This window comes from Dipodomys spectabilis, unplaced genomic scaffold (assembly GCF_019054845.1).
Source record: "Dipodomys spectabilis isolate Male_0828 unplaced genomic scaffold, ASM1905484v1 ptg000138l, whole genome shotgun sequence".
Classification (NCBI taxonomy): Eukaryota; Metazoa; Chordata; class Mammalia; order Rodentia; family Heteromyidae; genus Dipodomys; species Dipodomys spectabilis.
In genome coordinates, this window is record NW_024870815.1 from 1,988,035 (window position 1) to 2,273,980 (window position 285,946).

The window sequence follows — 285,946 nt, forward strand, 5'->3', positions numbered from 1 at the left end:
AAAAAAACCACTAAATAAAGCTCTGTGTCTGCTGTCTGGGGAAAGTTCACTGAGTCCCATCAGGGAGAAATAAATCACATGATTCCTTCTTTCCTCTTGGAAAAGATGGAGATGGGAGAATTGGCAAGGTGGGAAGAACCACGGAAGAATGTTTATTACTAAGCAGGGGGTATCAGAGAGTTTATTAATATCTGTACAGAACTAGGCTTAGAGCAACCCAGAATTGGTCTGTGAATAAAACAAAATTTAAAGAGATTCCTTGAAGGCTGGAGATGTGGCTCAAGCAGTGAAACGTTTTCCCACAATGCACATAATCTCTGAGTTCAAAGTCCATAGCCACTAGAAGGGGGGTGAGAATGTTAAAGAGAGTGACATTGATCAAGATGCATTGTATTTATGAATAGAAACCATTTGTTAAATAGCATCTCCTTCGTACTTATACTTAATGATAGTAAAAAAGATTAAGACAATGTTAGTAAAGCCAACAAGGGGAAAAAAGGAGGGGGAAAAAAGAGTTCTCTGAAATCTGTATGTCTACACCTAGTATCTCATATGACTGTCCTGGCATGGTTATCTGACTAAGCTAGCCTAAGCCACAGGTTAAGTGTTCTGACCTTTTTTGAATTTTCCCTACTTTAATAAGGCTTATTTAGTCATATATTATAATTATGACTTGTAAATCACTTTCCACATAGTATTAATGCATATCTATTTTTTCCAAAGATTCACTGGGCTTGTAAACAATACTGCCATTTAGTTTTCTTCACTTCCCTGTAAACATTGTACTTTCCTTTAAAAGCATGTTAGGTACCAAGTCATTCTCTTCATTCGGCTTGTTGTTGTAATAATACAGTTGAAATGACAAAAAAAAATCAAATTTAGAAATCCTATTACAGGATTACTTTAATTTTCTAAGCCTAGATAGGCTGATATCTAACTGAGTAAAAGAAATATGCTATTTTTGTTTCAGCCTTTGGGGTTGGGAAGGGGAAGGGATGACACCCAAACTTAGTATACATGATAGCTGGATTTCTGTTTTCCTATGGCAAGAAAATTGCCAAAATGCACCCATCTAGACTGGAAAAATACAAGTGCAAATATTGGACTAATTCCTTCATTTTCTCCATAACAACATAGTTGAGTAGTCATGTATCCCATAATTCAGGTATTCCTTTCATCTTCTTCCTCATCTTTACTCCATGCCCACCGGCCTCTTCCTCTAAAGCCTATACCAGTGATGCCTTCCTGCTGACCAAGTTCATTCTACACTACAGATGCCCAAACCCTTCAGCAGGTACTCTGTGTGTGTGTGTGTGTGTGTGTGTGTGTGTGTGTGTGTGTGTGTGTGTGTGTGTGTGTGTGTGTGTGTACGTGTAATTTGGTGGAGAGGGGAATTATTTCTTGTAAATTGGGCAAGTGCACCTTTTACCACTTTTTATGTTTTTATTATTAGTTCAAAACAGCATACAAGAAAGTTCCTAGTCCATCAGCAGGTTAGTTGTTATTGAAAACCCTCCTCTCTTGTACTCACTGCAGGCTCCTTAGACACACATCTCACAGAACTCAGAAATCATAGGGAGAAGTCAACACACAAGGAATGGGGTGGCTTACAGGGAAAACAAATGAACAAGACTCCATAGCAAGCTCAGAAACCTGAAGATGAAGTCTTTGTTCCTGAAGCAAATCTAATCGCATCCTTCTATTTTCCTTTTCTTTTCCCAGAAGGCATTCTCTCTAAGGACATTTCATCTTTCCAGTTTTCATCCATGCAATGAGTAAGTAGGCAGGGCATACAAGCCTTCAGACATGACCAGACCTGTCTGCATCCCAAGGGTGTGGCTAGGATCTTGATCCTAACTGTAACAGTCTTTATAGTGCTCTCTCCTCTCATTTAATCAAAACCATTAACTTACTTAACCTTGTCTGTCTTGGAAAAATCAGTAGAACAACTATTTGCTCATTGACTTTACTAATTGGAGTTACTTTTTTTCCCCCAGTCATGGGACTGGGCATTGTCCTTGAGCTCTTCAGCTCAAGGCGAGTACTTTACCACTTGAGCCACAGCTGCACTTCCAGTTTTCTGGTGGTTAATTGGAGATATGAGTCTCATGGACTTTCCTGCCCCGGCTGGCTTTGAACCATATCCTCAGATCTCAGCCTCCTGAATAGAATTACAGGCGTGAGCCACAAGCACCCAACTGGAGTTACTTTTTTAACTCCAATTTTTGTCAACTAATAAGCATCCAAATATTTAATTTGATAGGAATTAATACTAGCATAGAAGTCTCTTAAGTGAACATGCTCAATGTATATTATTAAATATATTCAGGAGAACAAGTAGCAGGATGGTTGTTCAATAAGTACTCCTATTGAAGATGATACTTACTACACAACTTCAGGGAAAATACAATAAGCTCCTATTATTACTTGCTTTCCTCTACTGCTAATCCAATTATACCATGACACAAAATTGTATTTCTATACTAAAATGAAATATATTTTATTTCTTCCTCTATGATATAGAAAGTATATCGAGTTATTTGCCTTGGTAAAAGTGACTTTATGGTGATGAATCACACTTGACTACCTTAAAATTAATTCCTGATATTGCATTATTTTTGAATATGTGAAATAAAAATACATGGGGGGGGAAACCTAGTTTCTATATTAAAAACTCTCCTCTATCTTATAACTGTGTTAATGTGCAGAGCAAAGGCAGTTCATATATTATAATTATATCTTTTTCTCTCTAGATTTAGCAAAGGATATGCTAAGTTTTAGAGGCTCGAGTAGAAAGACCTTTGAATAGGTTTGGAACTGAAAAGATGAAATACAGGAAAGAATACACAAAAAGGTAATACTCAGGGTTGTTCTTGGGCTTTGTCTCCTGGGAGTCACCTCCACTGGTGCCAGAAAGTTTTGTATAAAGCAATGTACTGCGCACAACAGCAGGGTAACTGTCTATGATCATGGAATCCTGAAGCTAGTGTGCTGACAAAGTGCAAAGAACACAGAGAGAGGATTGTATAATGGCCTGTCTTCTAAGAAAGAACATTTGAGTGTGTGTGTGTGTGTGTGTGTGTGTGTGTGTGTCTGTGTGTGTCTGTGTGTGTGTCTATGTGGGTATATATACACACACATAGGGATTGAAAAGAACAGTGGTGTTTTAGTAATTTTATAAATATGGTAAGTATATATTAAACTGAGCCTGTGTTCTTCTCAGGGTCAGAGAATGTGACTCCAAAACCATTGTGCTCAGTTACAGATGCATGAAGAATTTATATTTTTATATAAATATACTCCATAATATTATTAGAGCTCTTTCAAGGAGATACTTTCTGAATAGCTTTTTCAACTTCACATGTTCACATTCTTGAAAGACTAATGGATCCTTCATTAAAGAGATCACAGCTTTCAGGTGTTATGCTTGAAGACACACAATGAATTGGTCATTAAGGAAATTCAGTCATGCAGAAAGGACAGGAGAACAACTGGTCGACCCTCCTAATGACTCAGACAATGTTGGCAGAATGCTTTCACTTAGAGGCTGGCTTATAGTTGCAGAACAAGCATTAATTTTTCAGACATAACAAATAGGTGAAAGAATAAACCACTTCAGGAGCTGGTGTACATCCTCTATAAAAACAGCATATTGATGTTTTCTCATCAAAACAGATGTATGTACATGTGTCTGATGACTCATCCTATTTCTTTTGACCATAAAATGTTATGCATCTTAGACATAGGTCAAAGTAATCAGAGAGATAAATAATGACTTTTTCATTAAATCATATACATATAAGACAGCGCATCTCCAACATTATTAGAATATTATTAGAATCATATGAAATAAAATGCATGTTATGTTATCTTAATTGGTTTATCTGTATTTGTTTATCTTAGACTGGGTGTAAGGTTTGGATTTCTTTAATAGTAATGAAAAACATTTTGCTTGCCTATTATTATTACTATATTCCATTCATATGGCTTTACCATGAAACTCTCATGAATGAGTTCATCTGTATTCTCTTATTGAACATGGCCGAAATATTTGAACTCAATACTTTCCTATATCTGGCTGAAAAATGAACAAGAATTAGGGAGACATTTTTTTCCCTCTGACAGCAGTTTTACAATCCCTTGTCTGTCCTTTTGTCATTCTCATAGGAGAAAAGATTCTGATAGAGGCTATTCTTTCAAGGATAAGCTGACAATTTGCTAAACCTGTGTGAAAGCACTCTGGTAACTTCTTGATTAATTTTGAGGTTTTTTTTTCACCTTGTGAGGCTTCAAGGCCAAGTGAGCCTTCAAGGAGGTCATAGGAATATAGGAACATAAAATGCCATAATAGGTCAAATTAATGAGCCAGTTAGTCTGATACGCTTTCTCTATTAGTAGCAACAAGGTACATTCTGTGCATGTTGTCAACTTAAAAAAGTTTGAGGTCCTACATAGGAGTATTGTGTACATTAAGAATCTATTTTCAATATCCATTATTACCTTTATTAAAATATAATAAAACTATACCTGTAAATTCATTTGTATCCATCTCATAATATTTTAAATCATGTAATCCATTATCTGTAGTTTTACCTATTCTTTGTGTTTGATGTTTTCAAGCATTTTCTGGTTGAAGTGTGCTGAGAGCTGTTAGGCAAGTCATGTGAATATATTTTGTCAATATTAGGATAATTAAATGTTTAAAGTCTCCCAAAGGAGTAGTTATACACTACCTACCTACAACTCCTAACTAGGAGAAAGCTAACCTCTATTAGCTTTTTGCTATTGCAAAAGCCTAGGGTCAATCATTTTGTTCTCATAATCCACTCAAATAGTTTCTATTTGTAAGTGTCCTATTGTTCCAGCTGCTATAAGCTGAGTGGATTGCATAACAGGTTTAGTCCTCACTTGTTAAGCTGGAAATTTCAAGATCAAGCTACCAACTCATTTATTTCCTGGTTGGGGCTCATGTCTTTGGTTCGCATACGGCTGCCTTTTCACCGTGTTCTCAGAGAGTGGGTGTGGGGAGGGGGTAGAGACAGAAATGGAGATAGACAGTGAGACAGAGACAGAGGCCTTCTCATCAGGGCACTAATTTCATCATGGGGCCCCAGCCTCATGTCCTTTTGGAAACCTGGTTACCACACAAAGTCTTTCTCTCTAAATACTACCAATTTAGAACTCAAAACCCTCAACAAAGTCAATTTAGGAGAGATTCAAACATTTAGTCCACACAGTTCTTTTTACCAGAATAGATGAACAAATGGCCAGGATTCTCCTCAATTAATTAATCAATTAATTAATTAATTAATATTGTTTCTCAGGGCTTACCAACAGCAAGGGGGAGAGCAGACACAGGTCCACAGGCATTTGGGCTGTGGAGAGGTGTTTTTAGTTGACAGCAAAGAAAAAAAATATTAACAATTCCAAAGCCATTGCAAAGGCAAGAATAAGGAACAAAAATTTGTACTCTCTTATTTTATCCACAACAATAAATTAACTCTGATACCAGATCTATGTGTCATGTTTCTCATGAATGAAAACCCAGTGAAACAAAAGGACATTTCATCTGCTTGAAAGGAAACCAGTGTTTGATATAAAAAGGGAGGGAAAGGGCATCCATGTCTCCAGTTGCAGAAAAGTCTGCATGATGGTCTCTCAGCCCCTGCTAAATTGCCTTGCATCTTGTCCCATTGCTATAATAATTTTTGCTTGGTCCAAAGGAAAATGGTTCCATCTGGAAGCCAGAAAAGACATGAGAGATTTTTCCTTGTTTTATAGATAAAGAAACTGGAGCCCTGAGAGTTTAAATGTGTTCTTGCAGGCCTAGCTCTTTTTCCCCTACATAAATAGGTCTTAGATGTAAGTATGCCTGCAACCAGTTACCTGTGGAAAAGCCGGTATATGGGTATGGAAGGATGTGATCTGTTCTTTCTTGGGACCAGCAAAGGTCACTACCAGAATAATGTCTTCTTTTCAGTAAGACTGTCTTCTCCTAAACTCAAATGGCACCAGCATTTATTTAGTAGGTAATTAAAAAGAAAAAGACAAAACAAATACTTTCAAATCCTTCTTTTATTTCTCAATCTACCCAGTAATCCAACAAATTATTTACTTTGGGATTACTTGGGTTAAATAGCATTCCCTGCATACCGTATGAGATATCTTTGATTTCAAGCCTGTTTTAAATAAATAGTTCCATCAAACTAGATGGTCTTAACTTTCAGCCCTGGGAATAAACAAATAGTTTCAATCAATGATGCTGAGACAACCATTTAACATTTTTCAAGAGGCTAAGAAAAGAAATATTTTCATGGCTACAACATTAAGTCAGAAATAGCCTTTGGCACATATTTAGCTTGGTCTTTTCAAAGGTTGTGGGAAAATATGGGGGAAAATATAAGCAAAATTAGCAAAGCTACCATGACAACAGCAACTGTTCAGAAGCAGAGCTAAAACTCTGAAATCTCAGAAGGAAGGACGAGAGGGGCTCTAGGACAGTTCATCAAGGAAGAACCATCAAGCAGAAAGAGAATTATTGCTAAATGGACAGATACTGGAACAGATATTTATTGTAATGGATTTCCTGTGGTGTGAAATTTTCTCGAAAGGTTACTGTTACTGGGGAGAGACCATTTGCTTGAACTTAGAAGTGTTTTTTACTGTATTGAACTCAATGTGGAAATGTATGTCCTACATTCTTATTTCTGTGGGATGTCATTTGTTTTTGTTTAATGGACACCAAAAGCTTCAGGTCAGAGAGTATGAAAAAAAAATGATGTGGAGAATGTCTCTTAATTGAGTTTGCCAAAGCGACTGAGTGCAGACTGAGGAATGAACGTCTGCCAGACAGGCCTCATAGAGCCCTTTTTATCACAGCATGATTTCTTTTTCTATTTAAATGATAAGCCTTAAATACTTGTATTCTTTTATGTGATCAACAAATGTTTATAGGGTATTACTATGCACTCCTTTTTTTACAGATACTGAGAGCACAGTACTGAACAGGTAAGAGAACCTACAATACATCTTGGTTAAAGGGAGCAAGGGGAAAAAAGACAAGAAATAACCCAAAATGTAAAAATGTAGCCGGAGAGACCAATAGTACAAAGGTATTGGGTCAAGCATGAAGGATACAGATAGAACACAGTCAGCCCAAGAGCTGAGTGGAGTTTGGCCGACTGTGGTGGTATTAGGGGATGCAGGTGGGAAGCACACCTTTGGAGGAGTGCAGTGAACAGTTTCTCTTCTCGTTCCCAAACATTTACTTTTCCCCTGTTTACAGAATGATATCAAAGAATAAATAATTACAAATGCAGCAGTGGTATTCACTCGACAGGATGTTGAAAATGAACTATAAAATTTGTGGGTGGAAGGAGAGGGAAAACCTGAGAGAGAGCAAGGCACAGAAGTGCACTGTCTAAAAAGAAATATACTCATTACCTGATTTATGTAACTGTAACTGTTCTTTACATCGCCTTCATAATAACCATTTTATAATCTTTTTAAAGAATAGATAATTACTCTCCTGGATTGTTGTAGTAGAAATACATTCTGTATTCACAATGGATATTAAAGATAAGACTAATGAGATGTGACAATGGCTTGGATGTAATATATAAAGGAAACAGACCACTGGTAACTTCTGGGGTTTTGGCTCAAACCTGTGAATGCCATTTATTGCCTGGTGGCCATACTAGGCTTGGAGTGCTCATTAGACAGTCAAACAAGTGCTCATGGACTTTGAATGCCATCAAGCTATAGGTGACATGAAGCAAGGGAACCAAATGAGGCTATATGATGTAGGTAGAAGTGACAGAATCCTGGGCCCTTTCGATGTAGAAGAGGCCAAGAAGCAGAGGAATCAACACAAAAACTGAGAAAATGCTACAATCAGAGAATAAAAATGAGATTAGTTTACGACAGAGAAGCCAAGAGGAAAAAAACTACTTCCAGGATGAGACTCCAGTGGCTCAGATATTACTGAGCATTTCAAAAAGAAAAATACAAAAAAGTATGTTGGGTTTGGCAACTAGAAGTTTTTATGGCTATTTAAGATATTGTTTCTCTGGCACAACAGAGTAACCATACAATCAAAGGGACTGGATTATATATGGGAAGCATCGAAGGCCAGTTGAATATAGGTAAAAATCTGTTTACCAAAGTAGCAGGGTTTGTTTTAGATTAAAAAATAAAACCTCCGGGGCTGGGAAGGTGGCTCAGTGGTAGAGTGCTTGCCTTGCATGCATGAGGCCCTGGGTTCGATTCCTCAGCACCACATAAGCAAAAAGGAAAAAAAAGCCAGAAGTGGTGCTGTGGCTCAAGTGGTAGAGCACTAGCTTTGAGCTGAAGGGCTGAGGGACAGTGCCCAGGCCCAGAGTTCAGGTCCACGACCAGACCAAAAAAAATAAATAAATAAAACCTCCTTGGGTGCATACTGGGAGAAAATAGGTAAGTGATTAAATTTGAAATTATACTTTGACCATAAAGGGCTCAAGTAAGTAATGGTGATTAAAGTTATTTTTACTTCCAAATCTTTTGTGGTTTTTTTGTTGTTGTTTTACTTACTTCTGCTTTCTCTGGATGGAAATGGGCCATCTTTCCTATGACATTTCTGAAAACTCTTACTAATTCCAAATTTCAGCCGTGACTTTAAGTCACAAAATATGATTTTGGATGGATGATTAGAATGTCCATTTAAGAATCAAGGCCTTATATTTCATTCAAAGCCAACTCTTATACAGAAATTACGGCTTCATTACATCTAAGAATGCTCACAGAAGTAATGCCTTCTACATTCCCCAACCCAAAAAATACCAGAAAATGAAGTGAGTCTACTCTCTTTACCTGTTCCCTTCATCTTCTATGGCCAGTGGCTAATGTTTATCCTGTCTGAAACTGGAAGGAGGAAGAAGATGGTAACCAAAACTATAAGAAATAGAGAAAAGTATAGCAAAATATTTTGCAAGACTGGTGTTTTGGAAGCTGGCTTTGCTCTCTTTGTCTTTGTGGATGTTGAAAGATTCTTGTTGGTGAAACATTTACACAGTCTCCTTACAGAAGTCAACACTTCAAGACTCTCAATTGCCTTCCCCTGGCCAGATGCATATACTCTATCCCAACAGTCCCTTAGTGTCTCCTCACCCTATCCCCTATCTTCCTCTCTGCTGAAACCTTGTCAGTTCTTAATATGATCCTGTTAGGTCCAATCAGCAGCCATCCCAGAGTAGCCTTCTCTCCCTTATGGCCCTCAACAAATCCATACAATGCACTTATGCATTCTCTGCCCAAAGAGATCCTGCAACTAGAGTTAGACTTTAGGAGGAATCGATATTTCTTTACTTTGCTTTTCTTAACCATCCCATCTCTGCCGGCTAAGTGTGTAAATAACATTTTACACACATAAGTATACCAGGCATCTCCATCTCTCAAGTGGTGTTTGTGAAGGACTTCTCACCTAGTGAAGATGAGAAGTACAAGGGACGACAGTACCTCACATGGGCTGTTGTATTGAAAAGAAGGCTCCAAATGCTGGTTTTTCAGTCTGACCCTTTTCTACTTGCAAAGTACATACATAATCTCAAGTGTCATAACATTTCCATAACTCTTTTGGAGATCCTAGACATCATCTGACACCTATTCTGGAATGCAGCATCCACTTCATTATAGAACTCAGCTGAAAGGAAAATTTTAAAACAGGTAATATTAAGCAGATAATATTCTTTAATACAGAAAATCATATTAATCATAAATTGATATGGATAATCAAATAATCATTGACTCAAGGAAGGCAATCTACAAAAGAAAAGTTCCCCTGATAGGAGAGAAGGGACGAAATTAAGACCTGAAAGAGGAATGTGATCCTGTTTACCTCCAGTATACTACTCAGGCTTTATAATGAAATTTTTCAGAATTGATGTATGCTGGACACTAGTAGTTCATGCCTATAATCCTGGCTACTTGGGAGGTTAAGGTCCAAAGGATCACAGTTTAAAACAAGACTGGGCAGAAAAATCCAGGAGACTCAATCTCCAAAACAACTGGCAAAAAAAAAAAAAGGTTAAAACAACTGGCAAAAAAAAAAAAAGGTTAATTTGACTCAGATGGTAGAGAGTTGCATTGAGCAAGCAAGCTGAGTTAGCACAAGGCACTGAGTTCAAACCCAGTATTGGCAAAAAAAAAAAAAAAAAGGAATTTTTTCTCTTTCTTTAGAAAGGAAGCAACGCAGATGTTAGTCTATATAAACTGAACTAATTATCAGTAATATCTCACTGTCTTTATGCTGACACTATTATGTTCCCCAATAGTTTTAAAATATTATACATATATTTGATCCAATGTCTTAAAATCTTAAAATCTTAATGGTAATCTTGAATGGTAAGTATTTAAAAGTTTGTCAAAGTATACCATTATGTCAGAAAAATAAAATTAGCACAGAATCATAATTCCTTACATGAAATTCCAACATCCAAACTCTCTAAAATAATGCTTCAAGAATTTTTGTAAAGTCTGATTAAAAACAATCTGACTGGAGCCAAGGAGAGGATGGTGTGGTCTCTACTTTCTGTGAATGTTCATGTGTTTTCGGGAAAGCTTCTATTAGCTTGAGCTTGGATTTTTCCCAGACTTTGCTGATACTATTAATATCATATTACAGTATTATACAATGTTATCTTTCTAAAATTAGGGACTGGAAGGATCTGAGTTCATCAGAATCTTTGGCCCACAAAAGTCTTAGAATGTAGTTTTTAAAGCTTTCTTATAACCTAAAGTGGTTTATGCATTTAAATAAGCCCAGATTTGCAGAATTCTGTATAATGGAGCAGTAGTAAAAAGACCTTTTGATAACCTGTCTTACCTATACTACCAATCGCTTGCAAAGACTCTAAGGAACAAATTAAAGTAAGATGTAGTACCCTGTCTCCAAAGAAAGCTGAGCTTTCCCGCTGGCTTTTTTTTTTTACATCTGCCTTACAACATTAAGCATGTTAATAACCAGAACATTCTGGGAAGACATTTGCTCAAGCCAGCCTTCAGATTCCTAGAGTTATGCCACACAGTAAATCTATTGTAGTAATTTGGAATATGTATTGCAAATACAAAGGGAATCCACAGCTAAGCAACATCTACAAGAGAAATATCACATTTTTAAATCATTGGGAAGGGGGATAAAGTTCATGGTGTATGGAATCTTGTCCTCACAGAATTTCAATTCACCACAAATCTGTTTCAATCTTTAAGAAACTCTGAACCAGACCAAAAAGTGTTTGGAGAGCGATGGTGCTGAAACTTGTTGTGCGGTAACCTATTGTATTTGGAGTCCTGCATCTTTCACTGATTTGTCACCAAAGGAAAATAGAATCATGACCATACAAACGTCTGATTTCTCATGTGTTAAATCTGACTCACTATTAAACAGTAAACACAGACATGGGTAAATACTAGCTAATATTTCTCAACCCCAGTTTCTGGGAACAAAAGTCTTTTTAAATATTTTAATGACAAATAGATGTGTAAAACACACACATGACTACCTAGCGTGCTTTACTCATCTTTCTGGAAGTTTGACTGTTTTGGAAAACAGCAAACAAAAACCAAACACCGTGTTTGATTGTGAAAGGGGTTCTTTTTGTTCAAAATTTATTTTTCTGAATTTCTAAATTTTATTACAACTTTTGTTTAAGCCTCAAGGGTAACAGTGGTCAACCTGACTCCTAAAGTATTGCAAATTTATAAAATAGAATATAGCCTTAGGAAATAGCTTTGACATTGGTGCTAATTATGTTCCCCCCAAAATTGTTTCAGGACTAATGCAACAATGAGACTCACTAGACATTATGTTGGAAATGAATTTTAAAAAACCTGAGGGTAGGGGTCTGGGGAGGGGAAACCAGAGAAAATGAGGGTGAGAGTAACAGTGTTCAAAAAGAACCTTACTTATGTAACTGTAAACCCCTGTTCATCACCTTTACAATAAATAATTTTTAAAAAGTTGTTTCAGGGTTATCCTTTCCTAAGAATATTCCTTGGATGCCTATAATGTAAAGGTTACTATAATGTAAAAAGATACTATTTTCTATGGAGATGATGGACGTTTGTTTAGGATTTATTTGTCAACTTTCATTTCTATATGTATTTCTAGCAATTACCATTACAGAGGAAAAAGGAGAGGAAACTGAAGAGTATATAATGAAAGAAAATAAAGCAAGAAATTCTCCATTAGTCCAATCATCTGACAAACACCCAGTGACTAGCCCATCCTGAGGTGCGGGCCTTTCTTTTATTGTTCATTTTAGCACATATTTTGTGGGTCTTTGTGGTATTAGTGTTTTGTCTATGTTTTCATTTTATTATAATTCTACACCTTCCTGAGAGTAAGCCCTTCATTCTGTTCTGGAGTTTTGAGAATCAGTATAAAGAAAGACTAAGATTCAAAGATACTTAGCAAATAACTCACTGCACCTCCTTTCCCTTGATTATTCAAAAACAAACAAAACAGTTTATCCCACAGAGAATGTGTACCCTCCAGTAAGTTTTAGACTTTGAAACTAATTTGTGTGTTTTGAAAAGATACAGAACCATTGTACTAGAGCAACAGGAAAACCAGCAAAGGCAATATTTGAAGATTTGGGGTGGCCAGAAAGGATGAAATTTTGCCTTTCTAGTTTCCCTGCAAATGTCTTGACAAAATAACATTGTATAAGAACTTGCAACTTCACTGTAAGCAATTTGTTTCCAGAGACCTGGTGTTAAATGGAGACCTCCATCTGAGGTCAGAGCCCTGATTATAGCTTTCTACAATAGATTTTCAAGTGGGAAATGTGTGTTTCAGGCACTAATTTTGGTTTTCCAGTCTACTACTCTTTCATAATTAAAAATATTTTAAGTGAAATAAGAAAAGGCAAAAACCAATGGAAAGAACGGAAGCCTTTAGGGGTGGTGATTTCCCATGACATTTGACATGACTGAGGACAGAGTTTGGGCTACAGTGTTCTCTACCTGTGAAACTGTGTTTATCCAAGGAGAGAATGCTAAGCTACCTTTCTCATACGCTCGCTACTTTTTCTCAGACAATCATGCTTTCCCATTCTATTTAGGAGTGTGTCCAATCCATTTTTTCCAGTTTAGCAAGACTCACCCCAACTTATTTCTTATTTCCTCTGTGGCTGGGAACAGAGACAGCATCTCTGTGGAGATGTCCATTTTGTTCAGTGATTGTGTCCTTGGATGGAGCTTGCTCAGTCCAGCCCTGTGCAGTCAAGAGAATGATGACCCCTGCTAGGAAAGAACCAGCTTTAATAGATTGCTAATAAACAAACAAGGGAAGCAACATAACAAGGGGACAACTTCCAAGTTAAGGAAGTATTAAAGTCCCTGAAAAACAAATACCACCGTGAGGAGACAGTCCTATTTGAAACTTTTTTTAAGGCTTTTTGGTGACATTTGCTCAAATAAAAGCCAACCCTCACATCCTTTGTCTGGTATTTTTAAATCTTTAGTGGTAAAAATTAAAAGACATGAGAGAATAAAGGTTTTTTTTCTTTATGAAGAAAATAATTTAGAGTATATCCATTGACCTCACTACTCATTAAGTTTCCATTAAGGACATTACTTTCCACTTGGCATATTGGTCACTTGAATATTAAACTTCTACTCAAAACTGCATACACCCACAATCTATTTTTTTAATTCACATTAAATGGAAAGTATTTTTGCTAACAGTTCTTTCAACTTATTTTTAAAATACCCTTTTTGATGTATACTCAATTCATTGAAACCTACCTACCACCCAGGGTCAGTCTGATTGCCCCAAATCACTGTTAATTACATCCATGATTTGGTCATGACTTCTGTCCTACCAGCTACCCTCTCTTTGTCTCCCAGACTGTTTGTCTGTCTCTCTGTCTGTCCTTCTGTCTGTCTCTGTCTCTGTGTCTGTGTCTAATTCATTAGTTCCTTATGAATTGGCACCAGAGGGAAAATATGGATACTTCAAGTAATTGTTAAATATACACTTAAAACTATATGACTTTTGTTTCATTGTTACATTTCTAATGTGCTTTCAATTCAGAATAACTAAATTATACACATTTTTAAAGTAGTCAAGACACAATTGTGAAGGAGCTGTATTTCATTTATTGCAACCATGTTAAGAATTTGACTCTAATACCCTGTTGCAAACACTCAAAGCAATAGATATCAATACTGAAAAAGACAATCATCTCAAATTTCACATATGTAAGTTAGCTTTTTACCTAATGTGTGCAGAAATAATCTTTTATGCAATAAGTGATTTATATCTTTATCCCTAGCATTAATTTTGTATACTGCCTGAAGAGGAGTACAGATAGAATAAAGGGACAGCTTGTCGTGAGGGAAACTTGCCTCTTAGCAACCCCCATCACTTACTCATGCTGGAAACCAACACTAAGAAAGATAAAAGTAAAAAATGGTGTATTATGTAGTCATAGGATGATTCTTGCAGAAAAATAGATGGAACTCTGCATCATTCTGCTAATCAAAAATAAGCCAGGCTCAGAAAGACAAATATTCATGTTTTCTTTCACATGTGCCACCTACATTTTTTTTGAAGGACATGATAGTAGATGAACTATCTCTGAAAAAGAAAGGGATCTAGGGGATAAGAGTATGGGGAGGAGGAGAGGGTCATATAGGACGTAAACAAGATGCAGGCATATTATGTGAATGTTTGAAATTGTTGCTATGATCAGTACATGCTAAGGAAGACATTATCCATTTGTGTGTCTTGCAAACACAGCATCAGGGAGCAGATCCAATTCACTTGCCCAATGACAATCACAATCTTTACAGCTATCATACACAGCAGGGACAGGTATATAGTCAGTCACAAAAACACAAACACAATCCCAGTTTTCACACTGGCTACCTGGAAAGTTGTACTTCATGTCATGTCATGTGACATGTTGTGTCCAGTCAAATGGAAGTCAGGTACATCATTTGTCAGGTATCCATGAAGTTCATATCCATAGAGAGCAATATCAGCTTTCCTCTTCACTGGTAATAATGGCCTGTACTTCCCCTCTGCTGACCTTGGCCAACACATGAACAAATAGCTGAGCAAGAAATAAACTTTGTGCAGGCAGTCCACTGAGATTTTTGCCTTTGTTTACCTGTTTGTTTTACTGCAATGGAAGTTAGCTTTATCCTAATAACAGAATCATATATATATATATATATATATATATATATATATATATATATAATATATATATTATATATATGGAGATAAGCTCTTCTCTCAGGGATCCCACAAGAAAGAGTCAAACTTAGCAAACATCATAATATGCTGATTCAAAACAGTATAAATCAAATACTACTATAAATTTATAAAAGGCATCTTTAAATGCAAGAATCTAAATGTTTTAATCTGAGAACCCTTTAAATACGTCAATGTGTTCAGCAGTCAGGGATTAAAACAGAAGTGAACAATCACAACAATATCTGTTCTTACACAGAACCCTAAAACTGCTTAAAGCCAAGTGATGATGACTCACACCTGTAATCCTAGTTACTCAGGAGCCTGAGATATGAGGATGTTGGTTCAAAGCCAGTACAGGCAAGAAAATTGAAACTCATACCTCCAATTGACCACTAAAAAAAGGCTGGAAATGGAGCTATGGCTCAAGTGGTAGAGTGCTAGCCTTAAAATGAGTTCAAGCTCCAGTACTGGCACACACACACAGAGGCTATTAAGTTCATTACGACTAAGGACCAAATGGCAAGAAGGCTAGGTGTGTTGTGTGAGTAACAAGATGGCAATGCCAAGGTGCCATTTTTAAAAATAATAGCAGAGGGCTGGGAAGGTGGCTCTTTGGTGGACTGCTTGCCTTGCATGCATGAGACCCTGGGTTCGATTTCCTCAGCACCACATAAGCAGAAAAAGCCAAAAGTGCCACTGTGGCTCAAGTGATAGAGCACTACCCTTGAGCTGAAGAGCTGAGGGACAGCACCCAGGCCCAGTGTTCAGGCTCCACAACCGACAAAAAGAATAAATTAAGACTAATAATAATAATAGTAGCAGAGTTGGTGAAACTTAAGCATTTAAAATTAAGTTAAGCACTACGTATTTATACTGAAGAGGAAAAACTTGGTTTATTCTAGACACTCAAATGCATTATCTGTAAGGGAAAAGGAAAAAAAATTAGTTCTATGTTACACTACTTGTCAGAATCCCAGAAATGTCTCAAAGAAATGATGTGGAAGTTGGTGTTAGCTGGAGGTTCCAGTATACACTCACAAGAGATGGCAGGGTTGTAAATCTCTGCCGAAGGGTGTAGCCTCTAAGGCCTCTCAGGCCTCGCAGGAAAGCAAAATCACTAAGTCACAAAGTGCTATCACCTAGGATCCTCTGGCTGTGACAGTGTCGCAAAATGACGGATCATTCCACAAAGCCTGCCAAGCGACACTTCTCAAAAGGTTTAGGGCAAGGTAATTAACAGAGAAAAGTGTGAACTTGAGGAAGTACAGTGACCCAGGGTCATTGAACAATGTTGACAAACTCAATAGAGAAAAAAGCAATGTATTCTTATGGCAAATATTACTACTCTATAACTGCATGTGTCTTTGTGTGTTTTCTACACAACAGTCCTAGATGATTATTTGGCAAGTTTCCTGTGGAGAACCCATGGTGTGAAATTGTCTGGATTGGGCAGCCTGGACAGCACAAAGATGTGAAAACATCCTGTGTTCTCCAAAACTGCAGCAAAGGCCATAGAAAATATCTCAAAGCCTAAGAGATGTGATGTCCATCCTCAAGAGAACTCTGTAACAGGCTAGTCTATATTTTGCTTCTAGCAAAATCAATCCTTAAATGAATAAAACTGAATAGAATTAACTTCCCTAACTTAATGTCATCTACATAAAATTTCAATTTCTGCAAATTTTCATTCCTCATTTGGGATATTCATAAAGTCCTTCATTATAGAACTTCTCTTTCCACCCCCATCTAGAAATAACTTGGAGAATTTATTATAGAAAAATTGTGATTGGGCTGGGAAGGTGGCTCAGTGGTAGAGCGCTTGCCTTGCATGCATGAGGCCCTGGGTTCGATTCCTTAGCACCACATCAACAGAAAAAGCTGGAAATGGTGCTGTGGCTCAAGTGGTAGAGCACTAGCCTTGAGTTGAATTGCTGAGGGACAGCACCCAGGCCCAGAGTTCATGCCCCACAACCGCCAAAAAAAAAAAAGAAAAAGAAAAATTGTGATGACTTTGTCTTTGATTTTGTTGTTTCATTGGTGCTGATACTAGGCTTGAAATCAGGCCCTCACACTCTTGCTTAGCATCTTTGCCCAAGGCAAGTGTTCTACCACATGAACCATGGCTCTACTTCTGGGTTTTGGTGGTAAATTGATGATAAGTATCTCAGATTTTCCTGCCCAGCTGGCTTAGAACCAGATCTCAGCCTCCTGAGTTACTAGGATTATTAGCATGAACCACCAGCACCCAGTATGATAACATTTTAATAAGCATGATAATATAAGTTAAAATATATAACCAAGGCCTTATATAACAATTAAAAACTAAATTGTTGGGCTGCAAGTGGTCAAGAGGGAAAACAGAGTTAAGAGAATAATAGGTCTGAGAAGGGAAAATAAAATATCCTATAGGGTTTTGCATCTGCACGTCTTATTTTCTTGTTAATTAGAAACAAAGATGACAAATATCTAGGAGTATAATATATTTTGTCTAGTCCTCTTATACCTAAAATTAGAACAAGGAAAAGTACCATTTATTAAAGCACAACCAGATAAACAAATGGCTTATACATACATATACTTATTTTTTTCTTTCATTTATTCCTCACAATCAGATTTATGAAAAACAAAGCCTATTATCTAGATGTTCTAGTTCCAAATAGCTAACGCACAAAGCAGAGCCTACTCCAAATGGCATTCAGCAATCTTAACAAATACCAAGAAAACTTGATTAACTTTTTTGTTCATTAACACTTTTGAGAATCTCAGTTCCGTTTACATTTTCTCTTGGTCCATCAGTCTCTAAGGTCTTTCACCAAGGCTCCTGAGGCTGTGCCTGACTTTTGCTTCTTGAGCTAAGCAGGAAATCTTTCAGCAAAAAGCATACAAGGTGTTTTGAGTTTATCCCCATGTGAACTTCCTTTCTGACAAGGGAGCCCTGCACCTCTTTGCTTCAGATCTCATCCTATAAACAACTGACCTCTCCCCAGTCTATTTAGTGCCATCTTTAAAAGAATTTTTTAGCTTTTCTGGTGCTTTGACCATTAAAACAGTCCCATGCATAGTACTGAAATTCTCTGTCATGTTTGTAAGTTCAAGACAACTATGAGAAAACATGCATGTGGCAGTGGTCTAACTAGTGCTGGTGACCGTGAGTTTAATATTAAAGAGTAAATAATAGGTCATATGGCAGTTTTCAACATAAACACACACCCAAAAAATATATATTCATCTTTGAAAAAAACTATGTGACCAGAGGCTCATAGGAACCTGACCTAATTTTTCCTCAAGGAGCAATGATTCAAGATTCTCAAATTCAGTGTTTATATGAACTTTACCAAGGATAGCTGCCACAAATAGTAAGAGTCAACCATACCATGACACTGGACTGTAACAAAGTGAAGTCACACATCTATAAGTTGAAAGCTAGACCACAAATCCAGATTCTACTGACCTTGTTCAAGACTTTAAACTTTATCTGAGAACAATAAGAAGACAGTGAATTGTTGTAAGTACAGACAAACAAATGGGTCAGAATTTCTGGAACAGGTTTGGATGCAGTCTGGAGCACACAAATTAGAATAAAGGAACACTGGATGTACGTAGACCAAGTCAGAAGGGACAGCATTGGCCCAGGAAAGATATGATAACAGAGAAGCTATAGAACCACAGATTCTAGAATCAAAATGTTTGCCTCTAAGTCAACACAAAAGCAAAACCCTACAAAGATATAAACCCTGGGTCATAAAGAGGAGCATAATACAAATACAGTTCTCAGGTTTGAGAGGATTAAGAGGCAGAGTATAAATAATAAAGTACAATATAAAGATGATATAGGCAGAACATTGCCAATTTCAAAATATTTCTGAGTACCAGCCAAATCTGTCCAGTTTTTAGATTCTCATCTGAAAATCTTAGCAAGTACCTAGTTCATAGCCTCTATTAATATTAGAACATTAAATTTTAGTAAGTGGAAAAAATCAAATTCATAAGGCTGCTCAGTTGTACCCAGTGGGGAATTGGCCAATCATTTGTGATTTTACACATCTCTTGGTTGAAACACACTTACAAATACAGATCCCAGCCTTGGGATATGCCATGTAAATATGTGGTCCTCCCTGGAGAGCTTTCTGTCCCTCAAGTAACGACTGAATTACAAGTGAGTTGTAAGCATCATTTTCCCACCTGACATGAATACATACCTCCCCCAACCAAAGCCTTTAGAACCATTGCCCATTTGAATGCAAGAAAGAAAAATGAGAATTATGATTCTTAATTTTCACCCTCATGTCCCACATCAGTTATAACAGTTCAAATATCTGAAGTCGTATCAGTTTTTATAGAATCAAGTAGGGAAGCAAAAACTAGGGAGACAGGAGAGACAAAGAAAAATGTCCATTGGAATGAAAGTTGAACTTTGAACGTAACGATATATAAATTTCTTTCTCTGTCAAGTGTTGATGTTCTTTGCATGGATATTCCCAGTTCTTATACCATGTGGACAATTTTAAGCAACTTGTGATAAGTATATTATCCTACATTGTGTTGTGCATCCACCAAGACATTAATGTTAATACCCAGCCACATGAAAGCCTTTCTATGCCATGAATTTGAATCATGTGCCAGGAATATTACAGAAAACATAAGCATATCCCTGAATAACCTATTACACAACAATCTTTTAAAGTAAACTTTGAAATGCGTAGGCCTTCAGTTGAGATTCATAAAAGCCTTCTAGGTAATATTATCAGTTAGAAAAAGTGATCGATGTAATTAGAAATAGGGGGATTATTTCAGAGTGTTTTCCAAATGTTCTAATTAAAAAGTGACATGCAGGAAGTTTATATATATTCAGTGTGATCCTTTCTTCTGTTGACTATTCTGCACATGATTTGTAACTAAAATATTTTTTAATTTTATTTTATTGTAAAGATGCTGTACAGAGAGGTTACAGTTGCATGAGTAAGGTAATGAGTACATTTCTTGTAAAACATTGTTACCCTGCCTTTGTTTTTCTCCTAGGATCCCTTCCCTTCCCCCATCTTCCTACCCACCCTTCTGCTGAAGTTTTAAAGATCATTTCCAACAAAGTGTCTTGTGAGTATCATTGTTGCAATGGGTCATCCTGTGTCCTTGTTTCAGCATTTTGTTACTCCCTTCCCCTCCGCAAGTTAAATAAATGTATATACTCAGGCTACCAAAATCAAACACTGTAACAGTTGGGGATATACCATAGGGGGAATAACATACAAAAGAAACAAAAAATCACATAGTGCATTTAATATTATGTTTATCAAGGTGAATTCTAGCTATTGCAACAGATTATGTCCCAACTTTTCTGTGGCTTAACCCAGTAAGTGTTTATTATATTATCCTTCAGACTGTGTATGACTTTCATCTCAGGGATGGAGGTCTATTCTCTGTTGGTCAATAGAAATCTTCTTTATTCATCTGGTGGACAATAAAAGTGACTACGGCCAAGACCCACCTGATTCTTAATTACCTTAGTCTAGAAGTCACTTCTCTTCATTTTCCATTTATGGGAGTCAGCCACATAGTCCCACCTTACATGGCCGCTGGAGGCCGGAAACACAGTCTCTGGCTAAGATAAAACTGTCTAGCACCATCTCTCCATGGGACAGGATCTACTGATTACCTAGAGATCTCTACCCAATGTATCATTGACATTCTTTTTTGAGCCCCTTTACCTTCAAAGATCTAAATTGGTGACAGAGTGAGTCAAGTCCTATGCATATTCCATATACAGCAGCCTTTTTAAATAATAAGACCAAAATATATAGCATGCCTTTTTCTATAACACTGAAGTATTCAACTATATCTAAATCTTTATATAAAATAGTGTTGCTGCTATCAGTAACTGTAAAAATTGAAAACCTGGGGTGAAAGATTTAATTGTTCAGCCTGTATGAAGAGACTCTCATTTTCCTATGCCATTTTCACTACTCTTAGTCTTTTTTTTTGGGTGGGGGGTCCGGTCATGGGGCCTGAACTCTGGGCCTGGGTGCTGTCCCTGAGCTTTTCAGCTCAAGGCTAGCGCTCTACCACTTGAGCCACAGTGCCACTTCCAGCTTTTTTCTTTATGTGGTGCTGAGGAATCAAACCCAGGGCCTCAGGCATGCAAGGTAAGCACCCTACCACTGAGCCACTCCCAGCCCAACTCTTAGTCTTTTAGTTAATGGCAAGACATATTTCCCCCACTTTCCAAATGGATAACATAGTCATGTGTCTCCTCAGTTACTATCCTCTTGACCAAGTCCCAACAGGATAGTATCTTGTTTGGGTATGTTTTTTCCTGAAATCTCATAAAGATTCATACTGACACACTTGAGCATCACAGCAAACTACTACCATATGCTCTCTGAGTATGACTTTGTGCTGTGTGAGCTCTCTTTTTTTTTTTCTTTCTAGAAACAGGATCTGAATTCCATCCCTTGTGCTTGCAAGACTTCTGCCATGACTCCAGCCTGTATTTTGACTTGCTGTTTTTGGAGATGGAATCTCACAAACTTGATTTTACTTTGTATGGACCGGCCGGGAACCAAGATCCTTCAGAGCTGAATAGCTAAGTTTTCAGGTATAGGTCACCGGTGTCCAGTGGAGATACTTCTTGTAAAAATTAAAAGAACAACATGGTAATGGTGCAATGAAGTAAAAGGTGCTTCTTAGGCTCACTTCTTAGTAGGCAAAAGGTAGGTGACCCCAGACAAGGAGTCTAAGGTTGCTCAAATACTGATAGATAACATAAGAAGGAAGGAAAGGGCTGGGAAGATGGCTCAGTGGTAGAGCGCTTGTCTTGCATACCAGAGGCCCTGGGTTCGATTCCTCAACACCACATAAGCAAAAAGAGAAAAGCCGGAAGTGGTGCTGTGGCTCAAGTGATAGAGCGCTAGCCTTGAGCTGAAGAGCTGAGGGACAGTGCCCAGGCCCAGAGTTCAGGCCCCACAACCGGACCCAAAAAAAAAAAGGAAGGAAAATGAGACAAATGGGGTTGGGCTTAGTTAAAATGGAACTCATATTTACCAGAAATCGGGATCAATAGTGGAATTAATTAATCAAGAAATATTCAAGCCTTGATTAGGAAAACAACTTTCTTCATGGAAACAGGTTTTTTTTTTTTTCCTTCTGATTCTGCTCTGTTCATTGACGCCATGCTGAGTGTCAGTCTCTTCTAGTTCCGTTAGTGACAATATACACTGAACACTTCTAGATTAAATGTGGCATTTATTAGTTGTCAAAATACCCTTTTCTTCAACAACTCAGTTTGGCATGCATTTGTTTTTAATTTAAACAGAATGAAAATTAATGTGGTCTTAAATTTTCCATGTCACTTCCAGGGATGACTAGAGCTCCCCTTGAGGGTGATAAAACTGGGGTTTGGGATTGCAGCTTTAGTCTTTGGAGAGAAAGAAGCAATTTCCATAATTTCAAAATGGTTTCATTAATGGTTATATATGGTTTGCATTTTCAAATTTAGGGAACTGAGCATATGCTCCCACTACACTAAAAGAAATATTGGCAAATTGCCATCATCTAACATAGAAATGGAGATATTAAGCAATAAGGAATTATGAATATGAATATAAGAGTATCTCATTATGCATATTACTTGGATTGTGTGTTCACCACATAGTATTTTCTTTCTCAAAAGTTACACACTAATATACCCTACTTTTTGAGTGACTAGTAGGTCAGCCAGAAGCCAAGAGAGAATGACTGAGAAAGAAAAACACATTCTGAAATATAGACACCATAATATACTGGAAAAAGACATTACACTATGTAGCAACATTACCTGTGATTCCCATTGTGTTATTTGTTCATAGAACATAAGGTTTCAGTCGTGGCTATATTCACTAGGGACTAGATTCACTCCCTAGGTTCAAATTAAGAGTACCATCTTACAGATTTCTTGAGAAAGATATATAATGCTGTCAAAACAAATGTAGCATATTGTTAAATCATTGTTAAAATAAGATCCGGGGGGGTCAAACCAAAATTGTCTCAAACTGTAATTGTACACTGGAAATATTATTTCCAAAAAAACAAAACTACACACATTGCTTTCCAAAACAAAATAGGGTCTCTATTTAGCATTGGTATTGAGACATCTTAAATTCAGACTTGCATGGAATTCATGAAACTCAAAGCAACTTTCACACCTGAGCTGAAAGCTCACAGCATCCCTAGAAACTCAGGAAGGTAAAATTATCTTCTTTTTACTATTTTATAAAGGAGATGTCAGTGAGCAGATAGATGAAGTGAGTTATCTAAAGTCAAAAGGCAGAACAGTGACCATTCCTGGAATCAAACCTTTAATAACTGATTCAGACCTACAAAAGGCTATCAAGCACGTGTGATCTCCTATGCCCTTTTACCTTCCAACATGTCTCCAGCATGCTCAATCCCAGGTAAACAGAGCCCTAATTCATTCTTAAATGTGCTAGGTAATAACCTAAAATGAATTAAAAGGCATATCATACGATGGCCTTGGGAAAAAACATCCTCTCTCATTGCCATTACAGAGAGAGACGAAATCATATCAAAGTAAGCTCGACAGTTAAAAGGGAATAGGAAATAAAAAGGAAGTGGCCAAGCAGTGCTGGTGGCAGCTGTCTGAAAGGGAACATCAGCAGGATCAAATAACAGAACTTTCTTAGTTGATTCTTGAAAGCACAAACTAAAAAAAAAAGAAAGAAAGAAAAGAAGAAGAAGAAGAAGAATCATACACGCTATTATGCTGAATCTAAATACACAACGGCCCACACTCCATTTCATTTTAGAAGGTCTAATGGTGAGCCTCTCACAGGCAGGCTAGATTAAGCACCAAAAACCAAAATGTCTTTGAAGTCGACCTAGACAGGCACTTACATGGCCTACTTTGGGATGAGCCAAAAGCTCACATCTCTTCATGCCTGGCATGGGGTCTGCAAACTCCTCTAGTCAAGCCATGTCTGAGGCTTCAGGCTCGAATGTATATGTGTGACAAGAAAGGGAGAGTTGAAATCTTCATTCACTCTTTTATTACCCTCGTTTGTCAGGAAATCTGAGAAAGAATGGGGCATTTTACAAAGCAGATAAAGGATTGGTGCAAAGGAATTTACAGCACCACACAGGGTGCACTCCACCATCTACAAGCTCAGCGAATTGCTCTGTCTGGTAGAAAGACAGTCAGTTTACAATCTTGGGGAATAGCCTGCTGGGTGGTACAACAATGAATTCCACCTATCTCAATGGGCTCCAAAGAAGTATGTTAACGAGTTAGACCATGTAAAAACCGATTACTTATTTATAAAATCCATCGGTGCCCCCTACCACCTCCCCAACCACCACCCCACCTCATTCCACCTTTCTTTCCTCCCCCTCTCCCTCAAGACTATCATACAGATATATTCTGCCTGCCTAACAGAATCATCTTCTATCTTCTCTTTCTAGTTTCAATGACCTATGAACATATGTCACATATTGATATATTGGAACACATGAAATTTTGTAAGTACACCATATTCTCCTATCTCTGAAACATTTACCTTTATAGTTTGTTGTTGTTGTTGTTCACATTGGAATAGGTAAAACAAAAGACATGCAGGAAAAACATATACATTTAGAAGGTTTTATTGATAATTCAGGATTCAACCCAAGCTATTTTTTCATACGGTCATGGTCCAGCTAGACTGTACATGCTTTGATGTGTTCCAAGGACGCTGTGCACAGACAGGCCCTAGGTAAAACCTTGTTATCTGGATTAGTATAGGAAGTTGGACAATACAATTGGAGACCAGTTACACTCTAACTTGGGGGCACCAAGTGACTACTATAGCTCAACCTGCAGAGAAGGAATCCAAGGAAGGCTCAAAGATACAGCAACATCCACACTTCAGATAATCAAAATGGAGGAGCTCACCTTAAACACAGAATCAACATGCTTGCTTAGGATCCACATACCAGTGACACTCTGCTTTTGTCCTTCATCTATTTCCAGCACTCTCAACCTTGACTTATTAAAAGAATGAGGAATAAAAAGTGACCGTTCACCCTTCCCATTCTAGCCCTAGCGACAATAGGAAACAGAATGCAAATACTAACTGACAGCTGGGGAAAACATAAGGTTTCTCCATTAATTCTGCAAAAATGTATCTTCTCTAAAATAATATATATTTAGCCAACTTGCTTTTCTGAAAGTAGAAAAGGGATGATTTTGACCTTTGAATTAAAAATATGTTTGAAGTTGAGCTTCCAGCTTGAAAGTAAATAAACCAATAGAATAAAGAGCAAATGCTATTTCACTTTGAAAATAATTAACTGGAATATCTTGGCTATCAAAGTGACCCTTTCTTTAGGAAAAAAAAAGACAATATAAAATGTGATAAGTTGTTTAATTAGGCTTTTGATTCTCCACATTGGTTAGGTGTGTTGGGCTTCCACTTAGTATGCTTCAGGAGTGCTAGTGTGCTTTTTCTATACTTTATAAAGCACCTGCATACTGAAAAAAAGGTTGGCACTTGGAAATAGGAGTAGATATTGGTAACTTGTTCATCATAATCGATTCTAACTACAGAGGACAATGGGGGGAAAGGAAAGCGGAGGTGCAATGACCTGGCTCTTATTTCTCTGAATTGACCATGTGTGATCATTTATTTCAAAGTAGGCTCTAGTGGGACTATTTTTGAAGTGTAGGATGCATGGGCCATGAATTATCCTCAAGCACTGGAATAAAATTGTGTCTGGTAAATGTATATAAGGATTCAGGACTGGAACCAGGCATGGTGGCTTAGATTTGTAATCCCAGCTATGTGGGTAGTAGAGATCAGAGGATTTTCAGTCTAAGGCAGTTCTGCAGAAGTGTGAGAGGCTATCTTAAAAACAAACTAAAAACAAACCGAGTGAAGGCATGCATGGCTCAGGTGATAGAGCACTTGACTCATAAATTCAAAGTTATTGGTAGTGACCACATTTGAAATACACAGGTAAGCACCATCAGTTACTGGGTCCATACTCAAAATATCAACAGGCACTTCTAGGAATTAGAGTACTAAGAGTAAAGTACACTGCCAACTCACACTGTGTATCCCTAATATGAAAAATCAGAAAATGGTCCAGAATCTAAACATGTTTCGGTGCTGATGATGCAATTAGTAGAAAATTCCACACCTGGTCTTTGTGACAGGTCACAATCCAAACAGTTATAAAATTACACACAATGTATGTACAGGAAATAACTGAATGAATTTATCAGAATGAATTTACCTCAAGGTATATTATGTAGGTAGATATGCCAAAATTAAAAATAAATCAAAAGCCCCAAATATTTTCCAGGCATTTTGAAGAAGAAACGCTTACCTGCATGTAAAGTAAAGGCTTGTGGATTTTTGTACAAAGGCCACTAAGAGCAGTTAGCTCTCAGATGACCTTCAGCCATCGGAGAATCTGAATATCTTTGTCTTTCATATGGCTCTCTGTATCTACAGACGTCATCCAAGTTGGGATTAATAGCCTGGGCATAGGTATGATTTAATCAAAATGTCCTTGGTGCCCACTCCAGCACAGCAATTTAAAAATTGAAATCCGCTTTCTGCATTTTAAAAATCAAATCCATTCTCTACGGATTTTTTAACAAAACATCCTGGCACCTGCATTGCTGAAAATAGAACCAGTTGTATGTAAGAAAAAGAAACAGCAAATAAGGGATTTGTACAATAGCAATAAAGTGCATTTAAGTGTAGTAGTTGCCAGGTTTTAGTCCAGAGACTAGAAGGTTTTATAGTATATTATAAACTCCTGTAACAGGGCGCTATGAGAAATAGTTCTCTCTCTCACTGTGTGGTTCTAGCAGGGTTGACTGTGTTTTGCACCCTTTATTCCCCTGCTGGGAGTTCCATCTTCTGAGGTACAGAGCAATCCATCAGCCCTCTACAGCTGGTGAGGCACTTCATTTATTCTACTGTTCTCTTCATCTTATTCCCTTGCCCCTGCCCCCATGGACCTCAAAGATCTACAGTTCTCTTTGGCCTCTTAACCGCCATAATGAATCACCAGCTGAACCATCATCATATAGCCCTTCTTGCTAGGAAATTATTCTCCCCTGCTTCATTTTTCCTCTTGCATTTGGTACCTTTTATGTTGCTGTCATTCTTTTTGTGTAGTTGCCTGTGTGCAGACGGATAAAACTTGGCCAAAATTATTGTCTTACCTTTTGAAGTTGTCTCCAGAAGTGGTCCTTTGACTGAAAAAAGTTTGTATATACTTTTTATACATATATATGTATATATTTATATATACATATGTATCCAACATAAAATTCCTTTACCAGGAAAAATGTTATCATCTTTGCATCCCTTTTATTTGTGTCATTTACATATTCAACTATTTGGACAATATGCTCTATCATTAAGACTACTCCAATGATAGTCTAATGTATTTTCTATGTATTGAAGAGTATTCTAATATACAGTTTAGATACAATTTTCTGTATTACAAAAAAAGAGAGACTAAATGCTATAAGCAAACAAGTAGCCAAGCACCAAGTACCAAAAGTCTCAAAAAAAACAAACAGGAAAACCCTGCATCTTCCAGATGGCTAGTCATTTTTCTGTACATATTTTATAATGTACTTTTTCTGGGGGTGGGGGTCCAGTCATGGGGCCTGAACTCTAGGCCTGGGTGCTATCCCTCAGCTCTTCAGCTTAAGGCTAGCACTCTACCACTTGAGCCACAGCACCACTTCTGGCTTTTTTCTCTTTTTGCTTATGTGGTGCTGAGGAATGGAACCCAGGGCCTCAGGCATGCAAGGCAAACGCTCTACCACTGAGCCACCTTCCCAGCCCTAATGTACATGTTTGTTTCGCAATTTTTCCTTAACTACGGATAATCTGGCTGGTGTAATACTGACAGGAACGCTAAAGACATGACCAGATTGGCCACCAGAACACCTCAATTCTAAGCCCAGATCACCGATGATTAATTAAATGGCATTAGCCAAAGTCTCCTGGAATCTTAAGATTTAATTACCTCCTTTGTATTAGGAGCCATTCAAAGACTTGTAGTTGAAGAGGAAATTTAAGCTATCTCCTACTTTTTTCATTGCCTGACTCTGGCTGTTCTTTTCCTCATATATTTTCAATATCTGTTCCTCTCTGCCATACAAGTCCTTTCTGTTGGCCTTTGGTTCCTGTCTCTTCCTGCTGAGCTGTTATCCTCCTTCTCTCTTCCAGCCATTCATTTATAAAATATTCTCCTTTTCAGCTCAGCTTCCTGGAGGAGAGAAACCCCTGAGTGCCGGTGCCCACTGTGTCCCAGAGTACAGCCAATCTTCTATCAACATTAGTCTGGTTTACAGAGCAGCCCCTGAGAATTAAGAACAATCCAGGAAGGAATAGAGACCCCAAAATATCTGTCCCGCCTCCAGTCTTGACTTGATCCAGGATTGTGCAATGGAGAAAAACAAGAACAGTGAGGTAATTCCCTGCACAAATATGGGAATAATAGAGTTAATGACTCGGAAAGATCTCTTCATTTATGGAAGCATCTTGAAAGTCTTCTTGGGTAGTATGAAAGATGGGTTTCCCTACCCATGAGGCCAAAGCCTAGAGCACTGAAGTTAACTAAAAATCTATTTTAAGTTTCTTCCCTTGAAATGAAGAATCAGGGCCCAGAGATTAAGGAAATTTCAAAGAGGGCTGAGAAATCATATAAGGTAGTCTGATCAAGAGAAAAAAAAACCCTATTTAAAACCAATTAATTTTAAGGAATACTTAGGCCTCATGTTGGATGTGTTATAAAAATTCACCTCCTTCATTCTGCGTACCTTTTCTGCTAAATACAGTAAAAGCTGGCTCTCTGTTCTTCTGTTGCTTGACAATTTAGACTATTCTTTGTTGTTGTTGTTGTTTTCTCGGGGAACATTCCAGTTACTTGCTGACCTTTAGTAATGGTCATGAGTCCCAGGCACCACTTTAGCACCCCTCTGTCTCCCCCTCCCCTATCCCCTGTACTGAAGAGCAGGAGGTCAGGCTAAGGCAGAAGCTGAGGTACGATCAACCTTTTGCTCTTCTGGCCACAGCCATCCTTGCCATGGCTTAGCATGCAGAGCTTCAAGGTCTCCATCAGCACAGGCAGAAGAGCTGAAGCCACTTTGTTTGAATATTAAAGTGACGGATGTTAGCAGAAGCCTGAGGGTGAGATGTCTTCTAAGTAACAGTCACTGACTTATCCCTGAGGCCATTTCCTTAACCATTCCGACCATCTTTTCCCCCCAGTGTCTTGTCCCAAAGACAGTTCTCTTGAGCTGTTCACAAATGAACAAGTCTCTTGAGTGCAGTCATCAACAGCCTGTGATTAAGAAGGTTGTCTAACCTCTGGATGATTCCTGTTCCTCTGCCTGCCTGTTCACCTCTATTTTATTTAAACACTTTTGTAGGAGAAAAGGCTGGGGAGGATGATTCATCTGCTGGACCAAATAAATTACTGGAAGGCTATACATAAGATTGGGTGAAATCCTCAGGAACAAGCAGAAAAGGTCAAAAGCTAGGTACGTATGACAATATAAGTGGATGCTAAGATGAACCCCAAAATAGGAACACAACAGATTCTATCTTTCTTGCTGTTGTTTTTAATGTACTTATAATGTACTCTGTGATTTTTTTTGTTTCTTTTGTATATTCTTCCACCATGATATAACTCCTGTTTTCATTGTATTTGATTCTGGTGCCCTGAATCTTGTTTATACATTTTTCTGATTTGGGGAGGGGAAAGGAAATAACAAAATGCTTAAATAAGGATACAGGATGACCCATTGTAACAATGAGATGTACAAGACACTATGCTGAAAACAAACTTGACACCTTGGGGTGGGGAGGGAGGAGATGGGGAGGTGGGAAGGAAAGGGATGGTAGGGGAAAAGTAAAGGAGGGGCTAACAATGCTCTTTAGGAAATGGATTCATTACCTTGCTCATGTAACTGTAACCCTGTACAGTATCTTTACAATTATATACAATTTACAATTATATATAATATAATACAATTATATATAATAATAATAAAGAAAAAATCCTCAGGAAACCTCAGGAGGAAAGTACCGTCTACCTTCCTCCACATCTCCTCTGAGTATCACAAATTAGGACAATTCATTATCTTCTCCCTCTTTCCCTCCTCTTTCTTTCTAGCTTTTATTTCCTGGTGCCGCACACATCTAGGCATACACATGTGCACATGTATGCACACACAGTCATTTAAAATGAAAATGCTATTCTGTGTTGTGTGATGCATTTTTGTTTCATTTTTTTCAAAAACTAGGCAAGATTTCTGTCTTTTGCTTATCCGTGAACCTTATAAATATTAGAAATTGTGCAAATGGATAAAGAAAAAACAAGTCATTCAAAGTAGTACTAGAAGAATAACAATGCATGTGCATTTGAGACCATAATTTTCAAAAACAAATCATAGGTCTCCAATCCATCATACTTTATGACCTTATGAAAACACCAGGCACCAGTGGCTCTGAACTGTAATCTAGCTACTTAGAGGCTGAGATCTGAGCATTATAGTTCTTGACAGGGAAGGAAAGTTCATACACTCTTATCTCCAATTAATCACCAAAAGGCTAAAAGCGGAGCTGTGGCTCAAGCAGTAGAGAACCAGCCTTGAGCAAAAATGCCAAGGGACAGCACCCAATCCCTGAGTTCAAGCCCCAAGACCAGCATAAACACACACACACACACACACACACACACACACACACACACACACACACACACACACACAATCACAGTCTCTTTTCTTTTGTTTTTTATTGAGAACATACTGTACAGAGGGGTTACAATTACATGGGCAAGATAATGAGTACATTTCTTATCAAGCTTTGTAGCCTCCTCCTTTGTTTCCCCTTCCCATCCCTTCCCATCTCCCCCCTTCCCCCTACCTAATCCTCCCCCCACCCCCCCCCACCAAAGTTGTAAAGTTCGTTTTTTGACACACCTGTATCCCTATTTAAACAATTTGTTTTTTCCCTTCCCCTCCACAAATTATACCAACACAAATACAGTGAAAGCAGGGGTTATACCATGGGGGAGGGACATACAAAGCAGCCTTTTCTTAGCAATAAATTTCCATCTGCCTTCTCTGGCAAAGTAGTAGTTTATTTTATAAGTATACATATACATACATAACTAACTCCAGGTTATGATTAGTTATTTTTTAACATTTTTCCCATTACAAGCAACATTGCCATACTTAGCTCTGTATAATATGTGCTGGTTGAATTATTTCCTGATGAAAAAAAACTACAAGTGGAATTTGGGCATATGATGCCCAATAATTCTCCAGAAAAATTAAAAGTTTGACTCCAACTAGAGCAGTGCAATATAAAAATCCACCTCTTCATTGCTTTGCCTACCTAGACATCATTAATTAGTTTAATTTCTCCCATTTCTGTGGTAATGTAGATTCATTTGATTACTACTGCATATGAGATCAAATAGCCTTTCCTATGTTAATGAGAAGTTTTCAAATCTTTTGTGAATTTTTTTTACAACTAGAGATATTCATCCACTTATTCAATATATATTACAAGAATTTTTTTCAAGGTGATTATTTGCCAACATAGCTATTGTCATGAAGAATTTTTTTAATTTTTATACACTCCATTCTAGTGATAGTGTTTGTTTCTGTTCCAAAAAATATCTCATTTATCCACTATTAAAATGCATCTTTGTCACATGCAGTATTATAGTTATAAAGATCCGTTTCTGTAATTTCTAGTCTATTGGGTTAATCTGTGTGAGCCTGGACTTACCACTCTATTTCAGCTACTAACATATTCTCTTTTGTTTTAATACTAGAAATATATTCCTGTCACTCTTTTTCTTTTTCTATATTTTTAAAGCATTTTATGTATTTATTCATGCAAGACAATGTTAGAATTATTTGCAGCTTTCAAGCAACAATGATAACAACAACAACAACAACGACAAAAATCCATGCTATTTTACAAAGAAAAGTCATTAAAGTGGAAATCATATTGCCTGAAAGAAATTTTGACAGAATAAGAAGAGCCAAAACCCACATTTGGGATCTGATTCCAAACTAAAACTGTAAATTGGAAATGTTTTTAAATCCTCATCTGAAAAGGGATCTAATAAAATTTACATGTAGGACTAGGGATGTGACTCACTGGCAGAGTGCTTGCCTAGCATGCATGAAGCCGTGGGTGCGATTCCTCAGTACCACATACTCAGAAAAAGTCAGAAGTGGTGCTGTGGCTCAAGTGGTATAGTGATGAAGCCCTGAGTTCAAGCCCCAGGACTGGCAAAAAAGAATTACATCTGGCATGATCTTTAACCACCATTGCAACTTTATTCTTAAATTTGAGAAGACCTCACCCAGGATTATTGCAGCAGCACAGCCCCCTCTCTAAGGAACTCCCATATTTATTCTGCAGCTCAGCATTAGCAGCCACACGGTTCTTCCTGAAGCTGACTCTCCACTGTCCCAGAGATCTCAGAAGCATCTCTACATCGCTTCAAGCTTAAGACAGCCATAATGGCATTGTTTGCTACTACAAACCCTACCTTCCAGTATCTACCCAGATCTCTTGAAGCAAAGAAATTAGATAAAGCATGCCATTTTAGTTCGCTTTCCTTTTCTCTTGATTCCTTTCTTCTCCATTCTGATTTTGTCCCTTTTTCTGACTTTAGGTTGATATAAGCTAATAAAAGCCCTAGTAGAGGGCTCCCTCTCTCCTCCCCCACACCCACTGTTCATTCCCTGGCCCTGCATGGCACGGACACTATCAAGTACCTCCATGCCTGTGAGCCCTCGGGTAATAAACAGTCCCACAGGATTTTTTAAAATTATCCTATTTTATATCTTTCCAACATTTCTTATTTTTCTTGAGCTTTCTTTTTCTTGCTGGGCTCCTATTGCAGTAGGGAGATGGGATCTGGCTGGTGCCATCTAGGCCACCAGGTGGATGGTAGGGTCTGGTATCTTGTCTTCGTGGTGGGGGAAGGTGAAGCCCCGACCTCACTGATGATAGGCATTCCTGAATTCCAAGTAGGGACTTGGAGAATAGGTTACTAATCCTGTTAGTCCAGTGCCTGCGACTTGAGGTTCCTGTGATCCTGCTCCCTTCCTTTCTCACTATTTAGGCCAAGACCATGTTCATGTTCATGTTGGGTCTCTTGTCTCTCCTCTGCTCACCATAGCTGTCTATTGGAGCTGAAGTGGTTTGTTGGTATTGTTTTCGTTCTTTCTTTCCTCTCTGGCACTCATGGCTCAGTTTCCTAAAGGTGTTAAGTGTATTTATTGGCTGCTAGTCTTTGAGACAGAAGTTCACCAGTTTCTGGCCTTATAATAAAGATTCCAAAATTCAGCCTCTCAAAATAAGGCTTCTCTGTTTTCCTGTGGCTGGATTTATATCTGATTTAAGGTACAACAACATATGTAAGCAAATCCTATCACGCAATGTCTGGCTCCTACGAGAACTCCAAAATTTTTCCTTGAGTGAAGCTACCAAATATACTTACCTTTTTTTTTCCTGCTCCAGTAATGCGGTAATGCCAGAGTCAAGAATGAGAGAAGAGTTACTTTCATGTGCCCTGCCAGCTTTCTTTCAAACAATAGCAATCAGAGCATTGCACTTTCTGAAATTCAAAAGACCATCTAGAAGTAGGTGTCTTTCGCAGAGAAATTAATAAGTCCAGCATTGGCAGCCGACACTTGTGTCAAAGTTTCTGCAAACTTTATTCCTCTCCATTTAGCCATGCCCAAGGTGTGAGAATGCACATACCTATGTATACATATCACGATCACCACCTCCATCCACGGTCACTCTTTCCCTGCTGTTGTTAGCTCTCAAATTTTATAGCTATCCTAAGGATCAAGATCCTCTCCATCTCTATTCCACTCATCACTGCTTAGGTTTAGTTTTGAATGAATCACAGCATTCTAACGGTACAATTTTGCAGACTCTTCATAGCAGCAGAACTTTCCTTCAACTGTTCTTTCTGTATTCGTATAATAAATGATCGTAGATGCTACTCCTCCATCCAGTTTTTTCTGTATCAATATATGAGTGTGAAGTGCAATTAGCCATTGAAATAAAATTGGTAATGAATGCTAATTACTTCCTTCTATGAGTTTTGGGGTAATGTATTCCAAGTCTTCTCTCATTACTTTGAGAAATTGAGAGGTGGCTCTATAGCGATCTACAGAAATTCTGAAAAGTACTTAAAAGCGTCAGACATTAGCTGGAGCTCTGTATAATTGGATCTGTTCTGCACCCCTTGCATATAAGTTTTCTTGATTCAGAGCCCTGAATGCATAAAGAAGAGAGAATGTGGAGAGAAGAGCAGCTTCAATCTGCTTTGCTGTCATTTGGATCTTTTGAGTTCTGAATTCTTTTGGCAGCTCTAATATAACAGAAGAGCTTTTTCTTCAGTGACTGTAAAATCCCCATTTGGAATGTTTTTCTCACACATTTATGTGAACATTGCCAATGGCTACTTTTCTCAAAATTAATTCTCACCCTGGATAATGATTTACAGAAGTTTCCTGAAGGGCTGAGAGTAAATACAAAGAATTGTTGATATCCTTGCCACAGAAGAAAAGGGCTTCTTCTATGTACTTAAATGTTCAAAAATCAAATACAAGTAGTGTCATTAGATGCTGAAATAAATTTTGAAAAATGAAGATGTCACTCCCTATAATTTATTATTTTCTGTGTTGTTATCAGGAATGCCTAACACAAAAACAACATCAAATCACACTATAGAGACAGAAAATTCCTAACATGAGGAAGATGATGTTTGGGGGAAAATAGAGAGAAAATAGAAACATTTTTTTTTCTAGTGGCACATTGTACACTGGGAAGTAAAGCAAGATTCTGGTTGCAACTCTGTCACAAACTGACTTCCTGAACCTGCCCAGCACCCCCCAAAAAATGTCACTTGACTTTCAGTTTTCCTCATCTAGAAAATAAATAGTAACTGGCATTATTTCAAAGAGGTTTCCAGGCATCAATGCCTTTAGTTTGTTTTATAATTTTCTTAAATTGTCCAATAAATGTCATCAGTGAGGAATCATACTAAATGAAATTGAATCCCTCCTCTTCTTCAGCAGTAGGGATTTTTTTTTAATTTACTTTGCAAGAAGATTGATTTCAACTTTTAAGATAAGAACCAGGAAACACAGAAATGGGACAAAGGATGAACTGACACAACAGTGATACTCACGAGACACTATGTTGAAAATGAACTATATAACTTGTGGTGGACACAGGAGAGAAAACATGGGAGAAAAGGAGGGAAGAAGTGACACTGTTCAAAAAGAAATGTACTCAGTACCTGACCTATGTAACTGAAACCCTCTGTACATCACCTTTTCAATAAAATTAAATGTAAAAGAAAAAAAAGAATAACACGCAGGATGACATTTGAAAGTCTCCCATCAGAGACTAAACGTTGCACCACCTAATACATGTTTCACCCCTGTACCCCAAAGACTTGAGAAGGAGGACATTCCTACTAGCAAATTTGCCTGGTGATATGCAGTCACCGGCAGGGCTGGCTGGAAAAAAGCAAAAGCAAAAAAAAAAAAAAAAAACAAAACCAATTTTTCTTAAATCCCATTCTAATCATAAGATGTTATTTAAAAAAAAATGAGCTTCTTGTCATGTCCCTTTAGAACTTCAAACTTCACATAGATCTTAGCTGATCCTGAAAAGCAGGGGGCACAATGCCAGTGCCCTCACCAGCATCCCACCTCTCATTATGAGACCGAAGTGCTCCAGGCTGTAGATGAGAAGCAATAGAGGATGTAATGCGTGCCCCATCTGCAGCTTGGGACACCAGCACAATTAGCCATTCGCTCAGGTCTTCAGGACTGCCGGACAATGAATAGCACTACGTGGAGTCGTATTCTGTTCTCTTCTAGTCCATTTATTTCTGATGAGCTCAGGAGCAAGTGGATTGAATGCATGAAGGTCAGCCAGCACCATGGCAGGGTGAGAGAGATGAGAGAACTGAACTTCCTGCTCCCAGCACTAGTTAATGGGGGAAACAGAACCAAAAGAGAACAGTTTGCAACAAATACCACCCACTACAAACTAATACACATACTTTCATTTCTCTCATTTTCAACTACTACTGTTGATGGAATACTTTGAATGAATCCATCAATCCATTAGTCTGCTTTTTTTTAAGAAACAAAACATGCACAGAGAAGGTTAATTTGTCTTCTTTCTGTCTTCTTTCTCTCCTTGAAAACAGAAAACATTGCCAGCAAGAGCAGCAGAGAAAAGGCAAGGGGAAATCTGGCCCCAAATAAATTGGTTGTGCAGAAACAATTGTAATTAAGCATGATAACCAATTATAGAAATACCTGGGGTAGTTCAGTGATTCACTCTCCCACATCAGAGGTCTTCTAATCAATTTGAAATAACCAGACCCTGCTAAGAAAATAAGCAAGATCACAGCATTTGCTAATGAGTCTCAAAAATGGATTTCAATGCATGAAAATGTTCATTGTCAGGACAAAGACTGTTTTCACAATCTTGCGGGTCATTTTCATTTGCATGTGATTGGAGAACAGTCCTTTGTTCTTTTTCTCCCATCCCACATCCTTTACAACACTAGAGATGTTTTTTCTGATGATTTAGTACTTTTGTATCTGTGTGTTGTATCAAGCCCTAAAAATACACCAAAATAAAACCTTTTGTGCTGAAGAAGCCAGTATCCACTTCAATTATTACTTAATTTCACTGTGTTCGGTGGGTTTCCGGGAATTTAAATTTGCAGGTGTCTGACATTGAAAGAAATGGTTTGACAGAAATTGAAGTCATGGAACCCAGAATACAGCATGGAAGGCACACAGCATATGATGTTCCATACCCTTTCAACATTTCTCAGCTGTAAAGCTCCCATCAATCCCTTTTGCAGTTTCTAGCTACGTGGGGCTAATGGGGAGAAAAAAATAATACAAAATATAATACAGGACAGGCACTAGTGGCCCACACCTGTAATCCTAACTACTCAGGAGGCTGAGATCTTAGGATTGTGGTTCAAAGCCAGCTGGAACAGAAAAGTCTGTCCCCAAGACTCCTATCTCCAATAAACTACTCAGAAAAATCTGGGAGTGGCTCTGTGGCTCACATGGTAGATATTAATCTTGAGCAAAAAGAAGCTCAGGGATAGTGCCCAAATGCTAAGTTCAAGCCCCAGGTCTGGCAAATAATAATAATACAAAGGGTAGACCTTTCAAAAATTGTGATGGCACATCATAAGTTTGATATATTTCTGCCACTTCCACCAAAAATAAAAACAACTCGGAAGAAGAGACATGACACTTGATTTCCTAAAACTAACATTACGAAAGGCATCTGCAATTGTGCTCATCATCACTAGATTATGTGAATCACTTTCCAAGTTTCAATCATAAATCTCTCCATAAATCCATAGTTAATCCATAACTCTCTTCAATATATATTCTTTCCCAAATCGTTTTATAAGGAGCTCAGTCTGTCTCTCCTCCTTCTTTCCTCTTTCTCTTTTCTATGTTCTTTCTCTTGTTCTATGCTCCTGTACCCCTCTTTTTTCTCTGTCATTATTGCATGGTCTTGCTTTCCTTCATTTTTGCTGTTCTAGTCTCTGCATATATTTACAAAGCCTGCATGACTGAGCCTGTTTTCTCTCCTCACATCTCTCTCAGGACTAAGCAGACATGTGCTCCAACATGTACACAGCTTGGTCAATTGCCACAGTGAACCTTATCATGCCCTTCTCCATTACCACTTTAACAAAATATTGTCACATCCACAAATAAAAATTCTCTCAGAGACATATACAGATTGTGTTAGCTAGTTTAGCTCCCATTTTTGTGAGTTTTTCTAAGAAATTTTTTAAAAAAGTTTTAAAGAAGTTTTTGAAAGAAGTTTTTTTTAAAGAAATGTTTTTTTATCCCACATGACTACCATTACAAGTCTTGCTTATCTTTTATAACTTGATGAGGTATTCAAACTTTACCAGATTAGTTAGGAAACTATTCATCAGAACCATTAAGGGGGGAAAAACTGATCTAATTTCAGTCATGTCTTTCTAAGAATCTTTCACAAAATAAAAAAACCCTTAAGTCCAAGATTTGAAGTTGTTTTGGATTTATACAGAAAATGGCTGACTTATGATGATTCCACTTAGGATTTTTCAACCTTATGATGGTGTGAACACGATATGGGTTCAATAGAAACTATTTCATTATTTCAAATTGTACTTTGGATCTTTCTCTAGCTGCTGGTACTACTAGGCAGAGTAGTAGCAAGATACAGCTCTCAGCCCTGTGTTTATGAAAGGAAACAAATCCGCAGTAGAAGTGTTGCTAAGCCAGGATTTCAACAGGTTATATATATGGAGTGTATTTTCAACTTATCCCATCGTAAGTCAGAAGCCTTCCTTGTTACTTTTCTTTCTGTTATTTTCTAAGAGTTTTCTTTCTCCCTTCTTTACTGCCTACTGTGGTATGTGTGTCCCTGCGCGTGTGCACGCGCATGCACACACACACATACACACACACAGAACTAATATGAAATTTAAACATGAAAATATTGCCTTTATTGTAATGTTACTTCTTCAGGTCTTCCTCCTGCTGCTATCTTTGCATCTTCCAAGTATCTGCTCTATTTTCCCCTCCACAGTGACCTTACCTGACCACCCTAGGTCAAGCTAACCTTCCTCCTTCACTTCATTACTGTATTTCTATCATCCTGATCTATTTTAAATTTGTAATAGCTCTTGGTGGTATATAAGTTATCATATTTACCTATTTGTGTGTACTTATCATATATCTACACACATGGATATATGTTTATTTATATACACACACAGGTACATAACAGAGACATACATGTGTATTGTGAAGTGAGTAACATTCCCAGAAAATGGGGCTCCATTTACTGTGAATCTCTCCAGACAGCTAATTCAAGGTCAGCCAGACACTATGTCTTTGAAGCAGCTGCTCTATACATGGGTTCATTGCCTTTACTCTCCATTGTGAAGGTTTTAATCTGACACTGCCTTGCATTCCACTCCAGAACTCCACACAGGCTTGCACTTCCTGTATATTGCGTCCCAAAGTCCCTCAGTACCATTCAACCTTTGCCTTATTGAAAGTGTTCATCTTCAGTATGAAAATAGACAACCCAATGTTTTTCTAGGAAGTCATGGTTCCATTGTGAGCTGGTTAGTAAGAGTTCTTCCTTTAAAGTTAGTCAAAACTGTCTTCCCTAAAACTTCTGGGTGCTTAATGTTAATCAAACCTTGGAGGCCATGAAGTTTCAGACAAATTTCATTCCTTCTTGTTAGTATTTCCACTATTTAAAAAAAGAAGAAGAAGAAAAGAAAAAAAACTATTTTTCCCTGAGTTTTCTCTTGGCATAGAAAAATTATTCATTTAGCAGTAAATACATAAGAACCTTTGGCCTTCTTTAGCTATATCTAGTTTTCTGTGTCCCTTTGAAAATCGAGAACCAACAATTGTATAAAAAATCTTCAGATAGGGGTCTGAACAATGCCAAAAGGGAGACCTTTACCTCCTTCCTTCTATTCTCCAAGTAAGTCTAATTTTGCATTGACGCGGTGGCTAGGCTACACAAGTGACCCTTTCTGGGAATCTTTTACATTCATTTGCAAGCTGGAAGGTTTGGGTTCTGGTGGTTTCTTTTCCAGGTAAAACTTTATATTTATTCTGATTAAAATTCATCCTGTTAAAGGAAGCTTGTCAAAATGTTTCTAGATTCTGATCTTGTCATCTAATGTATTTGCTATCCATTCCCGCCTCAGGTCATTTGCAAATCTGATAAATATACACATTCTATTTATTCATACACATCGTAGATACATGAATTTAACAAGACATGGCAAAAGCAGAGCTCAGCAGCCCACTGTGAGAGTCACCTTCAGGCTGCTATCTTTCAATTAATCAGCATCCATGAGGAACTCTGTACACGGCCCCATGGTAGGCACCATGCAGGGTGTAAACCAGTCCGGTTTACCCCCTTCCCAAGGGATGAAGTCTTAAAAGATTCTGAGCAAAGAAAGGACATAAGGGGGAAACGTAGTTCTGGAAAACAAGCCTGATTGTGGTGTCCACCAAGAACTGAAAGAACAGAAAGGTTATCTAGAACAATATTATATTACATATGAGAAAAAGAGAAGCTTGGCCTGTAATCTTTCCTTAAGAAGATAAATTGGTATTCATGAAAGAAATCATAGCATCAATTCATTTTATATGATCCTATTAAAATTAAGCAACCCAACCAAGTTTTCAGATAAGACAAGAATTGACTTTTATTCAAGTCAGCAAGCCAGGGGTACCATGCTTCTATCAATGCCAACTTGTGAAGGAGACCCTGCGTAAGCCAAAATGCAAATGGAACTTTCCTCTTTCCTCCTTCAGTCAAAGACCAGACACATACAATCAGCCATAACACCTGTGATACGTAATTCTAAGAATCTATCTTCAGCCAGAAAATACTTCCCAGAGGAAAAACTTATTGAGCCATAAGTAAGATGACTAAGATTTTAATTAAGTAAATCTAAATTTTCATAGGTTGGAATCTTTTCATCAAAAAATGATTTACTAGGTCTATAAAATCTATATGTTGTCTCAAATTTCAGGTAAGAAAAATCTGTAAGTGAACATGCTGGTCAAACCATTTCCTATGTAGAATTAAAGATTCATTATCTCTAAAATTAACCAGTATTTAAGAAGTTTTTTTTTGTTTGTTTGTTTGTTTTTTTAGGAAAAAGACAGAGGAAATGTTATACTCACAATTAAATAAAACTGGACCACTAGTTTTCTTAGGAAGAACTAAACATGAAAATGGTCAGTGTTTGGCTAAAAATAGAAACCTGGCCGGAAATGAGCCAGTAGTCCATTTCCCTGTGTTACGTGTCCTTGGAATTTCATCTTTCTAATGATCTGCCTTGGGCTAATTTGTCTGGAGCAAAGTTCACTTAGGATGTGCACAAAAGAACAAAGGCTGTGATCACCACACGGAAGCTTCTGAATACAGTCTCTCTATGTGCATTAAAGTCCAAGGACTCTGGAATGTCGGTCAAAGCAAATTGTAACTTTGACTTCCTGGGGTTTGAAAGAATGAAGGGGAAAAAGGCAAAGGGAGGGTGAACTTTGTAGACCAGCAGTAAAACAGCAACTAATACCTAAAAACGAGCAAGGAAGACCTGTATTGAGTCACCAAAGACTCAAAGACCCCAGCTCCATTTACTAGGAGACTATCACTGCCATCCCTACCTCTTTGCTTCTCTTGCTGGTTGTGTTGAACAGGTTGGTTGGCACACCTTCTCCAGATATAAGCATATCAACATGTACTGCAGAAGGCCATGAAGCTTTTCCTGTTGTCAACTAAATTTAGTCCAAGATATTGCTCAAGCCTCAGGAAACATGTTCTCATTGTGTGAAAAGCATTTGACTCTTCAGCTTTGCAAAGTTATCATTCATATCAGGCAGTCATTTAGAAATTTAAGTCTGATTTTTTTTAACTTTAATGAACTCATTTGATAAGCATCATTAAGACAAAAAAAATTAATATAATCCAATCAAAAAATTCTATAGATAGCTATTAAATGTCAAAAACTGCTAAATAGTTTAATGCAATGGGAGAAACACACAAGAAAAGTATATTAATCTCCTAGATGCTTATTGAATTTTTCTGAAGAGATACACAATTATTGAGTTTTTGAAGAAATATGTAATATTTATTCCCAACTTACTGTTTCTTCTACATAAAACTAATCAATAATCATTTCCTTTTGATCAGATTCTGTGTTTGTCTCACAGTTTGAAGCTAATTTTTAGTAGTATTATTCCAGGCTATCTTTCACCATTGACTTCTAACAAAGGAACATTTTTAAAGAGACTTCCACAGTGCCAGATACCTATTAGCATATCCATGAGCAGCCAGAGGTATTCTCTTTAACCTAAAAAAGAGCAAAGTGAAAATTCCTAGCCTTAGAGAATTCATTCTTCTGTTGGAAAAATAAATACATAGAAAGGTAATAGTTGTTTAATATGACTTATGGAAGCATATTGGAGCATATAGAAGCAATATTGGAGTAATAAAAGCATCACTATATTTGAATAATGATAAGGATAAAAGATAGATTTGTACAAACCTATTTTTGAAGATCTGAACTCTAACCTGACCCTTCCAGTGTATAATGCATGTTTCTTTCTCATAATCATAACTCTTTTTTAAGTGAGTTTAAAAAAATCTATTATCTTTAAGTAGTTCTACAATGAAATTGCTATTTAACAAAGCAGTTTGTGCAGCCTTTCAACATTCTAATCCATCCATCCGTTTCCCACCTTTCCCCTTACTCTTCTTAATTTTGTAGGAATACATTGAATCTCTCCCTCTTCTCCATTTCATCCATCTACTTCTTTCCCCTTGACCCAACTCCACCCCCTTTCAAGTACCCACTTCTTGGTGTTCAATTTGTTGAACTTGGACTTTACCTTTCCAAGTCAATCTACCATATTTCAGTTAATACATTTGTATACACTTGCATACCTCCCAATGCATTTACTTACACATTTATAACAATAACTCTTAACCAACTGGGTTTGTTCATATACTGAGAGTAAGCAGGTGATGCCTGGCAAAAGTGAAATTAATACTAATTCTAGAAGACAGAATAATTTTGATAGGGGAGGAAAAGCAACAACTCAGGCATCTAGTAAGAAGACTTCCTAGGCCCTGAAAGATTCAAAAGGAGGAGTTTCATACTCCTCTCTCTTCATGAAGGAAAATGGCCCAGGGCAGCAGCTCTCCCCCATGTTGGAGGTACTTTAAGCTTCACTGACTCTCAGGGTCTGTTCTACCCAGTGATGTGGCTCTGACTATGGTTTTCTCCTCATTCTCCTTACACACACACTCTGACTATGGTTTTCTCCTCATTCTCCTTACACACACACACACACACACACACACATATTAATACCTCTCCATATCTTCATGCCAGTCTCATTCTGTGGGCAGACCAATGCCTTATTCATGGTATAAATGAGGAGGAATGACTGAGATATCCCTCCCCAGCCATTGCATCCAAAATCAAGAACTTGGCTCAATTATTCCAACTGAACTAGTTACCCAGGCAGGCTAAAGGCCACCTTGGAATCACCATCCATTTGTCCCTGATTACTAAGTCCGACTTGGGAAGTTCTCAACAAATAAAAATGACACTTCTTTTCTGAAGGCATGATATGCTTCTGAGAATTAAATGTCCTGTGAGGAAGCCAGACATTTACTAGTCCCGCTCCCCCACACAGCCAGACTAGCACTATATAAGACCTAAAAGACCCAAAAATATTAGGCAAACACCACCAGTGGAGATCTGTCAGGAGTAAGGAGAGGCTCTGTTACTCAGAGGAACTTCCTAGAGGAGCAACTGAGAACATCTCTGTGGACATTTTGAGAAGTTGCTCCTATGGTGGAAATCATCCAGTTAGAAGTGTGTGCAGACATAACCTTCAGTTCAGTGATCAGCAAAACCATGTTGACTGTAATAGTATTTAAGCAATAGATTTCAAGATTGGAGAGCAGTGCTATCTATGTTCGACACTACAGGCCTTCCCATCCTAATGACCCAAACCTATAAATCAGATAACTAAGAGTAGCCAATGGATTGAAACATGTATTATTCACAGTTTTTCCTTAGAAACAAAACCAATAGAAATAAGAATATGTGTGTGTGTGGGGGGGGGGTGATATACATAGAAACACACACATTATGAAAATATATATGAAGGGAAAGAAAAGAGAGACAGATTTATTACAAGGCCCGGACTGGTATCCATGTATATATACCAAATCATAAATTTATTTAGCTAAGTAATTGAGATGGTTGATGCTCAGCATTTGATCCATGAACCAGTAGCATTTATATCACTTGGAAGGTGAATAAGATGCAAAACTTCAGGCCCTGCACCTGACTTTCTAAATGAGAATCTGCAAAATTCTTCAATGATTCGTAGGCACATTATACCTCAAGAGTCATTTTCCTAAATTATTCATTATTCTTAATCAAATACACGCAGGTACATAGAGAAAGCAAATATATATTGAAATTAATGTATAATATTCATCTACTTATTTTACACTTCCTAATACATTTCTGAATTATGCACTTCACATACTGGCAAACAGTTACAATCTCAACCTCAAGTAGAAGAAGGGGTCGTTCAGGTGCTGTGCTCATGGCCAGGAGTGAACATATGTTTAAAACAGAAGTTACTCAGATGACCTGTATAGCTCCAATTCAAGAACTCTGTAAGTGATATTACAGAAAAAAGAGCTTTAGGATTTACATCAGGAGATGAGGATCAATGTCAAACATTAGTCTGTTCTGTGATCTTAGGAATCTTAGCGTTTTTGAGCCGGCTTTCTCTCCTAAATAGTCTCAAGCCTTCTGTTACTCCATAGGTCTACAGTCAGAACCAAATGAGGTAGGACAGTTATTATGAATTGCAAAGCAAGAGAAAAGTAATGTAGTTTGATACTAGCCTCTCTATGCAGTTATGTAAAGGCATGTATTATATCTTCTCTGTTAGAATGTTTTTAAGTTGAGCCTATTTTCAGATTTAAGTTTTCAATACATAATAGTATTTTAGTCATTGTCAATAGTTCATCTAATACAAATTCATTTCAGATAAATGGAAAATACAGTGATTTAAAAAATCATTCTGTACCCACCAAGAAATCATACTCTTCACTATTTTGCTCACATTACTCTGTCTCATTCACCTAAGCACAACTATGGAAGAGGACCCATTAGTGTTCCCATTAAACAAGTTAACAGCTAGGATTTAAAAAAAATGCAATTTCCACAGTCTGCACAGTCTGGTCTCTACTCACCAGGCTAGCAATGCCTTCCACTGAAACATGTGAACCCTGCGACCCTGGGTCCTAACTAATCTGCCAAATTTTTAACTTTTTAACTAAATCTATTCCTTCAATGATTCTGTTGACCAAGATAAAAGTCTTTCTCTGTACAATTCTATCCATTGGTTAAAAAAAGTGATACTTGACTTACTACACTGAAATTGACATTTTTCCACAAGTTAGTCACATAAATGTCTAAGATTGGAATCCAGATGAGCAATTCTACATAATCAAAGTTTCATTTAAAACTAGTGACAGCCTCAATTTCTTGCTTGTTGAAGGAAGTTCAAATGGAGGCTTCATTATCCATAATTGATGGCTGTCAATAGATAACGTGCCAGCTTATACATAATATATTTATGTTCAATGCAATATCTTCTGTAACGAAAATAAAAGTTCGAAGTTGAACTGTCAAGTCCCTTCTTGCACTATAAATGTGAAAACAAGATAGGAGGAACCTAATTACTGAGCACACACAGGAATGTGAGTGCTCTGCCTTTACCCATCTCCTGGCCCCACTGGTCATGGAGCGGTCACTCTATTCCTGCGTTTAAGCAACTTAAGTACTATGCAACCTGTCAGCAGGCTCCCCAGCCCTTCCATAAGTCACTTAACTCACACACACATCCCCCAGCCGGGAACCAAATGCTGCCACCACCTTTACTATATCACTGCTTCTCACTTAAAATAATGTCTATATCATTTCATTGCCAAATCACATGTAAATCATTTTTATTCTAAGTCCACTCAATAACATCACTTTAATGTGACTCCACCAATTTTGTGCCTTTTTGCTCCTCTTGATTTCTAGCCAGAAAAAAATTATTCTACTTCCCTAGTTGATCTGAAGGGCCTTCCTGCCTGGATTCTGAATTACTACTACTGAATCTCACGAACCTCTCCCCAGTGTGTTTACTTTTTAAGTGGCTCATTTTCATTGCCATATATAAAATTCATACAAATACCCACTTATGTGGCAATACCTTTTGAATCTGATTTGGTTATTTTACTTCAGCTTTCTCTCTCTCTCTCTCTCTTTCTTTCTCTCCCAGAAAGATTTTTTTTAAAGCATTTCTGCTGTAAAGTTCATTTCCTTATAATTTCTTCTAAACAGTATGTACGTATTCTTTGAAGACTTGTCCCTCCTTTATGGTATCAAGAAGTCATCCCAATCTGAACAGAAAGTCAAGGACGAATGTTTCATTATATTTTCTGAGGCCAGGCAGTGCCAAAGAATTAAAACATTAGGACATTTTGAATAGGAGACTGGCAAATGGAAAACAGCATTTGGGGGAAATAGATTTTTTTAATAATTCGAAGTTTTTACGGCTGATGTTTTAAAAATATCTATCTAATTGACAACCACTTCATAAAGTTGATATTTCTTAAGAACTATTTTATGGCCAGTATTACATGTTCAAAAGAAAAGGAGCCAAAAAAATAAATAGAAAGGCAAGTAGCCCTGGAATGAAGCATTAGTGACAGGAAGGCGAGCATTGTCTTAACGATGCTGAATGATCTCATTTTCCTTTTACACACATCGCAGCATGGGGTGTCTCTCAGATCCCAGTATGGGGCGACCTTCATAATCACGTTGGTGCTTCCACTTCTCCTAATGGCCATGTCTGAATTGCTCCTTATTAGGCTATGCCCTTGTGATCCTTCGCACCTTGGCCGCATCCAAAATCAGCATTGATAACCATCCACTGAGCAGAACTATTGTGAACACAGACTTCTGGCTGAAAATGAAACAACCCAGATTTTAAGTCCAGAAATCTATCCATATGACCATCTTTTCCAAAGGAAGTTATAATAAAAGTAAAAATCTTGCCTCATACATGCAATTCACTCAGTCTTTTATCTACTTTCTATTTTAGCTACCTTTAAGGCTTGGGACTGTATATCTTGCAAAAATTTTTCTAAGATTATAAAAAAATGGACGCACACATGCCATACACTCATGCGTGCACACACACACACTAACTCTCATTGTATTACATATATTTCCCTTCAGCCAGAACCAATATTTTTTCATTTTATAAATTACTCCCCCCTCATTTTTTCTGATATTTAAGTAGAGTCCCTTGTAAAGATATGATGTAATTTTTTACCACCTTCTTATCATTTGACTGGCACAAAAACTCTTGAACTCACCAAATATGACTCTACAAATGATTGCTCTAAGTCATGGGGAATATATATTTAGATTTTTAATAGTTAGGACAAAACTAATCTCCAAAGGCCTTATCAATTCTCTTTAATACTCTAGGGAGTGAGCAGGTCATTTCCTACCACAGTACAGACTGTTACAGTAACCACAGGATGCTTGCAATTCCTTTATCCTATTTGTTTGCCAGTCATTTATAGTTCTCCATCAATGAATCTACTTATCCATTTTGCCATAAATGTTAAAATTGTTTCTTACTGCAATGGAAAAATTATCTAAATATCATTACAGCATTATTTACCATAGCTAAGATATGGAATCAACCCAGATGCCCCTCAGTAGGGGCAAGAAAATGTGATATTTGTGTGTGTGTGTGCATGTACATATTGGAATTCTATGCTTCCATCAGAAATAATGACATTGCCCCATTCATAAGGAAATGGAAAGACTTGGAAAAATTATATTAAGCAAAGAAAGCCACACTCAAAGAAACACAGACTACATGGCTTCCCTCATTTGTAAAAACTAGAATATGTCTAAGATATTCTTAGCAAGGATCACAATGGCTCAATACCTATGTGCAATATATAAAATGATGCTTATTGAAATGAACACCGAGAAATGGAAGCAAGAGGTTTTTTTTTAGTGTACTATTTGCAGTTATTTTCTTTTTCTTTCTTTCTTTTCCCCCCTTTGGTTTATTCTCTATAGACACTGGTTTTGCTTTCTGTACCACTGTCTTGCAGATAAGTTTGTCTGATTTGAGGAAGAGAAGAGGAATCAAAGAAACAGTAAGACAAAGGGTGAACCAATGTAGTAGCAATACTCACTGGACACCATGTTGGAAATGACCTTTACAACTTGGGGGGAGGGGAGTTGGGCAGAAGTGGGAGAAAATGAGAGAGGGGGCAACACTGTTCAAAAAGAAGTGTATTCATTACCTCACTTACGTAACAGTAACCCTCTGCACATCACCTTTACAATATGTTTTAAATGATGTCTCTGGGCACTCTCTAGTTGGGTTCCATTGGCCTACTTGTGTATATTCCAATTTCATTCTGTTTGCGTTTTCTGCTTGGTTTGTGATTTGAGGGTTTTGTCATTAATTGTGAGGTACTAAGATTTGAACTCAGGGCTTCTCATCTGCTAAACCGACTCTATGCTGAGCTACGTCTGTAGCCCTTAGGGAGTTTTTACACTAATTATTTTGAACTACTATCTCATCTCCTACCTGAGTGAACACTTGGAATGTGATCCACCTATTCTCCACTTCCCACTGTAGCTGGAAGGACAGTTATCTTACCCAGCTTCTTCCAATGAGATGGAGTCTAACAGAGTTTTCTACTCAGGCTGGCCTGGAAATATCCTCCCAGTTTTAGCCTCCTATCTAGCTAGGATTACTGGCATAAACGACCAATGCACAACTCATCTTCTTTTGTTGCAGTAATTCTTTGGTTTCTTTCACTATCATCACATATGCTACATTATTTTATTAGTTCTATTCAAATTTTCCATATAGATTCCTATATAAACCATCTGATACTGATTAGCTATAATAATACACAATACTACTAACTCCATGAATTTCTCCATTCTGGATTTCACTTTAAATGAGGACATACTTCTATCATTTGGAAAATGGTGACTTTTTTTGTCTAACCCCAAGTTTGCTTTTGTGCTCCCAGTAGTGAAATTGTTGAGCTAAATTTGGTATGTGTGAAGATCTTGGTCACAGAAGTAATCAAGAGAATTGAAAACATACCAGTTAAGATAGGCTCAGTTTAACTCAGATTGTTCATAGAGAAGAGGGCATCTCCTCTCTGTCTAGCTGATGAAGTGACCTGGTACACTGAGTTCGATAAATGAGCAAATGGTGTGAAAAGACAGAGCATTTTTTACCTTTTCTTATGACCTCTTTAACCTCATTGCTGAGACTATCAACAAGAGAGACAATTAGTAACCAGTTACATTCCAGTCTTGTGATTTGGACAGCTATGTACTATGAACAAGACCAATTCATTTCATCCAGGTCACTGAACAATCACTGGATCATAAAGTCTTTTAGTCACTGACAAAATGAACTCCATTTAAACTACCAGACCTAGATCTGTGAGTCCATCTGTCATTGCCAGGCCAATTGGTCACCCATACAGACATTGCATTAAATGCAAAAGCCTCCAAGATGATTTATAAATTCCCTCCTAAACACAAGTCTATGTCTTGGATATGGATGAAAAACACTAAGCAAAAGTGAAAAGTAGGTATATTTTATATATCCCACCTCAACATTATAATTTGTCTTATTGAATGTATCATTATTTACTATATACAGTTATGAGACTCAAAAAAAAACAAGATGATCCTCATCTCTATTTTCTTAGACCTTATACTAGTTGCTTCCTATAAATCGTACATAGCTCAAAGTTATAAAGTATACCCTACTGGTGTCTTACAAAAGAGATTTGAAATATCCAATGGCCCTAGTTATAAAAGCTTTTACAACTGATGATTTTTTTACTTCTTCAAACTTAGATAAAAATTCTGTGAAGTGGTTAATTGTCCATCTACAGTAGAAAATAAAAGATAGTTATAACAGACACTACTTAGGACTGCAGAATGTGTAGCATGTATGGATGCTAACTGCACCTTCTAAATAAGAGATGAAGTCTGAACGGAATAAATTTTCCAAGCTATTCCTGAGAAATATCCACTAGCGGTTCATCTTTACTGGTTTTTAGCACTTACAACATGAATGAAGATAAACTAGTTTTTTGGGGTATAAAAGGAAAAAAAAAAGAACAAGCCACTATCTGCTGAATTATTTTTTGGTAGCTAGAATTAATATCAGAAAGCAAGTTCTCAAATTGGGTATGAATACTTATTATATATCTTCATCATCATTTCAGATTAATCTTTTTACTAGGTTGCATTAGTTATATGGGAGAGGAAGGTTTCGTTTTTATATCTCCTCCGAGTGTTCACGGTGTCTATCGCATCTTCTCCATCACTCTCTTTCTCCTCTTTCCAAAACAATTTCAAGGACTTTCTATTTTCTTTTTTTCCTTTTTATTTTTGTTGTTGTTGGTGGTCGTGGGGCCTGAACTCTGGTCCTGGGCGCTGTCCCTCAGCATTTCAGCTCAAGGCTAGTGCTCTACCACTTGAGCCATAGTACCACTCTGGCTTTTTCTGCTTATGTGGTGCTGAAGAATCGAACCCAGGGCCTCATGCATGCAAGGCAAGCACTCTATCACTGAGCTACCTTCCCAGTCCTGGGCTTTCTATTTTCATACATGTTAAACAATCTACTTCAACCATATCCATCTTCTTTCATGAGGATAAAATAGGCTGTTAATCCAACTCACTCCTGCTTGAACCCCCTCCCCCACCCCACCAAGCTTGTTTCTCTTTTCCCTGCCTTCCCTGAACTCACAACTGATCAACAGCTTACACTGGGGTCCTTTAGGCTTTTACATAAATTTGCAATGTATTCCAAAAGCATTCACCCTCTCTTTTCTTTTGTCCCTTCCTTGTTTCAGATTAGTTTTAATAGAAATCAAGTTAACTTTCTGGTGATATTAAAAGAGATCACTACTGCAAGTGGTAAACACAATAGTTTCATGGATGTTACAGGAATGGTCAATGGGCCTGTGAATCAATTGGCAATGGACAATCTGAAGAAGCCATGCTAACATGGTTCAAAAAGCCATGTGCTCATTACCTGACTTATGTAGCTGTAACCTCTGTACATAACCTTTCTCATGAAAATAAAATATATTTTAAAAAGAGAAGAGGAAGAAGAAGAAGAAGAGGAGGAGGAGGAAGAGGAAGAGGAAGAGGAAGAAGAAGAAGAAGAAGAAGAAGAAGAAGAAGAAGAAGAAGAAGAAGAAGAAGAAGAAGAAGAAGAAGAGGAGGAGGAGGAGGAGGAGGAGGAGGAGGAGGAGGAGGAGGAGGAGGAGGAGGAGGAGGAGGAGGAGGAGGAGGAGGAAGAGGAAGAAGAGGAAGAAGAAGAAGAAGAGGAAGAAGAAGAAGAAGAAGAAGAAGAAGAAGAAGAAGAAGAAGAAGAAGAAGAAGAAGAAGAAGAAGAAGAAGAAGAAGAAGAAGAAGAAGAAGCTGCCATGCAGTTGTACCACGAGGTCCAATTTGTAAAACTCCTCTTAACTTGGAGAATTATAACTGTTAATGTCCATGGTGAAGGGAAGGTGGGCCTCAGCTTCTACCAATAGGGACCAGACTAAGGTGTTTGAAAGCATAGCCAGGACCTACCTCTGAAAACCTCAAAGGCAATGCATTTTCTCCATGATGATCATAGCCTTATAACAAATCACCCACTTAGTATGTTTATTATTTCATTAGTCCATTTCAATGGACTCATCTGAGATAAAGGACACAATGCAATTCATCTTTTAAGAGAGAAACAATAGTTCACCAGAAAGCCTAAACTTGAGATTCAAGTCATGAAATACATGTTAGTCATGCTGTATTTTTTATAAAATTAAGCTCAAGTAAATAACTGAAATTTACCCTGCACAGGAAGAGCATTGTAACAATTGTACAGAAAAACATTATGTACAAAGCTGAGGTTTTCAAGGTCTTAAAATACTGCTCCATGCTGCAGCTATGAAAGGCATGAGCAAGTTAACAGAAAGCAAGCTTGCAGTTGTGTATCAGGAACACATTACATGGGGAGTGAAAAATAGTCTTTAGTAACCATTGCTCAGAACATGAAGCAGCACCTACTGAAAAGAGCACAGAATTTATACTATAAATAAAACACAAAGCCTCACATACAAACGAATTGGAGAGAATAATTTTAACTGCTTAATGGAAAGAATATTCACGATGTTTATTGTTTTTACCCTTGCTTTCTCTCTACTGAATGTATTTCTTGAGCTTGTCTTCCTATCCCAGGAGAGACAGAAAGAGAAAGGAGGAGGGAGAGAGACAGAAGGTGAAGGGGGGGGGGGGGGGGGAAACGCCTGTTAGTGCTTCCCTATTTTAGTTTTTATCTCCCATAATGTAAGAATAAATGCATCACATAGCAATGGAGCTGTGTATGACACACAATTGAAAAACATGATTTGGAATAGCACAGTAGAAGAGCACAAACATAGGAACAAATTGAATTTATTGTCATTGCTCACTTCCTCTGCCCTAGATAATATATGAGGAGGCTTACATGGACCATCTCAATTTTTTAAAAGTTTAAAAAGCGGTTTAACAAGTTACAACATAAACCAGGTAATGAAAATAGAGTGTGAGCAATAATTATAAGTACAACTAAAGTGGTGTGTTGAGGGCAAGACAAATCTCATAACAAATAGAAAACAAACAAATTCTCTTCTTTTTTCAGACAAGAATAAGCTAGAGAGTAATTCCCTTAACAAATGTTGATTAGTAAACTCCCAAGGCAAGGCAAGGCTCTGCATTAGGTGTTGAATGACTACAATAGTGAGTAGATCAGCAAAAAAACTGCACATCTGAAGGAAGTGGAGGTGTGGTTCATGTGGTAGAGCACCAGCCTGTAGTAAAAAGTCAAGTGAAAGCATGAGGTCCCAGTACTGGAACCAAAATAAATAAATAAATAAGTAAAACCTGGAACACAAAATGTACATGAAGAATGAACTGAGAGACATTTTTATTTCCTTTACAAATACTAATGGCAATGACACCCAACAGTATAATACTCAAAAGCTCACTAGCATTTTATTTCTGACACATATCATGCGTTTTGGGAAGACTCCAAAAAAATGTTCTGTGGGGTCATTATCTACAGCACAATCCTATATAGTCTTAGATAGATAGATAAATAGATAGTCCTAGATAGTCTTAGATAGCCATGTCTATATAATCTTAAATAGTCCTATATAGTCTTAGATGTTCTATTAGATATGGGAACAGAAACTAGAGAGTATGGTATTCTTGAATAATCATTGCTCAATATATTAAATTTAAAAGATAACCCAATGGGATTTACAGTCACCACCAGGACAAGGCAGTGATTTATCTTTAGATATAAAGGAAGGAATTCATGTGCCCAGTGCTAAAACCCACCTCTAAGGGCAGCGAGTGGAGAAGAGAGAACAAGAGGAAACTACCTGTTGTCATAGCTCTTGCCATGAAGGGGACAATATAGCTTGAAAGCCAAATGATATTCTTCATGGGACAGCTAGCTTTGGGTCATAATTGTCCCACCTAATGAGAGATTTATTCAGCATTTTTATCTCCTTCTGTCCAGAAGGGATTTGAGAGTTCAATGCAGTCAGTTGAGAATTGATGCTCCACTATGAAGAAATAAAATACCGCTGGTGTTACATGGTTACTGCCAGTCTCCTGTTAACTGAATCCTTCCTGGCTCAGCAGTGTTGTGTTACACTACATACACAGCTGTGGGGAGGTGATCATGCCAGCAATCAACAGCCAGGGGTGTTCTCACAGAGCTAACATCTGCTTGGTGTTCAGAACATGGCTATGAATTTTCTAAGCTCTTTGCATGGACTGATACATAAACTCTCACAGTAACTCTGTTAGGTGATATTGCAATTCCCTCTCCAGTTGAAGACTGGAGAATCTGGGGTACAGAGACATGAAGAAACTTGTTGAAGGGGGTGTAAGTGGAGGGAAAGAAGGGGAAAGGTTGGCCAGTGGGTATTAAGTTTCAGAACTGAGCAAGTTCTGGGTACAGTAACCCTAAGTAACAAAAGTATTCTGTGAACAAAGGAGGAGGTAACAATGCTGGATAAGAAATGTACTCATTACTTTGCTCATGTGATTGTAAGCCCTCTGTACAGTATTTTCACAATAAAAAAACTGATTTTAAAAATATTCTATGTATTTCAAAAGTCTAGAAGAAAAGGAATTCTTGACCAGGTAGATCTGTGTTGCCTTACTTAAACATTACATAAAGTTTACTTGTGTCAGAACACTGCATCCTATTAATGTGTACCATTTTTATGTTTTCATGTAACAATTAAAGATAAGCTTAAGAAGGAAGCAGGCTGAAAGTCACACAACTGTTAGGGTAAACACTAGGAATTGAATATAGAGATGAAGGTTCAGATTCCAGGGTCTGCATTGTACCTTGTGTTAGAGTCCAGAGATTCCTGCTATCACCTTGTTTATAGTAAGCATCTCCTCTCCTGCTTACTGAGATTGGTGCTCTCCCAGCTCCCACTGTGCTCTTGATACCTGTTAGATGGTATTTGCATCCTCAGGACTGCACTCTTTCTGTCCTACTCTGTTTTCTATTGCTAATGACACAATTGGACAAAATAGGAAAGCTTTAAAGAAGGAGGTTGTGCTGGGCTCAAGGTCTGAGGTCAAGGTCACGATAAGGTCTTCTTGCTGGCAGAACCTCTGGGCAACATGGACTCTCACCTGAGGAGAGGCGGGGGGCAGGTATGCCTAGCCACCAAGCTCGCTGACTTTCTTCTTACAAAGTCACCTGGTGTTCGGTTATGGAAGCTCTCCCTGATAGTCCCTTCTAATCTTGATTGTTTTTCTATAAGTCACACTACTAAACATTATAGCTAGATTATGCATCTATGCTCTTACTACTTCACGGCGGAGACTAACAGCAACATGAGTTTTGGAGAGAACAGGCCATCTTCAAACCTTAGCACGTTAACTCCACCCTCTTATTCTACGTTCCATCTTCTTATTCTTATTCACGATTCACCCCTGGGCCTACTTGGTGCCTGCCATGCTTCCGGTCGCTGCTTGTCACTATGCTCTGTGTCATACCTTGGTGGATCTTCTACTTCTTTCTTAGGAACATTTTTATAGATGGATCCAAAATAAAAGTCTAGATAAAGAAGGCACAGGACAGATATCAATCCTTCAAGAGGGTTTGGTGTGACTGGGTAAACCCAATACTCAGGAATATCTTAATTGTCTACACCAAGGCACCTATTAACACATTCCAAATTCCAATGGTAAAACACCAATGTTACAGAAGACTGCAGATCAATAGGGTTTTCAATGCCGGAAATGCCCTAAAAACATCTCTATGTGGCTGCTGAGGGACAAGACATCATGTGTAAGGATATGTCCCCAATAGAACGACTATCACCCCCGAAAGTCACTTTGAAAGAGTCTAAAACTGCTTCCGTCTCATTCACAAGAGTGTAAGAAATGTACTGCTCACTGCTGGCAGTGTCAATGAGCACCGAAGGATGATAAACTCATTGTAATGATCCCCCCAGCTAGCCGGAGCAGAGGGCAGTCAGGGGAGGAAGTCTGCCCAGGCTAGACTCAGCAGCTGATGATTGGGTAGTGTTAACATCTCTCTGGACACATGTTTGGACTTCACTCTCCCCTCCCCCGCCCCTTCTGTTCCTGGCTGATACACTATTAGATATAAACTCAGACATATAGCTTTATTTATTTTTACATTTGTCACCTGGAATGTTAGTCTTTGTCTCATTACTATCAATTCCACAGTGACCATAGACAGCTCCACAAACTGTAAAGGCAGGCAGGGAAGTAGTCTGCACTTACTGTAGGGTTTGAGGTCATTTCTTTAGTAGGTAGGAAAGTAAACTTCTAGCCCTCTGATTTTTTTTTAATTTCACTTGTAAGGAAATAAAAGCTAAGAAGAGAAGCTGTGAATGATCAGATGCAAAATAGACTTCATGTTTTATCAATAATTAAGGATAACAGCCACATAATGGCTTACTGTCTTAAGACAGAACATGTGGTTTCTTTTGCCAGTGCTACAGGTTTCACAGTCATTTGGTTGACTTGGTCAACTGACACTCTAGCACTTGAGCCATGCTTTGCCCTAGACTTTTGCTAGTTACTTTGGAGACAGAATCAGGTGGACCTTTCTTTCCCAGGCTTGCTTCGAACTATGATCCTCTGAATCTCAGCCTCCTGGATAGCTAGGATTCCAGACATGAGCCACTGGCCTCCAAGTGCCAGAACACTTGTTTTGTCTTTCAGTAGCTGTAGGAAGGAGTTGCCTTTCAACACAGCAGTTATGAGATCAAAGTCACCGCTTCCATCATTTCCCTCATCCCTCCCAATCATGCTGCTTCTCTCAATTTCGTTAATTTTGTGGAATATGCATTGAATTAAGGTTCTATTAGGCTGGAGATGTATATAACCCATATCCTCAGCCTGGCAAAAAAATAATAATTTAACAAAAATAAACAAGACACTACTCATAACTAAATGATATTACAGGCATGTGTTGAACTGTGCAGCACTAAAACTAGCCAACTCCCCTATAAAATGTCTTTCTATTTGGCTAGAAGATTGGTAGAGTTTCCTATTGGCAGTGTTTCCACACTACGTGATTCACTTGGTCATTTCACTCGATTTCCACCTTGCTACCACCACAGTTTCTCCTTTCCCCAAACTATGGCTTCCATCTCTTCCAGTTGCTCAGGAAGGTTCATGCCAGCTGAAATCGACTATATTTATATATTTATATTTATTACTTCCCTGGCTAACTTACACAAAATTGCCAATCATCCTTCAGTTCTCTGTGCAAAAAAAAAAAAACCAAAAACCCTAAATGCTGTTTTACTGAACAATTTACCTTGCCAGTGTAGGATTATTAACTCAGCAGGTCCGTCCTATGGTCAAAAGGAGTGACCAATTAATTAGCTACAACTAGCACCAGGGATGGAAGATTCTGGTGTATCAAGCTTACAATATTTCTATTCCCTGGGAAGAGAAAAATGAAAGTTGAGCAACTATTTTATAGAATCGAGTCAAGCTGGATGAATTTTCTCTCAAAATCTCTTACTCAGACTCCAAAGCAAGGATACAAAAATGGGCATACATTCTTTCTAAAGTTTTCACAGTTACCTGACTACAAGATCAATCTAGTGATTTTTATACCCACAGATTACCAGGGTACAGTTATTTTTATCAAGTCTTTATTTTATTGTGAGAATATCGTACAGAGGAGTTACAATTACGAGTACGAGGAGTTATGATAATGAGTACATTTCTTATCAAGCATTGTTGCCTCCTCTTTGTTTCCCCTTCCCATCCCTTTCCATACTCTCCCCCTCCCCCCACCCGGTCCTCCTCCCGCCCCCCCCCCCCACCAAAGTTGTAAAGTTCGTTTTCAACATAACGACTTGTACATCTCATTGTTGCAATGGGTCCACCTGTATCCCTAGTTAAACGATTTGTTTTTTCCCTTCCCCTCCACAAATTATACCAATATCAAATACAGTGAAAGCATGGGTTATACCATGAGGGAGGGACATACAAAGCAACAAAAAAATCATCTTATAAATATGTTAATAACAATTGCATGAAAGAAAAAAAAGCAAAACATTCCCCTATCAATAGTCATTTTAATTCTAACAAGAGGTTCACAAAGTAAGTCTCCCCATGCAATGTCCAGGAAAACAAATCTTCAAATGAATAATTTCAGATAATTGCCTCACATCATGACTGGAGAGTTGTTATGAGTCAAGAAAGGAGGAGTGTTTGATCTAAGAGTACCCAACTCAAAGAGAGCTAATGGGTCCCTGAGAATCAATTATTCCACATAAATATTCAAATGTATTGAAGCTCATCTATATGTACAACAAAGGTCATCATCAAATCACTCACAAACTTTCTAAAGAAGTCATTACAGTTTGAAGTGCCAAACACACACACACACACACACACACACACACACAAACTTGACAATTTAAAATGTCTCAAAACACAAAACTTTTTGAGCACCAACAGAATGCCACAAGCACAAAGTTTCACACCTGCCCTCATGAAATTCATAGTCACAATGTAGGTACACTAAAAATATTGTGTAAAATCACCTGCAGGCTAAGAGGATCAGGTGTCTACCAGACATAGATGAAGTCCACATTTCAACATGGATCCCATCTCCAAAGGTTTTCATTTTGCATATGCTAGCATTCCAAAATGTAAAAAACCAAGTACAAAAACAAATCAGAAACATTTCTGATCCCAAGAATTTTGAGAAAGGGATACTCAATTGCCCCAATGTTGCAGGAGAAAGCGACTCCAATTTAACCTCAAAGTCATCTCTGCGCAGCTTCATCGTGGTGTTACGTGGCAACGCCCTCACTGCCTGCTCTGCTAGGATGGTTGTTGTTCGCTTTCCACTCAAGGTCAGCTGTCACTTCCATTGTCATTAAACTTCCATCTAACATCATGTCACCTCCTGTCCTAATTTATTGCTACAAAACTGCTAAGTGGTCAAAAACTGGATGTCGAATATAATTAAAGATGGTTTGTTAAGAAACAGTTGCTTGGATACTGAGTCCTTGTTTTCACTTGTTTTAGATCAAATCAGGAGCTCAACTGTCAACAGTTCAAAAAAAATCCTTTCTAAGTAGAATAGAATTCAAGTCCTTTACTAAGTCTTCCTTTTGACACTTCCCATGAAAAGCTGTTTTTGTCTCTTATTTACTAGCAGCTTACCTTTTTTTGGATTATTTTTAGTCTTTTATTGGCTAAGTCCAAAATACAGTTGTTGTTGTTTTTTTCTCCTCTTCAACAATATATTTTAAGCATCTCACAAGGACATGAAAGTCAAAAAAATGAACAGATTTTTTAAAAATTCCCCAAAGCTCTGGAGTTCCGGGAAGATGGCGGAGGAGAAGCTGGAATCTGAACAAGCTCTTGCATAGAAAACAGTTTCAGAGTTCCAGTGAACAGTCCCAAGCCAGAGAATCACACCAAGTGTGCCATCACAGGACAGAGAGTTAGTCAAGAGAGGGGAAGCCAAGCAGACACATCTGAGCGCCTGCCAGCAGCTGCTGCTGCGGCGGCAGGGTCGCAGCGGCGACCGCAGCCGCGGCCATACCTGAGCGCTCACACAGAGAGTCCGGGATGAAGGAGCCAGACGCAGCGGGGCGAGCGGATTCTACTCAACACCAGCAAGAACTGACAAGGAGCGGACAACTTCATCCTGCACTTTGCAGACCAGAGACAACCCGGGATCCAAGACTCCGCGTGAGTAGAAGCCCCACTTCCTCACTCCTTCTCTGGGAACAGAGGAGGGAAGGCCACCCCTCCCCCCCCAGCACCGGTGATCTCCATCTTGGATACCGACAAAGCTCGGAGGAGCGGCTAGCTCCAGCTCAGGCCTTGGAATAAAACGAGTCATTTAGCAGGTCACAAGAATTTAACGGCGAAGTGACCTCACAGACTCAGTTCCATCCAGGGAAAAGTCACCCAGCTCAGGCGCCAGCCATTGGAGTGGCTCTCCTCACCGGGTAACCAGAGCCAGAGGCTGCCCCTCCCTCTAGCAGCCACCACAATCAATTGAAAAACAGAAACCCTGAGAATGGCTCCAGGCTGGGTGCTGTGAGTTTTTTTTCACAAAATAGCCCCAGGGAAAAGCTACTGTTCCTTGAAAGGCCTCAACTCTACCCAGAACCTAGCCTCATCACTGCATCCCCCTCTTTTGTGATTCTCAAAGCAGATCACCCTCCCAGTAAACTAACCTGGGAGGGGGATCTCAAAATCTTGGGTAAAGCAGAGCATTTTTCTGCCTGTTCCAACAAACTGACTTAAGAAACCAATCAAGCCACAGGACCTCAAGCTGACCAGAGACTCCAACCAGACTCTGATTACAGACAAAAGGGAGATACAGGACTCTTCCCACCCCTCCCAAAAAAAAAAAAAAAATCAAAGAACTTTTTTTTTCTTCTTCTTCTTTTCTTTTTTTTCTTTTTCTTGTTTTGTTTTTTTTTTCATTTTTTGTTACCTTATATATATATAAAATTTTTTTTTGCTTTTCTAAAACTTTTATTAATCTTTAATTTTTGCCTCTTCTGAAAAAATAATTGTTTTCCATTAACTTTTTTTTTCTCCTCTTATAATTTTTATTATAGGAATACGTGAATGTGTGTTTTCTTTTCTTTGCTTGTCTTCTTTCTCTTTTTCTTTCATTCTTAATTATCTTTTTGTTTTTTTTTTCTAGCTCTACTGAACTTCTGATCTTTTCTTCTCACTTTCCTATCCTTTCCATCTTTTCCTCTTTGTTCATCTTTATGTGACTTAACTCTTGTCCTGCACATCCTCAGATAAACTCGTAGTTAACCAGTAGACCCTATCCCCCATTGTGTACACACTTAATCCACAAACTTATTACTCAATTCAAAACCTCTGAGACTTAAATTCATTAATAGCAGTACTACCTCTTTATACCTATATAATATTTTAAGCATTTTTTTAAAGTTTTTCTCATCTCCTCCATGTCCCTCCCTTTCTCTCAACATATTCATATTCCTCTATAAATAGATGGTCTTTTAATCTCTAAAATAACATTAATTTTTACGTTTCTATTTTATTTTCTGGTCTCTTTTCATTCCCCTTTCCCTTTCTTCTTTTTCTCTCTCTCTCTCTACTTACATCCTACCCAACCTATTTCCTGCATTGTGATTAGGACATAGTTAACTCTCCCTGTGCCTCCCCACACCAATCTATTCCTATTTTTTACCCACATCTCTCCCTAACCCTAATAATTTCTGGTTTTCCAAATTCTTCTCTGCGGTTCGAAGTCCTTTAACATATAGTTGTTTGATGTCGAATAGAGGTATCTGTTGAACTAGATTGTATCTGTAGACTATTGACTGTACAAATGCAAACTTTGGTTGATGGTTGCCTTAAGATAGTGTTCTAGCACAAAACTGGTGCTATCTTCATCTCAAATGGGCAGAGTAAGCCGGAAAAACACAAGAAAAATGGCAAATTCGGGTATCTCAATTCCCAATCCTGATAATCAGGGGTTAGAACAGATAATGAATAATCCAGAGGAGAGTTCCCAAACAGCTCTACAAACACTGCTGGCAAACATGATAAATGAAAAGTTTGACAACGTACAAAGGACTCTGTATGAGCGTGATAGGGAGAGAGAGGAGGCATCCCAGAAGTTTATACAGGAATATCATAAGCGTGAGGAAGCTACTCAAAAACTGATACAGGATTTGCGTGAACAACTTGAGAATACTCAAAGAGAAAGAGAGGAATGGCGTGAGCAGGCTGAGAACACTCAAAGAGATCTGCAGGAATCCCACGAACGGGAGGTAGCTAATCAAAGAGTAATACAGGAATTGAGAGACCAGTTAGAGAACACACAAAGATCACTAAAGGCATTCATGGAATCCATTAACAAAGAGCTGAAGGAAGTCAGGGAGACCACAAAGGGAATGCTGAATGGAACCCAACAGAAGGAATGGGAGCCCAAAGAAAACATAACCAATCAACTAAGTGATTTGAGGACAAACACTGAACACCAAATTAAGGAAGTAAAGAAATTCATACAAGACCTAAAACAGAGCTTCAACAAAGAACTTGAAGCCATCAAAGCTGACCAACTAGAAGGAAAAGAGATAAAAAACAAAGTAGAGAGTCTTGACAGCAGGTTAGACCATGCAGAAGATCGAATCTCAGGGATTGAAGACAGCCTAGATATTATAGAGAAAGAACATACAACCATCCAAGACAAGTCCAAGAAATATGATAGATCTATCCAACACCTGGAAGACACCATCAGAAGGCCTAATCTAAGGATAATGGGTGTAGAGGAGCACCTAGAAACAGAAGTTAAAGGTCTAGGAAATCTGTTTAACAGGATCCTAGCAGAGAACTTCCCAAACATGCAAAAAGATAGGCCTGTCCAGATACAAGAAGCCTTTAGACCCCCAAATAGACCAGACCAGAATAGGACATCCCACCGTCACATTATAATCCACACAGGATCAACTCAGAACAAGGAAAAGATCCTTAAAGCTGTCAGAGAGAAAAGGGTAATCACTTATAAAGGGAAACCAATTAGAATCACCTCAGATTTCTCAGCAGAGACAATCAAAGCAAGAAGAGCCTGGAATGATGTATGCCATGCCCTAAAAACAAACAACTATCAACCAAGAATACTGTACCTAGCTAAACTCTCCTTCATAACTGAAGGCCAAATAAAAACCTTCCATAGCAAAGAAAAATTGAAACAATACATCTCCACCAAACCAGCCCTACAAAAAATTCTTAAAGATGTCCTACACATAGAAAACCAACAAGACCGCAATAAAGGCCAAGAAACTGCACCCAAACTGAGAATCCAAGAACCATAGGAAGAACCCAGTTTTCGCAGCCCCCAAGAAGGTAGATAACATGGCAGGAACTCCCAAATACCTCTCAGTCCTATCTCTTAATGTTAACGGACTGAACTCTCCAATTAAGCGACATAGACTGTCTAGTTGGATTAAAAAACAAGACCCTTCTATCTGCTGCCTGCAGGAGTCACATCTTGCCCGTAAAAACAAACACATTTTCAATGTTAAAGGCTGGAACAAAATCTACCAAGCAAACGGCCCCCATAAACAGGCGGGAGTTGCAATCCTAATATCAGATAAAATAGACTTCAAATTAAAATTCATGAAAAGAGATAAAGAAGGTCGTTACATACTAATTAAAGGATCTCTCCTTCAGGAGGATATTACAATTCTAAATATCTATTCGCCAAACAATGGAGCACCCAAATTTATCAAAGAAACACTACTTTCCCTCAAATCCCATATAGATCCAAAGACATTAATTGTTGGGGATTTTAACACACCACTCTCCCCACTAGATAGATCAACTCGGCAAAAACTCAACAGAGAAACCGCAGATCTAAACAGCTGCATAGATCAACTAGACTTAACAGACATTTACCGAACATTTCACCCAGCAGCATCAGAATACACGTTTTTCTCAGCAGCACATGGAACGTTTTCTAAAATAGACCACATTTTAGGCCACAAAGCAAACTTGTCTAAATTCAGAAACATTGAAGTTATACCTTGCATTCTCTCTGACCACAAGGGAATAAAGTTAGAACTCAACACCAAAAGCCACCAAAGAAAGTCCGGTATCACATGGAGGCTGAACAACACACTGATGAATCATGAGTGGGTCATGGAAGAGATTAGAAAGGAAATTCAAATGTTCATGCTATTCAACAAAAATGAACACACAAAAAACCAGCTCCTCTGGGACACAGCAAAGGCAGTACTCAGAGGCAAGTTTATACGTCTGAGCTCCTACACCAACAAATTGGAGAGATCTGAAACTAACAATTTAATGACACATCTAAACCTCCTTGAAAAAGAGCAGCAAGATAAACCCCAATCCAGTAGACGGAAAGAAATAATCAAAATTAAATCAGAATTAAATGAATTAGAATCCAAAAAAACTATAGAAAGAATCAACAAAACAAAGAGTTGGTTCTTCGAAAAACTTAACAAAATTGACAGACCCTTAGCAAATCTTATCAGAAAAAGAAGAGAACACACCCAAATTAATAAACTCAGAGATGAGAATGGAAACATCACCACGGAAACAACCAAGATTCAGAACATTATAAGGGAATACTTCTCAAAACTTTATGCTAATAAGTTTGAGAACTTGACAGAAATGGACCCCTTCCTAGCAAATATTGACATGCAAAAACTAAACCAAGATGAGGCAAACTATCTTAACAGGCCCATATCAAGCATTGAAATAGAAACAGCAATAAGAGACCTCCCAGCTAAGAAAAGTCCAGGACCAGATGGTTTCACAGCGGAATTTTACAAGGCCTTCAAAGCAGAGCTCACACCAATTCTCCTCCAACTCTTCAATGAAATTGAAAGAGAAAGCTCACTACCGAACACATTCTATGAAGCCATCATAACCTTCATCCCAAAACCAGGCAGGGACTCATCAAAGAAAGAGAACTATAGACCCATTTCTTTGATGAACATTGATGCAAAACTTCTCAACAAAATTTTGGCCAACCGACTTCAACAATTCATCCAAAAAATCATACACCACGATCAAATAGGATTCATTTCAGGGATGCAAAGCTGGTTCAATATACGCAAATCAATTAATATTATTCATCACATCAACAGGAGCAAGAATAAGAACCACATGGTTATCTCAATAGACGCAGAAAAAGCATTCGACAAGATCCAACACCCCTTTATGATGAAGGTTTTGGAAAAATTAGAATCCATGGAACATTCCTCAATACAATAAAGTCTGTATATGACAAACGTACAGCCAGCATTATACTCAATGGTGAAAAACTAAAGCCATTTCCTCTTAACTCAGGAACAAGACAAGGATGCCCACTCTCTCCACTCCTCTTCAATCTAGTATTAGAATGCCTAGCTACAGCAATAAGACAAGATGCAGACATAAAGGGGATCCAAATAGGGAAAGAAGAAATAAAACTCTCCCTCTTTGCAGATGACATGATCTTGTATTTAAAGAATCCCATAGACTCCACTCCCAAATTACTCAAGCTGATTCAAAACTTTGGCAAAGTAGCAGGTTATAAAATTAACCCCCAAAAATCAATGGCTTTTCTGTATGCCAACAATGAGAAAAGTGTGGCTGAAATTAGGAAAGCAACTCCATTTGTAATAGCCCCACAAAAAATAAAATACCTAGGAATTAACTTAACTAAAGAAGTGAAGGACCTCTATGATGAAAACTTTAAAATCTTGAAAAAGGAAATCAACACAGAACTTAAAAAATGGCAAAACCTCCCATGCTCCTGGATTGGAAAGATTAACATCGTGAAAATGGCAATACTTCCCAAGGCTATCTACAAATTCAACGCAATACCTATCAAAATTCCACCCTCATTCTTCAAGGAAATAGAAGAGGCAATCCAAAAATTCATATGGAACAATAAAAGACCCCGAATAGCAAAAACGCTCCTCAACGGAAAGAACACTGCTGGAGGAATATCAATACCAAATTTCAAACTCTACTATAAAGCCATAGTAATCAAAACAGCTTGGTATTGGCATAAGAACAGACCTCAGGACCAATGGAATAGAATTGAAAACCCAGAAATGAACCTACAGACCTATAGCCATCTAATCTTCGATAAGGGAGCTAAAACAATAGAATGGAAGACAGACAGCCTCTTCAGTAAATGGTGCTGGCAAAACTGGTTAACTACATGTAGAAAACTAAAGCTAGATCCTTATATATCACCCTGCACCAGAATCAACTCCAAATGGATCAAAGACCTTGAACTCAAAGCAGACACTCTGAAAACATTACAGGATGGAATAGGAGAAACCCTGGGTCTCCTTGGCTCAGGCCGAAATTTTCTGAATAGAGACCCGGAAACACAACAAATCAAAGAAAGGCTGGACAAATGGGATTGTATAAGGTTGCAGAGCTTCTGCAGGGCAAATGACATAGCTAGCAAGATCAATAGAAAGCCCACGGACTGGGAGAAGATCTTTACTAGCCATACAACGGACAAGGGTCTCATATCTAAAATATACTTGGAACTCAAAAAATTAAACCACCCAACAACAAATCCTCAAAGAAACAACTGCCCAATAAGTAAGTGGGCGAAAGACTTAAAGAGAAGCTTCTCTGAAGAAGAAAGAAGGATGGCCAATAGACACATGAAGAAATGTTCAACATCCCTAGCCATAAAAGAAATGCAAATCAAAACAACATTGAGATATCACCTCACTCCAGTTAGAACAGCAAAAATCAAGAACTCTAACAACAACAGATGCTGGAGGGGATGTGGACAGAAAGGAACCTTACTTCATTGTTGGTGGGAATGTAAACTTGTTCAACCACTTTGGAAAGCAGTATGGAGGTTCCTCAAAAGACTCCACATAGAGCTCCCCAATGACCCAGCAATCCCACTTTTGGGCATTTACCCAAATGATCACAAACAAGGCCACACTAAAGCTACCAGCACAACTATGTTAATTGCAGCATTATTTACCATAGCTAAGATATGGAACCAACCCAGATGCCCCTCAGTAGATGAATGGATCAAGAAGATGTGGTATATATACACAATGGAATTCTATGCCTCCATCAGAAAGAATGACATTTCCCCATTTGTTAGGAAATGGAAAGGCTTGGAAAAAATTATATTAAGTGAAGTAAGCCAGGCCCAAAGAAACATAGGTCCCATGGTTTCCCTTATTTGTAATATCTAGTATAGGTATGAGTCAAGCGGAAAAAGTCAGATAATGTGATGTTAGGAAAACGAAACCTCAAATATGTATTTTAATGTTTTTGTTTCTTTCATGCATGTGTTTCTAACGCATTTATAAGATTATTTCTTTGTTGCTTTGTATGTCCCTCCCCCACAGTGTAACCCCCGCTTTCACTATATTTGATGTCAGTATAACACGTGGAGGAGATGGGGACAAACAAGTCGTTTAAGGATTCAGGTGGACCTGTTGCAACAATGAGAAGTACAAAATGTCATGTCAAAACCAGCATTACAATGTCGGGGGGGGGAGGGGTATGATTGGGTGGGAGGGAAGGGGGAGGCTGGGAAGGGAGGTGAAGGGTAAACAAAGGAGGAGGCTGCAATGCTTGGTAAGAAATGTATGCATTATCCTGCCCATGTAATTGTAACCCCTCTGTACAGTATGTTCTCAAATAAAATTAAATTAAATTAAAAAAAAAAAATTCCCCAAAGCTTACCTACTCAAAAGAACTGCCCTCAATAAATCAGGTCTACCTGTGTTGGTCTTCAAGACTGCTTCAAAGGTGTAAAGGAAGACACAGATGCACATGGCTGCAAAGGGTTCCATTTTCAGATTGGATGTCAGGCTTCTGAATTCTTATACTTATTATGCTTAAGCAAAGTCCTGCAAAATTCCCTAATGCCCCCAAGACTCCACATTCCTCAATTACCTTTCCTTGTGAGTTACCTTGAAAAGAGTGTTGTAGTAGACCTAGACCACTGATCAAAACAAAACAATGTTTGGCATCTTGTGGCTGAATTACACAGATCATAGGCTGCTGTCCAGATAAACTTGCCTTTCCCCATCATCTCTCCCAACCTCCATGAGCCAGAATATCATCAGCCAAACAAATCAGAATGTAGAAGCAATTGCCTGGCTAATTCAAACAGAAATAAATGTCTCTTGTCTTGGAAGAATATGAACAGAAGTGACTCTGCTACCTGGATTATCTAAGCAATTACCTCAAACCTCAACTTCGTGTCAAAGAACATCCACTCTTCAAATTTATAAACAATACTATCTCTAAGCAAATTACTGATGTAACATTTAAATCCAGCTGTCGATTCCTCAGAGGTAAAATTCATAGCATTTTAATCCACAGCTAGATAGACACCAAAAGGAAATGGCTGAGAGAAATATTAAAATCCCAAGCACAAATTTGCTATAGAATTAATATCACAATTTGTCACTGATAATGAAAGCATATAAAACAGGTCCTGACAGCATGTTATTTCTGTAGCAGATCATTCTTTATACAATCCAAACGAGGTTTTTCCCTGGCAACTCTGGATATTATTTTTCCCCTAAATTTACAAAGCAAAATAACATTAATATTGTGGTTAGTAGCTATCTGCTGCATGAGAATTCTGTGCAATCATTAGTCTAAACTGATGGCATCGTGGCAAGCTGCCACGTCCCAAGAGACCAGCCGCAAAAGCTCGACATCTTTAAATCTCTCTCCGAGCCAAGAGTGTGAGCCACAAAAATGGGAGACTCATGTCATAAACTTTGTTTTCACATAGCAAACCCCCAAATATGATTCCACCACACTGTATATTACACAGAGTCATACATCTTTCAGGCAGTCAAATGGAATAGCAACCTAGCAACAAATAAATATGAAGCATTTAGGTCACACACCAGGTCTAACAGAGCAACCAGCCACCTGTGGTCCCTTCAACAACAGTGGTTTTCAATACAAAGTCACTAAAGGATCAAGCTGTGAGCTGTTCAACTTATCAGAAAAAAAAATCTCACTGAAGTCACTGGAACTTTCAAGTCAAAAAATAAAATAAAATAAAAGCACCACAAATGTAGCCAGTGTGCAGTGCACAGAGAAATCCAAGGAAGGTGTGAATCAAGTAATATTTCTCACATAGTTTCCACCATAAAAACTTGTACCAGGATTTTCTCAATTTAAATGTTTCATCTGATAGATATGAACTCTCTTGCCATCTTGAATAGCCTGTTCTAATGATTTTCATTTAGAAATGCAAACGAGTGCTGTATTTTTAATGTTTAATCAATCTCTAAGAACTCAGTGTGTTTGTAATCATATGCCACATGAATACTAGCAGAATAAAATATGTGCCCAAAAATGACTTAGCAAGACACATGGTAACTACATTTTTCTTGGATATATCATAACCACATAATAATTTTCCTTTTTAGGTACCTTAGCCGCTCCAATCAAGGGTAGAAAAAATGTAGTAAGGAATGAAGGAGTTTAACTAGAATGTCATAGTTAAATAAAGTCTTAGAAAACTTATGCAGCTATGTAAATGTCACCAATTATTTTGTTTCATTTTGAATTTTATGGGAAAAATCAAGATAGGAAGAGAAGAATGCCATGTGATAGGGTTAGTTTAGTAGCTACATATACGCACAAAAAATGTCATACTTTGAGAACCAAATAAGTTTCAGTGTAAGAAGTTACACTTTTGGGCAAAACTTAGATACAAGCCATACACAATAAATGAATAAATAACAAATAACAAAACTTTAAGCACACAATGTAATTTGCATGTACTTATCTAAAACCCGAATGGAAAAGCCATCACAAATAAAAAACATTAGCAGAAAAAAAGGAAACAATGTAGAGACATATAACATTGCATCATCTCTTAGACTAATTTTGTGTTACTGTTGTTTAAAGTAAAACCATTAGGGGAAGACACATCAATTAAATTTTGAACTTTCATAAGTTCTTGTTAAGTCTTCTTCTCTGTCCGGTGGCATCTCAGAGTGACGAAAGAAGACTGAGAAGTGGCAGGCTTTCTGCTATCTTGTTCGATGATTAACATTATCATATTTAAATGAGAAAGAAGTGAAATAAAAATTAAGAAATAAAAAGACTAAACCAACTCATGCCTGTAACCCTGGCTACACAAGAGGCTGAGGTCTAGAGGATCAATCTTTTAAGCCAAAATGAACAGGTAAGACTCCAGCTCCAAGTAACGAGCAGACTGCTGGTTAAAAAGGAGAAAGCACAGCTTAAATGGTAGAACACCAGCCATGAACCAAAAACAAAAAAGAACACAAGGTTCTGCATTCAAATGGTGGTGCCACATGAAAGAGAGAGGGGTGAAGGGAAGGAGGGGAGGGAGGGAGGAAGGAAGGAAGGAAGGAAGGAAGGAAGGAAGGAAGGAAGGAAGGAAGGAAGGAAGGAAGGGAGGGAGGGAGGGAGGGAGGGAGGGAGGGAGGGAGGGAGGGAGGGAGGGAGAGATGGAAGGAGGGAGTGAGAGAGGAAGGAAGGGAGGGAGGGAAGGGAGGAGGGAGGGAGGGAGGAAGGAAGGAAGGAAGGAAGGAAGGAAGGAAGGAAGGAAGGAGGCAGGGAGGGAAGAGAGAAAGAGAGGAAGAGAGAGAAAGAAAGGGACAGAGAGGGGAAAAGGGAAGAGAGGGAAAGAAGGGAGGGGAGGGAGGAAAGCAAGCAAGTTCAGCTCTTTACTAGAAAAAAGTCATATTTTGACAAATAAATGGCAGACAAGCAAAAATCATACCATCTTCTACCTGCATAATTCCTCACTTCCACATAAAGCCTTGGGCCTTTTGTGTCACTCTCTGCAATTTGGATCATATCCATAACTTAAGAACACAGAGGCACTACCACGACCATTTCTAGTCAAGATGATACCGTTTACTTCACCAACTGTATTGAGTTCAAATAGTACTTAGGGTTTCAACTCAGCCCTGATGGCTTATCAGATACATGACCTTGAGGTAGTTACTTAACCTCAGTGGGCACGTGTTCCTCTTGGCAAAATGAGACGAAGTTCATCTTAGAAAGCTGTGGTGATAAAACAAGACAAGTATAAAATGTTGCTTGTGTCTCAAAGGAAGTAGTTATTGATGTTCAAAAACTTGAACAGAATTTGCAATTTTTTTAAGTTAGAAACAACTAAACTATAAGCGTGTCTTTTTATACCAAGAAATTGGGAAATAGACATTTTCACCCCACCTCCAAATTCCTGTTCTAATAGGTGAAAATTGGACACTCTTGTTTCCAAATCCATTCTATCCAACTTTGAACTATAGATTTCTCAGGACACTTAACATTATTTGAGTTTGCCTGTTCTGGCAGAAAACAAGAGGGTTGGGCCATATTTGCCCCCTTTACTGGAGAGAATGTGGCAAGCATGGAAAGCATGAAAGAGGATGAAGCATTTTATAATTTGGAAAGTACCCTGCAAACTAGGCTGTTACCATTAGTAGTTAAAGGATCTACCACTCAAAGCTCCATTCTGCAACCAGATAGTAATGTAAGGAGGTGTGGCCATTGTACACCTAACTCTCCCTTTACTTGTGGGCATAAATAAGAGTAATTCAGAGTTCTTGAAAGTCTCAAAACAACAGAAACAAAAACTTTTTTCACATTGCTTGGCATTGCTTGTTCAATGAAGTTTACCTACTAAAAATTAACTTTGCAGATTATTTAAATGCTACTTTGTGGCTGAAAAAACTAAAACAATAATAATTACATATTATGGACCCCTTTTAGTTACACAACATTAAGTTCTTTTGCCTCTTTACAGTTCAATATCTCTTACTTGTGTTCCTTTAGTTTATAAAAGATTGACTAAGGATTGCCAATATCAACAGCCACTAAAAACTTTCAAAACGTCCTTTAAATGTTTTAACCTGCATTTTTATAGCATTGTGGCTTGTGATACTTTTCAATGAAGCCTCTATTCCCTGATTCCTAATTGGATTAGTGAAATCTCTTACACAGTAGTGTTGATAGAGATACATGATTAAATTTACAAAGTCTTTACTGGTCATAGGAATAATAAAAATCTCTTTTTTCAAGTTCTCAGATTCTACAAAGATATATAAGTTCATATCGTAGTTTAGTACCAATTAAGAGAGATATTCCAAAATATTTCTCTTACCAAAAAAAAAAAAAAACTGGCCTCAAGACTCTTTCCAAATCAGTAATCAATGGGCAGTGTTTAACAAGAGCCTGCCTTTGTCCCCCTAGTGGCCACAGGGAAAAATAGCAACAGATTAAGAAAAGAAGTTACTACTGCAGAAAACATTTTCAATGTCTTTCATTTTATAGATGAAGAAACCAAAGCCAGAAGATAAGGACTTAACTGAGACTACACAATTTTTCAGCAAGCCACTTAGTATATTTTTTTAAAGTTTAGGCTATTTAAGACATCATTGTGTCTAAAGGATCTCAAAATTGGACTTTACGGTCTTTAATATTTTCTCCTTGTGAATTAACAATAAGATTTATTGGAGGTTTTTTTCCCCTAGAGAAGATTTTAGTGCAGTTACCCAGGGGTGAAGATAAATCCTCAGCTGTGACCAAGAATTCTGTTGAGTGCCTTAAGGAAGGGTTCCTGAGGGTTGAAAAATGCACAAAGATAGCTTTGATCATCAAGAGTGAACTTATTTTTGTAGATGGCCAAGGGCCTACAATGAATAAGAAATAGAAGTTGAGAAATAAGCTAAGTACTCACTTTTCACAATTTCAAGGTACCCACAGATAGAAAAGCAGTGGGGGCAGGTAGGATGCACACATGACGTAGGATAAAGCTAAATTTTCTTGGCTTGAAAGACAGATAAATTCTTTGGTTTATTTTATAATCCTAAAATTTATCAAAAATACAGGTTTGGTTTGGACACAAATGCACTAGAGAACTGAAACCAAACCATTATCCAGATATTTTGAGTCAAATAATAAAGAAAATAGTCATGTAACACCCAAAATATGTTTATTCTAAAATCAGAAATTTCAGACTGTGGCAGGTTTTAATTTTCTCGTCACTGTACAGAGAATCTGCCATAAATTCTATGAATCTGAAACCTTCCAGAAGAACTCACTTCACTGTGCGTACTGATTGTACTCTCAGCTGTGACTCACACGAACTAAATTACTTTTCATTCCTCACTTTCCTTATCTGCAAGTGAGGATGGTAGTAGTCGCTAGTGCGGAGTTGCTAGAAGGATCAAATGAGATAAAAAATGTAAAGAACAAATAACTGACATATCCTATAAATATAACAAATGTTAGCTATTATACTTGTTAAAATATCAGTGTGCCCATTGTGTATATGTTAAACCTGAAGACAAAAAGATAAACAGTGAGTACAAGTGGCTTCAGATTTGGAAACAGAAGACACATTCTCCTGGTCCTTCAACTTCTTGCAAGATTTTATGGTTTGGGGCCAGGCATTGGCGACTCACACCTCTAATCTTAACTACTCAGAAGGCTGAAATCTGAGGATCCTGGGTTGAAGCCAGTTTGGACAGCAAGTGGAGCTGTCGCTCAAGGGGTAGAGCACTAGCCTTGAGCATAAAATTTCAAGGACAGTGCCCAGGCCCTGAGTTCAATTCCCAGGAATAGCAAAAGAAAAACAAAACAAAAAGCTACATGGAATTAGACAAGCAGTCAACCTGTGAGCTTTTTGTTCTCTTATCTGTAAAAACTAAGGTTGAAAGAACACCAAGTTTGACAGAATTACAAGTGTTTGCCCAGCATGTGATTGAATGTCTTCACACTAGGTAGAGACTTATCTGCACCTAACACTATCAGCATCTTTCCCCAAGAACAACACTGCTAGTTGGTAAGTCCTTCTATAGGCTGAGCTAAAATCTACCATCTGCATGTCATCCAGTGTAAGATGCCAATGGTAGGAAGTAGTGCCATTATTTTATATGTCAGTGAGAAAAAAGAGACACTGCCAGTTGCACTGTGCACAATGCTTTGCTGTCTTGTGAATTGTGCAAAGCATAAGTGTTTCAGTGAGCTTAAAATATGAAAATATCAGTGCCTTCGAATCAACAAAATACAACTTCTTCCCATGGTTTCACTAGTCAGTCCTAATGGAAGCTTCTGGAACATTCAAAGCCACTGTAATTTTCTTCTCTAGAACAATTTCTCAAGTATTTTAACTTGGTATTTTTTTTTCAGTTTTATTAACAGTAGCTCATAAGCACAATGCTAAGTCTATGAAGTAGTCTCAACCTACTGCATCCATTCCAGTTGGTCTGAACCTGCACTTATTTAAGCACTCAAGCACTGAGCACTTTTCAAGCTCAAGAGATAAAATGATAACCAAAATAGACACTTGCCTTCCATAAGTCAATAGATATATAATGTAGCAAATGAGAAAGAATATGCAAACAATGAAGTCTGGCCAAAGTGCTAAAGTAGTTATACAGCAGAGATCCAAGAGAAGGGGCCAAAAAGCAGAGTATTTAAGTATAGTGTCCCAGCGGGTGAGAACTGGTCTATTCTACAGAGAATTCTTTTGCCTATACAGAAGATAATCTTCTCTTTATCTTCTCTTTGATTTTTTATCTTTGTCTTCTTGTGACAGCCTGAAAAAAATCATGATGTTCCTTTAATCTCCAAAATCCCAAAATATTTTTAAACGTATGCTATTACATTGCCTTCCTCAATTCAGCCTGATATTCATCAATGGCTTCTATAATAGAGAAGTAGATTGGTGAGAAGAATTATATTGTTTCCCTTGGGGTGAAAATATAGAATTTTATCTTTATTCTGGTCTGTTATTTAAAAGAACCTGATGGTCACTACATTTCTTCCTAGTAGCCTCTTACCTCTAAATAACAACATGAGCCTTTACTTCCCATAGTGCCATCTTGATTCTCAGCCTACCAAACTTGAGTTGTAAGTGCCTGATTAGAAAAACTTGCATTCTACCTATAGTCTAATGTTTTTTTTTAAAAAAAAAGAATTCAGCAAAACTAAAGTTCCTTCTACCTCCTGTGAAATGCCCAGAGTATTAAAATACCTTGTAGAAGTCGATAACATTTTGCTGCTGTGCATTTATCTCATTGGGAAATCTCCTGGCTTATTGTAATCTACCTATAGTGATGAGTCAAATATAATGATCGAGAGTGAAATGTCTTAATGTATCCCGGGATCCAACCCACTTTAAATACAGTATTGGAAGCTCTCCCAGGATTCAAAACCTGGATAAGCGCATGTAGTTTGTGTGAATTTATTTTAGCTTGTATTGAGACATCTATGGCTCTTACAAAAGGAGAAATCCATGGAGGGTTCCTGTCTCCTTTGTTTCAGTCCAATAATACTCGGAGCCTCGAAAGCTCTTTTCCCCTTAAACATTTTTTTCCTCTTGCACTGGCACGTGTGCATGGGTGTGTGCCTATATCTAGGGTGGGGGTGGGGGAACATCTCTATCTCAGTGAACTCTGTCCACATGTGCACTCCATATGAAGAGTGAGAAGCAAGGTGATGTGTGTTCTCTTTTCCTAGGCACAACACGTTTGGAGTGAGTTTTAGGCCAAAGAGTTAGATTGCTTGAGTCATAAACACCCCATTGCAACCATACCCACAAGACAGTATATTGGAAATGAACTTTACAACTTCGGGCAGGGGCTGGGGTGGGGGCTGAGAGAGGTAGGGGAGGGAAGGGATAGTAGGAGAACAACCAAGGAGGGGGTAACAATGCTTGACAAGAAATGTACTCATTGCCTTACTTGTGGAAGTGGAACCCCTCTGTACAACATCTTTATAACAAAATAAAATTTGAAAAACTAAAAAAAAAACACCTATGTCAAGATTCTTAAGCATGTGGTTTTAAATGTGAGTTTTTCAGGGCTGGGAATGTGGGTCAGTGGTAGAGTGCTTGCTTAGCATGCATGAAACCCTTCATTCGATTCCTTAGTGCCACATAAACAGAAAAGGCCAGAAGAGGCACTTTGGCTCAAGTGGTAGAGTGCTAGCCTGGAGCAAAAGAAACTCAGAGAGAGCTCAGGCCCTGAGTTCAAGCCCAGGACTGACAAAAATAAATAAATAAAATGTGAGTTTTTCTTCTAACCAAGAATAACTGTTAAGGATCAAGCAAATGATTGTTTTTTTATCAGATAATCATCACTTACAGATGTGTGTTATTATACCAAAAGAACTCCCACAGAATTTGGAATTATTTATTTATATACATTCCCTTTTTTTTTTTGGGGGGGGGGGGGGTCCGATCATGGGGCCTGAACTCTGGGCCTGGGTGCTGTCCCTCAGCTCTTCAGCTCAAGGCTAGCGCTCTACCACTTGAGCCATAGCGCCACTTCTGGCTTTTTTCTTTTTGCTTATGTGGTACTGAGGAATCGAACCCAAGGCCTCTGGCATGCAAGGCAAACACTCTACCACTGAGCTACCTTCCCAGCCCCTTCCCATTTTTTAATTTGCAATTATTTATATACATTCTCATTTTAAGGGTAAGATATCTCTTGATCATCTATAAGAGGGAGTTAGTAGGAATTAGAAAAAAAATCATTCATCAAAATTAATATCCCTAATAATAGTATGAAGAAGATTCTTTTTAATATATTCTTATTGCTATTGTTAAAGCATTATATAGAGATGTTACCATTTCATAAGTCAGGTAATGAATACATTTCTTTTTTGGACAATGTCACCTCTTCCTTTACTTTCTCCAGTTTCCCTCAGGAGATTCTTTTGTAAATGAAACTTTGTAAGCTATAAAAGGGGAGAAGTAATTTTGACTGAGACATATAAAATAACAAAGTGGCCTGGAACAGATGAACTGCTTCAGCCATACCACACTAGTAAAGCAAATAAGAAAACATAGACAATGAGACCCTGTATAGATTATATCCCCTGTACCCAAGGACCTTCCCTAACTGTTCCCTCTTGTTTTAGATCTTGGAACCCCATGTACACCAAGCAAATGTGCAGCCTGCTTCCTTTCCCAGTCCAGCTTCCAACACACACACACACACACACACACACACACACACACACACACACACACACACACACACTTGTCGTGGTAAGCACCTGACCAATCAGAGTGATGCTCTGAGAAATTGGAAAGGTAGCAAAAAGAGAAAGTCACCATCTTTGCGACAAGTAAAGCTCTGGAATCTGCAATTAGCTGTAGAGCTGTTCCACCCTGAGACCAAAAGATACAGGAGGCTGGCTGGTGTGGAAAGAGACAGGCCAAAGCAGAAGCGTAACACAGAGAAAACAGTCTTAACCCAGAATGCTGGTGCTTCTCAGTGCTAGCTTCTAGATATTTCGAGGAGTCTTGCAGAATTTCTACTGTAAGGTTTATGAGAAAACACTGTAGAATGATCATGACAGCCCTGTTTTCTTAACTATCTCTGGCTTCTGTTACTTGTGTGTATGCTTCAGTGTGAGAAACAAGCTGAAACAAGAGGGGGCATCATGTGATCATTAAGCCTTAGTAACAGTCCATTGCTGCTGAAATTAGGATAAAATAATTCTGGATAGCATATTAATCCTATAATTCCACATTAATAATTCTCATGTGTAGATATTACTAGAAAGCCTCAAAAATCACATAGAAATCCTTTCATAGATATCCTAGGATTACTATCTTCTTTATGTAACTGAATGCTGCACCTAAAACCACTCAGAAGCAAGCTGGTTGCTTGTCTACTTTTAATAAAAAGCAGTTGTGTTGACCACTTTTGGTGTGTAGCTTAATGGAGTCTGAAGGATACTATAGTACAAACAAGCGATTTCCTCTGTGAGACATTAACTAGTTCAATGGATAGAAAATCAACTTCATAATCATCTTTTTCATACCCAACAATTAGCTGATTTATGCATATGTCTGAAGCAGTGTTGGTTAACAGTGTGGTTCATTTATGTATATGTTAATTTACTGTCACATGGATTCTGTGGACACCTGTAACTTGTGGCTTGTGGTCTGCACATACGCTTGCCCAGTTATATTGGTAATATTTTACCTCCTGTTCTTCCCAGTTTTATTGCCTTAGATATGTTATTTTTATTTCAATTTATTTTTACTGTTCTAAAAGGGGGGAAGGGAGGTTCACACCACTTGTTGAGAGAAGAATTAAACAAAATGTAGTCCATAAGAATACTCTGTAAGGCATAAAGACCTATACAGGCATAAGAAGTGAGTCTTACACATTAAATACATCAGAAAGTACATCAGAAAGCTGTAATTCGAGGAATATAGTCTACGAATCTGAAACAGCTTCCTTATCTCAAGAGTTTAAATAGCTGCCTGAAGAGAGTATTTTCAGCCTCTCCCTGTAAATTAATGGCGATTGTGTATTAGAGGGAGATCTTTTCAACAAAGAAACTCAAAGTCTTTCTACCATCCATGTGCACAACATCTGTGCTAAAAAAAAAAAAAAAAAAAAAAAAAATTAAAAAAAACACCATTCCACACACAATTCTTTGAAGCATTGGCTGCCTAGAGGAGATACTTTGATTTCGGCTTTATTTAAATGCCTAAACTTCTATTGAAGATACAAAAGGTTTTTCTCTCCTAAGAGCTCTCCTGGGAACAAGACCAACCTCTAGTTTAATGACTCAGAGACCAAGTGGCCTGGAACTTCTTAAAACACCAATGCAGTGGAGATATCCCTGAGAACCCCTGGCATTCATAAACATCTGGCTAGGAATGCTTCTGATCGCCCCCTCTCCCCCAGCGCAAACCGTGTGATAATGCGATTTAATTTCCCTAAGTCCAACAGTGCCCTCCCTCCTCCATCATGTCTCTATCTCCAGTGTGGAAAATCATCACTCCCTTGTAATCATACTTTGACCTAGGTAAGACCAAGGCCGTCTCAGCTTCGAATTCCCTCGGAGGACAGAAGTCACTTCTCCGCAATCTGTTAATCGAGCCAGGCATAGTTTTTACGTATCAAAAGAGTCCCAGCGGGAGATTATAGCCAACTCGATGAACTTTCCAGAAAGATCCTAGCACCCTAACTCTCATCCTGTAACCCCTTCCTCCGCGCGTCTTTTCTGGCCTGCTATCCGTTCATTGAGAAAAAAAGATGGCATCAGCCATGAAGTCACCGGCGGCGAGGCCGGGAGGACTGAGACTGTGAGCGTTTGTGCCTGCTGGGGAACTGTGCGGCTCGGTACTGAACCTCGCTGGCTCACTTACTGAGAGAGAGCGAGGAGAGCCAGCGAGCGAGCGAGCAGAGCGCCCGAGATCCTTGGGGCTACGTTAAAAAAAAAAAAAAAGCCAGGGTTCCTGGAAGGCGAGAGGGCGAAGCTCCGCGCAGGCACCGGGTCTGCGGGCGGGCCGGGGCGGTGGGCAGCGCGGCCGGCTTCTCTCCGGAGAGCTGGCTGCCTTCCTGTGCGCACGGGGGACGGACAGACCGCGCGCCCCGCTACAGCCACGGCTCTGGCCATCTTAATTGCTGGGGGGACGATTCAAAAGAAAGCCAGCGGCCCAGGGCTGCTGCTAGCACAAGGTGCATTTGGATAAACAACAAGAAGAAGGATCGGAGAGAGTCACGCAAGTTCTCGGTCTTAACAGCCCTCCCCCTTCCAGCACCGTTACCACCCCCAAAAGAGAGAAAGAAGGGGGGGGTGGAGCGTGGGGCTCCTGCGGGGTCTCGCAGGGACTTCAGACGCCGGGATCCTTCTGTCCCGGGGAGGGGCGGGCGGGGGCCGGCGCCGGCCCTCGCTCACAAAGTCCTCCTCTCTCTGCTCCCTCCCACTTCATTCACTTGCAAATCAGTGTGTGCCCACCAGAGCCAGCTCTCCCCCCGAGGAGCCGCGAGCCTTCCCCGCCCGGCCCGGGAGCTGCGGCGTCGGTGGAGGCGGCGAGCACCGGGAACGCGGGGAGGCAGCCGGCCCCCGATCGCGCGGCGGCGGCGGCGGCGGAGCGCGGCCCCCGGCGCAGCCAGGACGGCTCCCCGGGCCCAGGAGGGCGAGGAGAGGTGGGTTCGGGGGTCTGTGGGTGAGGCTGCTGCTGCTGCTGCTGCTGCTGCTGGCGGTGCGTGCTTTGGCTTTGCTTCCCCCCCCCCCACCCCTTTCCTTGCTTTTCTTTTTTGTTTAATTAATTCTGTGGCATAGATGCAAGCCAATCAGAGAGAGAGAGAGAGAGAGAGAGAGAGAGAGAGAGAGAGAGAGAGAGAGGCGCGCGAGAGCGAGCGCTGTCCTCCGGCGGGGCTGCGCGCAGAGTTGGGAAGAGATGCTCAGCCTGCAGCCAGGGTCGCGGCGGGCGCGCGTGGGGCCGGGCTCCGCGGGTAGCGCTGCTGCCCCTGCCCAGGACGGGCGCTGCTTCCCGGGGAGCCTGGGCACCGCTCCTCTCGGCTTCTGGTAAGACCCAAAGCGGCCTTGGGGCTTCGTGGGGATCAGGGAGAAGAGGGACAGGGAACAGGGGGAGGGGGGGAGCCCCCCCCCGGAGCCGAATCCGCCGCCTTTCTCTCCCCGGGTGGTACAAGCTGCCAGGAGCAGCTCGGACTGGCATTTGCAAAGTTGGCTGGGCCGTGAGCACGGGCGCCGGTGCGTGCCGGGCCGGAGGGGTCTTGGGGTGGGGGGTGGAGGGGTGGGGGTGCTGGATGTATTTTCGCCTTCCCACATTACAAGGGTCTTCTCATGGTGTCTGTTTGGTCTGAGTGAACATTATCTGTGGCTTTGAGAGTAAGGCAGAGATTCGGGGAGTCTGGAAAACTCTGGAAGGTTCCCAAGGAGAAAAACTTAACTGAAGAGATGGTTTGGCGGAAGAGGAAAGAGCGACGGAAAAGTGTTGGCTTGCCCGCGCCCGGCTACGCCTGCCGGCCCTTCTAGGACACCCAGGCTTAGCTGGCGAGCAAAGTCCAGCGCTGGACTCCGAAAATGGAGCACACGCTGTCCAGGGAAGAGAGAGCGAGAGAAAGTGGTTGGTCCTCTATGGCTGGGCTGTCCAGGCACAAATCTGGGGAGCTGGGAATGTGGGGGAGTGGAGGCTGGGGATTGGGAGTGCAGATCGCGTGCGCCCGGTTTTATGTGTCAGAAGGGGGGGGGGGGGATCTCCCAGTGCGATCCTGGGGAATTTAATCAAAGAGGTTGTTGTAATGTTCTGTACTGCCGCAGTGGTCGGACTAGGATGACTTCTTCTGTACTTAGAATTTTTTTTTCCTGCCAAGGATTACGTAGACCTCGAGCTGGGAGATGCTTGTGAGGTCAGTGTGGCACCACCAAGTGTTGTCCCTGCTGCAATAAAATCCATATTTTATAGGGAGTTAAATGCAGGTTTCTGTCAGTGCCTGGGGCTGGTCACCTGAGTTAACTACTGTTGAGGACACTCGGAAAGCAAGATGTTTGATCATCTGGAACAGCCACACATCTCTCTCCTAGCTCTCGTGTGTGTGTGTGTGTGTGTGTGTGTGTGTGTGTGTGTGTGTGTGTGTGTGTGTGTGTGTGTGTGGTGTAAGGGTGTTGTCGTTATGACAGTCTCTGTAGAGGTGTATGAGCATATGTCTTTAGTCCATCACTTTCACTTACTGGAGTCAGACACCGTGGACAAAAAGAGGATTTTCCTACCGTGGGTCTGGAATGGCTGGGAGTGTGCATATGTGCAGATCTGGAGTGTGCAGCTTTGCGAATGGTTAATTATCCTGGGGGGTCAACCCCCCCCCCCAACCCTTTATGCTGGGAAAGAAAGCTAGGGCTATACCTACATACCAACTCATCTAAGAATCAACAATTCTACCCCTGGGAAAGATGGTCAGTGCTGGCTTCTTTTTTTTTTCTTTCCTTGCTGATAGCTTTACCTGAAAAGGAAAACCCTTAGGAGTCTACTTTAGGAGAGAGGGGAACAATTTCTTTTTTCTTTCAGTTTAGCTTAAGCATCACCCTTTGTGTACTGGCCCTTAAATGTTGCCATTTTGAAGAACTGGAAAACCAATTGTGTGAAGAATGGGGATGGGGTCAAGCAGATGGTTTCACCATGTCAAAAGAGGAGAGCACTCTATATGCCAGAGGCCAGAGTTGTCAACACACAGCTCAGAAACTTAAAAGAATCCAGCACTTCACTGTGAGATGCAGCCCTTAGGACTGTATGGCTTCCCTCACTTCTCCTCTTTGGTGTGATCTGATTAAAAAGGTATTGAGGTAAAATACAAAGCAGATCTCTTCCCACCTACTTTGATGGCTCTGATAGTTTTGAAGCAGAGGAAGAAACCAATTTTTTTCAATAAAAATAAGAGACAGCCCCACATCTCTGAAGGAAAATGACAACGCTTTAGTTCTACTGTATTTGTCCACAATTATCTTTCACTGCCATTTAGAAGAAAGTGACAAGCTGGTGTCTCCATAGGGACTTCTAGTCCTTTTACTAGCTGGCTTTTATGTCAATTTATTGCAATTACAGTTCTCAGTGCTAACTCGGCAAAGATAATATACGGGAACAAAAGCAATTTCTAACAAGTTGCCTAGTATCAAAAAAAAAAAAAAAATCTGTGCCATACCTCTTCCACCCACCCCTTCCATCAGCATTAGCTTTACAAGGAAAAACTTTCTCTTTGGCATTTTTTTTTTGTATGAAAGAAAAAATTCTTACAAAATACTGCTTGACACACTTGAAAACAGCTGACTTTTCTAGAAAGCATAGCTACCATTGCAGGACATGGCACGTGGTTATTGTATCAATAAGTAGGCACAAGTTCTGAATGTCTAATTAAGGCAAATTGAATGCCCCACTGTGACAAATAGGTATCTTCTTTGGAAATTTTTGTGTGGCGCCTTCCTAGCTCTGTTGCTTTGCAGTCGTTGATGCCAATGTCTCAGTTCTGCATCTTTGGAACCACTAAAACTTTGTCTTTTGAGTTGGAAGGAACTTCTTTGGGTCACTCCATACACTTCTCCCTGTAGGTCAGCTGCAGCATGGGGTCACTCTTTTATATAATAGAGACACAGAAGCTTTTTCTCCATAGACCAGTTAATATTCTCCAAGTACTATTGATATTTGTGCCAGGTCAAACTCATTATTATTCCTCTCCTCTCTGTAGTGGTCCTCATTTAAGGCACTTGTAAGTATTTTCATAGTTTTTTGGGTGTGTTGGCTTTTGGTTAATCTTTTTCCTGGTTCTAAATAAAAGCAATGGCCAATTAATAATTTATCAAATTTGCCTTTATTGGTATGATATAAGATTTTTCTATTTCTATCCTTGCCATGGGCTCTGCTTCCTAAATTACAATTTACCTAATAAGAAAATGATCTTATAGTTATGACTCAAAATGTTCTACGTAATATAGTCCCACCTGAAGAAGTATTTGCAAAGAAAAATAATCACTTTTTCAAGGATCCTTAAAGATCCAGAAGTGGTATGGAAACAGGCAGTTGATTTAAAGAAGATCCCATTGAAACAAGTATTAGTAAAAAGCCCCAAAGATATTTACATGTATATGTTCCCTTTATTCTTATAGATATGTACGTGGTTGTTGTGACTGCTGCTGTGTTTTAATTTCTCTCTTTGAAGTAGCTCAAAACCTTGTAGATAGATTCATTCTTAGAAAACTGCCAGAAACTTGGAGGAAGATAAGTTCTTAGGATGAATCAGCCTCTTCTGCTGACAGTCTGCAGGTTCTGACTTCCAATTTTAAAATCTGTTCTAAAGTTTGAAATGTGTTCCAAATGAGATAACATCCACAGAACTCAGTTGCCTGTGCTTCTTGCTTAGTCACTTCAGCCCATTCTTTGGGATCCATTAGAATTAGGGTCTCACTCAGAAAAATAATGAGCAGTGACTCAGTCTGAATTGCATTTTTTTAATAGTGTTTCAGCCTAGCTACTCTCTATTGGGTCTACTTTATCTGCTTCCCAAAATAGTCAAAGTGTCAACAATCAAACTTTTCTGCTTTTTCTGAACAATGATTTCTAAACAAAGACACAAGAATATTGTAGTAGTAGGAATATAGAAGGAAGGAAAGAAAAGAAGGAAGGAAGGAAGGAAGGAAGGAAAGGAGGGAGGGAGGGAGGGAGGAAGGAAAACATACACACAATATAGAAATGTTTTAATTATTAGAAAAGAAATTTAGAAATGTAGGATTAAGACCAATTTTCTTTTCTTTTTACCCTATCTCTTCTTTTATTTCTCCATTCAGATTCTTTTTTTTTTTTATTGTGAAAATACTGTACAGAGGGATTACAATTACATGGGCAAGATAATGAGTACATTTCTTATCAAGCATTGTAGCCTCCTCCTTTGTTTTCCCTTCCCATCCCTTCCCATCCTCCCCCCGTCCCTCTCCCCCCCCCCAAAAAAAACAAGAGAGATAGAAACAGCACTATTTTTATTCAAGCAAGCCTTTTAAAAAATTAACTGATCTATGCTTTTAAAGTTGTCAATTCCCTAAGGAAGTCTTCTTTATTTTCAAGTTCCTCTAAGGAACTTCTACATTTCTCCTAATTAATTAATTGCTGAACCTACTGTATATAGTCTTTGTAACATGATCATCTACCAAGTAGGAAGATTAGAGGGAAAGTCTAAATAATCCTTCAAGAAGATGCTACGCCTTCATTTACTAGAAAAGTGAGATAGAATTCGGTTCATTATGCCAAAATAATTGAGCCAGAATGAGCTATGAAATTTTCAACTGTTTTAACCAAGAAACTCACTGAAGGATGAATGTTCTGATCCCATGCTTCTAAGCGCAGAATGGGTAGAGGAACATGAGAACAGTGTCTTGTAGCAGCCCTGCAGATTATCTAGACATTATTCACCTTGTTTCATCCATTCACTAATCTTTACACTAACAATGTTGGGTGCTGTCTTTTCCTAGACACTCATAACCATAACCGCTTGTTGAGACTTACAAAAAGAGGATTTTAATTTAAAGCTGGGGTGTTATTACTCAATTTGGTTTACAGTATAAGTAGGTAGGTGAGGTCAAAAGCTTCTCCTAAAATACACAGTATTATCTTGGGGAAGAAAGCAACTTATGAAGAAGATGAAGAACAGAAAGCTAGCATAACACAGGGAACTAATTTCCTCCCATAGCCCAATACTCGAAAGAGGATCATGCTCTTTCCTTTCTATATTTTCCAAAATGATTAGTTCTGACCAAAAGATGTTGATGAGATATAATTAGTTACGGGAATGGAAAACAGCAAGAAAAATTCAATTGAGGAGGTGTTAAAGTAAGACAGAAGAAAAAGAAGATGTAAATTTTGGCCCAAGAAGGCAGTAATTAGAATCAAATTTTCCATCTCTACACAGAATGTATTTTTCCCCTTTATAGTGCTACGTTATAAGCATGGTCAGATCATTAAAAGATTTATCCACACCCATCTCCTCTGTCATGGGACCTAAAACTAGAAAATAACCATTTACAATATCTATCTAGAGGAGGCAATCTTGGATGGGTCGTGAATTAACTAGAGTAAGAGACAGGCACGTACACTCCTGTATTCACAACTACATGGAAGGTAGAGATAGAAAGATCATTCATCCACCCCTCTCCCCGTGGCCCCACCCCACTTCTTGCAAGTATCCCACTTACCAGTGTTTATATTGTTGGGGTTTGACTTAGCCTTTCTAAGGAATTAGACTATGAATTCTCCCTTGAATCTACCATATTTTAGTTAGTACATCTGTAAGCACTTGCATATCCCTCAATATATTTACTTATAGTTTAATAGGCCAATTCTAGCTAACCACATATGAAGGAAACCATGGAGTCCTGTCTCCCTAGACCTGACTTATTTCACTTAATATAGTTTTTGCAAGTCTTTCCATGGTTTTACAAATGGTACAATATTGTTTTTTCTAATGGATGACTAATATTCCATTGTGTTTATATAATAGCCCATTTTGTTGATGTTATGGGGAAATTTTAACCCACATTATTGTTGTTTATGAGTTTTTGTCTAAGATAAAAAATACTAAGCAGTAAGCTCAGAAGTTTCATACAGCCAGATAATAATGGTGGTAATAAATAATCAACTAATCTTTTCTATGTAAACCACTTTTTCTGACTATTTTGCATGCATTTTGCATAATAACAATTACACAATAAGTCACAAAGGAAATCTAATACTTGTATTCTTTTAATTTAGTCCTTTTTTGTTCGAGTTTCTGAGACATCTCCACTTTAGTTGAATAATTTATGAATGTGTGATTAACAAATACTTGTCATATCTTAGAAACAAGAGTGTGACTGTCTGAAAAATACACAGTAGTATTAAAGATCGGAAGGAGTGGATTATTTTGACCAGAACAAGACAGATTTTTAAGGTCAAGGAAAACGTTTTTAGGTTATTTCCTTAAAAAAAAACCTCAAGCACACATACTAGTTTATAAATTCAGTAAACAGCGTCTGACTATGAGGTATTTTTATAAAAGAATGAACTACCCTCTCCTGCTTGCAGAGGGAGCTTCACGATGGAAGGGGTTCTACAGAGAAGTTAATGAAAATAACAATTGTTGGTTTTATTGATGGGAAAAGGGCATTTCAACTTCATAGTACTCTGTAGAGGATACATTTCATTCTTAGCACAGTGCCATACTCAGTATTCTTCAGAACTTGAGATTTTTCACGAGAGCTGCAATTTTCTTTTATTACCACAGTTTTGTTACTTCATTACTATTACATCAGTATTTGTTTTTAAATGGTTTCTTTACTATGTAAAATTTCACACACAAACCCTCATACCTCCTTCCCCCAAACCAAAAAACAATGAAAGGAAGAAACAAATATGGGAGGGATGTAGAGAAAGAGGAAGGAGCAAGGAAAGGGAGACGCTCTTGTACCAATATGGTCATATTACATATGATTGACATTGATGAGCCATTTTCATTATACTCTAGTCGTTCTATTGCTACCATTCAAAAAAGTCATGTAGTTAATCAGCCTTCAAGGAAACTTGATAATTAGAAATATAATCAGAGAATGTGAGACACGGGAAGAAGCTTAGCAAAAGCTTCCCCATGCCTGTCATTTACATATGAGATAACTGATAACCAGAGAGATGAAATGACTTATCTGCAGATATACTAAATTCATTTTGTTCTTTTATCTCTCTCTCTTCCTCCCTCTCTCTCTCTCTCTCTCTCTCTCTCTCTCTCTCTCTCTCTCTCTCTCTCTCTCTCTCGTAGCCTGATTTCTTGTCAGTGGATGTCATTGCTCTTTGTCATATCTACTGAATTCTGGCATTAAGAATAAAAGAGGAAACTTAAATCTACAGTATTGTTATTTGTAAGTGTTCTCTGAAGGTACAGACGTGGAATTATAGTGGCAACATTAAGGATATCCAGCCAAGAGTTGGTGGCACACACCTGTTATCCTAGCTATTCATGAATCTGAGATTTGGGGGGGTTATGGTTTGAAGCTAGCCTGGGCAGGAATGTCTGTGCGACTCTTAGCTCTCATTAACCAGCAAAAACTAGAAATAGAGCTGTGGTTCAGGTGGTAGAACAGTAGCTTTGAGCACAAAGGAACAGTGTCCAAGCCCTGAATTCAAGACACAGACTGGCACCCAAAAAATTAAACTTCAGGGTATCACTTTCTTCAGAATATTCATGTATTTGTACATTTTTTTAAAACTCCTAAAAAGATTAAATTTTTTCTTCAAAATTTGGCCTTCTGCTTTAGGGACATACGATAAAGTTCAAAGCTTGGTTAATTTGTAATGACTGCCAAGCACTTACTTGATCAAGTCTTATAAAAATCAGTGGCTCTCTAAGATCTAGAGTGGCTCTCTAAGATCTAGATATCTTAGAGAGCCACTGATTTTTATCTAGTCGAGGACTTGTCTGTCAAAAATGAATTTACTGGTCAGTGATCAGATATAAAAAAGAAAGATAATCTATTTTGTCTTTCATAAATCTCAGTTTATTCTATTTTGAAACTTCAGAAGACTTTCTTACTCCTTAGGAGTTAAAAATGTCTATCTTCTCATGGAAGAAGATATGGACAAATTATGCTGGCTTTTGCTTTGCCAAACATAAAGTCTCATGAGCAACTCAACATCAACTCTCCCACACTCACTATTTAAAATATAAGACTGTTAATGTTCCATGAAATTCAAAAGTCTGATGACCAATGGGCTAGATAATGCATGACTTCATATTTTAAAAAATGATAGGCCTAGTTCTTTTCCTTATTTGGATGAGCAAAAAGCAAAGAGGAACCATAATTATAACACAGCCCAAGAGACAAACTACAGGAAAACCACTTAATGAAAAAGTCTCCATGGGTCCCTTAATTAAAATCTATAGGCATTAATACTGATGTTTGGAATATTAAAATGATCTTTGGCCATATTAATGTCTCCTCTAAAAGTGTGCTTTGCCAAAATGATAGTATATGACATAAACAATTTTCAACTCTATTACACAGTTGATCATTCAACAGACAATGAATCATTTTAATTTAAAATCTAACTTGATGAGTAAAGACAATCTCAGTTCACCTGAACCATGTAAACTGTGAAAGGGGTGTCTTTTTTTATTCTCTAAAGTTAAGCTTTGTGGCTGGGGGCTAATGGCTCACACCTGTGATCCTAGCTACTAAGGAGGCTGAGATCTGAGGATCATGGTTTGAAGCCAGCCCAGGAAGGAAAGCCCATGAGACTCTTACCTCTAAATAACCACTGGAAATGGCACTCTGACTCAGAGTGATAGAGAACTAGCCTTGAGTGACAAAGCTCAGAGACAGCACCTGGGACCTGAGTTCAAGCCCCATAACCAACATAAATAAATAAATAAACTTGGTGTAACTGTGGACAGACAAAACATAAGGGAAGGTGTTGGCTTGTATTTTAAGTTTGTTCTTTTCCTTCAAAATGCAGTGCATTTAGAGTATAGACCTCAGTCACAAAATAAGCTGATCTTATTTTTAACTGCAAGATGTATACTTCCTTTTGCAGGATAAAAAAGAACGAGTTTCATTAATCTGCTATCATCCATCTTATAAGATATTTGAAACCACTCAATTTTACATTCAGCTAAAATATTCTAAGCTTTCCTTAGCAACAGGTTCTAATTTGACACCAATCAGAATAGTGTGTGGCCAGACTAAGAAATCACCAATGCAAAGATAAAACCCACCAGGACTATGATACTACTGATGAAACCCTAATTTGAACCAAGCCAAGCGACTGCATCTCCCAGCAATTATTCTCAAATTAAAACTACTTATTTAAAAGTATCTAGTTGGGATTTTATCCGTGTTTCATAAAGAATTAATTCTAGGACGATGGCTTTGTGCTAGACACTAATGCCAGAATTTCACTCTCTGACTTGCCTGCTTATTTTCTTCTCCTCATAAAGGAAGATTGAAGTTCCACCCTAATTAAGTAAAAAAAAATGAAATGGGATCCTTTATTTGTTAAGGTCCTTAAGAGGAAGTAGTTCCACTACTCCACCATCCCATCACCGAAAGTACTAACTGTGGCATTTATAGAAATTATGCTTATATGTAAATAATCTGCCTTTGAAAGAAACCCTCAAATCGTTGTGTCAAAGTCCCCCCCCCCCCCCCCCCCCCCCCCCCCCCCCCCGCCTCTCAAGTTTGGTCTTCTTTCCTTAGCCCACAGCCCAAAACATCTTCCCAAAGAGCACCATTGGTTTGTTCCTTAGAAAACTTCCCCCAGCTCCTGAGTTAACAGAGGCATGCCACTTTGGGTCATTAAAGAGCTGACCACAATTAAGGGCTGTGTAGTGAGCAGTATCTACTGGTAATTCAAACAGCCGTATTCTGTCCAGATAGGCTACTGAATAGGGCAGTAACTTTATTTAAACTATGAAGTTGCGAGCTACATGAGAGTAAAATGCTCTTAAGTGTGTGAATTTAATGTGAGGCAATGAAAGAGTTTTATGTCGTAGACACAGAGAGAAGAGAAATGATTGAAATGGTAGGCTGGATTAATTGGGCACCATAAAAGAAAAGTTTTGATTTGCACTCAGGATTTTCTGAGCATTAATAGACCATGTTTGTCTCCCAGTTTGTCACTAAGCTAAAGTAGATTTTTACATGGTTTATTTCTCTTTTTTTCTGTATGATAATCTTTTCATCATGGTTGATTAGAGAAACCTGTCACAGAAGACAAGAGACAAACTTGCCGTGTTTTATAATTAACAAGTATGCACTAATATCCATGGTGTTTTGAAGGAAGAGTTTAAAGCAGGGAGTAGAATTTGGACTGTGTTAAATGCAACCATCCAGAAAAGCAGCCACGAAGCTCTGCATGCTAAAGAGTTGCTATGCTTGTCAAATGCTTTCCAATTTAGGTTTTACCTGATTGACAAGTATTCCTAAGAATGATATTCAGCCGAGACTTCTGGAAATTTCATTATTTGATTCCTTGCACAGCGAAAGACCCCCGATACACACAGAAGGTGCTTTATGGAGTACATAAATCCAGGTTGGAGGAAAACAAAAAGATGGTTTTCAAATATCACTTTTCCATCTCAGAAGGGGAGTTTGAAGACGAGGGCATTAGTAGTAAGAGAAGCACTGAGTAAGGGCTCGCTCCATAAGTGCTTACTGGTGACATTCTCAGCCAAGGCACAAAATAAACACTATTCTAACTTATTTCTTTTTTAAGCTTCATTCAGACTAGTGAAAAAAATGTCATTTGTCTGGCCTAGGCTGACAACTTAATTTTTAATAACTGACTTCTTTAAAAAGGAGTCTGTTTCAAAGGTAACTCTCCATAGTGTCCTGAGAGCCACAGGGTTGGAGGTTATATTTCCGCCCACCTTCCATAGCTCGACTATCAGGCCTCTCCTTCCGCCAGGAGGACTTTTTATTAAAGTTGGAATTAAGCCTTGCTGCCTGCAGCCTGATTAACAATTTATGTCTTCCTAAGCAGATTAGCAGAAGTTTGTCATTTTGATTCTCTAATTCTCAATTTGTGTTTGGAAATAGAATGTACCTGGGCATTTCCACTTTCAATACATTTTCCAGAACTGAAACCTAAATTAAACATGACCCCCTTTTCCAATATCTTTACTTTAAACTTTTAGTGACCACGTATAATACTCTTTTCCTCTGATAAATAAGACCACTACGTGTCTGCTACATAAATGCAATTGTTTATCTCTTAGAAAAATCTATATAGATTTTTTTGGTTAAGTATCTCAGATTCTGTTCCCTAATTATAATTTTTTAAAGATGATTTGGGAAAGAAAATAATATAACAATAATAGCTAATAGAGAGAAACTTAGAATATTTCAAATACTATTCTAAAGGTCTTACATAGACTTAATGTTTACAAGAAGGCCCTGAAGGAAGAATGTCAATCATTTTGATTTTCAAGATAAAAATAGAGGAGCACAGCAGTTAAACAACTTCAAGGTCACATAGCTAGTACTTACTGGAGACAAAATTAAATTCTGGCCATCCTTGAGAACCCCATACTCCTTTAACTAATATATTCTTATCTCTTTTATGTTTAATATATACATAAATACATATGAATATACATACATGTGTGTATATATACACTCAGATAATTTGGCAGATGGATAAATGGATAAATAGATTAGATAGATGATAGATGAGGCATAGAGGATTGATTCAAATGTGTACATTTATAATGCAAAAAATCAAAAAGAATAAGTATTTCATATGTATATATAATGTATATTCTATATAATATACGTAATATATGTACACATGTACACTTACATATGTAACATAATATATATTTATACTCTAGATAATATATGAAATATGCATAATATGTATACATATTTCTTGAGACTCAAAAATACAATAACAGAGTTAGAAAAACTCTTCATCCCTCAAAACAGAGATCCCTCATCTCTTCATAAACTGGTATATATGGGAATACTAGTATATTCTACAAGATTAACTCTAGCCAAATTTATGGGATTTCAGCCTCACAAAAGTGCTTAGCTTTAAGCTTAGCTCTTTATTTTTAATTTGAACCAATCTTTTAATCACTTATTGTTGGTCCCAAGGAAAACCTAACAAGTGTATTTGGAAGACTCAAATTCATCAGTCATTAATCTATTCATTCCATAATACTTACACAGAGCCTCCAGTGCTCAGTTTTGAAAGATGTATGTATTAGGAAAAGTACACAGTAGCAGTGTAAGCAAACTAATCATATTCTACCCCTCATAAGATAGGCAAAATAAATAATATCTACTTTGTATATAATGAATAGGGTTCTCAGAGTTTATTAAACTTTCTTTCCTCTCCATAGTTGTATAGTGAACATAGAGTTAGCTGCTAAGTTTCACGTTACATCATAACTATTAAAATTTCTATTTATCTTCAGATTTAGCTTTTGACACCCTCCTTGGCTTTGAAAAAACCAATACATCCATCTTTGCTATCATATAAACTAAATATAAAGAGATAGGTAGGTATCAGAATATTTTCATTGTTTCTTTCTCTAATCCTTTTTTTCTAGAGGTTTTTGCCATAAATTCAAACTGTACAAATAACATCAATAGGAAATGAGCTTCAGTAGGAAGTAATTTTACACAAGATTAGCTGAAATTTAGGATTTAGATGATAGTCATTCAAATCAATTTGATAAGCACTTAATAAATACTTTTCTATACATAATCATGGTGGTACCACAATGCTTTGATATTATTTTTTAAAAAATATAAACTGCTGTTTGATTACTTGCTTCATGAACAGATAGATATTCTGTCAGAAGTGCTACCCATTAAGTAGATTAGAGCCTACCATTGCCAGATTTAGAATGTAATGTAATTGACTCCAAACTTGGGTCTTTTCAGCACGTGTACGTTGGTACAGCTGTCCTGGTTGCCAAACTCAGACACCTCATCTGTCTCTACCTGACCAAATCTTGGAGTTTCATGAATTTCTTTCTGCAAGATTTTCCCTTCCCAGCTTCCACCTAGCCTGATTTGAGCTAACATTTCTGTGCGATTGTGTAATAAAATAGCTTTTACGTTGTCTCAGAGTAAATAGAAAACAATCCTTTCTAAAGTCTCTGCCTGACTGCCCAAGTATCCCCAACTCCATTGTGAGCATCTCAGAACTAGACCTGCAGATCTTACTTTTAGCTCTAAATCCGTGCGCTGTTTTAAAACAAGGCCTGAACACATTAAATGGTTGCCTGAAAGAACAAATGGAGACTTCTCATTATGAAACTTTGGGTTACATTTATATGCTTTTACACTATTCGGTTGGATGTTAGCTTTCTTCTCTCTTAAGCTGATTGCCTTTGGATATATTATGGAAAATACTTAAAAAGAAAAAAAGAGTTTCTTCCAGTCCCCTACTCTATCCAAAGAAAAAGGGAGATTTCCCAGTTCCTTTAGGATACATTGGTGCTTTGGATCCTCTGTCTGAAAAAGAGTTACACATACTATAACTGAAGGGTCTCCTGACAAAATAATTAAGTGTCTTTGGTGTTTCTTTGGTCAGTCTAATCCAATGGCATAAAATCTCTATAGATTTTTTTTTATGTGCTGGTATTGGAAACTGTGACTATATATTTTTCTCATTGGCATTGGCTACTATGGTAAGCCTTGGCTATCTTTGGATTTATTATCCAATCTAGTAGTACAATACACTGAACCTACTAAAGGATCAGCTGAGCACTCTTACATATGTGGCGGGGGAGAGTGGTTGTGGCGGGGGGGGGGGGGGGGGGGGGGGGGGGGGGGGGGGGGGGGGGGGGGGGGGGCGGGGGGGGGGGAGTTGTTTCATTTTTTGTTAGTTATGAGGCTTGAACTCAGGGCCTAGGTGCTGTCCCTGAGCTATTTTTGCTCAAAGCTATCACTCTACCCCATTTTGAGTCACAGAACCACTTCCAGTTTTCTGGTGGTTAATTGGAGATAAGAGTCTCAAAGACTTCCCTGCCTGGGCTGGCTTTGAACCACAATCTTCAGATCTCAGCCTCCTCTGAGTAGCTCAGATTACAGGTGTGTAAGCCACTGGCATCTGGCACTTATATATTTTATGAGCACAATTACTTTCCCTTGCATTCCCACCTTAGAAATATTTCTTAAGTTTCTACCAGAGGTCAAATATTTAATTTTGTATACCTCATTGTAACCTTGAACATGGATGTACAAAATAGATTAAATTGAATTCATCTGATCATGTAGTCCTATTTCATTCTTTAAGTGTCAGTCAATGTATGGATTAGGTTCTTTATGACACTGCTTTGCAATTAGCATAGTTATCTAGTCAAGCCAAATGTTTTATAAGGTTTTGAGATGAAGAAGAAAAGATTTTGGATAATCTTCCTCAGACTTCACCCATTTGATGTGATATTCAGCTCAGAATTCAAACTTCATGAAGAATTTTAAACTTAGTCATGCTCCTCACGTCTATAATCCTAGCTACTCAAGAGGCTGAGATCTGAAGATCGTGGTTCAAAACCAGCCCAGCTAGGAAAGTCTCTCAGACCCTTATCTCCAATTAACTAGCAAAAAATCAGCAAAAGGCCGGGTGCTGGTGGCTCATGCCTGTACTCCTAGCTACTCAGGAGACTGAGATCTGAGGATTGCAGTTCCACTTTACAGATGCACTTTCCAGGCAGGAAAGGCCATGAAAACTCTTATCTCCAATAAACCACCAGAAAACTGGAAGTGGAGCTGTGGCTTAAGTGGTAGAGCGCTCCTCTTGAAATGAAGAGCTGAGGGACAGCACCCAGGTACAGAGTTTAAGCCCCATGACCTACAACAACAACAACAACAACAAAAACAACAGAAACAGCAAAAGGACTCTACCCAAGTGGGGAAATGCCAGTATTGAGCAGAAAGAAAGTTAAGCGACAACCCCCACATCCTGAGTTCAAGCCCTAGTTAAGGCAATTTTTTTTTTTTTTACTTTTAATCACTAAAATAGAATCTAGTTTATTTTACATAATGCATTCCTGGGCTAGAATAGACATCATAGTCTTTTTTAAGCAAATGTTTCCTACTGCATCTGAGCACTATGGGAAACTGTAACTCCCACAGAAAAGCAATATAAACTGTGGGTTCTGTAAAAATTGAAACAGTGACTCCCAATCTTGTTTTTCTGTCACCTTTTCCATGATGAACACTTGCCAATCAACAGCATCTCTCATTACATAAGCAATCTAAACTGGCTGAGGGCAGTTGCCTCCCGCACCCTACCACCCCATCCTCAGTGTGAGAATAAGTAGAGAATTAAAGGATTTTCAGAAGTGATTAAGCAAGTGGGAGGAAAAGGAAACCAATAAATAAGTAACCCTATTAACCAGGAGAGGCAATCAAAAAAGTGAGCGAATTCATGTTTGGCATCTAATGACCTGCGTATTTCTTATTCTTTTTCACTAACTGGCTTCAGTCTGTGTATTAAAATGGTTTGTGGCGATGGATAAGAGAGAAATTTCGTGTCAGACTGGATTTTAAAAATAAAATTATTTTACACAACAGTCTATAGGAAGCAGGCTCCAAGAAATCAGTGATATGACCCGAAGCTCAGGACCTTTCTGTCTTCATCCTGCTCCCCTAAGCATCAAAGTCATTCATCCAGTGATCTCCAACAGATTTTAAGATGTTTGCCAGTGGCAATTGAAGCTTAACTTCCTTATTCGTGTCTCACCAGGAAAAAGAAGAAGCAAAAAGAAGATCTCTCACATCAAAGATTAAGGGTGGTGCCCTTTAGTCCCAATTCAAGTCATATGACTATCGGATACAATATTAATCAATTAGTTAGGAACTTCTAGTGCTATTCAGATTTTTAGACCAAAGACCTAGTAGGGGGATCTGCTCCTTTTTGTGTGTGTGCACGCATGTGCATTTGTGTATGTGTGTGTTGGTGTATGTGCATGCTCATGCGTGCATAGAGAGAAGATACTTGAACAAAACTAGAATTCTATTACAAAGAAGAATATGAGAAAGGGATTCTGGGTAGTCATCCTGCAGAACACTGTCCACTATAGTTTTGTCACTTAGAATCAGTATTGTTCTAAGTGCAAATGTAAGAACTATGAAAATGAAGGATTGGATGGTATTCAGTTTAATATACTCCAGCTCTAGAAGTGATGGACAAGAACCAGCCCATCTACCCTATTCCATGCAGTGAGGGTCGCTTCTAAACTGCAATTTCGAACAATGCTTAACCATTTTAACAATCTCTCTTCCTATCTTTGCTTTTATTCTGTGCCTGAAATGGTTTTCTAGTGTGTTTGTTTTGGAAATATACTGACAAGAAATACATCACTGTCAAAAAGAAAACATTTTTTTTCATCAAGGGATTTGAGGCTTAACTAGCTGGAAGGGAAATATAATTTCATTTTGTTCTCATAGTCTCATTTAGAAAATAACCTTAAGAGATTCAAAGGACACTATGCTATGTGAGCATTTTCCTTTCTCAGGGGGGCTCAGTTTTGGCTTTAGTCTTTCTAGCATGTTCTGAAATGTTTTCTTAAGCAATATTTCTGCCTTTAGCTCTATCCTAACCACCAGAGATTTAAGAAACTTTAAAAAGGTGTTCTTTAGAAACAGTGTCACAAAACAATTTACTTTTTATCCTTTTTACTAAAAATAACCCAAGCCTTAAGAAGGCTTTTAATTCTTTTAGGTTTTATTTGAAAGGCAAATAAGCCAGAATATAAATGTTTATCTGAAGTCAAGTCAAAACAGGACAAGAAGTAATTATAAAATATAAAATGGAAAGTCCCCTGCTATAATCTAGTAATTCTGAGCAAAAGTGAGGTTTGGGGTTCTTTTTTCACTAATGCATATGTGTGGATGCAATTTATGGAACATATGAGAATGTACCTGAAATGAGATAAAAATTGAGCATTTAAGTTGTTTTTCCTGGTCTTATTTGAATTCCTGTAGAGCTGGCTTTCTTTGCTGCGCTGTGAGTCCACCTTTCTGCAAATGTAACTACAACAAAGCCTTCTGGGTTGGTTTCTTTTGGTTTGCTTTTTTTGGCGGGGTAGTTTGGTTTTTGCCTAGCAATTTGGGGACAGAGTTAATTAGCTATACCTACTAAACATTTCTATTAAATTAATTGATGTGCTATAGATAAAATTTGGAGGAAGGGGAGCATCTTTATCATTGAGCTCTTAAACCACCCAACTTGTGCAATTAAGTTGGCTGACAGGTACAACGAAGACCCTGTAAGACAGATACTCTGAAGTAGTTTTTAAAGTATATTTCCTTGACCTTATAAAAAGTCCTCTAAGGAGTAACTGGGATAATGCTGAATGAAACGTTAGACTGGTAACCTGATGAATGAGCCTTCCCCTCCCTTCCCCCAAATGGTTGCTATTGCTTTGCGGCTGCTGCCATTGTTGTCATTATTTCTTCTAAATTTTCAGTCACCTTGGTGGTTCAGGGAGAGGTTTGAGCCTTTTTTAAGCCTTTTCAAGATATTTCACTAATTGGAATAAGCCATCACATTTTTTTTCTAATGTCACAAATAAAATGTGCCGCTGGGGGCAATCTGCCCATAATTCTGCTCACTGAAATGTGTTTTGGCTGGCACAATGACTGTGCCAAATGTGGCTTCAATTCCCAAATTCCTCAGAGCCTCTCCAGTACTGCTCCCTAGAAAATCTACAAACCAAGCTGGGCTTTTTCTTTGGGTTTGTGAAGGTGTGAAGCAACTACAGCCAAAATGAAGCACGGATGGGACATGTGAATTCTGTTGAGAAATGGTTATTTTGGCCTTTGGGCATTACTATAACCCTAGAAAAAAGTATGAGGTCATGGTTGTGGTATCAAAAGTACATTGTGTGTGTGTGTGTGTGTGTGTGTGTGTGAGAGAGAGAGAGAGAGAGAGAGAGAGGAGAGAGAGAGAGACCAGCTCCACTACCAAAATGGGCCTTCACTACAGTGAGGGAAGTTATAATTTTAGAAATCAAAGCTAAATGAAGCTATTACATGCTCCCTTTGCTCTTCCCATCCCTCATTTATCCAAGAACCATCCATCCATCCATTCTTATTTTCAGCTAGTACTCATGGCATACTATGTGATAATTATGGCTGACCCATGATGAACATAATTTATTTTTTTCACTGAGAGTATTATCTCTCTAAAATAGATTCTCATTTTGAGAATATCTTAGTCAAATCTGAAAATCCAAACTATATGCTACATCACTGGCTGGAAAATAGATGATAGGAAAGTGTATTATAATCTAAACAAACAGGACTGGAGGTATGACTCAGGTGGTATAGCACTTGACTAGCAAACAAGGCCCTGAAATATGTAGAATGAAGGCTACAATATGCCTATCAGAAGATCTCCCAAACAGCACAGTGCCTTTCACTGCAAGGATGTAAGGCTTCAAATTAAAACTACAGCTCCAGATATCCTTTCCCCAGCCCCCCCACCCCCCTACACACACTGTAGTCTTTATCCTATTAAGGAATTAGCTGGAAAATAGAGGTGCTGTCTAGCTCCAGAGGTGAAGGGCTCTGGAGAGGGAGTAGTTGGTCAGTAGGCTGAGGGGTAAAGGAAACTAGCAGACTGTTAAACAAAGGAAAACAACTCAGTCTAAGCAACAAATGCTGCTTGAGCAGGTTTAAGCAGGGTGTGATTGTATGTCTTTTTAACAGCCTTTAAAAGTCTTTTTAAATACCCTTTCCGGAAGTAGTTTCCTCTTTTCCTGTTGGAATGTCGGTTGGCAGATCCCTCTGGAAAAGAGGGATCTGCCTTCAAAAATTTTTCTAGATCATGTTTGTTAAAAATTACTTATAAAACTATCTGCTGACTAGCACGTTGCCTTCTTCGTCTAGCCCTCACCAGCCCTATCTACTCTGCTAATTACTTCCTTCTGAAACTTTTCCCTTCTTCTCTGATATCTGCACTAGCCCAACATCTCATCCTAGAAGGCAACTGCCAATTCCCACTGAGAAATGATTGCTAAACATTTCAGCAGCGCGGCTCCGCTGCCCGTCGGCACCGTAGGGACCACGGTCGTTCCTCATGATCGTGAGTCCAGACCTTCTGCTCTGGAACTCTGCCCCTGCGGCTCTACTGAGTTTACTAATAGCACAAGGAGTAGAGCATCTTTGAAGGACCTTGGCTAACCAGACAGTTCATTGAGGACCAGAAAGGTGCACAGAAAGAAAATTTTTCCTTTAAAATAAATAAAATAAAATGGCCCCATCAGACTAGGGCAAGACAAATACTCAATGCAGCCGATTTCAGAAAGAGGTCACCAAGGCATGTCAAACAATTCAGACCATTCTTGTCTCTAATGTTCTTCAGGATTCAATTCTGCAGGCCATTTTCATACGTCCTAAGAGGAACAAGATATCATCCACATGTTTTGAAAACAGTAATTAAGTTGAGCTCTGACACCTAAGAGTAATGGTCTCTGACCTAAGCCCCAGACTCCAACGAGGGAATTGGGATGAGGCTAATGGCTCTTGTACAATCAGATCTGTGTCACATATTGAATACAGGTCCAAGGATGACTGCTCCCTGCGGAAAACAAAAATAACTTTTCCAAGACTCCATTTTGTATTCACCATAGGCTCCTGTACTCAGGCTCCGAAAGAAATTGTGTTGTATCTAAAAGAAAAAAAAAATCACACTGGGAGAAAACCACATTCCAAGTTAAGGTGTTTGACATTTCTATAAGCCTTTATTTTGTGATTGCAGATAAATCCTGACCTGAAATTTATGGGGGCGGGGGTGGAAATCTGAGTATATCCCAGTAAACTTTTGGAAACTCACATGAACTACCAACTCTGAATGCTACTTCTTCCTATCAAAATGTCTAGCTTTAAAATGTTTGGCTCATGGGAATAAGGCATTGCAGTTTATATTAATCCCTTCATGAAATCTAGTAGAACCAGATCAAGATATATACATATATATGGATATATATATATATATATATATAGCTATGATTCAGCTTAATTGTTTCTTATCAAGTTGAAATTAGAGTCTTGCTGTTGAGATATTTCACCAAGTTTTAGATAAATTATCAAGTTTCTATTATAATCCTCACAGAATATTCTCTTGAATGGTGCCATCATTAACTTCAATATATTTTCAACTATAATGATAGGAAAATCCTTTTGTAAGCACCAATCAATGAGTTAGTGATACTTAATGTCACTTTACTTTCTAATTGAAAATACTGAATGGTTTTTAAATCTTTTAAATACAGTTGTCATATAGAACTAGATGAACCATCACAATCAGAATCATTGCACCATGATAAGCCACCATACCTTGGTGTGTCTTCTATACTGGATCCCTAAAATAACATTAAACCTTTAATTTCCTGTTATAATAGTTATAAAGATATAGTTAGAAAGTTATAAAGATATAGTATCTTTAAGGTATAGATGTTGGGCGTGACATTAACTTAGACAATAGAAAATATAAAACCAAACAGCTTGGGACCAATTTACTTTTACCATATAAAAATAATTGTTGATTGTAGCTAACCAATCTTTTGATAACTAGCCTAATAGAATGTAACTTTGCTAAAGTTAGATAAATCAAGAATGATTTGTATTGCATACAGAGACTCATTCATTACTTGCCTCCAAACAGTGATTTTAATGTTTCTGCATCTCAGCTAAAAAGCATTGCCACAGATATGGACTCTGGTAGCTAAGTTTAGGATTTGGTGTTCTCATTTGGACATTCACCAAAGGGCTAGCTTGAGTAAATCACTCAATTGGTTTCTTTCTTGTCCTACTTCCTTAAATGGTAAAGCTTGTCATAACAATTCAATAAATCTAAGCCCATTTGTAACTCACAAACTTAAACGTTTAACTACAGAACAAAAAAAAACAAGTATAAATCTGAATTCTCCTAGCATTCCCCACACCAATATGACACACACACAAACACACATCATACTTTATACACACATACCACACACACGTACACTTACCACAACCACCACATTGCCAGCACACTTGTAAAGAAAATGGACCATTTCCTTCATAGAATCAAATGTAGATCATCCAAGTTGACAGCAAACAATGAAGTTACACAGTTGTACCAAGAGACAGGTGACCTAAAACCTGAATTACCTGATAGGTGTCCTCTAAATCGCACCATGAGAAAGCAGGAAGAAGACCCTGACCTTTTCAAAATCTGCATGTGTAGAGTTTAACCAAATAGTCTATTGCATATTTCAATTATGCACTTATACACACTTTAACACAGTTTCCACACTCCTGCTACATCTGACATTTTTCGGGATGCTATTATTATCTTTAAGTAGTTGTACAAAGGAGTTACCATTCAACAAAGCAGTTTAAGAGTATAGTACATCTTGATCAAAGTCACCCCTTTCAACTTCTCACCCACCCTCCCAATTCACCCCTTCTCTCACTTTTCTTAATTTTTAGATTATGTATAGAAGGTTTCGTTATTTAACAAAGCAGTTTACGTATACAATGCATCTTGATCTGTGTCATCCCTTCCACATCTTCACTCCCTTTAACCCATCCCTTCCCTTATTTTTCTCAGTTCTGTGATGTATATAATGAACTCTTGCCTGCATTCTCCCCTCTTCCTCTCTTCATCCTTCTACCCCTCTCTTCTTCCTCCTACCTCCTCTCTTGCAAGTACCCATTTTCCTGGTACTTATTTCGTTGAGCTTAGTCTTTTAAAGAATTATATTATTTGATCTCTCCATATAGTCTGTTATCCATCTGGCATTTTGTTATTTACTTTTTAATGAGATAATTTCTCATTAAAAATTTCTCATTGGGCTTAAGATTGCTCACAATATCATGATAATATTGTTGATTCAGTTACACAAAAGTATTAAATTATATTTCTTGGGAAATTATAGTTGTTGCTGTCATACAGAGTCTCAATCTACAATGATCAGGTCAGATCCAACCATTGACTCACAGGGTAAAAATGGTTTTTATATTTTTAATGGTTGAAAAAATCAAAAGGATATTACTTCATTAATCCATTGTATATTTTCTTATATTATTATCTTACAGAGCATATAAAATTCAAATTTCTGAGCCACAAAATAAATTTCATTGGAACAAAACATTTACATATTGTCTATAATTACTTCCACACGTCAGTAATTCAATAGTTTTATACCAAGATTGTATACCATCCACAAAGTCTAAACTCTTTCTATATGTCCTTTTAGATAGCAACTGCAGACTTCTACTCTCCTATACCAAGCCCAAATACCATGATAAACTGCATGACTAATATGTGAGTTGAGATCAGGTTTTATATCAAAGCTTCATTGGAAGTCAGATGTTCATAAAAACCAAACACAACAGATGACAATTTGATTTCTATGCTATCCTACAAATCATAATTAACTTGTAATTTTTTTTTATTATTAAGTAGGTGTACAAAGAGGTGACAATTCCCTAAGTCAGGTTCTGAATACAAGGTTCCTTGATCCATCCCACCTCTTCCATCTTTCTCCCCCATTTTTCCTTCCCATCCCTACCCTCAAGGTACATAGTTCAACTATTACAAAATGTACATTGAATATAATGACTGCATTTGTTTACCCTTCCTCCCTCCATTTGCACGCCCTTCCCATTGCCCCCCACAAAATATGTTTCCATAATACTTAGAGCCTGATTTATGAAGTGCTGTGGTTCGGTATCCCCCAGAGTTCTACGACTCCCTAGCCTTTAGACCTTGCAACCTCTAGGGACTAGGGTCTAGTGGTAGGAAGTTGGGGTGCTGGGGCGGGCCCTTGGGGCAGCTTTGCTGTCCCACATGCTCCATGCCATGAATGCTGCTTTGCCTCACCAGAGGATCAAAAACTATAGTGCAACCAACCATAGACTGAACCCATAAACCAAATTAACACGTCTTCTTCTTCACTTGTATTAGCTGAGTTATTTGTCACAGTGATAGAGGCTAACACAGGAAAGTTGACAAGAGTTTCAAGTTGAAGAAAAGAGGATAATATTTCCATAACTTTTTTCTTGCAGAAAGACTGTAGCTAAACATATATGTGGCCTTAAGGCCTTTCTCTGTTGGTATTCTCATGCTCTTTGAGCAGAGGGATGCATTCCTATATTCCTTTCAGATTTTAGCCAAGGGCATTTATAAGCATACAACACATATTTATTCATTGAAGTGGAAACTCTTTATTCTTATGTTATATATGTTTATTAATAAGTGTGGTACCAATTTTTCTACCTAATCCTTGTGTGTCTCATTATGAGATAAGTGTATCCTAAAATCAGGTTATTATTTTTAATGCTCATTTTAACCTTAAAACCTAGCACAGTAGTCTTCCAGTTTTCCTATTGCAACCTAATGTAAGAAATGCACTGTAAGTCACAACCTAATGCATACATCCATAAGTATAACGATCAAAAAGGTTTAATAAAATAGAAAAAATCCAAACCTTCCTACATGGTGAGGAGTGATGAAAGGGTGGCATTGATAAGATTTAGCGTATTTATATCCTGCTTTGTTGAATGCCAACTCCTCTATACGATTACTTAAAGATAAAATTAAAACTAAAAGAAAAAGATAAAAACCTTTCTACACTGTAAATTTATCTGTACTATTCTAGTCTACTCTGTTTCATTTCATGATTTTGTTTTTTTTTTTTTTGGTCAGTCATGGGGCTTGAACTCTGGGCCTGGGCACTGTCCCTCAACTCTTCAGCTCAAGGCGAGTCTCTACCACTTGAGCTACAGCGCCATTTCCGGTTTTCTGGTGGTTTATTGGAGATAGGAGTCTCCAGTCTTTCCTACCCAGGCTGGCTTTGAACCGTGATCCTCAGATCTCAGCCTCCTGCGTATCTAGGATTACAGCTGTGAGCCACCAGCGCCCGCCTTTTTGAAAATTGTTTTGTTGTTGTTGTTGTTGTTGTTGTTGGTCATGGGGCTTGAACTCTGGGCCTGGGCATTGTCCCTCAGCTCTTCAGCTCAAGGCGAGCGCTCTACCACTTGAGCTACAGCAACACTTCCTCATTTCATGATTTTTAAAGTCTCATCAGATGTATCAATTTTGTGGCCTACTAATGGGTCATAACCTATAGTTTGGAAAGAAAGGTATACAGTACTTCAAAGTGAATAGCTGGACAGTCATAAATAAATAGCTTATATGGCTTATTTTAAAACTATTAATTGAGCAGTTTGATGGACTATTAAGTGAGCAATTTGATGCTAAAATCAACACAGAACCTTCTCTAACCTTTAAGGATTGAATGCTTACATAAGAAGGTAAAATCTGATCAATGAGCTATATAGGCTGAGCACTCCTCAGTGCAGCCAAAGGTGTACACAATCATAGTACCAAATCCCCAATGCTAAGGAAAGGAATCCCAGTTCTAGGTTCAGTTTAGTATTTAGCTAATATTATTATTTATTTATTTAACTAATATTTCTGTTAGCCTTGGATTGAGCACATGGCTTTCTGTTTTTCTCTCTGGAGCCAATCATTCCTGCAAATGTAAGGCCTTTTAGTTTATTTATGCCCTTTAAGTAGTTGTACAAATGGATTTCAATTTAACATGTTCATCTGTGAATACATCTTGATCATCATTCTCTTTCATCATTCTCCCCTATCTCTCCCAATGCCATATATCCCCTCTGTTTACCTAAACTGGATGTTTTGAGAGTAGAAAGAACTTTAAACAATATTTAGCTTAATTCATTCATATATTGACCATATTATCAAAGTGTCTGCATTAAGTTTAGAAAGTTAATTGCATTTTTTTACATTTTCATTAGTCTTTTAACTTTATTATAGTTTGTTTATAATCAAATTATTAAATACTGGTATTCTGATTATACATTTGAAATTGAAGAGATTTATAATCCTGAAAATGCCAACTTGAAATATGCCTATTTTTTCAGCAATTACTATTTTAAGCTCAATTATAAATGCTATCCCATAAAGCTGTTAGACATTTTTATAAGCAGAGAAATTCACAAAAAAAAGCAAAGGACACAATACTCAATGGTTATATTTGAGATTATACTGAAAGAAAAGTGTACCTGAAAGAGGCTTATCTTGCATGTCTTGAAGATTTATAGTTAATTAAAGTAAAACATGGGTAGGTAATTCCAAATTCATTTAAACTTCATCCATTTACCAAGGAACTTATTTTACTGTTAAAAACTGCAGATACAAGAAAACAAGACGGTAGGGTGTTTTGTTGTGATTTCTAAAGCAATTATACTCATGCCCATTTATGTCTCCTGCTCTTCCCCTTAGTTGAGGCTAGGCAAAAGCATTGGACCCCATCTCTGTCAGCCCCACTTTTGGTCCATCAGAGCCCAGCCATCTCTGCTTCCCTGATATATACCCACAAGCCATCTGTTTTCCTCTCTCCACTTTCAGGGTGAAACGCCAAGGCACCACCATCTCCTTCCCATGCTTCAAAGGAACCTCCAGTGTGGCTCCCTGTACTCTCTCTCTTGCTTCTGTGAAATCAGGCCCTCCACACAAAAGCCATCAGAAAGATTTAAAGTAAAACACATTACTCAGCAATGTCCCTGGTTCCCATGGCATTATGCTGCTCTCATGGCTACCAATCCTTTTCTTTCCTGCACCGCTTCTTCTTTCCTAGACCTACTGGTTTATTTTATGTATCAACCCAGGGAGGACAGTTGCCCAGAGATGTGGACAAACTCTATTCTGAATGTCTCCATGGTGGTGATTTTTGAATGAGATTAATATTAAAATCTGTGAATTTTGAGTAAACCACAATTACCTTCCACAAGATGAGTGAGACTCATCCAACCAATTGTAAAAAGAACAAAGACACAATACACACATGTGCAAGCATACATGCAAGCCAGCAGAAAGAAATTCTGCCAGTGATCAACCTTTGGACTTTAGATATAGCAATTCTCTGACCTTCTGTCTTCCTTGCCTACCCCTTCAGATTATTTCCAGATGAGGTGTCACTACTGTCTCATTGCTCTCACTATGTAGTCCCAACTAGCCTTGAGCATGTGGTTCTCCTGCCTCAGCCTTCACAGTCCTGGGATTACAGGCCTGCATTTTTGTGTAAAGCAATTCCTCAAAATCCCCCCTTTTCTTCTCTTTGCTCCTTCCCTTATGTGTGTATTTATTTACATAATTTACACATTTACAAATTTATTATATATCCATAAATTCACTATAGATATTTATTTATTTATGAAGTCATTCCATATTTATGATCTGGTCTCTGATTAGAGATACCTGCATTACAGATCAACATTCCAAAGTGTCTCCCCACAACCCTTTGCTCTTGCTGTTCCTTGTCTGTGGAATTACCTTCACAGGGTCAGCACAGAACCCATGCTTCACATCATTCCTGAGTCCACCCACAGCGGTTCCCTGTAGGCTCCACTATACACAGTCTCATCCTGAAATAACTTGTGTTCATTTGCTTACTCATGCATTGTCTGTTCATCTGCAACAGATTGATGTTCTGAGAGAGAGCGAGAACCTGGTTCCTATTGAGTCCCCAACATCTTGAACAATGTCTGACACATAGGAAGTATTCAGAATATAATCACTAAATAAATGAATTTTAAAATGTAGAAAAGTATGCTTGTTAAAATTCAAGTGGCTTCCTATTCACTGTGGGTCAAGGCCCAGAACTGAGGTGATTCTCTATCAATAGTTCAGACAATCAAGTAGAAGTCTCATTAAAATAATATGTAAAAAAGTTTCATTAATCCTCAATTTCCACATATTACTATAGTATTATAAGTCTTATATGAAGCAAGCTCAGATTTATACTAAAATTGCCTCCAGTCTCTTCTTTGCATAGTTTAGGCTAATAATCTCTGCTTAAATCAGACCTTCATTATTTCCTTTGCACACTACCAAATAGTGGTAGAGTGTTTGCCTAGCATATCTGAGGCTCTGAGTGCAAACCATTGTACTACAACAGTGAACAAAATCCTCAAATCTTAGCATCTCCGTGTGTGAGGCTGCTTTCAAGGGTTCTACCTGTTCACAGGTTTCTATTTGAATGAATGAGATATTGTCCAGATGGCCAAAATCACAGCAAGGTATTATGGAGGGTTTTTTTAATGTAGTAAAATGAAATAAAATGAACTCTAGTAGTATGATAAATCCATTGAAAAGATGTTTAGAATCTTCTAACTTCATAAGATATTATGCCATTTTCCTTGAATCTCAGATTGCTCCATAGTGTTCTCAAGAACTCATGTAGAAGATATGAGTGAGGAAGGTCACAGTCTCTACTCCTTCACGTGTTTCCTTATCTGTGCATTCATTTGATGAAGAGCTACTGCTAAGTACCAGGGTCTGAGGTAGACAGTAAGTACACATTGGGTAATAAAATAGACATAGCATCTAGAAAGAAAGGACAAATTATTGTCAGTGAGTATGTTATTTTAAAACCATGTGTGCCACGAGAGGATGGACCTGGGAATATAACAATCGAAGCTGACTTAGAGGAATAGTCTCCAATGAAAATGTGAAAGATGATATTTTATCCCCCATCTTGAAGGATGAAAACACAAGGAATCCAACAGAGAAATGTATGTGGAAGATGGAGAACAGGTAGGGAAACTCAGAAGAGAGCAGCATGGGTAAGAATGGAAAGCAAGCAAGTACTTGATCCATTTTAAGAGCTGACAGGATCTTTTTCCATGGGGCCTCCTCCATAACATTTTCTAGATTTTTCTTTCCTTTAGCTTTGGACTAAGATATTATGCTATTTTGCCTGAATTCTCACCGTTATCCTGGACACTCGGTGAACAGGAGGAGGCATTTAAATGGAAACCATGTAGTCTGTCGTGCATCTCTTGATTTAATAAATGTCCCATTTGTTCATTATGCCAGTTCAGTCCAGCTGCATGGTGATGAAGTCCTTTGTCAACTGTGCAACTCACTCTGCTCCAGACACTCCTTGCTTACTGGTCAAACACCAGAGCTCACTGCTAGAGCCCTTTAAAAAGTGAACACTTTCAATTCAATATATGGATCAATAGTTGTTGTTTTTCCTTACTTACCAAACATACTGGTTTTACAAGCCAAAGTCAGCTTTTCATTGGTTTTATACTCAACTCCATGCATTTAAATCACCTGGAATCAACTTTAATTCTAGCCTCAAAGAGTTAATGCATTAATGCGCCAAGCCATAGAATATTGGAACTAAGTGAGCAATAATTTGTGAAATTTTTAGAAAATTTGTCGTATTAATGAAGGCCTGTTTTTAACCTTTGAGTATTTTTTTCACTAACCTTTAGCCAATGTTTTATTCACTATAACACCTAAAGGAAGACTGTCACCAAACATGGATGACTCATGAGAGAAATTAGAAAGAATCAGAAAGCCATGATAGAACACGGGGACTCCATGCACTTGATTGGATGACATCATTCCATCTTGCACCTGAGTTCGTTTTTTCTTGAATTATGCATCATCATAAGATAATATATACCCCACCCCTCTAAAGACATGAATTAATGGATTGAAGGAACATGACTCAATCCCTCAGTGTAAATGCTGTTTGAGTTTGGGGAGGAAGATTACAAGAAAGACAGAAAAAAGACATTGTGTGGCAGGGAATTATATATGAAACTTAAAATTCCAATTTGACAACAGTACTCATTGGCTCTGAGGACTGATAGTTCCTTGCATCCTTTAAACTTCAGCTCTTTTGTCTGTTAAAAATAGGCATCAACCTGGCATTCTTGTCATTCTTGTTACTAGAGAGCCTGAGATCAAAAGGCCATGGTTCTAGGCCAACTTAGAGGGAAAAAAAAGGTTGATGAAGCCCCACCTCAGCAGATATGGTGGTAGACATCTGCCATTCCAGCAGTGGCACAAAGTAAAAATAAGAGCACCATAGTCCAGACTGACTGGGCAAAAAGTGAGATCCCTATCTCAAAAATGTCCACAGCTAAAAGGGCTGTACAGTACTATTTAGTGAGCACAATGCTCTGAGTTCAAACCCTAGTACATCCCCAGAAAGAGAGAGAAGAAGGAAGGAAGGAAGAAAAAGCTGCTAATTTTATTTGAATTAATTGGAAACTTTATATTAAACCATTAAGGATACTTTATCTCAGTAAACTTTTTGTTTATCTTAGTTTGCCTTTTCTTTACCTACCAACCTTTTTTTAAAAAACTTTATTCCACTATATTTTTAAAAATAGGAAAGACTTCCCAAACCAGATTTTTTTTTATAAAACTCCTATAAGAGAAATAAATCTTGAAAGTAACTTAACTTTGTTGGAGATAGAAATATTCACTACCTCTAGGGAAGTTAATACCAGAAATATATAGCTCTTCACACATGATATACAATGGCCAAGCTCTGACAATCAAGTGAACATTCTTCAGTACCAATTTCTCCTTACTCTAAGAATGTAATCCTGCCATCTTGTAAAAGTGATTGATACAGATATAAAAGTTAGCCTTGCATATAAATCACAGAGAATGAGTTAGATATAAGTATGTTAAGTCTCTTATTTTTCTATTTGTCACACACATCAAACTTTATGCATTTTTATTTTGCCTGGGATAATGCTACAGAAAGTTTTTAATTAAAAAAACTTTCTGAAAGAATATATTAAATTGAGCTTAACATGAAAGTGCTTCCTTTTGATGATTCAAATATCAGTACAATCGGAATCACCTCCTGGGTCCCAAGATCTATGCTAAGTCTTTAGTATACTTTATCCCACTTAAATTGCTCAATATTTATAAGATGTAAATGTTGTATATTTACATACGTAGACTCATTATACAGATGAGAAAATTGAAATTCAGAGAAGGTAAGAGATGTGCTTAAGGTAGAAAATAGTTAATAATGACTTTATAAGCTGAGTCAAAATTTGTCTAAGTGCACATGGCCTTGATCCATAAAATACAAATAGCAAAATTAAAATTAAATAAATCTAATATAAACTCATCCATCTGCTATTTTATATTTTGTACATTATCATGGCTAACTTCCCCCCTCACACACACAACGCATACATGTATATGCACACATATATAGACACATACAGACACACACATATACACACCACACACATACACAGAGAATTTTCAACTCAGCCATCTACTGTCCAACCTATAGTCTTGGAATATCCAAAGAAAGAAAAATGAAAAGTCCCCAAATCCCTTCCCTTTTCTTTTCCCAAGTGCCTTTCTCTGTAACCTCATTAATAAATCCTTTACCTTTTAAGTTGAGATCTATTTAGAAACACTTTGGAAAATAAGCCAGATTTTAAGGACATAGTTTCATAGTGGAAGATAAAACTTGCTCTTAAGACTTGCTGGATATATTTTCATCTCCTTTTCTTTAACTGCTTTGTTCTTGTTGCTGCGGCTTAGTATTTATTTCTCCTTGAAGAATTTGTTGTCACCAAAATTAATTACATTGCTGCTAATAAAATTAGGATTTCAGAAAAACGGAAGATGGGTAACATTATCCCTCCTTCTGGGAAACATACTTGTGCTCTCTAATGTGGAACTTAGGGGTTTTATAAATCCAGTACTTTGTTTAACTAGTTTAATGAGATTCTTATTTTATTCTTTTTTTGGTAATTATTTGTAGAATGTGCAGCTCCTGGTGATTTAATTCTTAAAAAACTAATTAGTGTGCTGGGAGATGATTTGTCTTTTGTTGGTTTCCATTAACAGTACATTTTGAGTTTGGTGGTTTGTGTTGCATTGGGCTCGCTGTGGGCACCGCAGGATGAAACGCATATTTAACTCTGTCCAACAGAATCATTACTAATGAGTGACTGAGTCGAAGAAAGGAGAATGAATCTTTACATGATCCCCTCATTGGAAAGACTGGAGATTAAAATCCTGTAAAGAAGTAACAAATGTTTTTACCCAAACAGTTATCTTTTGGAAAGCTAAAATGTATTATTAATGAATACTGCCCTACCACAAAGAAAAGGATCTACAAGCGAGGATAATGATGGTGGTGGTGGTGACAGCAGTGATAACCAATGACAAAAGAATCATTGTCATCATTCACTTAATGACACTGGGGCCCGATAGCATGGCATTGTCTCATCTAATTTAAAGATGGGAGGATGTTAAGTCAATTACATAAAGTCACATGGAACGCTGGAGATAACAGGCGAGTTTCCAGAGAATATTTTACCTGCTCTCATGATCATTTCTGGCCTTTACCATTATAACACGCAATGGTACAGCATTGCAGTGTAGTTCAATGCATTCTGGGGTTTTCTTGAGTTGGTTTTGCTTTGGGTTCTGATTTTTGCAGTGTTGGGGAGCAAACCCACAATTTCACACGTGCTAATTAAACAAGCTAGTGTTCCACCACTAGGTAGCATCACTAGCACCTCTGTATTGTCTAAGACATAATTTTAAGAGAGTGCATCTCATTTGGAGGAAAGGTTTTCCCTCTTCCTGTGAACGTTCGGCAATATCTGCAATAGGAACTTGGTGCCATTACAGCAGGGAAGTGCCACTGGCTTACAGTGGATTGAATTCAAGCACTCTGGAGAATGCCATACAATGCCCGGAAGGGCCTCCAAAACAAAGAATCTGGCCCCAAAGTCAATAATGCGGCAATTGTGAAACCTTGTGAAATATTGTCCAGCGGAAGGTTTTTGAGTATCATGCCTTGATATGGCTTGATTTTGGTTCTAACTGCTCTGCTTGGTGCATGAATGACTCTGGGCTTTGTGTTTATAAAAGAGACTGCATACAAGCCTAGAGCTGGGCTCTCCTCAGAACCTCGGAGGCTGTAAGTTGTGTATCCCTTGGGCTTGATGGCATTATAATAATTGCCAAAGACACTGCAGGACAGTCCATACTCAGAATAAGCTGACCACTCAGGCTCCATATGCAAATGCTGGCAGGAAGGCTGCGTGGGAGGTACTATTTCCCCCAGATCCTGGATGAGGAACCTGAGGCGTACAGGCATTAAATAACTTTCCTAAAATTGCACAGCTAATAAGTAGATAAAACCAGGATTCTCATCCAAAGCAGAGTCTGTTCAACATACCCCAGATATAATTAGCAAGAGAAATGTAGAGACAGTCCCACTTCTGCTCAAATTCTTCACGGCACTAAAATAGGGCTTTTCTTGAAATAAAGACAAACACTTTTCGGCTTTCTTTTTCTCTTTTTCTCTTTCTTTTTTGTTAGCTTAGATTTAATTGAGTAGCCCATTTATAGGAGAATTTAAGAAGAAATGTTCTCATTCCACAGAAAAACAAACCCCAGTATCTCATGACAGTGTACAAAAACAAAGCCTCTACTCAAGATGGGATATGAATGATCATTTTTTCTAATCTGCTGCTTTCTCAAGAGGAAATCCAGGCACAGAGAGGTTGTGTGACTTGAGCATGTTCACAAACTAAGGTGGGCACTGTCTAGTGCCAGAACACAGTGGTCCAGCTTCTAGTACCTTTTTACATCTTCCTACCCCTTACCCACCTCCTTCCTATCAGCTGAAGGAAAGCAGTTGACTCTTCCTGCCTTTGAATGAAAGGTTTTTACATCTTAAGTACCCAAGTTCATTATCTTTGATTTTTCAGAAATTGTTTGGGACCACAAATATGTATGTTGTGGAAAAAGTAGGCCTTTGAAGAAGAAAGAGGAGACAGTGAAATCCCACAATGCTCATTATTAAGCCATCAAATCACTCTGTGAAACTAATTAAGGATTTTGGAGCATTTTAGAATCAACTGGGAAGAAACGTGATCTCATGACTTTCCTAAGTAACGGACCAGGTTGTTCAGACTTGTGAACAAATGTAGCAGCAGTGCTCACTGGACACTATGTTGAAAATGAACTATACAACTTGTGGGTGGGGATGGGATGGAAAAACTGGGAGAGAGCGAGGGAAGGGGTGGCATTGTCCAAAAAGAAATGTAGTACTCTTTACCTGACTTGTGAAACAGTAACCCATCTGTATATCACCTCTACAATAGCCATAAAATAAAAATAAATAAATAAGCTTGGAAGCTGCTCCTAGTTAAGCAGCTTACTTCTTCCAGAACAGCCTTGGACTTCAGGTGCAGATCCTCCCCTCCTAAAACAGTGCTCCCTGAGATTGGACATACATGTAACAGGTCTCAGGTTCAGCCAGCCCCACTGCCAACAGAATCATCCACAGCAACAAAGAATTTCCAAGTACACAGATCCCTCTACCTAGTAGATTGCACACTATCTCATTCAGCCCCTTTCCTGAGATTTTTTAGGCAAAATAAGGAAAGGACAGTAGAGCACCCCCACCCCCACCATGTCATTACGTCTTCCTTCATTCTCTTCGAGCTCTAGGGTACCCCTCGGCGGTAGATGTGGAAACTATCTACTGTGATTGGTAAGTATAGACTGGTAGTTTGGTAGACACTGAGCATCTCTGGTTTGAAAAGCTGAATTCCATAATAGTTGAAAATTCAAAACGGAAAAAATACTAGTGGAAAATTCTACACTGTAAATATTTTGTAGACAATGTTACTTAAAATATTATTTAAAATCATCTTCAGGGTGTGTGTAATACACAGCACACACCTACACATACACAGACACACACACACACACAGAGTAAACCAGGTGATATTGGTCAAGATGCATTGTGTACTCACAAACTGACAGATTGAAAGGTAAACCCACTGTGTAACCACTTAAAGATTTTATACACACACACACACACACACACACATACACACACACACACACACACATATATATATATATATATATATATATATAAATTTTAAAATAGGAAAAAATAAATAGCTACAGAGAAAATAATACAAAACATTTCTGGTCCCAAGAATTTTAGATAAGTTATTCAACCTCTATGATTATTGTAATTATGTATATTCTTAATTTATACTTTTTGCTCACTACCATACACTATTTATTAGTATAGAAATATGGGGATAAAATTAATAAATGAGTACGTATGTTTAGGCATGTGTGTTTTATAGCTTTTAAGAGTTACTTCTTTGTGTCCTGGAACAGAAATATTTCCTAAGTCCTTCCCAGGGTGCTAGAACATAGATCTCCACCTAGCAATGAGGAGGGTCAGAGGCAAACACTTCAGGTTTTTGAAGCAACTGCTACACATTCCACACCAGTTTCAGTCAAGGTCTTCCAGTATTTATATCTCTGTGACCTCCAAACCAAAGCGTAGTTCTCTAAATAAACAAGAATGACTCCATCTCAGTGCACTTCTAGGACATGCTCTGTCTATTCCCATGCCTAACTCCACATTCCCTGCCCTTCTCCTGTGTAAGGGGACTCTGCCTCATCCACTCTACATATAAATCAACCAAGGTTCATTAGCCCAGAATAGATGAAGAAGGAGGGTTAGTTGCTTCGAATATATTGCCACCAACTTATGGACTAACACAATACAAGCATATTCCCTTTACAGAGTTAGAGAGCAGAAGTCTCCCAGGACTAAAAAATCAACCTGCCAATATGCTGATGGTCCTGCAGGTGAATCTACTTCCTCACTTCCTTTATCTTCAAGTGGTCACCTGCGCTGTGTGGCTTATGGACTTTTGGCCCATCTTCAAAGCCAGCAGTGTTAAAATCTGTTAGAACCCTCTTTTATTTTTTCCTGGACCTGGCCCATCATCATCCTATCTCTTTCTCTGACCTTCCTTCTCTGAGCACAAGGACCCTTGTGATTACAGGCACCTACCAGTTGATCCAGGATAATCTCCTAGCTCAAGATCCCTAATCATATCCACAGAGTCCCTTTGGCCGATTCTGGAGATGTATACATATTTGAGAGATCATTATTCTGCCTGCCATAGGTCGGTGAGGTCAAGGTTCAGTAGGTGAATCTGATGCTGCACTGCTTTTCATTCCAAATTTTGAAGACTGGAAAAAAAATGTTACCAAGGCCAGACACGTCTGTCTTGACACTGCAGCTTTGCCAATAACAAAGTTATATGATTTTTAGAGGTATTATTTAATCTCTACATGCTTATTTTCTCTCCTGAAATGTGCAGAAAATAATACCTCTCCCCAAGTGCATTAAAAAAATACAGAACCACCTATCATAATGACAGGTCCTTAGTAGTTATGCAGTAAACGTTAATTGTTCTGAGGTACAGCTCCAATGTCATGTAATATGAACTATCAATTTACTGGCATTTCCAAGGTTACCAGCTGCCCTGCCTTATACTCTATACCACAGTCCCTGAGCTCCACCCATATTCCAAAAATTGAGTGTAATCAAGATAAAGCGGCTTAATGATGAAAGGAAAAGGAGAAATGTAATAACTGTAAACCAACTATTTTAACTCCAACCCCTATGTTTTTCTGTCACCTTCCAGACCTCTTGTTAGTCATTTTTATGCACCACACCAGCTAGAAATATAACTGTTTGACCAAACTAGATTGGTGTCTAGGAAATGGAACTTGGAACTTGCTGCCCATTATCTTTTGGAAATTTTCAGAAAAGCAAAACACGTGAAGGAAAGGAAGAAGGAAGGAAGGAAGGAAGGAAGGAAGGAAGGAAGGAGGGAAGGAGGGAGGGAGGGAGAAGAAAAGAAAAAAGAGATAGGGAACTGTGGTCTCAGGAAAATACTTGTTCTCTGGAAATGTGAGGCATTTGTAACAAGTTCTAAGGCAGCTTGCCTGTTACGCCTCTATTCACCTGTGCCAGTTTGAAAGCTTTTATAGGTCTCTACTTCCCCTGATATTATTGGCCAGACCAGTAAGTGTGGTTATTATAACTGGAAATATGGAACAAATGCTAGAATCTCACTTAAAAGATTTCTTGGTGAAAGAAATAATTGTGACAAAGAGAAAATCATTTCATCTTCACTTTTTGTAACTGAATAAACATTTTTCAGTACTTAAAGCTGCAGAATACAGTGGTCCTAACTGGGATTACTAAGAAGCAAGGTAATGATGGCCTGAGGTTGTTTGCCCTTGGTGACTGATGTAAAGCTCTCTGTTATCCATTCTCCTGGCTGGTGATTAACAGGCCAATGAGTTGGATCCTGTCATGACAATTAAGATTGAGTAGTGTCATCTGCTTCCTAATTAAATTCTATCTTCCATATCCTTTGAACACTGCATTGGTGTTTAATTGGCTTCTGTTATTTCCTCTGCCACTGTGGCTGGTCTTCACAACAATGTCAAGATAGCAATGATCCTACTCATCACAGAATTCCCCAAATGAAGAAAATTTCCTTTTTCTTTGGCACAAAAAGAGCCCTGAAGTCCCAATTCAGAAGCAGTAGATAAGAAGCCCGAGGCTTTCTGCTGTTCTAAGTTCTCATTCAGGATGTTGTTTAGCGTCTAAACGATCAACACATACGGAAGGAAAGTCCTCTCTGTCCAGTTGATGAGTGCTCCAATTCCATAAAAGGCTGATGGTATAACAGACTGCACACTGGCTTGTTGGTGTGGCCATCGTGGACAGAGAAATTTTTTAAAATTTAAAAAATTAAAATTAAAGATTAAATTTTTTTTAAAGAAAGGATGAAAGCAAAGACAAAAGAAGCCTGACTCATTGTCATTCACTCACCAGGGTATTGTTAAACTCTTTATGTTCAATATCATGAGAATGCATTTGCACTTTATTGTTTTAGTTGCCTTGACTGTTATTTTACATGTGTTAATCCTTACGTAGCTGTACAAAGGGGTTTCAAGTCAACATGAGTACAGGTGAGTACAGTGATCTTGATCATTCTCCCCCATCTCTTCCATCCCCACCCTTTGTCTAGTTCCATTTCACACATGCACATTGATTATTATGACTGCATTGATTGTTATGACTTCATGGCTGCTCTCCCCCAACACATGTTCTAACTTCCTGGTATTTATTTTGATAAACTCTCAGTTCTTTGTGCAAAGTAAGTAACACCACTGGAATTTTCCTCTGTATATATTGTCCTTTAGGTAATGTGCTTGTATACATATGTATATGAACCTATACATGTTCACATATAGATTTCTAGTTCAGCTATAACTTCTACATACAAGTGAAATGTATCCTTTGTCTCTCTGAGGCAGACTTATTTCAATTAAAACGATTTTAGCAGAGAACTGAAAGCATTTGGCTTCCTTTATGTGCATATCTTTCTGTTTCATCTTTAAGAAAACAACTGGAAGTGTTTAAGACCATGTGGTAATTTTTTAAATGAAGAGGAAAAACCACAAAGCAAAAAGAAATAATCCTCTCGGGGGGAAAAATAGCAATGATATATTAAATATACAACCTGTGATTATAAAACTGTCTGCAGGTTAATTCTGACTGGATTCTCAACTAGACAACAAATCCACTTAGTTCAGTTAAAATCAAAATAGTTCTGGAGAAAAACTGGAGATGCATACAAAAGAAACATAAAAATACAATGTCCTATCCAAGTAAAAATATTAAACATTAATTAATAAACAAACAATTGTAGGAGATGCTATCAACTATGAATGAAAAGATTAACATTAATCGGTGCAAAATGCTTAAAGCCATGTTAAGATGAACAAGCTTTAAAATTTAATAAACTAAACTTTTTTTAAAAGCACACAAGAAGCACAATATGCTCTTTTTAATTTTCATCTTATTACATGATTGGTATTTCAACTATAGTTCTCATTTGTTGAAAGTATGTTTGAATATAGTATTTTCCTTTTGTTCTCAATGTCACTCTCCACGTCTTCTTCAGACGTCTTAGCCTATAATGATTTGGGGGCCAAATGTTCAAACACTTTTTAACAGATCACTCATGATGAAGTTAAAATTAAAATATGGGCATAAAACTGATCTTCTAATCAAATCATTGTGCATCTTCATGATGGTATGGAAATAAAGACAGGATGAAAGTGGACTGGGATTTCCAGACTGTGATTGACCAGTGGAAATGTCATCCCTCCTTTGGTATCTTTCACAGATGGTTATTTGGTAGACCACAATGCCCATGAAATATTGAAAGCAGTTTCAGCTCGCTGTAAATATATTGTGAGTTCCCTTTGTAGCTCAGCCACTAACAGAGAGACAAAGGGACATTTACCACCTTCAGTTTTAGAACTCGGGTTTTAAAGGACCAACATTTATTTCAGAAGGAATATAATATGTCTACCATAACTATGTCTCTTCTTTAAATCACTCTGATTTGTTTCTCTGGGTCTAAGGAGATTCTTTTATAACTCTCCCTACTTGACCTCTAAGTCTAATGACTTTTTCACACTTCACAACGTGGGCATTATCATTTAGCTTTTGCTTCTGGTCTTCTACTACTTAGTTTCCAACTCTTTAATTAGAAATGGTTAATTTGACTTCTTGTCTTAAGGCAAGGGAAAATGAGTCTTAAATAGTATTAAGCTCCCATAAATACTTCACTTTATGCTAATATCCAAGCTTCTAACTGAGCTGTTGGAAGTTCTCAAAAAAGCGTGTTCCCCTCAACTAAATACATAACTGGAAAACAGTACAATAATTACCAATTTTATTACTCTGTATTTGTTTTCAAACTTTTATTTGGCGCAATGTTCATTTTTCTCTAACAGTTTATGTAACCCAAGCAATGCCTAGATGCCTGTGTTAGGGCTGGATAGACTATAAAACCAGGGTTTCTGAGAGATCTTGGAGCCCCCTCAAATGGATCTATACTTAATGCACCTTTTACTTTAAAAATGTGGGGTTTAGGGGCTACAGGCTCTATCCAACGCAGAAATATCTATCTAAGCTCGGAACTTTCTGCTTTAAGCTTTCCACTTTGAGCTACAAATATCCCAAAGTAAAACCAAAATTCAAACCCACTTTCCAAGAAAGTGAATATGAATGGCTAATAAAAATATCACTCAAGCTTTTTGATGATTGGTTTTGCTTGTGGGGATGTAAATTAAAATGGATAGTCACAATATATTTGCTTCATTTGGACAAAATGCTATTTGTTGAAGAAATTACAAAATTGACACTTTCATAATGGTTATGGTCTGTGCCACACTGTTCTAAGAACTTTCCATACATTAGCTCTTCGAATCTTCACATCATTATTCAAGGGGTACTTTATATTCCCAAGTGCACAGAGGACACAGCTGAGACACACAGGTGACAAATAACCTTTCAGAGACCACAGAGCTGGAACACAGCAGAGCCACAATGCAAACCCCAGCATTCCAAGACCCACTATGCCATGCTACTTCGTACTATGCAGTAAGAGCAAGTGTCTGTACAAACATCTGCATACTCAACTGTACACACACCTACATAAAACCCAGGCATGCAGAAATAGATCTATGGAGAGAGTGTGTGTTATATGGAACATATGTTACACAAAAATGATCACTCAGAGTGAAAAAATCTGTAAGAGGAGTGTAATTTACAAACATCTTAGCCGACGAATGGCTCACCCCACTTCTTGTTTTTACTTATCGTTATTCTTCATAATTAAGAGTTGGGGAAAAAAATGGGAGAGGAGGGAAGAGGTGACATGGATCAAGATGCATTATACTCATGACTTAAGAAACTGTAATCTCTTTGTATGACTACTGAATAGGCAAGCACTCTACCACTGAGCCATATTCCCAGCCCTAGTAATTTTTTTGAAAGTAGTCTTACTTTATAATCTACTTCAGTTACTCTAGCCTTCATCTACTAAGTCCACTGGAAGAAAATTTCCTATGTGGCTAAATCTCTTGCTGTTTCCTTTGCCATACACTTCTCCGACTTTGTCCCATGACTGACTGATTGTCATGATCTTGGTTATTATCTTCACAGGAAAGTCCTCCTTAACCATGTATAAAATACTCACCACCTCACTCTCTCCCATTCTATTTCCCTTTCCTTGGTCCATTTTGTTTTCTTAGGCCTTATCAAGGACCCAAATACATATGACATTCCTATCACTCACTTGTTAATCATCTGTCTCCTCTACTACAGTGTAAACGCTGGGTGAAAATTTGTGTCTAAGACATGGTAGGAATGCAGAAGACCATTCTCAGTTGAATGATTGAATTATTAAGTTTTCAATTCTGATAACTTTGGAATAAATGGAAAATGGTGGTGAAAGCCAAAAATCTCAAAAATCCTTTTCCATATTGCTTTTCTATTTAAAGCATTGTTTCAAGTCTTTCATTATCATATTTTATTTTTTATTATCTTTAAGTAATATCTTTAAGTTGTATTATATTTTATATAGTACACTTTACCCAGTTTAGTAAGGATCATTTCAGAGGTTTGGTTTGGTTTTGTTTTCGGTCATGGGGCTTGAATTCAGGGCCTGGGCGCTGTCCCTGTGCTCTTCAGCTGAAGGCTAGCGCTCTACCACTTGAGCCATAGCACCACTTCCAGCTTTTTCTGCTTATGTGGTGCTGAGGAATCGAACCCAGGACCTCATGCATGCAAGGCAAGCAATCTACCACTGAGCCACCTTCCCAGCCCCATCCCTAGAGTTTTTAAAGATAGCTCAATTTCCATGCTCAGATCTGGGCCTTTGTTCTGAGGCCTCTATTATTATAATGATGACTAACCCACATTGCAGACATGCATACAGAAATGTGTGTGTCTTGGATTTTCATATATATTCTTCATCAAGGAGCCTCTTAAAATTTTGTTTTCTTTCTCTAACTAACTCAAAAACATCCTGTATGTAAGCACACCATTATCCACAGGAGTTTGGCTTGAAGGCCTCCCTCCCCAGCATCACATCACAGTTGCTACCCTGTTACCAATACCTTTGACAGATTGATTGTTTCTACCTTCTACTCTGAGATGCTCAGTCACCAAATACCACAAATTAGTCGGGACCATAGAGTGGAAGTATTATAGCTAATTTTCTAGTTAGCCATTCAGTCCATCTTCATACTGCTATAGAGTTTCTTTCTATAAGGTGGTACAATATTTTCAATACAGTGATCTTTCATATTTTTTTCTTTGTAGGCTATTGTTTCAAGGCCCAGTTTTTAAAACTTTCCACTTGTTCAGTCTGGAGTTCTGTGATGTGAAAGGCTTATATATTTGTAAGGGAATATTGCCTGGAGGTTTCATTTCAGAGTCTTCAGTCCCATTGCAGCCCACCATCAGCATACACTTACACTTTCCCTCTATTTCATTTTCTGTCTTCCTCCTACTCTCCTGTCTCTAGTCATCCATACTGACAGTGGAAACTAACTATTCATTCAGTCTCTCTCTGCAAGCAGCAACCAAACTAAGTGGGGGAAAATATCAAATTTTATGCATGACTGACTGCATAAACCCTTCATTTTAGAGAAACAAGCCCCAAATGAGTAATTTATTATAGCAATGAAAACTAAATGAATAATTTCTTGTTTTCAGGGAGCAAATGAAAGACAAACTCATTTACAAATGTATTTTCTGGCTATTAAACTCAAAACAAAAGGTCAAAAACTGAATATACTGTAACACATATGAGAAACAATACAAAATTAATCGAGAAGATTATAGAATTTAAATTTAGTATGATATAACTGTTTTTAGTTTTTGTATTCCTTTCATAAGAAAAAATGGTGGGAAGTTTGAAACATTAACTTTATTTGTATTAATTTATACCTATTCTTTGTACTACTGTGAATCATATTTGCATTTTCATTTGCTCCTAATTGCTAGGAATTTATTTTTTTGCCATTCATTCTTTGAACTATAGAAAACATTTGTCAGATTTATGACTAAGAGTCAAATGTCAGCAGATATATAACAATGTACTCTGAGGTGTAAAGTTTTATTAATGGTTTTGGTATAACTAGCAATTTTATAGTTTGGCAAATGATTTTTTTTTTAGATCCTAGATTCAGTCGACTAAATGTAAGTAATTTTGTTGAATCACGGGGAAATTAATGGGAGATATCTAAAGACCTTGCTAAATAATGATAGTACTCACACCAATTATCTTTGTTGTACTTTTTCATTTACTAAGAACCACCTCAATCAAGGTGTCTTTCACAAAAGCCAATCACTCGACTTTATTTCAGTGGTGGTTTATAATGACCTATTGAAGTGTCATAACATACTCCCCTAATTAAGAAGTGACGAGAACACAATACGTGAATGTAGGAGATGTGAAGCAGAGAAAGGGGAGGCAAATTTCTAGTTCTCAGATACACAACCCTCCCCAGAGGCAGCCATAGGGCCAGAGGCAGCCATAGGGCCAACTCCGGCAGCCAGCATTGCACAGGCTCTGTCCTGCTGCAAAAACCGTTAGTCTCTCTCCAACTCATTTGGATAGCACTGTTGCTTTTAATTCCCTGGAATCCTACAAGGCTATGCTCAGAAGGGCCCCAATCTCCCAGTGTCATTTTGCCCTCCATCTGAACTTGAGTGTGCTTTCTATGAATCTGTTTTACTCAGCAGAATTTGAAAATCTGTTCCCTCGTACAGGGACTTAAAGTCAATATTTGTGCCCAACATCTGAATGGAAAAGCGGGTCCCAGTGCACCTTCTCTCCTCTAACTGTCCTTCATCATTGTTATGGCCTTATGCAATGTGATTCCTCATGCTTGGGGAGTATGTGGAATCATACTGATAAGATGGCAAAGACAAAATGTATCTCATCTCAGAAGAAACCCATGTAGATTTGCACACTTAAGAATGTGTTGCTATTTAACCATCTTACATTTTTGATCGTGTGGAAAAATTACTTTACAGCAAGGGAGTATATTTAAGAATGATTGAACCTAGTTTATTTAAATCTCTTTGCTCCAGAGAGAAATTTAAGGTATAGCTGAACAAAATAGGTAAGCACAAGAAGTAATATTTAATTTAATAAATAGACATCAGGGATAAATTGTTTGGAAAGAATGAATCAGGTACTGAGTTTAGGATCCATGTTTATCACAAAGCCTAAAGGAGGTCTCAGTAGATCTTCAAGGATGTAATACCACTTGAACATGCCTGCATCCCCAAATGGATGGAGATGTCACAGCAAATGTGGTGCAAACCACATTACATCATTCCTACCCTTATCACATTCCTAGACAACATGACACTCTGAACCATATTATCCATGAGCTATATTCACTTATTGTCCAAAGAGATCAAACTTTACATGTCTCCCCTCAGGGACAGACTGGAGGCAGAGATTCCAGACTTCATCTTCTATCAGTGGGTTTATTCCTCACAAATCGTTATGAAACCAGGTCTCCCCATGTCATTCATCTCCAATCCTGAACTCAACATTTTGTTTTAGATTGGCCCCTGAGTAATTAATATAATTACAAATTGTTGCTTCAGGTTTCATTGGGAAGGGGGTGTTGTTTATTTGTTTTGTTTTGGTTTGTTTTTTTTTGTCAGTTGTGGGGCTTGAACTCTTCACCTGGGCGCTATCCCTGAGCTCTTCAGCTCAAGGCTAGTGCTCTACCACTTGAGCCATGGTGCCACTTCTGGTGATTTATTGGAGATAAGTCTCACGAGCTTTCCTTGCCCAGGCAGGCTTTGAACCTTGATCCTCAGATCTCAGCCTCCTGAATTGCTAGGATTACAGGCGTGAGCCACCGGCCCCCAGCTTGTCTTTTCAGTTTTTGATACAGAATAAGAAAATGGACTTGACCTCCCTCCCCCTGATATTTCTTTGTGTCATATTTCTTTGCCATGCTCTGTTCTTCCTTTCATGGTTGGTTTTTTTTTCAGGAACAATAAGCAGGAGTAGCAATAAAGCAGTGCAGGATTAATGATTCTGAATTCACTTCTGACCCCTATATTGCTCCAGGTGTCACTGGGGACCAGGTACTAAACTTCTTAGAAACCCTGAGTCTTGTTTTTTGTGTTTCATTGTTGTTGTTGTTGTTGTTACATCAGTAATGATCATAATAGGTACAAGGGTTGCAATAGCCCAAAGATTTTTTTTCCTGGTCCTGGGGTTTTTGCTCAAGGCTAGCACTCTACCATTTGGGCCACAGCACCACTTTTGGCTTTTTCTGAGTAGTTATTGGGGATAAGAGGCTCACAGACTTTCCTGCCTGGCTGGCTTTGAGCTGCGATCCTCACCTCTCAGCCTTCTGAGTAGCTAGGATTGCAGGTGTGAGTCACCAGCACCCAGCCCAGCCCAAAGATGTTTAATCCCCTGCTAGAATAACTGATATGTAGAAGATGCTCAATAGATGTTCATTTCTTTCTCTTCTTTGGATTTTTTTCCCACTGAATGAATATTTGAAGGGAAAACTATCTAAACCTCTCATTGTCCTGGAATCCTGTGTTTTAATTTTTCAATAAGTAAAAAAATGATTTTTTACATTATTCTAAACTTTACAATTGAGGTTATTTTTAGTATGGGATACAACAGTCAGATGGTGGGTCCTTGATAATTTAGTCAAATTTCAATGTATATTTTTTACTCTGAAAAACAGGCAAATGGGAATATTGCAGTGTGGGAATAATGCCTGTACTTTCTGACTAATCACTGAAATGTTCCCATTGCAATGTGCTTTTTCAAAGAAAGAAAGACCATGCAGGAGAGCATCCTTTGCTCCCACTTTTTCCATGCTCTCTCACCCCAAAGCTGTTTGACTTTGCACCAACCCAAGTCAAGCTCTGTCAGTTCAGCATGACCTTGAAAGTAGACACAAAGAACTGTCTCTCTAAATTCCTTCTCTCTTTTTCTTTTGTTTTTACTGCTGTTCAAAACAATTACTACAATCAGAGCAATAAAGAGCTCTAGTGGCTCACATCTGTAACCCCAGCTACTTAGAAGGCTGAGTTCTAAGGATCACAGTTCGATGCCAGACTGGTCAAAAAAGTCCATGAAACTCTTTTTTTTTTTTTTTAAATTGTGAAAATACCATACAGAGGGGTTACAATTACATGAGCAAGGAAATGAGTACATTTCTTATAAAGCATTGTAGCCTCCTCCTTTGTTTCTCCTTCCCATCTCTTCCCATATCCCCCCTCACAGTACCCCCCTAAAGCTGTAAAGTTCGTTTTTCGACATAACGTCTTGTACATCTCATTGTTGCAATGGGTCCACCTGTAACCCTATTTAAACAATTTGTTTATTCCCTTCCCCTTCATAAATTATACCACATCAAATACAGTGAAAAAAAGGGTTATACTGGGGGGAGGGACATACAAATGAAACTCTTATCTCCAATAACCTACTCCGAAAAAGCTTGAAGTGGTGCTGTGGCTCAAGTGGTACAGTGCTAGCCTTGAGCACAAAGAGGCTCAGGGTCAGCGCCAAGGCTCTGAGTTCAAGCCACAGGACTGGAAAAATATCATTTTTTAAAAAAAGAAGATAATGAAAGAATTATATATGGATTTAAAAGAATGAAAATCATACATTAGGAGGTAAAAAATAGACATAATTTTTAAAGCCTAAAAAGTTCTAAAAATGCCCTTAAAGTTCTCAAAGGAACCACATAAAGGTTTCCATTTACTTGTGTTATAATAAATGCATAAATATAAAATTATATAATATATTTATCACATAATATATATAATTTATATACTATATATGAATATATAATTTATATACAATTTATATATGAATATATAGTAAAATGTATATTATATAAATATATTTGTATTATATAATTTATATATACTATATTATATATACTATATATATACTATATGCATCAATAACAAACAAAAATATTTCTGTAATTTTCTTCTTTCCTTATATACATATATGTGTGTGTGTAAAAAACAAAAAATTTGAAACAGAGCATACTTAAACATTTTAAGCTTACATTTATTCATGTCTCAGTGGGAATAAATTAGAATCCAATGTTAATACCTAAAACATCTTACTTTCCTTAGAAGTACAAAATTCCTTAATACAATGAGTCATACATATCATGTACATTTTTTCCAGTAACCATATTTTTTAAAGAAATTGCCAGGTACCAATGGTTCATGGTTCATGCCTGTAATGCTAGCTACTACAAGAAACTGAGATCTAAGGCTTTCAATTCAAAGTCAACCTGGTCAGAAAAGTTCCTGAGACTTTAATTTCCAATTCATCAGCAGTAAACTGAAAGTAGAGGTGTAGTTCAAGTGGAAGAGCAACAGAATGCTGAATAAGAGAGTGCAGTCCTGAGTTCAAGCTCTTGTACTGGTACAAAAAGTAAAAAGAAACAATATCAATTTCAGCAATATGTTTTATTTAACCTATTATATCCAAAATACTTCATAACACAATCAACTTTTCTTTACTGAGATATGTCGCTTTTCTTTTTATTTCAAGTCTTCAAAATAAGATGTATATTTCACAATTATCTCAATTCAAACCAGTAACATCCCAAGTTTTTAATAGACACAACACAAATAGTTAAGGGCCACAGTGTTGAACGTCCAGCTTCTTCTCCTCTCCTCTCAATGTATGTGCATACAGGCTCGTTCCTGTTCTTAACTGCATTGTTGGCGATTCAAAAGTTAAAAGCTAGACTGGGTTTGGGATCATTTATTTCTCTATATAGATTTAAGGGGGGGGAGGATAATTGCACATGTAAGTAGTCAAATGCCCAGATGCAATGACTGACAGCTGGAAGAACAATGTCCATCCATCCTTTCTAAGATAATGAGGGGTAAGATTGCCAGTTAGGTCATCTATTTCACTGTCCATGGATGTGTGGTTCCGGAAATCATAACCATGGCTCTGCAGGGCTGCACAGTGATAGATACATATTGAAATCAGCTAAATGTGGAAACTTCAGAAGAAATACTATTAGAGTCATAGAATTTTATAGCTTGAAAGGTCCCTAGAGGAGCTCATCTTCCAGCCCCCTCATTTTATAGTTGAAGAAACTAGGGCCTACAGAAGTTAAGAAATTTGCCAAGGGCCATGGAACTTACTAGGAACACTGAAGAAATGGAAAATAAATTTCTTGGCTCCAAGGTCAGACTGATTTGTACCAACAATGAGAGGAGGTTTCGTTATTGCTTGGAAATTTCATATTATTACCAAATCTATATTTCTACTCCATACAATTTCAGTGAGAGATTATATCCCCATTTATGCTCAGCAGCTTTGAAAAAGAAAATCTTAGCTCATCAGAAAACATGGAGACAAAGACGTGAAATGGAAAAAAATCATTCCCAAAAGAACATAGGCACACTTGTTTATAAATGAATGGTTAATAAAAAGCAATAATTAGGGTGTAGCCTGCTTATCACAAATCCATGACATGTAAGCACTAAGTCCCTTTCCCAAATGGGCAGTTTAAAGGTGGTACATACAATGAAAAGTAGAGAACTGACCAGGCAAAGACATGCTATTCTTTTTTAAACTCACTTGCACCAAGACTATATATTAGAAGAGTCACAGGGGAATTCACAGCTCTTTGGTGCTGGATAAAACATACTTCTAGTTTCTTCAGACTTACTTTATCAAGGGATGGTCTGGATTCTCTCTCTAGCCCAGGGGAGGTAAAAAAAAAAAAAAAAGGCACATAATTGTAACACAGACAATTCTTCAAACAGTCTTTTAGATAAATGAATAGGATTTCACTGTCTCCCTCTTTTTATTCATACCAATTCATTACCTATGAATTTTTTTCTGCCAAAGGGGGAATGAATTAGACCAGCAGGTCTCAAAGTATAGGCTCAATCCTCCAAGACAATCTGGGGTAAAAAGAAGATCCATGAATTTACGAGTCTGTGAAGGTCTGTTCTCTGTATTACAGTTCTGAGATCTGCCATACACTTTAGCATATTAAAGGTTCTGAGAAGACCTGTAACTTAATTTTAAAAAATCCATTCCCTTTTTAATACAGATTAAATGTAGACTTACATAATTTATTTGACCATGGTGAATTTCTTATTTCTTAAAGAGACTATGGAACTAGAGTTCCATACATACTTTGTAAAGTGTCAACTTTATATCTTTCTTTCCCTATTGTGGGGGAAAGAAGAGGAAGCAGCTGTACCCTAGAAGAAGCATTCATTCACGCAGTGAGAGAACATTTCTACCACCACTCAGAATCACCTTAACCTTGCCGGTATTGAAGACAGATCAGCTAGGTCAGTCTTGGAAGAGAAAACACGGTGCTAAATAATGACATTGGTACCTCATGAATAGCAGCTTCATCGAGTGCCACCCCTCACTTTTTGTTAAAAAAAAGAAAAATACCTTGCTCTTCTCAGAACATCAACTGCAAGGAAGACATAGTAATTTTTACTTGGTAATATGAATTCATTTTTCCCACAATTAGAAAACATAAAGCCAGGATTCATTCCAATTATTCTCTGCGCTTATCTGGCAACACAGAGTGAAAAGCAGATGAAAGGAGTATGTAACAATATTGTCATTCTCCGTGTGTTAACAGAGTTGAACAGCCTAAAATGCTTGTATTTACTTTTTTTGGTGGTTTTTTTCCTACAATTGCTACGTTCTTTTATGCTCTCTTAAAACTGTCTTTCCTATTCCGTTAATGACATCTTAGACAAATTCCTTAACTTGCTTTGTTACTTTCATGGTCCAGTCCAATCCTGTTCAGCTGGAAGTTCCAACATTAGTCCTTCACTTCCCTAGCCACAGCTAGGCTTCAGCCCCAGCCATGTGAGTTGAGAAGAGAGGGCTTCCCTTCCCCTCCTTTTCCACAGTCTTGTCATTCTAACTAGAAGGTGCAAATACAAAAGGAGATAGATCAAAAGCCATGGTTTCTCTTAGCCTATCTTTGCTGGTCATCAGCAAATCTCTCTTCCATTACCCTGTCATCAACACTATCTCCCCCATGTGAACCAAGTGAGAGTCTAATGGATATGCCACCATCAAAACTGTGATGGGGATTTAGGATTTTCCCCTTTCTTTGGAAACCCTCAGCCTGGTAAATAGCCACAGGCCCCTTGTGGAAGGGATCCATTCTCAAAGGGTCTGATCTCAAAGTGTCTGACTTTAAAAATACTAAATCTCAATTGGGCATGGTGGCACACACCTTGTCATTCTGGCTATGCAGTAATCTTTTTATACATATTTTATTGTTAAAATTCTGTACAGAGGGGTTACAGTAACATGAGTACATTTCCTATTAAGCATTGTTGCCTCTTCCTTTGTTTTTCCCCTACCATCCCTTCCTTCTCCACCTCCCCAACTACTTCCCCCCTCCACTACTGCCCCCCCAAAGTTGTAAAGTTCATTTTCAACATAGTGTCTTGTATACCTCATTGTTACAAGGGATCAACCTGTATCCCTATTTAAGCTTTTTGGTTTTTTTCCCTTCCCCTCCCCAAATTAGAAAAATGTATATACAAGATGCAGGGCACTGGAATCAAAACAGTGAAAACAGGGGTTATACCGTGGGGGAAGAACATACAAAAGAAACAAAAAAAATCACATAGTAAATTATAAATACAACAAACAAGTAAGGACTGGGGCGAGAGCCCCTGCATAGAAGATACAAGGCCCTGTGTATTGCCAGAAAGACAGAGGAAACATAACTGCTTCTTTATTTATCAACAGTGGTAGGAATAGGAACCATTATTTTCATGTTAGGCATCGCTGTAAGATTTCCATACATGCCCGTATCATGTACGGATCATGTCTATCCATCCTTCTATCCTCTTCTCCAATTCCTGACACTCTCTCTAGGCTCTAAGTCCTCTTCTACTTTTAGGTTATGTTTTTTTTCTTAGTTTTCACATAGGAGAGAAAATGTGATATTTGTCATTTGGTGTCCAGCTTACCTCACAACATCATGTCCTCCAGTTTCATTCATTTTCCTGTAAGGACAGAAGTTCATTTTTGTGGATGAATAATACTGGTTAGTGTATGAATACTATATTCTCTTTGTCCATGCACCTGTGGATGGGCACCATGGCTGATTCTCTCTTGAGTCTTGTTTGGTTAGTATCTTAGCCTCTATGAAATGACTCTGCTTGACAAACCTAGAATTTTTCAGAGCTACACATCACATCAAAGAGAACCTTCATAAACCACCCATAAAACATGATCCGCCACCACTGATTTCTGGGGGTCGCTCCTCCTTGATGCTCCCTCTGGTTGGGGTATCTGTTATGATGCCATACCTAGCTGACCTCTGGAGGTCTCACACTGCATTTGGCCTATGCTGTCCTGCTGCACAGAGTCATTATGGCAACTAAGAAGCCTATTCCAGCAGTAGCATTCACCATGGTCATCATCAGCCACACAGAGGACAATGCTATAGCACTATGCAAAGGAGCTAGTTTGTGTTCTCAGTGCAGAATAAAGAGAATATTGCCTAGGAGATCTAGGGGTGGGGAAAAGAAGACTAACTAGTCCAGGTAGATGAAGAATCACAAAAGGTATTTGCTCTTCACCTTCCTTTCCTGATAAGTCTTTGGATTCCTCCTACTATCTTAAACCTCCAACTCTCTGGCCTTTTGACTTCATTCAACATAAGCCACTGCTAAGACCAGTTTCGATTCAATCCACCAAGCCAACAAAATGAAGAATTACCCAGAAATGGGTAATTTGCTCCATCTACAAGTGTGCTTTTTTTCCTATCTCATAAAACATTTTTTTTCCAAATGCATTCCCTCAAAATCTTGCAATTCTTTAGATCTAAGTAGACATCTTCTCCTCTACTCCATGTGATAAGGAGGCGGTGGAGGGAGCCTGTCAGGGCTGGAGCTAGATAACATTTTAGGGCCAAGGAGGCTTGGTGAGGTAGGGACATGAAGGTAATTTGCACCCCTTGAAAGAAGACTATCCAGGTTGGGGTTATTAAACTGTCAGACCTTACCAGTCACAACAACTAGCTTTTGCAAGCAAGGCAAGCTCAGGGAGCAAAAGGACTTTTCAGGTATTCAGGCCATTTGAGTCTTCAGTGTCTCCAAACATTTTAGAGAAAATAGCTTCTGTAGTTTCTTCCTACAGTCAGCCTCCCCACTAGGACAGACTCACGCCTCAGTCCCCAGAGAGGCAAATCCAAATGGCAGCATCACGCTGTGCTCAGAATTGTTCTTTGCATGTGCTGGCTGAAGCTCCATGCCTTCTTCAAGCTTGCCTGCTTCCTCTCCTGAGGCCAAGTGTCTCCAGGGAGGTATCGAGGTGTCACATGCTTAGAGAGGCTTCACAGGCTGACCCCAGGAGTCTGCCAGGCGCATCAAGACCTGTTGGATCCCAGAGGTAAACATAGCTCCTGATCTAGCAGGGAGCCCGCTACGTGTCATCTTGAAAGCTACCCTGCATTTTTCCACTCTGTGCCACACAAAGTTATCACAGGTAATGTCTGCCTTCTTACAGGTTAGACACCAACCCATCAATATTACCTCAAAAGGGAAAGTTCAGCGTGTGGATTTGCTACCATTTTAACGTTTGTTAAATGTTTGTTTCTTTTTATGACAATTTCAGAGCCATTTTGTGCAGAATTTGTTATTTAGAGTCATATCACACTGTAAGTGCTGAATTATCTACCCAGAGAAGTTTTAAAACATGACAGTCACTTAGCTTTCATGGTGTATTTATGGGGTATTTTGGGGTTATATATTATGAAGAGTTTAGTTATTATATTTCTTTTCTAACAGAATCTAACAAGATCTGTATAGGACAGAGATGAAGACTTCCTCACTCAGTGTCGGCTGAGTTTTGGAGATAAAGTGAACAAGAGTCTATGTTCACTTCTCATCTTGTACAGAACTTACAAGTGGAACTAAACACAGCCCCAGCAGATCAAGAACATAAAAGAAGGTCAGCGTGAGGGCTCTGAGCTGAGAGGTCATGAGGAAATTCCTTTTGGCAGACTAGGTGGGTGCCAAGTCTCCACCTTGCTTTCTAAGAGTCATTACTCCCTTCACATCCTCCACCTAATTATGGGAGACTTCATCATTAAGGAAGGCTCAGGGACCACCCGGGGAGCTGTGTGATGTGTTTGGGCAGGTGGGAATTGCAGAGAGGACTGGCAAGCGAGGAAGGGAAAGCAACCTGGAGACTGATGATCTGAGGGAGAGGCCAACTTTACCCAGGTGACACAGCTGGGAGTAGGTTTGTCAGCCAGCAGACCTGTAACTGTTCCCCAGGTACCAGAGAGAAAGCACTCGGGGAAGAACTGGCAGGGGGTCATTTCTGGATTCTGTATAACAGAGCAGTCTGAAGGAGAAATGCAGCCTCAGCAGAAAGAAGCCAGAAGTACCGGAGATTCTTCAGAGTCCTCCCAGGCCAAGCTGAGGAGAATCATATATAATTAGGATAAAGGAGTGAAATGTAGTAGACTCCCCAGAGTTAGGAGACCGCTGGTGACCTCATCAGAATACCTTCAAGATGAGAAAAGTCTATTCTGATCATATGCCAGTTAATATACACATAAGTAATTTTCTAGGCCCAGAAAACTTCAACAAGTGTGCCGTGACTTCACCAGCCCTCCTCAGTAATGCTCATCACCAACATGGCAGAGAGAATAAAGCTACTAGATTGGGGCTAGGCTCTGGAAGACAAGAAAGAAGCACATCCCTTCTCAGGTGCAGACTTCAGACAGGAAGGCAGGCCCAACTGAGAAGGAAGGAATCACACCGGGGCACGTTTAGAAGTGTGATTACCCCCACGCACATGCTCAGTGAAAGCAGCCCAGCTAGGAACCAAAAAAAGCCAGCTCTTGGACCCTAGAAACAAATAAATATGACTTTCACTGAATACATTTTAACAGTGGGAGATAACTTGGCATTTGATTCCAATCCTATTTCCTGTTACAGTGAATAGACTATTGTAGTACCTGCCTTTTTTGAAGGGGGTAGGGAGTCAGAAGTTTGAACACAAGGCTTTCTACTGGCTAAGCAGGTGCTCTCCTGCTTGAGCTAAACCTCCAGCCATTTTTGGTTTCAGTTATTTTTCAGATAGAATCTTGCCCAGCTTTGAAAAGTAATCTTTCTACATATGCCTTTCATGTACCTGGAGTCACAGGTGTGTACTACCAGGTCCAGCTTACTGGCTGAGATGAGATGATACCTTGCTAACTTTTTTATCTAGGCTGTCCTTGAATCACAAGTTATCTAACCTCGGAGTTCTGAGTAGCTGGGATGACGGCGTGAGCCACCATGCCTAGCCTAACATGGCTCTCGTCCTTCTTCTCTACCTCACTCCTCCCACCCTGCCCTTTCTTTCCTCTTCTGTCCCATGCCCTTTCCTAGGCTTTGTCCAGGATGAAATGTTAAACACCATTCTACCTCTGCAGTTTCCTCAACCTATGCACCCCAGTTCCTGGGGATGAGGAGGGCTGCCATGAGCAGGGGAAGAAATGCGGGGAGGGGAGGTATTTTAACTTGGAGAGTTGTGCGACTTACCAGAATGGCAGAATGATGACAAACTGATGGCAAACTACTGTGGTCCTATGTCAAGGATTTTTTTTTATTTTTAACATTACCTAAACCTAGCAGAGAACCCACTTAATGCAGCCAGCCTCCCCAAAGCCTGTTTGTAACTGTCTTCTCACTTAATCTACAAAGTCAACCACAACTTTACAACTTTTCCAAGACTGCTAAGATGATATTGAACCTCTCCTGAGCATACAGCACGTTTCTAAACCAACTCCCCTGAATCTAAGTCTACTGGAATGAATGCCAAATTAAGGACCTGCAGAGAACATAAAGGGGGTATATGTTTTATCATCTAATTTATTACTTAAACTTTTCAATAAAGAATAAGAAATCATACTGGATGTAATAGCTTAAGTGTGCAATTCTAGCTCCTTGGTAGGCAGAGATCAGTATATCTCAGTTCAAGGCCAGCCTAGACATAAAAGTTCCCAAGACTATCTCACTTAATGACTGGGCACAGCAGCTCAAACCTACAATTTCCAGTAAAATAGAGAAGCACAAATAGCAGGTTCACAGTCCAGGCCAGCCTAGGTATAAAGCCAGACCCTGCCTCAAAAATAACCAAGGCAAGCTGGGCACGCATGGCCTACTCCTGGAATCCTAGCTACTCAGGAGGTTGAGATCTGAGGGTTGCAGTTCAAAGCCAGCCTGGGAGGAAAAGTTTGTAAGACTCTTATCTCCAGTTGACCACCAAAAAGCCAGGATTTGAGCTGTGGCTCAAGTGGTAGAAAGCTAGCCTTAAGCAAAAAGAGCTCAGAGACAACACCCAGGCTCTGAGTTCAAATCCCAAGATCAGCACCAAAAAAATAAAATAACCAAGGCAAAATGAAGTTGAAGCTATCACTCAAGTGGTAGAGCACCTGACTTCAATTCCTTTTATTGCAAAAAAAAAAAAAGAATAGTAATTTGTCCTCTCCATCATCTACCCCTATTGCATTGCACTCCCGTTCTCAGTCAGCAAGGAGAGTTCTGAAGAGAGAACTTCTTCTGGCTCTGTTTCAGTCTGGGATGAAGTGGGGTGGTCTCGGGACGGGAGCTGTAGTGCCAGTGGTACTAGAATATGTTTATGGGAAGGCTTAGTCTTTCTCCATGTCCCAGAAGAGGCTATTCTACGAAGGTGACACTAAGTTGCATATTGCAAGAAAATACAAGTGGTAGAAATGATTTCAGAAGTAAAACAATTTATTTCTTTTGCTGAAGAGAATGTAAAAAATATATATACACAGATGTTCAAGATAAGCTTGGAGACTAAGTTTCACAGTTTATGTTCTGCCTTCTGACATTCTAAATGGCTTTACTCAGCTATCTTCACAGAAGAGTTTAAGCATGAGCCAAGTACCATAAACTCAAAAGCTATCAGTGATCAGAAGTCATCAATTCCTCAAATAAATGGCCAAATAACAGCTGCTGTAGACCAGTTTCCTTTGCCAGACCAAACATGTCCTTGTTTGGTCTCCCCATGAGCAAATGGGAATATGGTCATCCCAGGTTTCCAGGTGGAAAATAAAAATACAATCTGAAAAGATTAAATAACATATCCAAAGTCACACAAACAAGTCAAAGATTTCCATTTTCATCTGGCTGATTCCAAAGTCTATTTCTTCACTGGAATATTCCACCTGCTTCTGTCTGTGGCAAAGTGCTTCCATCCCCTCACGGTGATTGAGGAGGATCGTCTTCGACACAAAAACAGCCAGGGATGCTGTAGCAGGTGTCTCCGTGTCTCCCAGGGCAATTGCAACTACGTCTCTCATCAAATAGATAGAGCGCAAGTGTCATTGCTTTTTAGTTGTGAACAGTGGGAAATACCGTGCATGCAGGCAACAATCTGTTAAGCTATAATACATGGTGATTCTGTCTATTTAAAAAAAAAAACTTTTCACTTCGCTTTAAACTAAAAACAAATGTTTTCCTGTTGGTAGAAACATTTGAAGACATGGAAAATTTAGAAGTACTGATGTTACCAAATGCATGGCCAAAATGTTATGATGTCCCCCTATCTTGTTCATAACAGATTTTCAGGCTTACATAGAGTGTGGTTTGCTCTAATTGTATTAGCAAAATAAAGAACTCTGCATAGAATTACTCTGCAGAAAAGACTCTACCATAAAGAGAAAGAGCTAAGAGAGGTTATTTATTTGCTAAAATCTTATTCTCGAGATTCTTTTTCCATATGACTCAATGTAATTTGGTCTTAAGCACTGAAAGCCTGTATCAGATAAGCTAAGGTGCCTAGCCAATCTAGAAATTGTTTCAAATGCTTTTATTAAAAATGTGTGTTATATATTTCTTCTTTTAAGCAATTACACTATTCACTCTGGCCAAGAAAGCTTTCTTCCTAATGATATTAAAACAAGAAAAAGGATTTATTGGCATGAATATGATATTTAACTGTTCAAATTAAAAGCAGACCTCAAAGCACACTTTCAAAGCAAGTATTTGAAATAACTTTTCTGTGAACTAAAGCTGGTAATGACTTGGGTAGAAAAACATCTCTCTGTCCTTTTCCCACTCATTTGCAACTATTCTGGGCCAAGGTATTTCCAGCTAATCATACATATTTTATTTTCAACCAACTTACTAGACACCTTAATTTAAAAAGGAATTTCATAGTACAGTACTTACTCAGTACGATGAAAGTCCCTGGCTTGCGCAATTGCTATTTCATGACAGCCTTTCCTTTATATGGGTCTTTTCATCTCTTTACTTTAAGGACTTGTTTTAGACTGTAATTATTCTTGAGATTTCAAGTTAACACTACCATTAAATCTTGTATAGGTAGATCATAAATTGGAGGCTAACAAGTCATACTTATCTTTTTCTCAGAATTATGCTTGTTTGAACTCAACCACCATAAAGCAACATGAGGAAATGTCTACATTCCAGTAATCTCCCACAATCAAATATGAGAGAGAGAATTATATTACAGAATCACCTAGACAGTATGGAAAATGGTAGATTGTCTCAGAAAAAATAATTTCCATTGGTTCTGTGACAGATGATTTAGGAGAAACTTCTTCTAAATGTCCTATATAAATTTTGCATTTGATGGCTTTAACCATTTCAAAAAAAATCTTTAAAACCTTAATGTCAGACATGATGGCATATGCCTGTAATCCCAGCACTCAAGAAGCTGAGGCAGGAGAATTGTAAGTTTGAGGACAATCTGGGCTAGTCTTTCATCCACTCCTTTAGTGAGCATTCATTGAATTATTCTCTTAAATCATGAATATGAAGCATTTTTGTAAGAATAAAATATCAAAATGGTATTTATGTGATGTGATACATGTAGTAATTAATTAGAATGCATATGTCTATGAAAGCATCATAATGTACACTAAAGGTTCCCAGGACCTTGTTCACACTAAGTAAATGCTGTACCATTGAGCTGCATTCCCAGTCTAAAGTGAGTAGTATTTTATCTATCACTTTAAATAAATAATTCTTTTACAAAGCACGAGGTAAGCAGAGTCACTTTCCATCTGTTTTCCTTCCCTTTTTGATTTTTCTTAGCTGATACACTTTGTAGTTGTCAATTAGTTGTCCTTTGTCCAGGATGCAGTCTCAAGTGGTATTGTCCAGGCTTTGACCTTAGAACAATTCACCAGCACAATTTTTCCTTTCATGTCACTCCACTACTACATCCAACTGATTTGATGGTGAAATGGAGTTTGAGAAGCTAAAAAGTATACGCAGAGTACATGTATGCACAGTTTATTTTTTCCAGTAATGTGGTCACCATGATTATGGAGAATAGTACGTGGACATAACAAAAAATTGTTTCCATAATGTCAGAACTAACAAGTCAGAAATCAAAGCTGCATTTGGAAAAGTACTATGAGAGATCAGAACTCCTGGTAACATCTGTATTTCAGCTTAAATTTCCACCTTCTCTGGCTTCCTCAGTACCCTTCAAGGTTCTAAATACTTAATGAAGGGCAAATGCCTAGGGATTTCAGAGATGGGTGGGCCCTCTGTGGGGCCTGAGACTATGCTTCCGAGAGCTGGCCAGCAGTCTCTAGGGAATCCATGTGACTCTCAGTACATTGCCTCTGAGCAGCTCTTCCAGGGCCTCTCACTTATTCCCACATGAATCTCAGTGAAGGAGGACTGCACTGAATCTCAGTCAAATGATACTTGGCATTGTTTTAACAGAACCTTTACTAGGGTCTAACTGCCAGAGAATGACTGGCCATGCATTCTGGAGTCCAGCATACAGAATTGGTTTCCAAAAACAGACATAGGTTGGGGTATGGTCGGTTTATCCCTGTAATCCCAACTTCTCCGGAGACCAGATTTCAGCAGTGGCTTGTGGACAGTCAGGGGAAAACGTTAATGACTTCCCCAGCGTACACAAGTTAGTGTAGTGCTATGTGCCTGTAATCCCAATTACAGGAGAGGTATGGGTAGGAGGAACACAATCTGAGAATATTCCAGTCAAAAAGGCAAGACCCTATTAAAAGGGGGGGGGGGAGAGAAAGAAAGAAAGGGAAGAAGAAATGAAGAAAAGGGAGGGAGAGAAGAGGGAAGGAAGGAGGGGAGGAAGAAGGGAAGGAGGTAAGGAAGGAGTAAGGAAAGAAGGAAGAAAGGAAGGGAGGGAAGGAGGGATGGAGAATTTAAAAAATTGGTTCAGTGGCAGGTAATTTAGGAGAAACTTCAGGAGGAGTGTAGTCCACACCTCCTGTTTCCCTGGGTTGCAGAGTTAGGGTGTTCCAAAGGAGGATGAAGAACAAACACATCTTATTCAGGAGCCAAACTAAAATTAGAAGAAACAGCAGACACTTGGAAACCCAAAAGGGTCATGTTTTTCCCAGTACCATGGGTGGTACTGAATTTATTATTTTTACCTCAGTTCAGGGTCAAAAAGACTATTTCCAGGCTCCATCCTGCCTTGAAACCAAGCCCTGGATGCTTCCTTTTTTTCTTTTTTCTTTTTCCGTTGGTCATGGGGCTTGAACTTGGGGCCTGGGTTCTGTCCCTGAGCCCTTTTGCTCAAGGCTACTGTTCTACTACTTTGAACCACAGCACCACTTCAGATTTTCTGGTGGTTAATTGTAGATAAGAGTGTCATGGTCTTTACTGCCCAGGCTGGCTTTGAACCATGATCCCCCGGTCTCAGCTTCATGGATGTTTTTGCTAAATTACTCATTCGGCAGAGCCAAAGCATTTTCAAGGCAAGCATCATGGTCACACTACCATGCATGCACTGGAACCAAATCATAGGGAGAAGACTAGGTCTAAGGGGAACCTGTCCTGCTTCTTTCTGCTTTGGCAAGTTCAGAAGTCAAATCTGAAGTCAGGAGGAAATGTAGAAAATAGAGGATGCAATATTTCCTTATCCTGTTAATTCATGGCAAGTAGTTTTTAATCCAGACTCTAAGAGTTAGAAATAGGGACTGGAGTTTTCACAACTTACTCATTGTACTAAGAACCTTTCTTGCTGTTTTGTTTTGTTTGGTTTGGTTTTATGGAAATGACAAGGAAACAGAATCACAACTTCACAGAGCCATTGAATAAAATGTATGGATGCTTCATCTTCCCACATTGTTAGAATTTTTGTATATCCACCCGGAAATCTACCCATGAAGTGGACGTGTGTAACTAAATGACCTCAAACTTTTAAAATTACATGTGAACATTCTGAAGTAAGCTTTTAATATTCATTAATGCCCAGATCAAACACAATAAAGATTGTGTTTGGATTCCTCATTCCAAAATAGCTGAAGCTATATTTTCTAGATATGCTAGTCCATATCCATCAAAACAATCAAAAAGAACTCATATTTCTGGAACAAAAACCCTGCATTGGAGGCTCCACTGCTGATCCTCTGCATCTTAATTAATGGATGCCCATGACCTGAGGCACAAAGTATTGCACTCCTGGCATTATTTGTGGTTGGCTGTGATTCAATTAATTGAAATTTTTTGCTGTGGCTAAAGAAAAATGTGAAATGAGGTATTTATAACCATGGATACCTGGTTTTTAGTTATAGTCTTCAAAAAGAGATTCTATATTAGTGTCAGAGCCATAACATCTAAATTCAGTATGTCAGGAACACTTGACTCTCAAAAATGCTTTTAAGGTATATGGGGTGTGTGTGTGTGTGTGTGTGTGTGTGTGTGTGTGTGTGTGTGTGTGTGTGTGTGTGTGTGTGTGTTGTTTAATCAGAAAATAAAATATACATTTTACTCTGTTGTGGGAAAATACTGAAAGCAGCATTAAAGTCCATTAAATAATTGCTAATCAAATAATAATCCTGGTGCTCCAAGTGGTGCTGTAGCTGATTTTGACACTTGTTTATAGGACTAAATTATATCTTGGCTCTGTTTTCATATCAGAGAAACTCATTTCATAATTGCTAGGTGTGCAAACATGCCGGCACTTAAGGTTGTTACTTTATACGGAAAAAGTAGGGAAGTTTATTTCCTGTGCCTGCTAAGATTAGTAAGAGCAAGTCAATGGCATGTTTAATTACTACTCACATATTACACATTTTTCTAGGTAGAAAGTTTGATTGTTTAAAAGAATAGATAAGATAGGTAGATAGGTAGATACATATATACATGTATGCATGCATACATGCATACATACATATGTACATAGATGGATCGATAGATACACAGGTAGTTAGATAATAAATAATACAAATTCTTGTTCTGCTTATCAAGAAGGCTTCCTTTTGTGAAATTTTATCTTCATCATCTTTATTCCATATAACTGGCTCAGACAATAGATTGCTAAATGCACTATTTCCACACAAGTTTTGGTAAGCAATATCAAAAACAGTACTGGATAATGTTATTTCTTGCTTATGTGGCAGTGTGCTCAGTGTTTTACATATGTCTAGTCTACTCCAACTGCTGTAACAAAGAACAAAAAATTATTTCTTAGGGGCTTGGAGGCTAGAAGTTCAATGTTAAAGTTCCAGAAGATTTGCTGTCTAGTGAGGACCAGCCAGCTTCTTGGTTTATTAACCATCTTTTTACTTTGTCCTGACATGGTAAAAGAGGTTAAGAGATTTTTCTGAGATTTCTTTTATAAGGGCACTAATTTATTCATGGCCTAAAAGCTTTCTGTGGGCCTCACCTTCGAAAGCCATCCTAGCCGGGCTCCAGTGGCTACTCAAAAGGCTACTCTAAAGGCTGAGATCTGAGGCTCAGGGTTTGAAGCTGTCTTTAGCAGAAGAGTCCCTAAGAATCCAATGGAAGTAGACTGTGGCTCAAATGATAGTGTGCTAGCCATGAGCAAAAAGTTCAAGGACAGTACCCAGGTCCTGAGTTCAAGCCCCAGGATGGCCAAAAAACAAAAATCCATCATAATGAAGATATTTTAATATATAAAAACTTAAAGGTCACAGACATTTAGCATATAGTATTGTTTGATACTTAAGTTTAGAACAAGTCAACTAACGCTTTAAAGAAACTAAAGTCAACTCAGTGGGAGGGGAATTTCAAGTCAATGGTTTGCTCGACCTGCCCAGGTGCTGGCCAAACTTACGGGTTTGAGAAATCTCCAGTTTTCCAATTTGGGAACAAGCTAAAACAAAACTAATATAGGATTTTATTAAATTCAGAATTAAATTGCTAGTACTAAAATCCTCTTCAGATATATCTTAACATAATATATCTTAACAAACAGGTCTCAAAAATAGTTTATTCTTTTTAAAAAGACAAAAAGGTAGATAAACATTGCATAAGTAATTAATTTTCTTAATAATGATAGTATTGGAACACATATTTTCTTCTCCTAAAGGTCTCAAACTTATTTTTTGTCTGACTTTTTATAAAGTTGCTGTGACAATGATTTTAGTAGCTCATCAACTGTTTTCCAATATCTATCATTGTTAATGTACATTATGAGATGCTCACATCTAGTTACTCTGGAGGTTAAGATCTGAAAATCAGAGTCCAAAACCAGCCTGGGCAAGAAAGTCCCTGAGATTCTCATCTCCAATTAGTCAGCAAAAGGCTAGAAGTGGAGCAGCGACTCAAGTGATAGTGCCAGCCATGGGTGAAAACACTAAGGGACAGTGCACAGGCCCTGAGTTCAAACCGCAGCTGCAGCACGAAAATACAGTCTTCTGTTGTTTGAAATAATTAAAAGCCGCATTACTGACATATTAAAAAAATAACATCTGAGCGTTCTGATATTAGTGCACCATGGGATAAAGGATGAAGGAAATTGAAAAGCACTTGATTGGAGCCCTATAGAACAGCAAGCAACAAGGAGAAATTACTTGGAACAACTCTCAAAAGGAAGGAGCTTTCCAGTGACCTCCATTGTGTTCTGGTGTCCCGTTGCTTATAATTATACATGTGCAATGAGACAGTGCAGTCATTAAATTAGAAACTGAACTTCTTTGACAACTGCAGGCAAACCTGACAAAAGATGACTATGATTTTTTTTTCTATTTCCCTTCTTCTCCTTTCACTTATTTAAACAAGTATTAATTAACTTGTTCTGGCAAGTGTTTAGTAAACATTGAACAAGGGCATTTCTTTAGTAGTATAATTAAAGTCTCTTTTAAAATGTTTGCATGATAGTTTATGCACAATTTGACTCAAGTAAACAGGGGTTCTAATTAAAGTATTTAAATGAAGGCAATAGAAATCAATACAACCACCCAGCATACCATTCAAACACATTGTCTTCTTGTCTAAGGTGAGTCTAATCTGAGGGTCAGTTAACATTAGCCCAAATTAAGTAAGAAATCTCCACCTTCACCAGATCCCTTCTACGTTAGGTCATCTTAACGAAGAAACCTTTAAATGGTACCGTGTCCCTTTAAGTGCTTATACAGTATTTATAAATATTACATTTCTTCCAAGTTATTACACCAAGGTATTCTGAGATACATCCACCTCATTTAGGTTATGAATCCTCTGCAAATAAAGTGTTACATAAAATGCATTGAATGAACAAAGCGGTTGAAATAGCAAGTGCGGCTTCAACTATTTTTTCCCTACACCTCTATAAATACTGCTCTCTTTTTGGGTGGGAACAGCCATGGCTGCTTTTCAGTGCTAACAGGCAAGTGTCTGAAGCACAGAAAAATATCTAGATCATTATCCGTTCTGCCTGCATGTGTGGGTAATGGGAAGAATGAGGCAAGATGGAAAAAGAAAATCATTCTGCCCGTCATGTATTGATTGACCTGAAATGAAAGATATTTTTAGGGAACTTTTAAACTCTCCATCTTTCAATTATTTACTTTTTTCCCCTTTCAGTGATATTTCCTGAAAAGAAAAGCTTTAAACATAAGAAATGTTGGTCAATAATAAGCAGTTTACTGGCTCTGAGGATCACTGATGCGTCTAATGATCTTGGTTAATTAGTGGAGATTAAGACAGATTCCTCCCAATCACTTTCTTCCAACCTCAGGTTTTATACCTGTGCTGTCCAGCAGTAGGAACAGAAAGTCATTCTTCCTGGCTTTGAACAATAGAATTAGAGCCTGCAAAACAGCCTGCCTTTTTAGTTGGTTGCTGGGGGGGAGGGGTGGTTGTTTGTTGTTGTTGTTGTTGTTTTTAGGCAAAATACAGCAGCATCCCTATTCTCCTTCTGGAGATCTTGCCTGATTCGGCATTTGCCTAACAATTCCACTTGGCTTTCACCCCAAGCCACCTCTCTTTCCCACTCGACTGTTTAATAAAAATGTAGTAACGATGATACTTTGGCATCAGTCTAACACCCTGCTATTATTTGATTTCTTTGGAGTTTGGAAGGAATGGAAATCCCAATACTTTACGGTTCTTAATTCAAAGTTGAGGATGTGGAAACATGTCATCTGAAGTCACTAGCCATCAGCACTGAAGCTGACACTCTGATATACAAACTGGATCCACTGGGCTTCTGTCCACAGAGCTGTCCTGTCTCCAGAGCCAACCCTCATTTTATACTTGAGAAACAAACGCTTGGTAGAGGTAGAAGGGCTTGTCTAAGACTATAATAAAAGAGGGAGGAAAGGAGAGAAAGCTAGAGAAGAGAGGAAAGGAGAAGAGGATGGAGAGGAAGGGAGGGGTCGGGACACGGACACAGAGACACAGAGAAATAAAATTATTGACAGTAATCTTCCCAGTATTTATTCCACACATCTTTCTTTCTTTTTTTCTCCCTGTGCCAGACCTGGGGCTTGAACTCAAGCAATGGACACTGTCCCTGAGCTTTTGTGCTCTAAGCTAGTGCTCTACCACTTGAGCTGAGGCTCTACTTCCATCATTTTGGTGGTTAATTGTAGATAAGAGTCTCAAACACTTTCCTGCCCCAGCTGTCTGTGAAGTGTGATCCTCAGATCTCAACCTCCTAAGTAGCTAAGATCACAGGCCTGAGCCACCAGCCTCCAGCCTCACATCTTTTCTTAATGACTCAAGGTTATTCTTACAAGCTGCGTTTGCAACATGGTAAGCTCTATGAAGTCCTCACATACTCACTTTTACAGTCATTATGAGTGCCATCGTTCATCTAAGCATTTTTACACTCAATCATTCATGCATTCATTTGTGCAGTCCCTTTCTTCAAGAGCGTTGGTCTAGCGTTACTATATTCCAGACCCTGTTCTTGGTATAAGATCATAGGACTTCCTCACTCTCCCAAGGCCAGCTCCTGACTCAGCTCCATTCTGTCTCCAGTCCTCTGCCTGTCTGTGGGCACTCTCTCTGGGCCTCAGTGCCTCCTTCCTCTAAGGTAGAACTCCAGCTTTCAGCTCTCCTTGGACTCATCTCTGCAAGCCTGCTGGGAATTAGAAACCTGATGACAAATTGGTTCAAATGTCATCTGAAAGGAGAGTCTATAAAAACCTAGATTCCATTTCTATGAGCAAAATACAAAGGCTATAATGGGTGCTGTAGTTGAAGAGGAATCTCTAGATTAGTGGGGTTTTATCCAATTCCTGCCACTCATTCTGTACCCTTGGGCAAAGTATCCTGGCTCTCTCAGCCTTGATTCTCATCTCTAAAGCAAAGGAGAAAAAGACAACCTCCATGTAAAAGGATTGCTGTTAAGACATCCATGTTTGCAGAGCATTTATCCCATTACTGGGCACAGAACAAATGTTTGCTGTTCTTGTTTAGCCTGTAAGCTTTGTGACGACTATTTTCTTTTCTTTTCTTTTTTTTACCTCTTGGAGACCAGTGTTGGGGCTAATTTTAGGGAATTCATGAAAGCTCAGTTCTGAAGTTGCAGCTATTTTGAGTGTCTATCAGTAGCAGCCTAACCCATGTACAACTCCTTCATATGGATAGAGTGAAGACTCACCTCTATTGACCTCTGGCTTCATTACCAACATACTATGACCTTGAACAAGTTATGGTGCCTATCTAAGCTTCAGTGTCTCTGAATTTGAGAGTATTATCCACCTCACAGATATGGATTTAGGCTAGTGCCCAGCACAGAGCAATTTCAGGGTCAGAATCTAGCAAATGTTAACAAGTATTACTATGTGAGTGAGACATCACTGACAAAAGTTTTAAAAAGATGATAAAAGAGATAGGTGCTGGTGGCTCACACCTGTAATACTATCTATGCAAGAGAATGAGCTCTGAGGATCTTGGTGCAAAGCCAGCCAGGGCAGTTAAATCCCCATGAGGCTCTTAGCTACAATTAACCACCAGAAACCTGGAAGTAGAGCCATGGTTCAAAGTGGTAGAGCACTAGCCTTGAGCAAAAGTGCTCAGGGACAGCGCCCAGGCACTGAGTTCAGGCTCCATTACCAAAAAAAATGGGGGGAGGGGAAGAAATGATAGAAAAGACTTGGAGACCATATCAGCAAAAGTAAATAAATCATCCCCAATTCTGATTATGCTTCACATAAATATGAGCTTTCCAAAATCACCTAAGATGTGCCAAGTTCACCACTCAAAGAAAACCCAACCAGATGTCCCCTTTTGCAATGAATAAGGTTAAAGCTATTTTGAACTTACACGCCCTGTCTTCTGCTTGGCCATAGCTCCCAACAAATTCTCCCAGGCTGCCTTTCCTTCGAGCATTAAAAAAAAAAAAAAAGCAAACTCACTGAAATCTTGAAATCATCCCTGCTAATTGGTTAGTAAGTTTGACGTTCCCAGTCTTGTTTCAGCTTCATTGTGTTAAATGGCTATGTGTCCATAAAAATTAATGTAGCTGCCCCAATGCCTAGAAGCAGAGAATAATATGAAACCGTCTCCCATGCATTTCTGCAACCTAAACATACTGACTACTACAGTAAGTGTTTAAAATTCATATCATCAATAGCTAATTCAACGTTTAAAATATTTCTGTTTCTTCTTGGTTTGCACAAGTGAATCTTTTCGAGAAAGGTGGGACTCACAAGCCCAGAAGCCTCAGAAATCAGGCAAGAGGCATCAAAGCTCGATGGCCGTGAACCTAGGGCAAGTGATGGTGAAAGTGAGCTGACCAAGAAGAGTTGAACCTTTTTTTTTGGGGGGGGGGGATGCAATAACAAACAGTATGAACTGTGGCCATTTAGGAGCTACCTGCTCCCCAATGTACCTATCTGCCCTGCCTTTAGGACGCAGCAACTCCCAACTCCAAAAGTAAAAGTCATCAACAAAACTTCTGAGATTTCAAGGTAGAATAGAAATGGTTTATTTGGGCTTTTAATTTTTAGTGAGGGTGTATTTTATTATAACCAGTTTAAAGGAGACAGAAGAGAGACAGAGACAGAGACAGAGAGACAGAGAGACAGAGAGAGAGAGAGAAAGAGAGAGAGAGGGAGATTTTCGGTTCCCCATGCAGAATTTGGGAGTTAAAGACTCCTTAAGTTTCTTTTGTTGGGGGAGGGGAGGGTCCAGTCATGGGCCTGAACTCTGGGCCTGGGTGCTGTCCCTCAGCTCTTCAGCTCAAAGCTAGTGCTCTACCACTTGAGCCACAGTGCCACTTCCGGCTTTTTTCTTTTTGCTTATGTGGTGCTGAGGAATCGAACCCAGGGCTTCAGGCATGCAAAGCAAGTGCTTTACCACTGAGCCACCTTCCCAGGCCCTCCCTCCTTAAGTTTATTAAACATAAACAACAACAACAACAAAATACATGACAAACAAAAATAAAAGTGCGCAAAATGCCTAACATGGCCTTAGTATGACTCCCTGCACCCTCATCTGCTTCTGTGGTACAGTTGCTGGCCTCACAGTTCGTCTGTCATCTCTGTTTTATCATCTATCACATCCTATGAGGTAGACACTCCAAAGAGAGAAAACTGCAGTGAAGTCTGTCATTTGTTCAACTACTGTTGGAAGGGCTGAGAGTCTCACCCAGATAGCCTAACCATCATCTCAATAACCCAGTTGGGGCTTTGCCCTCTGTTTAAAGCAAGAATTTTGTCTTTATCTTATTCAAATGCATTTGTTGTATCCTATGTAAGTACTCCAACCCAAATATTTTGTGAGCCTCAACTATATATAAAACCCTCCTTTTATGTGCTGAAACACATTTGATTTTATCTTCATTAATCTAATGTGCAGAATATGATTTGAGAACGAGTATAATCTTGTTGAAATGGCTGCATCTGGAACTGCATCGCCTTGCAAACAGATTGGCATATTATCCACAAATATAAACATTTACAAAAAAAATCGGGCATCATTTGATGGCTGTTGCCATAATGATTCATTGGCACAAGAGAAATGCTACATGGTGAGAGGTGCCAAAGCTGTTTGACACATTTCAGTGGAGTTCATTACACACACAAAACGGAACCAATTTTACTCAACAGTGACTTTGACATTTACAGAAAAATGAAATAGAGGTTTAGAAATGAAGACTTCATGTGAAATCCCTACCAAACATTTTAAATTGGTTCTATCCTCTGTCATCACTTGTAGATGATCCACCATGTCCTATAAAAAATATTTTGATTCTCAGCAGGTAGTCACCTCCTCAAAGCAGAGGTTCGTGGGTGATGGGAAAATTGATCTTGAGCAATTGTAATTGGCTCGTGAATCCTTTTCTCTCAGGACAAGTAACACATACATTTCTAGAGTTTATTTGTAGGAAGACATGCTTCCCTTAACTTCATTAGTTTAATTCATCCTCATAAACTATTCTGTTTCTTTAACATCCCAGATTTTAAGTTACAACCAGAGCTGGACTAGAGAATTTCAGGTTCAAGGTTGAAGTAGATAAGGTCAGGGGTAATGATTAGTCCTTCAAAGCCAGATGTTTCTTTTTAGTAGTTGTACAATGTGGGGAAGTGCACCAACTCTTTTTCATTTAATGTTATTGTATTGGAAGGGTGAGGTACAGATGGGTTACAGTTACACAAGTAACAATACGTTGCTTGTTGAACATCAGTACCCCCTCCCTCATTTTCTTCCAGTTCCCCTTCCCCAGGCTCCTCCACCAAGTTATAAAGTTCATTTCCAACATAGTGTCTTGTGAGTATCAGTGGTGCATGGTTCACCCTTTGTCCTTTGTCTCACCATTTTGTTATCCTCCTTCCCCTCCCCAAATCAGATAAATATATATACTGGTCACAGGGTACCAAAATAAAGAACAGTGACAACAGGGGATAGACCAAAGGGAAAAACATGAAAGAAAAAAGAAATAACTTCACACAGTACATTATAAAACAGAAACAAAACAACCCCTCTGTTTCTATACCTTGGAGCTCGTTTAAATTAGCATCATTTTATCTAGTCATATGTACATGGCTGTGGAGCTGTTGTGATCCTCTGCTAGGACTATCTTAGATATATAGTAATTTTTACAAATGAGGGAAACCACAGAACCTATGTTTCTTTGGGACTGGCTCACTTCACTTAATATGATTTTTTTCCAAGTCTTAACATTTCCTTACAAATGGGTCCATGTCATTCTTTCTGATGGAAGCATAGATTTCCATTGGGTATATACACCACATTTTCTGGATTCATTATGGTACATAATGTGATACATTATGTACCATAATGGATCCTCATAATACTTATACATATAAGTTGAAAACGTATATATAAGTACAATTTATTAAATGGGTTAGGATAACTGAAAAGTAAAATTTATTCACAGAAACATTTTCTGTGGTAGAATCTTGCCAAATATTATTCTATTGTACATATACACATGTATATTTGCAACAACATTTATCTGAAGAACAATTTCATAAGAGCTTAGATATTCTTTTACTGTGGTCAGTGGTTAAAGTACATTAACAACATCACATTTCTCAATGCTTACTTTAAAGGCTCTTCAGTGCCAGAGTTAAGGCTGTGCATATTGAAGGATAAATGTGACTGGTTTAATTTGTAAGCTTAGATAATGTTGCCCTGATTAGAATTAATCAAGAATGGTATACACACAGAAACAAATTAAACTACGTCTCAATTTTAAAACTTTAGCCTAATTATATTGCTTTCAAATATGTCTAATATTTACTTATTTGTCTGTAAATAGAGACATAGAAGCAGTATTTCCAAAGCAGATAATACAGTTGAGTCATTCAAACTGTTATCAAACACAAATCACTGGCAAGGTGATTCAATCAATGGAGAAATGTTCTAATTAACATATTAATTATTTATGAATGATGGTGATTCCGAAGTACTCTAGGGAATTTGATGGCACTGTAGTTTGTCTTCCCATTCTATATATAACCTGGGGAGTACTTTTATACTATTATTTCCCAATAGTTTAGGGAAATAGCTTTTGCTAATCAAGGGAAAACATCAACCCCGCCTCTGCATTAATTGTCATATATTCTAAATTTGTAAAACGTGAATTAATGAGGCCTAGGATCTTCCTAAGTGGCATACATAAGTGAAACCTGGACTTGAACAAGTCCTCCTGTGACAATATATATAGATAGATAGATAGATAGATAGATAGATAGATAGATGCCTGCCAAACAAATAAATGCTCACAGTGAGCAATTACTAACATCATGGAGGCCTTGCTAGATAACCTGGAAACATTTTAATTGGCATCTACGTGTCACTAAAAAAAGTACCTACAAAAAAATTCTTCTATTCAAACTATCAACTACTGTGTGTGTGTGTGTGTGTGTGTGTGTGTGTGTGTGTGTGTGAGTGTCCCTTAGCTTTTTTGCTCAAGGCTGACGCTCTACCACTTGAGCCATAGCTCCACTTTTTTTTTTTTTTTAAGGAAGTTGAGAGTCTTATGGACTTTCCTGTCCTACCCAAACTTCCTTTAAACTGTGCTAGGATGATAGGCAAGGGCCGCTGTTGCCTGGTTACCAATTATTTTTGCATATTAAGTTTCAGAACATACAAGTGATTGCCTGTAAGAAACAGAAAGTTCTCCCTCAAAACTCAGATTCTGAACAAAATGAAAATCAGAAGTAGACCATAGTTCCACTAAAACCGTATAGGATGTAAGTAGGCAGTTCAACTTAAACTTTATTATAGACTTGTTTATGTTTCTAACTGTTTTGCTTAGTTACTGCCAACAGGGAGTAATAGGGTGGGCCAAAGGAGCAAAAATGGTACAGTATTACTTTGTTTTACCTCTGTCCCCTTCCATTGGCCAATCTGGTTGTTTCCTGATTGAATTGCCATGCCTGCCACTTTCAAATTCAGTGTGTATGAACACCCTTTCCTGTCTGTCCTTCCTGATGGCTGCAGAATGAACTTCCAACACCTGATTGCTACTGACCAATTGCCAATCGCATCTCCTTTATACCAACATCTCAAAGCTGCCTGCTCCGGAGCCATTTCATTTCCTTGAACTCATGACCACCCAAAACCTTGATTCCCAGTTTCACTGTGGTGGTGCTGGTAGTTGTTTTGCTTATTTTGCATGTTTGGAAAATGTTCTTTTCTTTTCTTTTACACACCTCATGTTTTTAGATTAAGTATAAGCTCAATTACGTATAACATTCATTTTAATTACATTTGATTCTTACGTGTTATAACTTGAGAATTGTGTCATTTCTGTTCATTGCCAGTGCTATTCATACAAAGGCAGAACCCTGAGTTGAAGTGAGTTCAGAGGATTTCTTTCGCCAGAATAAAATGAAGATGATTTTAAATCTCGACAGAAGGAGGAAACAAATACATATATTCAGTGAATGTGTTGGTCCTGTGGTGAACTTTCCTTTGCCCCATTCTCCTCATGTCAGTAGTGGTGCTTCTTCACCTTCTCATTTCCGTACTATTACTGTTAAATGCTCAATTGAAGTCTACACAAAGAAAACAATTAGCAGATGAATTCATTCTGATTTTGAAGTGCTCCTGTTCTTGAATTTTAAAAGAATTTGACTTGTTTGAAGATGCTTTCTGAACAATTAAAAAAAATTAGGCCTACAGGGAACGCAGCTCTCTCTGCAGATGTTTGCAGTGTATAACGGAGTGTACACATGCAATACAAACAGTAGTAATAATAATCACTAATGCTTCCCAATACCTTTCTACATCTCAGGCACTATTCTAAGTATTTTGACATGAAAAACATCATTTAATCTTCACAATTCCGTGAGGTCGATATTATAATTATGTCCACTGGCAGAAGAGGAAACTCGGGTAGAGTGAAATTAGGCAACTTGCTCAAATACATAGAGACTAAGTTGCAGAATCCAGATTTAAACCCAGCCAATCTGACTCCCATGTTGCTCTTAACCAGTCCTTCCTAGTAATAATATTAATGGAGCTAGGTGGCTTCCATCAATAATCTTAGCTTCTTGGAAGGGCAAGAGCAGGAGGATCATGGTTCAAGGTCTGCCCAGGCAGAAAAGTTCGCAAAACTCCTTTCAATCCGTAGTTGAGTACAGTCATATACACCTGTCATCTAAGGCTACATGGGAGAAATAAGAATAAGAGGATTTGGAAGGGGAAACAAAGGAGGAGGCTACAATGCTTGATAAGAAATGTACTCATTATCTTGCCCATGTAATTGTAACCCCTCTGTACAGTATTTTCACAATAAAAAATTATATAAAAAAAAGAATAAGAGGATTGCCAGGCATCAGTGGCTCATGCCTATAATCCTAGCTACTCAGGAGGCTGAAATCTGAGGATCACGGTTCAAAGCCAGCCCAGGCAAAAAAGTCCGCCATACTCTTATCTCCAATGAACCACCAGAAAATTGGACGTGGTGCTGTGGCTTAAGTGGTAGAGTGCTAGCCTTGAGCTGAAGAGCTGAGGGACAGTGCTCAGGCGCAGAGTTCAAGCCCCACGACCGACCAAAAAAAAAAAAAAGGCCAGCTAGAGTTTTTGAAATATCCTCAAAACTCTTCGATGAAAAGAAGCTGGACTCAATGGTATGCATGTGGTCCCAGTGATGACAAGAGGCCTAAAATGGGTTGATCACAGCTCAGGCTCACCCAGGAGGGAAACAAAACACTATCCTAACATAATCAGTGCAAAACAGGGCTGGAGGCATCGCTCAGTGGTACCCCATCAGCCTAACAAGCAATGTAGGCTCAGAGTTCGGTCAACGCTACTACAAAATGTTCAATATAAGACTGATAAGTTGATAAGTTCTTTGTCCCCCAGTTTAGAGGATCTCGTTCTCTGTCTCCCTGTCTCTGTCTCCCTGTCTCCGTCTGTCTCATTCTCTGCTATTTTCTGTCTCTGTCTGTCTGTCTCTCGCTCTCTCTGTCTCTCTCTCGCGCTCTCTATGTCTGTCTTTTTTTCCACTCCTCCAGTTCAGCATTTTGCTAGCTCATTGGAAATGGAGTCTCAAAGACTTCTTTCCCTGGTTTGGCTTCAAACTATAGTCATTCAGATTTCAACCTCCTGGGTAGCTAGAATTATAGATATGAACCACCAGTGCTCAGCTAGAGGTTTTGTTTTGATTTTTATATGTCTGGGACAAGCAGAAAAGATCAAAAGCTATGTACATATGACCAGATAAGATGATGTTAAGCAACATGAACCCCAAGATAGGGACACAAGTGGTTTTTTTTTTCTTTCTTGCTATTGTTCCTAACGTATTTTATAAAGTACCATGTGATTTTTTTTGTTTCTTTGTATGCTCCTCCCCCACTGTACAAGTCCTGTATCTGATGTGGGTGCCCTGCATCTTGTATATACACTTCTCTAGCTTGGGGACGGGGAAGGAAAAACCAAAATGCTTAAATAGGGATACAGGTTGACCTATTTATTGTAACAAAGAGATGTACAAGACACTATGTTGAAAAATGAACTTTATAATTTAGGAAGGGGGGAAGAGGGAAGTGTGGTTGTGGAGGTAGAAGGGAAGGTATGGTAGGGGACAAACAAAGGAGGAGGTAACAATGCTTGACAGGAAATGTACTCATGACCTTGCTCATGTAACTGTAACCCCTTTGTACAGTATTTTTACAATAAAATATGTATTTTTTTAAAAAGAATCACATAGAAAAACCTATCCCTTCAAAAACAAAAAAGAAACTCATGTCATATATGTGTGGGTCAGTCATTTGGTTACTCAGGTTTTTAACAAGGCCTCACTCCTTCAAATTGATAGAAGAAGTACTGGATTGTGGCAAACACACACACACACACACACACACACACACACACACACATTACAACATACTTAGAAACAGTGCTTAAATTCGCATCACTTTAAGAGCTCATTACCAACTAAGCAAAAGTGAAATACTTGACATTTTGGTATCTGTGATATTAAGAAAGAGCTAATATTTAATATTCAAGTGGCAATAGCTTGTTGAGTTTGCATACAACACCCACAGGGGTGGATCTTTCTGTAAACGGCCTCTGGGAGACAGCCTTGCGAACACCAACCCTGCCTTGCCCACAGACCCTCCTCCTGCCGGCACCACGGGGCTCGCGTGGAGCACAGCCGCAAACACGCCGCGTCTCACTGCAGGATTCATCTTTGTAAACAATAGCAAATATGGAAAATGAAGAAAAATGTAATTTCCCCTGGATCAACCTCGGTGTCATCTCTGTTTCTAAACATGAACAAGTATCTGTGGAGGGCTTTCTCCATCTGCCTTCTGAGGCTTCTCCATCCACTCTCGTTGAGGAGAGAGGAATCATCCCTTCCCTAATTGATGGCCAGTTATCTCACACCTGTGCCAAGACCGAATAATGACAAGTATTCTGTTGCCTGGCACTGTTCCAGGATGACTAATTGTCACAGTAGTAATTTACTCACCTGTGGAATCGTCAACTTCCCTTGACTGCTGTCAAGAAGATGCATAGTAATGGCATCAAGGTTTTTAGACGTGGAATACAAGGAAATATTTCGCTTATCTTCCAACAGAAAGAGTTCAACAAGGCACACATTAAATGACTATAAGTGTTCATTGCTAGGGTTAAAAACAACATTCCTGGTCACGTATGTATTTGTATAGTAGAAAAACAGAAAGCAAGTGAACCAATCTTTTCTGATTGAGAAAAAAAAGATTACTGATTACCTAATTAAAGCAATCTAAACTTGTCTGTGATATTCTTTGCTTTAGCTAATCCAAAACTTGTTTCTTCAACTGTATGGTTTATAGCACTTTTTATATGTTTTTTATTGTAAAAATACTGTACAGAGGGGTTACAGTTAGATTAACAAGGTCAGGAGTACATTTCCTATCAAGCATTGTTACCTTCTCCTTTGTTTTTCCCCTACCATCCCTTACTCCCACCTCTACAACAGCACCCCCTCATCCCACCCCAGCCCCCCCCCCCGTCTAAATGGTAAAGTTCTTTTTTCAACATAGTGTCTTTTTTTATTTTTGTTAATTTATTCAAGAAAATACTTCTATTTCAAATAGAATACAAAATGTATTTTGGTTGTTTTTGTTTTTTTTTAAGAAATGTAGCAACATTTAGGAAGGGTATAAAAGCAGATATAACTTAAACTTTGGAAGCTAGTAAACTTGGACTCTGATTCCTGGATTTTTAAGTTAATAACTTATATTCTTGGAGTTAATATTTGTCATGAAAAATAATTACACCTACATATAATCACTGACTTTTTGAAGATCTAAACAGTTGATATTGCTGAGATACTCCTAAATGTTTAATGTGTCAATTACATAGAACCTGGGTGACCAGATTTAAAATATATGCTTATGGTTTGTGTTACAAGTGAAAGTTAGAAATAAACTCTCTGGATCCTAAAGAAATGTGAGTAGAATTTCTTCTTTAATTGTGTGTGTGTGTGTGTGTGTGTGTGTGTGTGTGTGTGTGTGTGTGTGTGTGTGATGGGGCTTGAACTTGGAGCCTGGGAGCTGTCCCTCAGCTCTTGACTAGTGCTCTACTACTGAACCACACCTCCACTTCCAGTTTTCTGGTGGCTAATTGTGGATAAGAGTCTCGTGGATTTTCCTGCCTAGGCTGGTTTTGAACCAGGATCCTCAGATCTCAGCCCCTGAACAGCTAGGATTCCAGGCATGAGCCACCAGTACCCAAATTTTTTATTTAAGTAATTATACACAGGAGGTACCATTCAACAAATCAGTTCCTAAGCATAATGCTTCGTATGCAATGTCACCCCTGTCATCATTCTCCTCATCCTGACCCAACCCCTGCCCAATCAAACACTAACTCTGTAGGTTGCTGATCCTAGTAGATTGATCTCATAAGGTTGAAAAAAAAAAGAATGCGGGTAAAGTTTGTTTGGAAATGCTGGGTTAAACATAGGCTCATTTCCATCCACGCAAAGTGTCACTTCAGCATCTTTAGCGTGCAGATCTGCCTTCTGAAGAGAAGCTATAGGTCTTTTCCAACCTTATTTGACCCAGGCTCTTCCATCTCTAGCCAAGGCTGCAGAAGAAGCTAGGATGTGCCTTCTCCTGCCCGCACCTCGCAGGTGCTCAGTGCATTCCAGAAAAAACGGCAACATGATCTGCTTTCAATTGGATTTAAATTGTCTGTGATATTCTTTGCTTTAGACTTGTTCATGAGGATAAATATGCAAATAGAATCCGAAACACAAACTGCTTTCTTCTAACCAGCTCTCAGCCCACATATTCCGAAGTAGAGAATGAGTGAAAGAATCCATTCTGGCATGTTGACCTAGCGCAATGCTCTTCCTTAAAATAGGATGTTTTTTAAGTGATAGAAAAGAAGAGAGCAAAACAGCACTTTGGCACTTGGCATGTGCGTTCCTTTCAGCATCTATCTCCACAAGATCATTTCTCCCATTTCCAAACTGATAGCTGACTTTTTTTTTTTGGTTGATGTCTTGTTATTCAAATTTCTGTCCGCTTCTTCCAGCCTATTTGCTCTAACACTGAATTTTAAGCACCTCTAAAAATGCTTGATATGTTATTATTCTTTGCAGATAGCCTCTGAGAGCCAAGCCGAGAACATTAGGGAAGAAAGGAGGAATGAGGCTGGATCTTGGGCAGTGAAAACAAGCATTTCAAGGAGAGGGGAAGTCACTACGCGAAGAGAGACTCCCGAGTGAGCCATTCAGCATGAGAACTTACCGCTACTTCTTGCTGCTGTTTTGGGTCGGACAGCCCTACCCAACTTTCTCAGCTCCGTTATCTAAGAGGACTAGCGGTCTTCCGGCGAAGAAAAGGGCCCTGGAGCTCTCCGGAAGCAGCAAAAATGAGCTGAACCGTTCGAAAAGGAGCTGGATGTGGAATCAGTTCTTCCTCCTGGAGGAATACACTGGGTCGGATTATCAGTATGTGGGCAAGGTAAGGTTCCTGCGGGGTTTAGAAGCCTGAAGACGTGACTTCTAATAAATAGGCAAGAAAGTGGCGAACTCTTCCCCAGTACGGGAAGAATTGATGCTTATCGGGTGGAGACTCTTTTTTTTTTTTCTTCTTTCTCACTTGAGTAGCTTCGGGAAGAGGGCTAACAAAAAAAAAAAAAAGGGAAAATGAAATACCCACAAGCATCTACACAGGATTATCATAAATCCTTTAATTTTTTTTAACTTTAGCTTGAAAAAAATGAGGGCCCAGCTATTCTATAAAGTAAGGTGTATTAAAAATAGCAATGGGGTGATTATGCAGTATTAAAAGGAAAGTTCTTTTTCCTCATCTTGAAAGCAAACATTCTGAGTCCGAAGCCAAGTTCAAGTTAACTGTTTCTTTACTCTGCTACCCTGAACCAAAAAAAAAAAGCCTTCTGTGGGGAAAAAAAATCCATCCTGTGGTTTAATTTGTGGTTGTTGAGCTATTGTGTTAGCTAACAAAGTCCCAGCATTTTAAATTGTAGCAAAGCAGACAAAAGAGACAAATGACTATGTAAGGTGCTGATTGTAAGTAGCATCTGACCATTGTATTGACTTGGCCAGGAGGTGCTACTTATCACAAGCCTTGCAGATTGCTGGAGTTGAGCATAGAAGCAGTTTGGTTCAACTGTCATGGTGAGTGTCACTGAAATTGTATCCTCAGCTCACTTTTTGTTGCAGACTTTCTGCATACTGCCAAGACGTAAGAGGAAAAGGGAGGCATGCTTTTTTGCTGATTCGTACTTTGTAGACTCTACATGGCATAGATGGTATGGATAAGAAAAATAATTGTCACACATCCTATACCCACACAGACCAACAACGAACATAAAAATATACATGATATGGTGCTAGTATGTGGCTTGCTTGTTAAATACGAGTTTAAGCCTGGTATTATCAATAAAACATACTTATTGTTTCTTTTCTATGAATGATTCCCAAAAATATATATATATATATGATAAAAGAAATCCTCATGTATGATTTCAGCTATAATTTTAAAAGATATTGTAAAGATATTTAGACAGACAACAAAGATTTTGCAGGTTCCAAGGACTATGTGTCCAGACTGCAATGCGTGATCAAATCTCCTGGAATAATTGTGTGCAAATATTCTCTTTTAAGTATTTAAGTGACAGAAAGCCAACCACAGCTGAGGCTGAGGTAACCAGGCAGAGTTCCAAGGAAAGTGAATTATTAATGTAGAATAAAGTGGGAAAGGAAACATTCTATAAAGGGGTGATCATGACACAGGTCCCCAAAGAACCTCGCCACAAATTTCCTGTGAAAATCACACACTGTGTGACTACTGAGAAAAGATGGCTAACTTACTTGTACCTCTCTTCCGCCGTGAACTTTGCATAACACTCTGTTAATGGGGTGATAACTATCATCGAAAGCACTTTTTATAACACAAGTGGCATTTTTGCCATCAAAGATTAACATTTAAAAAGTGCTTCATCAAAATGTTGTTTTCCTATCTTCTGTTTCTGTTCTTTTTTCTTTCTTTCTGCTTTTCTTCTAAAACTGTGGTGCTATTTGACATCAACAATAGCACAGATTCTTTCAGAAAGTCCAGGGTATTTCAGGAGACTAGAAGCTGAAGCTACAGTAGGCAAAAAAAAAAAAAAAAACCATAAGAATCAATTTCACAATTGGAATTCATTCAAAGAGATAAAATTTCCAGGAGGCAAAAGTGCAAACTGAGCTCAAGAAGATCCAAAAATGTATCGGTACTGCCATTTGTTAGGTGGGGTTATGACCCTTTCCAGACTTCAGTTTCTTCATCTAGAAAAATTCACCAAGCAGGTAGTGCCTTGCTAGTGGAGGTACAGGGTTGTTTAAGTGAGACAAGCACCTAGTGCTGCCACGTGGTAGGTACCTCGAGGAGTAACTGATGTTGATGGAAAAACCCATCATAGATGTTCTATTAAATCAAGAAGCAATGGGCTGAGGCAGAATAACCTCCATTAGATCCCTGCTGACAGATCATGGAGTGTAGGGGTTGGTGTAGGGGTTGGTGGCAAAGTCCTCTCACAAGCCCAGATAAAATCAAACTCATTGGTTCTGGATACTTTTTATTGACAGCTACATAAATTTCCCTTTCTCCCCATTGTCTGCTCTTCTCTGTTAATTATAGTGATGGTTGTCATAGTCGATCACCATGTAGCCAGCAATCCTTACATTACATGTGTGAGAATTGTTCTGGAACTGCTGATCTGTTGATATAGTCTTTTTTTCAACTCCATAATTTAAAATGATCAACATTTAATTTCTTCTCTGTTTTTATTATCTTTAAGTAGTTGTCCAAAGGAGTTGCCATTCGACAAAGCAGTTTACAAATGCAACATTGTCTTAATCAATATCTCCCCTGTCAACATTCTCACCCATCCCTCCCAACCCAGCCCGTCACTCACTTTTCTTATGATTTTAGGATCTACAGGACCTTTTCCACTGCATTCTAACCCCCTTCTTCTCTTTATTTATCTGCCCCCTCCTTCCCTGGGTCCTATCCCACCCCGATCAAGTACTGGTTTCCTGGTGTTTATTTGGATTTAGTCTTTCTAAGGAATTATTCTGTTTTAGCCTGATGCCAGTGTCGCATACCTGTAATTACTAGCTACCCAGGAGGCTGAGATCTGAGGATCATGGTTCAAAAATTCCATGAGACTCTCATCTCCAATCAACCAGCAAAAAGCTGGAAGTGGAGATGTGGCTCAAGTAGTAAAACTTAAGTGAAAATGTCAATCAAGAGCACAAAGCCCTGAGTTCAAGCCCAGTGTTGGCATTATGTAGACTTAGTTTAGAGAAAGAAGGGAAAATTAGAGCTGTTCTGATTCATAGCAATTAGCTGATTCACCTTTAACTGACTTAGAATAAAAGAGATGTAACTTAAGGGCAAAAGAAAAATTATACTCAAGCCAAAGTTATCTCAGTTTATGAGATCTTTTTCACAGTGGCCTTGGGCTAAGAGTAATACCCAGGTGATCCATGGATTAGCTAAGCTCAAACAACTTAATAATTATTTCGGTCCTAATAACTTAGAAACCATTTTTAATATACTTAAATTGGCAAAAAAATATATATATTTTCTCTTTATCCCCCATTACTTACCAATGCCATGTGTGCATACAAGAAGTATGGTGCAATTTCTCAATCATATTCCCACCCCACCCCACCCCCGTTTCCTTTCCACACTGATTTTTGCACTGCCAGGATTTTGTTTTCTTAACCTCAGTCACTGTGGAAAGCTGTTGAGAATGACATCATCAAAGAAATAGAGCGCCACCTGCTGCAGAATCTATGAACTCCCTTGAACTAGGAAATCACCAGTGGCTGAGGGAAGTCGAACGTTGCTGGTATATCTTGGGAAATTTTAAACTATTTTCTAGGAGTCTCTTGCTGGACCCCAGGCTGCTCTGGAAGCCACAGAACTGTATCTGGGTTGGCATATAAGCTACTTCTACTAAGTGACACTCTAGCCTACCATGCTTGCCTCCACTTGAAAAGATTGATCATTTCAGCCCATGGAAGGACAGAAGCATACAATGAGGAAAAGTAACTTAGTTGAGCAGATCGTGCATAGAGTTAAAGAGACTGCTGTGAAATGCTTGAGTTTAAGCAACATCCCTAAGAGTTTGTTAAAATTAGGCCCCACCCAGATCTCTCTCAAACCTCCTTTCCTCCCTCCCTCCCTCTCTCTCTCTCTCTGGCATTTTGCTACTTGAGCCAAAATTTGAATTGTGGCTTTTTGCTGGCTAATTAGAAATAAGAGCCTTACGGATTTTCTAGCTAGAGTTATCTTTCAACCGTCATCCTCAGATCTCAGCCTCCTTAGTAGCTAGAATTACAGGCATGAGACACCGGTATCCAGCTCACCCAGGTCTTCTCCAATCAGAATCAGCATTTTAACCAGATTTTCCAGTGAACTCTGGACAGATTAAAATTTGAGAAATGTTGAAAGGAGGAGGCAACAATGCTTGATAAGAAATGCACTCATTATCTTGCCCATGTAATTGTAACCCCTCTGTATGGTATTTTCACAATAAAAAAAAAAAAAAAGAGTTTAATCTGAGTTTTACCTTTCCAGAGATTCTTAGTTGGTTTTTAATCAAGTACTGATTATGGTAATACATTGCAAAATTCAAGAGCAATAGTGCCAATCACAATAACCTCAAATAACTAGTTCAGTGTTAAAATGAGCAATCACAACGTACTAGAGTTGGAGGTTCAGCAGAGCTTACTAGAGGAGGTGATGGTGCCAGAACCCATCTCAAAGCCGAGCACATGTCAGCTTACAGGACCAAGCAAGAATTCCCAGAACATCCCAGGTAATTTGATGCAGAACTCAAAAGAGAGAAAGCCAGGGCTGGGAAGTTGGCTCAGTGGTAGAGCGCTTGCCTTGCATGCCTGAGGCCCTGGGTTCGATTCCTCAGCACCACATAAGCAAAAAAGAAAAAAGCCGGAAGTGGCGCTGTGGCTCAAGTGGTAGAGCGCTAGCCTTGAGCTGAAGAGCTGAGGGACAGCGCCCAGGCCCAGAGTTCAGGCCCCACGACGGGACCAAAAAAAAAGAAAAAAAAAAAAAAAAAGAGAGAAAGCCAGAGGTCCAAAGAATTCAGAGACATAAAGGTTGAACTCCCAGGAAAGCGAAGGAGTCTTTAATGACACAGGAAGCACAAAATGCTGAAGGGAAGTGCATTTGCTTTTGGATAGACTGTGCTCGAGTTCTCTCTGGCTTAGGTAAGCTTAATGGGGAAATGGGAGAAAAACATTGACATACTGCCTTTCTCAGAAATCCCTCTACCCCTCCAGATGGCTTTACATAATACAGCAATTCCTTGGCGATTGTTCATACAGTCTTAAGATTACATTTCATACTAAAAGACAATTGGTAGCTATAGATATGGATTTGACTTTAAGATGAATATATTGAAGTCTCAGGAGTAAGCCTAACTTCAGACAAAGAATCGCATAGTATTGTGAGACTGCCCAGAGCAAAGTTGACACTGTATCTACCACGTGTTCTTTTCCTTCCATATTGTATACACGTGAGACAAATCTCCATCGAAAACACTCAAGATGATTTTACTTTTGGCTGCATATCAGTAGATCTGGGTTTGGGGAATTTAGTGAATTCTACTATCTGAGGTATTTTCTGAAGTTTGTTTCTTGGAAGTTGGTGATGTTTTCTGTGGGGAGTAGAGGGTTTCAAATAACCAAGAGGCAGTGATTTATTTCTATTATGCCTTTCTCTGGAGTTGCCTTTTATTTTTCAAGCATTGCCTTACCACATAAACCAAAATGGCCTCACACTCATGATTCTCTGGCCTCAACTTCCCAAATACTGGGATTATAAGCATCCACGGCTATCCACAGCTTCTCTTGAATCTAAAAGTAATATATGTGCAGCGCTAGGAAGACAACCTTCTCAAGATAATTCTTTTTTTATGAATGAAATGAAGTTATTTATATTTAGAGCTTAGGGACACCACTGAAAGGCCCCGTTTGAGCTATATGCTAAATTTGGGTTTAGTGTTCTTATCAATCAATCAGGTTAGACAGTAACATTTTAATAACCCATAATAAAAATGAAAACTGTCAGCTACATACACCTTCAAAATTAGGGTTGAGCAATTATTTGTTCCTATAATTACATGATCAACATTTTGTAAACAGGAAGCAATATTTTATCCACTGTGGAAGATTTTTTTAATGGTTCTGCTGTGACAATACCATTTTCTTTTATCCCCATATTATTACTGTCTTTCTGAAAAGAGCATAAGCTCAAGATAGAAACTTCCTGGCAGGAAACTGATGGGTGATTCAGAGTGTCATTGAACCCGCAGCAGCATGACTTTGTCCAGATGAAGCACTGAGTACTTCACGTGCATCTCTTCACTGGTCCTGGGAGGGCTTGGATGTGGTTTGTTCACACCAAAACCCATGCTGATATTTAATTGTCAGTGTGATGTTGAGAAGTGGTGGCCCACCTTTAAGAGACACAAAAATGTAGCTATCATGAAACTGGAATAGTTGTTGCAAACATAACCACCACCCCCACCCCTGCCCTCTCTTCTAACTTCCAAAAGCACTTGCTTGCCTTTCCACTTTCTGCATGAGTTGGAACAGTACAATGTCCTCACCAGAGGCCAAAGAGAAGCTCTGGTCTGCACTCTTGGACATTCCAGCCTACAGAAACAAGCCAACCTCTTTTCTTTGTGAATTACCAGTCGTAGGCATTATGTGATGGCAATAGGAAACAGACTAGGATTAATACGTATTGTATTGGTATTATATCCTTATTTTACTCATCGACAAAGGCTCAGAGAAGTCAAGTTGTTCAGTCCAAGGCCTTACACTGCTAGGACATTGGTGATCACACGCCACTGACTGCCCATCTAAATATTCCATCATTTTCCATTTCCTGTGACTGTTTTCACAGTGTCATTTTGAAACACAAATGAAAGAAAAAAATAGACACAGAACATGCTTTGTCACTCAGTGATTGCATTCCACTTAATACTATGAATATCTACAAAGAATTTACAGCATGAAATCCAAGGGTTGACGGAAAAGGATTGTTTTTAAAGACTACTTTTTAAGACTTATACAAATACAATTGTATTATTAAGCACATTCTTTTTTTTCTTGGTTTTAACTTCTAGAATACATACTTGATAGTCAAAATGGAGCATTTGAACATTTCTGTATTAGATGTGCAGTTAGTGTTCTTTTTGTTCATTATGATTTTTTTCAAAAGTCTTTTACTTTCTCTCGATAACCTTCTCTAAACGTCTGTTCTGGTTCAATGACCTGTAATAATCTTTTCTCTCCACATCAGGCAAGTGCCTTGGGCATGCCTTTCTTCATCGTCATTTAAATTTAATGCTCAGCCACTTAACATTTTTATATCTTGCCTTGTTAGCATATTGTAGAGAGAATAACTCCATACCCTCATCCACTGAATGATTTCCTTTGGTTTTATTTGGTTTGGTGCCAGTACTGGGACTTGAACTCAGGGCCTGAGCACTGTCCCTTAGCTTTTTCACTCAAGGTGGGAGCTCTACCACTTGGGTCACAGCTCCACTTAGGTCACAGCTCCACCTTTTCAATGGTTAATTGGAGATAAGAATCTCCAAGACTTTCCTGCCCAGGCTGGCTTCAACCCTCAATCCTTATATCTCAGCCTCCTGAATAGCTAGGTTTACAGATTTGAGCCATCAGCACCTAGCTGAATTGTCTTTTTGCAAAAATGTTTGGAGAAGTAGCTTTCCAAATGCCAACACTGGCAATAATCTTCACTCTGCTTCCACAGTTGAGTAACTGATTTCACATTCTTTTTTTTTAATTGTAAAGATACTGTACAGAGGGGTTACAGTACATGAGTAAGGTAATGAATACATTTCGTCTCGAGTTTTGTTCCCTCGCCTTTGTTTTTCCCCTACCATCCCTTCTCTCCACCCATCCCTCCCCAACTCCTCCTCCTTGTCCCAGCCCCAAAGTTGTAAAGTTCATTTTCAATGAAATATCTTGTACGTCTCTTAATGATGACAACTTCAGTTTGTTACATGATGGTAAGAAAATATCTTGGGCAAGCAGCAATTTTCTGTCTCTCAAACTTCCCTGTATGCATGGTAGTTCACGTGGAGAACAGAAAAGTTAGGATGTCTGGCCACGGTTGTGAACCCACTGTTTGACAATACAGACTATGGAACAAGCAGAGTGACATTTAAGAAGCAAATAAAACCCAGTCCTCCAATGTCCATTTCATTATGCCAGTGGAATCCTGGAGCCTTTTGTTGAATGCAGACTCGTGAACAGAATGGGTAGATCATACTAAATTAGAAATAAGAGTTAAGAGCTTAGGTCCCTTTTGCATTTTCTTTTTCTGCCAGCACTGGGCTTGAACTCAGAACCCCAGGCTCTCTCTTGGCATTCTTACTCCGGGTTGGCACTCTACTGCTTGAGCCACACCTACAAGCACCCCTTTTGCTTCCGATGCTGCTATTTTATGTTCATAATTTAAACAGAGGTAGAGATTGTTGCAAGACACAGAAGGTTCTGTCCTTTTTTCAACAAATCTGCAGGAAAGTGTTTGGTATTCCTTTGTTGATTGCTTTCAACTGTTGCTATTATCAAGTCATGTAAATATCTGATTTGCACCAAAGTTCTTCATTTTTTGGCTATAGTAGAGGGGAATATAAATACACAGAATGTCAACATCCTAGCTTATATACCTTTTCAATCAAACTTCTTAATTGGCTGAGTTTTTACTTTAAAAATCGAATAATAAGTTCCAAACATATTGTAATCAACTGTCAATAGAACACTGGTTTGGTCTGCTTTGGATAAGAAAAGCCAAGGTTATACTGAAGCCAAAATTACAAATTGAACTTTTAGAGGCCCCCATCTCTCTAGCCAAAATTAAATGATACATTCCTCACTGTTGCAATCACCTATCATAAACAAAACAAAATTAAAAATAAATAAAACCACACAGATCTTTACAAGGGTTCTTTTTGCTAGCCCACATCAAGTGTAAACATTATGGTAAGGTACCAGTGTGCCTAGGCCTTCAAAGAGGCCACTGTTTGTGGAAGTATAAATTTGCTGGTAACAATCTTCACCTTCCTACAGACTTCATCTAGTCATTTACCAAGACTACAGTGAAATGTAATTCTCCTGAGTGTCATAAATGTATGAGTATTCTTTGCAAACCTGCCTTCCATCTGGCATTGAAGAAGAGAGGACAGAATTTTCCATAAAAGAATACAATTTTTATTACCAATATTGATAAATAAGTAAAAATAATAAGTATTTTAAAAGGCCAATATAAGGAACTAAGCCTGAACTTATGGACATGGAATGAAAACATTTCGGCATAAGAAATGTCTTCAAAATATTTCTTCCAGTTTTACCTTCATAGAGAATATGTATGCACAAGAAAAAACAGACAGTTGGAAATATTAAAATGCATATAGTATGCTTTGTTGTGTGGAATATAGGGATAAATATTTTAGGACAGTATTGAAGGCATAACAAAAAGCTCAAAATATCCCTTTGGATATGGAATTTACTGCTGACGAGAGGAAGCAGAAATGGGAGTTAAGCAGGCAATTGAAAAAGTTATTTCAGCTATGGCATTTTTAAAAATAGATCTGGAGAAAAAGTGTTCTTCATTCGTTCAACGATTATTTACTAGAGTGTCTGTTGATAGCGCAGGCTGATGGGGTTAGAGCCCCAACTTCATAACCTACTACCTGGGCAATTCTGAGTAAGTTCCGTCACTTCTTTCTGGCCCACGTGTCCCCTCAGCTAGTAAATGAGAGTGAGAGAATTATTTAGGTGAGGATTAAGTAAATGTTTACACAGGAAGGGCTTAGAATGGGACTGGATATCCTGTACGTATGAGTCAAGACGTAGGCAAGATTGGTATAAGGGAAAAGGTGTGCTTCCTGAATACACGTCTTCCAAGAAATGCAAAAATGAAGAGAAAGGAGATCCAGGGTGGGCCTCCTGCTCTCCCACATGGTGCTCTGAGGTGCTCTGATGGCCCCACGCAGTTAAGGAAGTTGATGCCGAGTGAACACTGAATGTGTAAAGAAAATAGAAAATGATGGCAAATCTCCCAGCCAAAATAAAAATAACACATGCACTCCCTCTGACATTATTCAATGACTCTGGTGACTTCAGTAGATTCCACTTCCCAATTACATTGCAATTCGGGGTTTGCTTTATTTCAGTTACCATGAAATGTTAGGGTCTGCTGAGGGGTTGCTTTCAAAAAAAAAAAAAAAAAGTTTAGGGCAGCCAGCAATTCCAAAGTTGACTCTTTCACTTAGGGTACGATAATGTTTTAAGTTGGATTTTTGCTGATAGTTAAATTAAAATTAATATCATAATCTTCTTATTATTGAACCAAAGTTTTGTGGTGGGAAAATTAGTGTTGATTATTTAATTACCCTGAAGGATTCACCTTCTTGAGAGCAAAATAATTAATTCCTCATTTAAGGTTGAACTTTGACCTTAAATATATTGAGCTGTATTTTGTATTCATTCCTGGGCTGCTCTTCCCATTTTACTTTAGCTATCAAGTTTATATTTCTGAACACTTATATTTTTGTAAACTCTGCAAAAGCCTGGGCTATATGTCTTACTCATCATAATTTCCCAGATTTTCCCATTGGAGACAGCCAAGTGTGTTTGGAGTTAAGATACAATGACCCCAAAAGATGAAGATCCATCTCATTATCTGAACATTCCTCCCCCAATTTTTCCCAGCTTTCCTGAAGTCTAATAGACAAATAAAAAACGATATGTAGTTAGGGTGACAATGTGAGGTCTTTGTAACATCCGTGCTGTGAAGTGATTACTATAATCAAGCTAATTAATAAATCTATTCCTCACGTAGCAACCACTTGTGTATGTGGACAAAGTGAGAACAGTTAAGATGCACCCTCCTAACCAATCTGAAGCACCCAGCACAACACTACTAACTTTAGTCACACACTGCGTTCACAGTCTGTGCTCCCAGTTCAAGATGGAATGCTTTGATGTGCATACCATTGATACTATTTGGGGCATTACACTGACATCTGAGGATAAAAATTTCTTTTTTTCTTACAGTGAAGCAAACTTTACTTATTTTCAGGTAAAAGCATTAACTTGATAAGAGTATTACAGATTCGAGAAATCAGCACATAAAACAAATGGACAGCATTACTTACAGGTGCTTTTATCTGTGCGGAGACTCAGGTTGAACTGTTTGTCTCAAACAAACACTGGGAGCAGGAGAAGATGTGAATGAACAAAAGACTGAGAACAGAAATTTAACACAAGGACAAGAACAAAATAATGTTTCTTTATAGGAACCACATTTATTAGAGTAGTTCTTCTTTGAAAAATAACTCTGGAAATTTCACATCAAAATGGCACAAATAGTTTATGATACCACTGGGGAAAAACCTCAAGCTTTCTTAGTGTAAACCAGAAAAATGAAAGACAGCACAGTTGTACATGAAGAAAATAACAAGAAAAATAAAATATGCATATATGACAAATAATAATATTGTACCATAAAAGTTGGTTCCTGTAAGATTTTAACAAATAAAATCAAACAATATATTTAGAGTCTTAGTAGAAGAAATTGTGAAATAAAATGAGGGAAAAAAACAGTCAATACAGCAAATTTCTTTTTACTAAAATTACCAAGGTAATAATTTAAGAGTTTGGTAAAATAAAAATCACTTAGAACTTAGAATGTTGATTGCCATATTTCATACAAAGAAACAGCTGTAAAGAAAAATGTGATAATGTAGGGACAAAAAATTCTATATAATGGCTACTTCTCTATTTTAATCAACTGTATCGTCTAATCAACATAATCAGTTTTCACAGGAAAAAAAATGAAGCATTCCTGGATAATTATCTCAATTTTATTTCTTACCAGTACAACTTAGAAGAAAAACATGCTTAGCTGGTTGCTGGTGGCTCACGCCTGTAATCCTAGCTACTCAGGAGGCTGAGATCTGAGGATCATGGTTCAAAGCCATCCCAGGCAGGAAAGTCCGTGAGACTCTTATTTCCAATTAACCACCAGAAAACCAGAAGAGGCACTGTACCTCTAATGGTAGAGTGCTAGTCTTAAGCTGAATAGCTCAGGGACAGCATCCAGGCCCAGAATTCAAGCCCCACGACCAACAAAAAAAAAAGAAAGAGAGAGATAGAGAGAGAAAGAGAGAGGAGGGAGGAAGAAAGAAAGAAAGGAGGGAGGGAGGGAGGGAAGGAAGGAAGGGAAGGAGGGAGGGAAAAAGAAAGAAAGAAACAGAGGGAGAGAAAGAAAGAAAGAAAGAAAGAAAGAAAGAAAGAAAGAAAGAAAGAAAGAAAGAAAGAAAGAAAGAAAGAAAGAAAGAAAGAAAGAAAGAAAGAAAGAAAGAAAGAAAGAAAGAAAGAAAGGAAAGGAAAGGAAAGGAAGGAAGGAAAGAAGACATGCAAGAACACATGAAAAGAAAGCTCTGCTTTAAAATAGTTGTTCACAACTTCAGTTTGCTTGATTGTTTTCCTCGTGTATTGTAAAATGTAAGCATTTGAAGCCAGGTATAGTAACTCATGCCTGCAGTCCTAACTACTCAGAACACTGAGACCAGGATGATATTGGAAGAGTTTCAAGGACTCCATCTCAACCAATCAAACTTGTGGCATTGTGGCATGTGCTTAGCATGGGAAGCATAAATAGTAGAACCACAATCCTGGATAGACGAGGCAAAAAGCGAAACTTATTTTTAAGAAACAATGAAAACAAAATGGACTGAAGACACAGCTCAAGTGGTAGAGCACTAGCCTAGCAAGGTTGAGACACTGAGTTTTAACTCCAGACTATCAAAAATAGATAGGTAGATGATAGATAGATAGATAGATAGATAGATAGATAGATAGATAGATAGATAGATAGATAGATAGATAGATAGATAGATTCCTTATTTTATTCATGTAGAATCTGCGATTCTTTCCTTAGTGATAAAGGGATAGAACAGCAATGATGGCAATGTCCTCCATGAAGAATTAATTATACATTATTAATGATACAGAGTTTCATTATAACAATCTATACATGCATATGATTTACTTAGACAATATTCACCATATTCTGTATTAACCCCTCTCCCTCTTTTCCCTTCTACTTCCTTAGTAGTTTCCCTCTTACTTGCATGTCTGTTTGTTGCCCTAAGATTCCAAATACCAGAGAAACACTTGATTACATGATACTTGTTTTTGTGGACTGGCTTATTTAACTTAACATGATAATCTTTAGTTTCAGCAATTTTCCAGCATACCATATAATTTCATTGTCCTTTTGGCCAAGTAAAACATATCTATTTACAAATATGTACATATATACATTATATATGTATATATACATATTTTTCTTTATTCATTGATAGGCATCTAGGCTTATTATATTATTTGTCTATTACAAGTAATGTCATAAAAGGATACAGGTATATCTTTAATGAGCTGAGTTTGATACTAGAAGTAGTATATCTGGGTCATGTGGAAGCTCTATTTTAAAGTTTTTGAGGAATCTCCATACTGACTTCCAAAGTAAATAGCCTAATTTGCATCCCATCAGCTGTAAGTAAGGGTTCCTTTTCCCTTCACTCCAGGCATTATTTATTTGCCTTCATGATGACAATTATTCAAAATAATTTTGATTTGCTTTTCCCTGATGGCTAAAGATGTGAAACATTTCATGGATTTATTCATCATTTGTATTTCTTTATTTGAAACACTTTTCAAAGCCAAGAACAATGACTCATACCTATAGTCCTCGGATGCACAAAAGGTTAGATCAGGATATTTTTGGTCTGTAGCCAGCCCTGGCTGAAAAAAGAAAAAAAAAAGTTTGTGAGAGTATGCCTCCCTCCACCTCAACAAATGAACAGCTGGATTCTATGGTATGCACCTGTTACAAATGAACAGCTGGGTTCTATGGTATGCACCTGTTACCTTAGCCAGCAGAACACATAAATGGGGGTATCACGGCTCATCCAGCCTGCATAGAAAGCAGGTCCCTTTTACAAATGTAATGAAATCATTAAGGGCTTGGAGGAATGGATGAATTGGTAGGGAACCTGCTTATAAGCATGAGATCCTGAGTTTAAACCCCAGTGTGGCCAAAAAAGAAAAAGAAATTGTGTTCTGGTTCATCGATTGACTGACTTACTTGCTTTTGTTGTTTAATTTTTTGAGTTCTATATATTAAAATATGAATTCCCAGTTGGGAAAATTTCTGGTGAATCTTTTTCTCCCAAATCTGTAAGCTGTCTCTTTGCTCTGCTGATGGTTTCTTTTGCATGAGTGGAAACAGTCTCAGCAGGCTCAGGAACTACAGGGACATTTCCAGCGGAGAAGCATAGCTGAAAGCAGTAGAGGGTATTTTAGACATGGCAGCAACTGAAACTACAGCCTAAATGCTTAGAAGTTAGAGGTCAGTAAACAGAGCACTCAGGTTCATGGCTTTACATGACTGAGAGGGTGCTTTCCTTGTGATAACCATCAGGCCATTTCTATTCACTGTTACCTAAAAGGAGGGAAAAAGAACTCTTGGAATCATTTAAGGCCATGCATCTTAGTTCCAAAGCAATTAGTGAATTCATAATCTTCTTTCCTACAACTGCTCATCAATATTTCCTTGAGCAGGTCATGAACTTTCCTGAAATCATAATTTACTCTGCACATTCAGGATGCTTGCAATTTATGTACTTGAATAAGAAATAGATCCTTCTTCAAGCCACCTACTTGTTTTACAAAGACAGAGTACTAGGGCTGGGAAGGTGGCTCCATGGTAGAGTGCTTGCCTTACATGCATGAGGCCCTGGGTTCAATTCCTCAGCACCACATAAGCAGAAAAATCCAGAAGTAGCACTGTGGCTCAAGTGGTAGAGCACTAGCCTTGAGCTGAAGAGCTGAGGCACAGCGCCCAGGCCCAGAATTCAGACCCCATGACCCCACCCCCAACCCCCTCACACACACACAAAGAGTACTAACGTTTTAGATACTAAGTGACAATCATCATGTAAGAATATAATATTTAACATACTTGGGAGAAAAGCACACTTTGGAAAAAGTCCATTAGGTCTCAAATGTCTGCATTTTATCTATTAATATTTTAATATTTTCCTCCAAGGTATACGTGTCAGAGAGGAGAAAGAGGTGGCTGAGAGAGAGAGAGAGAGAGAGTGTGTGTGTGTGTGTGTGTATGTGTGTGTCCTTAGATTTAGCAATGCTGAACAGATTACACTGTAAAGTATAAAAAGTAGGATTATAGCTGGTGAGTTACAATGCCTTACTAAATCAATTTTTGACTGGGTATCTGGCTCTCAGCTTGATTTACCACTGGCTTTTGAAAATGAAAATGTTAGACTAAGCAGGAGCTGAGACTAATGCCACAGTCTGCCAAGACAAGAAGGACTTTGGCCATCAAAAGCCCAAGCAGAAGGCAGTAAACAATGCCTTTTGGGGGAAAATAACTACATGCAGTTAATAAACCAAAAAGGCATTTGTTTAATTGATAAAACCCAAGTGAACAATAACATCGATTACAGTTTGTGTCATTTGTGCCAATAGAATTTACAAATAACTTAGCCTGCAGTTTAATATAATAAATACAAGGAATCGAAAAATGTTTATAGTTGATGTGGGAGGATTGCTTGCTTTGTTGAGAGCAAGTATAGACTTTGGAGATGGGCTGGTCATGGGGCTCTTTCTGGCTCTACCTTTAATGTTGAGTGAGTTACTTAATCTCCCTGACCTCTTTTTCTTAATTTGAGAACAAAAGGAGGAAATAAAGATCATCTCCTGGAGTCATTGAAAGACTTCATTGATGTGACACACCAAGCACTCTTATACAACCTGACACATGGCTTATGTCAGTAAGGGTAGGTTTTCTTCCCTCTCCACTAGGTCCTTGAAGGACCACAAATAGTTTAGGTTCACCTTGAATTCCAGAGATGAGGAACTACTGCTTCAGTTTTCTATGGCTGCTGTAACACAAAAGTATCTTCTTACCGTTTTGGAGATGGGTTTCACAAGTATGTGCAAAATGCCATTCCAGAGGTGGCAGGGGAGAATGGGTTTCCTTACCTTGTCCAGTTTCCTAAGCACACTTGCATTCCTTAGTTTTGTGGCCCTTTTCTCCATCTTCAAAGCCGATTCCATGATATCTTCAAATTCTCTCCCTGCCCTGCTTTTATTATCACAACTCCTTCTCTGATTTTAACTTTCCTCTACCTCTTTCCTTTATGGTGATCCTTGAGATTACATCCGGCTCACCTTGATGATCCAGAATTCATTCCTTGTCTCATGATCCTTCCCTAATCACATGTGCGAAGTCCTTTAGCCATGTAAGGTACCATAGTATCAGGTTATGGGAATAGAGAAATGTCTTTAAGAAACACAATCCTGATTACCCTGACTATCACAGAACTCACTTTTTGTTCATTTAATAGTTAGTCTGGTACTTTTGACATTAAACCCAAGATATTGAGTGTAGAAGGTAAATGTTAAGGGCAATTAATCAATTTCTCCTGTCTTTTGACTTAAAATCCTTTCTCTGTTAGCACTTTGTCAGAAATTCTCCTCCATATAACACAAGATGTGTTTCAGTGGTCATTAAATCTAACTAGATAAAAAATAGTGTTGAGTGAGGTCATGCAGTATCTCTGATTCTGAAATGTGGAACTCTTTATGTGGAACTCTTTATTGTGTTATTGAAATGTGTTTTAAAAGCATCAAGATACACACTAAAAAGCTGAAAGGATTGGATGAACAGACAGATGGCTAGATGATAGATAGATAGATAGATAGATAGATAGATAGATAGATAGATAGATAGATAGATAGATAGATAGATAGATAGATGCTCTCATTTTGGGGTCTTTGTTTGCATTCATTAATATCTGGAAACATTCTTGATGTTATAACTTTAAAAGGTGCTATTGGTACCTACTAGATAAGGCCTGAGGACATTACTGAACATCATACAAGGCACAAGACAAGATCCAGACAGTACCTAGAATGAGATATCAGTAGACCATAGGTGTAAAGAATAAAAAAAAAGATAAATCATTGTAATTTAACACTAAAGCAACGTAGCTCTTTAATGAAAGTTCATAGAATTGAGTGTAAGATCCAAAAATATTTGTTTTTTTTGTCAATCATAGGGCTTGAACTCAGACCCCATGAAACTCTGGACACTGTCCTAGAGCTTTCTTGCTCAAGTGCTCTACCACTTTGAACCACAGGTCCATTTCTGGTATTCTGGTGGTTAATTGGAGAGTCTCACAGACTTTACTGCCTGGAATGGCTTTGAACTGCAATGCTCAGATCTCAGCCTCCTGAGCAGCTAGGATTACAGGTATGAGCCACCAGTACCCAGCTCAAAATTAATTTTTTACAAGCCTGTAGTATGGTTACTACTACTATTACTTTCCTAAATCCTAAGCAGAACAATTACCAAATGATAAATCATATCAGGTAATTCTTTAAAAATAAGCCATCTCCATTGTTAGGTTATCTATATTATGTAGGAAATAACAATTTTTCAGGTGGTAATGGGAAAAAAACCCATGGGTTATAGAAGAAGCTCTATCACTGCTTTTGTCAAAGAAAATAAGAGATGTATTTTTTAGGTTCTCTTAATAAAATATAAGAGATTTATTTTTTAGGTTCTCTTAAATCTCTCTTTAGCCTGGTCAACCAGACTAAACTTGCCAGTCCTGTTTGTAAAGTCATCACCAAATATTGCTACCTCGATTTCTGGGTAGCAGGTCTTGTTTCCACCAATGTTCTCTTCTCCAGTTTCAAGGTGGGAACTAAGTGGCTCTTCCTTCCACCAAAACTCACCTGATAAGGTCTCTTGAAACTAAGGGATTTCACATCCCTGTCGATCAAACACATAAACACCTCTCCTTTCTACTTCCCTAATCTGGGGAAGTGAAGTCCTGGTAAAACTGGAAGCAGAGTGGTTTGTTCCACTTTTCATGTGGGAACTCCAGGGTGAAGAAGAAGCCCTGTTTCATTCCTAGTAGCCTTCCTTGGCCTCTATAGGGAAATAAAAGGAATGGATCAATCCCTCAGATGGAATTGGCCAAGGGCAAGGCATTCCTAAGCAAGGGCCACATGTGCTGGAATAGTCAGACCTCAGGATTGCATGTGAGGAGGATTGTATGGGAGGAAAGGCCGATGACACTAGTAACCTTGGACCTGAGAAACCCAGCATCAGGATTCCACCTACCAAGGCCACAGATGCCACTGAACAAAGTCATAAGCAAGATACACTTGCTGGAGACTGGAGCACCAGAGATAGTACAAGGGTTGTTCTTGGATAGAACCCCCACCCAGATTATCCACATACGTAGCCATGTATATGCCTGTCTTTTATACACTCAGGTGTCTTTCCAGACTGAATGGGAACAGGAGAAGGAAAGCAGAAAGACAGGAGTTATCTAAAGGAGTTATCTAAAGAGATTATATATTACATCAGGCAGGCCTTATTATATTATACTAAATTTTTGACTCAATATTCAACCTATATCAAGTTCTTAAAATTCACTGGGGCTAGGGCTTGAGGGATAAGCTATAAAAAATAATAAACTGAATCTTCCCTTGCACATCTGAGTGCAGCGTGAGAAAATAAGTGATCCTGCAACTCACTGGAAGGAGTGTTTCTATTTTTGCTGATTTTATAGCTTTTATTACCCCAAGGCACATACTCAAGGCCTCCTCTGATTTTCTCCCACACTTAACCTTGAAACCATGCCATGAATTCCTCTGATTGCTAAGTCATTTGTCCTCATCAGGATTCTAAGCTTCTCCAAGAAGCCTTCCTAACCCTCAAAGAGCTTATATCTCCCCTGGTTCCATCTTACGAGTTCCTTCTGTGCTGTTCCCCAGCGTTTCCCTTACTCTGTTATTCCTGACATTTCAGTATAGGAATCAAATATCTAGTTTCTGCTTTTCTTCTCTCTCTTTTGTATATGACACAGCGCTTCCAAACCTAAACTGAATGTGTATAAAAGACAAGTATTGGATGGTCTTTATACATTGTCTTATGCAACTTTTCCAGCTAATGACCTAGAGTTTAGTGGTCTTGGCTGGCAGACTTAAATTGTTTTACAGTGGAACAATGCTCCTGTGAAATGGAGCATTTTTTACCCATTTCTGCAATTAGATGGTAGTTCAAATACAGTTGAGGAAAATCTGACTGCTTTTCATCACCAGCATGTGATTTTTTTGGGGGGTCCAGTCGTGGGGCCTAAACTCTGGGCCTGGGCGCTGTCCCTCAGCTCTTCAGCTCAAGGTTAGCGCTCTACCACTTGAGCCACTTCTGGCTTTTTTTCTTTTTGCTTATGTGGTGCTGAGGAATTGAACCCAGGGCCTCAGGCATGCAAGGCAAGCACTCTACTACTGAGCCACCTTCCCAGCCCCCCAGCATGTGATTTCTAACCCAATACCTGTTGCATTTATTACTGATGAATGAACTCCTTAAAACTGATCTGTTCTTGTGGAAAAATCCAATGCAAATTTGTTTTTTTTAATTGAGGTCCATAAAGAAAATTACTCAGATCTAAAGCAATGGCGTGCATTGTTCCCTCAGATTACTCAGTTTAGACCACGTAATCAGGGTTCAATAGTAGTTACCGAATTACCTGACAGCTTCAGAAATGGTATATGTTCTTGGTATATAGAATTATGAAAATTAAGAAAGGAACTAGAAAACAGTAAGATTTATTGCTTATCTGCTGTGTGACTGAATGCTTAAAGGAAAACTGATCCCTTATCCAAGCTAATCTCCACAATATGTATGTGTTCATTCCATATTTGCAGACAGTAGGTGTTGAGGATCTATAATGTACATGTCGAGTGGTGAAAATATAGATGTAAACCAGGCATATTTGGTGCCTTCCTAGACAAACAGCTGTAAAACAAGTCGTTAAAAAAAAGAAACAAATAAAAAAACCAACAAAGCTTGCTGGTAGCTCTGTGGGGGACAAATTGAGAGTACACTAGAGAAAAACCTAACTCAGTCTAATGGCTTCGGGGACACTTCTCTGAGGAGATAAAGATTAAGTATATCTGACACATGAGTCAGACTAACCAGGTGAAGATGCTCGAAGAACTCCTGTGTCAAGGGGACCACATATGGGAAAACCTAGATGTGAAAAAGACTAATGTATTCTCAAGAAACTACAAGACATAAAGTGTAGCTAGAAGAGGAAAAGTTAGAAGTCAAATGGTGACTGATGTTGTTAGCTGATGTTACTCATGACAGGCCACATTAAAGCACTTTATCCCAAGAACAAAAAGATGGCAGTGGGAAGGATGTAATTAGAAAAGTGTCATCTTTGGAACTGGTGGATGGTTACATTGATCTAGTGACAAGGAGGAAAAATAGAAAGAAAGCCTGAATTGCATGCAAGCCTCCCGGCACAAAGCCAATGCGGAAATGATGGTGAATCGCTCCAGACTGGCAACAGTGGAAGTGGAATAAGTCAGCTGAGTCAAGATACTCTTAAGGGAGAGAAGGTAGGCGTGGCTCTGTGAGGCTGCGGATGGAAGTGGACTTGGTGGGCTAGGATGACAGCCTAGATACAAAACACAAGAAGAGGGAAACTCTTGGGGGGAAATGTGTTAGCATCATTTGGACTTACTAACTATAAATGACCTAAAAGACTTTGCTAAAAGGCAAATACAAGGCTCTCAAGAAAATGGTCTGCCTTAAAGATTAAATAGATGACAGATTGATAGATTAGATAGACATAGATAGATTAGATACACATAGGTTGGTAGATAGATTAGAGATAGAAATAGAGAGAGGAGAGAGAGAAAGAGAGAGAGAAGAGAAATAAAAATAGAACTAGAGGCAGAGATAGAGATAGCCAGAGACAGATATGGGCACTAATACCATAGGGACAGCTGTTGAATCCATGAAAACAGATGATATCATTAGTCCAATCATTAGTCCTTTTGTCATTACTGAAACGTGGAAATGAAGGACCTAATACACAGTTTGTCCCTGTATGGGACAAGCAGATGAGGAATTACTGGCACTGATGATTATTATGAAAACTGTCTTGTAGAAAAGTCAGAATAGAGACTAAAATGAATTAAGTGATTAACTACTGATTAATAAGAAAGCCAGAATGTTGACCCAACTCTTTCTACTTTCAACATCTAACTCTGAATGTGTCATGTTTACAGATGCAAGGAAAGCCTGTACAGAGCTGGACCTTCTATTAAATGTGTTGTTTGTTTGTTGCTTTGTTGTTATTGTTGGTTGTGGGGCTTGGATTCAGGGCCTGGGCACTGTCCCTGTGCTCTTTTTGCTCAAAACTAGTGTTCTACCACTTGAGCTACAGTGCCACTTCTGGTTTTCTAGTGGTTAATTGGAGATAAGAGTCTCACAGCCTTTGCTGCCTGGGCTGGCTTTGAACTTTGATTCTCAGATCTCAGCCTCCTGAATAGCTAAGATTATAGGCATGAGCCACCAGTGCCTAGCTTTAAATGTTTTACACATATTATTTTAGTAATTCTCAGGGCAATCTACTTGTAAAAAAAAAAGTATCATTCATCTCGTGGTGTGCATGAAGGAACAGACTTGGAGACATTAAGAGTTCCCAAGTTTAGGAGCAGCACACAGCATGAATTTATACCCACCCTTTTTTTTGTTGCCCAAGTCCATGCATTTCACCATTATGACTTCACTTGTTAAAACAGTGGTTCTCAAATATGAGCATTCATCAGAACCACCTACAGGCTTCTTCAAACACAGATTACTGGGCAACATTCCTTGAGGTTCTGCTACTAATGTCCAGAGACCATGCTTTGAGAAGTACTGAATTAAGGAAAAAGCATCAATATTATCACAACAACAACAAACAAATAAAGCCCTCAAAGAGAAAATGCCTGGAGCCAGACAGGAAAGCATATGCCTGAGCATATGCCAGCTATGCAGGCACCTTGTATAGTTTAGGCTGGTCCAGGCAAAAACCAGATCCTATCTGAAAAATGACTAAAGCAAAAAGGGTTAGGAGCATGGCTTGAGTGAGCCAGCACCTGCCTGCCAAGTACAAGGCCTTGAGATTAAGCCTTAATACCTCCAAATATGATGATGATGATGATGATGATGATGATGATGATGAAGATGATGATGGCTAAAGTAAGATATAGTTTTATTTCAAATCACAGGTCAGTGAGAATAGAGGTTATTTGAGAACTCAGAACAACATGTTATGGTTCTGCCATCCCCTTGAGTACTGTCCCCATCAGCCTGTGGTACACTCAGCTCTGACATTTTACCCTTCACAAGTCACACATATTGCATTGTGCAAGTGTAATTAAAAGCTAAAGAGTCATGTGATCACCTGAACCATGAACTGCTACAGAAGGCATCAGAGAAGGAGCGCTATGGTTTGAATCTTAACTGCCCCTAAAGCCCATGTGTTAAAGGCTTGGTCTCCAGCCAGTGAGGCTCTTGGGAGGTGACAGCCTAGGTTTAGGAAGCTAGGAGATACAGGGCCTCTGCTCCTTGCTCTTGCCATCTTTTGTTTCCTGGCCATCAAGAGGTGGTAATCAGCTTTCTCTACCACACACTTTCACCATGATGTCTGCCTCCCATAAGGCTAAGAGATCATATATTTATTAAAAAGTCTCAAACTGTGGGCCAAATATACTTTCTCTTTTTGTTAGTTTACCATCTCAGGTGTTTTTTGTTGTTGTTAAAGTAATGCAAAACTAGCAGAAAATATTTGAACAACAACTAGCTCCTTGCTGTCTTCAACTTTTTCTTTATTATTAATCTTCCAAAGAATAATCAGCTATAAATCAATCAATACCTTCTAGATAATTCACACCCACATATGGCATAGAAATATATCGTTTGACTTCTTTATGCTACTTTTTTACTTTGTATTATTACCATTATTATCTTTAAGTAGTACAAAGGAGTTGCCATTTAACAAAGCAGTTTATGAATATGACATATATGATTAGTATCACCCATTTTGTAATACAAGACTTTATTAAAAAATATTCACCTAATCCATAATCTCTAAAACAGAATCAGTTTCTAATCCATGCCCTGTATTTCAAACAGAGCTCAATTTCTTCCCAGCCTCCATGACCTTATAGTATATATAGGCATGAGTTTTATAGAAAGATGCTTAAGTATTTATGGACACCTATAAGTATATTAAAATCCAAATAATTCTTTTTTATTGTGAAAATACTGTACATAGGGGTTACAATTACATGGGCAAGATAATGAGTACATTTCGTATCAAGCATTGTAGCCTCCTCCTTTGTTTCCCCTTCACATCCTCCCCCCACCCCCCCACCCAATCTTCCCCTCCCCCCAAAGTTGTAAAGTTCGTTTTCGACATAACGACTTGTACTTCTCATTGTTGCAATGGATCCACCTGTATCGCTAGTTAAACAATTTGTTAAAATCCAAATAATTCTTTATGTGGCATAACTTGATCTCTGACTTACTCTGTAATTTAAGATGAAAGTCAACCTGTTTGCCACCATAGTGTTTCACTCTGATTTAGATGGATTTCCCCACCTCAATCCCAGTCAGATACCATCTTTTCACCACCACTATTCACCCATGGTTGGAAAATATCTCAGATAAGAATTATTCATTTCTTACAACACCATGATACATTTGTACCTTACCCTATAAACATATTGGCTATAATTCACTGTTTTGTTTCAGGCAAACATGACATATTTTCTCTCCAAGCTCTTTGCTGGCTGTTCTAAGGACCTCCTTGTGCCATCTGTAAGCTCTTGCTTAGACTCAGTGTTTTGTCTCCGTGCGCAGAAGATTCAGCTTGGGCACTGACAAGGACCGTGAGTCAGTGGCACAGGAAATAGGAGTAACACAACACCATTACCTAGCTTCACAGACCACTATAATTCTATACAATTAATGTTGCACATTAAAATGTTTCAAAATTACATTGGGAGTTAGTACATGTGCCAGGTAAAAGGGATGCTATGTCTCCAGGGACACAGGCCAAGACACTGTCACTGACTGGTGACATACTCCAGGGGATCATGCCAGTAAATGCAAATGCCTTTATTTATTAGCCAACAGAAAAAAAAGAGACAAAAGAAAATACCAGTCTCAAAGCTCCTTTCTGACTCAGAATGAGACACAGGCATTATAGCAAAAAGAGCCACAGGTGAGATGTGACTTTTGGGGGTGAAAAGAGTGGATAATTTTTACTTGATGGTGAATCATTAAAAATGAGCCAGATGATTAAACTTAATGGAACAGCCACATTAAACTGAAATTAGTAAAAACATGCCTCAGGCAGCCTACAACCTTTTATTTGTTGTTGTTTAACTTCTGTCTTTTACAGTGGCTGTGATGAATGACATCACAAAAGAAAAAAATCCAATTAAAATCTAAGTGCTTAATAAACCCCTAATGTCTGGTTGTCGCCCCTGCTTGCACAGACACTCAAGTCTGTTTCCTCTTTTCCCCAAGAATAGACAAAAGAATTGGCCTCTAGAGAGTTCAGAAAAAAAAAAGGGAGGAAGTGGGGAGAAAATCACAGAAGGTTTCTGTTCCATGCACTCAGTCAAACCCAGATGGCATCCTTTGGGGAGAAGAGGGGAGAAGGTTAAATTGTTTCCTTATCAGACAATGCCTGAATAAAGAGATGCATTTTCCCACTAGTTTTCAAATATTGATAAATCAGAATTGGTATCTGCCACGCAATCCCTGTTCACTCCCTTTTTTGGCTTCTCCTCTGTGCCTTTATATCGTCTCTGGTGTTTGTTCTATAAGTCATCCAAATGGTCTCTCTTGACAGCAAAAAATAAGTTTCTGATTACTTTTACCTGAATAAATCTTGTGACCAGATGTGGTCTTCACCTACTAAGTGTGCAACAATTACATATTGAAAATGATGAAAGAACAGGCCAAGGAGAGTCTATAATCTAGTGGGATGCAGAATACAATAAATCATATGTAAAGACAGCACTTGCCACCAGGCAGAAGAATACTCGCTTTTGATAACAGATTTTACCTCAGAGATATCGTGTTTATAAAATTGGGTTTTCTGAGTCTTCAAAATAAAGTTTTCAAAGTCAAAATAAGAGCAAAAGCATGCTGAGAGTGAACTAAAAGCTATGGATAACGGCACTATCTAGAAAGGGGTTTTATAGTTTACAAAACAACATAGCACGCTTTTACAGAAAGTGTATGTGGCAATTAATGTGGTATTTGTATATGGTCTCTAATTAGATCTTCACAATAGCTCTACAGGCCTATGGATCTTGTTTTCCTCCTTTTACTGATAAGAATTATGGTTCAGGGAAGCTAATAGGCCATGTGGTGGTCTTATAGTTGGTGAGAGAAAGAAAATGATCATGACCCATGCTTGCTACTTGTGTGTAGTAGGCCCTGCACCTTCCCAGGTTACTGGACCATACAGCTTCCCTGGAGCAGCCATCCAAAGGGCAGAGACTTCACTTGCTTTACTCAAGAGTTAATGAAATGGCTTTTTAAAAGCACTTTTCAGTCATTAAGATCTGACAATGGAGAGTTAAACCTTCCCTGGTGACTTTTTCTGTGTCATCTGAGTTTCAACGGTTCCTTAGCACATCACATTACACAAATTACCCAGGGCCCTTGTTTTACATTTCTTATGGCGTTTGTCTCACTTCTAAGCAATTTCCTCCCTGTTCACATTTGTCTTCCATTATTTCTGCCAAATTGCTTCCAAAGCTACTAATTGTATGAATAATATTCTCATTCTCAAACTCCTCAATTAGCTGTAGCTCTGTGGCATTGGATCCAACTATCTCCAAAAGGAAAAAGTTGCACTGCATACTCTCCAAGGCATCTTCTAAGATTAGAGTTTGTAGGCAGGCCTGTCATATGAGCTGGGTGTGATGATGGAAACTATGTAAACCAGAACCTCGAGTATTTTGACTTGATCATCAAGAATCTCTCTCAGAAAACTAGTCAAGAGGCCTATCCATAAGAGTCATACCAAAAAAAAAAAAAAAAGATGCATCAAACAAGAAAGTTCCAGAAGCCTAAACAAATCAACTAGAGTTTCAACGTGCATGCAGGCATTTTCTTTAATATGTTAATAGATGGCTCCAAACAATGAGGTTGAGTACTATGTTTTTCCTGAATTTATTGAACCCCAGGACCCTTACCCTTTGTACCTTCAGTAAAAGATGGTCCATGGTAAATACTTTTACCAAGATTGGTTATATAGTTTTCTAAGTCCCTTTTTGCCCTGGGAATCTATTTTCAAACTTGTTTGTAGATACTATACAGAAACATTTCATAAATAATCAAGAGAACACATTACCAAGTGTTGGTAGCTCATACCTGTAATCCTAGCTTGGTATGAAGCCAGCCCAGGCTGGAAAAATCTTTGAGATGCTTATCTTCATTTAACTACCAAATAGCTAGAAGTGGAACTGTAGCTCAAGTGATAGAATGCCATCCTTGAGCCAAAAAAGTTTAGGGACAGATCCCAGGCCCCAGCTCCAGTACCAGCCAGAGAGAGAAAAAGAGAGAGAGAGAGAGGGAGAGAGAGATAACATAACAGGTAGTTGTTGTAACATAGTTCCTCTGCTTACATGGATGGCAGCTTTCACACTACTACCTATATGTCACTGATGTGTGTAACACAGAATTCTAAATGCTTTTACACAGCACTTTTTTTAATTTGAAGAGTATCTGAAAATCTAATTCTTTGTTGAGAGAGAAATAGAAATAGAATTAGAGAAACAACAGTAACTGAAGACTGTAGAAATGATCTTTAGGATAAGAGTATGTGGACCGTTTTTTCCAAGTTAGAAGCATCATCTTCCACTTGTACAGTATCCTAGTATTTGTTTAGTTCAACCATTGACTCAGACCTAGTTCCCTGACAAGGAATCATCAGAGTGTCTGCTTGGTCACCTTGCAGAGAGTTCACTGCTTCATCAGGCACATGTAGTTTGGATTGGCTTTACATATTAGAAGGTTTTTTTCTTATTGTCTATGGAAATCTGAATATTAAGTATCTTTTTTTAAGCTGACATTGTATGTTGTCTAGAAAGAGGGATTATACAACACTGTTCATGGTGGATCTAAGACTGCATGTTACCTGCTTTGAGCTGAAGCTCACAAGTAAATGAACATCACATCTTCCTAAAAGAAGTATCAGACTTCCCAGATACTTCCCAGAAGTATCACCAGACATCCACGATGATTGCCTAACTTGTGCCTAAATTTTTCAAGAGAAAGAATAGACCCCACATCTCTGTGATTAGAAAACCAGTCCTTCTACAATAGTCTATCACTTGAGTTATATGTATTATATGAAAAGGAGAAAGTGTGGGCAGTCTGGAAACTCTACTGAAGATCAGTAGACAAGTGTCTGTGTCCTGGAGGTCTTACTATTGCTCTGACCTTCAGCATTCCTGCTCCAGGTGACATTGATCAAGATGCATTGTCATTATAAATTGTTGAGTTGAAACCCCTTTATACACTATTCAAAGACTTTTTATTAATGACTGCTAAATTTACTGCAAAACACTGGTTGTAAAGAAGCCTGGTCATTAATAAATATGTTTTACTATGGAAGGGTTTTATAGAATAGCAAAAAGTAAAAATCTACATGTCGTAAGGGGGATTGAATGAAAATTAATACAATATGCATGGTGAAGACAGGAAGTTTACTATCACATGCTTGACCTTTATTTTCTTTAATTTTTTTTTCCCTACACCAGTTACATTCAGACCAGGATAGAGGCGATGGATCACTTAAATATATCCTTTCAGGAGATGGAGCAGGAGATCTCTTCATTATCAATGAAAACACAGGCGACATACAGGCCACCAGGAGGCTGGACAGGGAGGAAAAGCCCGTATACATCCTCCGAGCTCAGGCTATTAACAGAAGGACAGGAAGACCCGTGGAGCCTGAGTCTGAGTTCATCATCAAAATCCATGACATCAACGACAATGAGCCAATATTCACCAAGGACGTTTACACAGCCACTGTCCCGGAAATGTCTGATGTTGGTGAGTACAATGTGATTTCAACCAAGAGCTGGGTCTCCTGCAGTCTATTCACCAAATAGAGAAGCTTGAGGTAGGCACCGGGGGCTCACACCTCTAATCCTAGCTACTCAGGAAGCTGAGATCTGAGGATCATGGTTCAAAGCCAGCTGGGGTAGGAAATCTATTAGACTCTTCTTTCAGGTTAACCACCAGAAAACCGAGTGGCACTGTGGCTCGAAGTGGTAGAGTGCTAGCGTTGGGTACAAAAGCTCAAGGACGGTACTCTGTTCTCTTGGTCCACATCATTAGGCTCCAGGAAGGACCTCTCCACTGCAAAACAAAAGTCTAAATTTCAAGTCTAGTCCAAAGACTAGTGGTAGCTGCTGTAAGTAACTGTAAATTTGAAAAGAGACTCCATAAATAATTTTAATCCATAAACAATATGCAGATGGTAGAAATTCAGAGACGTTCATGATATTAATAATGTGGATTAATATTTTATGCACAATTTCACTACCAATTTTAAGTTCAGTTCGTGTGGATTTAATTGGTTTAATAGGTAAACAGGATTTAAATTAAGAAAGAAAAACTGTAGAATGTCACTCACTCTTAGAAATGTTAAGATACTACCTGGAAGACAGTGACAAATTCTCAACTATTCAAGTAAAGGGGTTATTTTTAATTCTATTTTTAATTCCAAAGGACTGAGAATGTATAATAACCTTGCTGTGAGTCTGTCAGTCAGAGATCAGGGATGTTTCCAATTCCAAGATTTGGAAAATATCCAGTCTGTGGGGAAAAAATATAAAATATTGCCATTTTTCTCGTGAAACTGTTCATCTCATTACTTGAAGTCATTTTGTTTAGCAAGGAAAATCACAAGCCGTCACGAAAGCAACCAGAGGGATTGAAATTCTTCTAAAAGGAAGGTTTGTTAGGGGGGAAAAGGCTTTTTTTCTTCCCTCTCTAGGTGGTAGAAAGCAAAAGAACTAAGGAGAGCTAACGAAGGAGAGCTAGCCTTGTTACCAGCAGCACCCAGAACAACTCTTGACCAGATATGCAGGTCATGTAGCCCACACTCTAGGGAATTACATTCACTTTTGAAGCCACTAAAGAATTAAATATGTATTTCAAATTTGGGGGATAGCTGGCAGTCACAGGTCTTGAAAAAGGAAAGGGTTTTATTTTGTTGTTTTCTTTTATTTGCATGCAGGCATAGTACTTTTGACATTCATTATTATTATGAATCAACATGGTGATATATAATGCTTTATATATGTGTGTATGCATGTGTGTGTGTGTGTGTGTGTGTGTGTGTGTGTGTAGTAGGACAGTAGCAGAGAGGTAAAAACAGACATAAATTTGAAACTATCTCCCCTAATAACCAGCAGTGTAGCCTTGGGCAAATTGCTTGATTTCTCTGATCCTGAATTCTTTGATCTCCCAGCTCTGTGTCTATAGGAAATAAATAATGAATATCTACTTCTAAGGGTTATCATGAGGATTAAATAAGAAAACAGGTACAGAGCCTTCATACAATATCTGGCAGCTAATGGGCACTTATAACAGGCAGATAATCATATTAGAAAAGCAATCAAATTTTTTATTAATGCAAATAAGAAGTTAAGTATTTGTTGACTTCTATTAGCTTTCCCTCTAAAATCTCATGATGCTCTTGTTCCCTCTCTCTTCCTGGAAAATTACAAGGGTGGATGCAGTATCCCACACATAGGCGTGCAACCTCCAATACATCCAACCCTACCACAGCACATACTGTTTGCTCCATAAATGAAATTGGTTACATTCTACAACAGCAATTTAAAAATTCTAATATCTCCTAGCTGGAACTTTCCTACCCTTTTCATGGATGGCATTCTTATGGCTTATCTGATAGGATCATCAAAAATAAGCCTTAAAGAATCTCCTCTTTTTGGTGGTCATTGCTCCCTTTGAGAATAAATAAATCCTATGAGCCTTCTCTCCATGAAATAACCATGTAAACATTTACATGAAAGTTGTCATGAAATTTCAGCATAGATAAGATACTTTGAAAGTTATTTGTGAGAATTAGCTCCAAAATAAGTATACCAGTCTAAAATGCAGAAATCTTCTTTGTATATTAATCTGGATGACAAATTCCAGATGTTTATGCTCGGCTGTTTCAATTGATTGTTTACCTGATACATCTAATTCTTTTAAAGTTTAAGGACTTTAAAACTCTTAGAATATGAATTTGTCTGTGTGTGTGTGTGTGTGTGTGTGTGTTCGCGCGTGCACGCACGCTCTCGCGTTTGCCAATACTGGTACTTGAACTCAGGACCTGGGCATGGTCCTCTAGCTCTTTCACTCAAGACTAGTGCTGTACCACTTGAGCCACAGTACCACATCCAGATTTTTGGTGGTTAGTTGGAGATCATATTTTCACAACTTCCCTGTCAGGCTGACTTCAAACCTTGATCATCAGATCTCAGCCTCCTGAGTAGCTAGGATTACGAGTGTGAATCACCACTTCCTAGCTAGCTAGATTTGTTATTTAGGCTGGAAGCTAACAGAAAACCCAACTCCCACTTGTTCAAACAGTAAAAATATTTACTATAAATATGACCTTGGGTCTAGTTATTTCTTGGTGGTTTTCCATCTTTTTCCTCTTTTACCCACAGAATGTTGTTTCTACGTTCACAAGTAGCTTCTATATTTATGACTGCACTTCATCACCTTACATATAGTCCAGGAAAAAGATCAAGCACATAGAATTTCTAACAAAATTATCAGTGCCTCCCTGACTGGACAACTTCCAAACTAATTCTGTGGACAAAGTAATAAAAGATACTGATTGAGTTAATCTTGGATCACTTAAAAAAAATTACTGCAGCAAGAATATAGTCAAAGACAATGACTACAGTTCAGTAGTAGAGCACTGACTTAGCACGCAAGAGATGCTGGGTTGGAATGCTAGCACTGCAAAAAGCATGCATTGTACTCATAAGCTGACATGCTGAATTTAATTTACAACTACTTAAAGATTATAAAATATATGAGCGGAGAGCTTGTGTTTCATGACTGTAATCCTAGCTACTCAGGAGGCCAAGATCTGCAGATCGAGGTTCAAAGCAAGCCCAGGCTGAAAATTCTGTGAAACTCTTATCCCCAATTAACCACCAAAAATATGGAAGTGGAGCCATGGCTCAAATAGTAGAGCTTCAGCCTTGAGCAAAAATACTAATGGACTTGTGCTCAGGCCCTGAGTTCAAGCCCCAGTACCCCCACAAAAATGATATATATTAAAAAAAAACAAACAAAAAAAACAGAGTACAGACAAATCTCATCCTTGAGATGCAATGCCCAGCAACATAATTATTCCCTTGCTTCTCTTCAACTTAATCCTTACAATATTTATTAATAGAATAATAATATAATCATATAATCTCTTCAGAAGGATCCAACCTAGCCTTTCTTACCATGATAGCTGTATAGAAAATTAAGATGATGCTTTCTTTTTATCTGTGTATGAAGGAACATAATGAGCCCTTCATTAGTTTTCAGTTTGTGTTTCTGTCATTCCAGGCACATTTGTTGTCCAGGTCACTGCAACAGATGCCGATGATCCAACTTATGGCAACAGTGCTAAAGTTGTCTACAGCATCCTCCAGGGACAGCCGTACTTCTCAGTTGAATCAGAAACAGGTTAGAACTCTTTCCTGGTCTTCTCTTCTATATGCTGTAATTTTAATTGACATGCTCCGCTGAGCTAGCATATTTTTTAATAAAAAACAATCAGTGTGATTGAAATTTCCTGTATTTCTCTGCCAAATACTAATGATATATTTGTAAGCATGGCATCCAAATCATTTTAATCAAGAAATCTGACAATGAATCTCTCATCTTCCGTACTTACATAGGACACGCTCAGAAAAATTACAAATTCAATTATTTTTCTTGCAGTGCAAATTGAAGCTAAAAGGCAAACTCTTTCTGAGGATTATCATGGCTGTTCACAGATATTCTGACTTCCTTTTGCAGTTACTGCAACAGATTGCATCGTTCTAGTCTGTTCTGCAGCTAAGATGTTTCCATGTGACTTAGTTGGGCAAATAAAATGGGCTGGAAGACAAGTCACTTCCACACAGAACTTTTGGAGCTGGTACGCAGTCTGCTGCATTCCTTTCCTATTGCCACAGAGGTCATGGAAACTATTGTTGAGATGGGTTACACAGCCTGAATAAATAGCAGAAGCCTACAGAGCTTCTTGCTTGCCTGTTCAGAGTAAAAGCAAAATATAACCTTCCTTTGCGATAAGTCATAGGGATTTTGTATTGACTGTTGTCACATTATTAACTAGCCTATGCTAACTGACACAGCTGACTATAGAATCGTTTTCTCAGCATCTCATTTTTCTGTATTTTCCCTACCAAAAAAAAATCATACATTTGAGATGATTTTTTGGTAGCAAAAGAGCATTTGTATTGTATGTTAAATTCTATACATGTTTTTGCTGTCATAATGAGAGTCAAATTTCCTTTTAAGACATTTTCAAACATCCTTTGGTTTGACTAGAAATCAGAATCTTTCTATGTTCTACATCCCAGTTGAAAATACAGATGTTAAAAGGTTCAGTGAACTTGGACAGAATCCCAAGGAGAAAGAAAATGTTGAGTTGAAAAGCAAAGAATATGAAAAATTAGAATAATTCTACTTCTAGGACAAAAGGCTAAGATGATCTCCTATATTTAAATAAAGAAGTTCTATTATTTGAGGAACAGCAAGCAGCTGCACTTTGAAGCCAAGACCATTGGAGTAAAATTGACCTGTTGTCTGAGGTATTCTTGTTAAAAAGGAAAAAAAAAAAAGATATTTTCAGCTTCATTAGTTGTTAAGCACTAGAATGTACAACTGGAGAGAGTTATAAAACCTCTTCCAGTGATTTTAACAGAAAGCTAATTTAAGATAAACCCTATATAGGGATTAAGCAAACTCTGAGAAATTCCTTTAAGTAATTATCCTATACCTTCCTAACAGTAGAAATAAATTTAACCTAACTTTCAAAGGTTGGCTACTGTTGGGACCAGTTGAACTACAGCTCTCCTCAGCTTTCATAAAATCCTAAATTCTCAAGGATCATACAAGACTCTAATTATCAGAAAACTGATGCCACATTTTCTTAATTTCATAATTTTGTGGATTAGAGAGTCCTCAGACTGTTCATTATTATAGGTCCATCTGAGAAACCATTAGCCAGTTCAATAATGTGGAACTCAAGAATCCATTCAAGAATGTAGGGTTTTCTTAATGACTTACTCATAACCCATCTACATGTTTTTTATCAGGTGACTATTGTAGTGTATACCCTTCTATCATGTGCCGTTAATATTTTTTCTGTCTTCATATAGCACTTAATATTTCTACTCTCTGCAGTCTGTACTATCATAAAATTTGACTCATACTTATTTTCATTCTCTTTATGTTATAAGCTTTCCGGAATGTATCTCTCTCCCCTGTGTGATTGTAATATCCTCTGTTATGAAGGCTGTACATGATCATCTTTATATCACCATGACATCTGCATCGTGGTTTGCATATTGTGGGTGACAGTCTGTGTTTGTTTGCCTAAATAAATGAGTCCATAAAGTATTTTTAATGCATCCCCTTCTACTCCTAAATGTCATCACCATAGGTATCATCAAGACAGCTTTGCTCAACATGGATCGAGAAAACAGAGAGCAGTACCAAGTGGTCATCCAGGCCAAAGACATGGGCGGCCAAATGGGCGGCCTCTCAGGAACCACTACTGTGAACATCACGCTGACTGATGTCAACGACAACCCGCCTCGATTTCCCCAGAGTAAGAACATTTAATTAAATGGGTTTCTTCAATAAGATTGTGTGAAATACTACCTTTAAGAATATGTATTTCCTGTTGCCATCATGATTGTCAAAATGGGTGGACTTAGTAAGAATTGGCACTTTTATTAAAATTATTAAAATGAGTTGAAAACACTACTTGTGCTCAGGAAGTGTGAACCTTTATGTTCCACCGTTGGGTAATTAGCTGAGCAGTTTCAGCTATGGCTGCTGTTGGAAGAGGAACGTCTTTATTTGCTTTTTGCTTATTAAAAAAGACGACCAGAGACATAAATTTGCTTGTGCAGAACATATGTATACAAGCATGCTGCTATTTGTTAGGGGAGAAAATACTTGATTTTATGTTTTGTGAACTTAATCAGGCATGTAATCTCTTTTAGAGGCTCACAAAGCTTTGTAAGGGAGGACTTATCATTTTCCTGTTCCTAAAAATATAACTCTGTCATCATAGAGTTTTCTTTATGGTTAATGGTGACACCAAAAGTCATATAAAAAATCACCAACTCTCACAACTAGGAAGTGACAGCACCAGCCCCAATATTACTTTAGTACCAAGTAATGGGGTAGACTCCTGCACAGAACCACTCAAGTAGGAACTTGTTTAAACGTCATTTTTTTCTTCAAGTAATAATACCTTTCCAACATAATTTTCTACATATATTACCTCAATTATTAAACAACGAACTCACCTTTTATTTATATATATTGCCATAGTAGCCTATGGCAATATATATAAATAAATATATATAGTTAGGTAGGTAGGTAGGTAATGGCTAAGTGCTAACTATTCAGGAAGCTGATATTTGAAGATCTCAGTTCAAAAACAACCCAAGTAGAAATTCAATTAACCAGCCAGACATAGAGCTATGGCACAAGTGGCAGAGCACTTGCTTTAAGTGAAAAAACAAAGCAAGAGTACAAAGCTATGAGTTCAGCTCCATTAGTGGCAAATGTGCATACACACACACACACACACACACACACACACACACACACACACTATTAATTAAATTTAAAAAATAAGATTGCCAGCAACTACACTATTGGCTTCCCTAGAATAGGAATTCAAGGGCCAGTAGGAAATCCTTTCATTTCTGAAGCATGTAATCAGAGCTGACTAAATAACAAAAATAGGAAGCTAACTAATATCTTCTGGTATGTAGAGTACAATAAAAAGTTTTATAAGCCCTATAATTTCCCCCTAAAATGAAAGTATTAAGCTCACCAACACCTTTCTCTAGGAAAGACCATATAAGAATTTACTAGCACTTTAGTACAAGAGGGGTTTCCCATTCATTCTTTTCTTTCCAAAGATGGTCTGAAGCTTGTAACCAAAACAGTGCACCGAAGCAAGAGAGGAGAGAATACAGAAAGGCAAAGATAGTAGGTCCTAAAATGGAAGTTGAATCCACTAGAGAAATATTTAAGTTACTTTATTATTTTCCCCAACTTGAGCCCAAAACTCAGGGAATTAAGACTTGTGTTTTAGTGGTGGCATAGTCTGTTTGGGGTTGTTTTTCCCCCCCAAAGGCCATTTGTTTAAATGATTGGCAAAATGTAATAGATGAAAATGGAATTGTGTTGTTTGGTTTTGGCTATATTTTTTTTTACTTATTTCCTAGTTTATTTTTAGTTCTAAGCATAGGCTTCCCTGTCAAATCTCAACTGAAATTCACATGTAAATCTTAAATTTTTGAATTAATCATGCAAAGATAAATATGCAAGAAAAATTTGTAAATAGATCAAATACTATCATGGAACTTAAAAGAAAGTGTTAGTCAAGAAAAACAAAATAAGAGCTTTCTAATTCTGTGGATTCCTCCATAACTCCAATTTGGCAGGTAGGTGAAGCTGTGCAGCTGGGTTAAAGGCATCCATGTGGATTTGTTCTCCAAACCGATGTCACTTAGCCCCTTCTGCTGGGATTAGCAGTGGCAGAAAGGACTTGTGTAAAAGCACCTAGTCACTGGCTGCACATTGGAATTGCAGTTAAATTCTTTTTCTGTTAGATTACATTAATAGAGGACTTGGAAACCCTCTCTTTCTTCCTCCAACATTTCAACCAACATTTCAACCATTCTCACCCTCATACCACAAACGCAGAAGCCCATGCACAGGACACAAAAAGTGCTTTCCATTTACATGTCATGAATTATAAGATACCATTTGAATAATCGGGAAAGCAAAGACATATGGAGAACAGAGCACCATTCATTGTTCAGAAGAAATCTCAGATCTCCCTCCATCCTTGGTTATATATTGAAGTATGGTTAGACAATGGTTTGTCTAACCTCTTGTGGTTTCAGGTACCCATTGTCAATCACAAAATGTCCAAAAATATTAAATAGGAGATTCCAGAAATTAACAGTTTGAAAATTTTTAATAACCGTCTATTATTATAACTGTTCTAGCTTTCATGCTTAGAATTTATTATTAATCTCTTACTGTACAAATTTACAAGTTAAACTTTATCATCAGTATCTATGTACAGGGAAAAAGAGCATATTGTATTTGCAATACTGTATCTAAACTAAATACTATATGTAACATTTAGTATATATATGTATACCTGTACATACAGATACATATATGTGTGCACGTGTATATACTATATACACATGTATATACATATATGCATATATACATGTGTATATATGCTGATTGTTATAAACTCTAAATAAAGTATACTGTGTGTGTATACACACATATGTATATATACACTTGTATATATGTGTATATACTTTATTTAGAGTTTATAACAATCAGCATTCCAGCATCCACTGGGGGTTTGGAATGAATCCTCTATGGATAGGAGGGTATAATTTATGGTAACTGAGAATGCTTAGCCTGTGTTTGATTCAAATCTCTGGTGACTGATAGGTTCATACCAATTTAAAACACCTGAGTCTTCTCCACCGGGTACACCAATTGGCAGGATCAAAGCCAGTGATGCTGATGTAGGAGAAAATGCGGAAATTGAATACAGCATCACAGATGGCGAGGGCCTGGATATGTTTGATGTCATCACAGACCAGGAAACCCAGGAAGGGATTATAACCGTCAAAAAGGTAATGATGCATCTTGACTGTCATATAAAGGGACACACTTACTTTTCTCTAGTTCTCGAGTCACCAAAGACAACTAACACCTCACATAAGCCTTCCTTCATCTTTTTATTGTTCTAATTATTTTAATGATGCTGAGATAACTTGGGAGTTAGCTCTTAGGGATCTAAAACTAATTTTATGTATTCTTTCATTCTATACTTATGATAAATTTTATTAAGTCTCTGCAGTAAATAAATAATATAAACAGATGGTGTACATAAAAAATAAGGAAGTGATAACATTAAGCAGACAGAGGGGAGGGGCCCACATGGACAAGAGTGGTCTCTCCTTTCATGGAACTGCTAGGTAATAGCTGGCAGAAGTCAGTTAGGAACCAAACAAACAAAATGGGTAACAAGCTGGGAAACATGCGTTAAAGGAGAAGAGGCTAGAGTCTGGGCAGTGGTTGACTCACTCCGTAATCCTAGCAACTCAGGAAGCTGAGATCTGAGGACCATGGTTCAAAGCCAGCCCAGGTAGGAGAGTCCATGAGACTCTTATCTCCAATAAACTACCAGAAAACGGGAAGTGGTGCTAAGGCTCAAGTGGTACAGCACTAGCCTTGAGTTGAAGAGCTCAGGGACAGCATCCAGGCCCAGAGTTCAAGGCCCATGACCAACAAAAGAGAGAGAAAGAGAGAGAGAGAGAGAGAGGATACAAGAGCTGGGCAACATGACTTAGACACAGTAGATACACAATGGGTACAAATTTAATATATGCAATACAAATTTGTTACAACTCCTTTAAGAATTTATGGAACTCAATGATAATAAATCTTTTAGATTCTAATTTTCTTGATTTTTCACCTGTGTACTTCTGTATTATTTTACATCCCTAAATTGTCTAGCACTACAGAACAGCATCCAAAAGTGTAGCATTCAAACCAAGGAAATTAAGCCAGGTGCTGTGGCTCGTACTTGTATCCCTAGCTATGCAGGAGGCTGAAATCTGAGGATCACTGTTTGAAGCCAGCCTGGACAGGAAAGTCCATGAGATTCTTATCTCCAAAGTGGAGTTATAGCCCAAGTGGTAGTATACTAGCTTTGAGGAAAAAAAAAAAAAAAACACACAAAGGACAGAGCCCAGGCTCTGTCAAACCACAGTACCAACCCAATTTATTTTTAATTTTAAAACTTTAAAATCTTATATGCCTGAAGGCTAAAAACATTTTAGTGATTTGTCTTATATCCTGCAGAGAGTAATAATTTCTGCTTCCTACACATACTATTTTATGCTAGTAAATATAAACACAGGTGGATGCAAATAACAAAAACTTTTTTTCCTCTTAAAACCATGTCTTAATACCTAGAACTACAATAAACCATGCTTCAGTGGCTCTCAGACCAATGTTTTATACCATAATATAATTAAGAAACCCATTAGTGTGCATTAACCTTTTTAATTTTCATGGTGCCTTATCAGATTTGAACTGAAATTTTGCCTAGCCAACTAAATCTCATTCACTAACATCTTGATTAATTGTGTTTCTACGGAGCCTCATCCTGTTAGCATCTAAAAGTCAGAAAGAAAAAAAAACTTTGCCTTCACTGTGACTCCAAAAGGAAAAAAAGGTTCTTCTTAAAGTTCTTTGACAACAATAATCATTTCATTCTTGGGTAAATAATTACTTCCCAGTTCTTATCAGGATATTGTTTGTAATATTTGGGTAACTCATGCAAAACAAATGCCATCTATTTTGTCTGCTTGAGGAAGAGAGAAGCATGGTTCAAACCTGTGATTCTCAACTCCAGCTGCACCTTAGATCAGTGGAGAAGGTGCTTATACATGTAGCTGACTTCTCCCAGTCTAGGTATTTAGTTTAATATCCAAATCTGGGGCACCAGGCATTTGCAAATTTTGAACACTCAGCAAGTGAAATGAAAGCCAGATGTGAGAATATCTACAGACTAATGCACTACATATCTCTGGTTGACTCCTGGTGACCCCTCTATTTAAATATAGGAAAGCATTTTAAGGGACAGCGATTAGCCATGACAGATTTCTACTCCCAGATTCCCTCCGTGATGCTAATACCCCCGGCACTTTCAATCAACAGCAGACATAGTTTCAGCCCACATTGACATTAGAGTTGAGTGGTATCAGAACTCTTTCACGGCTAAGGTAATAGTTTCTCTCTTAATGGCCTAGGCTGTGGGAAGAAAATTAATTATACCTTATCTTTGCTGCCTCTGCCCAATATCACACTAAGGCATAGTGATTTCTCTAAGCGTATTCATCTATCAGAGACTTGTACTTAAAATGGTTCCTATCTTGGCTTTCTATGTCCTGGCTGCTTTCAACATATCCCTTTTTCTCCAAAGCTCTTGGACTTTGAAAAGAAGAAAGTGTATACCCTGAAGGTGGAAGCTTCCAATCCCCATGTGGAACCGCGATTTCTCTACCTGGGTCCATTCAAAGATTCAGCCACAGTGAGAATCGTGGTGGAGGATGTGGATGAACCTCCTGTCTTCAGCAAACTGGCCTACGTCCTACAGATAAGAGAAGACGCTCAGATAAACACCACAGTTGGCTCAGTCACAGCTCAAGATCCAGACGCGGCCAGGAATCCCGTCAAGTAAGCACATTTCTTCAATCACATCTATTTCCTAAATCCGAGGATTTCTATTCAAATAACAAACTATGTGTGAATTTTAAAAAGACAGTTGTGTTTTCCTGAAAACCCATACCTTTAATCTTCTAGTTCACTGCATAAATACTATGTTAGCAGCAGCCTAAATCTAATATATACAAAATTGGAAAGAAAAAAATGTTAATAATAGTAACTTGAAGAGTTTGCTGCTTATATACAAGTCTCATAAAGTGATGGAACTGAATGACCCTTGGCATTTTTTTTTTAAATTAAGATGTTTTTTATTTGCTAAGGTTTAAGATCTGTCAACATGTAGACTGGAGAAACAAACAAACCAGGCACTAGGCTTGAGGGCCTGCTTTTCAAGTGTGGGCAGAACCTGATCATGGAACACTTAGAGGTAGAATTATGCTTCATTTGAATGCATAATTTGTCCTCTTGCAGATGTAAATAAAGAACATTTCATGATCTATGTCTGTGGAATCATGGGGAAATTAATAGAGCAGAATTCAAATTAATGCTATGTAAACAAGCTGTTTTCTATGTATTTTGCTGACACTTTCGCAATAAGTCATGCTGTAAGAAAGCTTCATTGCTCTTGGAGATCCCTGACAGCTTGAAAATTCTAGAATCTCGTGAAAATCTTGAAGCCTGTAGCCAGCAGCTTAATTAATGAGGAGAATATTAAACAGAAAGCCATTGCATCCATTATCCCCCGTTAATAAAGTAAGCAGAGTGCAAAGCTATAGGAATTCATGACAGTGAGTCCACAAGTATGCTCTGATCAGGGTTCCCTCTGTGTGCAGAAATGTCCTAGCCACCAGGGAATAACCCAGAAAACTAATAGTGAGTCTTGATTCCTAAGAGATTACAGATAGAAAGAAACAGCATAAATATGTAACATATCAAGTGAAAATAAATGCTACACCGAGAATGAAATAAAAACTAAAGCAGAGGATGGAAACAAAGACCAAGTGAGGAACTATTGTAGACACTATGATCAGGCCCGGCCTTCTTAACAGGAGTTATTCAAGTAAATGTCTAAACAGAAAGGAGTGCACTATGCAAATACCTGGGGGAGGACCCTCCAGAAGGGGAGAAGCCACAGAAGGTATGGTATTAGAGCTGGTTTGGCATGTTGATAGAGTAGCAAGGAGACATGTACAGCTAGAAGAGAGAGGATGACTGGGGAAAGTCCAGCAGGAAGGTTGGCAGGTGAGGTGAACATGGGCAGGCCCTGCAGGGCTTTGTGATAAAGACATAAAAAAATCTGGATTTTATTTTCATGGAGGAGAAAAGCCATGGGGAAGCTTTGAGTAGAAGAAAAGTTACCAAATCCAAAACTTCATTTCAAAAGCATCGCTCTTAGCCACGCCAAAATCAAAGGATATAATTGCAGAGAAAAGGCAGAGAATGGAAGGCAATTGTTTTCTAACTGTGGTCCCTTTGTGCAAATCAAACATGATCATATCATAGGTAAAACACACAGAAATGCCTGACTTACTTTCGAGGAGGCAAGCAGAACTTTCTCAAGGAATATCTAAATGTCACCTTGAACTACACAATGCCAACTCAAATAGCCACATTAAGTTCCGTGGATTGTGTGTTTCCACATCTACATTTATTGTTATTAATGAAGGAAAATAAATGATGGCTTTCACCGACACAGCACAAATCATTTAAGTACAAACCATTCTCTCACTTGGAGTTGTTCTAACCGCATGTAGAAAAAAAGTCTTAGCCAGCCAGTGTCAAGTCCAATTTAAAATCATTAATGCCAGAAGTTTACAAATAATGAGCTTCAGTTAACTCCCTAATAGGTCAACACGTTTTTAAGAGAATATGTCTCGCGAAAATGCAGGGCTATACACTTCGATGTCTATGTTGCTTTTTACACTAAATACTATTTTACCCACCGTGTCTTATGTTTTATAAGTAGTTAACTGGTCACACTGGGATGGTTGTTAGTTAATTTTAAGGTTTCTTCATTGTCAGTCTTCCATTGGTACATATGGATTTGATATATAGACATAGATTTAAGACTAGAAATATGCATCAAAATATTGGAATATAATATAAGTTCCAGTGATTCTTTTATGAAATAAACATAAATCATTCTCTCTCTCCCTCTCTCTATATATGCATACATATATAGTCATATATATGTCTAGCCTTGGCTAGACATAAATATTGAGTAACAAGGGGTTAAACATTATGTTAGGTGAATAATTAATTAAGAGAATTCTTCCCCAAGCATTGATTTATCATGCAGTCACAATAGCTTTAATCACATAAATAATTTCCTTCCAGTAACTTTATCATAAACACCTTTTTGTATCCATGAGGTGGTCCTCTGTCCCTATAAAAAACCTACTAGGAAAAATAATTACATGCAAGTACATCTTCCCAACTCACAAATATTTCTGACCTGAGGACACATGAGAAGACATTATTTAATCACAGAATACAATTTGGTCCTCATGGGGGAAAAAAAGAACTTTCCAGAAAAATGATCTGCTGTTATCACAGTGGGATTGATTACCCTGTTTCCTATTAGTGAGGAATGCAATTAATGTTATTCAAGATAAATACTCTTGATGTAAATTGAAATTACTTTAGCAAAAACAACAACAAGAAGAAAATGAGACTTTGTGTAAGCATCACTCCTAAACAGTATGGGCATTTTAGATTTTCTATTAATTTTTAATCTCTCAATTAAGAAAAGGCAATATAAATTTTGGTATTTCTTAAATAGTTAATCTTCCTTCTTTAAAATTTAAAGCAGCCTTCAACTAAAACTTCCTCATTGCTTAACCTTTATTTCAAGGCTTAATGGGAAATCATGATTACTTAAACCTATACCAGGTGGCAGAGAAAGGACAGACAGAAAAGATTACTGCTATATAAACTGTAACAGCTCTTAGAGGAACTGGACAGCACTTCTTCAGTTTAGCATTACTCAAGAGTAGAAAAGAACATACATAAATAATTATTCAATTTCTCATAAAGTCTATGATTACTGAGATTTCCTTTTTAGTAATCAACTATGTGTTAAAAAAACTTATCGGGGGCCAGGTACCAGTGGCTCATGTCTGTCATCCTAGCTACTCAGGAGGCTGAGATCTAGGGATCACAGTTCAAAGCCAGACCAGGCAGGAAAGACCATGAGATGCTTATCTCCAATAAGCCACCAGAAAACCAGAAGTGGTACTGTGGCTCAAGTGGTAGAGTGCTAGCCTTAAACTGAAGAGCTGAGGGACAGTGCCCAGTCCCAGAGTTCAAGCCCCATGACCAACAACAACAAAAAAAATTTATCGCGGGAGAGAAGGGATAGTGGGAGAACAACAATGGAGTGGGTAACAATATTCAACAAGAAATCTACCTTACTTATATAACCGTAACCCCTCTGTACAGCATCTTTACAATAAAATAAAATTTTAAAAATTATCATTTCAAATTTTCAAATGATGAAAGGTCATCAAGTAACTAAATTCTCTTTTAAAAAATCTGGGCACAACAAAAATGGAAAAATTACCCTTTGATAATAATAAATATTTGTTTAAATACACTAAAACTAAAAGTCAAAATTTAAACATATATGTATGTGTGTTAACTTCATTAATTCTCTTTGAAATGAGGTCTAAATAGCCTGCAGAAATTGAATATTTATTTCATTTAGTCATCTGCCACTTGAGGAAATTAAGATAAAATATACTTTGTTGTAACTCACTACCCCCATTTTAAACAAAAATAACTCCTGAAACAGAATCTTGAACATGCTATGCTATTATAAATTAGTAACAATCTTCCCTATTCATTTCACATATGTCTGACTAGATGAATCATGTACTTAAATTGCATTCTATTAAGCAAAGTTTTAAGATAATATATGCTTGAGAATCCCAGTAAGATGGGCAATTGTTTTTCTTGAAGGGCTTTAATATGCTTTCTTCAGGATTTCCTCTTAGTGCTTCCTTATTCATAAACATACATGCAAACTTTCCATCCTATCTGACTATTCTAAAAGCTAGTAGCAATAAACATATTAATAAACAAATAAAACTAGTAACCAATGTATAAATAACATTTCTCAAAATTTACTAGTCTTTCATCAGTTTCAGAGTTAAATATTCTGCCCCATGATATGGAAGATAAGACTCAAACTGATTTGAATTCCTATCAGCTCTCCTTAAGTATATGTCTAGTTCTTACTGCATTCCAGGACTGTGTTAGTTCTCTGTGGCATTTCTTCCCCTTCTGGTCCTTTCAGTGATTCTGTCCTTTGTGTTTGTCTACCTTCACTTGCTGTTCTTTTCTGAACAGTTCAATAGAAATCTAGATGGTCAGTTCCAATTTTTATCCTGAGCTTCTGACTACACATCTCCTCCTAGACTTTCCACACCCTGGGCATTTTCAAAAATGGAACTTCCGAGCCAGGGCACCAGCAGCTGACATCTGTAATTCAACTTAACTTGGAAGGCTGAGATGAAAGGGTTGTGGTTCAAGACCAGCCCAGGAATATACATGAGACCCCTTTTCAATCAATACCCGGGTATAGTGATACATTTCTGTCACCTTAGCTATGTGAAAGGCTGAGATCAGGAGGACCATGGGCCCAGGCAGACCCAAGCAGAAAAGTTCACAAGAACTCCAGCTCCCCAGGAGATGCTGGGTCTGATATGACAGCTACAGTGGGAAGCAAGAAATAAGATGATCGCAGTCAGTGCACAAGTTTTGTAGGAAGCAGTCTATCTCAAGACAACCAGTGCAAAAAAAGAGGGAAGAAGGGAGTTGGGGGTATGGCTAGCTGGTAAAGCGCCTCCCTAGGAGCCATGAGGCTTTGAGGTCAAACACCAGTATCACCCACCCCCCTAAAAAAAGAATGGAACTTAAGGAGGCAGTAGGTGGGTTGATTGGCCAGGGCAACTTGAGACTTCATCTTTAAAAACAAAAATTACCGCCCAGGCACAGAGTTCAACCCCCACGACCGACCAAAAAAAAAAAAGGAAAAGAAAACTTTTGCCGGGCGCTGGTGGCTCACGCCTGTAATCCTAGCTACTCAGGAGGCTAAGATCTGAGAATCGTGGTTCAAAGCCAGCCCGGGCAGGAGAGACCATGAGACTCCTATCTCCAATAAACCACCAGAAAACCGGAAGTGGTGCTGTAGCTCAAGTGGTAGAGCGCTCGCCTTGAGCTGAAGAGCTGAGGGACAGCGCCCAGGCCCAGAGTTCAAGCCCCACGACCGACAAAAAAAAAAAAAAATTACCTAAAGGCAAAAGGGGATGGAGAAATGGCAGAGCACCTTGAATTGAAGCCCCAGTACCAACACAAAATGGAAGTTAAGACCATCCCCCATCCTGCTTTTCAATCCTCTTTCATCAGTAATGACAGCAACTTTGTTAAAAAAAAATTATTTAGAGGGGCTGGGAAAGTGGCTTAGTGGTAGAGTGCTTGCCTTGCATGCATGAGGCCCTGGGTTCGATTCCTCAGCACCACATAAACAGAAAAAGCCAGAAGTGGCACTGTGGTTCAAGTGGTAGATCACTAGCCTTGAGCTGAAGAGCTGAGGGACAGTGCCTAGGCCCAGAGTTCAGGCCCACAATCGACAAAAAATAAATAAATAAGTAAATAAAGAATATTTAGATTTCAATCCCCTTTGCTCAAACCCTTAGGGTAAAGTTGCATGTGATTTAGCATAGATCCCAACACTCTGCCTTGGCCAGTTCATCTTTCTGCCGTCTACACTCGGGATCCCTCTCTAGCTCCGTGTTCTATTTCCCTCCTCTCTTCACTAACCTTAGCCAAACTAGCCAGCTGGTGCGTCTTACAATGGATAAGAGAAAAATAATCATGATAATGTGCTGGTAAATCTTACATCTCAATGGTAAGAAACTAACTTCTTAGGGATATTTTGCTTAAAGTCAGTTTACAGGCATTTAAATCCACCATAAGTAGCAAAAAATTAACATAACATAATCTGGGAATCATTTTATGATATGAACTACTATCAAACACAATTCTACTCTGCATTTTCAGGTATTCAGTAGATCGACACACAGATATGGACAGAATCTTCAACATTGATTCTGGAAATGGTTCCATTTTCACTTCAAAACTTCTTGATCGAGAAACACTGCTGTGGCACAACATTACAGTGATAGCTACAGAGATCAGTAAGTTCAACCCAGCACTGCTGTGGTCCTCAGCTGATGGAGGGAGTCTTCTCGTAAGGGCTTAATGAGCATGGCTGAAGTTCTTCACCATTTATTGATGATCCTGCTGGATGTGTAGAGAGGGAAAGAACTTTGAAATGACTCGAAATGTATGTTGTTTCACTCATAAAGGGAAAGGAAACTCTGGAAAGTCTACAGTTTGGAAACAATAAAATGGGAATGCATCTCTCCCCTGAATTTGAATTTGGTACTACTTAAATTTGATTCTAAAAGCTTATAAAACTGAAAAGTATGAAATTCTGTACAAGTTAAATATGTATCTATAAATATATAAATGTGTACATTTAGGCATATCTACTTATATAGAGATATTTTATATATACATATGTATTTATTTATATAGAGATATATCAGAAACAGCTAAAATGAGGACCCTAAGTTAGACATGGTTGAGGTCAGGAGACAAATGGATTCAAGTACCTTTAGTTATTCTCTAGCTTTCTGTGTAATTTGTGTTTCAAAATCTTTACAGAATTAAGTGACACCACTAATCACTTTTTCATAGTATATCAAATTGAGCAATAGAAACCACCAAGTAATCAATACAACATTTACAATGAGTTTTACGGTAGTCCCCATGGAATTTAAGGCAAAAATAGGTAGTGCCAAAAGAATGCTTTAAATAAAATGATTTTATGCACTGAAAACTAATGTGAATTGTAAATCTAATGTGTACAGTGGAGTTCAGGGAAGAAAAATGATATTGAAAATAGTGTTTTAGTGTTTAAAAATAGGCTTCTAAATTATAGTTCTTTTAGTTTTTGTTTTTAATTTTTAAAGTTCTAAACATGTTTTAATCTCAGTTGGGTATCTAGTGTGAAATATTCCATATGAAGTGGTTTATTACAGTTGTATTTTGTCAACATAACTCATGAGGTTTGAAATAGCTGAAGGATATCGGGTGGAATAATAAATAACTAAAACTGGTGTTCTGCCTGTAACAGTGAGCTCTTTAAACCTGAAAATTACAAAATTATTTTCCACTGAAAAGAACCATTTTTCAAAACATCGTGATTTTACTCTTTACTACAGTAGTCATTTCCTAAGCATTTTAAGATTTATGCCTAAAAATTTGTTTTTAAGATTTCACGTTTCTATAACACAGTAGAAATTATTGGCAATTAAGATCTGTGAGAATTCATATTCAGCCACTCTAACTCTGGAAAGATTGTGTGAGCAAGAAATCTTAAGAATTACATTGTCAAAACTTGTTCACTACCTTTGATATGTCAGAAACTAAAAGCTTATAGAAAACCAACTCTATCCCCCGTCCAAGACCATTCCACCTGCTGTTTCCTCCATATGGCAAACCAGAAAGAGTCACATGACTTAATCTTTAGTTGTGTCTCTAGGCAAGCAGTGTCCCAGAGAAGCCATTGCTGGTCAATGCATTCAGAATAGCATCTCTAGCTATCTCCGTCCCTTTTCTTTAATTCCTCCATAGCAGTTACCATCTGGTGCACTGTACATTTATGTACACATAGTCGACCGTTAGTATCCATCGATATATGTCCGAGGAGATCACCAATAAATAAAACTCCTAAAGCTCAAGATGAGTTCAGTGCTCAGAATTCAGTGCTGTATGTTGATGCTTGATTCATTTTGCCCCCACAAAAATACGTCCAGCTTCCACTGAGAACAGAAGAACGTGTAGCCTTTCAACAAACCTAAAATTTTCACTTTATCACTTAAATTAAACCCATTAATTTTTACCTGGTTTTGAGGGCACCCTTAGTTTTCTAGAAAGCAGAATGTTTCAAATAAAATGACCATCAGGGAGGCACTCAGCAGAACACACAACCATTTGGACTTAACCGAGAGTCACACGGGCCCAAGTCAGCTTCTCCATACTGCTGAGCCATGGTATGTAGAAGGGTTAAATGGTTTTTTTTTTTTTAATTTCTTCTTTTTGTTAAATTTACTAGTTTTCCCATGCTTGATCAAAATTCATATTATAAATTCACACAAATCGTTTAACTAGGGATGCAGGTGGAGCCATTACAACAATGAGATGTACAAGTCGTTATGTCGAAAAAACAAACTTTACAACTTTGGTGGGGGGTGGGGGGAGGGCTAGGTGGAGAGAGGGGGGAGTATGGGAAGGGATGGGAAGGGGAAACAAAGAGGAGGCAACAATGCTTAATAAGAAATGTACTCGTTATTTTGCCCATGTAACTGTAACCCCTCTGTATGGTATTCTCACAATAAAAAAAAATTCACAAGTAAGACAAGCTTATTGTACAATTTATCCTTTCTGATATTAGAACTCTGCAGGAAGCAAGATTTATGTAAGATTTATGTCCCTTCCACGTTCCAGTACTCCCAAGTAATGTCCAGCCCATATTAAGTATTAGATGGTCCCTAAGTACTTAAAATAGGAAAGTATGATATATACATAGAGGAAGAGATCCAAAACAAGAGATTCAAACTCCTAATTCTTCTGATTCTTCCACTACCCAGGAGATTACCACAGAAGACAATTTTTAAAAATCATACTTTATTTCTCAGGTCTTAAAACACTGGCTATAAAAAGAAAACAACTGGCTGTGTTCTGTCATTATCCTAAATGAACAGGCTGGGCCTTGTAGTCACAAGCCTAAATTTGAACCCAGACAACTCTGTACTATGTTTGTGAACATAGATAAATTACTAAACTTCCTTGTGCCTCAATTTCCTCATCCATAATGTAGGAGCAATAACTATAACTTCCTCAGATATTTGTAGGAATGAATAAACTAATATAACAAAGTACTTAGCATGATTCCCAGCTCTTTTTTGGCTCTCAGATTAAAAACACTAATATTGAAAACAATCATTTGGTCTCCTGGTAGCTCATTCATTTCTCTTGGGGTTTTTTTGGTCTCTTGAGTTTCTCCTTTTGACTGTGTCCTTCACTTCCCTTAAAATCTAATCTAAAGTGCCCTTTTTATTTTGTATGACCTTCAGGTGTATTCTGCAGGTATGTCATGTCCACATAATCAGGTATTTCTATCAAATGTATCCAAATCCAAAAGTACCTAACTATCCAGTTCTTTCTTGTGACCAAGTTGGTATTCAATGTCCTGGGAGAATCTTGGATAAGAAGAATGAAAGAATGAGTGAATGGTGTCTAAATTGGATTGGTCTTAAACATGAAATGTCTTTTTTTTTCTTTTTGGTATGTGACAGATAATCCAAAACAAAGCAGCCGAGTACCTCTATATATTAAAGTTCTAGATGTCAATGACAATGCCCCAGAATTTGCTGAGTTCTATGAAACCTTTGTCTGTGAAAAAGCAAAGGCAGATCAGGTGAGTCTCACAAGTGTATTCAGATGGAAAGTCAGATTAATTCAGACCTGGTAATTCAGATGATACTCAAAGCTGAGGGCTAGTTGTAAATTATCTATGAAGCAAATGCCGAGGAGATTAATACCTGAAATAAAACCTAGGACAAATATTTAACTTGCATAACAGAGCAAACAGTTTTTAAGAACTGCAAGTTATCAGTCTCCATGACTGATGCTGATTCCATATCAGTCTTAAGCTTTTATTAAAATAGGTTAGTCACTGTCTTACTGGAAAAAAATCTTTATTGGTGAACAGATAGTTTGATTACCATATGTACTTGAAAATAATAACTAGAACATATTTTACAATTGTCTGTAATGCAAAGCTCTTTTGATTTACATTGCCCATCTGTACCAGTCATACAAATTCATGGAGGTTTTTACTGTTTTCCCCATTTGTCACCACCTGAAATGGGTCTCTGCCACCAACAATATAAAAATTATGCTACACTTTGTCAAAATAGAACTATGTTATTAAAGTACATGGGAAAGTAGAAAGCTAAAGTTACTTGTTTTATGCACTAATTTTCTTTGTATCATTTTGTAAACTGGTGGCACATGTACACACAGGGTTTTATATATATATATATTTTTTTTGGGGGGGGGGTCCGGTGGTGGGGCCTGAACTCTGGGCCTGGGCGCTGTCCCTCAGCTCTTCAGCTCAAGGCTAGCGCTCTACCACTTGAGCCACAGTGCCACTTCCGGCTTTTTTTTCTTTTTGCTTATGTGGTGCTGAGGAATCAAACCCAGGGCCTCAGGCATGCAAGGCAAGCGCTCTACCACTGAGCCACCTTCCCAGCCCACACAGGGTTATATTTTTACATGCATTTGTTATGGTTTGGAGTGTTTCCATTTTGCTAGGTTGCGGTACTGCCCAAGATAGTTGTGGCATTTTACAGCCCTGCATTACTCTAGGTCAGTGTTGTTTAGTCCAGGTGATTTTGTCCCTGAGACAATGTCTATTTTTGATTGTCACAATTTCAGGGACTGCTCTTGCATCTAGAGGGAACAGGCTAGGGTTGCTACGCAGCACCCTATTCTACACAGGGCAGCCCCCAAACAAAGAATGATCCCTTACTCCATGACTCTCTAACCCACTGGCTCTTCAAACAGAATGTAATTATTTTAACCTAATATATTTCAAAGGCTATAATTGTTTTCTTATTAAGATTAAACTCACAGGGCAAATTACTTCAAAACACTAGGAAGCACTTTTGGATTATCAAAACTTTCTGACAACTTGATTTTTGTTAATTTCAGTTGATTCAGACCCTGCGTGCCGTTGATAAGGACGACCCTCACAGTGGACACCAGTTCTCATTCTCTTTGGCCCCCGAAGCAGCCATTGGCTCCAACTTCACCATTCAAGACAACAAAGGTAAATGATCTCAGGTTGCCTGTTGCGTCACTCTCTCTATCGGGAGCCAAATGTCTATCTGTCTCTGGGTCTGGACATCTCTATTCCTATCTGTCCACACACACATTTACCACTTTGCTTTCTGGTTCCAGACAACACCGCGGGAATCTTAACTCGGAGGAATGGCTATAATAGACATGAGATGAGCACCTACCTCCTGCCTGTGGTCATTTCAGATAACGACTACCCAGTGCAAAGCAGCACAGGGACAGTGACTGTCCGGGTGTGTGCATGTGACCGCCTTGGCAACATGCAGTCCTGCCACGCCGAGGCCCTCATCCACCCCACGGGCCTGAGCACAGGGGCTCTGGTGGCCATCCTTCTGTGCATCGTGATCCTACTAGGTAAACTGCTTCTCCCTGCATCCTATCTCCCCTTGCTGAGGGGCACACCCTGTTTCTGTGACACTCTAGATTTTTCCGCCTCCCCCATTAAGGCATACAGCATGATCTAGGTGAGTAGAGTTATATGCTGGGAATCTGTGTTACTCAAACATGAACTCTTCTTTTTTTTAACTTGGAAATGGCTTTGGAGTGTGAACAGGTGTGAAATGTACCCATGTCTATGCTTACCCCCGCAGATCATCCCACCAAAAGAGTATCTTGTCCATCACAGGGGAAATGAATCTCAGAGGGATTTGAGGGCAAAATAAGTATGCCCTTTTCATTTCTTTTTTTGTTTAATATTTAACTTGGCAAATATTGTTAAATTTTAAAGAGTGAAAGTCATCTGGTATGGAGTATATGATGAAGGTCCTTTCTACAAAGGTAAAGTTTAAGATCAATGGGAAAGTGGAAGAGAACTATGATGACTTTTTCTCTCTCGTATGGGAAAAATAAATGCATGAAATCTTCTGTAACCCATCGAACTTGTTTGGACCTAGCCACTTACATGAGTCCCTGCTTAGCATTGCTCTCCTAATTGACACCGAGTGTCAATTAAAAAAGAAGTCACTTCTGTGATTAGGAAACAGAAATGTGGGACTGGCAGTAAATGAATGGAATAAAAATGAAAGCCAAAATCTGTTATGGTTTGGATATGAAGTGTCTCCTATAAGTCTCATGTGTGTAAAGCTTGGTCCCTGTATAGGGACCAGGAGAAGGATGCTAGGATCATAAGGACATTAACTTTAGGTCAAGCTCAGTTGGAGGAAGTGAAAGGTGCCTCTGGAGGATGCATCTCATCTCTGGACCCTTCCTCTTAGTCTGCCACCTGCCCATCATGAAGTGAGCTGTTTTGTTCTACAACATACCCCTGCCTCCATGATGTCCCACCTCACCACTGTCATAAAAGCAGTATGATACCATGAGCCAAAAGATCTCTCTCCCTCTTTAAGTTGTTTATCTCAAGTATTTTCCCATAGCAATGGAAACTGACAGATATACAAGGTCTAATAATGATTCAAGTGGAATGCTTACTTCTGCCCAACTGATTAAGCCAGAAATTGAACTCTCGAATAGTTCAACAGGCCCTGGACTCTTTGTGAACTAAGGAATTCAATTAGTTAATATAATCCTTCTGAAAACAAAAGCGAGATTTATAAAACTTGCCTATGCAATGAAAAATAAATAAAGTAAGAAGTTAAGAGTTAACCTACATTACACAGAACAGATCAAAACAAAACTCTAAAAGACAGAGTAACTTGGAGAAGGGTAGAAGAGGATCTACATTTCTCCAAGAAAAGACCACTGAGGGATTCCTGCCCAAGAGCTTCCCATGCCAAGCCAACTGCTAATTATAACAGAAGCCTGCAAACACAACTTCAGTACTGCGATTCTCTTTGTCAACTGAGATTTGGACAAAGTATTTTAAGATAGGGAGATGAATAAAAACTGACAGTGTGCAAAGGCAAATGAGTGTTTTAATGGTGTGTGTCTATAAAAATTGCTTTTGGAAAAGGGACATGAATATTCTTTTTGCTCAAAGGGGTATTTTCAGAAGTCTGGACTGGCAGGACCCAACTCAAGTAGTAGGGCACAGACTCCTCTTGTGGTCTGTGGAGTTCAGCCAGCTCTTATCTGTGAGAGTTGATTCTTCCTCCCTTTCCTCATACATACATACATTTTCTCTGCTCTACTTTCTTCCTCTGAGCTCATCTTCCCCTTTTCGTTTCCTTTCCCCAATGAATTCACTCTCTCTCTATTATTCCTAATTGGACATCAGGGCCCCCATATCTGGTCTAGTCTCTTAGCAGTTCTGTACATAGTGAAAAAGAAAGAAAAGAAAATTAACTAGGCTCTCACCATCAACTGGTGCTCTGACAAGTCCTTTACCAATGCTTTCCTCACTCCTTAGTCACCTTGAGTATATTTATCTGAATCTTGAATATGAATCCTGGGACTCCATGTCCAAGTCACATGATCTGAGCTCTGAAACCAGTCTCTTCTGTTGAGCCTGGAGCGCTCTCTCTCTCTCTCTTTCTCTCTCTCTCTCTCTCTCTCTCTCTCTCTCTCTCTCTCTCTCTCTCTCTCTTTCTCTCTCTCTCTCTCTCTCCTTTCTCTGTGATCTTACAGAATACACAACAGTTTCCTGACTGAAAGACAACCCAGTCTTAAAGTGGAACAATTGAACAAGTGAAAGCAAACATGAAAAAGAGAAACATCAAAGAAGGAACGAGACTTTGTTATGAAGAAATCGAACACAAGAAAGTAGATGAGGGCTGAGGATTAAGCTATGTGGTAAAACACAAGTTTAATATCCACCAGGCCCTTCATTCAATTCCCAGGAGAATTGAACAGAGAGAGAGAGAGAGAGAGAGAGAGAGAGAGAGAGAGAGTAGATCGTATGCATCTAGGATTTTACAAAAATAAACAATAGATCTGGGTGCTCACATCTGTAATCCTAGTTACTCAGGAGACTGAGATCTGAGCATCACAATTTGAAGCCAGCCCAAACAGGAAAGCCCATGAGATTCCTATCTCCAGTTAACCACCAGAAAAATCAGAAGTGGCACTGTGGCTCAACGTGGTAAAGAGCTAGTCTTGAGCCAAAAAGCTCAGGGACAGCACTCAGGCCCTGAGTTCAAGCCCCATGACTGACAAAAAAATAATAATAAAACATCCAAACAACAGCTATGTCTTAATGGCACATTAGAGTGGGCAAAACTTTTATTAACTTATTTCTCTTGACAACACTGGGTATTGTGTTAGTGTTCCTTTACAGATAAGGAAACAGACTTTAAAAGGTCAGACCATTTAAATTAACCTAGATAGGATCAAATTCGAGCACAAATTCCCCCAAGTCTCCTCAACCAAAAAATTTTAAAAATCTTAGTTCTTGTCCTCCCCCAAGAGTAGAGAAAAACAGCCCTAGCTCCTGATAAGGACACCTCATAGGAGGATTACATCTTCAGATTGTTTTTAACCCTACAAGTCTAGAATTCACATTGCATTTGTTAAACACAACTTTCAGAAAGATCTCTCTTCTAGACACCTAAAACTCAAGATTTGTTTTGGGCTATTAAGAAAAGGCATCGATAGTTTTAGCTATGGAATGAAGCTATGAATACCTTTTCATTTTCTAATGTGCCCCCTCTCTTCTAAATAGTTACCCTTGGGATGTGCATAGAATATCCAAAAATGTAAGGATATAAAACATGTAAGGAGTTTAAGCTGGAGAAGAATTAGGAAATGATAAAGACCTGATGTTTTGCTTAAGTCACTAAAAGAAATCATGCATATCAGAGCTGGATTCTTTGGAAGACAGTTGGACTGATTCTATTCTCTAATTCCAAGGGCTGACTGTACTTACAACCCTATATTTTTCAGTCCATGCTTTTGGTCACACTGGAGACCAATATAAAAGATGGCTTGGTCATGGACATCTCCTCAGCACCACATGATTGTGTAACTACACAACCACATGCTTGAAAATGGTAAAATAAGATTTCTTTAGAAAGTAGACAATCGTCAAAATATGGTTCAAGCAAAGCAGTTTAGAGTATGGGCTTCAGCCAGATGTCCACAACACTCACCTCTCATCGTGGCTACATAAGGGTCTGAGATTGGGAGGATTACAGTTCCAGGCCAGCTCTAGCAGAAAAAAATGTTGAAGTTCCATCTCAACAAGAACAGCTTTGATGTGGTGTTATTACCTGTTTTCATGCCTGTGACCGATTAGATTGTAGCTTAGGTTTTCATTCAGGTAGAATGTGAAAAGCCAGGCGCCAGTGCCTCATGCCTGTAATCCTAGCTACTCAGCAGGCTGAGATCTGAGGATCCTGCTTCAAAGCCAGCCCAAGCAGAAAAGTCCTTGTGAGACTTTTCAATTAACCACCAGAAAACCAGAAGTGGCACTGTGGCTTACCACACACACACACACACACACACACACACACACACACACACATACACACACACATAAAGTGAGACTCTAAAACAGAAACCTATCAGAAGAGAGCCAGTTGCAGGGCTCAGCAATAGAGCTCCTGCCTAGCAAGTACAAGACCCTGAGTTCAAACCCTACTACCACAAAGAAAGAAAAAGAAAGGAAAAAAGAGTACAGGCATTTTAGTTTGACAAATCTGGATTTGAATGGCTTTATCTCATGTGGCATCTCTAAGCCTCAAAATTCTCCTAGATAAAAAATGAGCTTATAATGATTGGATCTTACAGGGCTATCATGATAATTCAGGGGGATTCAGTATGTAAAAAAAAAAAAAGCACAGTACTTAGAACAGAAAGCTTTCAGTTAATTGTTATTAGTATTATCAATATCTGAAATTACGGTATGTACATTAAAGAGTACATAGACATACATTGTTGCATAGTTGGAAGCATTTAGCCACTAAAAAGCCATCACTCTGTTACTCTTAAATTGTAAAAAATTCAATTTCCATGGCATACAAAAACTGGGCCATGTTACAGGTGAAATTGTAGCCCTTTACAGTACTTCCTGTAATGTACTCCCCTGGACAAACCTAGACTAGTAATGCATTTTCGGCCCTGGATGGCTGTTTTCTCTGGAAACCGTGGCTATATTTTTATGTCCCACCCATAGGTCCATTTGTAGATTGACGTGTCTCTCTATGGGTAGCCAGCTTTGTTCTACCCAACCAGCTGTGAAGTAAGATCAGGAGATATTTAAAAATAGTTCTTGCCTTGTCTCTAATTTGTGTTCGAGGGAAAGGAAAAAAAAATAAAAAGAACTAACATTCTGGGTAACAAACATATGGAACAAGAACTTTCAAAATAATCAAAGAATCCTTACTTGAGTGTGCTTATTTCACTCAAACATAAATAAAATGGATGGTGTATTACTATCTGGCTGGCTTAAATTGGCTAATCTTGAAGTCCAGAATACCTTTCACAATCTGGATGTCTTCAGGTATTATTGGTAATAAAATTTCTTTGAATATGAGAAAGATATGCAAACCTTCACATCTCTACTTTGGGTTTTAAGCTAATTTTACACCATTCTGGAGGCGGGGGGGGGGGGGGGGGGGGGGGTGTGGAGAGAACGAGATAGTGCAAAAGCTATTTTCGATATGGAGTTGTGTTAACCCTTCTACACATCCCCAGAGGTGCCAGTCTGTCCTTACAACCACTTTCTGAATATCTTAGGTGCCGGCCTAATTTGCACTCTGCAATTCTTTCAGCATGGCTGAGCTTTTCCGTTATTACCATGATTTGGCTTTTCTTTACCTTGAACGTAGTTTGCATTGCAAAGCTCCTCCAAAAACAAAACAGAAACCCTGCCAACCTCTGCTGATGTTTTATCCCCATCTTAGTTGGTGACTAAGTTGGGGCTGCGCTCCGAGGCGGGATGGAGGCCGCGCGCGCGGACGCCAGCCCAGCCGCGGGTCTGCGGGCCAGGGCTGCCCTGAGCCTCCCTGGCCCGCGACTCACCCGGGCCTTCTTCCCTTGTGTTCTGCTTTTCTGCTCGCAGTGACAGTGGTGCTGTTCGCAGCCCTGAGGCGGCAGCGCAAGAAGGAGCCTCTGATCATCTCCAAGGAGGACATCCGAGACAACATCGTGAGCTACAACGACGAGGGCGGCGGCGAGGAGGACACGCAGGCCTTCGACATCGGCACCCTGCGCAACCCCGCGGCCATGGAGGACAGCAAGCTGCGGCGGGACATTGTGCCCGAGGCGCTCTTCCTGCCCCGGCGGACTCCCACCGCCCGGGACAACACCGACGTCAGGGACTTCATCAACCAAAGGCTAAAGGAGAACGACGCGGACCCCACCGCGCCGCCCTACGACTCCCTGGCCACCTACGCCTACGAGGGCGCGGGCTCGGTGGCCGACTCGCTCAGCTCGCTGGAGTCGGTCACCACCGACGGAGACCAGGACTACGACTACCTTAGTGACTGGGGCCCCCGATTCAAGAAGCTGGCGGATATGTACGGAGGGCTGGACAGTGACAAGGACTCCTAATCTGATGCCTTTTTCTTCCTCCTTCCTCCTCCTCCTCCTCCTCCTCCTCCTCTTCCTTCTCCTCCCCTCCCTCCTCCTCTTCCTCCTCCCTCTCTCCTCCTCCTCCCCTCCCTCCTCCTCCTCCTCCTCTTCTTCCTCCTCCTCCCCCTCCTCTTCCTTCCTCCTCCCCCTCCTCCTCCCTCTCTCCTCCTCCTCCTCCTCTTCTTCCTCCTCCTCCCCCTCCTCTTCCTTCCTCCTCCCCCTCCTCCTCCTCCTCTTCCTCCTCCTCCCCCTCCTCCCCCTCCCCCTCCTCCTCTTCCTCCTCCCTCCTCCCTCCTCCCTCCTCCCTCCTCTCTCCTCCCTCCTCTCTCCTCCCTCCTCTTCCTCCCCTCCCTCCCTCCTCCCCCTCCTCCTCCTCCCCCTCCTCCTCCTCCCCCTCCTCCCCTCCCCCTCCTCCTCTTCCTCCTCCCTCCTCCCTCCTCCCTCCTCCCTCCTCCCTCCTCCCTCCTCTTCCTCCCCTCCCTCCCTCCTCCCCCTCCTCCTCCTCCCCCCCTCCTCCCTCTCCTCCTCCTCCTCTTCCCATCCCCTCCCCCCCCACCCGCAATAGGACACTGAACCATGTGAAGTGACTTCCTTTCTATTTATCCACTACTCCGTGCTGGGTTCTCTGTTCTACACGTTCCAAAAGCCACTGGCCGCAAGTCCGTGCGGATCCAACGGTAGAGACTTTTTTTCTAGTACACTTTTATGAGCTTCCAAGAGGCAAATCGTTTTTATTTTGTAGTGCATCCAGTTCACCCGGAGTCAGCCCAAGGGCGCGGGGCGGAGGAGCAGACGGCGGAGCGCTGCGTCTTTCCCTTTTTCCTCTCAGGAGCAGGTGTGGAACTCGCTCCTGACTCGCTCTCTTGCCGGCCAGGCAGTTCTGCGAAGACTCCTTGGCCTCGGGTCCGCTGACTGTTCTAACTGTACATTTCACATGCTAATGGGTTAAGGAATCGTGCTTTAATGGTCAACTATATATCTATATCTATAGTTTTAGTTTAAAAGAAAAATAGAAAAGGAAGGAAGGAACGACAGGGAAGTGGTCCCTGGTGTATCGGCTCACAAGGAGATCATCAATACATAAGGTATGGAAGAGTGTGTATTTCTGTCACCAGGAATCTAAAATGACATTCAACCTGTTGTGTTTTTGGCTTAAGAACTTCTTTTTTGACACTCACTATATTCAAAACATCAAATCCACCCATGTTTTTAAAGATTTTCATTCCTCTGAAAGAATATGAGTTAATTAGATGCCAAAACTCAAAGAAAATAATAATAAAAAAAAAAAACCTAAGGCTGCATTCTTTACCACTAACTCACAATTTATTACGTATTGGACATGCATAAGTTTGCCATGGTTCCAGAAAAAAAAGTAGGGGAAAGAGGAAATAACTTTTAAAAAGTCAACCAAGGAAATACTTAGCATATTTGAAAGTCTTGGACACCAAACATATCACAGAGCACTGGAAATTCTTTCAACCATCAGTAGGCTAATGACAAATGAGGTAAATTACCTCCAAGTTCTTGAAAGAATTTTGTATGAGACAAGGATGAACTCCTGGTGCGTAGTAGTTGTTATTGTTCCTCTGGGCCTGAAAGTAGCCATGTGCAATTCAATAATTCATCTTCTCCAAATATTGCTTGCCCAAGTGACTTTGACTTAGTAAAGAGCAACTAAAATCTCACTCTATCTGGTTCAAAGCAGAGGCAATGACAGCGTCTTTGAACAGAGTGCCCTCGCTTCACATCTGGACACATCTGTACTCTCACAAAACATGATGGAGACACATGAAATTTTTGGAGTTTGGGTAAAAACTGACATATTTCATGATTGGAATATGTTTCCAGAGGAAAAGCTTGGATTCCCTTCAACAAGAAGGTTGAAATAACAATCACCTTTCAAAGGTGTTAATACTTTGTCCGTTGATTTTAATTTTGCATCCATGGCAACCCTGCCATCCTGGTCTTTGAACTAATGATAAAGTAATGGTCTCCAAAAAATGACAGAAAAAGGAATGTAAAATCCATCCAGTCTATAATTTCTCTAATTATGCAATTAACATCATAGTCCTTTATTATCCAGAGACCCACTGAACTGAACTAATCCTTCTGGCAAGTTCAAATCATTTATTTCATGTGGCTCTTCTAATGACTTTTATCATTAGAATCTCACATTGTGCAGTCATCAGAAATTTCCAAAGTACTATATTGAAAACATCCTTGCTTGAAAACTTAAAAAATAGGCCCTGTGTATATGATATATATGTGTGTCTGTATATATATATGCATATATACACATATATATACACCATATACGTAAGAATATTATGACTTAATTTGTCAGTTTTAGGGATTCCTTTCCAGTTAATGTTAACTTTCTACAGATAATCTTAGTTTCATGATCCATTTGGGGATAATGTCAGGCCAGTACATATTTTCTGTTGTTTAGTTACATTTTAAATGGATATATTACACAGAAAAGTGGTACCTCTAAAAGTAAGAGCAATGTGGGGTTTTCTTTAGAGTAAAATTCTTTTACAACCATATTATCCCTTGTATGTCCTGAATGGTTTCCTAGTTTGTAATAGACTGCCTTGTATATTAGCAACTGTTTCATATGTGGGCTATTTCTGGCTTTTAGGGATTTCTTTTTTAGTTACACACACTGCGCACACACACACACACAGAACTGCAAATAAAATACTGTAAGAGTATATCATTTCAATAAGTTAGCATGTGTTATAGACACAGGTAAGTCTTGAAAAAAAGATCTTAGTAAAATTAATCAGAAATAGATATTTTTGGAATAGAATAACACCTTAATCATGGGATTTACTGTAAAAATCCTTTACATAAAATCCTCTGTCTCAAGCCAGGTGTTGGTGGCTCACACCTGTACTCTTAGGTACTCAAGAGGTTGAGATCTGAGGATGATCATTGAAAGCCAGCCTGGGAAAGAAAGTCCATGAGACTATTATCCCCATTTAACTACAAAAAACAAACAACAGAAAAGAGCCAGAAATGCAGCTATAGCTCAACTGGAGGAATGTTAGTCTTGAGCTCAGGGGCAAAAGCCCAGGCCCTGAGTTCAAGCGCCAGGACTGGCACACATACACATGCAAAAAAATTATCTGTCTCATATCACACAGCACATTAAACAAGAAACATAGCCCTATGAGAAGAAAGGGATCATCAAATATTAGCCTTTTGAGCTCCTAGGATTAATGGACATTTCTGAGGGTCAACACTAGCAATTTTCAATATGTCACAGTCAACTTGGCTTCCTCCTTTTTAGCAAAAGTATACTTAGTGAAGTTCTACACTGCAGTATCTAAGAGATAATTGACAGTATTTTATTCCAGACTGAACACACATGGTACTAAGAACAAGTTGAACACATATGGAAATAACTAAGATCTTACCACCTTGCATTCTTGATGATGAAGCACATTTATAGGAAACTGGATCATTCAAGGCTGGTGCTGTGATCCTGTACCATGTTAGACAGACATTTTTCTAGACAATTTCTTGACATTGTGCAAATAATTGCCACAATTCCATCCTTCTGTACATTCCCCCTTCCCTTCCAGGAATGATATATCAAATCAAACACTAACTCCGTGGCTAGATTTTAAGTGCTAGGTCCTAGATCACCATGTAAAATTTCTCCAGGAAAACAGAATTTTTCATCTCAGTTTTCACATGGTTTGAGTCTTGGTTTCAGACCTTGGTGATAAGAGAGATGGGAGAAGAGTAGGAAGAAGCAAAATGTTAATATTTGCTCTTGCCACTAAGACATTAAAATTCATTAAACTAAGCAAATGGCTTTTTTATAAGGAATGCTTCAAAGACATTGAAATTTTTCTGACTTCCCTTTTTTTTTTTCTTATTTGGTCTTCTCTTCAAGGGAAAACTTTTCTTTAAACCAGTAGGAAGATATCCTCTAGAATTAGGTCAAAATTGGAGGGGGAAGAAGCTTTTGCCTAAACATTTAAAACACTTTCACTCCATCCCCATTTTCTGTTTTAAAAGTCTGGAAACAAATGTCCACAAATAAGTAAATAATAAATCAAATGGTAAAGAAGCAAAGGTGGTTTCACAAAACTGTAGGAGAGGGAATCTGGGCACAGTAAATATGTAGTTCTCTCAGAACTTTCCTGGTTTTTCAATTTGGATTCATAAAGGAAGGTTAACTATAAAAAAAATAAATTAATCCATTTTCATGTAGAGCAAAGCTGGTGATTCCATTTTAACTCAGTATAAAAATATGTGGCTTAGTTTTCATTTTCAGTTCCTAAAAAGTTGTATGAGAAGTTCTTAAAAGTTGGGTCTACATCTTAGAAGCATCCAAATTTTGTAGATCTGAAATAACTTTGTAATGCTTCTGTTACTTTACTTCTGAGCACAGAAATTTGAGGTGCCCTGAATTGGTGAACAATATCTTATATTATGCTTTGTCCTGAAATGGATATATCCTTGGGGATAATGATATATAAGCTAGCAATTGATATATAAACTACCAGTTGGGCAGTCTTAAGATTCTGTACACTTGAACACCATAAACAATTACACAGTTGAAAGGAAAGAACTGAGTTGATTCCAGGTGCAAACTAAATATTTAAATGAGGTACTAACTCTTATCAGCTAATCCTTTTTCCTCAAGAACAAACCACCAATTATTTCCCTTTCCTGGGTCAGTAGTTTTTGAAGACATGTAATTACTTTAGGACAACTAAAGAGTCAAGATCTCCACTATTTTGAAAGGTATCTTCTTAGAAAGATTGTTTTAGTGTGCTTTTAATTTTTGTGTTTTATCTGAGGAAATCTTTTTTGCTTTCTTGAATTGTGACACTGTGGCAGGAGACTCAAAAATCTAAGCGGTCTGCTGCATTTAAATTTACACCACAACCCAACCTTCTTTATCAAATGAGAAGAGTAGAAAGATTAACATTTGGTATGTGAATCTTGGGGAAGATGAACTATGTTCCTAATACAAAAATACAAAATTACACTATGGGCTCCTCAAAGTGTAGACTATTCTGGTTGTTGCATATTTAATCTCCCTTTGGCATCTTTATGAAATCATTTTTTGAAAGGGATAATTCTAAACTGAAAACACCAGACCCCGACCATATTCACTGTAGAGAATGATACTCTCTTAGGTAGCAGATATACTTACTGACTCACACGTTTGTTAGATAGAAGTTAATAAAGAAATAGCTCATTTTTAGAGCCAGAAGTTTATGGTCTCTGCATCATTGATTTAATTTAAGCATTGCTGAGACAATCTTTAATCTAGTCCTCATTTTGTAATACCTTATTTATGATGCATTTTCATTTTTTAATCTGGGGGGAACGTTAGCCCTGGAGAGCCAGCAGATGAAAGTGTTACAAGGAGGTCAAATGGAAACAAAAGCTATTACCCACTATATTTCAAACAGGACAGAGGCACTATGCCGAAGAGCCACTGGGTGATTAGATTAATTTCAAAAGAGCTTTTACAAGTTGCTTAATTCCTTAAAAAAAAAAAAAGCCATGGACTACAAACTCAAATTTTTCCTCGAATGGGGTTAATTTGACAAATGAGGCATGGACCTAGTGTTGTAGAAAAAGCACTCCACTATAATGAGATCCTGGTCTTTCTTGTGAGACTATGCTATTTATGTAAATATATCTGGAGGCACCTTCTATAAGCTTTTAGTTTTCTATGATCTATTAGTTTAGTCTTTATTAAAGAATCAAATGTATAGAATTACTAAGCATTCACAGGGAATGCTATGTAGCCAATGTATAATGGGTCTGCTCAGAAGAAACACAAGAACACTTCAAACCCACTGTACTGTGTTTGTGAGTCTTTTCACTGCTTTGAACGTGAACTACAGCAGAATAGGCCTTCTAATAAATGCTACTATGTACATCGTCAGTAATACCAGGCTAAGGCAATTTGGCATTCTCCTACTGTGATTTGTGATTTTAAACCAAGAAAATAAAAGCTTTTTGGTATTGATTGTATTTCTTAAAAAAAAAAAAAAAAAAACTTCCATGTATAAATTGAAACGGATGCCACCCTTGGTGAGTTGTTTGGCTGGAATGCTCCGTTCACATTTTTCTGGGAAATCATTCATGTCTTTGGCAACAAGAAAACCTGAAGAATGCAATTCCTGCTTAGCTTCCATCCACCTGGCAGGTGAGGGAGATTTTCATAACTTTACCATTTACATGTGAAAGTTTTCTGTATTAAAAGAGTAGGATTGGAACAATTACCTTTTAGCTCAGTGTGGCTGGGCCTTGTGTTGTAGTCAAATGGCAAATATGCACTCCTTGAAATGGCTTCTTTTGTTTTGTTTTCTTAGACTTATAAATTTGAAAAGAATACAATTTAAAAAGTGATTTCTCACAAAGAGTAAATATGCCTTTTGCAAATCAATTTTTGTAACAAGTTATTTATATGATATTACTTAATAAACTGGTTTTTTTTCTAAGCTGGGTTTTTTTTCAATTCTCTCAAACCATTATTTGTATTCACTGAATTTTTTAGTATACATACCAATATATTTTCTTTCTGAATCTACCATCCTAAGCTCTCAGATTGCTAAATAAAGCTGACTTCTTAGACAATAATTAGCTTGTAAATAAACTTTGTCCCACAGCCAACAATACATAGCATCACTACTGCCCTACATTTACGCACTTTTTACTGCTGGGATATCAGAATTCTGCTGCTATTTGTATATTTATTTCTCTATTAACAAGAAAGTTGTTTGTCCTCATGGTAATTGCTTTAGACTAAAACAATCCTTGTGTGTTCCTCCCAGACTCCATTCTTTATTACACTCCCATTAAAAAAAAAACTATTGTTCCTGGATCTCTGATTAAAATAAAAATAGGCAACCCAAAATCAGAAGGTAATAAGAAAAAAATCCTTTCAGCATTCTGGTACTATGAATAAATAACATGGTTTCAGCACATTCAGAGCTCTAATACTTTACATACTTCTTTTTTAAGCCGCCTCTTATGTCTACAGAGACTGTTTTATAAATCTTTAACTGGGAGAATTCATAGCTTTGCAAAGGAGATTTTCATTTATTCACTCATTTGTTCCATATATCAGGAGCTCTGCTCTGTGCTGTAGAAAATTCAACAGTAAGCCAGGTTGTTGTATTTCCTCTCTTCTCTGAATGCCTGTAGCCTGCAAGGGAGAGACGATCTCGTAACTATGGTCCACACTCGAAGGTGCTGTGGAAATACCTGAAGAGAGACACTGAAGAAGGTGTTCAGAAGAAGAAACAATGTTTCTGCTTGATTGGGGGTGTCAGGGAGGTGTAGGAATTAGCAAGACAGAAATTAAGGAAGACAAGTAATGAAACAGAATAATAGGGGACAGAAAGAAAAGAGAGAGGTATTTAAGCAACGCAGCTGGTCTGAGGTCAATGAAGGGGACTAGAACTGGAAAAGGCAGGTAGCATGGGGGAGCCCACTTTCCTCGTGTTTTTGCTTTTGGTTTTTTCCATTGGGTTTGAAGTTACCTTGGTCAGAAACAGAAAGCCATAGGAGGGAATGGTGCTATGGCTCTGCAGTATGCAAAATGTTCTAGAGTGAATTCTCTCCCCTCCACCTCACCTCCAAGTTGGCACCACGTCCAGAACTATGGCACCTCTGAGACATGGACAAAGCTAGAAGAGTCTACAGGATGCTAGGACACTTCTCTAATCTAATGGTAACAGACAGAAAGTGCCATACTTGCCATACATCTTCAAGAATCTACTGTGGGCAATCCAGGTAGCTGTTTAAATAGGGCAAGCACTTTCATCCAGGTAGCTGTTTAAATAGGGCAAGCACTTTCATCTTAGGGTGCTGAACCCTCCTGACCACACCACCCAAGATTGAAAGTCTCCATCAAGTGACCTGCTCACTCCTACGTAGTTCAGAGGGCTTGTAGTCTTCTGCCCTTCTTGTTAGTCATGCCATTGGGAACACACTGCCTCCAAGGGAACCATAGCAGGGAGAACTCAGCCATATAGCCCCAAACTGACTGGGTAGAGTCTGGAAAATAGAGACCAGCTTATGTGTAGCTGCTGCCACTTAATAGCTTCAAATACGTTCATCTTGCAATGGTCTGTCCACATTCCCACCCTATTTTATTTATCGTAATAAACTACATAATCCCATGGTTACAAGGGTGTCATCAAAAGAGAAAGTAGAAATTCACTCACAAATTTGTTTCTTGGTTTCAAGTTGAAGGTGCTTTTCACAGCTCTTTGTCCACTACCTCTGATTTTAACCCCACAGCAGACATTGCTAATTAATTGTCTCATTCATTCATCTCCTAGGAGTAACCTTACAATCCCAGTAATAGAATAATGTTGGCCTGTGTGTCATCCCAAACTAAGAGTTCTGTGGTCAAGAACTTGTTTTCAGCTAGGCACACCTAGAATTGTAGCTACTCAGAAGGCTGACATCAGAGAACGATGGTTCAAAGACAGCCAAAGCAAAGAAATGAGTGAGACTCCCTTTCCCAAAGAGCCAGCAAAAAGCAGGGATGTAGGTGTAGATCTCAAACTGAGCAAGCAAGTGTAAGGTCCTAAATTCAAACCCCTGTACTGCCAAAAAAAAAAAAGTTTTGTTTTCTTTCACTCTAAATTTTGTTGACTATTCTCTACTGACATTTTGGAAGTGGCTTCTGGTCTGGGATTTATCAAAAGTTTACAAAAATTGAAGAAATGACAAGGCGTAAACTGCTGTTAAAAATAGCTCACATCTTTCTCTCATAAATTTGAACCAACAAACATGAATTTCCTTGTTTGCACAATTCAGATATGAAGTTAGTTGATATCTCCCTTCAGTACTATTCCTGAATTTGTACATTCTCTCTGCAGAAGTTATTTGAGTGCCTACTCGAGTCACAAATCAATGTGGTAGAATGCAGGAGGGAAAAAAAGCAAGACAGAGGCATACCACATTCTCTGCACATACCCTTCCATCAAGTGCATAACTTAATGTCCTTCTATTAATAGCAGTTTTGCCTGACTAAACATTTTATACTGAATGACATGCAGATTCTTTAGAACGCATTTCAAGATTTCATAGTCCCAAATCCAATATTTTTCCAAATATGCTATGAATAGATATGGCTCTTTAGAAGAAGTAGATTGTCTTATACTTCTCTCTATAATATACCTATTCCTTTTTTTTTGAAATGTCTCCCTTGACATATTAGATCATCTTTATTGCTTCCTGAGCCATTTAGTCTCAAAAACTTAACTTTTAAAGATGAACATGTCTTGTTTGCACTTGGGTAAAAAAAAAAATGTCTTGTATAGTCAGTAAAAGAGGTTTTTATTAAAGCTTTTAACTTTGCGTAGCTGCCTGATAATAATATCTTCCTTTTATACAGCACTTCAGAACTATCACATATATTACTTAATAAAATATCTGTACAATAAACTGTATCAGTCACATTTCATGACAAGGAAAGGAGGGTCATTTGCCTGTTAGACCCCGTTACAAAAATTCTAATTAAACTCTTTTCTTTTAATACAGGCCCTGGGAGCTGGGGTGTGGCTCAAATAGTAGAGTGCCTGCTTAGAAAATGTGAGGCCCTGAGTTTGTACTGATACCTCAAAAAACATTATTAAAATAATGCAGGCTCTGTATTTCTGCCCTTAAACCCCGCATTTTCTTTGCATATCCATTTGACCAAATACTTTTTCACAGTAAAAGGAATTTTCCCTTTATATGTTCAGATAAAGATGGACTGTGCTGAGGGCTGCGTTCTCATCAGCATTCCTCTACAAAAATCAGTCCAAGGACTCTGTGGGAAAAAAACGCCTGAAAAGCAGAAATCTGACTATTAACCCCAATTACCCAACTAATTCTTATTATAAATTGAGAGCAGTGTTGCTATGGGAAAAAAAGCTTAAAAATCTCTAAGAAACATCAAATTCTAAGACTCAAATGGCTCTAATTGTTTACATAAGTGTAATCTTGAAGATATTGATACTCCAAACAAGATTGTGTCAAGTCCCCTGTAGAATAACAAAACCCTATAATGGTAGAGGGACAAGTGTAGGAATGAGCACATTCTGTGTCTCCTTAGTTCAGATTCTGTGAATAAAGAAAATGTTATTTTAATTTGCATCCTGTATGTCCTCTAAAGGCTTATTTGCTAAGCCCATATTGGTGCTATTGAGAAGTGTTGGAACCTCTGGCAGATAGTGGCTAGTGGAAGGAAGGTAAGTCATTAGGTCATGACCTTGAAAGAGATATTGGGACCCAGGCTCCATCTTTTGCTTTTTTGTTTCCTGGCCACTAGTGTGTGAACAAGTTCTTCCTCACCCATAGACCCAAAGCAATAGTGCTAAGCCACCAAGAACGGAAACCTCTGACACCACGGACTAAATAAGTCTTTTTTCCCTTATTGAGTTAAGACTTTATGATGTTTTGTCACAGTCATGGAAAGGGAATAACACAAATAGGAAGAAAGGATGTTTGCTCTGGCCCTCAAGACCTGCTGAATCTACTTCTTCACCCCAATAATGTATGCCTGAGATAACCCCAGAAAGCTCCAGTTAGGTGGGTACCTGTGCAACAAATTCACCACTACAAGTCTGCTCACAAACAAAAAGAAATACATTGTCCTTGTTATTTTTCTAATTGGACTTGATTTGTTTGGAACTCTGACTCTTGGGAACAGAACCCAGTTTTCTTCATTTAGGGTTTATTTCCACCATTTTAACTGATATACCCAAATTCTAAGGAACATGGTCGTGTCAAAGTCCAGATGGGGAGGAAAGAGATGAGATATTGTCAAAGCTTAAAGTTAATCCCCTCAGGGAATTAAGAGGCGTAAATGGATTCCAGAAAGGAAAAAAAAAAAAAACAACTCTGTGGTAATTCTGTCTTAACTCACCCTGTCTATTCCTCTACCTACCACAAAACAAGGAGACAGATGTTTATTGATTCAAAACTTTTTATGTTGTTACTATTTTTCATTCTCAAAAGGTCAGGATCAAAAGCTTAAGACACCCAGATGTGTCTTTTCTGGCTTATGACTTTGATAGAGAATTAGGCAGAGTAGAAAGTTATCTGAGAATGCCACTGTTTCCAATTTAATTCCAATTGCCAATACACTGTTTCCTTATGTTCTGTTTTAACCATTATTTTAAAAGTATTCACTTATATTACTAAAATACAGTAAATAATGTATCAAAGGTTGACCCAAATCTTCACTGATTTACACACATCTCTTCTGTGATGAGTACTTGACTATATATTTTATATGTAAGGTATAGTTTTTCTGTATCATAAATCAAGAACAAGACAAAGTGTTTTCTGCTTTGTGAATACATTTATATTTTTTAAAGCCTGCAAAGCTAAGCATGGTGGTACACACCTGTAATCTCAGCACTTGGGAAGCTATGCCAGTGTAAGGTCCGTTCGTGGATGGCGAGCAGACCCCACCCAGTACCTGCGTTACCTAGGCAACTGGGACACCTGAAAGATGTCACATCTGTATCCACTGAGGTCACATCTGGATCTGACGTGGCCACACCTTTCTCCCACCTGGTCCTACCACCTCTTACCTGGTCCTACCACCTCTTACCTGGTCCCAGTTCCTTTTACCTGGACACACCTTTCCCCGCCCCTACCCTAGATAAGACCTAACCCAGGTCCAGACGCTCCTTTTGCCAGCCGCGTGGAGTGCCAACCTGGCCTGGTCCCAACAGGTCTACTGAATAAACCTACCCCTTACCTGAATAATACGTGCGTGGTGCTGTTCTTACTCAGCTACCTCTTTTTATAAACCTAAGAGCCAGGAGGATGATGCGTTCAAGCTTAGCTACCAAGAATGATGCTATTTCAAAACCGCAAAGCTACAAAATCACTATTGAATATATATATATATATATATATATATATATATGTATGTATGTATGTGTGTGTATCTATATATAACAAATAATGCATACTGAAAACCATAAACATGTTCAGTATAGGCTGTTTGTCTGAGTCCAAATATATATGTATATAAACATAATATCTAGTTATGCTTAGATGGTCTACAACCTAAAAAAGCCAACATTAAAAACAGAGAAAGGGCTAGGGATATAATTCAGGGGTAGAGTCTATATTTAATCCATAGTATCCCTCATCAACGCAAAGCCTTCAAAATACAAAGAAGAAATTGCAAAAATAAAATTTAAAAAGGTCTAATGGTTCGTATAATAATGTTATATAAACTAGTATACATACACACACATAGGTGTGTATGTGTGTATCTATCTAGCTAAATACATAGATATAGATATAGATATAGATGATATAGATGAAGGTAGACAGGCTGCTTGGTCTTGGCAGCTGACCTTGAACTGGATCTCCAAGGAGCACTAGAACCTGCGACAAATCACTACTTCTTTAAAATGAAACAACTCCAGGAAAAATAAAATCATAGTTATTTGATACCCACTGCAGGCCTTAGACATTGCTGACTTTGGAGATCCCACCTACATTACATTTAACATACTAAAAAAAAAAATGCTCACTTTTTACCTTAAAAACAAAAATTAATTTGCAGCTTACTAGTTTATATAACTATTGTGCATATCATTAGACATTTACTAATCATATTTTTGCAATTTCTTCTTTCTATTTTGAAAGCTTTTTGTTGAAATGGAGTACTATGGATTACATATAGACTCTTCCACTGAATTATATCCCTAGACCTTCTTCTATTTTTAATGTTGGCTTTTTTAGTTGTAGGCCATCTGAGAGTAAATAGATAGGTGTATAGGATGAAAACATAGATTAAAAGACAGCAAAGAAAAAATAAAGGTGGAATTTTAGATTCTACCTTTAGAACTTCACACTGACTCAAGTTTGGTTGAGTTTGAAATAAAAACAAAACTGGTCTGGTAACAAATGATAAGATATGCTGAGGAAACAGAGGATAGATCCATTTGACTAACAAAGAAGTTTCTAGAAGGGAGGAGATAAGATCTGGTAGCTTTGTGCATGTGTGCTTCCTGTATGTGAATCTTCTCTTGAAAAGGTTCAAGTTACCAGCAGTAGTTTCTACATGTTTAAGGAGAGCTTCCAGTAAAATACCTGCTCCCTGGCCTCTCCTTGTTTATTTTTTTTTTCAGAACTTTTCTGGCTACATTCCCTGCATGTGTCAGTCAACAAGTAAATAATTGAAATCCCTCTAGAGTAGACTCACCAAACTTTCTAAGCATTTCCTTCTCTTTCTCTGTTTTTACGTGAGCTGTTATTCTCTGCGCCTCTGCTGGGGAACTTCTCCTCTCCCAGGACCCAATCAGAGTTCCACTTCAATTAGCTTAATTGGAAGAAGACACACCAACTTTCCAATTAAAGTTCTAAATGATCTTTTAGAATAGACTATTTTTGTCTTTTCAGAGTAAGCCCTCCTAATAGTCATTTCTTAAAAGATAAGAAATCCTTAAAGGCAAAAAGGTGAGCACTATCAGATCAATTACTGCTATTCACCATTCCTCATAGTAAAGCTGGGTCTTTTCACTTAGGTAATGGAAGTAAGCCACTTATCCATTCTTTTATTAATCTTAATTATTATTGAACTAATACATATATAGTTTAAAATGCCAAATAGTTCTTCAAAGCTTATACCAAAACCTTCCAATCACACCATCTTTCCACATCATCTTTCTCCTACAAAGATAGACTCCAACTCTGCAGGAGAGTTCTTACGTATATACTTCCCTATTTCTACATGACATTAATTATAAAGAATGAAAAGGACATCACCAATTATCATCATACTGCTCAAGATCACATGCAGTATAAAACTTATAGTGTTTATTTCTGAAATTTTCCATGTAATATTTTTTTCTAATCACAGCTGACCTCAAGCAACTGACACCCCAAAAGGCAAACCCATAGATAATGGAGACCCTTGTAGAGATTTTCATTTCACCTGCTTTTGAGGTACAGCTCTTCCTTCTGCTTTGACTGTACACGTTATTTCTGAGCTTAAACAGCTCCAGTGCAACTTTTCTAGAGATTTAATCTTCTGCCTTTTATTGATATGGAGAATGAATGAAGAAAAAAAAAAAACTCACCTGGGCTGTGCAGAAGGGAAGATCTGGTGTTTATCCACTCCTGATAGAGAGTTATGCTACTTTGTTTTCATCCATACCTTGGCAATCAGAGGCACAAGGTTCTTCTAATTCCTGAGCCTTCTGAATTTTGCTTCATGATTCAGCTTGCTTTTTATTTTTTAATCAGTTTTTTTATTGTGAAAATACTGTACAGAGGGGTTACAATCACATGAGCAAAGTAATGACTACATTTCTTATCAAGCATTGTTGCCTTCTCCTTTCCCCTACCATCCCTTCCCTCCCATTTCCACAACTACATTCCCTCCTCTCCCCCCGCCACCACCCTCCGCCTAAATTGTAAAGTTAGTTTTTTCTACTTAAGTGTCTTGTACATTTCATTGTTGCAATGGATCCACCTGTAACCCTATTTTGATTTTCCCCAAATTATACCAACATCAAATACAGTGAAAACAGGGGTATACCATGGGGGAGGGACATACAAAGCAACAAAAAAAATCACATGGTACCTTATAAATACTTTAGAAATAACAGCAAGGAAGAAAAAACCACTTGTGTCCTTTTCTTGGGGTTCATTTCACTTAACATCATCTTATCTGATGATGTTGCGTCTCTTTCTCTGTTTTTAAGTCAGCTATTATACTCTGCACCTCTGCTGGGGAACTTCTCCTCTCCCAGGAGAAGGGAAACCATGAGATTTATGTTTCTTTGCACCTGGCTTACTTCACTTAATATGATTTTTCCAAGTCTTTCCATTTCCTAACAAATGAGGCAATGTCATTCTTTCTGATGGAGGCATAGAATTCCATTGTGTATATAGACCACATTTTCTTGATCCATTCATCTACTGAGGGGCATCTGGGTTGGTTCCATATCTTAGCTATGGTAAATAATGCTGCAATAAACATAGTTGTGCTGGTAGCTTTAGTAAGGTCTTGTTTGTTATCATTTGGGTAAATGCCCAAAAGTGGGATTGCTGGGTCATAGGGGACCTCTATGTGGAGTCTTTTGAGGAACTTTCATACTACTTTCCAAAGTGGTTGCACAAGTTTACACTCCCACCAACAATGCAGTAGGGTTCCCTTCTGTCCACATCCCCTCCAGCATCTGTTGTTATTCGATTCTTGATATAGCCATCCTAACTGGGGTGAGGTGGTATCTCAATGTTGTTTTTGATTTGCATTTCTTTTATGGCTAGAGAGATTGAACATTTCTTCATGTGTCTATTGGCCATCCTTCTTTCCTCTTCAGAGAAGTTTCTCTGTAAGTCTTTATCCCACTTATTTATTGGGCAGTTGTTTCTTTGAGGATTTGTTGTTGGGGGATTTAATTTTTTGAGTTCCAGGCATATTTTAGATATGAGACCCTTGTCCATTGTATGGCTAGTGAAGATCTTCTCCCAATCTATGGGCTTTCTATTGATCTTGCTAGCTATGTCCTTTGCCATGCAGAAGCTCTGCAACTTCATGCAATACCATTTGTTCAACCTTTCTTTGATTTATTGTGTTTCTGGGTCTCTATTAAGAAAATTTTGACCTGTGCCAAGGAGACCTAGTATTTCTCCTATTCCTTCCTGTAATGTTTTCAGGGTGTCTGCTTTGACTCCAAGGTCTTTGATCCATTTGGAGTTGATTCTGGTGCAGGGTGATATAGAAGGATCTAGCTTTAGTTTTCTACAAGTTATTAACCAATTTTGCCAGCACCATTTACTGAAGAGGCTGTCTTTCTTCCATTGCATTTTTCAGCTCCCTTATCAAAGATTAGATGACTATAGATCTGTGGGTTCATTTCTGGGTTTTCAATTCTATTCCATTGGTTCTGAGGTCTGTTCTTTGGCAGTACCAAGCTGTTTTGATTACTATGGCTTTGTAGTAGAGTTTGAAATTTGGTATTTATATTCCTCCAGCATTGCTCTTTCTGTTAAGGATCATTTTTGCTATTTGGAGTCTTTTATTGTTCCATATGACTTTTTGGATTATCTCTTCTATTTCCTTGAAGAATGAGGTTGGAATATTGATAGGTATCGCATTGAATTTGTAGATAGCCTTGGAAAGTATTGTCATTTTCACGATGTTGATCCTTCCAACCCAGGAGCATAGGAGGTTTTTCCACTTTCTAAGCTCTGCTTTGATTTCCTTTTTCAGGTTTTTAAAGTTTTCATCATAGAGTTCCTTCACTTCTTTGGTTAATTACTAGATATTTATTTTTTGCGGGGCTATTACAAATGGAGTTGCTTTCCTGATTTCAGCCGTGCTCTTCTCATTGTTGGCATACAGAAAAGCCATTGATTTTTAAGGGTTAATTTTATACCCTGCTATTTTGCCAAAGTTTCAAATCAGCTTGAGTAATTTGGTAGTGGAGTCCTTGGGATTCTTTAAATACAAGATCATGTCATCTGCAACGAGGGAGAGTTTTATTTCATCTTTCCCTATTTGGATCCCCTTTATGTTTGCATCTTGTCTTATTGCTGCAGCTAGGCATTCTAATAGTAAATTGAAGTGAAGTGGAGAGAGTGGACATCCTTGTCTCCTTCCTGAGTTTAGAGGAAATGACTGTAGTTTTTTACCATTAAGTATAATGCTGGCTGTAGGTTTGTCATATACAACCTTTATTGTATTGAAGAATGTTCCATGGATTCCTAGTTTTTCCAGAACCTTCATCATAAAGAGGTGTTGGATCTTGTCAAATGCTTTTTCTGCATCTATTGAGATAACCATGTGGTTCTTATCCTTGCTCTTGTTGATATGATAAAGTATATTAATTGATTTGAGTATATTGAAATAGCTTTGCATCCCTGAAATGAATCTTGTTTGATTGTAGTGTATCATTTTTTGGATGAATTGTTGAAGTTGATTGGCCAAAATTTTGTTGAAAAATTTTGCATCGATGTTCATCAAAGAAATGGGTCTATAGTTCTCTTTCTTTGATGAGTCCCTGCCTGGTTTTGGGATGAGGGCAGCTTGCTTCCTATTGTATTCCCCACACAGTGCTATAAATTAGGCTTCAGCTTCTCCATTCTGCTAGATAAATTGCCACTAATTTGCCCTCCTTTTATCTTTTTATTTTTCTTTCCCAAAAGACTTCATCTCCTTATCCATCCTCTTTATTTTGTGGCACTTTTATGACATTTCAGTAGAAAGTAAAGAAATACTTGCATTCCATCTGGCAGGTTATCCAGAAGTGAGTGTTCTTTCCACACGCCTTCCATTGAGAATATGTGAAACTACAACATGGAATACAGTAGACACATGCTATGTGTATTCACCATAGCAGATACTTGACTAAGCAATTGTAATTGTGATGTTAGAACAAGAGTGGGCTATCAACATTCATCAGGGCTTCTGAGTAGAATAAATGATCATGCTACACAGTGAAATAATCAGGCAAGTGATGAGGAAAAGAACATTTATACAGAAGGAAGAGCCTAGTAAAGAGACCCACAATTGATATGGTACATTTACAAAACTTGAAAGGTTTGCTATAACTGAGGAGCAGTGAGCCAACAAGGAAGGATGTTGGATGAGACAAAAGAGAAAAAGTACACATTGCCATGAACTACAAAATGAGACATTTCAAAGGCTTTGGACTTTAAAATGGAAGCCATTGTAAGATTTGAACAAGGGGACTGACCGTAAGATTCCATTTGAGAGGCCATGCTAATTCCAATATGGAATTCCAATCTGCTTGAAAGGCAGGTGGAATTACAGAGAGACAGATAGCAGGACAGTACAGTAATTCAAACATAAGACTGTATGATCTTACACTAGCACAGTGATAGCATGGATCTTGTCTTTTATGTCCACAAATCTATAATCTATAAGACATTTAAAACAGTTTTGCTGATATACTTGATTATGGACCATCCCTTCCTGTTTGTGGACTGAGCATGACTTGTGGTGTGATTGTTCAAGCATATTCAGTTCAAAGTGTCTGAGAGATTTTCAAGAGAAAAACCCATGCAGGGGTTGATTATATGGATCTGAGGCTTAAGGTAGGTGATTTTTGGATATAGATGCAGCTCTATAAAGTACAGCAACATATTAGGTGGTAGTTTGGACAAAGAATAAGATTGGGGAGGGGGTGGAGATTCTGAACAGCATGGAGACTGCCAGAACATCAATCTACAAGGAATAAACAGAAGCAAAGGGAATTGCTATGCAAATTCAGAAAGAGTTTTCTCAGGAACAGTTTCTCCAATGTGGTGAATTGTAGTAAGGATGGAGGAGTGGCCCAGAGACCATCTAAGATACAAACTGAAAAGTGTCCAGTGAACACAGCGACAAGGAGGTAATAAAAGACTTTCCCCTGGAAGTGGGTGCTATGGGTACAGATGTGAATTAGGTAAACATCCCCAACCATCTCTGGAAATTAAGAAACAGTGAGAGATACACAGTCAGGAAAAATAAATAAATAAAATAAAATTGGAGTCAGGAAGTTTTGATGTACCTGTGGAGATGTGGGTGTCATGTCTACAGAAAACAGGAAAGATGACTGAGAAAGAAGCTTCCAGGTGCATGGGTTCTAGGTGCATCTTCCAGGATACTTCAACAGGACTTTTTATTTTTACTCTGATGCTGCAAAAGAGCTATTCATTCAGTAGAAACCATAGTTCAAATTTTGAGCCTGATTTCTTCTGGGCTAGGGGCGGGCTATGTGATTCTCTCCCGCAATGCTGGGCATCAGCTGTGAACAGCAGCACCCATTCAGCTACATGACCAACACTCTTTAGCATGCTGCAGTGCTGAATTGTGATGTCAAGAAGCCGGGGATGTCAAATTCATCTTCAATGTAAGATGTGTCTCAATTAGTATGGGATGCGATCCCATCATAGGTCGAGTGGAAGCAGAAGTATGAAGGAACGACTTTGTATTTAAGACTGTGAAATTGCAGGAGTCTCAGTTTCCATGCTACCTTGAGAAAAGTTTGCTTTTCTTCCCCCACCCCTCCCCAGAAAATGTAAAGGATATAAAGTGGTACAATGCCATTCACATTTCCATCCAGCTTGAAATCATTTAAATAGGGATACAGGTGGACTCATTGCAACAATGAGATGTACAAGTCTTTATGTCAAAAAATGAACTTTACAACTTTGGAGGGAGAGGGGGATGGAAAGGGAAAACAAAGGAGGAGGCAACAATGCTTGATAAGAAATGTACTCATTACCTTGCCCATGTAATTGTAACCCTTCTGCATGGTATTTTCACAATAAAAAAAATGTAGACAGATAGTAATACTGTATTTTTATAGAACAATCCCATGAAATACTCAGGAGTTTTACTTCAATTGCTTGAGAATCTAGCCCACAGTTTGGAAAATGATGTGTCTCCATAGAAAATGCTTCTTAACGCTTCCCTTAAGCAACCTACCTTATTATTCTTGTCCTCATAATTCCATAGGCTATTTATTAGAGACACAGTGGTTTCTTATATCTGCAAATTCCCCCTTTATAACATGAGATACCAATGTGACATTTTATGGCCACCTTTGGTTTGAGACCTGTCTTTTCATCACTTTTTGTTTTAAATCTCAGGAAAACAGATGACCTCCTGTAACTGAGTCAGCCTTATTCATTTCACTTGGAATGTTCAAAAGCATTAGTATTTAAATTACCCATCTCCAATCAAATTAGGCTTAGATATGCCATACAAGAGTCATTTTTAAAATTCTCCCTGGTTATCCGTGAATAATCTATAATATTTCTCCTGGGGAACAGGCTGTTAAAAGCATGCCGGCTTGTATTACTGCTGTACATAAAGAATAACTTTTATTGCCATTCACAATAACCAATCCTCTTTATTTCTGCTTTGCTGGGAAAGCCCCCTAGGAAATGCTACTCACACGGTCAATAGGATATGTTATACATCTTTGTAACCTTCAATGTACCTGCTATGCTATGAATATTTATTGAATACCTCAATGAGTGGGTTTTTTATACCTTTTGAAAACTCCTCTTTAATATCTATTCTTTAAGAACTTCAAGCTGTGTCTAAAAGCAATCAAGTGTGACAATAGCAATATTTTCCTAAGCTTTTGTACCTTAAATTGTACATGCACGCACATTCACTTGGAGACAGCAAGTGTATAAAACATCTTTTTTGTGTTTTCAAAAAATCTACATATTGCAGATTCTCAGTGTCAAGCTACCACATACATTGACCTTGGAAACTCCAAGTACAATATTGGATGGTTTTTAAGTGTTGAATATTGCATCTGAGTTTCTTGATCAGGAGAAGGGGGAAGAAAGGCTGAATACCTGGGGGAGAAGTATTACACACACTGAAAGACAATGCTCATCTCCTTTGAATACAGGATAATGTGAGGGCAATAGTGCCAAGCAAGCAGAATGTTCAGGATATTAGTGTGGACCATGAAAAGATGCTGTATAATCAAACTTGATGGAAAACATACTTCATCCAGCAGCTTTAAAACTACTTAATTTTTTTTAAAAAATCAGGGTTCTTCAGCTGTGGCTTAGTGGCTTACATCTATAACTCCTGCTTACTTGGGAGGCTGAGATCTAAGGATCCAGATTTGAAGCTAGCCCAGGCAGGAAAGTATGTGATTCTCTTTTCTCCAATTAACTACATAAGTAGAGTCATGGTTCAGGTGATAGAGCACTGGTCTTGAGCAAAAAAGCTCAGAGACAACACCCAGATCCCCATTCTAACCCAGGTATCAGCACACCCAGAAAGAAAAAGTTGGAGTTCTTTAAAATTTGTATTAGCATTGTTTTCTGAAGTTTAGCTCTTTGCAAAAGAGACAACATTGTCTCCTGATATTGGCTTCTTCTTTAGGATAGTCTTTTTGCTGGAATGAAAGTGTCATAGTCATCACTGAGACTTGGCACTCAAAATTTCCATCCAAGATATGGAACCAACCCAGATGCCCCTCAGTAGATGAATGGATCGAGAAAATGTGGTCTATATACACAATGGAATTCTATGCCTCCATCAGAAAGAATGACATTTCCCCATTTGTTAGGAAATGGAAAGGCTTGGAAAAAATTATATTAAGTGAAGTAAGCCAGGCCCAAAGAAACATAGGTCCCATGGTTTCCCTTATTTGCAATATCTAGTATATGTATGAGTCAAGCGGAAAAGGTCAGATAATGTGATGTTAGGAAAACGAACCCTTAAATATGTATTTTAATGTTTTTGTTTCTTTCATGCATGTGTTTCTAACGCATTTATAAGATTATTTCTTTGTTGCTTTGTATGTCCCTCCCCCACAGTGTAACCCCCGCTTTCACTATATTTGATGTCAGTATAACTTGTGGAGGAGATGGGGACAAACAAGTCTTTAAGGATTCAGGTGGACCTGTTGCAACAATGAGAAGTACAAAATGTCATGTCAAAAATGAGCTTTACAATGTCGGTGGGGGTGGGGAGGAAGGATTGGGCAGGGGGGGGGGGGGAGACTGGGAAGGGAGGTGAAGGGTAAACAAAGGAGGAGGCTGCAATGCTTGGTAAGAAATGTATGCATTATCCTGCCCATGTAATTGTAACCCCTCTGTACAGTATGTTCTCAAATAAAATAAAATTAAATTAAAAAAAAATTTCCATCCAAGAAAAGAAAAAAATTTTAATACTGGTTTTGAGGAAAGTAATCATTTTCCAAATGAGGGTTAATGAAACAACTAGTTTTTTATACTTACAAACTATTTTGTTTTAATTTACTCTCAGCCTCTCAAACACCCAAGACACTTTTTTTAAATGAGGTTTGTTTTCAGCATATTCTAGCACTATTGCTTTTTGCTTCTGGATATATTGATTCAGTTGTTTATAAAGGCATTTGTTGTATACCTGCACCATGCATGATTCTTTGCAAAGCTCCGTCAGACATGAAGAGAAAAAAGGATTCTTGCTTATCCTCGAAGAGTTGTTAAATATTTTCATGCTGGGAATGCTTCAGCATTGTTCATTAATAATGGTTGCATATACTCTCACTTGTTAGAAGAAGAAAAAATTACTATTTTACCCATAATGGATGCTTTTCTAACTAAGACTGTTATGCACCTTGAGTTAATAAACCCCCAAGGAAAAATTAATAGGCTACCTTTCCACTTGCAGAATTGGATACATTAAATCATGTTTCTAAATGTTTCAAAGTCTTTAACTTTGCATAATTTTGCTTGGAATGAGAGAGAAAAAGCTATACAAAACTGTTCATTGCCATTTGTAGTAAAATTTTAAAATGAGAATAATAGTCCAAATTCAACAATGTAGTACAATGTAGTATCCTTTCTTTTATTTTTCCAATTACTAATTCCTTAATGGGATTAATGGGGAATCATAATGAAATTAATAAAAATTAAAATTTTAGTCACTTTATTGATGATTGTATTGCATTATTGATACAAATGAATCTTTTGACCTGTGATCTGCTGGTGATTAAAATCTCATTTTTTTCTTATTTTCTATGGAGAAAAGTTTTGTATTTTTAGATAATTTTTTGACTTGGAGACAAAAAATGTTATGTTAAATGTGTTGCTAGAGAAGTGTTTCATTATATCTATTAGGGACCTTATTTATTTAGGTAAAATCATGTTATCAGCAAATTTTCAATAAATATTTTTCTCAAGTATCAAAGTAACGTAATTAAGTAGCATACTTAATGAGCTGTGTAAGGCCAGGGTCACGCATGGTACTTCAGTCCCCTAACACCAGGTACTTAAAGGCAGAAATAGAAGGATTATGTTCTAAAGAAGAAAAAAAAGCTAAAGAGTCTCTTTGAAAGACTAAAAGCCAAAGGGTTGGTGGAATACTTCAAATGGTAGAGCACTTATTTAGCAAGCACCAGGCCCTCAGTTCAAGTCGTCAGTACAACCATACACACGGGCACACACACACACACACACACACACACACACACAAATATAAAACCAAATATGATAATAAGATAGATGAAAATGCAGAAAATAAAAATATACCTTAAAATGATTTTAACAATTATGGGATTGCTTATGGTGAATGAGCTACACTCTGGAAATGAAGAAAATGAGTAAGGCATTAAAACATGTTGGATGGTTGGAAAGACAAACAGGTAAAGCTGTGGATAGTATGCAGTATAATAGACATAATATATTGTGTAACTGTGGACATCTGTTACAGCCTCTGCTCAGCCTGGCTCCTTCAGAACCAAAAAAATCCCATCCCGGCATGATTCAGTTCTCTGGGTTGTGGCTGATTAGACAAATAACTTAGGCAGATCAACTTGTTTTTCTGTTTAACTAAACTTCAATAAGAAAATGATATTAAATAGCAGTTTGCAGTCCAAAGAGTAAGCAATAGTTGGCTCTCGGAGCACCATGCTTGCACACCAATATGCTGCTAGCTGAGTAAGTTCATCCTATCATTCTACCTCCAACATAGAATAACTGCCCTGACCAAGAAGTTGAATCTGGTCCCAGTCCTTAGACTACTAGCTGCCAAAGCAATAATAGCTCTGTAAGAGGCCTGCATGGTCTCCACGTGTTCCCTCATTAAGAAGCACCCCGGCCTAGCCTTCACCTCAGATCTCTTCCCATGCCCTCCTAGAGCCACTAATATAGTGGTGAAGCTACATGAGTGGAATAAGTTCTGATGCCTCTCACCTCAGAAGCTATAGAGATGGGAAATATTTGCGCAACATAGAAAAACAATTGTTGCAGGTGGAAGAATCACTTTCTGCAATAAAAATGCCAATTAGGGGTAGCAGCAACTCAATTTTCCACGAGCTTTCTGAATTTGGACAGAGTCCTCTTCGCTATGATGTTGGTGGTGATGTTCTCCAATGGCCATGGCCCATCAAGAAGCTGTGTCAAGCTACCACAGGTCTGGCTTAGTGCCCGTTCTGTCCCACACAGCCACTTTCCAGGGTGTAAACTCGGGTCCTACATAAGCCAGCACCTAACACACCAGAATCGCCATTACCTTTTCACATCGCGTCTGTCCCTCTAGAACCTAAGCAGCATCATGGGGAATGCATGGCTACACTTCCCAGTCATTTCACTTCCTTCAGGTTAAGCTTACAAACTCAACTTTTAATGAGAAATTGGACCATCTTCCACAGGCAGCTCTGAGTTTCCTATGCAAATTGTTTCATCTTTACTCCAATGCTGACCTTACCCTAAAGCAAAGCTAAAGAGCAATTTATATTTTTGGCCCTACACTGGTCACTATCTGATACAGATCAATGTGACCATGGTCCAAATCCAGAGGCTCTAGCAGGTTGGGAAACTAGTTGTCAAGGACTTTTAGTGGTAAGTGGTAAAAATCCTTAGAACAACCATCAAAGAATGAAGAAGAATCTGTGATAGAAATGTCAGCATCTGAGATGTACAAGACACTATGTTGAAAACGAACTTTACAACTCGGCGGGGAAAGGGGAGAGTTGGGGAGGTGGGGAGGGAAAGGATGGTAGGGGAAACACAAAGGAAGAAGTAACAATGCTCGATAGGAAATGGACTCATTACCTTACTCATGTAACTGTAACCCCTCTGTACAGTACTTTTACAATAAAAAAAAACATAAAAAAGAAATGTCAGCATCTAACTGTATACAATATTTTTGGAAGAGCTCATAATAGAATTGAATAGAATGAAATTGAATCTGTAATAAAAGGTTAATATAAATTTTGCAGACAGAATTGGCATGGTTTTTCAAGTATAGAGTAGTGAAAAGCGTATTTCATCGTAATAAAAGCAAGTAAGTTAGCATGACAAACACCAAAAATAAGTATAAGAAAACGCTGAGCTAGAAATACTATGAAAAGGAATCTGAATTTCCTTCTAAATGCCATAGCATGTCCTTGAAGGAGTTGAAACAGAAGGGTGCCATAATCAAATTAAAGATCCAGAAAGTTCAAAACAAAAGTAATGTGGAGAATTAAGTAAAGACCCAAGTTAGAAGCGTCTTCGGGTAATTTAATCAAGACATAATGAGGCTTTCAAAATAAGACCGCTTGATGAGAATATAAAAGAGGAGAGATGTTTGGATGGATATGAGACAGAACTTGTTGACTGAAGGTGAGATGATGCTGATCTCCTTCGGTGTGGCCTGGTGTCTACGAGGAAGATGGCAGGCATAGAGAATAAGAGTTAACTTCGTGTTTCCACTGATCAGGTTCTTTGCCATAGTATTGTAGTGTCCCCTGGTCCCTTTCTACCCAAACTTTATTGTCATATTTTTCTCTGGAGCATATTAAGTCAAATCTTCTACTTAAAACACCCCCAGCTTATTAACTCACATTTTCATCGGGCTGAAATCTGGTATGACACACCTAAGTTCTTTACTCAGGATCTCACAACACCAGAACCAAGAACTCATCCAGCTGGATGAGTTCATCTCTTCTCTGGAGATCTTGGGAAGCATTCTTCCAAGTTTATCCACTTGTTGAAAAAAATCTAGTTCCTTATAGCTATAGAACTAAAGCTCTCATTGGACAGCTACTGCACTGGATGGCATGATGGGCAGAAGGAACAGGAATGACACAGCCATAGAGCCTGTGCCTGGACTGGTGGTCATTTCAGAAAGGGGGGGGGGGGGTTAAATCCCTGGGAAATAGCAGAGATTCAGCACAAAGAGATGAAATTTCTGAGACTAGAACAAATGGAGCAGAAGCAGGGCTCAAATAAATAATAGAATAACCAACGTTCATTAGGAATGCACCTGCCTTCGTGTTCCTCAGATGACCATCTCTCATCTCTCCCTGTGCTCCATTCATCCCTCGTGGGGACAATCCTTGTTGGAAATGCATCCATCACACAGGCTGCCTTCTCAGTTCTTAACTTGTTCTTTCTAAGGATCAGGCTCTGTTCCAGCTGCTTACTCAACTCTCTACTTTTATTTTTCACAACCCCTCAAACACAGACATGATTTTCTCCATCAGGGAAAATGCCACTATCCTTTCTACTAGTGAACATCTGAAACCTAGACATCATTTGCAGTATATCATTATCCTCATTCGCATAGCCAAGGCATCACCAAAGTCCCAATACATTTACCTCTTAAGTATCTTCCTATCTACCCATGTTCTCCACAAAAACCTGAGTGAGGACCACCATTTCTTGTTTAATTTCCTGACTGGCCTTCCTACATCATCTCCAGTCCATCATCTCAGATCCAGTCAGAAGATCTTTACCAAACATAAATATGAATGGTTTACTACCCCTAACATGAGAATAAAGTCCTAGTCCTTACAGGATAAAAGGTCCCTAACATGGGCTCCAAAAGGTGTTCAGCCTGGTGTCTGCTACCTGCCCTCTGTACTCCTTCTTTCTTCTTGAATGTGCATTGTCCAAAGTCTTTCCTATATGCTTTGCCTATGTGTGGCATATTCCTCTCACCTCCATCTTGATCTACATCTTACTCTTCAGAGCTCAGCTGGGGACTGCCAGATCCCTTCCTTTCTTATACATTCTACCAAATAATGCTCATTCAGCTACCATTGATCTCAGTGCAATTATCCATTTCCTTTGTTTTGATTTAATGTCTAACCTCCGTGGTTGCGAAGCCTCATGAGAGCAGAAAGTTTTCTGGTTTTGCTCACATGTTATTGCTCTCACCTAACATAGCAGCGGGACAGGTAAAATGTGCTCACGAATGTGTGTTGGTTAGTGACTGAGGGGCTTAATGAATGAATGTATGTGTCATCTATTTATGCAGTTACACTGGAAGTCCAAGGGAGAGACTCAAACTCTACTCTAGTAGGGTTCTGGTATATTTGCCTTCTATTTCACATTATTTTTTGTTAGATTGGGGGGGGAGCATTGTTTGTTTTGTTCTGCTTTGCTTTGCTCTGTGAGACAGGATTTTGCTGAGTTTCCTACATGATCTGGAACTCATACTTTACTGCCTCCACCCCTCAGGTGCTGGAATGTTTATTATTCTTGGCATTTAACCCAAAATAATGCTCTGCCACTGATGGCTAATTATTAATTAATTATGTTATTATCATAAATGTTCTTATTACAAAATGAATTCATTAATGGTTTCAGCCCCTTCATTTAAGTCTAGAGTCAACCAGCATTGCAATCTCTCTGTTTTGTGAGAAAGATTATCATGTTAGTTTGACCCTAGTGGGGGTATGGTCATACCAAATAGTAGTAGGGGTATATATACCTTTGATTTGCAACATTATTCAGTCACTTTGTTTAATATGTATCTCTTTATTGCTTCCTCTCATGTAGTGACATTTTTGTTGTTGTTGTTGGTTATGGGGCCTGAAATCTTGGCCTGGATGCTGTCCCTCAGCTCTTCAGTTCAAGGCTAGCACTCTACCACTTGAGCCACAGAGCCATTTCTGGCTTTTTCTGCTTATGTGGTATTGAGGAATCGAACCCAGGGCCTCATGCATGCGAGGCAAGCACTCTACCACTGAACCACCTTCCCAGCTCCTGCTGTGACATTTTTAAACAATATAAGGAGACTTCTTGCTTTCAGAAGGGAATTTACTCCTTTTTCATTTATTAATTTGATCCCTTTAGTCTCAGTGTTACATTTTACTTTATTTTTTAACACTTCTGTATATTTCCTTATGTCATATGTGTTTCTTTTTGTTTTTGTGTGGTTTTATGTTTGCAGTACATTTTTTTAGCCTCTAACTTTATTCTTTTGAATAATACATTTAAACTACTTTTAAAGTGTATTCATCAACCTGAAACAGTATCTAGAAATTTCCTGAAGGATTATGAAAAAATGATTGTACATATGCATTTTTTTCAAATTATCTACCCCTCCATATACTGATTTGGCTGGTTCTAGGACTATTTTCAATTATTCTCATGTTATCTTTATGCATCCAATGCATTTAAAGCTTCATCATTTGAGTTACCATCATTATCATTTCTCAGAGGATATGAGAAGACACATTTCCTCCTGCTTTAACTTCCTTCTATGTGTTGAGATTGTCATTTCCATGCTGTTGTAGTTTATAACCTTCTCATATCTCTGATATTATAATTTCCAGTTGTGTAGTCTTGATGCTTTAACAAAATTGTTTCATTAGTCACATCAGTATTCTCATTTCCTATTCCTTAACTCTTTATTTTTATTTATCCCCTTGCTTTGGATGAGCTAGATCTCATAATCAAGTAGATTTTTTAACCAAAAAAGTCATATTTCCTCAGTTCTTTGGTATGTCAAAAATATCTATTTGGAAAGGAAGGGCTAAGAAAAAGTAACATGCAAGGGATGAATTTGATGAATATACATTATAGTATGTATATAAATAATCCAATGAAGCTCCTTTGTATAATTAATTTATACTAACTAAAAATAATAGTCTGTTTGTTTTCTGTACATGTAAGTGACATTTCACTGAGTATGAAAATCTCAAAATGCACTTCATCTCCCTGAAGACTTTGTAATGATTGCATATCATTTTCAAATACTGTTGCTATGAAATTTAATACCAAGTTGTTTTCCTCATCTAGGTAGGTTATTTTATTTTCTGGCTTGGTTTTACTCACATATTCACTAAGTACTAACAGGAAGTCTGCTGTGCAATAAACACAGCTCTGACAAAGCAGATTCTCTAGTCTTTTCTCAGTTACCTAACACATGAGGGCATGATATGTACCTCTAACTCATAAAATCAGGTGTTCTTTTTGGTCGTTTTCTTAACATGAAACCTTTTAGGTGGTATTTATCAATTCTGTCCTTTTCTTTATATAAAAAATGTCTGTAAGTGTATTAGCTTTGACTGAATTCATTCTCTGATATGCATTATCCTCTTGGCCTTTATGCTTATTCCTGTTTATCTCACATGTTCTTTCTTGCTTTTCTTTTTATCTTTCAAACACCGTTATATTAGTCCACCCTAGTGGGGGTTTTTTTTCCAAATTGTGGCTTATTTTGAAATAAAGGATGCTCTGTCTTTTTCATTTTGCTCAAGTTTTGTATGAGTAAAGTGAAGGACTGACTCCCACCCTGTTTTCCCAGGTGCATACAGATACCAAGCAACCCACCAAAGATAAGCGTAGACTGCCCGACTCCAGCAGGCCACTCTCTCTAAGCCTGGCTGTAAACATTCCATCTTGGACCCAACCAAAAAGCCCCCCACCTCCCTTGACCAGCTTTTCATTAACTTCTGACTCCTTTCTCAGATCTCATAAAACCCAGCTCCTGTCCCAGCTCTGACACACAGTCTCCAAGTCCATGAGAAGGCTGTGTCCCTTGCTGCTCTATCTCAATAAACCGCCCTAGCCTGTGGAAGATGGAGTCTGGGCTGTTTCTTTTCTTTCTCCTCCATTTTCCCAACATAAAGTGCAATGTTTTTATTTTTAAATCTAAAATCCTTCCAGAGGCCTCTGAATTAAAGATTGGTACTCCCAACTTAGCACTACTGCGGAGTGGTAGAAACCTCAAGAAGTGGAGCCTATTTGGGCAGGGTGATGCTGGCTTGGAATCCTAGATGCTGGCTTGGAATCACTTGGAGGTGGCAATTGAGCAGATTGTGATTCAAGGTTACCTGGAGCAAAACATTAATGAAACCCCTCTTGTAAATAAAACAAACAAGCCAGGGATAGTAATGTACATCTGTAATTCCAGCTACGAAAGAATCTTTAAATAGGATCATCACAGTCTGAGGAAAGCCCCAGGCCAAAAACACAAGACTCTATTTGAAAAATAAACGAAAGCAAAAACAGGCTGGAGGCATGGCCCAAGTGGCAGGAAGCCTAGTTAACATGAGTGAGTCTCCCTGAGTTCACGCCCCAGTTCCGCAAAAATGAAACTTAAAAATGAGACCTAGCCTCACTAATAACCTATGAGGTCATTAGGGACATGTTCTCAGAGGAGACTGATTATAGACCCCGGTTCCTTGCTCAATCTCTCTCGCTTCTCAGCATGGAAGGAGCAGGGCCGCCCCCTGCCACACACTTGCTCCGCGATGGGCTACGTCACACCGCCAAACGGGGCCAAAGCAATGGACCCTATTAATAGTAGACTGAAGTCGACAAACCTATGAGATAAAAGCAACCTTTTCTCGTTATAAGTTCATTTATCTTGGGTTTTTGTTCTAGTAACAGAAAGGTGACTAACAGAAAGGAAAAGCAAGGGAGAGCCAAGTGCACAGAAGCTCTATTGTCTCTCCCTGCTCTTTCATTGCCCTTGCTCAGAGATCATGGCTCCTCCCCAAAGCCAGGCGCTCTGGTGGCTCATAGACAAGTTCCATAAGTTCGGCATCTCCGTGTGGAGCCTGGACATCTATTTTCATCCTCCTCAGATGATATTAATCGACCAAGCAAAACTGGCTCTGCCCAAATACAGCAGGGGTTGGTGGTTACACCCGCACGCCTGTGCCAGACTACTAGAACTGGGATTAAAAAAAAAAAAAAAGTATATTCTCATCAAAGATTATTGCAAGGATTACCTGAATTGATACATATTGAGCATCTGAATCAGTGCCCAGATCATTGCAGAAACTCAACACATATTAGCCATGGTTATTGTCAATATTGTAATTAATGGTATCTTTTTCAGATAATATGCTAGTAACACACTATCTGAAAAGTTAGTGGATTTTTCCCCCTGCTGTCCCCATCTGGGCTAAGGTGCCTCAGAGTGGGATGTGGAATTAATGGCCCCCGATAAGGGGTAACTGCACAAGCCCTTTGGAGTTGAACCACATGCTTACTTTTGGAGAACTCTGCCCTGTGGGCATGGGCTGTGCAGCAGCTTGCTTGCAGCATCTGCTAGAATTGGGGCCAAATGTCCCTATATTTAGAAGCAAATCTTCATTGTTGTATCTGTCTCCTGGTTTCATTAAAAATGGATTCTTTCGTTAGAATTTGTGTTGCTTTCCGTTGATATTAGAGAGGAAGGCTTAGTAAAAAAAAATTATCTTTATGCATCCATCTTCAAGCAGAAGCTCTTAATACTTTTAAATCCAGGAATGTTTTTAAATAAGTGAGAGACTGGTGAGTGCCTCTTTTTCTCCACTGAAGCTTAACTATGAAGACATTATAAGAAGGATTTAAGAGTTCTTAATGCAGCGTTCATAAAAAGGACAGTTTAAACCTTAAAATCAGTTCCCAAGGGAGATTATTAAATCTTATTCCAATTTTGTACTTGTGACTAAATATTTTCTTTATTTAGAAAGGGGTTTTACATAAGAAATGGAAGCACGGTTATTATACAAAATCCTGGTAAATACATTTCAAGGTGTTATTTAAAACTTCTATGAAATTTTAACTTAGGGTGAATATATATTTTTTACAGTTTTATATAAGTGTGTAAGGTATGTGCCATATGAATGAATGTGAATATACAAAAGCTATTTTCCCTTTGGACAACTAAGGAACCATTTAATGAAATAATTATTAGGAAGCTGAAACATGTTCTAGTGGGGAGCAGTAAGAGGTGAACACACAAATGGAGGGAGAGTGAACCAGTACAGGCATTATATCTAATATCAGTTGTGTAAAAAATTGACCTTCCTAATAGGGATACAGGTGGACCCATTGCAACAATGAGATGTACAAGACGTTAAGTCAAAAAATGACTTGGCGCGGTGGGGGGGCGGGTGGTAAGAGGAGAGAAGGAATGGTAAGGGGAAACAAGGAGGAGGCAACAATGCTTGATAAGAAATGTACTCATTACTTTGCCCATGTAATCATAACCCCTCTGTACAGTATTTTCACACACACACACACAAATTGACCTTCCTAACTTGAAAACAGGAATGGAATGGGGAGAGACAGGGAAGAATGATGGAAGGGGAGACATTGACTAAGATGCATTGTGCTTATAACCTGACTTCTGGAATTAAACTCCTTTGTACAACTACTTGATAAAAATAAATATTTTCAGCTGGGAAGTTGGCTCAGTGGTTGAGTGCTTGCCTGGCGTGCATGAGGGTCTAGGTTCGATTCCTCAACACCACATAAGCAGAAAAAAGCTGGAAGTGGCGCTGTGGCTCAAGTGGTAGGGCACTAGCCTTGAGCTGAAGAGCTGAGGGACAGCGCCCAGGCCCAGAGTTCAGCCCCCATGACCAACAAAATAAATAAATAAATATTTTTTAAGTATATACTTTAAATAACATGAACCTGTTTCAATATATCTTACCCACAACATAGCTGGAATTTAATGGATTTTACTTTTCCTTAAAAGTGCATGTCTTACTTATTACATCAAGGAAGTAACACAATAAAGCCAGTTGATGGTTATTTGATATTTGTGTGGTAGTGATGGTAAGGTGGTATGGTGGTACGGTGGTCTCTCATTTATAAGTGAGCCCATATAATGTTTGTAAATTATGTTTTTTTCAAAACAATTATATGAAGTAGGATCAATTGTTAGGTCTACTTCATAGATAAGGAAACCGAGACTTAAAAGGGAGGTCCATCATATAGTTGTTATCATCCAACCAGGAAGTGAGAGATTCACTACACCAGAGTGGCTTATGAACCCATGTGCCTAATAGTTCTAAGGAATCTCACCATATACATACACTAAAAGAAAGAAAAGGGATAAAGGAGAACAGGAACAGAAAATGCGTCCTGCCTGGGATGGTGGTACTCAGAGAACAAATGGACAGGGTAAAGGAAGATGAATATAGTCCAAATACTCGATGTAGATGTGTGAAAATGGAACAATGAAGTTTGTTGAGGTTGCTTGGGAGAGTGAGGAAGGTAATAAGGAAGAGTGAGGGGAGGATGAATTTATGGATCTGATCCAGGTACATTAGGACCTATACAGATATGTCCAAAGAAAATTCTCTTGTGCAACTAATCCATGTCAATTTTAAAAACATTGAAACAAAAGCATATACAAAACCACCCGTGTTTCTAAACAATAGGTTAACAACTCCCATCCTCTAATACAGCTTCCCCAGGATTAGGAACATCAAGAAGAATCAGTATGTTCTAATTTGATAAGTTACTCCAGGTCATCCAATTCAAAAGAGAATCTTTACATACACCAATACTCATTACATACACCATAGCTCATTAATACTAGAAAAATGCTGTTATACGTTCCAGAATATAGAGCAAGTGAAAAACTCCTCATCAATGTTTGGCAATTCATTTATAATTCTTTGAACACCTATTTTCCCTCTCCTAAGCAGTAGAAGAAAAACATTCCCGGGAATGTTCTTTTCCAAGGGTGGCCAAATCTTTCAGAGCTCAAATGAATCTCCAAAACAAATGATCACTTATGATTAAACACAGGGAAGAAGAAATGGCTCTGAACAATTGTGCATATGAAGTGAATTTTTGAGGTATATAATAAATACGATTCTACTTGGAGGTGATTTTTTTCTAAATATTCAAGCTGCTGAAAGAAGTCAAAAGAGACAAATATAGCTCTTTGCTTCTATGTGTAGAGGTTAATCATAAAATGCATCTTTGTTTTAAAATCCCGTGAATGTCGGAATAGGAAACCATCCAATGTCAGTTCATAAATGGACCACTCTGCTTCAGACGTTGACAAATGGCTCCTTGGCTTTGCTTCCTTTTTTTTTTGAGATGGAAGCCATGGCCTTCTGGGGCAGCTCTTTAAGATATTTCTAGGAGATTTATGTAGCACAAAGTGCTCTCAAAGACAAATCAATACATCCAAGTAGAGCGTTCTAATATAATCACACTGATCCAGAAAAGAGTTCCATCACCACAGAGCTGCCATTCTTTCCTTTCATTGTGGGAAGCTACCTAAAGTTTTTATGTGCCTAAAACAATGCCCTGAATGACATGCTTTGGTCACACGTGACATTAACAGAATTCCACAACGTCAATCAGCACTGTGGATGCAACCCCTCCCTTAGGAAAACCACTCAAGATAAGCCATAATGAAAGAAAAATCAGAGTGAGAACAAAGCTACTGAAGGAACATGGGCTGAATTATAGCTTTACAATTCGTTATGAACTTAAGTTTATGCGTAGAGTTAACCTGCAATATGGTGGCAAATCATAAAGCATGTAGTACTATAAGATTGGTGATTCCATTGCTCCATACTGTTTCTGGGGTGATTTATTTTGTCTGTGCTAGCACTGGGGCCTTGAACTCAGGATGTTGAGCTCCTTGCTTAGCTTTTTTGTTCAAGGATGGCACTCTAACACTTGAGTCATGCCTCTACTTTAGGCTTTTTGCTGATTAATTGGAGATAAGAGTCTCAGATTTGTGTGCCCACTCAGTCTCCTGAGTAGCTAGGATTATAGATGTGAGCCACCAGTGCCCACCCTCCAAACAGCTTCTGAAAGAAGATGTAAGGCCATCTTATCAGAAATCTATTACTGGACCCTGTCTCCAATGCTATTTAGTTCCAGGTGATGCACAGCCCAGTGAACCTCCCTCTACTGCTATTTCTTCACTGGACAGCAGGGCCCTGATTTATCTGTAGGAAAATTAACAGTGCTCTGATTAAAATTTTCCTAGCCCTTCATATAGAAATAAGTAGATGAAGGGTAGGAAAGGCTTCAAAAGTGTGTGTGAACATGTTCTTATTTTTAAAAGGCAAGGTAGTATATATTAATAAATGAGAGGATCAATAAATCCCATTCTGTCACTGTAATAGACAAAATGGCGATCACCCCCTTCTCCAATTAATATGCTGAAATCCCAACTCCTGTTATCTCAAAATATGGCTGTATTTGGAAATAGCATCATGAAGGAGGTCATCAACTTAAAATGAGGTCTTCAGAGCAGGACCTTGTAAGAAGAAATAAGGACAAAGTCACAAGAACAGAAGACCATGTGAAGGCATGGAGAAAAGATAGCTAACTATAAGTCATGGAAAGAGCCCTCCCAGGAAACCTATCTTTCCAAGACATTGATCTTCAATTTCTAGCCTTCAGAACTGTGAAGAAATAAATTTCTGTAGTTTAAACCACCCAGTCTGTGGTATGTCATTATAGCATACTGAGTAAACAAATACACTAAACACCAGAGTTCAGAACCAACTGATAAACAAGACCAGGAAACAGAGATGGAAACAAAGCATAGGCTCTGTTATTGCTAAAATAGACTGGAGAATTTAGCTTTTAACAGCATCAATTGCGGCTTATATTAAATGTATTCCTTCAAAACCACAGGCTTTCTCTGGAAATCTGACATATTAAAGAGCTACAGAATCACTCTAGGGACAGGCAGACAAATCCAAAAGAACAAGGACTTGGAACCAATCAAAAAAAGAGGCGACTTCCTGGGGAGGGAGGAGAGATGAGATGAGGAGAAGCTGGGGTGGACCCCCTGTCCTCCCCTTCCTCCTCTTCCTTCCTCCTCCTCTTCTTCCCTCTCCTCTTTCTCCTCTTCCTCTTCCTTCTTCTTTATTTTTTGGGGGGTGGAGTGGGGTTGGGAGTAGAAGTGGAAATCTTTCTGCTCCATGGGGGAGGGGGGCAGAGGGATGATATGGGTGGGGGGGGGGGATATGGGGAAGGGATGTGAAGGGGAAACAAAGGAGAAGTCAACAATGCTTGATAAGAAATGTACTCATCATCTTCCCCATGTAATTGTAACTCCTCTGAACGGTATTTTCATAATAAAAAAATTTTTAAAAAAAACATAAAGAGTAGAAAATAAATGACCAAGTTTCTACCTGCTGCGGATACTGAATGTACTTCATGGAGAAGTAAGATCAACTTTGACTGAAAACTGCCAGTGCAATAAGAATGTCACCAAATGAAATCTAGTTCCCCTCTTTGAAATCCTCCCAGCAACATGCTCATCTTTCTATAGCTCTTTCCCTAGACACCATCATCTAATTCCTAGACACCATCATTTAATTCTGGGTTTTTCTTTTTTATTTTTATTTTTTTGTTGGTCCTGGGGCTTAAACTCTGGGCCTGGGTGCTGTCCCTCAGCTCTTCAGCTCAAGGCTAGCCCTCTACCACTTGAGCCACAGCACCACTAACTGTTTTCTGGTAGTTAATTGGAGATAAGAGCCTCACAGATTTTCCTGCACGGGCTGGCTTTGAACCATGGTCCTCAGATCTCAGCCTCCTGAGTAGCTAGGATTACAGGCGTGAGCCACCAACTTCCTTTTAAATGGTTTACTAATCTGCCCCACCTTTGATAGTGAGTCAGTCCCTTGATCACTGTTTCCCCTAGATTCTGTCCCCATCTTCCTTACCCCTTGCTATGGTCTGGGTGTGGCTTGTTCGCCAAAGATTCACATAATGAAGCTTGGTGCCCAGAATAAAGGTATTGGGAAATGGTGGGGCCTTTAACCAGCAGGGTCTGGTACAAAGTGATGTGGTCATAACCACCTTGTGAAGGGAGCACTGCCAATTTTGAGAAGTATGTTAAGTCTCACAGGTGTGGATTAATTCCCTTGGAAGTTGAGTTGTTATAAAAGGGTAATTCTAGTCCTTCCCTGCTTTCTTGTTTCCTTTCTCTCTCCGTGTGGCTTTTTTTACACACACTTCCACTCTACGTGATGCTATCTTCCATGAAGCTCTTACTAGAAACTGATAGCTTTGGACCTTCATATCCATGAGCCAAATACAATTTTTTTCTCTAAAGCACCCTGTCTCTTGTATTTTGTGATAGCAACACAAAAAGAACTAGGACATTGGCTTCACCACTCATCCATTCCAAGAAAAAGAGGAATGAAAGAAATGGCCCAGCATTGTCTCTCTCTTTTCTCTAGCATACACTAGCCAAAGAGAAGGTGTCACAGTCTTAGGATGGAGTACAAGTCACCATTTAGAGGATTTGTTCCTTCTGGAAAAAAAACAAAACTTGCATCCCAAACACTGATTGCAGTTCAGTAAGCTCTAATTTTCAAGAGCAACCTAAGGAAATCCCTAAACCTTATTTTCCTGAAGTTTTACCAGCACCAAAGATAATATTTTGATCTCCATCTATCTGACTCAAGAGTTTCCATTCTGAGTCTGCACAGGTCAAAATGAATGTGATTGTCCCAACTTCAACACTTTGGGAGGTCTGTGATTCTCCCCTGTTTCATAGACCTGAAATCTGAAGAGCTTGTGGATAGACAAAGAAGAGGTCAGCTAACTGCCTGTAAAAGAAGTGACCCAGGGTGGAAGGGGCCCCTGCTGTCAAACACCTACCACACGGCATTGCTCTCCAAACACCTTGCACTTTTGGGTCCCCGTTGGCATGCATGTGCCACTTTCTGGCTAATTACCTGACCCCACAGCGCTCTGTCACTTCTCGTGCTCCTCCTTCTACTCTTCACAACTAAGTGATTACAAAGCCACAAAGACTCCACCATCTTAAGTTTCTATGCTCACTCACCCCTACCACTTCCCAACTGCCACCCTAGCTCATTGCTTTTCATAGGATGACTGAAATAGCTTTCTAAACAGCCTCTCAATTTGGTCTCTCTCTGCTGCAATTCATCTACCTTGTTGCTGGCTGATTAATATTTCCAAAGGGTATATATTTGGTTATGTCTTTCATTTCTTTAAAAACTGCCAATGAGTCCCTCTTGGCTTCTACATTAAACAGGACTCCTCTCGCTGGAATTCAAGCAAAGTCCTTCACAAAGCTTCCCAAAGCTCCAACTCCCCTTTTCAGCCGTCTTCCTAAGCTTTCTAGAGTAGTCACCCTAAGTCACTCAGTGTCACTCTACAGCTCTACAGTGTCTTTTCTTCCTTGCTTTTCTTGGTCCTTTCCTACTTTTCCTACTTTTTCTCCCCTCTCTGGAATGGATCTTGAAGGAAAACAAGGAATTAGACAAAGCATGATTATTTCAGGCAATTTTTTTCTTACCATTCCAAAAACCCAACAAAAACTTAAATCTCTTCATTTGTACCATAGCAACTAAATATTTTGTGCTTTTCTTACTATATTCACTGACTCCACTATTCATCTCTTTCCTCTAGCACTACCCTAATTACTCTTTGGACAACTGCTCCTTTCTTATTCTCAGCCATGTGGGTTGGGCAGAGTACATAACACTTCATTTTCAAGTGAAACATGAACCAACTGGTTGCCCCTTATGCATACCTCAATCTTGGCATTTTATTTGGTGGAACTAGAATTTCTACTCATAGCCTTACACTTTCCAAGCAAGTGCTCTACCACTTGAGCCATAACCTTCTGATTTTGTTTAGGAAAGCAGATTTAACCCAATTAAGAGATATTGGCTGGATGTCAGGAAATTTGTATTATAAGCTTACTAGTTGTGATGTATCAGTAACTGCTCTTATCCCTTTTCAAAGAAATATAGTTGATTTTGAAGTTTTTTAGATTGTCACAAGTTATGATTAATACAAGGAAAGTCCTGTGCTGTGTTTGTTCTAGTCATTTCTATTCAGGCTATATATTGTAGCTTAATTTTTATTTGCAATTAGTTTATTCAAACTACGTAAATACTTTTGAAAATAGAAAAAAAAATGAAATTGGCTGGGACTTAATGAAAAGCAGATTCCTGTATTTTTCAAAAGAACTCCAAGAAGACATATGCTCTCTTTCTCAGATGGTATGGAAGGTGGAAGGTCTGGGTGGAAGAATTCATTTTGCTGTCAGGAGAAGAGACAGCCTAAAAATAAATCTGGTACAAAGAGGAGGAAACAGTTAAAACCATCATGGAAAAAAAACTGTGATATTTGAAGCACTGGTTTAAATAGTACTTAAAGCCAGGTCTAATTTTGTACTTGTCAGTTAAGTCAATAAATTCCTCATTTTTTAAAAGACTAATCGAAGTTTGGGGTTCTGACTCTAGCAACAAATTTTTCACCTTGATACTAGACATACGGTATCTTTCCTAGGGTCAAATTTAACCCTACTATAATGGATCTCCAACAGACTCACGTAGTAGCATTTTAATCGGTATCACTTAATGGAATTGACTGTTGTAATGAGAACAAAAATATTTTCAGGGATTTACTTACACAATTTTATTTTATTTTATTTTTTTACTTACACAATTTTAAAAGAAAATAGAATATTCACTAAAATTTTAGCTTATGTGAGCTGGGTAAACATACTTAATTTAAAAAAGTACTATAGCAAGCAGATTAAATTGTGGAAAACTGATTTTAAATCTATTTTTCAAGTTTCTTGTGTTTAGGAAAAGAATCTGTAGGCTTCCTTCTCTTAAGATAGAAATGTTTTAATAAAAATAATTGCTAAATCAAGTCAACATTGAAATTCCGCCTCACCCCAGTTAGAATGGCTACAATCAAGAACTCTAATAACAACAGATGCTGGAGGGGATGTGGCCAAAAAGGAACCCTACTGCATTGTTGGTGGTACTGTAAACTTGTTCAACCACTTTGGAAAGCAGTATGGAGGTTCCTCAAAAGTCTCCACATAGAGCGCCCCTATGACCCAGCATTCCCACTTTTGGGCATTTACCCAAATGTTCACAAGCAAGAACACACTAAAGCTACCAGCACGCCTAGGTTTATCGCAGCATTATTTACCATAGCTAAGATATGGAACCAACCCAGATGCTCCTCAGTAGAAGAATGGACCAAGAAATGTGGTATATATACATATATATATATATATGTATGTATACCACATATGTATGTATATATATATATACATATATATGTATATATGTATGTATATATATATACATGCATATGTATATATGTATGTATATATACACATATATATGTATATATGTGTATATATACATATATATATATATATATATATATATATATATAAAACAGAGACACCGCCACATTTGTTAGGGAATGGAAAGACTTGGAAAAAATTATATTAAGTGAAGTAAGCCAGACCCAAAGAAACATTGGTCTCATGGTTTCCCTTATTTGCAATAACTAGTATATGTCTAGGACAAACAGAAAAGCTAAAAAGCTATGTACATGTGACCATAGAAGATCATCCTAACCAAAATGAACCCCAAGATAGGGACAAAAATGGTTTTATCCTTCTTGTTGTTGTTTTTAATGTATTGATAATGTACCATGTGATTTCTTTTGTTTCTTTTATATGTTCTTCCCCCATGGTATAACCCCCTGTTTTCAACTTTACAACTTGTGGGGGAAGGAGTTGGGGAGCTGGGTAGGGAAGGGATGGTAGGGGAAAAACAAAGGCGAAGGTAACAATGTTCAATAGGAAATGTACTCAATACCCTACACATGAACTGTAACCCTTCTGTACAGTATTTTCACAATAGAAAAAAGAAAACCAATATATATATATATAGATAGATAGATAGATGGAAGAAAAAATAATTGCTAAAAATAATTGCTGGACATGGTTTATAATGATAGTAACTCCTGAAATTTTATTATCTAGGCTATTTTTTGTATTTAAAAAAACAGATCTCCTGGATACAAAGGGAGCCAAATGAACTGCTTTAAATCACAAAATATAAGGGTTCAGAATCCATTTTCTTAACTTCAGGACAGATAGATTTTTATTTATAAATTTCAAAGCTCCTCAGGGCAATTTGCAAGAGTTCTAGAATTTATCACAGGCTTTGTTTATCTTAGAAGGTAGCAGACACGGCCCTCTTACAAATGTATGGCTGCAAGTAAAAGTCTGACTACTTAATTGAGTCTCCATTCTAGGAAAGCTGGAGCCTTTGCAAACCAGAGGTTGCAGACTCACATAGACAGAGAAGCCAGACCAGCACAGATTACTGTATTAATTTTCCGAGTAACACATCACCATTATTAGTGACTAAGCAACATCCACTTATTAGCTCATAGTTTGATAGTTGAGGAGTTTGCCAGGGCATGTCTATGCTCTCTGCTTAGGATCTGACAAAGATGAGAACCAAGATGATTTAGAGGGGATATGGAGTTTATTCTGCTTCTAAGCCATTCAGGCTATAGGCAGAATTCAGAGCCTCAGAATTCAGAGCTGTAGTATTGAGGTCCCCACTTCTTGCTAGCTGTCAGACAGGACTGTTCTCAGCAGCTCAAGGCTACCTATCTTCCTTGGCATGTGGCCAAGCCAGCGATGGCATGTCAAATCCTTCTTGTGCTTTTAATTGCTGACTTTCTCTGTCTTTGACATCTGCAGTCACATTGAAGGGTTCATGTGATTAGGTCACACCCCGGGGACAGTCAACACTTTAGGCACAACGTACTTGCAATCCATGCAGAACAGAACAAAACACCACTTCCTCCTTCCTATCGCTCTACTTCATGCTATCTCCCATAAATAGGAACAGCAAAGTTTCCAGAGACATACTTACATCTGAACTGAATTAAGAAATGAATGCTTCTAAAATAGTCATTTAGCTTCTCAATCTCAAACATCTACAACCAAGTTAATAATGAGTTCATCCCAGTACAGTAGAATGATGAACACACACAGATTCACATCTTATATCATATAAGAAGTATCACACCATCAAGTTTACCATAATGATCTTGAAAATCACATTACTTCTCATACCCTGACTTCTTGTATTAGTTCCCAATTGCTGCTATAACAAAGTTCCACAAATATTTGAGCCTAAAACCACATGGATTTATTATCTTACAATTGTCAATATAAGGAGTCTAAAGCAGGATAGCAAAGCTACATTCCTTCTTAAAACTTGCCTTTTCCAACACTGGAGGTGTGTGTCTGCATCCTTGGCTTATGAGCTCTTCCTGGATTCACCTAGACTTCTGCTCCATTGTCTCATAGCTTTCTTTGGCCATCCTGCTTCAAACTTGTAAGTATCCTGTGATGACAGTAGGCCCACCCATTTACTCCAGGAGGCCACCTATCCAAAGATCCTTTACAAGATCACATCTGCAAACTCTCTCTGACTGTGAAAAGCAACCTATTCATGGGGTTTGGAGATTATATAAGTATTTTATAGGGGCCATTATTATACCTACCACATTTATTTTTGTTGTTGTTGTTTTGTTTTTTATCGGTCATGGGGCTGGACATTGTCCCTGAGCTCTTCAGCTCAAGGCTAGTGCTCTACCACTTGAGCCATAGTGCCACTTCCAGCTTTTTCTGCTTATGTGGTGCTAAAGAATCGAACCCAGGGCCTCATGCGTGCAAGGCAAGCACTGTACCACTGAGCCACCCTCCCAGCCCCCATATGTATTTTTTTAAATATGTTTTGTATTGTAAAAATGGTGTACCCACATTTCTTTATTTTTTTTAATATAAACAACTTTAGTATCCCACATCTAGTAAATAAGCCAACCATAGAAGTCTTACTCTGAAAGTATATATTCAAGAAGATACATGCTCATTAATGTCACTATTTAGAAATTGTCTTCTGGAACAAATTTGAACTGTGCTTGTGTTTGAATAGCTTCTTCCTCTATATAATCAGAGCATGAGGAATGAAAAGGTAGCTTCTTCTAACTAGTCTCCAGTCTCTTTTAGCTCTGTACTACTTGTATGTCTTCTAAAACACTCTCATGCTTTGTAATTATTTTACCTAAGAGATATTTGTGTTTAAATTTACTTTTAAATGCATTTTGAGTGCAGGATAACCATGAACCTCAGAATGACTAAAAAATTGCTGAAGAAAATGAAGCAGAAGAAAAGGTATATAATAAGCCTCTATCCCATTATCTTCTGTGTGCAGATTTTAATCTGTGCCCTTCATGATTGTTTAACTATTCAATTTGGCTTTCAGACTCATTGATAAGTTTCTCTCTGAGGCAATTGATGGTACACCCTAGGTGAAGACAGAACTCGTTACAATTAGTAGAAATAGTTTTCATGTCACAGCTTTCTCACTTAATGGCAGTGTTCCTAGGAAAGAATTCAGGGTGAAAGAACAGAGTTAGTTGTGTTTCCTTTTAGGTAACTAAGCAGTCCAGGGGATGAGGGGGTTTCAACTAGACCAAAAGAACCACCTTCTTCAGAAACAAGTTCAGACGTCTCCTTTGATCTAGCAACTGCTCGATGTTTTGAAATGACAGGTTTTCCAACTCCTACCCATCAAGATTTCAAAAATCCTAGGGTTGAATTTCAACTAAAGCACCCTGTTGTAGCTATAAAATAGGTATGTGGAGTTTGATTTTGATTAAAGTTCCATCTGTATTGTCACCTCTGAATAAGCTTTCTCCTAGGTGGCCAGATGAATGGCCACAAAGCAAAGGCCAGTTCTCAGGTATTGCAATCTAGCAAAAGCAATCTACCCCCAAAGTTTCCAGGAGGCTGATACTGGGGAAGTAAAATTACACTGTTAGAGGTCAGGAGCTCCTATTCACCTCTCTGTAGCCACATGAAGAGAATTTTTCTTTGGTAGGACCATACTATAGTTGTGGAACAGCATGATTATACCTTTGGTGCCATGGGTTGAAATCAATTTTAGAAAATAAATCACAGCTCATTCTATGACTTTAATTTTTCTTATAAAAAAATGGAGTTCTACAGATACTTTCAGGAAATTTGCTAGGCTAGAATGTTTAATCTCACTAATTGTTTCTACAAGCAAAAGCCAACTAGAACTCATTTGGAATCTATAATATCTACATATCACTTACTCATCTCTTCAGACTCGGACAATGAACTTGGTAGCATGTAGAAGAGTTACTTGGGCCTATAGCCTGAATACTAACTGGAGTATACTATTTTTATCGTTTCCCAGAATGGATCCCTACTCTTTGGGTTCTATTAGCCCAAGAAGATATTGAAGGCTATTGCCCAGATCTTTAGTCCCAAACCAAAAAGAAAAGAGAAAAGATTAAGAGAAAGGGGGAAAAAAGGAACTCAGTGTTATTGCCTGAAGGGCCATGTGCTCTACAGCACTATAAGGAATGGTAGGCTATTTCCCAGACACTTAGGAAGTAACAATTCTTCATTTCAGGAATCTTACAGTCAGGTATGGGCAAATGACCTCAGATTTTACTGCTGTCTGCCTATTTACCCCTCTTGCCTACTATGTGACTGGGATATGTCATTGTTTGTTATTTCCAGGGCTCTAACTATATTCCAAGACCCAAGTATATTAAATGAGGAATTGGTAAATTAAAGTTCAAGTTACGGATGTGTGTTTAAAAAAGTCTTCCACTACCTATGCTTTGCATGTTACTGTCCTTTTCTTGTCTCTTGCCCTATGGTATCGATTTCCTATTGTTCTGATAATTGTCATATTTGCCCATGGAGTCTAGGAATTCTTAGAGGTCTGAAAGCCATTTTCTAGTGTACAGTGTTGCATATTCTCAGAGCACTCAATTAGAAGTGATTTTATTGTATACAACACATCTATGTATGTACATATATATATATATATATATATACTGATGTATATGTATCTGTACATATTTTTATGTGGTATATATACATATAGTATTCCGGCCAGCAACAGACACAAACTCATGCTTATTTTTTCCTACTGTACTTTTATAAAAATCCATTGGTATGGTATAAGAAAAAAAATCAAATAGTAAAAGAACAATGAAAGGAAAGTCTGCCTCTTCTAAGAAACAATCGCTTGACTATTTTCTAATTTTTATACTTGTTAATTTCAAATGCTAAACAATATGCATATGAGATTTCTGAATGTATCAAATTTTGCCTATTGTCTCCCAGAAATGAAAGATACGGATTTAATTAATGTATTCAACCATTCTCTCCTCAAGCACCTCTTCTTCCTTATATTTGATCTATTATCATTTTTATTTCCTTGCTTGTTTATCTTTAATTACTTTAAATAATGTACTTATGCCTCAATGTCTTGTAGCAGGTTCAATTTTCTCAAGCCATGTTCTTGGGCATAAAAAAAGGATTAACTCTACTTTCTGTAACTGCAACAATACATTTCACTAGCTGGCAGAAACTTTAATCATTGCTGGTTCTAAGCAAACTTGGTCATTTAACATTTAAACTCTATAAAGTCATATTTAGTTCCTCTCTTTGCTCACTGTTCCTGAAAAGAGAGACCACTTATGGGACTTTTGGGGGCCGGAAGCATTGGAAAGGGTGGGCTGCTGGTGATGGTTGGCCAAAATGTCCTACTTGAACATTAGCATCTGTTGATATCCATTGAACTAATGAAGGTACTGCCACCAACTCTGGCTATTTGTCCCTGTAGCTTGTGTTGTCTAAGTTCTGAGAAGGGATCCCTTCAGATCCAGGAGCCTTCCTATGGCCCTATTTGAATTCCCTTTTGTGACTGTGAGTCATAGGAAGGGGAGCAAGGCTGTGTTGGGCCTTGGTGACTGGGGCATTCCCTCCCTTACAATTCCCATTGTCCGTGGTGGCACCACTCTGTTGGAAAGTGGGGTGACTCTGTGCAGCTTGCAGACTGGCTTGCTACCTTCCTCTCTTTCCTCTTACCTTTTCCAGACCCTCCCCCTCCCACCCCAGAGGGCAGTGGCTGATCATAGACAACCTCACCAAGTTCTTCCTTTCCCTGTAACTCTCTCTACCCTAACCCCTTTCCTCACTCCACGCAAGCCTGACTGTATGCCCTGGTTTTTGAAATTCAGTGATCTATTTCTTTCTTTTGCAAATCAAAAGTCTATGGGTTTTAAGGAAATGAATTTCAAAAAGCATACTTAGAATTTCAAAAGCCAAGGACTTGATTGATGAATGTGGCTTTGTCAACTCTCCTCTAGGTAATAAGCTCAGAATGCTTCGTACAATATTTAATAGGAAGATTTCAGGATTAAAAAATAAAAAAGGATTGAGCTATGGGAGGAATTGCCAAATATTACCATACACCCAGTCATAATGATGGAAGTCAGTATCTCTATTCTACTTCATGTCAGGTGCAGCTGTTTAGCATCCTCTCCTCATTCCCCTTCCTCTTTCACTCTACTCATTTTATTAATCAGGTACTATCTTGCCTCAAATGGCAAAATACCTGATTAATGGTGCCCTAAACAACTGTGGATTTAATTTACTCAAAAACCAGTATGTCCAGAGCCAGGCAATCCTGAGAAGGATGTAGTGCAAAGCTTCCCATGAAGTCCTTCTTCGCATGTTGGCTTGAAATCCCATAGTGGCAAGGTCACTGTAGTCCAACAAAGTACATCTACAATGCAGATAAGAGGAAGTAAGAGAAAGGAAGGGAGAGCTGAGGCTAGGAGCATCTGCTTTCCTTATTAATAAACCAAATATTTCCCTAGAATAGTTATCCCTTATAAACTCCTATTTGGCCAGTAATGTCACATGGCTCTCACTAGCTGCATATGTAACTCAGACATTATTTACATTTACCACCTCTGTGGAAAAATAGGTACCCATGGAAAAGGTAGACAGGTACCAATGGAAATAGGCGTAGAGTGCCCTACTTGTAGCATCTACCACAGCCTTCTCTTTGGCTCTTCAATATATACTAATAAGACACACGGTACCCCATCAGTATTGGAGATAATCGCAGCCTCATCCAGTTGTTGCAGCAAACTTGAACGCTACAATCTCTAAGTGATGGTCTATCTCTTTACCAAGTGCAGATAGTTCTCCTTGAGGTAAGATAAGGTGGTTATGGCTAAGAAAAAAAATACTTGATGTATAGTGGAAGAAAAGAAATAGAATAACTGAAAACCAGAAACAACCAATTTGAAACAAAGCAAGACAAATACCTATCTGTTGGCAAATGGCAGAGTGAAAAGTTTTAGAGCGGTCACTTTTCCTTTCCACATCAAACTTTATTACAGCCAGTAAGAACTTTGGCTCCACTTTCTGTGTGAAATGCTTAGGTTCTTTCTTCTCCTGACCTCTATCTGTTCTCTAGGAGACACATTCTTAGTCACTGTTCTTCTGTGTCTCATTTGAGACTGGGCAAAAGGTTGACCATGCAGAATACTGCAACTTAACACTGTGTTTCCTTCTGGTGCAAAACCAGATTACTGACAGGTGGTGATTTTCAAACAGAGCAATTTTGCACTCAAACCCACCCCCTCTGGGGGGACATTTGATAATATCTGGAGACATATTTGTTTGCCCCAACTAGGGAATGTATAGTATCCACTTTTTTCAAAGAAGTCAGTGATGCCACTAAACATCCTATAACTCCAGGACAACCCCCACCTCCCCACATACACATCATATAATTATCTGATCCAAGATACCATCAACACAAGGTTGGCAATCCTTGAGACTAGTCTCATTCAATTTCTATTGCTTCATAGGCCTAGAGGCCTATGAGACATGAGACCCAATTCATGAGGTCCTTGGTGACCTAATAGGAATCTCCTGGGCACTTATGGAAAAGGTATACTCACTGATAATAAACAGAATATACATAACATTCTTCTTCATGTTATGCCTGCTGCCATCTGCAACCTGAGGAAAGAAATCATTAACATGCAAAAGATGGTATATCTGAAAGATGAAACCCCAGACCTGACTTTGCCAAGCTGCTCCATTTCAGAATCCTTCTATCTCCACGCCTCTCTTTCTTTATGGGAAAATGAATGCCCTACTTACTCAAGTCAGTTGTAGTTGTGATTTTTCTGTTACTTGAATTCAAATGTGTCTCAGCAGGTTCAGGCTGCCCTTGTCTTCCTTTTCCATGTGGCTGGTTTTTGGTCTATAACAGATGGTTCCTCCTCTTTTGTCCCAAGGCTGGTGATGCTCATTTATATTTAATAGCAAAAAAGGTGACTGATATAGCTTTCCCTGGTGGGTGTGCATGTAGATCTGTACTCCAAAAGGCCTTCCCCTTGAGGGGATTCTGACTGAGAAATCAGGTCATGTAGATGAGGCAGAGCAATAAGGGCTTTGCTTTGGAATATCTCCTTTTGAAAGCTTTAGACTGAAGGAGGGAAGGACTGGCTTCTCTCAGGCTGCAGATCCAACATGGATGCCAACACGCACCTGAAATTTCACGGCTTCTCAGAAGAGGTATTAGTTTTAGAAAAGAGCTTTCTGGGTTTGCTGGTTGGGTTAAGTGGCTAGCTGGTTGATTGGGCACACAGGTGAGACCTAGACTTCCTGCAGTTCTGCGCAGAGCTATGGAGTAAACCTAGTAAGTTGTTCCTGTCCATTGTGGTGGGTGAAACTCCTTGCCCTTGGCTTATCTCATGGTTTGGGGTAATACCTGGGGGCTTTTCAAAGCTCTGAGTTCCCACCTATACTGCTACTTTGTAAAGTATCTTCTCTCTCTCTATAGCACATCCCATTCTCTTTCTATTTCCTGAAGATCCATATCTTTTCTTTCTTTCTTTTTCTTTCTTTCTTCCTTCCTTCCTTTCTTTTTCCTCCTCCTCCTCCTTCTCTTCCTCCTCCTCCTCCTTCTCTTCCTCCTCCTCCTCCTCCTCCTTCCTCCTCCTCCTCCTCCTCCTCCTCCTTCTCCTTCTCCTTCTTCCTCTTCCTCTTCTTCTTCTGCAGTCATAAGGCTTGAACTCAGGTCCTGAGAGCCATCTCTAAGCTTTTGTGCTCAAGGCTAGTGCTCTACCACTTTGAGCCACAGCTCCATTTCCTGTTTTCAGGTGGTTAATGTTAGATAAGAGTCTCACAGAATTTCCCATCTGGGCTGACTTCAAACTGTAATCCTCAGAGCTCAGCCTCCTGAGAAGCTAGGATTACAGGCGTGAGCCACCAGCACCTGGCTCATTACCTTTTCCTACAGTGATCTACTTTTCCTTATCCATTATACTGTTCTTCCCACTTTTCTTTTCTTTCTTTCTTTCTTTCTTTCTTTCTTTCTTTCTTTCTTTTTTTTTTTTTTTTTTGTCGTACTTGGGGTCTGAAATCTAGGCCTGGGCGCTGTCCCTCAGCTCTTCAGCTCAAGGCTAGCACTCTACTGCTTGAGCCACAGCACCACTTCTGGCTCTTTCTGCTTATGTGGTTCTGAGGAATCGAATCCAGGGCCTCATACATGCAAGGCAAGCACTCTACCACTAAGCCACCTTCCCAGCCCCTGGTCTTCCCAGTGTGAGTTAACTATAATCTTTTGTCTTAGTCCATTTTCTTTTCTTTTTTGAGATGGAGCTGTCATTAACTTTTGCCCAGGCTGGCCTTGAATCACACACTGGCTGTCCAGCGATAGTACAGGTATGAGGCACCATGTCTGCTGGTGTCTTAGTCCATTGCTTTAATAAATTGCTTGAGATGAGGCAACTTATAAAGAATAAGAAGTTTATTTGCCATGTGCTTTTGAGGCTAGAAAATCTAAGATCACGGCCCTGGCATTTGCTCAGCATCTTCTGAGGGCCTTCTTGCTACATCACAATGTGGCAAAAGACATCTCAGTAGTAAGACAGTGTGATGAAGTGAGCTCTTATTAATGTCATCATCCTGGGGACCTCCTCTCGTGACTTCATCCAATCTTAGTTACTTGTCAAAGACCTTGAGGATGAAGTTTCAACACGTGAAAGTTGAGAAGACACATTCAAACAATCAGCCCCTTCTTTTGTGCTCAATAAATTTGGGGGATGATCAAAAGGCATATATGTATGAAACCTGCTGTTTTCAAATCAAATATGGACTTATCAGAGGTTCACAGTCCTGTATATCATTGCTAAAGAATGCATTGCACATTGACTAGGAACCATAAACCAAGTGAGGGATTCAAAGTCAAAAGTCTAGGACAAAAGAGTCAACTGAGCCATCCCCCAGATGCTTGCATGTATCTGGTGGTGGTTGTTGTTTTCTGTACTGCAGGCATTTGGTATCATCTGTCTTTATGTCACAGCTGTGGGCAGAATTTGGAAAAAGTTTTGCCACTAAAGCTATGTGAACTCAAAAAAAGAAAACACCAGCTATGTAACAAGGATGACCACAATATTTTTAATTTATCTCAAAACCCTAACCTGTCAGTCATAGTAAAGTCATTACTTTTTAATCCAGTTCCATAGTTTTGTGCCTGCCTGTAAAATAATACATGAATCTGTAGAGAAAGAATGGAGTCTATGGAATTCATAAACCCAACCCTGGCGATTGCAACAGAGTTTGACAAATGAGTCTCCTAGAAACTCTTTTCTTTCATTAGCAATGTTACTACGGCAACATGAACAGCAGGACTGATTTTAGGGGAAACTAATCTCTAAATTTGAATTCTCATGATACTCAGATGGAAAAAAGAGATATAAGAAGTTTTCTGAAAATTCAGTTTTATGTTTCCAGAACTGTAATCGGTGTATTGTTCTGGCCTCCAGCCTCCACTTCTCAAAAGGAGCTAGGAAAGAGACTGAGAGTTGGACACAGATCCTTCTACACAGTGGTCAGAGAGTGCCACAGGCTATGTGCTCCAACTCCAGAGGACTCTTAAGCAGAAACACAGAGGGCAGTGTGTGCCCTGTGTGAATGGTTTTTATCTCCTGTTCCAGAAAGGTTCCTGCCAACAGACAAGGACTTACATGCTCCCCAGATGCTTACATTACACATCCATCTAAACAGTGTGGCTAGCCTCCAATTCGTTCCTTCTACCCTGGTGGTCCAGCCCCTAGATGAGGACTTATACTCTCTCCTGCAGTGAAAGCCTAAGGAGTAGCTTGCCCCAGTGGGCAGTGACAGCATCCACAATTCTAGCCATACTTCCTCCACTCTCTCCCACCCAAGGCTCTGATCTTGGTGTCTGCCTTCTGCTAGGTAGGGAAGCACAGCCATTCTGCTCCCTTCTGTGTTTCATATCCTGCTTCAAACATGCCCCTGGTAAAAACCATTTCATGTCCACTATCAGGCTTCTACAAACACCCACATGCACTCATGGCAAGTGAAGTTATAACAAAACTCCTATGAGTACTCTACAGATGCAAAACTAAGTAAAAAAGAATTGTTGGGTTTTGGTTTTCATTCTAGCTAGCTCCTTAAAAATGTTTCCAGTGAGGACATATTTTAAAACTCTCCAGGTGAGAGAGCAACTACTTATTTGCAAGATTGTGCCAGGCTCTTATTCCCCTATAGGCGCTTGATGGTACATATTTATCTCATTACTCTTTAATGGATAATAAGCCATATCTAAAGAGAAAAGACCACCTAAGAGGAAATTCTGCATGAGATTGTCACAAAGCAACCTAGGTGGAAAATAACAGACTATTAGTGAAATGCAAAACTGGAAAATAGCTACCTGAACACCACATTTGCAGTCTAACAGATAAAGAGCAACACTCAACTGTTTAAGCTCTAATCCAGCTAAAAAGATTCAGAACAAGGCTGACACCCATTAGAATTTGCAAGGTGTTAGTTGAAATACTTTTCACCTTCAATTAGTTGGGATATGTTTCACTGAGCCTAGATTGCTTGTGTGTTTTCATTTCTTTTTCTTCTCTTTTTCAAAATTATCTTTACAGTGGGGTTTCATTTCAATGTGTCAGTTTATGAATACCATACATCTTGATCACTGTCACCCCTTTCAAAATCCTCACCCATGTCTCCCAACCCCACCCATCCCCTCACATGTCCTAATTTCACTTTTACATATATACATTGAATGTTATGAGAGCACTTTCACACTCTTCCTCTATCCATTCATCCAGCCCCTCCTCTTGACCCTCTCCCCACATTGGCAGCACAAGTTCCAACCTCTTGGTATTCATTTTGTTACACTGCCTGATAGCTGTTCAAAGGAGTTACACCATGAGAATCCTCTCCTGCATATGCCATGCTTTCATTGACATGTTGGTGCACATATGCATATGATCACATATACATTGACATACATATTTATAATTTAGATCTAACTTCCACATCGAAGAGAAAATATGTGTCCTTTGTCTCTCTGACTGACTTACCTCCCTTCACAGCATGTATTTTTCTTTCTGCTTTGCAGATTTCACACTGTAAATCAGTTTTAGAACAACTATTTAAATCTAAGATACAGAGAGAGAGAGAGAGGGTGTGTGTGTGAGAGAGAGAGAGAGAGTGTGTGTGTGTGTGTGTGTGTGCGTGTGCATGTGCATGTGCATGTGCACGTGCACACAAAAAGAAAAGCTGAGTGAAGTTCATGACCCTGCTTACCTATGGTCAAGATGGCAGTAACACATTCCTGGAAGGTCTTTGCTAACTATTGCTTTGGTAGCCTTTTCACACCCGTGATTCAAACTGTTCACTCAGCTAAAATGGATAACAAGTGACCTGGTGCAAATTACAGGAATTTGCAGGACAAGCTCCAGAAAGCACTCAGCCAAATGCCTGTGCAGTTCTATTAGACAACCCACAAATTCTTCTGGGAATGGGCCAGAGGCCCCTTTGACAGTGAGCATTTCTGATTCAGGGGATCTTTAAGCCCATCTTGGAAGTAACATGAGAGCATTATTTGAGAAGTGAATCACTTCCAGGGCTGAGGAGTGGCTGTGTTTTTCATTTATCTATTGAACTTCAGTCATGATGAATAATAATCCTATAGAAAATATCAGTTCTTCACCAGGATGTCAATACCTGAAGTTTAGTGAGTGGTTTGTGGGCTTTCTTGTAGGACACAGAAACTCCAGATTTCAGATGGCAGACTATAAAGATGCCCGCCAATCTTTTACAGCTATGATATTACCACAGGACTGTGGCTTTGTGTGCCTAGCTTGTGTGCTTGTTATTTTCTTTTCTCTGATAAGCGCATTTAAAAATACACCTCATAAATATATTCGTGATTTATACACGCCAGGAAAATTGAGTGTCCCTTGGCTGTCCTTCATGTCACGTAATTAATTTCCGTCTGTGTGGATGCTCACAAGAAAGGGAGGAGACTAAAAGGAACTGTTAGGTAGGTAGGATAAAAAGTAACAAACATAACAACGGCAGGTAACAGGTGACCCATCATGCTTCTTGTTCCCATAATGCCTCAGGCTCCCACTCAAATGCTACTTCTTCCCATCATGCTGTGAATTCCCCCTCAAATGCTTCTTTTTCCCATAATGCTTTGGATGCTCTTGCAACCAATGAAAAGAACTAGGGTGCTACATGCACAAGACAGGCAGGAGATAAGGGAGGAGCACCACAGTGGAATAAACACGGAGTCCCCTTGAAGGCCTCTCTCCTAACAGTGTCTCTCACTTTTTTCCTTGCATGACTTTCCTTTAACTTTCAAATAAGCTTCCTCTGTTTACCTTAACACTTTCCTGCCTTTTGTTTTGTTTTGTGCTTTGTTGTCGGTCATGGGGCTTGAACTCTGGGCCTAGGTGCTGTCCCTCAGTTCTTCAGCTCAAGGCTAGCCCTCTACTGCTTGAGCCACAGCACCACTTCCAGTTTTCTGAGTGGTTTATTGGAGATAAGAGTCTCACAGACTTTCCTGCCCAGGCTGGCTTTGAACCACGATCCTCAGATCTCAGCCTCCAGAGTAGCTAGGATTACAGGCGTGAGCCACCGGCACCCAGCACTTTCCGGCCTTTTAATTCTTTAATGGATGAAGAAAAAAAAAACTTTAATGGGTATAGATACTGTCCTCATAGACAGCATCGAAGAGGAGAGAAACTGGAGTTTCCTAAACATTCAGCTCTGTGTGAACATAGGTCTAAGGCACTGTGTATTTTATCACATTTAATTCACACAGTACCCAAAGAAGTATTTGGAATTATGACTTCAATTTTACAGACAAAGAAGCTATTTAACCTTCCAAGATTAAACACTACTAAGTTTTATGTAATCTGTTGACTTCAAAGATCACACACATCTTGTGACCTTATTTTCTTGAACCAACTCAGGTATTGTCTGAAAATAGTGAGACAGGGCGCTTTCCTCTTGGCCCACCACAGAGATGAAAGTCTCATTGGTTGTGCTCTTGTAGATTACATTGTATTAAGTTAAGCCATGGGGGAGGAGGGGGGACCTCATTGCCTTGTTCTTTATTTGTATTCTTTTTTATTTTTTGTGGGTACAGCTTGTTTCATTATTATTAAAGATTGAATTCAAGATTAATTTCAGTGTACTTTGGAGATAACTTGAAGTAATTCACAAGCTGACATGCCATGTAAAATATGACATTTACATCAGAAATGCAACAGTGTTGGTCAAACGGAACTAATCCATTCACTGAGGCATTCAGCAAATATGTATGAACCAGCCACTTCTCTGGGAGTCAGCTTAACAGGTCCAGGATTAACTCAGTGTTATACCTAAATATGAAGTAAATACTCTGGTAATTAGGGGAAGGGAAGATAGGTTACATTATAAAGTTCAACTTTTCTAATAAGTTAAAGCTACAAATTTCATATGAAAAATAAAAAATTTTCTCAACAAAATCAAGCAAAGGAGTCATCTTTACAGAAAGATCCTTGAGTAATCTAGTAGAGAAAATCAAAACTGCCATTTGAAAAGTACGAGACATGTTGTTCAAATGGGCAATTCTTATATTGATCTTCCATATACTTAAGCTTTATAGGAATTAAAGTCTTGGTCATCAAACAACCTGGATCAATAGCTGGCAAAGAGAAGCATTTCTGAACTGACAATAGCACAAGTTTCCAGTCCCCACATGACCCGGGGGAGGGGAGAGTACCTCCACCCAAGAAAATTTGTTTTTCGAAACTTGATATCTGATTATATCGGTCGTCTATTTTTTTAAACCCTACGATATGCTTTCAAATATCACATGCACATTAGGTCTAAAATATTCAACACTGTGCATATGCAACATCATTCGGTTTTGTATTTTGAGGTTTGGGTTATAGTTCAAGGAACAGAAAAAGCCAAAAAAATCCACAAAAATAGGAATATATAATAACAGACCCCGATTCTCCCATTCTCCTTGCTAGCTTCACCCACTGTGGTCTGACTAGAGGTGAGAATGAATTGAGTGAACAGTTGTTCACAAAAGTACAAGAAAACAAAAATCCGAAAGTAATACAGTGGTTAGATGAGATGCACAGGTATACCTGGAAAAATCTGTTACGTGATTGTTTTCCTCTTAAAACATGACTATCTCTCCCAAACCTCTTTCTATTTGATATTCTAGAAGCATTGGACGTTTTTGACAGCCCCACTATTTCTTAGACTCTGTCCTCACGGCTTTTAGGCTACAAGTGCTCTCATGATTATCTGGACCACATCTCTCACTCTTGTCCTGACTTCTCTCAGCAATATACCTGGGCTGTTACAGCCCAGTGCCCCTGCCAAAAGCAAAGACATTTGACCCTGGCGCTGCTCAATCTGTGCTCTTCTGAAGAAATCCTTTCCACTCCTGTAGTTTCCATCCCCACCTTCATTTCTCTATGAAAATATTCATCACAGGGCTGCAGTTCATCCTGTGTCAAGAATTTGAGCCTTCTGTTGGCTTGATAGATACTTAATGGGCTCTCTCATTAGAATTGCAAACACAAACTGGGCCAAAGCAAAGCAGTTGCAATCAACCTCAGCTTTCACATCACGGATCAAGAAGTGGCCTCACCATTGTATTAGACATGCAGATAAAAGATTTGCATGCGTTGCATAGTTTGTAGGAGGTGATATTTGAACCCTACTTAGTTTCTCAACATCTTTGAAAATCTAGTAGAGGCATGTGTCATTGTGTTGGTTGTGAGGCTGAATCTTTCATATCTAGCTGCATGTGTGGAGATAGAGCTGCTACAATTTCTTCCAGCCTGTACTTCTGAAAGTCTATTCTAAGCTATTACTGCACTAGGCAGAAGTAGGAAAACCCAGATGTACCTGAGAGCCTTGGTACTGGAGCCACGGAACTTAGTCTTTTCAAAGCTATGGTTTGCATGTCTCCTCCAAAACTTCTTTTGAAATTTAATTGCCATTATAATGGAATTAAGAAGTAAAATCTTTAGGGGGGGATGGGAGGGCAAGGATGGTAAGGGGAAACAAGAGAGGAGGCAACAATGCTTGATAAGAAATGTACACAAGGGCTGGGAAGGTGGCTCAGTGGTAGAGCACTTGCCTTGCATGCATGAGGCCCTGGGTTTGATTCCTCAGCACCACATAAGCACAAAGAAAAAAGCCGGAAGTGGCGCTGTGGCTCAAGTGGTAGAGCGCTAGCCTTGGGCTGAAGAGCTGAGGGACAGCGCCCAGGCCCAGAGTTCAGGCCCCACGACCGGACCCAAAAAAAAAAAAATGTACTCATTACCTTGCTCATGTAATTGTAACCCCTTCTGTATGGTATTTTCACAATAAAAGAAACTTATTAATTAAAAAATTTAAAAAAAGAAGTGAAATCTTTAGGAGGCCATGGATAAATACCATTATTGCCATTATCATGGCTACTGACTTAAAAAATAAAAATGATTGCCTTTGCCAGATGTTCATGTCTTATACTTGGATTTCTAGTCTCGATAAGCAGTCCAAACAAAATACCTCCCCATATTTTTGGCTCTAGAAACTGGGGCTTAAACTTAAGGCCTGAGTACTGTCCCTTAGCTTTTTTGCTCAAGGCTGGAGCTCTACCACTTGAGCCACAGCTCCATTTCCAGTATTTTGGTGATTAACTGGAGATAAATCTCATAGACTTTTCTACCTAGGGCTGGTTTTTGACCCATGATCCTCAGATCTCAGCCTCCTGAGTAGCTACAATTGCAGTTGTAAGCCACTGGTGTTTGGATCCAGATAAAATTTTATTGTTCACAAATGAGGAACTCAGCGCCATTCTGGTATAGCAGCATAACATGGGAGCGGGGGAATGCTAGAAGATTCTTCACTGGCTGAGTAAGCACGCACTGACTTGACCCACACTTGAATGCCTGTGGAAAACACTCAGAGTACATCAGTATGGCTTTAGACACACTCCACAGACATAATCCAGAACAGCACTTCTACACCATGGCCAGGCCATCTTCCAGAAGCCTCCCACAGTTATTTTTTTTTTCTTTTTTAAATTATGTTTAGGTAGTTGTATAAAGTCATTTAACAAGGCAGCTTATGAATACAATATATCTTGATCAATGCCACCCTTTTCAACATTACCACCTGTCCTTCTCCTATTCACCTTTCCTCACACTTCTTAATTTTGTAGGCTATGCATTGGATTCTTGCCTGAGTTTTACAGGGATTATTTTTATGGAAGAAAATAGACAAGTGGAGTGGCCATAGCTAACTGATATAACACTTATGTGGGTTAGAGCTCCTGCAATGCAAGACAAAAAATGATTATAGCCCAGTGTCTAATGCTCAACCTCAGAAACAAAAAGTAGATCCTTCCCCCATTAGCCACACTCAGAATTACAACACATGAAAGTCTGGGTTTTTTATTTTAGGATAAGAAATTCTTATAGAGACTAATCTACTGGGAACGCCTATCATCAGCAATTTTCTCTCTGAAGACAAATATAAAAGCAATGTTAACTTACAATCAAAAGAAAGCTTGGTAAGTATAGAAACAAATAATTGGATTGATAAAATATTTAATAACATCATTAATTCATTTGTTTGTCTAATTGAATATCTACTCGAGCTTTCTGATGCGGCCGCTTGCCATTTCATGCTCGTGCCAATGACACTCCAGAAGACTGGAAATCATTTGGTTAAAACCTTCTCTTCCCTGATAGCTCTTGATAGAAACAGCCAAATTCAATTTGCTAGGCTTCTAAGATTCACTCGCCTTCCTTTCTACGATTATTTTCTTTATATGTATTCATTTCAGATATGCTATCTTGTTACAAAGGGACACAGCTCATTCATTAAGGTGCTCTTGCATATTTATATTTGACTCTTATGGCAGCCTTCTAACATCCAGCTCTTTGGGGACTATAGTACGACAGCCTCATTGCTAGCCTCCAATCCTCTTCTACTTGTCCCTTTCAGAGGTTCAGTCCTGACCAGCTTCCTGGGTTTTTCCTGAGAAAATTTACTATATTCAACTTTGTTGCATTCTTCCTAGCTACACCTATGCCCTGCTTTATACTTCAGGATTTGTTCCTCCATTGCCTTTACCACCAATCCCAAAACTCCCATTCATACTTAATGCTTTACCCAGTCCTGCCTGGGTTTTTGGTTAACCCTGAATTGAGTGAATGTCAAGTCTTTTCAGCTAAATGTATAAACTCTTTAAAACCAAGGAGTATTGCATTAAACAAAAGCAGTTCAAGTGGTTATTACACACTTGAAGAAAATTGCAAAATTCCTGAGGGAAGATTCTACCTAATGTTCCCTTCCTAGGACCCCCTGTCACCATAATACCAACTCCTCCTATAAGACTCCTCCTGACCATGCCCCTCATCCAACCCTGCTGTACTCTTCATTTACCGTCACTGTGGACCTTACTTCTATGGTCCAATAAACCCTATTGACCCCATCGCCTGCCTCCTGTCTTCTCTGTCTTGCTTCTGTTCTCTGGCCTTTCTTGATCTCTTTGAAACTTCTAACATCTTTCCCAACCATCTATTTCCTGCCTCACTCAGGTTCACCATCTTCCATCTCATCTGTGTCTCTACCCAAAATAAAATTCCGTGTTCTTGGTGACTCTAGCCTGTACCCTTCCTTCCCAGGCTCAGATGAGGGGAAATCCATTGGAGAGTCTATTCACATAATGATAACTGCTTTCTAATGAAGCAGGAAGTTACTGCGTCCTCCAATCAGGACAGTGTATCCAGCTCCATTATCTTGTAGGAGTGGCATCTGTGGGAAAACTCCTGGGTTCCAGCATCCTTATGATCAGCACCTTAGCTAGCAACCAAGAAACCTTAGGCTTAGTACTTGGACTACTGATCAAAGCCAGGTACCCCAAAGCCACGGCCCAAACATGTATTCTCCAGGAATGGGTTCTCTATGCAGGAATAGGAGAGGCTCCAGGCAGCCCAATCTCACACATCCATCCACTGGTAGGAGCTAAAAATTAATTGACTGAGTGTGAAAGGCCCAGCTGCCTCCTACCTTCTTCTGATTCTCCAACTCTGGCATTTGCATTCAAGATTATGGGTGCAGTAGGGTTAGGTATACTTTATCCTTCAGAGCCTCCTGTTATGAGAGCTTGATCCCCATGTGGCTGTATTGAGATGATAGAATCTATAAGAGGTAGTGTTTGTTGGAAGGTATTCAAGTCTGAGCTTGATATTCACAAATGGATTCATGTTATCTCCAGGGAGTGAGTGGGTCAAGTCTAGTAGCAGTGGATTCATTCTTCAAGGGCAGGTTATTGTAAAAAAGAGTGTGCCAGGACTGGGAATGTGGCTTGGTAGTAGAGTGCTTGCCTAGCATGCATGAAGCCCTGGGTTCAATCCCTCAATACCACATAAACAGAAAAAGCTGGAAGTGGCACTGTGACTCAAGTGGTAGAGTGCTAGCCTTGAGCAAAAGATGCTCAGGGACAGTGCCCAGGCCCCAAGTTCAAGCCCTAGGATTGGCAAAAAAAAATGTGCCTAGTCCCTCCCTTGTCTCTTGGCTTGCTTGCTTATGCATGTACCCCTTCTGCATGCAGCTAGACTCTTCCTGCTTATCTACTGTCTTGTGATGCCCCCAGGAAGCTCCTATCAGCCACCAGTGCCATGGTGTCTGGACCCTGAAGCCAACAGAATTAAGATCCAAATGAACCTCTTCTTGATGTATTACTCAGAATCTATTTTGTTATAGTAACACAAAATGGACTAACATCATGAACAAGTGGATGACAGATAAATTCAAACAAGAAGAAAGCAGGAGAATGGAAAAAGCCCTTTGAGACCCCATCACAGAGGAAAAGAACAAAGAGGGAGCGTACTCATAGCATCCTTTCCTGTCCTAGGAGACACTGCCCATCAACTCTGCTCTCTAAGCAGCTCTTCTCTAAGAAGGCAAGTGTGGCTGCATCCATAGAGAATTATTGGGCAATGGTCATGCTTGTGGTGCTGCTGTGGACCAGATTTCCTGAGTACAGTTGCTTTTATCTTAGGGTAAGTGAAACTCAAAGAAGACACATTACTGATAATATTTGGCAAGTGGCCAATGCCTTTCAATGGCATTCTAGCCCATAGGAGAAGAGCTGCTTGCGTCACCTCTCCTCATTGGAGCCAAGTAGGGTCCCTGCTATGATAATATCTGGGGCTATCTCCTTTTCCTCTCAAGTCAAACGAGCACTGGGGAGAACTTGACATCCATCAAGTATAGGAATGTAGAATCAGGGAATTTAGTAGGTGGTAGGGTCCCCAGGGATACCCCTCAGATAGGGCCCAGCCCCACCTCTGTAATAGCATTCATGCTTTTGAAGTGGTCTGTCTTTTTTTTCCCCACTTAAAAATGGAAAACTATTTAAAATGTGCCTGGAGTCATGTAGCTGGTAATAAGCCAGTACTTCCGCCAGACGCAAACACACCACAATATCACCTCCATAAAGGACAAAGACAGTTTTGTTATTTTTAAATTTATTTTAATGAAAACATTTCAGAAATGGAGCATCTATTTCCATAGATCTAGAAGTAGAGAATGCTAAACATATGGACACCTCCTCATTCCGATTCTTCAGTTACTGAGCACAATTTGTGGTTTCCTTCCAGCAGTGGCTGTCATGGTGTCATCCCAATTTAATTCACAGTTTCAAAACAAAACTCCTCTGTCCTCCAGCCATTGACAAGGGATGAAGGCAAGAAGCAGATAATGACACCTGCTTTGTTTATGTATGTATATATGTATATAAATATGATGTATGTATTATGTAGATAATATATACTATATTATATATATATATGTGACTTGGTTTCCCTCCCATGTATACAAATATACAAATTCGGTCTTGGCACAGCTTCCAACTGATACAGCCTGTGTGCTGCTGACTTCAGTGCTGAAGTTCACTCATACAGGTGCCTCACAGGAAGGTATTTCCTAGAGCAATGTGTGTTGTGAATTTCCCAGATTGCTGCTTAGCCATCTTTTCCTTTTCAAGACAGAAGACTGAATTCAGGACACTATATACGTACCGGAAAAGTGCTTGAGTTAGTACCAGGAAAGTGCTTGAGTCAAACCCCATGTGCTTTTAGTTTGTTTTTCAAATAGGGTTTCTCTGACCTTTTTCCCAGACTAGCCTCAGACCCTTCTAGCTTTGCTTCCCCAGTAACTGAGATTACAGGCATGTGCTATCACACCTTGGCCTGGTTGATCTTCTTGATGGAAATCCTATTGCCAGGTGCTTCTTAGTCACAGGTACAACCCAGGTAGAGTCTCTGTGAGCCATAGATGCACTTAACCAGTGTTTGTTCTCTCTCTTATACTTCAGGTAAATAGTTACTATTAAATCAATTTTTTTTTCTTTTTCTTTGTTCATCGTCTCTGAGCTTATCTTTGATGCAAATCTGTTTTTTCTTTAAATAGCAAGATTTACTGCCTGCTAAAATATTATTTAGTTTTGAGCTTACAAATATATTTTGTGATCAAATTTCAAACCTATCATGGGTGCCCTGAGAAACAGCATTTAGTCAGTTTAATTTAGAATGGTTAGCCATTCACATCAGTTGGTTATTTATTATTATTATTTTGGGTGTAGTAAGGTTTGAACTCAGGGTTTCATACATGCTAGGCAGGCATTCTACCACATAAGCCATGCCTCTGGCCTTTTTGCTGACTTTACTGAAGTAATCTTGCTTTTGGCTGGGCTGACTTGAGTCACCATCCTTGTATTTACTGTTGGTGCTATAGATGGAATGTCAGGTGCATACAACCACCAATTTTTTTTCCTGCTGTGATGAGGATTTACAAATCTTTTGCCTAGTGGCTCCAGTATCCACAGTCCTCTTGATCTAACACTCCTATGTAGCTAGGATGCAAAGCATGAATTACTGGTGTCTGGCCACAATTGATTCTTATATAACAAGAAGTTTTTTTGCTTCTTTGTTGTTTTTTGTTTTTGTCGGTCATGAGGTTTGAACTCTGGGCCTGGGTGCTGTCCCTGCGCTCCTCAGCACAAGGCTAGCACTCTACCACTTGAGCCACAGCACCACTTCCAGTTTTCTGGTGGTTAATTGAAGTCTCACGGACTTTCCTGCTTGGGCTGGCTTTGAACTGCAACCCTCAGATCTCAGCCTCCTGAGTAGCTCAGATTATAGGCATGAGCCACAGGTGCCTGGCTACAAGTATTTTTTAATTACAATTCCAGACTCAGTATTTGTCTGACTCTAACCACGTCTCCAGCTATTTAGAGGCCTTTGTTTCCTCTTCCTGGTTTAGTCTTCTTATGAAGAAAAAGAAGAACTAGTCTCACACTTGAATGACCAAATCAAGAAGAGCCAAGAAGGCTGAGAATGGAACTAAGGATTAAACCTCTGCCTTTCTTTGGGAGTAGAATTTCTTATGTGGGGCTCTTTACCACTTAATTCTGTGTCTAGGAGATTTGAAGACAAGGTGGATTAATGGTATCCTACACTCTTAACATCGCAGGGGGTAAAGATGACTTTTTTGTTTGCTAACCAGTCACCAGCAACTTGAGACCCCTTCCTTTCTAGTTATCTAGTGGTATTAGATTTGGGATCAGAGTAACAAATGACTTAAGCAGCCCAGATTCTTATGATTGTACAATTCCAGTTCCATTTGGTGGTAATGTTGGCCAGGAAATGTCACACCCCTTTTTGTTTTGTTCTTCACTGGCCCTATCTTCAAATAGTCTGTATTCAGACCAGGAACAAGGATTCCATTTAGGGTCTCCTCCTAACCACTGTAACTCCTCTCTGAAATACCATGGCTAGAGTTTAATATCTTCACAGTCAGAAATTCATGACCCAAATTCCTACAAATTACATTCCATAACAAGTACACCCCTCTGATTCAAGGCCCTCCAGTTTAATTAAATACAGGACCCAACTAAAATCATTTTTGGCAGATGTTGTCCAAAATGTAATTGGTTCACATCCAATCATCCCATAAAAAACAGGTAAATTTATTTAGAAACTGAAGTAAGTACATCTTTCAATTAATGCGGCCTGCCAGACTCAAACTGCTTTGATCAAAACTAGGCTGTCTGTGGGACCATTATCCAGGTTTTATACGGCCATTGAGGGGAACTAGTAACAACTGCTCTAACAGTTTACAGGCCCAACGCTTCTTCTCATGCTCTGTAGTGTAAAATTTGCAAGAATTAATTAATCATTTTCTTTCAAGTACCAAAAAAAATCCCAGAATGATTTCCAGAACAATTCTAGCTTTCTGCATCTGGCCACCATGTAGTGGTTGGTTGGCTGCCAGCCAAAGGAGACTTCATACTTTGTGTACTCGCATCTTACAAAACAGAATTAAATTGACATCAATGTATTTTTTTTATTTCTGAAGGACATAGTTCCATCATCACTCTACATACTTCTCCCTTTAATGTAAGAAACAGCAAAGAGGAAGAAGGAAGAGGAGGAGGAAGAGGAGGAGGAGGAAGAGGAGGGGGAGGAAGAGGAAGAGGAGGAGGACGAAGAGGAGGAGGAGGACGATGAGGAAGACAAGGATGAGGATGAGGAGGAGCGAGTGGTGAAAACCACCAAACTGTCAGTCAATTCTTGTCAAAACCTCAGGTCAAAAAAAGGTGATACTGGTGAATGGTTATTCAAAAATATCTTGTTGAAATAGTCTGTGAAAATATAATCAATGTTTGGCAAATAAAAAATAAAATAAGATAAAAACAAAGATATATGAATAATAGATAAATAGATTATAAAAGTTAGAAAATAGATATTCAAAGATGATAAATGATAGATAAAAATGGCTATGTAAACAAACATATACATACATACCTACAGGCATACATACATGTGCATACATACATACACACATAACACCCAACGTTACATGAAGTCTATCCCCTGATACAATTTAACATCAGAAGTCATAAAACCAGACAAGCTGATATTTTCCTCCCTAGAATTCCCTTGTCTGAGCTATACAGCAGGTGCTAAGCCCTTGGCTTTGATCAAGAGCCACTAGAAGAAAAGCCCTAGATACCAGATGCCACATTTACAGTAGGAATATTGCTTGATGACATTGCCCTGTTGGTTACCGAGTGTCTCCTTTATGACCCTACTGTGAAATGTGCTTTGGAATCCATGCTAACACAATCTATAGCTACCTGGAGAGACATAAACCGTGTTAAACTCACAGTGTTGCTTTCTCTGGGCTGCAATAATGGGCAGGTTCCTCCAGTCCAGGTAACAGTAGGAGGGTGCCTAGAGGAGCTCCTTAACTCAGGACTTTATGGGTCTATTAAAAAGGCCAAAGGGACTGATATACTTTATATTATATAGTAAACTTGAACTTCACTTAGTTATGATGACTTGTAATTCTGGACAACAGAATTGTGGTACCAGCTACCCGACCTGAATCAAAGGCTGGTAAGGGCCGTGGGAATCACTTTGTTCTTGCACTAGTACTGACAACGCATTCAGATATTGTTCTTGGCCCAGTCGAAGTGTGAGTTGGAATTTTGGTTCTCGTTAAAGAGTACATTCCATGAGATTCTGTTGTGCCTGTGTGTGCATTTCCTTTTTATGTCCTGACTTCAGCATCTGTGGCTGCGCCCTATACACATTCAAGAGCCCAGGGACCGCAGCTGCCGCTTTCTTCCTTTGGTGTCCCCAGCCTGTATCCTACATAAAGGCTGTTACTGGGCAGTACTGAGGCAATAGCATTTAATTCTACCTCTTTTGCCTTGAAAAGCAATATATTGGGCAGAAATTTGGGAACACCAAGGCAGCTCCTGGCACAATCAACTATACAAAGATGGCTTCTTTTTTTTTTTTTTTTTGCCGGTCATGGGGCCTGAACTCTGGGTCTGGGTGCTGTCCCTCAGCTCTTCAGTTCAAGGCTAGCACTCTACCACTGGAGCCACAGCACCACTTCCGGCTTTTTCTGTTTATGTGGTGCTGAGGAATCGAACCCAGGGCCTCATGCCTGCAAGGCATGCACTCTACCGCTGAGCCACCTTCCCAGCCCCTACAAAGATGGCTTCTGAGCTGCTGAAATCTCCTGCTTGAATGGTTTCCCTGGGGTGGGGGGGGGGGGCGGGGGGGGGGGGGGGGTAAAAGAAGCACAAGCTTTAATGTCTTCAGACCTGGCTGGGAATCCTGGCTTTGCTTCCCAACGATGTTGACTCAGGCAATCAAGGTAACTTTTCTGAGCCTTGATTTCTTCATCTTCACCTTGGTAAAGTTGTAGTGAAGATGGCAAACTATTGCTTCTAAAAGGGAGAGGAGAGAGAAAAGAACAGGAAGAGGAGGCAGGTGATGGTAAGAAAGATGTTTCTCGTTAAGAATGAAAAAGGGGCTGGGAAGGTGGCTCAGTGGTAGAGTGCTTGCCTTGCATGCATGAGGCCCTGGGTTTGATTCCTCAGCACCACATAAGCAGAAAAAAACAGAAGTAGTGCTGTGGCTCAAGTGGTAGAGCACTAGCCTTGAGCTGAGCTCAGGCCCCACTACCAACAACAAAAAAAGAAAGAAAGAAAGAAAGAAAAGAAAAAACAACCCCTCCCTTTCTTTTCCTTTGAATCTCAGCAAACTTAGATGAAATCTGATATTTAGTATGAACAGTACAGTGGACAAAAATCTTCTGGCCTATAATTCCAAATGTTTATTTCTTCTGTATTTTGTTACTATATCCACTTATTAGTATTTAAAAAAATACTAATAGTTTAAGGGGGTTTACTATGGTAACTCCATAAGCATGTCCAGTGTACCTTGAATAAGTTCTCTCCCTCCATTACATTCCTCTATATATTCTCTATATGCCCTATAATATATTTTGTTAACCCCCTACTGCCTTCTCTTTTTCAAACAGCATTTGGTGGGTTTCATTGTTCTATCTTCACACACACACATACACACACACACACACACACACACACATACACACACACACACACACAATGTACTTTGTGTATCCTCATTTTCATATTATGTTGATAGGACACTATTTTGTAAGAATTTTTTTTTGGGGGGGTGTCCGGTCATGAGGCCTGAACTCTGGGCCTGGGCGCTGTCCCTCAGCTCTTCAGCTCAAGGCTAGAGCTCTACCACTTGAGCCACAGCGCCACTTCAAGCTTTTTCTTTTTGCTTATATGGTGCTGAGGAATCGAACCCAGGGCCTCAGGCATGCAAGGCAAGAGCTCTACCACTGAGCCACCTTCCCAGCCCCTTGTAAAAATTTTTAATGTGAGTTTTGCACTTCGCCTAGGCCAATAGACTGTCCCAGAGATATTTTATGGAATAAGGTGTGGTATACATAGGTATTTAGAGACTCTGTAGCTGAGATAGGGCTTATGAGTAGCCTGCCTCACATCCCTAATTTACTCCCCGCTACCATCTTTCAAATCCCAATCCAAAGCTGCTGTTTCTGCCACTGACCTGCATCTCCACAGTCATTGGGCATGCAGATTTGAGACCAGCATAACAAGTAACAGGATTACAGGTTACACGTGTGTGCCACCCACTTCCTATGCAGCAGGAAATTCATGTGCATTCTCACTTGGTGTTCCTCAGTAGCCAATGATGGAGTGACCAAACCACCCCTAGCAGGCCAACAGCTATGCAAAGACAGGCTCCCAACATCACACACCAGTAAGCAGAGAACTAGGGACTTGAACCCAGACTAGTACAACTCTAATGTTCTGGCTTTTAACCAGTACCCTGCAATGGCATTGGTTCCATCAGTGAGCTGGAGGTAGTGTTCAAAGAAATGTGGACCGTGTGATGTCACTGTGTGGCCGTGATTGAAGCAGGTAGTAGCAGCAGGCTGTCCCCACTTCCCTGCCCTCTCCCCAGAAGGAAAGCCATGCTAAGTGGGCAGCGAGGTCACCTTCACCACTAACCTGCTTTGGTTCATTATAGTCTTAGGCCTCTGTGATCCCCTTTACATCTGAGGGAAAGGGTCACAGTTTCAGGCTTTGTGTTCCAATTGATGCTTTCCTTTGTGATCAACCTATGTCTGTGATTTCCTTCACATCCTCTTTGTTCTCTGCTTTAAGACCAGGACATACATATTATGACAGAACATTCACTGGCCATTAGCGCCATCCTACAGCTGTTTTGTTTTGGAAGTCTAGTCATTACCTCGAAATCTATTCATATTATCCTTGAGATGTATTCAATTTTTAGGCCCTTTATGTGTTTAGATATTAGTAAGGCCAACTATTTCTGGAAATATTCAAACAAGGATTGATGTCTCTTTTTTATCTTGATATGTGTATCACATCTCTTTTTTCTAATTGTTATTGTAAAGATGATGTACAAAGGAGTTAGTTACATAAGTCAGGTAAAGAGTATATTTCTTCTTGCTCTCTCCTAGCTTTTCCCTCCCATCGCACTCATAAGTTGTAGAATTCATTTTCTACATAGTGTCAGGTGAGCACCACTGCTGAATTTGTTTACCCTCTGTCTCACCATTTATACTATCAGGATTTTCTTTCTCGGATGGATGGTTAATTTGGAGGAGTCATTACTCGGGTTTGAACTCAACTGCTTTGCCATCTGAGCCTCCCTCCCACCACCCCCAGTCCTTTTTGCAATATTTTTCAAATAGAATCTTGCTTTTTTTTTTTAATCCTGGGCCATCCTAGACCGTAATCCTCCTATTTACACCTCCCACATAGCTAGAATGTGGGTGTGTGACACTGATTCCAGTGTTTGTTTTGTTTGTTAAGGCCTAATGACTTCTTTTCCTAGGTTCCCACTCCCTCTCTCAGCCTCCCAAGTAGTTAGGATTAGCAAGTGCCATACTGTATTCTGGGTCTCTCTTCTTTGTTCCTATCCCCAGTTCCTAGCAACCCACAAGGCCCCCAGCCCCATGCACTCCTGAATGTCCAGGCTCAGGCAGCAACATGAACTTCTTGAAATGTTGGTTTTGTTTAAGTTGTTTTCAATGATAAAAATGAGAATAATCAACAGGAACTGGTGGCTCATGCCTATAATCCTAGCTACTCAGGATGCTGAGATCTAAGGAAGCCAACCCTGGCAGTCAAATCTGAGGTGTGGCTCACCTGGTACAATGCCAGCCTTGAGTGGGAGAAAGCCAAGTGAGGGGTTGGGGAGGTGGCTCAGTGGTAGAGCACTTGCCTTGCATGCCTGAGGCCCTGGGTTCGATTCCTCAGCACCACATAAGCAGAAAAAGCTGGAAGTGGCGCTATGGCTCAGGTGGTAGAGTGCTCGCCTTGAGCTGAAGAGCTGAGGGACAGCGCCCAGGCCCAGAATTCAGGCCCCACAACCAACAACAACAACAAAAAAAAGCCAAGTGAAAGCAGGAGGCCCTTAGTTCAAGCCACAGCACTGGCACCAAAAAAAACAGTATGAAATGAGAAATACGTTAAAGAGTTTTGAAAAACACATGTGGTCACAAAGATGTGGGCTCACCACTGGGGCGCCTATGCAGTCTTCTGATAAGGAGCTGTGCTTAAGGAACATGCTAGTGTTAATTACAAAGGGATTTGGGCCTGCTGCCTAATTATCTGGAAAGAAAGCAGAAAACTCTGTAACTCTGTCCTGTTGCCTGCCTGTCATAAAGTACGGACACTGGTTTTGAAACTGAGGCTTTGATGGTTGACCTTTTAATCCTGATCACCACCAGCAAAGTCTGTAGAGACTCTAGGACAAACAACAGCATTTGGAACCCAGCTTGTTTCATAGTGGTACTTTTCAATCTTCTTACAGCTGAGGTCAATAGATGAATGCCCACAGGCCAAATCTCAAGCTAAGGATTGTTTTTGTTTTCGTTTCTTAACCTTTTTAAACAGTTGAAAAATCAAAAGACTGTTTGTGGCATTCGAACATTATCTAAAAGGTTGAGTGTCCATGTATCCGTATAAAATCTATCTAAAATTCTCGATCTTGCCAATTGTCCATAGAAGCCCAGATATGCACTATCTGGGCCTTTGCAGTTTGCTGACCTATGTCTTAATGATTCCTTCTGCACTGGAGTCCATGACTTTCCAAGTCCTCATCAATTTGGGGCTGCCATCAGCCTGAGGGACTTCTTTTATGCTGAGACTAACAGAGAGATGATTGCCTCAACAAAGGCTGAGACTTGGGATTGAAAGCGCAGAGGGGGCTCATTTAGGACTCAATCAAGATGGAAATGACCACATAGGGAAATGTGACAGAGAGAAGGGAGATATAACAAGCCGGCAATGAAGAAACCCGCCCCTTGGCGATATGACCCAGATTTAGCTAAACCTGTGTGTAGTCTCAGTTGTCTCCCTATGGTCATTCTAAGTATTGGCTTCAATGCTTAACGTAGATGCCATTGCTGGCTTCCATGCTTGAGTAATTACTAGCTTACTGATGCTTTCTCTGGGGAGATACAAAGGGCTACAGTGGAGAATAGGTCTCATTTTGTGACACTTATCCTCCAATTAAAACTTTCCCCTGCCCCCTCCCACCCCCTCCTAGCCCCATTGCATCAGAGCCTGCAGCTTCCTTGTTTCCTCCTGGCTTTTCGTTTCTTTCTCCTGCATGATTTAGCTTTGTCTGGACCAATCTCACATCCCACCACATTCACTATTTAACTCTGCCTTGCAATCTGCCTCCCTGGAGAAGGGGTTATAAATGATCTATGAGGTTTCCCAGGCCCTGGAAACACTGAGGAGTGAATTAGTGCTAAGAGAGCCTTAGTTGGTAGTTTGGCAGTATTGGCAGTACTGTTGTCTGTTGATGGAGAAGGCAAAGGGGTCAGAAAAATGGAGAGAGATCCATGCTACAGATGAGAAATTAAAGCTTGCGAGAATAACTTGCCTGGCATCTGACAAAACTCAGTACAAGGAGCCGAGTTCAAGACAAAGTGAAAAGTGACCCCGGAAGTAGTTGAAATGTGCGGGGTCAGAAACAGAAATGCAAGTGCTGTGCTTCTGCAAGATGTTTGCACGTCGAGGTTATCCAGTCACGGTCAGGGCTTTATCTAGTCTGCAGTTTACATTCACTGTTCGCTGTACAATATCGCAACACCAATTAAGCTTCTTAATGTGGCTTTGCTCAGAGAGATGATCCCAGGAGGACTGAAAAAGTAGAGGGGTTGTATAGATCACCCATGCCCGCTGCAGTTAATGGCCTGGACAAATTCATTGAGCAACCTTTTGATTAAGGAGGACGAATTCCCCCGGGGACCTGAGAGAGAACAACTGAGCAAGATGAAGTTGGCTGAGTGACAGTCACTTGTGGAACCAAGGACAGAGTGTCACTGATGACTTCCTGCCAAGTGTCCTTTCCTGGGAATATCCCATTGTAAGAAAGCAAAAGCTTATTTTACCGCCAACTCCTTTAAGCAGAAATGAAGTCTTAGCTGGTAAAATAACAGTGATTAGCACAGCACTAGCGAGGAGCCCCCTGGGTCGGATTTCTCTTCCCCTTTGGACTTTGTCTTCAGGCAGCTGAGCATTCAGGAGAAAAATTCCTTTTCTTTATATGGCTGCTTCAGCTGCTCCATTTGTGAAACAATTTTTAAGAGACAAAACACAATAGGCCCCCCACCCTCTTGTATTTCTCTAATCTGAGAGGCCTCTTGAAATTTCTAACTAATCTTTTACATGGTTAATTTCTCCCCACCCCACAAGGTACCACCATTAAATTAAAAAGACAGATAAGGCAGGGGGGTGGAGAGGATGTCCCTTGTGTTACTCAGCAAGTGTATGTGATTTGTAAGTTTCTAAAAATCCTTCCCAGCCCTGCTTATTTTGACAAAACTACTTAACACTTCAAGCAATGAACTAGAGGGCATAAAAGTATAATCTGCAGAGAAAAACCTTAATCCTCTGTAGTAACCTATTTGAATCTCCTCAAACGCATTTTGGTGTGTAGGCCTGGAGAATTAAGTCAATTGTTTGATCTGAGAAGAAAGGCAATTAGGGCTCTCTCTTGATCTTTCTGGTTGAATTCTAGTCAGGGGCAACTACTGTTCTCCACAGCTCCATTTGAGACCCCTATTATTAGAATAATAGAGGTGAACATTAGAATCACTACAGTTAAGAGTCTCCCTGTATTTTCATTATGATTTGTTTTATCGAGGACTTTCAAAATCATGATGGGCTAATATTCAGCATGCAAATGATTAGCTAGCTGTGGGATATTAAAGAAAAAAAAACCCAACTTCATTTAAAACTTCTTGCCTCACCACAAGTGAAAGAAAATTTGGATGAAAAGACAGCTGTGTTTCAAGTGACTGTCAAGAGAACTCAGGGGAGCCCTGGAGCCCCTAACAGAGTCAGAGATGAGGTGACTGGGTGGGCTCCAGGGGAAAATGGGGAGTTCTAAGTTTATGCTCAGAATATGCAGAGCAGCATGCATATCTCCAAATAAGAGCAGCAGAGAAACAATCTGGCTGGAAAACGAAAACCCACAGTGTGATATAAGATTACATAAGATAAACATAATGTGTCCCTAGCAAAGAATATTGGCATCAGTGCTGCTGCTGGAGATGACGGGGGAAGGGAAATCCCAAGCCTCCAGTTAGTGCTGTCACCAGTAACTAAACTTTCTTTACTCTGGTTTCTGTGGCTCTAAATCCTCTTATATATTGCTCTGGAGCTCATTTGTCTGACTTGTCTATTTTATGGAAGCTCCTTGCCTTGGAAAAGTAGAAAAGCCAAAGTCGAGATGAGAAGACAAACTCTTTGCTTCCCACTGATTGTACTGGGCTCCTGTTACCCTGTTTTAGCTTTTAGCTCCTCCCCAAATCCCAGTGCAGATCCAGAGAAGATGGGCACGCCCCAGCCATCTCCAAAGGACCAATCTCATTGCACTAGCCTCAGTTCTGCAGGATTATGGCTTACAGGAGAGACTGGAGTTGCTTTGAGGGGGTTGAGTCTTGTAGAAGAATTGCAAAAAGAAGCCCAGTTGTTTTTTATTCCTCAAACAGTAATGGAGAACTGGTGAAAATTCATCATGTGTGCTTCCAGCCCATTTTCAAGATGAAGAGCGATGGTTCTGTCTACTCAGAGCTCGCAGGCTGGTGGGGAAAGGTGAGTAAGTCAAGAGGTAGTGAAAATACAGTGTGACATGGGAAAGAACCCAAGAATCGTCTACTTAAAATTGAAGACTCAAGGCACCGCTTGCTGGAGATAGTACCAGAGTAAAGACTAAAAGGATAAGAAATGAATAGTAAGGAGGTGGTGCAAAGCCCTGGTGCATGTAAGTAAGTGCATGTACTTAAGCACCTGCAGATAGCTCTGTAAGCTGGACAGCTTGCAAGGAGATGAGGCTGAGGTGGACAGAAGAGATCTCATGTCATTCTAAGAAGCTTGGGCTTTATTCTTCAGGCTACAGGAGACGTGAGATATTCAAACATTAGAAGACAAGATTAGCTGTTCAGAAAAAAGTGTGTTAGTTTTCTGTACCAAACAGTGTATTAGTTTTTCTGTATCAAATTCCCACAGCTTAGCCCCTTAAAACATCAATAGCCTTGGCCAAGTAGACACAAAATTAACTAAATTACTAAGAATTGGTAAAGTGGTACTATTGAAGCAACAGTGGGGGTGGGGGAATGAGGTAGGGGTATTGCTTAAACACACATTCAAATAATACACAAATTCTGAACCTAAGCCTAAAATCAAGGTTTTAGAGCTAATCCAGAGGATAAAGGGAAAGGAAACCCCAGGAGAGCAGCACACCACATCTGGACTGCATGAATTCTATAGAACCGACCCAGTGTCTTCAACTGATGTGAAGAGGGCAACAGAGGACTTTTTCTAGGTAAAAAAAAATAAAAATAAAAAAATGACCGAAGTCATAAAAACCAAGTGTGCGGACTCTACTGGAATCATTTGAACAAAATCAACTGTATATTTGTAAATGGACTGGTCATTACAAGAAAGGTCTTTGAGTCATTCTGCAGTCTCATAATGGTATTGTGAATAAAAACAAAAAATCTGACTTGATAAGAGGCCCTTCCCTAGGGAAGTATGACAATGTAGTCCACACATCAATGGACTAGGTCACCCCTCAAGAGCAGACTGAACCCTACCCGCTGGAAGAAGCCAGTTACTCTCTCCCTGCTAGACCTCTGCATGGAACCTGACACATTCTTGAAACAGTAAGCTCCTGGAAACAAGGGCTGTACTTAGACAAAGCCACATTTCCCACACCCAGGGCAGAGCAGACACTATCAACATGAATACAATAAACCTCTGAACGTAGCATGTTCTCATTACATCTGATTCTTAATTAGGAATCTGTTTGTGGTTGTCATATTTTCAAATTTCATTTAATCTAAATGGAGGGACATTTCTGAGCCCTAAGTCAACATGTTACTTATGGAATGCATCAGCACAGGTACAGCATTCAGTAATAGAGGAACAAGTTTTCATCCAGCTTTTATTTTTGTCACTTTTAATCTAAAAACAAGCATTTAATTATGGTTAAGTGCCTGTCTCGAACAGCTGCATTAGTTAAGTCAGAGCTAGACGCTGTAACAGACAAGCTACACATTTAAGACAGAGACATGTTTCTCACTTACATAAATCCAGGTGCCTTGTAGGCTACTGCTCATCATCGCAGTCCAATCCATTCAATCATGACCTCCTGAGAGAGCCTTCCCTGCCTGACCTGGACTCCCCTCCTCCAGTCTCACACACATAGCCTCCTTTAATGCTCAACAGTCAAGTGACTCATGAGTAGAAACTTGCCTACTAGGCCTCAAAGACCAACAGTACTTACATGAAGAGGAGTTACGCATATGGACTTACTCTCTTGTTCTTTGCTATATCAAAACTAGAAGCCTGGGTAGGTGGGAAGCACAGCTGGATTCTGTGGTTACAGTGGCTCTGTGCGGCTAGCTGTAGAATTCAGTTACTCTCCTCATCAATGCTCCACAGGCCACTAAGTTAACTTGCCCTGCTGGTATGTCTGGCCGGTTACCCTCTGAGAGCTGTTATAGTGGGTTTTGTTTTTTTGCTGGTCCTGGGGCTTGAACTCTTGAGCCTCAGTGCTGTCCTGAGCTCCTTTTGCTCAAGGCTAGCACTCTACCACTTGAGCCACAGTGTCACTTTCAGCTTTTGCTGTGATTAACTGGAGATAAGAGCCTTACAGACTTTCCTGCCAGGGCTGGCTCACAATCCTCAGATCTCAGCCTCCTGAGGAGCTAGGATTACAAGTGTGAGCCACCAGCACTTAGCTATGTTAGTGTTTCATGGATGTACTTCTCCAGGCTTCAAGAGCCATTAATTTGGAAAGAAGCTGAAAAGGGCCAAGGTGCTACAAAGGAAAAATCAAGGTCTACTACAAATTCCTGTATTCTGATACAACATTCAAGATTAGTAAAAATGCCTGTTAAAAAATATATATATTTCCTCTTGCTTTTTTGTTTTTGCTTGTAACATTGTCAAGGCCATCTATGATCTAGCAGTCTTCCTCTTTCAGTTCTGTTATCTGGCATTTTAGAATTTAAATGTTGACAATGATCTCCAATAGAGTAGGAAATGTGCCAGAAACAACTGGTTCTCTCTTCTCAGTCTCTACCTCTTTCCCTCCCCAACCCCCTCCTGTGGAGGCGAGCAAAGATGTGTGTGGCAGCCACAAATTGCTTGCAGTCTACACACCCTCTATTAGATTGCTTAATGAATGATGGTATATCCATAATTGGCATGTAGGCTATACATTAGTATGCAGCCATCAACAATTACATTATGTAAATATGGATTCAACTGAAAGGCATACAAGACCCATTAGTTAATGAAAAAGAAAATATATGAAGCGTATTGTGGCATCCCAATGCTAAATACTTGGGTGTATATATATCCAGTCTGACAGGATATAATAATTGTCAGTGGAAGGGAGACTAAGAAGATGAGCTGGACCAGTGGGAGAGGGCAAGAAAGGGCAATGGGGGCAGATGACCAAAAATGCATCGCATATGTACATGACATTATGAAAGGTGTTATTTCATACAATTAATAGATGTTAATAGACTGCATGATTTAAATCATGGATTCCATTTATTTTCCTGCTTATGCTTTTTTTTCACAGTATTTTTCTTTTCAAAGAATATTTTTTATTGTTTTAAGTAGTTGTACAAAGAGATTTCAATAGCAATATGCGTATAATGCAAAGTAAGGTTTCTTTTCCTGCTAAGTAATACCTTTTCCAATTTTACATAATGTACCTGTAACATTCAATAGATATATAGATAAGAAACACTGCTAGATACTACAGTGGCT

General features: G+C 38.8%; 1 protein-coding gene and 1 long non-coding RNA gene across 3 annotated transcripts; both read left to right on the forward strand.

The window, feature by feature from the left end:
* The first annotated feature begins 79,009 nt into the window (after positions 1-79,009).
* Positions 79,010-211,209, forward strand: Cdh6 (cadherin 6). 2 transcript variants are annotated; one of them, XM_042690624.1, is made up of 12 exons: positions 79,010-79,053; positions 154,277-154,640; positions 181,991-182,285; positions 185,829-185,948; positions 187,936-188,103; positions 191,004-191,191; positions 193,552-193,805; positions 199,857-199,993; positions 203,222-203,343; positions 204,642-204,759; positions 204,891-205,142; positions 210,685-211,209. In XM_042690624.1, the coding sequence occupies exons 2-12, from the start codon at positions 154,413-154,415 to the stop codon at positions 211,173-211,175; spliced, it is 2,373 nt and encodes a 790-aa protein (XP_042546558.1). In that variant the 5' UTR covers positions 79,010-79,053; positions 154,277-154,412; the 3' UTR covers positions 211,176-211,209. The 2 variants fall into 2 exon arrangements, with proteins under 2 accessions (XP_042546558.1, XP_042546557.1); XM_042690623.1 differs by lacking the exon at positions 79,010-79,053 and adding an exon at positions 79,341-79,435.
* A 2,949-nt stretch (positions 211,210-214,158) lies between these two features.
* On the forward strand, positions 214,159-231,852 carry LOC122116996. Its single transcript, XR_006149051.1, has 3 exons — positions 214,159-214,680; positions 231,638-231,646; positions 231,842-231,852. It is a non-coding gene; the product is annotated as an uncharacterized LOC122116996 (long non-coding RNA).
* The last annotated feature ends 54,094 nt before the right edge of the window (positions 231,853-285,946 follow it).

What these genes read in the sequence shown, in the direction of transcription:
- Cdh6 (XM_042690624.1), top strand. Translation starts at nt 154,413, where the DNA reads ATGAGAACTTACCGCTACTTCTTGCTGCTGTTTTGGGTCGGACAGCCC. An exon ending in CCCGCCTCGATTTCCCCAGA is followed by an intron (nt 188,104 to 191,003) that starts GTAAGAACATTT and finishes GGTGACTGATAG; the next exon opens with GTTCATACCAATTTAAAACA. An exon ending in AAAAAGCAAAGGCAGATCAG is followed by an intron (nt 203,344 to 204,641) that starts GTGAGTCTCACA and finishes TGTTAATTTCAG; the next exon opens with TTGATTCAGACCCTGCGTGC.